Raw genomic sequence first — 288,358 nt, 5'->3', positions numbered from 1 at the left:
CCTCATACAATTGCCCCCAAACTGTATTCCAACTCCAAAAAATGTTCCAGAAGGTGGCTAAAATCTCAATATGATTAAAGGGTATTTATTTAAATGACACAGCTCTCATCTCTAAAGTCTACTCAGTTTCTCCTGAAAGCCTTCATGGTGGTTTAATGAGATGCAAAATTAAGTAACTTAGACAATTGTATTCATTATTGTGACTAAATAGCAAGATGGTTTTTTTTGTAATCATAGCTGAAGAATAAACAACATGAAACGCAAATCCATAGTTCCATCTTGATGTCTACTGTGAAACACGTGCCACCTTAGGAGGAATTATGAAACCAGCCATATGCCGATGTTGACTGAGAAGAACTGGGTTTCAACTTAGCCATGACCATCTACTTGACCTTGGGTGAGTCATTGCTCTTGGATGCTTGCAGTCAGCCTCTCCAACATCTATTCCTCCATTGTTCCACCACCAGAACCACAAAATTTCTTTGGAAAACCACTTTTTCTCCATTCAAATCCATATGGTCTCACCTGACCTGACCCCAGGCTTCCCTAGTGGCTCAGACAGTAAAGAATCCACCTACAATGTGGGAGACCTGGGTTCGATCCCTGGGTTGGGAAGATCCCCTGGAGGAGAGCATGGCAACCCACTCCAGTATTCTTGCCCAGAAAATCCCCATGGACAGAGGAGCCTGGCAGGCTACAGTCCATGTGGTCGCAAAGAGTTGAACATGACTGAGGGGCTAAGCACACACAACCTGACCCCAAACTCCAGGGGCTTAAATCTATCATTATACATCATTTAGCTACAGAAATTAGTTCAAAGTAAGACATGAAATTCAGTCAAAGCAATGAGATTTGAGAAGACAGTTTCAAGGACTTCTGAAAAAAAGAAGATTCCTCTCCTGCTATAGCTCCTATCAATTATATAAGGTCTAGAATTAATGCACCCACATGTGACAACAAGGATAAAGACTAGATTTCCAGAGAGTAGATGAGTATTGAGAAATGCATAATGGGAAAATGGAAAATAAACAGAACCTCAGCTACATTGTTGAGTAGCGAGCAACTAGATCAAGCCACACCTGAAACTGTTAGCCCAAACTTTCCAGTTATATGAGTCAATAAATTCCCTACATTGTTGGAGTTTGGTTTTCTGTCTATAACATAAATTGTCCTAACAATAACACTTAACAACCTCTGTGGGTCTCCATATTCTCATAAATAAAATAAAGGTCATATGATTAATCTCTAGGAATTTGCCAGCTCTCACATCCTGAGTCTCCAAAGGGTTAATATATTTATAAATATGTAAGTGCATTATAATTTACTAGTAAGCACTAAGGAAATGAGTTCCCTGGTGGCTCAGAGGATAAAGCGTCTGCCTGCAATGCGGGAGACCCGGGTTCAATCCCTGGGTTGGGAAGATCCCATGGAGAAGGAAATGGCAACCCACTCCAGTATTCTTGCCTGGAGAATCCCATGAACAGAGGAGCCTGGTGGGCTACAGTCCACGGGGTCACAAAGAGTCGGACACGACTGAGCGTTCCTTTCACTTTCTATCATAGTACTTCTAAGTTTATTAAGCTGTGTGACCTTGCAATAAAAATATGTATTCCTCAGTTGCAACGTCTTGCAAAGGAGACCAGATTACTCAAGCCCATTCTCCTAATGGGGACAAAAAGAAAATCTGGACAAATTTTGCTTCCCTGGTGGCTCAGAGGTTAAAGCGTCTGCCTCCAATGTGGGAGACCTGGGTTCGATCCCTGGGTTGGGAAGATCCCCTGGAGAAGGAAGTGGCAACCCACTCCAGTACTCTTGCCTAGGGAATCTCATGGACGGAGGAGCCTGGTAGGCTACAGTCCACAGGGTCGCAAAGAGTCAGACACGACTGAGCGACTTCACTTTCACTTTGACTAAGGAAATTAAGACTTTATAATTTAACCCAACAAAAGATAGCTGAGACTAAAAATGCATACAAAAATCCTTAATCTTTAACCTATGCCAAGGGTTACCCTGATCTCCACCCTCTCCCACTATACTTCAGCCACTTATTCCTATACTCTGAGAATACCTATTGAAGAAGGGGTGATCTGGAAAGAATGCACCTAGGTGGCCCTGCTTTAGAAGACCTTGGATTCTTATTGGTGATGCCCACGGCTTTGGACCCCTTGTTCAGATTCTAACCTCTTCTACTTGAACTCTTTGACCTGAGCCCTTCCATGTGCCTTCTCTCTCTTCCCAGATCTGACCTCTGAGTCATATTTTTCACTTGCCAGCCTTCCCTCACGTCTGCATTCCCAGCCCTGACCACCTTCAATCAGCCGGAAGTGGTGATGTATTAACCAACAATTCCGGAGCACAGATTCATTTATTTGTAGAAACAGGACCTAGAGGAAGGAGACTGGGATGGTTATTTAATGGAGGAGAGTCACTTAATAAAAGAGATTAAGCCCACCTTGGAAGCCCAAAGGGTTGAGCAAATCATTTGATACACTGCATCAGCAATTATGTGTGAAAGGTTTCACATACGGGATATGTAGCTCATTTACAATAATGCATTTGGACATGCAATTGTAGGCAACATCCTAATTTGAAAAAGCATTATCTGGGTCCTTGTTAGGTATGCCACTGTAGCTAAAGGCACTGGGAACCCCAGGAAGAGGAGATGTGGAAAGAATCCAGGTTGCTTTTCTGGAAATGGAAGTTAAGAGCATGCTGCTAATGAAGTTTGTCCTTTGTTTTGGCTTTTCAAGATTCATGGGGAAAGGTCTTCAGCACAATTTTGATTGATTCCTTTAACATTTTATGACCAGATCACCTTTGTATGCTGAGACAACTAAGACAATGTTCCTGTTCTCCAGGAGCTCAGGAACTGGGGAGAGAAATGGCCACTGGATCAGACAGGTTAAGCACTGGCTCATTTGAACAGAAAACCCATCAGCAAGGGAGTCCAGGTGATACAGTTTATAGGGGTCAGCCTCCTGGGGAAGGAATAAGCAGAGAAGGTCGATAGTGATGTTATTTCGTCACTAAGTCTTGCCTGCTCTTCTGCAACCCCATGGACTATAGCCCGCCAGGCTCCTCTATCCATGGGATTTCCCAGGCAAGATTACTGGAGATACTGGAGTGGGTTGCCATTTCCTTCTCCAGGGCAATCTTCCTAACCTAGGGATCAAACCTGTGTCTCCTGAATTGGCAGGCAGATTCTTTACCAGTGAGCCACCAGGGAAGACAGGAGAATGGATATAGCAGCAGAAATATAGAATAATCAGTTCACTCTACCCCACTTACCATCCAGCTTCCATTTTTGCTTTTCCTTTGAGTGATAAAAATCTCCTCCCAAACACAAGGAAACACAAGTGTCATCAGCCACTGTATTATCATTGGTGATGTCACGTTTACTCCCACCTGGAATCTAAATTTTGTGGTTAGGTACCACCAGTATTCTTCATATAAAGTAGTTGGGAAGGAGGAAGATAAAAAAGGAATAAATTAACATAAATATGACAATTAGAGTCACCACTTCTGTAACTTGTCTTGAAGCCAGAGCTCATAATAAATCATGACTTCCTTCTTCAATTATCCATTCTGTGTTCATCTTACCCTCTACCAGCAGCTCAGCTGGTAAGGAGACCCAATCTTCATCTCAAAGTAACTGAACCCTTACTAATCCTCTCTGAGCTGGGTTGCCAGTTTTCCACTGAACTTTATTACTGAAATAGATTCTATAATGTGACCCCATGAACCCTTTGGGTTCTAAGCAGTTTTTTCAGCCCTAGCACATAGCAGAAACCTGATTTCCCCTTGACAGTCAGGACAGTGATCCACTTCTTTTCCTGTTGATTCAGTGGCATGGGGAGTCCCCAAATGGTCAGAGACAAGCTCAGCTTCCAATTCATCAGAACCAAGGCTGCATTCCGTGGTGGGAATACTCTTCTCTTAGAACCAACACCCCAAACCTGTGAAGTCCAAGATCACAGAGAAAGAAGTTCCATTAAGGAGAGTGTTCATTGTAATTGTTATAAGGACCACTCCTAACCCTTCCCTTTTGGTTCCTAGCCCATGTGCTTTTTTGTTGCCATGGTGACAGCACCAGCTATTGATTGCTGATTTAAAGCCTACACTGCATCCTACAGGTAAGCTCAAGCCTTGCATGGGATCACATCCCAGATGGCTTACTGGCCCCTCGCTACAGACACCTCAGAAGCCTTATATTGAAGATGACAAAGATGCTGTCAGTCTTTTTTCCTGTATAACAATATGGAGCAGAGTTGCCTGCAGGTTTCAGAATTATTATATATGAAAGAAATGCATGCCTATGTTCTTTAAGCCATTCTCTTTGCAGGGGGTGGGGGCGTAGTGGGGGAGGGAGCGTCACTTTGGCTCTAAGATAGCAATCATGGCTGTTAGCACAGCCCCAGCTTATGCTCTTTTAGACTGCATTGCAGGGGTGGGGGTGATTGGGGGGGGGCGGGTACGGGGCAGGGAGTGTAGAAAGAGGAGAGCCTCTGACACTGTAACCCATGCTCACATCACCTGTTTGCTGTACATTCCCCACAGGGCAATGCTATGCCTCAGCAAACCTCCCGTGGGCTTCAGTTTCAGGCATTGCTGTTGCTCAAGTGTTTTCCCTCAATGTCGGAGGAAAGACTGGGACACTCGGATGATGGTACGACTGCTTGAACCTGCTCTGACCCACTCCTGCCCCATCCGGTCCACTGACTCTCCACTCTCAGCCAGCACTCCTGGGGTCCTACTCTTTCTCTGTCTTGAACAGATGAAGGGGTGGGCAGTGATCTGCCCAGAGAGAGAGGCAGTAAGAATTCAACTCAGCTAAAAGGCTTTCTCCTCACCTATCCCAGCCTCCTACCTAGCCCTCCCCAGTTCTGTGTGGTTGTTAATCCTTACAGAGACACCCAACTATGTTCTGTCTCCCTAGGGGAGCCTCACCATCTTTCTGATGGTTTCTCAGATACATCATCCTCCTTCTTCCTTCTGTGGCTTTGTTGGGTAAAAGCCGAGTAACCAGTGCTGGTTCCCTGTCCTGTGCTGAGATGAGGTTTCAGAGGTAGTGGGGAGACAGGTCATGAAGAACCTGTAGCAGAAGGAGGTGAAGATAAATAGGAAGATGTTTGCATAGCATATGATTTCATTTATATGCAATTTCCAAAATAGATCAATTTTGGAAAGAGAAAGAATGCCTGCCGACGAATGGTTTCCAGGGGCTCCAGGGAGGCAGGGATGGGGAGTGACTGCTTCATGGGTGGGAGGGTGGTGAAAATGTTCCAGAACTAGACATCGGTGATAGTTGCACAACACTGTGAGTGTACTAAATGCCACTGAATTGTATACTTTAAAAATGGCTAAAATGGTGCATTTCATGTTATGTGGATTTTATCACAATAAAAATAATAGGCTGTTGGACTTTAATTGGACAGAGAAGACACTCAGGAGTTCCAGGGTGACTCTGATGGAGACCAAAGTAAACAGAGCTGTAAGAGTCCTTGACCTCTGAGTCCTTCTTGGAGCATCTGTTCCCTCAAACATAGGGACCAATCGGGATGAATAAGACTTAGGGAGAGAGCGGGATGAGTAAAGGATGCTGACTCCAGAAAGGGGAGAAGAGCAGACACCTGGGCCAGGCACCTTTCCTGGATTCTCCTAATGTCATGAATTTTCTGTTGTTTTTGTTCCTTTGTTTGTTTCTGATTCCTCAGCATTCTGTCACCTCCTTATCTGGGAAGAATTCAAAGCAAGCAAGCAGGAGGTGGGTGGATGGACTCCTCCTTTGTAAATCTTGGCCAGAGGCAGGGACCTTCCTCCTAGTCCTCAGTCTGAGAAGGCCAGAGACTTTTCCTGTAAGCCCCATACCCCTGCTAACCATGCTGAACCTCAGACATCTCATCCAGCTCAGCTGATGGGCTATTCCTTCTGGAACTTCAAATCACGGAGAGTGATGCAAAGACACAAAAGTAGGAGACTCACAACACCAAGCTCAAGGATGAGAATTCACTGGAGGCAGCACTGGACTGAGCATGGGGCTTTGGCATTGAAGTCCAGGAGCATCTGCATCTAGCAGCATCTCCACCACACTGACCTTGAGGGTGACCTTGACTGTGGTAGCCACGGCCTGCCCTCTTGTTGTGGTTATCTTCCCAGACTTGTTTGCCAGCCTCCCTTCAATTCTCAAGCTACCTGACACCCTTCCAATAAATCCTTGACTGCTGCAGTTAGCCAGGACTTATTTCTGTTACTTGTAACTAAGAACCCTGGAACATGGGTATAGCCTTATTGCCTCCCTCCCAAACAGAAAATATGGTGTGTCCCAATTAAATGCAGATGGCTTCTTGCAAAGCCGAAGTGCTCTCTGCACCTTGATTGTTGTGTGTGTAAGAGTGTGTGTATTTCACTTTAAACATTACAGATGTGAAAACAAAATGCATTTCCAGGCACTGTAACTATGGTGATGGGCAGAAAGAGCATTGCTCTAGCAATTAGAAGACCAGGCCACACCAGTAACGCGTCCTCGGGCAAGTCAACTGCTTCTTTATGCAGGCTGACGTGATTTGTGAGCCCTTCTCCAGTACTTGAGATTCTGTGATTCAGGAAACGCAAAGGAAATCATTTATATTAGCAATGTGCCTGGGAAAACAAAGCATTCTTTCTCACTAAGAGGTTCCGTCTGAGTCAGTGTCATACGGTGAAGACAACCTCAGTTGTCAATCTTGACTTCATCTATTAAATGAGGCACAGTCTTGCAGACAAGCAATAGAAGTTAACAAAAGTCTCATCTCCCTGTAGGGTAGACCATCTGCAGTAATCATACTAGTGAGAGTTCTCACGTGGAGCTCTCATTTAATCCCTATGATAACCCCATGGAGCAAGTGCTGTTTTATAGATGAAGCAGCAGAGGCACAGAGAGGTTAGGTAATTTGCCCAGGGTCCACACAGCTAGTCGGTGACAGAACCAGGATTCAAACTCAAAGGTTCTGGCTCCAGAATCCAACTGCTGTGTGTGTGTGTGTGTGTGTGTGTTAAAATACACAGAACACAAAATTCACCATTCTAGCCATTTCAAGGTGTACAATTCAGTGGCATTTAGTACACTAATAGAATCCGTGCTTTTAATGAGACACTATGTTGCCAAAACTATATATGTCATATGACTAAGCCATAAAAAAAGAATAAAATAATGTCACTTGCAGCAACATGGATGGACCTAGAGATTATCACATTAAGTGAAGTAAGCCAGAGAAAAACAAATATATGATATCACTTATGTATGGAATCTAAAACAATGATACAAATGAACTTATTTATAAAACAGAAATAGACTCACATTCATAGAAAACAAACTTATGGTTACCAAAGTGGCAAGTAGGGAGGTGTAAATTAGAAGCTTGGGATTAACAGGTACACATTAATATAAACAAAATAGGTAAACAACAAGGATTTACTGTGTAGCTCAGGGAACCAAACTCAATATCTAGTAATAACCCACAGTAGAAAAGGAAGGATAGATATATATGTGTACATATAACTAATGACTTTGCTATACATTTGAAACTAACACAACATTGTAAATTAGCTATATTTTAATTTTTAACAACGATATATGTCGTCAAATAAATAAACCCAATTTACCTTCAGTTTTACAGACTGAGAGACTATGAGATGCAGCAGTCAGTTCTTTCATCCACTCCCCTAAATGCGATGGTAGTGGTGTAATTTCCCAGTGACGGTTACAGAGCTGTGGTGTGACTCCTGGTAGCAGGTAGCTTCTACTTCTCATCCACTCTTTGCCTCCATAAAGGCAGCATCTAATCTTGTTTTGATAATTTTATTCATCTTTTGGCTGTGCCGGGTCTTCATTGCTGTGTGGGCTTCTCTCGAGTTGCAGTGAGTGGGGGCCACTCTCTAGTTATGAGAGGACTCCTAACATCAGTGGCCTCTCTCATTGCTGAGCGCAGGCTCTAGGCCATGCAGGCTTCAGTAGTTGCCGCAGTCGTGATTTCCAGAACACTGGCTCAACAGTTGGGGCGCACAGGCTCAGCTGCTTCGCAGCATGTGAGATATTCCCAGGGATCAAACCCATGTCTCCTGCATTAGCAGACAGATTCTTTACCACTGAGCCACCAGGGAAACCGCGGCTGCATCTAATCTTAACAAATCTCAAAAGATGAGTTTCCATCACACTTTAATGTTTCAGTGGAGGATCTAGCAAGAAAACACTTCCTCTGAGGGCTGGTCCCACCTTTTAACAACATCCCTTCTTCAGAAAGTCCTGACCTACATCCTCTTTCACATTCAGAAACTTTCAACTTTAATCCTGACTTTGGGGACAGAGGGGAAGGTGTTGAAAAAAGATGGTCTCCCTCTGCAGTTTTCCTGCATGTTGATAGAATGTCTGAACCACCAAAGTCTGACTATGTGTGGCTTTGGGCAAATGATCAAGGCTTCTCCGTAGTCTACCTGGGAGACTCATTCATCCAGCAACTATTGACGGCGTCTGTTTGTGGCAGCGCTAAGCTGAACCCTGGAAGCAGAGAGGGTTGGAGGGGTCACTGGGAGTGGGGAGGTGGTGGGTGGGCAGCCAGTGGTTCTCAGCCTTGTTGGGCCAAGAGTCACCTAATGCAGCTTCTCAAAATACAGTGTTCACTCTCACTGGATTCTGATATCTGAGTGGAGGCTGAGGTGGTAAGTGAACTTGAGGGACACATGCTTCAAAAACTCTGTTGTCATGAAAGGTACCAACTTCCAGTTATAAGACTAATAAGTACTAGGGATGTCATGTACAACTTGATAAATGTAACTAACACTGCTGCATGTTATAAATGAAAGTTACTGAGTCAGTTGTAAGAGTTCTCACCCCAAGGAAAATTTTTTCTCTGTTTCTTTAATCTTGTATCTCTATAAGAGGATGGATGTTCACCAAACTTATTATGATAATCATTTCATAATATATGCAAGTCAAATCATTATGCTGTACATCTTAAACTTATACAGTGCTACATGTCAGTATTATCTCAATAAAACTGGAAGAAAAAAACAATTCAATTTTTTTAAAAGTCTCTCCCAGACTTATTTCATCTTCCTTATCCTGCCCCCTTGCCATCCACTACTGCCCAACATCTCACCCCAAATACATTTATTCTTTCAGAACCATTGGAATTCGTGATCTCTGAAACTACTTTGAGCTCAGAGTAAGATTCTGTGGTTCATTCATTAATATACTTCTCAAGTCAACATTTACTGAGTGCCTCCTGTGTGCCAAGCACTGGAGATACAGGGTAGATAAGATTTAGGTAGATACCGTCCTTGACCCCAGGAAGCTCTCCATCTGGTTGGTGCAGACAGATAAGCAAACCAACAGCATATATATAACATGAGGATCCTGGAACACAGGGGAGCAAAATTTTATGAATTGAATGCCCCTCAAATTTAATTATCCAGAATAAGTGATTCCTTTGTCTTCTTGTCATAGTTCCTATTTGCTGATGATCAAACACAATCAGGTAAGACACATCTGACGAGTCCTAACCCTAATGCATCTACCTTCCTTCTGGTTTCAGATACAAGGAACATCCTCTCAAGCATCTCGCGCCAGTCACAAACCCTGCATGCTAACACTCCTCTACCCAAAGGCCATTTTAATGAGGAACTCAGTTCAGGCATCACTATAGAGCATTAATATTCATGGTTAGTATTTGTAAAAAGCCTTTATTTCAATCTTTTTTTTTGTTGAGGGGGAAGTCTTAAAGTGGCCAGAAATTCCCAATTCCTGTATATCCTCCCTCGGCCTCTATTTTCAGAGGGTTTTTGTTTTCTTTTGTTTTTTTGGCTTCCATTATTTCATCAGGGTTGGCAAGGAAAGTTAGTTCTGCTCCTGTCCAAATGTTAAATGGATACTCATGTGTCTCTTTGCCACATTGGTATAATTAATTTTATTGCAAATAGGATTCTTCTTTTTTTCCCCTTTGCATGCAAATGTGGTACCCTTTCAGTGTTTGCATAATAGCAGTAATTCTTTCATTTGTACAAAAGGACATGCATTATTTTGGCAGATAGATGGAGCTTTGATGGAGAGATTATTATATTTCCAAAAGCAAAGAGAATAAATCAGAATTTAGCCAGACGCTGACTACACACCCCCTCCCCCCAGCTGCACTTTTCATCCACTAAATGTCTGACACACTACACTTTCCTCCCAGATAATAAACCTTCCAGCCAGCAAGTAGTTCTCCACCCTTTGCCCTGCTCACCTGGATTTTCCTGCACGCTGGCTTCTGTTTGGGTTTGGCCAGTGAGAGGCAGCAGCATGAAAAGGGAGAGTGGAAATAGAGAGAGGCTGGGGTAATTACTCCTCATCTTCCTTCCTTGCTTGCTGGAGCTCAGGCAGTGGCTGTGCTCCCCATAAGACCACAGCCCAGTTCTCACTGGACTTTGTTAAGCCCCTTCCTCCTTCTCACTGCTCCAGCCTAGCCCTGGGAACCTCACTACCCCACCCTGGCTAACCCTGCCCACATCTAAATGATCGTTTACACTCAACCCCTTAGAGTGAGTCATCTCCTTGCTTCCAGGACACTGAGAAAATCACCACATTCTCAAGATGTCGCTTAGCTCACTATCAACACACTCACACATGCATAGCACAGCACAGGGAAGCCCTGAACCACTGAGGTGGTATGGAGGTATCTATATGACTTCACAGAGTTTTTAGGAATCCCATCAAGCAGAAGAGGCATCTTCCCTTGATGTGTCCAGATTCACTGAAGTCATGTAGAAACAGTCAATATCTGTTGTTTTGCCTGCCTGTCACTGGCCCCCTTTTTAGGGTCACAGTCCCCCGATTTTCCTTGAGGAGCCATCTCATCCCTTCTCTCGGTACGTGTGATTGGGTGGGGCTTTTCTCACCCTCAGCTCAGAAGAAATAGAGATCCCAGCTTGGCCACTCAGAACATCACCTACCTCAGGCCCTAGTGTTGGTTCAGGGATGGGCATGGGATCTAAGCCAGGCCAATGAAAACCACTAGGATGAAATTCTGGGAATTTGCCTGGGGCAGCTAGGGAAAAGGATGCTGTTCTGCCTCTGAGGTTGCTAGGGACATAAACCGAAGCTTTGGTGGCCGTCTGCCATGAAGCACAGAGCCTGCCTGGGAAGTGAACAATCACAGAGGAAGCACAGCTAGCAAGTGAAGACAGACAAACTGAGCTCCGAGCACATCATTTGAGCCCTGGATCAAGCTAGCAAAATGTTCTGTTTTTTAATTTACTCAGGCTGAGTTTCTGTCACTTGCAACTGAAAGGATTCTAACAAGTACATTAAAGATAGACCTTCTTTATAAACTAGGAACCATTGTGGACTGGGTAGAGAAGAAAACAGAATTGACTATTTCTGGAGCATCTATTGTGTGCCCTAGAATAGAGCACATATAAGTGTAGTATAATTTATTTAATTCTCAAAATAACTGTTCAGCTAAGTTGAGGAACTTACCAAGTGCTACACAATTAGCATATGGCAGGGTTAAGTTCAAACCAAGGATGGTCTACTTGCAAAGTTGCACATCTACTCTGATGTGATGCCATCATCATCATGATCTTTATCTTCCTCCTCACTCGTATCATCCTCTTTAGGAAGCAAGCTGCCAGGATCTGGACTACAGAACAGGAAGTTGAGTTTCCTGGCCACTAGAAATCACAGACCTTGACACATATGTTGTTATTATTGTTGTTGGTCAGTTGCTAAGTCCTGTCCGACTCATTGTCACCCCATGGATTGCAGCACACCAGGCTTCCCTGTCATTCACTATCTCCTAGAGTGTGCTCAGATTCATGTCCATTGAGTCAGTGATGCCATCCATCCATCTCATCCTCTCCTGCCCTCTTCTCCTTTGGCCTTCAATCTTTCCAAGCATCAGGGTCTTTTCCAATGAGTCAGTTCTTCACATCAGGTAGCTGAAGTATTTGGGGCTTCAGCTTCAGCATCAGTCCTTCCAATGAATATTAATTGTTGATTTCCTTTAGGATTGACTGGTTTGATCTCCTTGCTGTCCAAGGGATTCTCAAGAGCTTTCTCCAGCACCATAATTTGAAAACATCAATTCTTCGGCACACAGCCTTCTTTATGGTCCACCTCTCACATCCATACATGACTACTGGAAAAACCATAGCTTTGACTATATGGACTTTTGTCAGCAAAATTATGTCTTTTCTTTTTAATACACTGTCTAGGTTTGTCATAGCTTTCCTTCTAAGGAGCAAGCATTTTTTCCAGTGATTTTGGAGCCCAAGAAAATAAAATCTGTCACTGTCTCCACTTTATCCCCTTCTATTTGCAAACAGTGATGGGATAAGTTGCCATGATCTTGGTTTTTTTGAATGCTGAGCTTTAAGCCAGCTTTTTCACTCTCCTGACACATATACGTAACGATACAAATAACTTAACATGAAAGAGACAGTAATCAGGACCAATAAAGAGGAGCAGATATCATGTTGAGAAGGATTCAGATCAGATCAGTCACTCAGTCGTGTCCGACTCTTTGCAACCCCATGAATCGCAGCACGCCAGGCCTCCCTGTCCATCACCAACTCCCAGAGTTCACTGAGACTCACGTCCAACGAGTCAGTGCCATCCAGCCATCTCATCCTCTGTTGTCCCCTTCTCCTCTTGCCCTCAATCCCTCCCAGCATCAGAGTCTTTTCTAATGAGTCAACTCTTCGAATGAGGTGGCCAAAGTACTGGAGTTTCAGCTTTAGCATCATTCCTTCCAAAGAAATCCCAGGGCTGATCTCCTTCAGAATGGACTGGTTGGATCTCCTTGCAGTCCAAGAGACTCTCAAGAGTCTTCTCCAACACCACAGTTCAAAAGCATCAATTCTTCGGCACTCAGCCTTCTTCACAGTCCAACTCTCACATCCATACATGACCACAGGAAAAACCATAGCCTTGACTAGACGAACCTTTGTTGGCAAAGTAATGTCTCTGCTTTTGAATATGCTATCTAGGTTGGTCATAACTTTCCTTCCAAGGAGTAAGCGTCTTTTAATTTCATGGCTGCAGTCACCATCTGTAGTGATTTTGGAGCCCAGAAAAATAAAGTCTGACACTGTTTCCACTGTTTCCCCATCTATTTCCCATGAAGTGATGGGACCGGATGCCTTTAAGCCAACTTTTTTACTCTCCACTTTCACTTTCATCAAGAGGCTTTTCCAAGACACTGGAAAACCAACATTTAAAAATGGTGGTAAGGAATCCAAAGATGAGAAAAGAGTCTAAGCAAAGACATCAAGGTTAGGAATGCCAGACCATAAGAAGATTTGTTTTGCACATTTACAAACTCAGGTTGTTCTCCAGTTCACCAAGGTTCTCTCTTTGGATCCTTGATTTTCTCTTATTTTATTTTATTTTTATTTTGGTAAGAACATTTGACATGAGACCTTAACAAATTATATTGTTAATCCTCTTAACGAATTTTCCAGTTACAATCCAGTATTGTTGACTCTAGGTACAATGCCGGAGAAGGTGATGGCACCCCACTCCAGTACTCTTGCCTGGAAAATCCCATGGATGGAGGAGCCTGGTAGGCTGCAGTCCATGGGGTCACGAAAAGTCGGGCACGACTAGGTGACTTCACTTTCACTTTCACTTTCATGCATTGGAGAAGGAAATGGCAACCCACTCCAGTGTTCTTGCCTGGAGAATCCCAGGGACGGGGGAGCCTGGTAGGCTAACGTCTATGGGGTCACACAGAGTCGGACACGACTGAAGTGACTTAGCATAGCATAGCATAGCATAGCATAGGTACAATGCTGTGTAGAAATCTCTAGAACTTTTTCATCTTGCTTAACTGAAACTTGGTGTCCCTTGATTAATAACTCTTCATCCTCCCCTTCCCCAACCCCTGGCAACCACCATTCCTTTCCTTGACTCTATGAATATGACTGTTTTAGATACCTCATACAAGGGGAAGCAGAAAGCATTAGCCCTTTTGTGACTAGATTATTTCATTTGGAATACTGTCTTCAAGGTTCATCCATGTTGTTGTATATTGCAGAAGCCCATCTCTTTTAAGGCTGATGGTGCTCCATTGTGTACATATGCACCACATTTTCCTCATCCATTCATCTGTCAATGGCCATTTAGGTTGTTTCCTGAATGTCCTTGGCTATTGTACAGTTACAGTGAACACAGGAGTGCTAATAGCTCTTCAAGATCCTGATTTTCCTTCTTTTGGATAAATACCCAGAAGTGGGATTACTGGATCATTTCATGGTTTCATTTTTAATCTTTTGAGGAGCCTCCATACTGTTTTCCATAACAGCTGTACCACTTTGCCCTCCCACCAACAGTACATAAGTATTCCAATTTATCCTCACCCTCACCATCACTTGTATTTTGGTTTGTGATAATAGCTATCTTGACATGTGTGAGGTGCTGTCTCATTGTGCTTTAGATTTGCATTTCCCTGATGATTAGTGATGTTAAGCATTTTTTCCATAAAGGAAATAATTGACAGAGTGAAAACGCTACTTGTGGAATGAGAGAAAATATTTGAAAACCATAGATTTGATAAGGGTTTAATCTCCAAAATATATAAGTAACTCCTACAACTAAACAGGAAAAAACTAATAGCCCAATTTTTTAAATGGGCTCAGGACTTTACAGGCATTTCTCCAAAGCAGATATCTAAACGTCAACAAGTATACCAAAAAAAAAAAAAAAAATTCAACATCTCTATTTTTTCCCTGACATTCTTCCTTGTCAATAACAAGACCAGAGGGTCAATAACTTTGATCTCCCACGTACTGTGGTGCTTGTATATTCCTTCTAATTTTAAGCACAAGGAGAGGAGAGTATGCCTACTCTTCAGTGGAGTTCACGCTGGAGACACAAGAAACAGTGAACTGGTAACCATGCTGCCAGTTTTAAAGGTGAACCTATGTAAGCCTCTGAACATGCCCTTAAAATCCCAGTATGTCAAGGCTCCTATCCAGGTCCCAAAGAAAGAGGTGTTTTGTGTTCAAACATTGACATTCACTCCAAGTATTGTATGAATTCAGCCTTAGAGACACAACTCTTTTTCTCCTCTTCAGAAACCATGCTCTTGACCTCTCCTTTCCCCTAAAGTTGTCTCACTCCTCTGCGAACAAGTGACAAGCTTTCACACATGCACCAATGCCTCGTTTTAGCATACTTCCCGCTTACATCCATTAACGAAAGGTGTTGTGCTGATGCTAAACCAGGCAGACAGACCAACCCCACCCCCAGTGAGTGTGTCTGCCAAGAAAAACACATGAAAATATGGTGTGCTATTTTTAAAAGCAAGTTAAATAAGGTGCCTTTAAAGTTGAGTCTCCTGGGATTGTATTGAGTCCCTAGGTTCTTAGTATTGTGAGCCCGAGAGACCAAGCAGGTTAGCTTTAATTGTTTAACTAGGCCACTTAAGCCACTGAGCCTTTGTCTAATAGGACAATATTTATAGGCATTGCATCATAGCATAGTTGAACTGCTCTTCTCAGACTGAGATCATCCTTCAGTTTGTTGGGATCTTTTTTTTTTTTATTCAGGAAGGATGAAATAAAGAAGGTCTCTTCATTAATAGAAACTACTGATAAAAACAGAAGAGTACAAAAGTGTTGAGATGCTTACTTTTTAGATTTTCCCCTGGCAAGGGTTTGACTCATAGCCATGGAAAATTTGAAAGTGATATTTTGGTCATTAGAGGCTAGGACATAAATATTTTATTAAAATTACTAGTCTGGAAAACTCAATTTAGTCAAATTTTCTTTCTAAAATTTGTTACTATGGTTCGATGTAATTTTATTTTTCATGGGGAGATTGATGTGGTTTCTCACTGTTTGGACTATACAGAATCCATTGTAAAAGAGTGAGCTTATTTTGCCGTTATATTTTTCAGGTGAACTTTCCAGTTATGCCCTAACCTCATGATTTGGTTGTTTTATTTCACAAAACTAACTGACACATATGATTTTAACCATAATGATAGCAATGGTTAGCATCTATGGGGCACTGACTACGTGCCAAGTCCTGTGTGGAAATACATCACGTGTGTTATGTCATTTGATCCTCAGGAAACAGTTCTATGAGTTCCTATTATTACCAGCACATTGAGGATGGGGAAAATGAAGCTTAAAATGTTCTATAATCTGCCCAAATCATACATCTAGTAATCACTGGTCAGGCCTGAGGGATTCCCAGAGAGTCCCAAGGTTCTTAGCCACTTCAGTAGGCTGACTTCCATCAGCAAGTAGATCGTGCACTTTCTTCATGTAGTTCTGCAGGAGTCATAGATTTTCTAGTGGTTTAGCTGGGGGAGGTGCCATGTTAATCTGAAGAGCACAGAAATCCCCATCAAAACAACAGATTTTAAGTTGCTTTATTCTCACTAAAGCAATGAAAGTGCTCATAAATTTGTGAAAAATTTTATAATAAATATAAGTAAAATTATTTAATAAAATGTTACTTCAAGCATGTCACTATACAGCTATAATGTAGCTTTCAGAAACTAAAATGGATTTTCAAACAAAACAAAGAAGTTTGCAGTGTAGGCCGGCCTTCCAGCCAAGATGAAGCATCCAAGATGAATGCTTTGATCCACCCCCTTTCCTCCAAATACAAAGCAAGAGAGGTGGGGGAAGATAAACATCTCCATTGACCAAACCTGGCAATGAATTACCAAGTGTTGAGTGGGTTTGAAGGCACAGGTCTGTTTTGTTCCAAGTCTGCAGACAAATGGTGACAGTTCAGATTTTGGCTGCTACCATGTAATGGGAACTAAAAGTGCTTCATGCACAAAAGTGAATCAAAACCAGGCTCACCACTCCAAGCCAGAGGCTGGGATGGGCAAGTTCCCTCTACAGAAAGAAGTCTACTGAGAAAAAGCGATTATCAACTCACTTCTTGAGACTACAGTTTCACAGGGAATTCTTGGCTGAGGAAAGCAGGCTGTAGACATGACTTCCTGGGCAGGAAATGAGCCAGCCACCTGCTGCCTCATGCTGTACTGGGGACATGGAGGAGGGTTAGATGGAAGCAACTGCAAGTCCCCCAAACTGCTAGACAAACGAGAGGAGAGAAATACACACACAAACACACTCACATTCAAACTGTGGCTGCCGAAACAAATGAAAAAGTGGAATACTACAGAAGATAGCCTACAAAACCATCAGAATCGTTCAATGAAGCGTGAAATGCCTAGAGATAAAAGTAATTTAATGAAATTGTCTTACAAAGACTTTAAAATAAGTATGCCTAGAATGTTCAAAACCATAAGCCAAGGCATCATGTCCATTAACAATGAGAACTTCTGAAAAAGAAAAGAGATATATATGCAACAAAACCAGGTATACACATTGGAACTAAAAAAAAAAAAAAAAAAAAAAAAAAATGGTTACCAAAATAAGAACTTGAAAGACTAAATAAACTACAGATTAGATCCAAAGAGCAGTGAACTAAGAATGAGTTGTGAGATGGATACACAGAATATAGTCTTGAATGACAATGAGATTATTTTTAATATCAGATCAGATCAGATCAGATCAGTCGCTCAGTCGTGTCCGACTCTTTGTGACCCCATGAATCGCAGCACGCCAGGCCTCCCTGTCCATCACCAACTCCCGGAGTTCACTGAGACTCACGTATAGTAGCCTGTTAACAGACATGGAAGATACCTGAGAGGCTCCGACCCATACCTGAGAAATAGTCCAAAATAAGAGAATGAAAAGAATGATGGAAGGGTAATATTTAGAGATTAGAGCTGAGAATTTTCATGATTGCAAAAGATATGTGTCCTCTGGTGAAAGGACACTCTGTGGACAGAATATGTGAAAGTGGAGATCATTAGTGATAAGAAGAAACTCCTAAAAGCTACCAGAGAGAAAAAGCAAAAAATACCCAGAAGGAACCATAAGGCTGACAATGACTTCTTTTCAGCAATAATTGTGGCCAAAAGACAATGTAGTAATATCATTAACATGCAAAAGTCAAATAGCTGTCAGTCTAGAATTGAAATTCAGTTAAGTCATTATTTAAGAGTGAGGGCAAAAAAGAGACATTTTCAAGGCACAAAGACTGAATGAGTCCTCCCACATATATTCTCATGTTTACACACTTAGTAAAGTATTTATTTCAATACAAAGAAATGTGAAATTACTAAAGAATAGAAGAAACAGTTAAATAATGTGAGAAAAAATTAATTAAATATATTTTAGGATTAATTAAATATTAATTGTACATATGCTCTGTTTAGAAGCATAGAAATATTTTAAAAAACAGTATGCTTGTTAGAATATTTTAAATTCCTACAGGATATGCTAAAAATTTTAGGAAAACCTCTTAAAGAATAGATTTATAGCCAACAGAGGATAAAATAAAATAAGTATTTGAAAAATAATATGCCAATCTAATAAAAAGCCAAAAGGACTGGGTTGGAGAGTGAGGAAGAACACAAGGAAAATGCTAACAAAAAGAAATCAGAAAATAAGTTGAAGTATGTCAGTAATCACAATAAATGCAATTGTAGTAAATGAATTTATTACAAAACAGAGATTAACATACTGGATTGAATGGACTGAAAGTAAAGAGTTGATAAAAGTTATATCCACATAAAACTAGTAAGGTGATGTTAATGCAAGAAGTTAATAGGAATTAAGAGGGGAATTACATAACTCTAACAAACAATCTACCAGGAAGATATAAAAATCATGCATTTATATGCATCTAAAAACATAGCTTCAAAATATGTAAAACAAAATAGAATTACAAGGAAAAGGACAAACTCATAATTAGACTCCAAAAATGTTAAACACTTATTCACACAGTTAGAATCAGATAAATCAAGCAGGTGAAATATTGGTAAAGTTATAGTAAGTTTGAAGAACAAAATTTTGTCTGTTTGTTTTGGCTATGCTGTGTGGCATGTGGAATCTTAATTCCCAACCAGGGATCAAACCCGTGACCCCTGCAGCAGAAGCACAAAGTCTTAACCACTGAACCACCAGAGAAGTCCCTTGAATAACAAAATCTTAAACTATGATATAATACAGAATCTCCAAATTTTTTAATGTAGTCCCTTTAAGAAATCATTTTATGTAAAAATTTAGTAGACAAATGCACACATATGCACAAAGAGAGACAGAATTTTACAAGCAATTCGCCTTTAATACAAATGATGTATTCTGATACAATTTGTTTCATTCTACTCTTATTTCTTTTTAAAAAATGTGAGTTGCAGTCAACTAAATTGACAGATCATGAACTCCTTATTGCAAACTTCAGACTTAAATTGAAGGAAGTAGGGAAAACCACTAAGCCATTCAGGTATGACCTAAATCAAATCCCTTACGATGATATAGTGGAAGTGGCAAATAGATTCAAGGGATTAGATCTGATAGACAGAGTGCCTGAAGAACTATGGACAGAGGTTTGTAACATTGTATAAGAGGCTGTGATCAAAACCATCCCCAAGAAAAAGAAATGTAAAAAGGCAAAATTGTTATCTAAGGAGGCCTTACAAATAGCTGAGAAAAGAAGAGAAGAGAGAGGCAAAGAGATAAGGAAAGATATACCCATCTGAATGCAGAGTTCCAAAGAATAGCAAGGAGAGATAAGAAAGCCTAAGTGAACAATACAAAGAAATAGTGGAAAACAATAGAATAGGAAAGACTAGAGATCTCTTCAAGAAAATTAGAGATACCAAGGGAACATTTTATGCAAAGATGGGCACAATAAAGGACAGAAATGGTAGGGACCTAACAGAAGCAGAAGATATTAAGAAGAGGTGGCAAGAATACATAGACGAGCTATACTAAAAAGATCTTTATGACCCAGATAACCACAATGGTGTGATCACTCACCTAGAGCCAGACATCCTGGAGTACAAAGTCAAGTGGGCCTTAGGAAGCATCACTATGAACAAAGCTAGTGGAGGTGATGGAATTCCAGTTGAGCTATTTCAAATCCTAAAAGATGATGCTGTGAAAGTCCTGCACTCAATATGCCAGCAAATTTGGAAAACTCAGCAGTGGCCACAGGACTGGAAAAGGTCAGTTTTCATTCCAATCCCAAAGAAAGGCAATGCCAAAGAACGTTCAAACTGCAACACAATTGCATTCATCTCACACACTAGCAAAGTAATCCTCAAAATCCTCCGAGCCAGGCTTCAACAGTTTGTGAACCATGAACTTCCAGATGTCCAAGCTGGATTTGGAAAAGGCAGAAGAACCAGAGATCAAATTGCCAACATCAACTGGAACATTGAAAAAGCAAGAGAGTTAGAAAAAAACATCTACTTCTGCTTCATTGACTACATCAAAGGCTTTAACTGTGTGAATCACAACAACCTGTGGAAAATTCTTAAACAGATGGGAATACCAGACCACCTGACCTGTCTCCTGAGAGAGCTTTATGTGAGTCAAGAAGCAACAGTTAGAACCGGCCATGGAACAACAGACTGGTTCAAAATTAGGAAAGGAATATGTCAAGGTTGTATATTGTCACCCTGCTTATTTAACTTCTCTGCAGAGTGTATCATGTGAAATGCTAGGCTGGATGAAGCACAAGCTGGAATCAAGATTGCTGGGAGAAATAGCAATAACCTCAGATATGCAGATGATATCACCCTTAAGGCAGAAAGTGAAGAGGAACTAAAGAGCCTCTTGATGAAAGTGAAAGGGGAGAATGAAAAATCTGGCTTAAAACTCAACATTGAGAAAACTAAGATCATGGCATCTGGTCCCATCACTTCATGGCAAATAGATGGGGGAACGATGGAAACAGTGACAGACTTCATTTTCTTGGGCTCTGAAATCACTGCAGATGGTGACTGCAGCCATGAAATTAAAAGACGCTTGCTCCTTGGAAGAAAAGCTATGACTAACCTAGACAGCATGTTAAAAAGCAGAGACATTATCTTGCCAACAAAGGTCCGTCTAGTCTAAGCTATGGTTTTCCAGTAGTCATGTATGGATGTGAGAGTTGAACAGTAAAGAAAGCTGAGCACCAAAGATCTGGTGCCTTTGAACTGTGGTTCTGGAAAAGACTCTTGAGAGTCCCTTGGACTGGAAGGAGACCAACCAGTCAATAAAGGAAGTCAACCCTGAATATATATTGGAAGGACTAATGCTGAAGCTGAAGCTCCAATACTTTGGCCACCTGATACAAAGAGCTGACTCATTAGAAAAGACCCTGATGCTGGGAGAAATTGAAGATGGGAGGAGAAGGGGACAACAGAGGACAAGATGGTTGGATGACATCACTGACTCAATGGACATGAGTTTGAGCAAGCTCTGAGAGATGGTGAAGGACAGGGAAGCCTGGTGTGCTGCAGTCCATAGTAGGGTCACAAAGAGTCAGAGATAACTTAGTTGACTGAACAACAAATTGACTTCACAACCTAAAGAATGGATTGTAACCTACAATTTACAAAGGTCTGATCTTATAAATATATACAGCTCTGTACCCAACAAGTAACAGTTATTCATTCTTTTCAACCTGAAGTAAATAGCATATACAATGGTGAACCACAGAAGCATAAAGACTGTCAACAAGCTAGGATGTTTCTATCCCACAGGTCAAAGTCAACATACAAGGAGAAAAGGAATCAGAGGTATATGAATTTTAAAGATTGAATATGACAAACTATAGCTGATTTATTATTTGCTTAGAACATCTAAGAGAATCACAATTGTTTAGCAGTAATAAGAGAGGTCAACAAGATTCTAAACACCAGAATAACAAACACTAGTGATAATTTTCCCAAATACCAGTAATGGTCAATTAGAATATGTAATAGAAAAAAGTTATCATTTATAATAGCTACAAAAACAAAGAATCTAGAAGTAAATCTAGCACATTGCATGGTTTTTATGAAGACTATTGCAAAGCATTTTAAAAGATATAAAGAAAGACCACAGTACATGGAGAGGCATAACATGTTGAAGACTAATGAAGACTTGGCATGGTGAAGGTGGCTATTCTCTCCAAAATACTCTGATAGTGAATTCAGTCAAAACCCAAATAGATAAATATGATCCTGAAATTTGTTTGGAAGAGCAAAGAGAACTTAACAGTTGACATAATTTGGAAAAAGAAGGTAGGAGGACTTACCTACTAGAAAATTTACATTTAACTGAAGGCTCAATAGCTAAGACAATGTGAAATTGGCTTAGGAATAAACAAATCAAAACAGCAGGACAGAGAATGCAGGAACAGGCTACCAGAGGTATGAAAACATGATATTAACATATGACAGAGGCAGCATTATAATCAATGCAGCAAAGATGAGTTGTTTAATGATTTATGCTGTGATATAATCAAAAGGAAAACTTATAATTCAATCCCTAGGGTGCAAAGAGTCAATGTTAAATTTAAAATTAAAACTTCAAGATTTCAAAAGAAAATATAAGCTATCTTTAGGGTTATAAAGAAAGAAAAATAAGATTTCTTAAATAAGAAAAGTACCAACCCCAATGTAAAAGATTGCTATTTTGTCATTAAAATTAACTTGATATATCCAACAAAAGTTTTCATGAACAAGGTTAAAGATAAGATGCAAACTGAGAAGAAATATTTCTGATGCATATAATTGACAAAGGATCAGTGTTCATTCAGATAGCGTGTCTACAGTTTGATAACAGAATGACGAACAATACCAACAAAAAAGTGAAGATGGGACCAAAACAGACAATTCATAGAAGAGCAAACTTGACTGAACCATAATTCAGTGAAAATATATTTATGCACACTGGAAAATCAGGAAGTTAAAATTACATATAACATTTTGCAACATCAGATTGTCAGAATCAAAAATTTTGATAACACCAAGCACTGGTTTGTTTGTAGCTATAAGAACACTGTTTAGAAAGTACAACTTTGTACAACCACTTCGGAAAATAATTTGACCTTATCCTGTAAAGATGAGCTACTCTCCAACCCAGCAATTCCAGTTCTAGGTAGGTACTGCAGAGAAACTCTTACACATATATGTAAACAGACAGGAATGGTCAGGCAGCACTGTAATGAAAGCGAAAAATGGAAACAACGCAAACGCCCATAAATAGAAGAAAGGATAAGCAAACTGTGGCATGTTCCCTCAGTGGACTAGTCTACAAAAGTAAGTAGAGAAACGCAAGTTACATGCATCCAGGTGGATAAATCTTAATACATGATGCTGTATTGCTTACTGCATGATGCTGTATCATGCAAAAGTAAGTTGCATGATGAGGAACTCAGGATGATAATACTGGCAACAATAAAATATGATGAAAACTGTTGCTAGTTTATGAATACATATAAATGTAGAAATAGTATAAAAATATGCATGGAAATGATGAAACTAAAACTATTGATTATCTCTGAGCAAGGAAAAGGAAAAAGGGATAAGAACAGATTGTCAGGGTCTTTAACTCAATCTTTAATGAAATTTTTATTAGATGCCAAAAAGGAAAATATTAGGTTTTGACAGAGCTGGGTTCAAGGTACACAGGTGTTGGCTGTTACTCCCATACTTTTCTGGATTTCATCAGATTCCATCATCACAACTAGCTCTGTCCACTTCCCCTTTTCATTTATTTGTAGATTATGATGTCTGTTTATATCAATTCTGAATTAACTAACTGAAAATTCTAAACAAAATAAAATCTACCTGGTATTATCTGTTCTCAAATATTCTTTGTTTGCAAAAAATGCTGTTGCTATAAAAACCTGTATTGTCACCTCATTTATGTCACTTCAATTTAGATAATTATCACAGGTTCACAAAGGTGAATTTTTAATCTTATAAGAAATCAAAATTTTAAATTGGTTCTCTCCTTTAAAAAAAAAAGTATAGAAGTAATATTACACAGTTATAGAAATTTGGGGAAATAAAATTTTCAGTCACTCAAAATCCTCCTCTCCCCAAAACTCCATTATGGGACTTAGTCAGGATTTAACAACAAACAACAATTAGGACTTAAGTATATCTCTCACTAGACTTTTATCCCTGTGTATATTTGAATGCAGTTGTAACTAGTTTGCATACATAACTTTGTAGCTTCTGTTATCCTCTCAGATCAATATTGCTACATAGTCTTCCTACTCTTCCTAAACTTCCTTTATAATAGGTACATAATAGTTCATCAAATCTTTCTATGATTATTTAACCTTTCTATTTTTGAACATGTAGATTTCCTTCGATTTCATATTTATGTAAATTAAAGGACATGACAAAATTTTAAGTGTATTTTATGTATATATTTTGGATTATTTTAGAATTTGAATTTCTAGGTTACAGAGCATGATCCTTTCCATAAATTGCTTCCCCAAAGTGACCTTGCTGATTCTAGTGCCCTGTGGTAATGTTTGAAGTCCCTGAGTGGCTAGTGGAGCCCTGGACTCAAGCTGGAATTCTGTGGTTAATTGTTTTTTTCCTAAAAGGTTAGCCTTAATCTTTGTGTCTATTGCAAGCAGACAAGCTGACAAGTGCCTCCTTCAACCTATTTATAAAACTTCCTAAAAGGTGATCTGGGACAATATCATCTCAAATGCCATCTATGTAATTAGAAATAACTCTTACTTCATGGTCATACCCTTAAATCTGCACATCTTAAAACCATGTTCAAAATTTGGGCTGCAAGATGGGAAGGTTTTATTTTTTAATCTATATTATTATAAATAAACTTCTTGAAGATTGACTTTTTAAGGATAACACTGTGCTGGGGGGCCCTGTATCTTTCCTTAAGTATAAGAGGAACATATTAGGGTGGGATGATTTGGGAGAATGGCATTGAAACATGTATAACATCATATATGAAATGAAAAAAATGAATAAATAAAAGCAACTGGTGTATACTTCAATTAAAAAAATTTTTTTAACTTTTTCAGATTTAACTATTTAAAAAATAAGAGGAACATATAGAAAAATAATAAAATATGAGAAATTAAATACAAGATCATGAATATTAAATCTGGGGGTGAAAAATAAAATTTTATTTAAAAATCACAACATATTTTGTTTTTTCTGCCAAAGTATGTTAATTGGGCCATATTTTGTAAGTAATTAAGTGGTAGTAACTCTTGCAGGGACATATGTACAAGGATGTTCTTTGTAACACTATAGAGGAAAAAAAAATCTCAAAACAGAGTGAAAGGCTATCATTAGGGACTTGGTGAATAAGTGTTGTCCCATGCATGCTATGGAATACAAGCAGCAGATAAAAAATGGGCTGCTTCTCTGCCTACTTCATTGGAGATATTTCCATAAGGTACTGCTAAGTGGGAAGCAAGATGTAGAGATTATATAATAAAAACAACAGACAAAAACAGCATGTGTGTTTATAATTATAAATAAGCAGATCATTAACATGAGTTATCTGTAGGTAGGAGGGGGTAGGAGGAAATTGGAAGGAAGAAGGAAAAGGACCAAGAAAGGGAAAAAGAGTCCATTCTTACAGACAACTTGGGTGATTAAGCTATGAAAGGACCGTTAAGGAAGCAAAAAGACAAAAAAAAAAAAAAAAAAAAGGAAGCAAGAAGACATGCCACCAGAGTGCGAGAAGTTCAGTCCAAAACCTCACCTGAATGACTGCCCCACCCCCGCCCCCCCCCGCCGTCCATTGCAGCACTTAAATCTCACCACTGTCAGAGACTGGTATCAGATTCCACTTACTATCCTTCCTATTTAGTTGTACATAAGGCAGTACAATAAGGTAGTATTGGAGAAGGAAATGGCAACCCACTCCAGTATTCTTGCCTGGAGAATCCCATGGACAGAGGAACCTGGAGGACTACAGTCTCCAAGGGGTCGCAAAGAGTCACACATGACTGAAGTGACTTAGCAAGCAAGATAGTATAGTAAGGAGAGATAAGAAAGCCTTCCTCGGTGATCAATGCAAAGAAATAGAGGAAAACAATAGAAGGGGAAAGACTAGAGATCTCTTCAAGAAAATTAGAGATACCAAGGAAACATTTCATGCAAAGATGGGTACAATAAAGGACAGAAATGGTAGGGACCTAACAGAAACAGAAGATATTAAGAAGAGGTGGCAAGAATACACAGAAGAACTGTATAGAAAAGAGCTTCATGACACAGATAATCATGATGGTGTGATCACTCACCTAGAGCCAGACACCCTGGAGTGCAAAGTCAAGTGGGCCTTAGGAAGCATCACTACGAACAGAGCTAGAGGAGGTGATGGAATTCCAGTTGAGCTATTTCAAATCCTAAAAGATGATGCTGTGAAAGTGCTGCACTCAATATGCCAGCAAACTTGGAACACTCAGCAGTGGTCACAGGACTGGAAAAGGTCAGTTTTCATTCCAATCCCAAAGAAAGGCAATGCCAAAGAATGCTCAAGCTACTGCACAATTGCACTCATCTCACACACTAGCAAAATAATGCTCAAAATCCTCCAAGCCACGCTTCAACAGTATGTGAACCATGAAATTCCAGATGTCCAAGCTGGATTTAGAAAAGGCAGAGGAACCAGAGACCAAATTGCCAACATCAGTTGGATCATCAAAAAAGCAAGAGAGTTCTAGAAAAACATCTACTTCTGCTTCATTGACTATACCAAAGCCTTTGACTGTGTGAATCACAACAAACTGTGGAAAATTCTTAAAGAGATGAGAATACCAGACCACCTGACCTGCCTCCTGAGAAATCTGTATGCAGGTCAGAAAGCAACAGTTGGAAGTGGACATGAATCAATAGACTGGCTCCAGATCGGAAAAGGAGTACATCAAGGCTGTATATTGTCACCCTGCTTATTTAACTTATATGCAGAGTACATCATGTGAAATGCTGGACTGAATGAAGCACAAGCTGGAATCAAGATTGCCGGGACAAATATCAATAACCTCAGATATGCAGATGACACCATACTTACAGCAGAAAAATGAAGAAGAACTAAAGAGCCTCTAGATGAAGGTGAAAGAAGAGAGTGAAAAAGTTGGCTTAAAACTCAACATTCAGAAAACTAAGATCATGCCATCTGGTCATCATTTTATGGCAAATGGGAAAACAGTGGAAAACAGTGACAGACTTTATTTTCTTGGGCTCCAAAATCACTGCATATGGTGACTGCAGCCATGAAATTAAAAGATGCTTGCTCCTTGGAAGAAAAGTTATGACCAACCTAGACAGCTGTTTAAAAAGCAGAGACATTACTTTGCCAACAAAGGTCCATCTAGTCAAAGCTATGGTTTTTGCAGTAGTCATGTATGGATGTGAAAGTTGGACTATAAAGAAAGCTGAGTGCTGAAGAACTGATGCTTTTGAACTGTGGTGTTGGAGAAGACTCTTGAGAGTCCCTTGGACTGCAAGGAGATCCAACCAGTCCATCCTAAAGGAAACCAGTCCTGAATATATCAGAAGGACTGATGCTAAAGCTGAAGCTCCAATACTTTGGCCACCTGATGCGAAGAACTGACTCATTAGAAAAGACCCTGGTGCTAGGAAAGATTGAAGGCGGGAGGAGAAGGGGATGACAGAGGATGAGATGGTTGGATGGTACCACCTACGCAAAGGACATGAGTTTGAGTAGGCTCCGGGAGTTGGTGATGAACAGGAAGGCCTGGTATGCTTCAGTCCATGGGGTCGAAAAAAGTCGGACACGACTGAGCGACTGAACTGAACTGAAGGTAGTATATAGTGGACTTCCCTGGTGGCTCAGATGGTAAAGAAACTGCCTTCAATGCAGGAGGCCTGGGTCGATCCCTGGGTTGGATCCGTGGGTTGGGAAGATCCCCTTAAGGAGGGCAAGGCAACCCACTCCAGTATTCTTGGCTGGAGAATCCCATGGACAGAGGATCCTGGCACACTACGGTTCATGGAGTTGCAAAAAGTCAGATATGGCTGAGTGACTAACCAGTGAGATAATATAGTAGACAGTGTTCAGTTCTCTTTTAAAATAAAAACACACTTTAGACAATGAAAGTAGACACACTGTATTAGACTTCTGTATAGAAACAGAGCCAATAGGATCTATATCTCTAACTAATACATATATTTTTAGAGAGAGATTTTAAGGAATTGGTTCATGCAGTTGTGGAGGCTGGCTGGTGGTGAGTCCCAAATCTGCAGGGTAGGACAACAGGCTGAGGCCCAAGTTTGTTTCAATTTGAGTTGAAAACTATCTGGAGACAGAATTCCCTCTTGCTTCTGAGAAGTCTTTTTTTCTGTTAGGTTCCAACTGGTTGGATGTAGCCTACCCACTTTATGGAGGGTCATCTGCTTCACTCAGAATCTACTGCTTTAAATGTTCATCTCATCTAAAAAAGCAAACAAACAAAAAACCCTTCATGGCCACAGGCAGCCCGATATTTGCCCAAATATCTGATTACTGTGGCCTAGCCAAGTTAACACATGAAATTAACCAGCACACGGCACAAACAATATCATTGCAAAAATATCAAGCTTGTCTCATGTACCATTTTTAACTGGACTAGATGAGACAACCACATTTTCTCTTAAGTTACATTAGAAAATACAATCAGAACAACCCCAGCATTCAAGGTTCCTGAAACTCTGGCCCTGATTCCAGTTTCCTTCACTAATGGCTGAGTAAATGTCAGTGGGCACATGTATGAGAACTCGATGGTGTGTATATCAGCAAATGTCTTAAGTATGTGGTACAGGTTTACTTAGAGTAGAAGCTCTATGCATGTGCCTTTTTATGGGATTAGTCTGATTTCTCTGACTTACTCTTCTCATTTCTATTTGCAGACTCAGAAATCCCTTGTGCCCTTCAAGGCTCAGCTTAAACATTTTTGCTTCCTAGAGACTGCCCTGTAACCTCTACCTCTCCCATCTCTCTAAATCCTGCTCCCCACCCCAAGTCTGGTGGGGTGCTTTGGGTTCCTGTTGTCCCCATCAAATCCTTCCCTCCCCAGTGTACACCATTCCATTCTAGCGCCTGCCATGCTGTGTTTTAATTTCCTGTTTATGCATCTGTTTTACCCCCAATAGACTGCGAGTTCCTTGATGGCAGGGATGATATTTCACCCGTTACTGTATTCCCAGTGCTTCAGCAGTATTTATTAGAAAGATTAATATTTAAATTCTGAAGGCATTATAAAGTTTTTCAGAAAATCTTGCCCAGCTTCTCCAGTCCCGTCATAGCTGAAGGCGGTTTCACCTTGAACTTTGAAGGATCAGGACCACTTCTTTTAAAGGGTGTCCAGGCAACTTAAAGGTATAGCTACTACTAATGCTATTTACAGACTGTGAATATTTAGAAAGCACCGGAAGGACTGGGCAGTCTTCTGAGGGAAGAGCCTGCTGTGCTATTTTGATTAAAGTGAAGATTGATGTCCCCAAGGCAGCCCTTAATGAGGCCTTCAGCACTCTCATAAAATTTCCATCTAAAATAAACACTTTGGGAGTGTTTGGCCCAGCTCCTAATCCCCCATCCCCTTTGTCTCGGAACTGCCTCTGATCCCCCAGGGCAGGCTGCTGGCAGCCATGTTTGTGCCATGTGACAGGGTAAGACTGAACCAGGAGTGAGCATCTGCGCCTGGGGCAATCCGACTCTCTGACCAGCTCAGAGAAACCAGCAGATTAGTCTCAGCCTGTAGCTGAAAGTGAGAAACATAGTCTTTCCCGTGAATGGAAGAAATAGAGAAAGCTGCTCTCCAGTGATAAATACTAAAACAGAGACGAGGGGTGGAGTGAAAGAAGCCTGGACTTTCCAGAGCCTGGTTTCAGTTGTCCCTTGGGTGGCTGTGTGCCCACTCAGGAGTTCCTTGAAGCCCTCCTCTGTATTTGTAATAAAGTCCTCCTTTCCCAGTTATGCTTACTCAACTGTATTTTTATTTTTTTTACAACCAAAAGAGCGCTACTGAATTTTCCAGTTCCTGAAGAGCAAGAGCAGAAAGACTCCAGGTGCCCTGACTTAACTGGGCAAAGGAGCTGGTTATACAGCGTCCTCACACTTTCTCCCCTGAGCAATGGGCCAAGGAAGGGAGAAGAGGAAGTGAATGGCAGAGCACCCTAGGTCTCCTAGCTTCACTGCAGGGACCTGACGTGTATCCCTGTAACTGCATCATGCTTCCATTTTTTTGCTCCTGTGTAGCAAGAGAGTGTTTGCTGAACCTTCCTCACGTAAGCGATAGAGGCTTAAGTAATAGATGTTTACTATGCATGTTGGATTTCTCAGATTAAAAAAAAAATGGCAAATGATACTCAGTCTGACTTGGAAATTCACCATTCAGGGAAATATAGTTTCCAGTGACACCTTCCTTGAGCTCTTGGAATACCCAGCTACATGTTTTACCTAAATATGAACTAGGACTCTGGGCCTATCTGTGTGACCCCTTGACTTATAATTTGGCCACTTGTGAAATCAAGATTTGACACTTGCCATAAACTCTGAATCACCCACATTCATATCAGGGAGGGGAAAATAACGAATTAGTGGAAGGTACATACTTTCCAGAGCTTTTGTTTCAGACAGAATCACTGACCTCCTCTCTAGCAAATGCTAGTTTCAAGTTTTCCTTCTTCTTCCAGGGAAAGCAGGAAGGGAATAGAAGCCTCTGCTTTAAGAGTGTGGAACCATCTGGGATATGAAGGGCCCACAAGCAAGACTGAAGCAACTTAGCACACACACAAACCCTGGTCAGTTACCTATAGAACTCTTAGAAGAAAGGGACCTAGAACTCCTGAGCCCAGTAATTTCTTGATTTTTGTTTACTTCTAAGAAAATACTTAGCATTTTTAAAGTACTTTTAGTACGTAATTTGTAAGTTCTTTTTCCTAATGAGGGCATCCTAAAGTTTTACAAACACAGGCCCCTGTTCCTCCCTGGGTGCTCGGGCTGCTGTGTGCGATGTTCGTGTATATTGAGGATCCACCATGTGCTGTGTGTGGCTCAGAAAGCCCGTCACATGGCCCCTGTGCTCTTAGCCATGAGGTCAGGGAGGGAGCTGACCCATCCAGGGTGAGAGGACTAGACAGCCCTCTTGCAAATGGAATTCCGCCTCTCAGAGAATGAAGTCTGAAGTTCCCAGCATCTATTGGTAATACAAGGATTTCATGTTTCTTTTTAGTAATATAGAGAGCATAGGTATGTAAGTTTTTCAAATTGGTACTAAAAGTTGAGGGGCTTCCCAGGTGGTACAGTGGTAAAGAATCTGCCTGCCAATGCAGGAGATGCAAGAGACACAAGTTTGATCCCTGGGTCTGGAAGATCCCCTGGAGGAGAAGACGGCAACCCACTGCAGGATTCTTGCCTGGAGAATCCCATGGACAGAGGAGCCTGGTGGGCTACAGTCCATGGGGTTGTAAAGAGTAAGACATGACTGAGAGACTTAGCAGGCACACCACAAATTCTGGATGTGCACTGATGATCCGGACTCACCATAAACAAATTGTAAAGTCCTTCTGCCAACTCTTCCAACTGCTGCCTCCCCACCCATTATCCTGATTTCTAACTGTCCAGACATTGCCAAGGTCAAGCACACTTGACAGTCACATCTCACAGGTCCTTCCATTTCACCTCATCAAAACCAACCTGTCCTTTTTAGTCCTCTTAGGACCAAGATGGCCCACTTCCTTATTTCCAAGGTGACAGTTTTCTAATAGACTAGAGTTCTGTCAAGGTGATACAGCCTGAAAAATGGGTTGAAATCATGAGTTATACTGAAGATACTGAGTTTTACCCAAATGAACAAACTTCAGCCGAATTTTTTAAAAACTTTTTTTAAAAAATACTGTTTATTTCATATAAGTGGCATGTTTAACTGAGAAATATTTAATTTAGTAAGTACAGAGAGGTTCAAAGATTATAAAAATCACCCTGTAAGAAGAAAAACAAAACAAAGCACCAATAATCTCATCACCCCTTGCTAATCCCTACTAACCTGTTCTTCTGGACTGCTTTTCCCCCTAAACATATATAGATGTATAATATATGATTTCTGCAAAAACAGAACCAGAATGTAATCATATTTTGAAACCTACTTTTTTTCACTTAACAATCTCTTGTGAACATTTTCCCTCTCACTAAATACTTGTTTACAGAATCATTGTTAATGCCTGCTCAAAACTCCATTACATCAAGGATCAGCTAAGTTTGAGGATAACCTAGATGAAATGGACAAATTCCTAGAAAGATGCAAACTACCAAAACTTACTCAAGAAGAAACAAAAGATCTGAATAAACCTATAAGTAAAGACATTAGATTAGTAATAATAATTTTTTAAAAAAGACAACTTCCCACAAAGAAAAGCACAGGCCCAACTGATTTTACTGGTTAAATCCACCTAACATTTAAAGAGAAATTAATCCCGATCCTCCTCAAACTATTCCCAAAAACATGTGAACTAGAGGAAATAGTTCCCAACTCATTCTATGAAGCCAGCATTACCCTAATACCACAGCCAGATAGAGACATTAAAAAAAGAGAAAATTATAGACCCAATACCATTTATATGACTATAGATGTAAGTGTTAGTCACTCAGTCATGTCTGACTCTCTGGCTCAGCTGTAAAGAATCTGCATACAATGCAGGAGACACAGAAAACATGGGTTCAGTCCCTGTGTTGGAAAGATCCCCTGGAGGAGGAAATGGAAATCCAATCCAGTACTCTTGCCTGGAAAAGCCCATGGACAGAAGAGCCATCAGGCTACAGTCTATGGGGTCCCAAAGAGTCAGACCCAACTCAACAAGCATGCCCCCATATACATACATACATACGTTCACATGCACAATGGAATACTGCTCAGCCAAAAAAGAATGAAATTTTGCCATTTGCAGCAACATGGATGGACTTGGAGGGCATTGTGCCCCAAGACTACGATCGTCCAGAGTGCCTCAACACCTACCTGCAAAGGCAGATAGGGGCTTGATATTTGACTTCTTTCCTTTCTTTGCCCCAAAGCCCTCTGAATGTACGGCCTCTTGCTTCTCCAAATCTGCCTCTTCCAGTCCTAAAATCACACAAGATTTTCCCCCAAACCATCTGAACTTTTTGGTCCATGTGCCTGGAAAAGCTTCCCACCTCATTAATAAGGAGAGATTATTGTAGATCCCACACCCCATCTCCTAAGCAGATTCATCCTCTATTTGAATCCCACCTTGATAACTTACTATCTAGGGTAATGGCCTTAAGTGAATTATTTAACCTCTCAGAAGTTAAGGATTAAAAATAATACCTGCTTTACAGGTTTGTCCCAAGGATAAGAGATAAGGATAACACTAAGCACAGAGATTTGCACTTTGCTCAATAATTTCATTTTTGCCAAAAAGCAAGAGTAGAAACAAAAACACATCCTTTCTAAAACCCGGGGCTTATCCCGGACTTAGTGTTAATTTGTTATTGGGAGGGTGGAAAAGCCATGCCAAAGCTGAGAACGTGAAATTGGAGGCAGGAAAGAAACACAGCCACCAACTGCCCAGTCTTTCTAACAAAGTGGAGCCCCTCTGCCAGTCCACCCCGGGGACCACCTGCTTCCATCCTTCTCATCACAAGAAGTTCGCCCCTTCACACTGAAGCCTGCTCTGCTTTATTAATATTCATTGATTCATTCAACAAATATGTATGGAATATGTGGCATACGCCAGACCCGGTACCAGGAGTTGAATATGCAGTAATGAGCAAAACAGGTGTCACCCCTGAGCTCTTGGCACTTAGGGCCCAGGAGCAAAAAGAGCTCTCATTTGCAGAAAGTTCTGTATGTAACAGTGTGTTGAATGAGCAGGATCTGTGTCCAAAGCAACAGAATTTTTATTTCCACTATTCCTTTAGATTCTGACCACTCTTACATATTATAAGATTCCTCATCAGTAATGGGCATATATATATATATATATACTTTTCACAAAAATGGAATCTTTCTATGTATGCTCATCTCAAACCTGCTCTTGTACTTACAAATATAGCTTGGACATATTCTGCATCTATACATATTGATCTACTTTATTATTTTCAGTGATGACATGATACTCTATTATACAGATGCTTCATCATTTTTTAAACTTGCTCCCTCTTGATGGGTCATTAGTTGTCACTGACACTGTTTCCATGAAAATCCTCATCAATAATTAAATATGTTGTACAGTGCTTCTGTGGGAGGAGTTTCTGGCAGTGTGATTGCTGGACCACAGAGAACGCCCATCTGGATGGAATCCTGGATGCTGCCAGTTGCCATCTAAGACACTTGGGTTACTTTACACTCCTGCCAACAGTGTACCAGGGGCCCACTGCCCTGCACACTCACCCATATTAGATGAAATCACTTTAATTTTAACCACTCTAATTGGTGGGTTTTTTTCCTAATTCTTGTTGTTGTTAAATTCAGTGGGGATCAGAGAATGCCAGTTCTTCTCCTGAATCCAATCCCTTTAATCCACTCTTCCAACCCAGTACAATTCCTAGCTGAGCATTTGTTCACCCACCTAGAGATATTCCTTGGAGTCTCTTGAAGCTGAGTGTGTAGCCATGTCACTGAGATCTGGCCATACATGTGGCCAGATGGAGTCATAAGAGAAGTGTGTGATTTCCATGTGATGCTCTTAAAGGAAAGGGGCATTCCCCCCCCCTTCCCCTTTTGCTAGACTGTTGGACACAGAAGACTGCACAGCTGATTATGGATGCAATGGCAGGAACTGGGGCAGCCATCCTAGACCATGAGATGGAATCTGAATGTTCAGGATGCAAAAAAATAAGATAGCTGATATCTCACATCCTTGATGCTCCAGAATCACCATCTACTAGCTCTGGATCATCCAGCTGTGTTTTTATATGAGAAAAGAAAAAAGTCTTCCTTCTTTATGCCACTGCATTTTGAGACCTCTTTATCTCAGCCCCAAAACTTGAGAGAGGAATTGGGAAGACTTTTTAAAGTGTGCTTACATTGACATTCCCCCTGCCAGAAATCCTGCCAGCCTCTTCCCAACTGGGTTTAAGATCCTTGAGAGCAAGACCTTATCTCGCTACTTATTTAATGGTTGATTACGAGTGTCCTGCCACTTCTCTAGCCAGTCACAGTGAAAAGAATCTACCTTTACACACTTGCCTTACTCCTGTACCGTGCTTAGTCTTCAGTCCTGTCCAACTTTTTGCCATCCCACAGACTGCAATCCACCAGGCACCTCTGTCCATGGGGATTCTCCAGGCGAGAAGACTGGAGTGGGTAGCTTATCCCTTCTCCAGGGGATCTCCCCACCCAGAAATTGAACCGGTGTCTCCCGCGTTGCAGGCAGATTCTTTACCAGCTGAGCTACCAGGGAAGCCCTGCCTTACTTCCAGAGATGACCTATTGTCCAGATACTATGCAACATGCACCAAGACCAAAGGAAAATTAGAAAACTGTAGCCAAAGTGTGCGGCATAACAATCACTCTGCTTTATGCAGCTTAAAAAGTCTCATAGAATTTGTGTGATTTCTCAGAGTTGAATATTGTTTAAGTTAAAGATTCAATAGACAGTGAGCACCAATACAGCATAACTTTTATTGTCTACATTTGGGGCTTGCATATGTTTCCTAAGTAAAGGGGTGGGGAGATGTCCAAGGGAGATGGACAATGGTAACAATCACATATGTTGATGTCTTAAGTCATTCTTGAGATGATTCTTCTAAACCCTGGTCAACTCTCAGCTGCCAGACAACCAGCTGTGATAGAAGAATCCACGGAATCTGGGGGAAGTACCTTGGAGTCTTCTGGAGCGTATAAAATTCTAAGTCACAGCTCTTGATGGTAAATGACAGGAAAAGTCAGAGCTGGAATAAGGGTTCAGAGTGAGTTTGGGAAAGGTGATTTACTAAAACTTAGAGGGAAATGAGGGCTGAGTGAGTGAGAGCAGTTAAAAAGTTGATGCAAATTGTTGGGAGGTTGGCTTCAGCTCATTCTGAGAGTTTCAGATAATTTACAGGCTGCCCTTGTAATGTGGTGAGTTTGCTGGAAATTTTTAAGGAGGAACTGGGTGATCATTTTCAAGGAGACCATCAAAGAGCTTGCCTCACTTGCTAATGATCAGGACATGTGATTTCCATAGCCACTCGTAATCATAAATTCCACATACCTGTAGAGTCTCTGGGACTGCAAAGAGTCAGACACGACTGAACTACCAATACTTTCATTTTCGCATGCGTTACCTAGGGACCTTTAATTTTTTTATTGAAGTATATTTGATTAACAATATTGTGTTACTTTCTGGTATACAGCAAAATGACTCAGATGTATATGTGTGTGTGTGTGTGTGTGTATTCTTTTTTGGATTCCATTATAGGTCATTATAAGACATTGAGTCAAGTACCCTGTGCTACACAGTAGGACCTTGTTGTTTATCTATTTCATACATAATAGTTTTACCTATTAATTCCAAACTCCTAATTCATCCCTCTCCCGCTCTGCTTTGGTAAACATAAATCTGTTTTCTATGTCTGTGAGTCTATTTCTGCTTTGTAAATTAGTTCATTGTATCAGTTTTTAGGCTCCACATATAAGCAATATCATATGATATTTGTCTTTCTCTGTCCGACTTATTTCACTTAGTGTGATAACCTCTAGGTCCATCTGTGTTGCTGCAAATGACATTATTTCATGACTTTTATGGCTGAATAGTTTTCCACTGGGTATATATACCCCATCTTCTTTATCTGGTCATCTGTTGATGGACATTTAGTTTGCTTATCTTGGCTAGAATAAGCGGTGCTGCAGTGAACACTGGGGTCCATATGTAAGATTCTGGTTTTCTCCACATATATGCTCTAGAGTGGAATTCCTGGATCACACCACAACTCTATTTTTAATTTTTAGGGAAACTCGATACTGTTCTCCACAGTAACTGCACTGATTTACATTCCCGCCAACAGTGTAAGAGGGTTCAGGGACTCCCACTTTTGACTAAGGCCTTCCTTATGAAGATCATACGAAACGCCTTTGTATGTCATTTGTATTCTTTTCTAAAACGTCTCTAAACCTCCAAGGGCCTTCATGAGCTAACACCCATCATCCACAGGTGTCTCACTGTAAAACATAAAGTCTTTTAAAGTTCATTTGTATTTAGATTCATGGATGATTAAAAATATCAGTGATGCTTCTTCCATCTCTCTTCCCTACACAATTTAGAAATGTCTCCCTTAAATTTATCAAGGTAAATACTCCACCAGCATTACAGAATCAACCGTGATCCCCAAAAAGCAGAGCTGTACCCTGTGTTGCTTTGAGGCCAATCATAGCTATAACTGGGCTCAGTAGATCCCATGCACAATCTCATAAATTCGGAAAGAAATCCATAACATGGCTGAGACCACATATGGCAGGTAATCAGTCTTTGTAGAATGAAACACGTCTCTTCAAGAACTAACTGTGGTTAAGGTTTTCATCTGGAGCCTCCCTCACCCCACCTCCATGCTCCAGGACCCTTTTCTCAAACACTTTAACTTAGACTTTGAATGCACTAAAATACCACAAAACGTAATAAGTAAGCATACCTAAGGTGGACCCCTGCTCTCAATGGACAAAATACACTCCCTAGTGGGACAAAATACAAAATATTCCCCTAGGACAAAATACACTGGCAGATGTAAACAAAAATGAACAAATGGCTTCATCAATATGAGGTCTAACTGCCCAAACCCATCAGGTTTTCTCCTCTACCTGGAGGCTGCATGGTTAATCTCTTCCCTACCTTGTTCAGTAAAGCCTGTCACTGAGTCATTAAATTCCTCCCATTCATGTATCACTTGAGGAAAAGAACCAGAGAGTCTAGGTGATTTTCTATAGCTGCACAGCCCTTACGTGGTGGAACAAGGCAGGGAGTTGATCACTGCATCCTTGATCACAGCCTCTCTTTTGTCACCAAATAGGTGCATTTTCTCCGGTGCCTCCACAATTTCTTAGTAAAGGAAGCTAAACCACTCCTGCCAAAGCTTTGGTGAAATGATCTGCAGTAAAGTCTTTAGATGCTGTTTTAGCAGTTTAAATATCACACACTTCAATTCCTATTGATTTGACCTTACATGCCTGCCTAAACTAAAGAATGCATGCTAATAAGAAGAAAATCTGGCAAAGAACTGACCATCGATATGTTAAGTTTACATAACATTGCATCAAAAGGGTAGAAGGAAATGTATAGATGTTAAGGAGAAACTCTCAGAAATCAGATCACCCAGTGGAGAGCTGGTCAATGTTTTAAGGACAGATGGCAGGGTGGGGGTTGGGGAGGGGAGCAAAGAAGGTCTGGCTCATAGCAGTTGCTGGTTTCTGTGGTGGAAATGCTGCCACCAGGGCTGATTTCAAGTTATTGTGACATCACTGAGTGCAGAGACGGGGGAAGTTGTGGATAATGGGCTCCATGAGTAGGTATGAAGCAGCTCCAGCACACACCATAATGAGGTTTCTGCTACCTCATTATTTATTTATTCTTTCTTATATCAAGTGCCAACTATAAGCCAGGGCATGCGTTTGTGCTAGGTCACTCCAGTTGTGTCCGACTCTTTGCGACCCTATGCACTGTAGCCTACCAAGTCCCTCTGTCCATGGGGATTCTCCAGGTGAGAACACTGGAGTGGGTTGTCATGCCCTCCTCCTGGGGATCTTCCAAACCCAGGGATCGAACACGTGTCTCCTGCAGCTCCTGCATTACAGGCAGATTCTTTACCACTGCGTTCCTGGGGAAGCCCCACCATAAGCCAGTCATTGTGCTAGATACTGGGAATAAATAGGAAGGAAAAGGAAACTTGGTCCTCATCCTCTTGGAACTCACAGTCTAGTGGAGAGGTAGACATTCGATCATAAAATTATGAAAAGATGTAAAATTATAACTGTGATGAATGCTAAGGAGGGGCAGTATATGGTGCCTAGAGGTCACACAGCTGGAGTACAGACAGGGTCAGCTTACCCGAGGGAGCGAGCACTGGGTGGAAGCATCACCATGTAGAGTGATAGAGACCTGATCAAGCCAGAGGCTGAAGCATGTGCAAAGGGCCTGTGGTGAGAAGAAAGTTGCCTGTCACATGATAACATCAACACACGATCACCTTTCTTCTTTTCTTTTGCATATGTCCTTACCTGTAAAGATTTCGAAATCAGTCAGAAGCATCTTGGGTTGCTGAAAACGTAATTAGGATTTTCATATGAGGAATGCAGAGATAAATATTTAATGTTCTATTTTTCAATTTCTTAAAATAGGCTCCTGTGTTGAACCCCATATCAGAAATGATAGTTTTGAAAGCCAAAGTTTTGAATTTGATAGAACTAGGTTTCATTGAGAGAGGCACGGAGTATCTCTTTAGACTCCAAAGGAAAAGGATGTCGAATTTAAGCCTTAGCTGCAAAATGGACAGAGGATAGAAGCGATCAAACACACCCTTCCCTGGGCACTGGATGGGGAAATTGGATGAGACATCTTCCAGGAAGAAAACTGACAGCGTCCTGGGCAAAGGGAACAGCAAGGAGAGGAGGAGATAAGAGCATGCCTCTCTCCAACAGTAGGAGGCAATGTGGAAGCCATAGCAATGCTCAGAGACCAGCATCCAGGGAGCCCCAGGGCTGTAGGGGTCTCCCAGCTGAGGGGTCACATAAGCAGCACCATCACCACTCTCTGGAGAGGACCTTTCATTGCCAGCTCCTGCAGATCACCCATGATGAACCAGAAAAGTGACACTCTCCCAGACCCAAAGTAGTGCTCAGTTTCATTGGAGCTGCCCCATGCTCAACAGCCCAGGTCACACACAGACTCCCAAACACGGAGTGGTGTTCCTGCTCCCAGAGAGGCTGGAGCAGGTGTTGAAGGCAGAGCCCATGGCAGCACCGGGGGATGGGACCAGGAAATGACAACAATGTCCCCAGTGCACCCCTTTGAGAAACACAAGGGTGGAGAGTACCTGGAGGAGTGTGCAGGTTAAGGATGGAGGGATAGAGGCTGCACCAGAGGACCTCATAGACTCTGCTCAGGAATGTGTCTTTCAATAAAGTAACAGGCCCCTGCAGGATTATAAACATGAAAGAGCTGTGAGTTGTGGTGTGAAAAAATTAGAGACGGAGCACTTTCTGTGAGGCTGGGTGATAGCCAGGTGGCCTGCCAGCACCTCCTTGCTCTCACACTCCCCCTCAAACGCCCTGCCCAGCATTGCCCACATCCCTGCCGAGTCTCAAGAGTACCCTGAGTCCCCTGATTCTCCTGACCTCAGGCTGATCCCGGAGTCATAATTCTCTTCCCATACTAACACACGTTATTGGGGACAGTATGAGGAAATGGGCTTTGTCTACATGGTGGCAAAAATCAAAATTTTTTTAAATGTATAAAAGCAAAATTTCCATATTTTGGAAGTTTATCGAAATGTAAATGTCCGCTAGTAGGTCATTTCTTAAAGTATGGTACATGGTACACCTGTATATGGAATACAATGCCACAGTTAAACTGAGGTGGTACCATTTGTTGGCATAAAAAGATTCTCAAAAGAGACTGTGAGGTATAAATAGCAGATTACAAGATTATACGTGTAGAATGACTCGTGCATGTGTGTCTAGAACAAAAATGTGGAGATTTATTTCATGATGATGGTGGCTTTCTTTAGAAGGGAAATTAAGGGGAACTTTCTCTTTATGGGGTGAATTTATCAAATATTTGAATCATAATGTGCTATTGCATTTGAAGACATAAAAAACAATTTAAAAAATTAAGGCAAATTGGATGAAAGCTAAGTTCTGACAAATGACTGAGAGACTGCCGAGGAGAGTGACCACACATGGGTTTACCCTTTCCTCTGACCCTGGACAAGTCTTGCCATCTTTCTGGGCCTCAGTCTCCTTATCTATAAAAGACTCAAGGCAAGTAAGAGGCTCCTGGGAAAAGCTCAGACCTGCTTTCAAATCCTGATTCTTCCATTCACTAGAGGAGTAACTTTGGGTAAGTGGCCCTCTTTGAACCTGTTTTCCCTGTATGTGAAATGACCCACCTCACGCCCCTCCAGGTGACCATGAAAACAACCCAGCAGCCCTGCACTACCTTGGAGTTGGGTGGGCATCTATGCAAACCTGGTTCCCTCATCCCCGGCATCTTCAGAGCTTCTCTACCTCTGATTCAGTGATTCCATCCCTCCAAGTGGTCTTGCTTGAAAGCATGACCTCAATCAAACCATCCCCCTGCTGCAAGAAAGCTTTAACTTATCACCATGCAGTCAAGCTACAAAAATTCTTTACGCTATTATGTGTCCAACTTCAGGGATTCAAGTGAAATATTAATTTCACCATTCTTTCCTTAAAACAATCTGCAACCTAAGACAGGATTTGAGAAGGAAAGAACTCATTTCATTAACTTAAAGTGGTGAACACTTACTCTATGAGATTACAGAGTTTATTATAATCCTAGAGTAATGAAGAGAGTGTGATATTGGTACAAGACTAGATAAACCAATGGGGAAGATTAGAGAGCCCAGAAATACACATGCCCACAAACATGTGCGTGTGCACGCATGCACACACACACACACAAGTGATTAATGACAATTAATCGTTGACAATGATAGTGAAGAGAATTAGAAAAGGAATAGCTTTTAAATAAATTAATTGGATATGCATGTGGAAAAAATCATCTTGACCCTTACATCATATTGTACACAAAATAAGAATTATAGGTGGATTGTGTATCTAAATGCAAAAGGCAACAATAGCACTTTTAGAAGATGATACAAGAGATCTGCATAATATCTGAGTGGAGAAAAGCTTAAGAAATAGGACATAAGAAGGGCTAAAAAAAATAAAATATTTATAATTTGGCTACATTTGTTTAGGAACATATCTTCCTTGTTGAGGAGGAAGAAATTTTCCTCTACCCTTTGAGGCTCTTCTGGCTGACCTAAGAATTAAATTTACAAGAGACAGATGAGCAGGAGAAAATCAAACAAAAGTTTAATAACATGTATACACAGGAAAGATCCAGAAAAACTGAGTAACTTGTCAAAATGTCCAAAATCTTCACTTTAAATACTAACTTCAGCTAAAGACAGAAGAGGATATTTGGGGTAGTGGTTTAGGATGTCATGAGGGAAGAAGGCAATTAACAGGAAGATGGAAAATAAATGTTTGGTAAATAAATGTTTGCTGGGCCATGCACAGATGATGGGACACAGTGGACTCTGATCTCTGAAAATTTTCACCAGCACACCTAGCCCATACTCATAGCAGATATCTCCGGTTATAACTCTATTCCAGGGCAGGCCCTCTGTCTAAACTCTTTTAAGCAGTTATGGGGAAGGTGCATGTTTCTCCCTGAGTTTTTTGGGTCTTGATTGTTTTCAGCTCAACATAATCTGCATGCCGAAGAAACATTTTAGGTGGTAAGTTTTGCTCCCCCACATCCTCAATGGACACCGTTAGAAAAGCTAAAAGTACACACAGGATGGGAGAAATTATTTGCAACGGTATCAGTGGCAAAACAGCTTCCATCCAGAACATCTACAAATTAATAAGAAAAAAACTAGAATCAACAAATGGCCCCTCAAAAAATTTGTCAGGTACATCGCAAAAAGGAGAAAGTGAGCAAAAACATGTGAAACAGTGCTGAACATCACTGATAATCAGGAAAGTGCAAATTATTACAACAAGATGTCCCTACCAGCCCTGTGACTCAAAAATTTTACTCTGCCTAGATACATACCCAACAGAAAACATATATGGTTATTATATATCTATATATCTATATATAGAGATATATAATCAGTGTTCCTGGCAGCTTTACCTGTAATGGCCTACAATTAGGAACAACCTAAATTCCATCAGCAATAGAATGGATAAATGCATTTGGGGTATATTCAAACAATAAAATATTACCTAGTAGTGAAAAATGAAAAAAATTACTGCTACACACAAGATAGATAATCTCACCTACACAATGTCAAGTGGAAGAAGCTATGACTCAAAGAAAACTTTCTTTTCTTCTATACAATTAAGTTTTTTACTTAGGCAAAACTAAACAATGCAATTTAGAGTCATGACTTTAAGTGGTAAAGTTAAAAAGAAGCAAAGACACAGTTGCCATAAAAATCAAGATAATTGATACCTTTGGTGGAAGGGAAAAGTAAAAACATGAAACTGTTCATTGCTCAGTCGTGCCTGACTCTTTGAAAACACACCAGGTTTTTGGACTATAGTCCGCCAGGCCCCTCTCTGTCCATGGAATTCTCCAGGTAAGAATACTGGAGTGGGGTGCCATTCCTTTCTCCAGGGGATCTTCCCAACCCAGGGGTTGAACCCAGGTGTCCTGCATTACAGGCAGATTTATTACCATGTGAGAAGCAAGGAAGGAGTAGCAACTGGTGAGGGGAGGGGCTGGGGAGAGCAGGTGGCAAGGGACACTAGAGATGTTTTGTTTTCTCGATAAAGCCAGTAGTTACACAAGTGTTTGCTTTGTGATAAATCTCTGAATTCTATACTCTTTTTTTTTTTTTTTTTGCTTGTGCATTATATTCCATACTGAATAATATTAAGTAACTGAAAAAGAGTATCATCAGACTTTCCACCAGCAAGTCTGAATACAAGAGTGATACCTTCAAAATGCTAAGAGATAATTGTTTTCAATGCAGATTATTACATTATTACAATCAGACAAGTTATTTATCAAATGTATGGGTAGTGTTCTTGCCTGGAGAATCCCAGGGAAGGGGGAGCCTGGTGGGCTACTGTCTATAGGGTCGCACAGAGTCGGACACGACTGAAGCGACTTAGCAGCAGCAGCATGGGTACTATAAAAATATTTTCACACATAAATGAACAAAAATGGCAAGTAGATGGGGAAACAATGGAAACAGTGACAGACTTTATTTTACGGAGCTCCAAAATCACTTCAGATGGTGACTGCAGGCATGAAATTAAAAGATGTTTGTTCCTTGGAAGAAAAGCTATGACAAACTTAGACAGCATATTAAAAAGCAGAGTCCATCTAGTCAAAGCTATGGTTTTTCCAATAGCCATGTATGGATGTGAGAGTTAGACCATTAAGAAAGCTGAGCACTAAAGAACTGATGCTTTTAAACTGTGGTGTTGGAGAAGACTCTTGAGAGTCCCTTGGACTGCAAGGAGATCCAACCAGTCCATTCTAAAGGAAATCAGTCTTGAATATTCATTGGAAGGACTGATGCTGAAGCTGAAGCTCCAATACTTTGGCCACCTGATGTGAAGAACTGACTCATTGGAAAAGACTCTGATGCTGGGAAAGATTTGAGGCAGGAGGAGAAGGGGACGACAAAGGATGAGATGGTTGGATGGCATCACCGACTCAATGGAAATGAGTTTGAGTAAACTCCAGGAGTTGGTGATGGACGGGGAGGCCTGACGTGCTGCAGTTCATGGAGTCACAAAGAGTCGGACACGACTGAGTGACTGAACTGAACTGAACTGATGAACAAAAATAAATTCACCTTCTACAACCCTGTGTAGGAAGTTTCTTGAAGAAATTCTTCAACAAGGTAGGAGTAAAACAAGAAGAAATATTAGTTTCTAGAAATAGTGATATAACCCATAAATACAGAGAAGTTCAAAATGATATCAGGACAACCACTCTAGATTGGAGAAAGGGGACAGAGGTCCCAGGAGGGAATTTTCTAGAGAAATATTTTCCTTGATAGTATGTTTATTATTATAAATAGTTTCAAGAAATAAAGTGAAAGGCAATTTTTAATATTTAAATTCAGGTGAGAAAGTTAAAATTATAATACATCACTTAGCTGTTCTGGGAATAAGGTCTTTGTCATAATAGTATAAAGCCTTGATATGTAAACAGTTTGTTGACCTTCAGTTACTAGAATCAACCTAGAGCTAAAGCATGGGTATTATAATTAAAGAGCTTTCCATCGACATTGTGACTTTGACAATCTAAAGATTGAAGTATATCAACGACAGAACGTGGGGTGTGAAAGACAGAAAGGGACTGGAGGGATGAGTACAGACCCTGATATCCTCATCTGACAAAGAAGAGAATCAAAAGGTACGGCCTCTATTTGTTAGAAAAGGAAATACAGATGTGCCCCTTCATGATCCAGTCCTTGTCTGCCGTCTTAATCTAGTCTTAAACCTTCTTGCAGTGCCTCCTGGTTTCCTTCAGCACCTCAGTTATCTTCACCGTCTCTGCTCGAGTGTGAGTCATGGACAACTGGGACACTCTGTCTTCCTCTTTGTTCACTTAACGGTCTTCATTGTCTAGATCTCACTTCAAGCATCACTTCCTTAGGAAAGCCTTCCTTTGCTCTCCAGACTAGATCAAGTTTTCCTAATCAATATTCCTCTAGTTCACTGTATCTTCAAAAGATGCAAAAAGTTGCAAAAGAAGGTGAAAAAATCATTGCTCTGATCATAGTTACTCATGTTTGTATCAGTCACCCTTGACCCAATAATGCTGCATAACAGCCATCACCAAATGTAAGTGGTGTGCAACAATACATACTTGTTCTCTAAAGTCTGTGGGTCTCTCAGGCAGTTCAGCTGATGTGTGGTGGGACTCACTCATGCATATGTGGTCAGTGCAGATCAAATAGACAAGTGTGCTGATCTTGGCTGGACTCTTTGTCGACTCTGGTGCCTCGGCTAGGACAGCATTTCTCCAACGAGATAGCCGAGAATTATTCTTAGTGTCAGCTTTCCAAGAGAATGAGCAGATAGTCATAAGGCCTCTGGAGATCTGGGCTCAGGACCAGCACACTATCACTTTTCTTTCACTCTATGGAGAAGGAAATGGCAACCCACTCCAGTGTTCTTGCCTGGAGAATCCCAGGGACAGGGGAGCCTGGTGGGCTGCCGTTTGTGGGGTCGCACAGAGTCGGACACAACTGAAGCGACTTAGCAGCAGCAGCAGCAGCAGCAGCAGCATGGCATTTCTAGTTTTAATTTCTTTAGGAAATTCCATACTGTTTTCCACAACAGCTGTACCATTTCACATTCAAAGCTGGGCCCCATTTTTGCAATCAATCTACCACAGGATGATTTATTTGATTAATGTCTGTCTCACCCAGGAGACTAAAAAGCACTATAAAGGCAGGAATTACGTTTTGTTTGTTCACTATTTTATCCTCAATGCTTAGCACAAGTGGTTGGCATGTAATAGTTGCTTAATAACCATTCTAAATCTGGGTCTGATCATTTTAATATCTGAGCTTCTATGTTTCTATTTTGTTGTGGTTTTTTTTTTCTGATGAATGACAGTCATGATATTACCAAGTTTACTCTGATGCCTGGTCTCCTTTGATGTCGAATGTTGCATTCTAAAAATTGTTTATAAGTATAATATAAGGTTTCGGATGATGATAACTTCCAGTAAGAAGGTTTATATTTGCTTTAGCCAGGTGCAGGGGCAAGGGAGGAGGGGTACCTAGAGTCCAGAACCACCTTAATCCACTTGCAGGAGCTGAGATTGTTGGGGCTTTAGAGATGGGCTACCGAGCCCAGGCAAGAGCTGGTTTAGCTCTCAGATACAACAGACTAATTTTAATATCTCTAGTTTTTCTTTCTGTCTTCAGCAAGAGGATTGACCCTCTATTACCAGAGGTGAATACTCCCCCTCAATAAATATTTATTCAATGAGACACTGAATAAATTTAATGGTCTTCATTCTTGGCCTTTTTGCAATATTTAAATATGATGGGAGGAATGAAAACGTTGCAATTTTCAAAGGTGCCTGCAGCTGTTTCTGCATTCCAGTGGTGGCAGCAAAATTCATCTTTGGGAGAAGACTGTTCTTTTGTTTGGGAAAATGCTTTAATGAGCCTCTTGAGTATGCAAAGGTGAGGCCCAGAAATTAACCTGGAAGGAAAGGTCAAGACAAGGAATAGATAACTGCACTGCCAGCAAACGAAAAATATCCCTGGATGCAGAATTTATAATGATGCAAACTAAATATTTCCTTTCTTGGGTGCAGATAAATGGGGATTTGGGGCCCCAGAACTTGGAGAAGGAGGGTTCTGGGTTTAACAGACTCTGCAGTAGGAAAGGGACTTCCCCAATGGCTCAGCAGGTAAAGAATCTGCCTGCAATGCAGGAGACACCGGAGACTCACATTAGGTCCCTGGGTCCAGACCATACCCTGATACCCTGGAGGAAGAAATGGCAACCCACTCCAGTATCCTTGCCTGGAAAATTCCATGGATAGAGGACTGAGCACAAGGCACAAAGGAAGAGCTTTAGACCCCTAGGTGAGGGCACAGCCAGTCCTGTGCTATAATGCCTCTCTGTTACATCCATAGCCTTTCTTCTTTGTTATTTCTGCAGCCTCCTGTCTGCAACCCTGAGGGAACTGACTGGTCCACAACTGAGACAGCCTCGGGTGTAGCAGTACCTCAGTAGAGGAATGTACCCCCACATTCCACAAGCCCAGAACAGCAGTTCAGAGCTGGCAGCTGCAAATGGTGCCTAAGTTACAAGCCTCGGTCATCGACAATTCTGGTCACTACCAACCCCACCGTGCAGTATCCAATTGCTCTCCTAATCCTGGTCATTTTACTCCTTAAATAGCTCTTAAATCTTTCGCTCCTTTCCAGCCCATGGCTCCTGCCCTTCAGGCCTCACCAATCTGACCTACACAATTGCAGTAGCCTTAAGCCAGCCTCCAGGTCTTTCTGCCCTTGTTCATCATCGCAACTACCAAGGTGATTTTTCCAAAGACCAGATCCGGTTGCAAACTCTCCTATGCAGAATGCTTTGCTATAGGGTCAGGTTTCAGTTCCAAAATCAGGCAGACAAAGCTCTCCACCACCCAGGCCCAACATATGTGCCAATCACGTCTATGGGGCTTCCCTCCACCTCTGTGTCACATGGTGACACGGTGTGGTGGCGAAGAGTACAAACTCAGAGGCAGCCTTCCAGGGTTTGAATCCCAGCTCTGCTGCCAATAAACACTGATCATGGGTAAGTGACCCAGTCTCATCTGTACCTAAGGCTGTTGTGGGGATGAAGGGAGCCAATAAACCTAAAATCTAACAACAGTGTGAGGATGGGGCTACATAAGTCATAAGTGTGGGCTAGTGTTACCATCATTACGGTTATTCCCAAACTCTCCAGCTTGTAGTTGCTCTGTTTTTCCCTGCCAGCCACCCCACCCCAATGTCCTTTCTGTTTAATGTTCCTGACAAGTTCCTATCCAGCCATGGATGTGGAGAAAAGGGAATTCTCATGCACATTTTTTGGGGAATGTAAATTGATGCCTTCACTATAGAGAACAGTATGGAAATTCCTTTTAAAAAATTACTCTATGATCCAATTGTCTCGATTCTGGGAATTTATCCAGACCATGACAACACTGATTTGAGAAAAATATATATGTGCCCCTAGCCATAAAAAAGGCAGAGCACCGAAGAATTGATGCTTTCGAATCGTGGTGCTGGAAAAGACTCTTGAGAATCCCTCGGACAGCAAGGAGATCAAACCAGTCAATCTTGAAGGAAATCAGTCCTGAATGTTCACTGGAAGGACTGATGCTGAAGCTGAAGCTCCAATACTTTGGCTACTTGATGCAAAGAGCCGACTCGTTGGAAAAGACCCTGATGCTGGGAAACAGTGAAGGCAAAAACAGAAGGGGGTAGCAGAGGATGAGATGGTTAGATGGCATCACTGACTCAATGGGCAAGAATTTGAGCAATCTCTGGGAGATATTGGTGGACAGAGGAGCCTGGCATGCTGCAGTCCATGGGGTCGCAACTTAGCAACTGAACAGCAGCAACAAGGACACATGAAAACATTGACTTGAAAAAATATGTGTACCCTTAGGTTCACTGAGGCATTGTTTACAATAGCCAAGATACGAACGCAACCTAAGTAACATAAAGAAATCAATGAACAAAGATGATGTAGCATATGTGTACAATGGCGCTCACTTCTCATTTGAAATCACAGTTCTCTGATTACATGTCTGTCTCTCCATCAACTTATAGGCTATAAGTGAATAGCCTTCTCCCATCTTATTCTCTCTGTTTCCCTAATGCCTGGCACATAGTAGATATGCAATAAATATTTCTCAAGTTAATGTCCATCTCCCATCAAAAATTGTAGGATGTTCAACATAGGACCATGTCTCAATTATCTTTATGTGCCTCAGCTCTTAACCCAGCATTGGATATCATCTTCCATCCCTATCAACACTTTTCAGCTGACCCTGTGAGAGCCCCAGATCTCCAGCCAGTCTGTGAATAATTCTGAACTTGGACATTGATTCTTGCCTGGTGAAAGTGAAAGTGAATGTCACTCACTCGTGTCCAACTCTTTGCAACCCCATGGACTATACAGTCCGTGGAATTCTTCAGGCCAGAATATTGGAAGTGGTAGCCTTTCCCTTCTCCACAGGATCTTCCCAACCCAGGGATCGAACCCAGGTCTCCCGCACTGCAGGTGGATTCTTTACCAGCTGAGCCACAAGGGAAGCCCTCTTGCCAGGTCACTGCTTGACCTGTCATCCATTCTTGTATGGAAAAACCTTCTTGTCCTTTGCTGTTAGCTTGCAGCCACAGCCAGAGAACTCAGAGAGTGTTTCAAGGATTGGCAGGAGAGGGAAATGGGCAGCTTTTGTTGTGACCCCAGTTTCCACAGAATACCAATATATATATGATTTATTCATATTGGGTCTGGGTTAGCAAGACTCTAGAGAATTCGGTGGGGGTATGGAAACAGAGCCAAATGGTCATTGTCCACAGTACACTTCATTTCAAAGGAAAATATCCACTTAAATAATAGATAAAACAAAGCAGCAGGCCAACTTTATAAAGTTGAATGTTTATTTCATTATACATTTGAGTTAAAATACATGGTCAAGGATATCTGTTCCCAACACATATTCTCGGTCCTATTGGAAATGAAGAAAGAGATAAGTTCAGTAGATGCTGAGAATAATAATTGCTTTGTCCTGCCAAATGGCCTGACAGTAATGTAAATCAACCCCATCCATGAGCTTGTGGAATGCACACAAGCCCACCCAATCCCAGAAGATGGCTTATTGTTGGTGAGTGGAATCCATCTGTATATTCTAACACGTAAGATTCAGAGGACAGATTGCCTTGGCTTTTTTGCCCCTGTTTCCAGTTTTTACTCTATTTTTTTTAATTGAGGTAACATTGGTTTAAAACATTACATAAATTTCATATGTATATTTCTATTTCTGTATACCCTGCAGTGCGCTGACCACCAAAAAGTTAGTTTCCATCCGTCACCATAGAGTTGATCCCCTTTATCCATTTTACCCTCCACCTCTGCCCCTTCCCCTCTGGTAACCACTACTCTGTTCTCTGTATTTACCTGGATTGGCTTGTTCATTTGTTTGTTTTTTATATTCCATATATGAGTGAAATCATATAGTATTTGTCTCTTTCTGACTTATTTCACTTAGCATAATATCCTCAACGCCCCTTTATGATGTCACAAATGACAAGGTTTCATCTTTTTATCGCTGAGTAGTATTCCATTGTATACATATGCCACATCTTTATTTATTCATTTCTTTATAGGCACTTAGGTTGCTTCCATATGTTGGCTATTGTAAACAATGCCTCAGTGAACCTAGGAGTACATCAATCTTTTCAAATCAGTGTTGTCATAGTCTGGATAAATTCCCCGAAGCAGGACAGCTGGATCATATAGTAGTTCTATTAATTTTTTTAGGAATTTCTATAGTGTTCTCCATAGTGGCGGCACCAATTTACATTCCCACCAACTGTGCATGAGAATTCTCTTTTCTCCACATCCTCTCCAACACTTGTTATTTCTTGCTCTTTTGATGGCAGCCATTCTAACGGGCTTGAGGTGATATTTCATTGTGGTTTTGATTTGCTTTTCCCTAAGAACTAGTGACGTTAAACATCTTTTCATGTGCTTGTTGGCCATCTGTATGTCTTCTTTGGAAAAGTGTATATTCAGCTCCTCTGCCTATGTTGTCATTATAAATGGGATTGTTTTTTTAATTTTCCTTTCTGCTAGCTCATTGTTAGCCTATAGAAAAACAACAGATTTTCACATGTTGGTCTTGTACTTTGCAACTTTACTATTTCATTTATTATTTCTAATAGTTTTCTTGTGGACTTGAGAGTTTTCTGGGCTTGGCTGATGCCTCAGATGGTAAAAATCTGCCTGCAATGCACGAGACCCAGTTTTTGATCCCTGGGTCAGAAAGACCCTCTGGAGAAGGGAATGTATCCCACTCCAGTATTCTTTTTTTTTTTTAATTTATTTATTTACTTAAATTGGAGGCTAATTGCTTTACAATATTGTAGTGGTTTTTGCCATACATTGACATGAATCAGCCACGGGTGTGCATGTGTTCCCCATCTTGAACCCCCCTCACACCTCCCTCCCCATCCCATCCCTCAGGGCTGTCCCAGTGCACCAGCTTTGAGTGCCCTGTTTCATGCATCGACCTTTGACTGGTCATCTATTTCACATATGGTAATATACATGTTTCAATGCTATTCTCTCAAATCATCCCACCCTCGCCTTCTCCCACAGAGTCCAAAAGTCTGTTCTTTATATCTGTGTCTCTTTTTGCTACCTCGCATATAGGGTTGTCTTTACCATCTTTCTAAATTCCATATATATGCATTAATATACTGTATTGGTGTTTTTCTTTCTAAGTAGCTTCACTCTGTATATTCTTGCCTGGAGAATCCATGGACAGAGGAGCCTGGTGGACTACATACAGTCCACAAGGTTGCAGAGATCTGGACACGACTGAGTGACTAACACTTTCACTACTAGAGTTTTCTATAATATAAAATCATGATTTGGCAAAACTAATACAATTATGTAAAGTTTAAAAATAAAATAAAATTTAAAAAATAAAAAAAATTTAAAAAAAAATAAAATCATGCCATCCACAAATAGTGACAGTTTTATTTCTTCTTTACCAGTCTGGATGCCTTTTATTTCTTTTTCTTGCCTAGTTGCTCTGGCTAGGGCTACCTTGGCTTTTCTTAAAACCAAAAGCTCAATATTTCAAATGTCTCTTACCTGAATAAAAACTGGGTTACAGAGAATTCTAGTGTTTTGAAGAGTTGTTTGTTGAACAGTAGCCAACACCAACAGAGAGGAGAACTTGCTGCTCATAAGAGCTTAAAGGACTTAACAATTTTAAGTGGTCACTCCATTCCTGGGTCTTGTCTGCTGTTGTGGACACGCTTGCCTGGGCACCAGCCCCAAGGTAGCACTTAGTAAACTAAATCACAAGACCCCAAAATGTGGTGCAGAATATCAATCTGTTTCCCGAGTGGACTATTCTTCCTAGGCATTGACCATGACTTTCCCAGAGGTTCTGGAATGCAGGCCTTATGGAAAGAAGTTGACTCCAGTAAAGGCGGTTCAGCCCAAATTGAGGAGATAACTTAGGATCCCCTCACACTTTGGCAGCACAGTCTTTGGAGCCTCAGAGTAAGTCTCTTCATATTTCTTTATCTATTAAGCATGGCCACTCCATGATGTCTCCACTCCTTTTATCTTAGAATCTTCCGAAGCTGCACACATGTGAAACAAGGAGATCCAGGAAGAAAACATGGGTGTCTGGGGGACAGGGTGGGAGGGGCACCTTTCTCTCGTAAACCTTTTATTTAACTTCTTGAACTTTGTGCCATATGAATATATAGCATACTCAAAGAAAAAAACATATAGTTATAAAAAGAATACCCACACCCTTGGCCTTGGGAGCAGTTCCCAGAAAGGCACAAGCCCCAGCCAGGCGCTGCATTTCCCAGCATTTCCCAGAGTTCAGGAGAGAGGCACGCTGACTGTCTCAGGATGGCCACTCACCAGGGTCATTCTTGTGACCACGCACCCACCATGCAGAGTCCTGCTGGAGTAGGAAGCTGGCCCTGGGGGTGTCCTTGGGACAATGTTGGAGCACCTCAATCTAGCCTCCCAGCACTTTCCAGCACACCAATATTTTCTTCTTAAAATAAGAAAAGAAAAATGAATAATTTTTATTCAATAGGACTTCCCTGATTACACAGTGGATAAGACTCTGCCTGCCAATGCAGGGAACATGGGTTCAGTCCATAATTCAGGAAGATCCCACATGCCGAGAAACAGCTAAGCTCACGCACCACAGCTACTAAAGCCCGAGTGCCTAGAGCCTGTGCTCCGCAACAAGAGAGGCCGCCACAGAGAAACCCATGCACTGCGGTGAAGCCTCAGTGCAGCCAAAACTGAGTACATGAACAATGAAAATAGTAAATCAATGAAAAGAATTTGTTATTAAAAAAATAAGGGTTGGGGAGGATGGATATGAAGAAATTGGGATCTTTGTTGTACACTTTTGGTAGGAATGTAAAATGGTAGAGCCACTATGGAAAATGGTATGGAGCATCCTCAAAATATTAAAAATAGATCTACCAGATAATCCAGCAATCCCTTTTCTGGGACTGAACTGAAATAAGGATCTTGAAGAGGTATCTACACTCCCACATACATTGCAGCCTTATTCACAACAGCCAATAAATGGAAATAACTCAAATAGGCACCAGCAGAGGAATGGATATGAAAAGTGTGGTACATTCATACAATGGAATATTATTCTGTCTTAAAAAAGAAGGAGATCCTTCTCTTTTCAACAACACTGAAGACATAGAGAAATAAGTCAGTCACAGAAAGACAAATACTGCATGATTCCTTTCATATGAGGCATCTAACATAGTCAGATGTATAGAAGTATACACTATAATGGTGGTACCCAGAGATGGAGGAGGGCATGGGAATTGTTCAAAGTGTATAAAGCTAGTTATACAAGATGGATAAGTCCCAGAGATGTGCTTTAAAACATGTGCCCAGAGTTAACAGTAAAGTATCATACACTCAAAGTAAAAAAGAATGTGTCTGTATCACAATGTACTGAAGAAAGCCTGAGCTGTTATAGAGGGCTATCTGCCCAACCTTTTGGGAGGAATCAACATGAAGAAAATGCATGGTGGGATGGTTAGGAGTTTTGGAGTCAGAGATATCTGGAACTGAATGTTGACCTAATCAATTGCTGAAAATGAAAGTGAAAGTCGCTCAGTCATGTCCAACTCTTTGCAACCCCATGGACTATACACTCCATGGAATTCTCCAGGCCAGAATGCTGGAGTGGGTAAGCCGTTCCCTTCTCCAGGGGATCTTCTCAACTCAGGGTTTGAACCTAGGTCTCCCACATTGCAGGAAGATTCTTTACCAGGTAAACCACCAGGGAAGCCCAAGAATACTGTAGTGGATAGTCTATCCCTTCTCCAGCAGATCTTTCTGACCCAGGAATCAAACCAGGGTCTCCTGCATTGCAGGAGGAGCTACCAGCTAGACACAGGATTTGGGCAAATGACTGGACTTTCTGGAATCTTGGGTTTTAAATTACAAGTTGGGGCTGATAGTGGTCCCTATCCACCAGAATGTTAGCTCCATGAGGGCAGAGACCTGTCTCTCTTGTTACTGCTTTATCTCAGGAGCTGGTCAATGCCTGGCACAACGAAGCTCCCAGAACCTAATTTTGTAATGAATGATGAATATCGCATAGGGTTGTCATCAGGATTAAACAGAAAAATGCATGTCAAGTGCCTAGCAGAGCATTTGACCCTTGTTGACTGTGAAACAAATGTTGCCTTTTATCGGCATTATTGATTGGGATAGTAACTTGTCAAAATTATTTTGTTTTCTTTTTTTCACTTCTTGTTATTGAAATCTAACGTGTGTGCATAAAAGCACAACATTATTTGAATTATTTTGCAGCACCTCCACTCCACTTCTGTTTGTCTAAGGACACCTCTGCTACCTGATCCATCCTGCAACATACTGTTTCCAACCATCTGTGCCGTGCTCACACCTTAGGTTAATTGGTTCAGTTAGACAGTGATCTGTTGGTTTCATTTCTCCGACCTAGAAACTGAAGTAGACAAGCCTTATTTCCTGCAGGTACCTACAACAGCCTATTGGAGCATCCAGGAGTGGGTATATGTCAATGCAGACGCTTCAACGTCAAGAGCACATTTTAGCTCTGAGGCCTTCTGTGGTTTCTGAGTGCTGCCTGCAAATGAAGCCACAAAGTTAATGGTTTTCTCATCTCCTCTCTTAAATGGGGATCCTGCCTTTCCTAATGATGGTGCCAAGAGCAACTAGACCATAAAATACCAGACAGGGATGAGCTAGGATGTGGTCTTTAGAGTTACTTCCTCATTCATTTGGGCCTCCCAGGTGGCTCAGCGGTGAAGAATCTGCCTGCCAAGGAAGGAGACACAGGAGATGCTGTTTGGATCCCTGGGTAGGGAAGATCCCCTGGAGGAGGACATGGGAACCCACTCCAGTATTCTGGCCTGGATAATCCCATGGACAGAGAAGCCTGATGGGCTACAGTCCATGAGGGTCACAAAGAACTGGAGGCAACTGAGCATGCACGCATGCTCATTCATTCATTCATTGCTCACCACTTTGCTCAGTGCAATCACTGAGTTACAAGATGACACTAGAGCCATAAATAGTTATGGTCCCCACCTTGTAGAATTAATGATCAGGTCAGCTAAATAGATACTGGATTAATAATTACAGATATAACAAGTGTTCTGGAAGGGGAAGTCTGGAGTTCTTTATAAGTATACAAAAGGAGGAGCTAGTTTCATGGGGAGAAGGCAATGGCACCCTACTCCAGCAGTCTTGCCTGGAAAATCCCATGGACGGAGGAGGCTGGTGGGCTGCAGTCCATGGGGTCGTGAAGAGTCGGACACGACTGAGCGACTTCACTTTCACTTTTCACTTTCATGCATTGGAGAAGGAAATGGCAACCCACTCCAGTGTTCTTGCCTGGAGAATCCCAGGGATGGAGGAGCCTGGTGGGCTGCCGTCTATGGGGTCGCACAGAGTCGGACATGACTGAAGCGACTTAGCAGCAGCAGCAACAGCTTCGTGGAGCTAGGCAAGGCTTTCCTGAAAGGTGAAAGCTGTCCAAACAGAGAGTAGAGTGTCGGAGGCCAGGTGAGGCTGCTCTTGGGCACCTTTCTTTTTTTTAATGGTTGAATTTTTTTTTTCTTTTCTTTTCTTTCCTTTTTTTTTTTTTTTGGACTTCATTGCATTTGCCTTAGTTGTGGCACTCAGCTTTTCCGTGCCACATGGGGGGTCTTTAGATGTGGCATGCCAACTCTTAGTTTCAGCATGCAGGATCTAGTTCCCTGACCGGGGAATCAAACCTAGGCCCCCTGCATTGGGAGTGTGGAGTCTTAGCCACTGGACCACCAAGGAAGTCTCTCAGGCACCTTTCTAAGAACTACAACTCACTGTCACTGAACCACATTGGCACCGCACCATGAACATGCAAGACTTTTCTGGGTACCTCGAAGTTCCCAGTGCTATGAGCCTGGACAGTTGGAAGTCCCAACCTTAAGGAGAAGCCAGGACAGTCACATCTAAGGTCCACCCGCCTTGCCTGCCTCAGCACTAGAAGGATGTCCCACAGTCCTGTGTGGTCAACACTTGCCTCTCAGTAGACCCTCGTTCTTCCTACTTCACACTGTGTCTTCCAAGCCTTGGCTCCTGAGAGGAAATATTTAGCTTCAGGCATGTTCCAAGAAAATGCCTCCTCTCAGGACTTCCCTGGTGGTCCAGTGGCTAAGACTCGACGTTCCCAATGCAGGAGGCCCAGGTTTGATTCCTGGTCAGGGAACTAGATGCCACATGCTACAGCTAAAAAAGATCCCGCATTCTGCAATGAAGATCGAAGATCCTGAGGGTGGTAACTAAGACCTGGCATAGCCAAATACATAATTAATTTCAAAAATTAATATATTTTTAAAAATACGTCCTCTTTCCAAACTGTGCCTTTCTAGACTAGAGTTGACAAACTTTTTTCTCTAAAGGACCAGATGGTAAATTTTTCAGACTTCCCAGTCCTCATCACTCTGCTCTGCTGCTGTAGCGCCGATCAGCCATAGACAGTTTGTACACAAACGAGCACGGTTGTGCTCCAATAAGACTTGACTGAAAACAACCCGCCAGATTTGGTCCGAAGGCTGTAGTGTGCTGACTGCTACCCTAGACTATTGTCTGTCTAAGGATTTAGAAAGTCTGGTTTGAAATTTACAGCTTGCAAGGACTTCTTTGTCCTAGATAGCGTTCTTCCTCTTCTCCTGGGGCAATGAACTTGGTCTCCTGGCTCAGCTTTAAGGGCAGTGAGAGAGCAAAGAGTAAATTACTAAGAAGGGAAAATATACCAGGAGGTTTTTCAAAGCATTTTCCTGCAACATATTAAAGCCTTTAAAAAAAAGTCTTTATGGCAAATAGAATGAAATCCTATCTGACTTGATTCATTGTTATACAAGCTTGGACAGCTTGGAACTAATCTCCTCACTTCTATTCTTGCCTCTTTTCAACCCGTTCTCCACTCTCTTGCCAGATCGTCTTTGAAAAACACAAATCTGATCATGTCGCTTCCTTGCATAAAGCTCTACAATAGCTCCCCATTGCTCTCAGGATAAAGACTCTGCAGGACAACTGAGCTCCTCCCCAGCTGCAGCCCAGTTCTTCCTTGCCACCAAGCCCAGCGTGCCTGCAGGGCATGAACCATGGCTGCTCTAAGCCAATCACAGCAACCCTACAACAGTGACTCAGGTGGATTTGTGACACAGTTCCACTAAGACCAAAGGAGAGTGTCGGGGATTTTGGGAAAACTTCCAACCTAAGGGAGAGCATGTAAAAGAAAACTATGTTTTCCTCTACTCTCAGAACACTTCTGACATCAAATCTGTGGGGGCTTCCATACCAAGCAATTCTCCACTTACAGTTCACAATGGGCACTGATTGGATGCCCTACAACTTAACTCAATTCTGACCCTAAATGCCAGGGATTAGTGCAGACCTCACAGGTTAAGGGCTCAGTCCCACAAGGCCACACCTCACTTCTGACTCAATTTCAATCTCCCTGTACTTCTAACCCTCCTGATAAGTGCTCAGTCGTATCCAGCTCTTTGCAACCCCATGGACTATAGCTCGGAAGGCTCCTCTGTCCATAGGATTTTTCCAGGCAAGAATACTGGAGTGGGTTGTCATTTCCTTCTCCAGGGGAGCTTTCCAACCCAGGGATAGAACCTGGGTCTCTTGCATCTGCTGCATTGTAGGCAGATTCTCTACCATCTGAACCACCAGGGAAGCCAGCTATAAATCAGGAGTTCCCACAACTCCCTCCATCAGGATCAATAATTTTCTAGACCATCTCACAGAACTTAGAGAAACATTTACTCATGTTTACTGTTTATTATCAAGGATATTGCAAAGGATACAGATGAACAGCCAGATGAAGATGTTCAAAGGGCAGTAAATGTGGAATTGAAGTGGAGCTCCCATGCCCTCCCTGGGTACACCACCCCCCCCAACCACCTCCATGTATTCATCAACCCAGAAGCTCTCCAAACTCAGTAGTTTAGAGATGTTGATGGAGGCTTCATCATGTAGGTATAATCAATGACTAACTCAACCTGCAGTCCCCCAGCCTCCTTAGAACTTGGGCGATAGGGCTGAAAATTCTAAGCTTCACATCATGACTTGATCTTTCTGGTGACTTCTGAAGCTATCAAGGGACCCTCAGTCACAAGTCCTCACCTTAGCGTCCAAAGAGACACTCATCACACTGGAGATTCCAAGGGTATTAGAAGTCCTTATGTCAAGAATCAGGGTCAAAGAGCAAATATTAGAATAAAAGATGTTCCTAGTCTCCCATCACTCAGGAGATTACCAGGGTTTTAGGTGCTCTGTACCAGGAATCAGAGACAGAGATAAATATATCTCTTACTACAGCACAGCAAGCAAGAAGGTTTGTCCATAGCCCCTTTCTTTCTACTTGGTAAACTGTCATATTGGGGATGTGATGCCTGGAGCTTCAGAAACACACTGGATCATATCCTCCCTAGGCTCTACCTTAGAGAGAATGAAGTTGATCTAGAATCCCCTGGGATTCCTGAAGGGCCCAGCGCCTAAGCTTTAACCCAGGGTGAGCTAAGTTCTTAAGAAAGCTGGACCAAATTCAGCTCTTAACTGTGTCGGGAGCAGGAAGATGGATGGCCGAGTCCAAGTCTTCCTGGGTCTTGGCTGCAGGAGCCTCTCTTCCCTGCCTCACTGCACACAGCAAGCACACCCTCCTCCCAGGAGACAAGTTGAATGGATTGTCATCAAAGCTGTCCACTGATGACAGGTCAGGCCCGTGACCCAGCACTGTTCAGAAACTTCAGATTGAATTAAAATGTAGAGCTGCAGAAGAACTTGGTTTTATTTACCCAGATGGATTTTCAAGATTTTGAGTTCCTCTGTATACCTGTCATGCCGCCAAAGCGGCTATAAACCTTTGGGTAATTTGCAGCATATCCTAGACCAGTCTTGGCTCCCAGGGGTCACCCTCCAAGGAGGCACTGCTGGGTTCTTGGAAGGTAGTCAAAGAACTCAACAATCAAGGACTTTTCCAAATATGTGCATAAAGTTGTGAAAGCTGTCCTTTTTCCCCTCCTTGGCCCGGCAGCTGGGGCTCTCCAGTGGGCAGGAGCCAAGGGAAGCTCACTTTTCTTTTCCTTCCTGCTGGGGTAGCACCTCTTTTTCAGACTAACTTTAAAAGGAAGCAACAATGGGAGAAGCTGTAAGGGATCCTGCCATTGGGGAGAAGTTGGAATCATGGCCCTGAATGACATCCTCTCCCTGTGTCTCTTGACAGCCTGCCTCTCAACTCCTTTCTTCACGTTCTCTGGGCCTTCATGTGTCAAGAACCAGGAACAGAAGGCAAAAATTCCAACAGCTGAGATTTCCTCCTAACAGAGGAAAAAGGCTCAAGAGAAAGAGAAACGTAAGAATACAAGACATGGAAATTCCCTAGCAGTCCAGGGTTTGCGACTCTGAGCGCTCACTGCCGAGGGCACCAGTTCCATCCCTGATATGGAAACTAAGCCCTCAAAAGCCTTGCAGCCACTATGTATATACATATGGCATATTTGTACTCATACCCGTAACAAAGAAAGGCAAGACTTCTAAGATAGTTCTCCCAGCTCAGGAAGTTACTGTTGAAAAACTCTGAGTGGTTACTGTGTGTCCAGCCCGGTTCTACCGTGTTCTTCTCATGATAACTTACTTAATCGCCAGAGCAACCCTATGCGGCAAATGCTCTTAGCATCATCATCCCATGTTCCAGATGTGGCAACTGAGGCACTGAGCACTTGAGTTCCCTGCCGGTGATTCCCGAACGAGTGAAAGACAGGGTTCAGATCTGGACCCAGCAGTCCCTGTCCGGAGCTCTCTGTGACTTCTTCAGAGCGGAGATAAAACATCAAAGAAGTGAACTTTTTAAAAAGCAAATCAAACGGTGTCACCCCACTGCTTAAACTCCTTTCCGTGGTTTCCCACTGCCCTAAGGATAAAGACCAGCTCCTCATCCAGCCCACGAAGTCCAGCCCCGTGCTCCGCCCTCCGGGCTGCTGGCCGGGTCTCAGCGCCGCGCTCCCTCCCACCACAGCGCGCCTTGGTGCTGTTTCCTCTGCGTGAATTTCCTGTTTCTCCTTCTCCCGTCCCTCTTTTTTCCTCCTACTCGCCCTCACTCTCTTTCTTCTTTTCCTCCTTTTCCTCCCCTCCTTTTCCCTCAGATCTTATCATCACTGCCTCAGGTGAGCCTGTGCTGACTCCTGAGCATGCTCGCGTCTGCATGTCTCTTTCCTCACCAGTGAATCCTCAGGCCAACCGATTCTTTGATTGACGTTTCTTCTTCTCCACACTGGGGCTTCCCTGGTGGCTCAATGGTAAAGAATCTGCCTGCCAGTGCAGGAGGTGTGGGTTCGATCCTTGAGTAGCCAAGATCCACTGAAGAAGGAAATGGCAACACACTCCAGTATTCTTGCCTGGACAGAGGAGCCTGGGGGGCTGCAGTCCCTGGGGTTGCAAAAGAGCTGGACTCGACTTAGTGACTACACAACTCCTCCACGCTAACACTGTCTAATAGGAATGGTGGGAGGAGCATGGGTTGTTTCAGATTTCCTCAGAGATACATTTTAAAAAGTAAAAAGGAACTGGTAAAGTTAATTTTAATAATATATTTTATTTTCCCAATATGTCCAAAATATTATCGTTTGAACATGTACGCAACACAAAAATGAGTGAGATATTTTACCTCATTTCTATCCTACTCATGCTATTGTGCTAAACTGCATTAGTCGTGTCCAGCTCTGCGTGACCCTATGGATTGCAGCCCGCCAGGCTCCTCTATCTATGGGATTCTCCAGGCAGGAATACTGGAGTAGGTTCCCATGCCCTCCTCCAGAGGATCTTCCTGACCCAGGGATCAAACTTGTGTCTCTTATGTCTCTTGCACTGGCAGGCAGGTTCTTTTCCACCAGTGCCACCTGAGAAAGCCCTAAATCTTAAAAATTCAGCCTGCGTTTCACAGGTGCAAACTAGCCACATTCAAGTGTTCAAGCCGCATGTGGCTTGTGACCGCTGCATTGGACAGTGCAAATCTAGTCCAATCTCCCGCCCTCAGGGAGGGCAAGTGTGGCCATTTCGCAGGTGGTATAACTGAGATCCAAAATGGCTAGTCCCGTGGCTCTCAGCCAGGTGATTTCTCCCCCAGGGGACAGCCAGGGACGGTTTTGATTGTCATGACTTTCCCAGGGTGGGATGTTAGGGTGGAGGCCAGGCATGCTGCCAAATATTCCACAAGGCACAGGGCAGCACCTCACAATAAAGAACAATTCAGCCAAAGACACCAGTAGCGCCCGGGGTGAGGTGAAGGACTCTGTGACGTGTGCATGCATTCTTCACTGGTCAGCCCCTCATTCCCTCCGGAGCCTGTTCCTCCTGCTGTCTACACTCACAGCTGTGCCTGTATGAGATTCACAGCCTCCATCCCTGGTTAGCCAGCCTTTATCCAACAGTCCAGCAGGTCCTTCCCAACAGACTGCCGAACCAGGAGAGGAGGGGTTTTCACACATGCATCATGGGAGGAGGTAGGGAGCCAAGTTGCATTTGCCTTGGGTTTGTGTACACACACACGCACGTGTGCGTGCACACGCACACACACACCAAGACACTGGGGATGGGATCCAGCAGTGATTTCCATTGCAAACCATCTCTGAGCATCTTTTAAAATCTTCAGTTGAGTCTGTGAAAGGAGAACGAGAGCACCAGACCATGAACAGATGCACCGTCCCTCCCTTTCCTGGTCTGCCTGCCGAGTCTGCCTCCTCAGGAGACAGCTGGAATATGCATGAGACAGATGCTTGAGCATCCCCAGGGCTGTTTCAAAAGGATGAGCATGCAGCCTGGGGCAGAGACGACTCCAGGGCCCTGCCCTCCTCACCTCACTCAGCTCTGAGCTGGTAGGCTGGTGCTGCCAACGGACAGCTGATCCTTCCTCTGCCTCCCATCGTTCCAGGAGGAAGTTAAGGAACACAGCTCCACAGCAATAGCAGTGAGCCAAGGGGAGAGGTGTCAGGTTCAAAGGAAGAACCAGCCCTAAAAGAGCCAAAACTACACATTTGGAAAGTGGAAAGCTGGAAATTTGACGGGATCTCCCCAAGCTTTCCCCATGTGAGCTCTGAGCAGCACCCCCACCCCCACCCCATGCCCCTTAGAGGGACACTGGCTGCATGGGCTCGGACCAGGTCCTGAGAGAACGAAGTGAAAGTGCCTAGTACAGGGCCTGCCCTTCACTGGAGATTTAATTTAAAAAAAATAATTCCCCAGGGAATTCCCTGGTGGTCCAGTGGTTAAGACTTCATGCTACCAACCCAAGGAAGCACAGGTTTGATCCCTGCTCAAGGATCAAACTGAGATCCCCACATGCCTTGCTGCTGCTGCTGCTGCTAAGTCTCTTCAGTCGTGTCCGACTCTGTGCAACACCATGGACTGCAGCCTACCAGGCTTCTCCGTCCATGGGATTCTCCAGGCAAGAACACTGGAGTGGGTTGCCATTTCCTTCTCCAATGCATGAAAGTGAAAGAAGTCGCTCAGACGTGTCCGACCCTCAACAATCCCATGGACTGCAGCCCACCAGGCTCCTCTATCCATGGGATTTTCCGGGCAACAGTACTGGAGTGGGGTGCCATTGCCTTCTCCCACATGCCTTGCAGGCATGGCCAAAAAATTTTTTAACTTAAAAATTGAAAAAAAAAAAAAAAGGAATTTCTTAAAAGTATCAGACCCTGGGTTAAGTCAGTCAGGGTATCTAGTAACTCTTCAAGCCCTTATTCATCACACTTAAATCTCACTTTCAACAGTTTTATTGAGGTATAAATTGAAAGTCGCTCAGTTGTGTCTGACTCTTTGTGATCCCACGGACTATACAGTCCATGAAATTCTCCAGGCCAGAATACTCAAGTGGGTAGCTTTTTCTTCCTCCAAGGGATCTTCCCAACCCAGGGATCGAACCCAGGTCTCCCACATTGTAGGCGGATTCTTTATCAGCTGAGCCACCAGGGTAGCCTTATTGAAGTATAATTAACATTAAAACCTGAAGATAGCTAAAGCTTAGAATTAGGTAGGTTTTGACAAATATATACACCTGTGAAACCACCCCCAGACTTGAGATGGCAAATATGTCCTCCTCCCTTAAAGTTTCCTCTTTAAGGAAATGAAATCCTCTCACCTAAGGAGGGCCAAGCAGCTGAACTGGTGACCCCCAAAGTTCCTTCCTTCTTGAGCCTATGGGCCTTTGTCTTGGTAATATGTCTTCCCAGCTTGGAAATCCAACCCTCTCTCCCCTCACCCCCAGGCAACCACTTGCCTGCTTCTCGTCATTATGGATTCATTTGTATTCCCTGGAATTATATAAATGGGACTTTAGAGATCTACTCGGAGAAGGCAATGGCACCCTACTCCAATACTTTTGCCTGGAAAATCCTATGGGCGGAGGAGCCTGGTAGGCTGAAGTCCATGGGGTCGCAAAAAGTCAGACACGACTGAGTGACTTCACTTTCACTTTTTCACTTTCATGCATTGGAGAAGGAAATGGCAACCCACTCCAGTGTTCTTGCCTGGAGAATCCCAGGGACGGGGGAGCCTGGTGGGCTGCCGTCTATGGGGTCGCACAGAGTCGGACACGACTGAAGTGACTTAGCAGCAGAGATCTACTTGTTTTGTTTTTTACCAGGCTTCTTTCACTCAGCCTAACTATTCTGAGATTCATCCACATTGAACAGCATTTGCTGGAGAGTATTCCATAGCATGCATGTACCAAAGTTGTTGATCCATCACTTGATGAGCTGTTGCAACTAGACCTGCTGTGAGCGTTGAGATACAAGTCTTCCCATAGACTTGTCCTTCCCTTTCTCTTGGATAAATACCTGGGTGTAGTTATCTAGCAGTGGCTGGACTCATAAGGTAGGTGCGAATTTTATTCTTTGAGAAATTGACAAACAGTTTTCCAAAGGGATTGTACTATTTTACACTCCCGCCAGCAGTGTTTGAGCGTTCCAGTTGCTCCACAACCTTGCCAACACATAGTGTAGTCAGTCTTTCAAATTCTAGCTATTCTAAGGGGGTATAAAGTAGTATCTCAGGGTGGTCCTAATTTGCACTAAAACCATGCCAACTGATGTTAAACATTTTTCTCATGTGCTTACTTGCCATTTGTTTTTCTTTTTGTTGAAGTATTTGTTCAAATCTTTTGTTCATTGTAAAATATTGAGCTGTTTTCTTATTATGGCCTTTCACAATTTATTTAATCCAGATTCAGATATTTTAACATATATAGGACTTGCAAATATTTTCTCCCAGTCTGTTACATGTCTTTTCATTCTCTTAACAGTGTCTTACAAAGGACAAGAGTTCTTAATTTGTAACTTAAAAAAATACTCACTTTACTGTGAGGTGGTCTCACAAATATTGGGGATATCATTAAGACTGTTTTGCTAGGGACTTCCCTGGCAGTCCAGTAGTTAAGATTACCGGCTTTCAACACAGAGGGCGCAGGTTTGATCCCTGGTAGGGGAACTGAGATTCCACATGCTGTGTGGCACAGCCAAAAAAATATTTTTTAAACATAATAGAGTTTTAAAAAGACTGCTCTGGTAGATGTTAAGAATGGGTTCTCCATCTCAAATCAAACCACCCTCCTGTTGAGCAGCCTATAGCCTTATGGAACCTCCTCAGAGATTTCCAGGACAGACCTCTCTGTGCCTCAATTTCCTTATCTATGAAATGAAGATAATAATAATACTCACTTCATGAAGCTGACATAGGAATTAAATGACTTAATACACCTAGAACTCTTACAACAGAGTCTGGCACCTAGTCTGTGCCAAACAAATGTTATCAAGATCCTTACTTCATGCTAAGGATTTCCACGAAGGCCAAAGACACCACTTGGGGCAAAATACCTGAACAATTCTGGTTGTTTTGGTAAATATTCATCTCTGTGCCAGTCTTGGACTAAATGCATTACTCATTCACCCATCATAACAACTCAGAGAAGGAGATTCAATCTGTTATCCCTATTTTACACAGGAGGACCAAGCCTGGTTAGGGAACAACTAGGCTAAAATTCAAACGTAGATCTGTTGGGCCTCAAACCTGTGCTATCAACCAAAGGATTCCTTGCCTAGGAGTAGAGCAGGCTGTTTCTAAAGTCATGTGGGTCTTCCACCGCTGACCTTGCTTACAGGACAGCAAACCAGCTCCAGGACTGTTTCAGGGCAGGGAGCCTGCCCCTGTGGGTGCCCCTTCCAGACGTGGCTCCTTTCTAGAGCAGAAAGGGCACAGCTTGAAGGGTCACTTGGATACAAGTCAGACATATGCCCATAGGCTCAAGAAGGAAGGAACTTTGGGGGTCCCCAGGTCAGCCACTTGGCCCTGCTCAGATGAGAGGAAGGCCCCAGCCTCCCAGGAGGCTTTCCACTTCTCCAGCTTCAACTGTTAGACACCTTGCCTGCCTCCCTGCAACCTCCTCACACAGGGAAGACCCTCAACCAATGTTTCTGGAACAATGGGGTGTCAATGAATAGGGTTTCTAGTGCAGCATCTGCCCGACCTTTTCAATAAGACACGTGGCCTATAGAAGATACCATACCTGCCCCACATGGTACTCTGGAGTTGGATCCTCGTTGTACCAGTTCCTGCTGTTCCAGCTTGGCACCTGGCTCTATCTCCCAGAGCTTCAGTTTATCCATCTCTAAAGTTGGTGTGGGGCTTCCCAGGTGGCTCAGAAGTAAAGAATCCACCTGCAATGCAGGAAACGTGGGTTCAATCCCTGCGTCAGGAAGATTCCCTGGAGGAAGGCATGGCAACTCACTCCAGTGCTCTTGCCTGAAGAGTCCCATGGACAGAGGAGCCTGGTGGGCTACAGTCCATGGGGTCACAAAGAGTCAGACACGACTGAGTGACTAAACAACAACAAAGTGGGAGGGACCCCTCACAGAGGCGTTGAGAGGACTAAAGGACTCACCACTGCCTGCAGAGTAGGTGTCCAGCCCCTGCTGATGACGACAATTTCCAGAAAGATTCCAACATCCAGATTTGCTGCCAAGTCTTCTTCCAAATCATGAGGGAAGAGGAACTGGGACAATGTATGTTTCAGTAACATGGTGCGTTTTTTAAGCAAATAGGTCAAAAGATGTATCCAAGAACACTGCCCCTTCAAGTGTATCACCTCGGACTAGTGTGTTAATCAACAATGCTTGAAAATTTTAGGCAACACTGTCATTCGTGGGAAGGAAGGCAGGGACCAAGCTGGGGTGCCCCTGAGGTCCAAATACGCTGCACTGAAATACCGTGAGGATGGTGCTGATTTAAGCCACATGTGGACGAGGAGCCAACTCTGGATTTAAACGGTTGCTTCTTTTTTTTTCCAATGTATTTTATTGAAGTATAGTTGATTTACAAAGTTGTGTTAATTTCTGCCGTGTGGCAAAGTGATTCAGTTATACAAATATATATATTGTTTTTCATATTCTTTTTCATTATGGTTTATCGAAGGATATTGAATATGGCTCCCTGTGCTGTACAGTAGAACCTTGTTGAACAGCTGTTTCAGCCTATAGGTTCTAATCTTTTTTTCCCCAATACTATTTTCAAGACTTTTTTTTTTTTTTTGATTCATTCATTCGAAAAGCATTTATGGCCTTTTAGCCAGAACCACCATCTTCCAGTAATTTCACCAAAATGACCAACATGAAGGGAAAGAGGAGGGGCACCCACTAAATGTTCTCCAGGCCTTTTAGAAAACAAGAAGTTTTCCTTTCAGCCATGTACACGTGAACCTACAAAGACGGTGACGTTGTCGACATCCAGGAACAGGACTGTTCCAAAAGGAATGCACTTTCTAAGCGTCACCACAGCAAGACTGGAGGAGCCTAAGACACGGGCCTGCGTGTTGCTGACATTGTCATAAACAAACAGGAGAAGGACGAGATACTTGCCAAGAGAAGGAGTGAATGCAGTGAATGCAGTAAGCACTCTAAGAGCCAGGGTAGAAAGGAGACAAGGAGGAAGGTGCTGGGTTTAGTGGAAGTGCCAGCCTGCGCCAACCAGAGAGGCAGGCTTTGTGAGACCCATGGAGAGGAGCCTGAGCCACTGGAACCCATTTCCTGAGAATTCACGGCATGATGGGGGCTTCGCAGGTGGCGCTAGTGGTACAGAGCCCGCCTGCCTGCCAATGTAGGCGACATAAGACATGCTGGTTGGACCCCTGGGTTGGGAAGATCCCCTGGAGGAGAAAATGGCAACTTGCTCCAAATATTCTTGCCTGGGAAATCCCATGGACAGAGGAGCCTGGCAGGCTACAGTCCATGGGGTTACAAAGAGTCAGACACAACTGAAGCAACTTAGCACACAAGCATGGCATGATGGGGTTAAAAAAAAATAGAAAAGCAAAATAATTCAGTGAAGATACTCTGTACAGTATCATAATGATGGATGGATGTCATACATTTGTCCAAACCCACAGAATACACAAGACCGAGAGTGAACCCTAAGGTAAACTATGGACTTCGGGTGATCAGGATGTGTCAGTGTAGATTCACTCTTGGTTTTACAACAGTAACACTCTGGTGAGTGTTGTTGATCATAGGACAGGCTATGCCCATGTGGGGCCAGGGGAAAGCTCCTTTAATTTTGTGGCAAACCTGATTCAAGAAAATAATGAGGGAATTCCCAGAGTGGTTAGGACCCTGTGCTTTTACCGTTATGGCCCCAGGTATCTGGTTGCTGAACTAAGATCCCACAAGCTGTGAGGCCGTTGATTTGACCAATACGCTCCACCTTTACAGGGGTTACTCCAAGTTCACATGACAACAGCTAAGGGGAGGGATGAACGGTTAAATGCTCTCCACTTACGGGTGCCTAGCCTGAACGTGGGTGATTCAGGGACTCTGGCTCCTCCCATCTGTGAGCTCATCCCGCTGAGCCTTGTCATCACCTGAAACCACTTAGTAAAGGAGGGAAATCGGGGTGGAGAAGGTGTACTGCCCCTTAAGATCCTTGAACTGTGAGTAGCCCACATCGCCACCTCTCACATTTTAGTGATGAAAGCCAGCCATGTGACTAAGCCTAACTGCACATCGCTGGCCAGACAGCTGCTTTCCAGCCAGGACTGTGCAGTCTGACAGGGAAGAGGAAACTGCCAGACGGTCCCCCACCTCTGCCACAGGGAGTGGCTCACCACTGTGCTACCCTCCGTTCCAAGAGGAATCAAGAGGAAAAGAAATGCCTCCCATATGACAGCGCTGTCCCAGGTCAAAGTGATGGCAAACCCTCTGTTATAACCGAAGTCACCCAGCCACATGTTTTAAAGGGGCGTCAGAGAGCAACATACGTATCTGGGCATCAGCCAGGGCGGCAGCCGAGCAGGTAGCCTTTGCAGATCCCAGTGCAACAGACACATTCCTTTGTCCCTGAGCCAGAATGACCTTCCTGCAGCCAAAGCCAGGCTCCCAGTGGAGCCAATGTGAAGGTGTCCTCCTCCCTTGCTGGAGACCACTCTCTCCTACAAAGAGGCTGCCATACAGGCACCTGGGGACACCCAGCCAACATCAGGCTCAACCGACTCAGCCAAGGGAGCTGAAGACTCCCAGCACGCCTTGCCCACTCCCTCTCTAAACAGTGCCCCCAGGAGCACGTGCCTCCAGACAGCAGCGGGTCGGCTTGTCAAGCCTCTCTCCAGAAAGCTGAGACACAAAGCGAATGCCAATGATCCCCCATACCCGCGAGGAGGGGGATGCAATTATAGCAAATTCTGCTTACAGTTCAGATTCAATATTTGGAAGGGATAATCCCGAAATAAGAGATTGCCTGATTTCTCTCCCCAGCCCGTGAATGGTTCATTAGCTCCTATTTGACATTTGATGGTGGAGTCTGATTGGCCTTATTGTGAGAGTTGGACTTTAAGAAGTCCCCAAGACCGAGCAATCAAGTTTCACAATGATCCCCAACTGCAAATTTCAAAACATAAATGGCAGCTGTGCCTTGGACATCAATCCCATGAATGCTGCAGGGAATTTGTATTTCATCCTCACTTAATGAAACTCAGTCCTGCTTGGCAAAGCGGGGGCCCCTGACTCAGCAGTTAGGATTTCCTCAGCGGCTCAACCCTGGTGCTGCAAACAAAGAACCCCCAACTGGAGCATCGGTAAAGATGATGTGCCCCGGGCTTGTGTGGGGCCACCTGAGCACCGAGTCTCTGAGCAATGTGAGATGAAGGCTGAGCCCTGGAGAGGATGGTATCTGCGGAGGTGGGTCCCTTGCACCCAAACCAGAAACAAGGTAGCAGAAGCTAGAGTCCATGGAGGGGGCACAAGGACTGTGGGAGTTCCCAAGAAGGAGAGGAAGGGCATGGTCTGGGCTGGCTTCCTGGAAGAAGAGTGCTAGGCCGGACATGGGAGAGGACTGGGGAAGCATCCCGGGGCTGAGATCTGAGCAAAGGGCTGGAGAGGGCCGACAGCTTCCCCACTTCCTCGTTGGAGGCAGGTGGTGCCTCCTCGGGGTTCCTGCCACCTCCTGAGCCTCCCCACTCCCCACGTCTGCCACACGGTATTGACCTCACCTGTCCTCATTGACCATGATGAGCCCTTTGAGATCAGGGACCATCTTATCCATTTCTGAGCCGTGAAAGTGAAAGTGTTAGTCGTTCAGTCGTGTCTGACTCTTTGCAACCCCGTGAACTGTAGCCTGCCATGCTCCTCTGACCATGGAATTCTCCAGACTAGAATACTGGAGTAGGCAGCCAGCCCCTTCTCCAGGAGGGGATCGTCCCAACCTAGGGTTCAAACCCAAGTCTTCCACATTGTAGGCAGATTCTTTACTGTTTGAGCCAACAGGGAAGCCCCTTATTTCTGAGTCCTGATGTCCAGCAAAGAACTGAAGCTCAATAAATGTCAATTGAATGAAAGACTACATCTAACCTTTATGTATCAGCATATATAACAATATGTTGCTATTATCACCTTGCTGGTGGTGGGGTTACAGGAACCAACATCCAGGTCATTTCTTTGATACATCAGGATTCCACGACTCCCAAGAACTTTTGTGAGGTAGCAATCATGAAGAGGACTTACTCTTTCCTTCAACTGTTGCCCTGAACCCTTAGGAGAGATAGAGGGTAGAGAGGATGAGGAGACAGCTATCGAGGGTCTACGATGTGCCCAGCACTTTGAGGGATGCGTTACATCCACTCACCGCTCATACAGGTCAGTATAGTGTTTGTGACACCAGCTCAGGAACTCTGCCTCATACAAGCTGTGTGTTCTCAAGAAAGTTAATAAGCTTCTCTGTGCCTTTGTGTTCTCTGTAAAAGGAGAGTTTTCTACCACCGAAGGTTGTGTGAGAAAGCCACATGTTTGTACTTGTAAAACCCTTAGATCAGGGCTGGCTCATCATCAGCCCCCAGTGAACACTCACTGGCCTTTCTGTGCCCTCATCACCCCACTTCGGTCACCAAGCTGTGCTGTTTCCATCTCACTATCGAGAGAACTAGCCTTCAGTGAAGTGAAGGATTTGCCCAGGAGTCCACAGCCGTGTGACCTTGGCTCTACCCGACTTCAAAGCCACAGCACCCGGGCTTCTGCTGGAGGGAGCTGGGAGAGGTGAAGCGAGAACAGTCTGATCCGGCTGCCCTGGGCTGGACGCCTTCCCAGGTCCTCCATTAGTCCCCCAGCTTCCACGCAGCTGTGTGAAGGCTGCTCCCCCAGCCCCGGCGTCCACCCTCCACCCAGGAACCCCCACCCCCGGGCCCAGGCCTGCCTCAGGTGGGACCCTGGCCTCCACCTGGCCCCTGTGCACATCCAGGCGACAGAGGCCTCCCTTCCAGCACCTGGCACACACTGGGACACCCCTGCTTCCATAGATACGTAAGCACACATTCGTGCTCACACGCACATGCCTACACACTTACATCTGCACATGTACCCACACCAACATGCAGATGCCTACCCAGACAGCCTACTCGTGATCACGTGCTCTCACACACGCATGCACATGGACATGCACACTCACCCACCACACGTGCACACACACGCTCCCCTATAGACACAAAGAGCACCCATACATACACATGTTCACAGCCGGCAGCCATGCACACACGTGCTCACACACACCTTTGACCCCAAGGGTAGGAAGGCAGAGATGCCGGCAGAGGCCAAGGTCAGAAGCACACCATCCCCTCCCAAGAGGGCAAGACTCAAGTCTTCTGTCTGAGCCAGCTTCTGTCTGCAGCTCAGGCGGCACCAGACCCTGGAGGCGCAGCGTCCCCCGCTTCGCCACGGTTCTCTTGCTGCCTCGGGCTGCCCCCTGGCTGCCCCCAAGCCCTGCTGTCAGTGCTGAGTCCTGCCTGTGGCCTGAACTTTCTCCTCCCTCTCCACCCCACTGCGGCACTCTTGTTCACCTCAGCATCCACTGTCTGGAGACCACAGAACTCAGACACCAGCCAGCAAGCAGGGACTTTTTCCTGACGACCTCACAGGCTTCCCCTTCTGTAGACCGTCACAGTCATGCTTGCAGGACACCCCTCACAGCCGGGCATAGACATGCAGACTGGGGCTTCCCACTGCGCCTCAAATCAGGGTCTGTCTCCTCATCCTTTACCTCTCAAGGGTTGGCTGAGACAATGATGCCCTAAGGAACAAGGGCAGGCGGCTTCCTCTGCCTGCAGTGTTCCTTGACTGTCACCAGGGGGCAGCCCTGATCCACTTATTTGCGTTTTTGAAAAACATACCCAACCCCCAGTCCATCTAGACGATGAAGCAGGGGAGAATACAGACTTAAAGGGCTGTGTGTGTGGAGGTGGGGAAGGTGAGGGGGGTGCGGCAAGATCCGTACAATATGGGTAGACTGGGGAAATAGATCAATAGATTAAAAGGGAAGCCACTGGTTGAATGAGCTTCAGTGTCATTACTAATGTTGGGGTACAAGCTTACTCTGAGTCTTCCACTGACCAGAGCAAAAAAATGAAATCATTCACTAGGTCACCTACTTCTTCAGGGAAAGGCCAACATTTCATTTGGGAAACTGGAAAACCACTACACCTCAGTTTAAACAATTCACCATACCGGATCTTCTGCTAGACCCAATACACTGATTTTTCTTTAAATTTGTCATCTCTCCATTTCACGCTTTAAGGTCAGCATTAAGAACTCTGGCTCTAGAACCAGACCTCCATTCTCACTGTGTCCACTTCCTGTCCTCCTCTCCTCTCTCGATCCCACTCCAATCAGGTTTTCGTCCACTGCTTTCCTGAACCTGATCCTGTCAAGGTCACCAGCCACTTCCATGTTGTCAAATCCCGTGGCAGTTTTGTCTTCATCTTACCAGAGCGAACCCAGCACTTGACCCCACGGAGCAGGCTCTTGTAGCTGAAACGCTTCTTGGTTTGGCTTTGAAGACTGATCTCTTTTTGGGGGGCTCTACCTACTGCTCCTTCTCCATCTGCTTAGCTGGTTCCTCATGCTCTGCTTTACCTCCAAATGCTGCAGGACCCTGTCACAGCTCAGCCCTGGGATCTGGCTTCTTCTCCTTCCAGTTCCTCTCTCAGTCCAGTTCCAAGACCCTAAGAATCAGATCCTCCCTGGTGACCACAGCATGTACATCAGTGGCCCACGTCTCTACTCAGAGGTCAAGTAGGCATTTCATACTTAACATGTTCAAACTGAACTCTCCAGACCCTCATCTGACCTGCTCATCCCTCCTTCCCATTTGGGTAAGTGGCAGCGCCATTTGATGTGGGTCAACATTAGAGTTGTCCTTGACTCCTCTCTTCATTCACCCTTCACATTCAAAAGAACAGAAAATCCTGTGGGCTCTGACTTCAGTGAATGTCTAGAATCCAACCTGTTCTCAGCATCTCCATTCTGACCCCCCATCCAAGCAACTGGCACTGCTCTGTGGACCGTGGCCTAGTCTGGTTTGCTGGTGACTGTATCCGTTGTGCCTAGAATAGTGCTTGGAACATAATGGGCCACCAGCAACTATGTGCTGATTAAATTATTGTATGCCCTAGAATAATTTATGTGCACATATGACACAAAAAGAATTTTGTTTCTTGATAAATAATTTCACAGCTAAGAACACTAGTTTGCAATGTTTTCACATTTTTTGAACAGTCACCAGGCCCCTTGCATATGGCAGAAAGATGCTAACAAGATGAATGAGGCTCAGAGAAGTAGAATGTTTTCCAAGGCCAAACATTTAGTGCTTGGTGGAGTTCATCTTTGAATCCTATTCATTTATTCAATTCAATAGGTATTTATATGCAGAGTACATCATGAGAAACGCTGGACTGGAAGAAACACAAGCTGGAATCAAGATTGCCGGGAGAAATATCAATAACCTCAGATATGCAGATGACACCACCCTCATGGCAGAAAGTGAAGAGGAACTAAAAAGCCTCTTGATGAAAGTGAAAGAGGAGAGTGAAAATGTTGGCTTAAAGCTCAACATTCAGAAAACGAAGATCATGGCATCCAGTCCCATCACTTTTTGGGAAATAGATGGGGAAACAGTGGAAACAGTGTCAGACTTTATTTTTCTGGGCTCCAAAATCACTACAGATGGTGACTGCAGCCATGAAATTAAAAGACACTTACTCCTTGGAAGGAAAGTTATGACCAACCTAGATAGCATATTCAAAAGCAGAGACATTACTTTGCCAACAAAGGTTCGTCTAGTCAAGGCTATGGTTTTTCCTGTGGTCATGTATGGATGTGAGAGTTGGACTGTGAAGAAGGCTGAGTGCCGAAGAATTGATGCTTTTGAAGTGTGGTGTGGGAGAAGACTCTTGAGAGTCCCTTGGACTGCAAGGAGATCCAACCAGTCCATTCTGAAGGAGATCAGCCCTGGGATTTCTTTGGAAGGAATGATGCTAAAGCTGAAACTCCAGTGCTTTGGCCACCTGATGCGAAGAGTTGACTCATTGGAAAAGACTCTGATGCTGGGAAGGATTGGGGGCAAGAGGAGAAGGGGATGACAGAGGATGAGATGGCTGGATGGCATCACTGACTAGATGGACGTGAGTCTCAGTGAACTCTGGGAGTTAGTGATGGACAGGGAGGCCTGGCCTGCTGCGATTCATGGAGTCGCAAATAGTCGGACACGACTGAGCGACTGATCTGATCTGATCTGATCTGAAGCACCAATTATGTGCCAGATATGTGCCAATTATAGACTTCCCTGCTCAGCTGGTAAAGAATCTGCCTGCAATGCAGGAGACCCCGATTCAATTCCTGAGTCTGGAAGATCCTCTGGAGAAGGGATAAGCTACCCACTCCAGTATTCTTGGGCTTCCCTTGTGGTTCAGCTGGTAAAGAATCTGCCTGCAATGTGGGAGACCCAGGTTCGATCCCTGGGCTGGGAAGATCCCCTGGAGAATGAAACGGCCACCCACTCCAGTATTCTGGCCTGGAGAACTCCATGGACTGTATGGGGTCGCAAAGAGTCGGACACGACTGAGCGACTTTCACTTTCACTTTCATGTGCCAGATATTGTTTGCAGAAAACAGACAAATTCCTTTTTAGTGGCAAGAGAAATGTAAGAAATGAAATGCTCATATATGACAGGTGCTACAAAAAAGTAAGGGGACCAGGGTGATGCGGAGGCTTTCTGAGGTAGGATGGTCAGGAGGGATCTCTTTGGGGAAGCGGCATTTAAGCAGATGTGGAGGAAGTGACAGGAGAGCCATATAAGTGCATGGGTGAAGAGCAGACTTCCAAGGTAAGCTACCTTTAACATGTTTGGATGACAGCAAGGAAGCTGATGTGGCTGGAACCAAGAGGGTGAAGGGCGGAATTTTGCAATGAGTTCAGAGACATGAAGGGGGCCAAAGGGACCTTCAGGGCCAGTGGAAGCCTTTGAATTTTACCTTGAGTAAAGTGGAAAATCATTAGTGTGCTCAACAAGCAGGGGAGAGACATGGTCTTAGATTTCAACAGGATCACTGCGGCGGCTGCTGCAAGGAGGCCTGAAGACAGGAAAAAGATCTGTTTGGAAAGCTCTCGGCCAGGTTGTGGTGCCCAGATGTTTGATCAACCATGAGTCTAGATGTTGTTGTGAAGATATTTTTGTCAGATGTGATTAATGTTTACAGTCAGTAGAGTTCAAGTGAATAATGTGTGTGGGCTGCATCCAATCAGCTGAAGGCCTTAGAAAGACTGAGCTTTCCCGAAAAAGAAGAAGGAATCCTGCCTCAAGATTGCAACCTGGAAACCCTGCCTGAATTTCCCACCTACTGGCTTGACCTTCAAAATTCAGACACACGACTGCATCTACATTTCCAGCTGCCAACCGGCCCTACGGATTTCAAACTTGCCACCCTCGGCTGGCAAATCGAGCCAATCTTTTAAAACAAATCTACACAGTTTACCTACAAAACAGAAACAGTTGCAGGAGTAGAAAACAGATTTATGGTTACCAGGGGGTAAGAGGGAGGGAGGGATAAACTGGGAAATTGGAACTGACATATACACACTGTTGTTGCTGTTTAGTTGCTAAGCTGTTTCTGACTCTTTGCAAACCCATGGACTGTAGCCGGCCAGGCCCTTCTGTCTGTGGGATTTCTCAGGCAAGAATACTGGAGTGGGTTGCCATTTCCTTCTCCAGGGGATCTTCCCAACCCAGGGATTGAACCCGCATCTCTTATGTCTCCTGCATTGACAGGCGAGTTCTTTACTGCTGAGTCACCAGGGAAGTCCAACATATACATATTATTATATATAAAATAGATGACTACTAAGAACCTACATGAAAGTCATTCAGTCATGTCTGACTCTTTGCGACCCAATGGACTATACAGTCTATGGAATTCTTCAGGCCAGAATACTGGAGTGGGTTGCCATCCCCTTCTCCAGGGGATCTTCCCAACCCAGGGATTGAATCCAGGTCTCCCACATTGCAGGCAGAGTCTTTACCAGATGAGCCATCAGGGAAGCCCGTATAATACAGGTTGCTGCTGCTGCTAAGTCACTTCAGTCGTGTCCAACTCTGTGCGACCCCAGAGACGGCAGCCCACCAGGCTCCCCCGTCCCTGGGATTCTCCAAGCAAGAACACTGGAGTGGGTTGCCATTTCCTTCTCCAATGCATGAAAGTGAAAAGTGAAAGTGAAGTTGCTCAGTCGTGTCTGACTCTTAGCGACCCCATGGACTGCAGCCTACCAGGCTCCTCCATCCATGGGATTTTCCAGGCAAGAGTACTGGACTGGGGTGCCATTGCCTTCTCCGATAGTACAGGTTAACTCTATTCAATACTCTGTAATAACTTTTATGGGGAAAGAATCTAAAAAAGGGTAGATATATGTATATGTACAACTGACTCATTTTGTTGTACACCTGAAACTAACACAACATTGCAAATCAACCATTCTCCAATAAAAAATTTTTAAGTAAATAAAATTTAGACAGGTAGAGATAGAAGATGGAGAAGGCTATGGCAACCCACTCCACCATTCTTGCTTGGAAAATCCAATGCACAGAGGAGCCTGGCAGGCTACAGTCCATGGTGTTGCAAGAGAGTCAGGCACAACGGAACAACTAAGCAAAGATAGAAGACAGATAAGAAGAGAGAAGAGAATATATATATAAATATTTAACAGAATCAGTTGTTTCTCTGGAGAATCCTAATACAAAGCGCTTGCAATAATCCATGAGACCAATGATCAATGATGATCGTTTGCACCTTGGCATTAGCAATGGAGATGGTGAGACATGTTGGGGTTCAGAAACATTTCAAAGGTAGAATAAACTGGATTGGTTAATGAGTTGAATTTGGCAATTGAAACAAAGACAGGCATCAAGGATGACCCCAAGACTTTTGACCTGAGCAACTTGATGAATGATAGTACCCACACCTGTTCTGGGAGATGCTGAGGAGATAGATAAATGAGTCTGGAGCTGAGGGGAGAGGTCAGGCTAGGGTACTTATGGCATTAAAGTCCTTAAGATTGGAGAAGACCCCAAGGGGGTGATTATAGACAGAGGACAGTAATCCAAGGACTGAGCTCTGGAGCTCCTGGGGATTCTAAGCTCTAGAGGTCAAGAAGAGAAGAAAGAAACAGCCAAGGAAACTGAGAAAATGGGCCAATGAAACTGGTAGAAAAAGTAAAGAGCGTGTGTCCTAGAAGCCAAGTCCAGAAGATGCTTTATTCCAAGAGAGATGGCGTGGTCAGCTATGACAAATGCTGCTGGGAAACAGTCAGTTTGGGGGCATGGAGGACTGTGGCGGTGGGCACTGGGCAGGGGATCCATTGTGGAGAGAGGAGCAGCCCCAAAACACACAGAGGCAAACTGTCACTCACTTTGTCTCCATGTCCGAGGCTTCCACACAAGGACCGGAGTCCAGGCTGGCCTGACAGTCACTTCCCATGTCCCTCAAGAAGGCAGTGCCCTGAGAAATGTCAACACATGCTGGCTGATGGAGGCAGTGGCAGGGGTGTGCGTCTGTGGCATGATGGATTGGTGAAGAGATTAGGAAGAACAGGGTTGAAATATGAATCTGAGTCAGGCTAGGCAGATGGGGAAGTTGCACCTTGTTCCCAGGGAAAGAATGGCATGTCCCTGGCTGGCAGAGCGGGAAGACAGAGAAGGGAAGGAGGCCACGGACACAGGATCCTCTAAACACTACAGGCTTGGCCCTTGTCTCTTGGGGCCAGGCCAGGGAGGCTGAGCTTGCCTGATGGAGAGAGCCGGGACGGGGGATTCGAAGATCGGAAGCGTCTCAGCTGCAGGTTCAAAGGTGGGGCCTATCAGGGAGGCTGCCATGGGGAAGGAGAGGCGGGCGGGGAGACCACGACTCACAATGTGGGCCCCAAGGGCCATGCACGTTCTGGGGAAAGGGGGATTCATGGGCTCCTTTGGGATGGGACTGTCCAGGTTTTCCTCCCAATAGCCACTGGGAGGTGGGCCATTATTTCCTCCATTTACTGATGAAGACTTGGAGAAGCTGCCCAAGGTCACACAGTTCAGAAGTGCTGGGGTCTGGGTTTGAACATGGATCTCCTTATCTCCAAGGCCCATGTTCCTTTTTTCTCCCATAAGCTGAGCAGAGACAAGAATTCCAGAGAGAAAACGTGCTGCACGCACCACATGCTTGAACTCGCTGGGCTTGTAAAATGAACTTCATCTGTAAAAGAAAGACAACAGTGATACATGTCGCAACAGATTGAAGGGGATTCTGCTCATAGAACAGCATGGTGCCTGTGTATTTGAGAAGAGAGTTGTTGTTTCTGACGGTTATTTCGGTTTACAGATAAGAAGTCATGTAAGAGTCTATCAAATTCTTTGTACTCAGAAGAGTAGGCCAAAGTCTGGATTCAAAGCAAGACAATGGGAATACCAAAGTTCACTCAAGCTTTTTCCATTTCATCCCAAGATAAGAAAGAAGGGGATGAGCATGCAGGCCGGTGGGGAGCAGCTCCGAAAGCATGAGATGGGATTAAGATTTTGCAAAAAGGATCAGCCTTAGGAAACACAGTGACATTAGATTTTAGCCACAAATTGGAGAGTGGGCCCAGAATACCCAGATGGGCTATCTGGGCTTCAGTTCAATGTTAAGCATGGAGTACCTACTGCATGCCAGGCTCCGTGCCTGGCAGGGCAGAGCCATGGGATGGGCACTGTTGACAGCTGTCCTGGCTGGCGGTGGTGATGACGGCCTTGCGGACTTTGACCCAACCTTCAGTCACGGAGATGGTAGGTCACACACTGCCTCGGATGGCAGCTGTGAGATCAAGGGACCTTCAGTGGCACAAGTTACCCCCAGACAAGGACGAGCTCAGGAGGAGCCAGCCTCATCACTCCCATAGCAGCCTCATGTGGTGGGTCCTGTCACAATGCCCCTGTGATGGAAGAGGAAACTAAGCTCAGTTAGAGTTGATGCGACTTGACAAGATCACTCGGCTGCAGCAGGATCAGGATTTGAACCCTGGTCAATCTGTTCCCAAAGCAGGTGTTCTTTCCTCCAGGCCAGGTTAGGCTTTTGGCTTCTAAAAGGCATCAACAGGTGAGATGGACGATACCAGGCCCGGGTGTACCCATCACTTGGGAGATGGCCAGCAGAGGCAGGATGAGGGGCTGGGCAGGCACTGATCACAAGCATGGTCCTTCAATAAAACTGGGGAGAGGAGATGGGAGACACAAGATCTAGGGATGGAGAACCCTGAGGTCAGCCTGATATCTGCCCGCCTGTCTGCCTGCACCTTTTGACCTGAGGAAAAACCCTAGGCTCAACTGGGGCAGATGCCTGAGTCCCCACTCTACTATCGACTGGCCCCGTTACCTGAGACCAGGTGCTCTACTTCTGGAGCCTCGCTCTCCCTGGCTATGAAACGGTCTCCCCTCACTCCACCTGCAAAATGTCTTGCACACAAGGCAGGCGCTTAACCCAGCATCTGCTCCTGTGTTCTCTGGGCCTCTCTACCCCCATCGGCCCCAACCCCCTTCCTGGAAGTGGGCCCTGGGCTTGTCAGGGTTCCAGCCAGCTGTCAACCCCGCCCTGGCTGGCCAGTTAATGAGTGACCAGGGTGCTGGAGGCCAGCCTATAAAAAGCTGCCAGATGAGGAAGCAGGTGGGAGCCAGGTGGACGGCGGCGGGACACAGAGAGAGCGAGATGGCCAGCAGGGCGGTGTCAGGGTACCTGCTGTGTGCGGTTGCCCTGGTCTTCCTCATGCTGCTGCAGGGCACACAGTCAGTCTACATCCAGGTTTGTCCTGAAGGTCCCCACGGCGAGAGGCTGGGATGGAGAGGGAATGCTGGGAAACTCACTAAGGACAGTCCAGGACCCAGGGCTCAGCCCAACACCCAATCACACCACAGGGGCCAAAAGAGCAGGTGGGTGGAAGCAGCTGGAACGCCAATGACAGCGATGACAGTAATGATAACAATAAACTATGGTCATTCTGCGTTGCTCTCCTCAAGAGCCCATCCCGGTCAGAGGTCAGATGGGGAATCAGACATAGTGCCTGCCCTTGAAGAGCCCAGAAGGGGAGGGAGACTTCTTTAATGCTCCCACAACTCTGTGTATCCTCCCACGTGTGGGTGGAGAGGAGATGATGGCCACCAGAGAAGTTTGCTCAGAGAGTTAACTTGAGCTAACTCATCCCTAACATTGCAGGATGAGCAGGAGGGATCTAGGCACAGGGACCAGGACTGCTCCAGGAAGAGAAAGGCCCCGGCATACAGAAAGGCCCCAGGAGAAGACAGCAGGGGGTGCAGGTCTCCTCGCAGGGCAGCTGTGAGGCTAAAAGGAGTCCGTCGATGGAGGCAGGGCCTGCCTGAGGTGTGGCAAGCTGCCACTGGGCTCCTGGGTAGCACATTCGACTGGGCATCCTGAGGAAGGAATAAGGAAATTCTGAGGTGGGGTGTGTCAGCTTCCCCCTGCAGCCTTGGCCTTGGAGCCAACCAGCTGGACTAGGCATTGCCATCATTTTTCCATGTTGGTTCGGGGCAATCACACAGTTACGGGGGGGGGGGGGGCGGTGGGGAGGTGGTGCCTGGGTACCAGGCACCTGGGAGGAGTGGAGTTTGACTGTCTCTGTCAGATGAGGTTCAGACTGGGGAAGAGACGGGCAGCCGGTGGAATTTGAATCAAAGTCCACCCCCACCCCCGCCCCGTCTCCAAAGCCCATGCCTTGAACCGCCATGATCACAGCCTTGCTCAGCCTCATCTCCCAGTTCGCCTCTGGCACAGGGGGATGTGAAGTGTCAGGCAGCACCTCCCACCCGTCAGGTGGTCTTCCATGCCTCAACTTTTCAACTCCGCGAGAACAGGGATGCTCCCTGGTCTCCTGGCAGCACCCTGCCCCCTTCCCTGCTCAGGCTGTGATGCCTGAGGTCTCCTTCCTCCTCTAGTACCAAGGCTTCCAGGTCCAGCTGGAATCGGTGAAGCAGCTGAGTGACCTGGTGGGTCAATGGGTGCCCGGCCCCGGCCTGCAAGACCAGAGTCCCCGGCCCTCTGTGTGCCATCACCCGGCCCTGCCGCTGGACCTCCGGCCCATCTGTGCCTCTAAGGATGCAGCTCGCATCTTCCAGGCCTTGAGTGAGTGCCCCCTCCCCCACGGAGCCACCTGACCCTCATGTTCTCGCCTCCCTGCACCCCAGGTCCTCTACCTCATGAGGTTTCTGTTAAGCACCTAGTGGCTGAGAATAGGGAGATTCAAGAAACTCAGCCCCTGCCCTTCCCGGCTAGGGCGCTGAAATCAGCCATTCAAGGAGCCCCTTCAGTCCCTAGCAACCCAGCTGGGATAATCAGCCCTCCTCTAAGACTTAACAGGTGGGGGGAAGGGACACTGGAAATGGATCCATAAAAATGACTGCAATACATGGGGCGACCAGGGAGGCACAGTGGGGACACAGGAGAGAGATGGCTCATGTCTGGGGACATGAAAGGGAATCTGAAAGGCTTCCAAGAGGGGGTGACATCTAAGCTGAAATGTGCGGGATGAAACAGCTGATCAGGAGAATGCAGGAACTGGCTAGCACTAATTTTTTTTTCCTTTCGATTTTATTGGGGTATCATTGATTTAGAATGTTGTGTTGGCTTTGGGTATACAACAAAACGATTCAGTTATACATATACATCTATTCACTGTTGCTTTTCCAGATTCTTTCCTCTGTAACCTTAATTTATAACCTATATCTATATAGGTTAATCTATAACCTATAGATTCTCATATAGGTTATCACAGAATATTGAGTAAAGTACCTTGTGCTGTACAGCAGGTCCTTGTTGGTTATCTGTCTTATATATAGTGGTGCTCAGGGGCAAAGAATCCATCTGCAGTGCAGGAGACACAGGGGACATGGGTTCAATCCCTGAGTGGGAAAGATGCCCTGGAGGAGGGCATGCAACACACTCCAGTATTCTTGCCTGGAGAATCCCATGGACAGAGAGGCCTGTTGGCCTACAGTCCATGGGGTCACAGAGTCGGACACGACTGAAGTGACTGAGCACGCATGTACGTATGCTAGTGTGTATACGCTCATCCCAAGCTCCTGATTTATCCCTCCCACCTCATTCCCCCTTTGGTAACTATATGTTTGTTTTGGGTGTCTGTAAGTCTGTTTCTGTTTTGTGAATAAATTCATTTGTATCATTTTTTAAAATTAGATTCCACATAGAAGTGGTATCCTGTGGTGATAGTCTTTGTCTAATGGCTGTTGTTCCATTGCTTAGTCCCTTAGTCCTGTCCAACACTTTGTGACCCCATGGACTGTAACCCACCAGGGTCCTCTGTCCATGGGGCTTCCCAGGCAAGAATACTGGAATAGGTTACCATTTCCTTCTCCAGGGGATCTTCCCAACCCAGGGATTGAGCATTTATCTCCTGCATTGGCAGGGGGATTCTTTACCTCTAAGCCAGCAGGGAAGCCTGACTTACCTCACTTAGTATGATCATCTCTAGTAGCCAGTATTTACTAAGCACTTACTAAGTACCAGGCCCTGGGTTAATCCCTTTGCCTGCCTGCTATCCTCACTACCCCTTGGCCAGGTTGATACTGTCTGTTGAGCAGGAAGGAAAACTCAGGCAGAGTTTGAATGACTCGCCCAGGCACTGCTAGGAGGACAGGACATGGGACTTGAGCCCAAGCCTCTCACTCTGCTTTTAAACTTTCTTGCTCTCAACCTGTGACATAGATACCAGGCCCCTACCTCAGACCCTCTCAGAGGCAGGCCTTCTCTGGCTGCCTGGTCAGTGACTCTCTGGACCACAAATGTTTCAGTTTCAGCTGACAAGTGTTTTCCTCCACCCAGGGACCATCGCTAACGACGACTGTGAGCTGTGTGTAAATGTTGCCTGTACCGGCTGCAGCTGAGATGGCCTGGGTGCCCTGAGCTCACCCAGGAACCTTGGCCCCACCAGTCCACTGCCTTCAGAGCCTCCACTCCCATCCAGGCTCTGGGGGCCCCCACCACCACAGTCATCCCCTCTCCTCCAGGGCCCGACAGCTTGATCTGGTGCAAAGCAACTGGACCCACAGTTGGAGAAGAGTTTGGTTCCTGGAGCAGCCCTGCTGCTGAATAAAGATTCTCCACCTACACTTGGAGCCAGGCATCCATTTGTTCATCCCCAGGAGGCTTGAGCAGAGCTTCCCTAGGTTAGCTTCCCTAACCCCTGAGTTAGGCATTTTCCTGGTTTCCTTGTCTGTGGAGTTGGTTCATTAAGCTCTGTTTCATATCAGAAGAGTGAGGCTGTGAATGGAAATGAATCGCCTGGGATCACAGAGTTGGGAAGGCACAGAGCACCCAGACCCATCTGACCCCCAAGCTAAGCTCAGGGCCTGGCCCAGCTACAGAGCCAGAGCTTCTGTGCTCCTGATGGAGTTGGGGGACGATGAGGGGAGAAGAGGGGAGAATGGGAGGAGGAAGGGGGCTCTCTCCTGAAGGTGGGAGTGGGGTGGGACAGGTGGAGAGAAGAGCCACTCGGTGCGCCTTCTGGGCTGATTCTGCCCACGCCCCCCCCAACCCCCTCTGCCTTACTGCACCCTTGTCCCCCTTCCTGGGCTCCCCAGGACCATCTGGCCAGCTCCAGGTGGGAGGCCTTCCTTCCCTCTCTTCACCCTGGTGGCCCCAAGGAATATTAATGATCCCAGCATCTCCTGAGCATCTGCTACACCCTAGGCACTGCTCTGAACTCTCTGCGGATATTAACTCACTGAGTTCTCACAACAGTCCAGTGCAGCAGATACTTCATTATTATCACATCCACTTTACGAGTGAGGGACCCAGGTACAGAGAGGGCTAGTGAGCCCGGGATCACAGGCTCAGCATAGTGGCAAAGCAGGCTTCTTCCCAGGAAGTCTGGGCCAGGGTCTCTGCTCTGAACCGCCATGTTACTGCCTCCCTGTGACCCCAGGCCCTGGCCACAGCTGAGTACACCCAAGGGAGGATGCCCTGCAGCCACCGCCTTCCTCCAAGGGCCTTCCGAGCTCTTCTTGAGGCTGGGGATTCCTGGGAGAAGGGCTTCCCAGGGTGGCTTCCTCCTCAACCTCTGTCCCAGGTAACCAGAGAGGAGAAAATCCTTGGGCCGTGCCCTCTGAACACAGATACCAGGGCCACGGCCATGGTGAATCCCTCCAGACTAGCTGCCCTGAGGCCAGTGGCCACTCCAGCTCCTTCCTCTGCTCCCCTCACGGGGGCCTGGGGGCCTTTGCAAGGCCTCCTACATCTCTCTGGGCTCCTCTCCTTCCTCTGTCATCACTGCCTCCCAACTCCTACAACCCCTGCCAGCCCAGAGATTCCTCCCTGCCCTGCACCCTGCAGGCTCTCTATGCCCACCATGCCAGACGTACACCACAGCACTGCTCCGACAGTGCCCCTTACCCTTCTGAGGCTCCCCAGTACCATCTCTCACGTCTAACCTGAGCCCAGCACCATCTGGCCTCGTCTCCCACCTGCCAGGGGAGGAGGCAGTAAAGGCAACTGCCACTGAGTGAGCACCTACTATATGCGAGGCACATGGTGGAGCCATCTGCACAGAAATAATAACAGTGTCAGCAAAGTGCTCACACGGGCCCCCAGGGACCTCTAAAAGCCTTTCCTCTATTACCCATTTTAATCTTCACTCAACCCTACGAAGTAGGGATTCTTGTCATTCGCATTTTACAGATGAGGAAACTGAGGAATGAATAGGTTAACTAACCTGCCGAAAGTCACACAACTGGTAACGGGTGATGCCTGAATTGACAGAGTGTGGCTTCAGAGTGGGAGCATTAAGTGTTTCTGCCCCACCACCATTCTCATCAAGTGCCCCTGCAACCTTGGGAGGTGGGATCTGTTATCATCTCCATTCTCAGATGAGGAAACCAAGTCTCAGAGAAGGGTACAGAGCCTATCAATGACCAGGTCAGGCTCAAACCCAGCCCTGTGCATCTCCTGGGCTCTACGTCATCCAGGCTGAACCATGCCAGTGCCATGGACCTTCCTGATTCTGTGTCTGCATTAAACCCCATCCATTTTCTGAAATGCCTTCTGCCTCTGTCCCTTCACACTGATTTTGAAATTACATCCATCCCAGTGCAAATTCCAAGGGCTAATGCAAACGCCCTGCCTTCTCTCCCCATTCACAGAGCCTTACTGACCTCTGCCCTGAAGATGCCTCACCCTCTGATTCCTGAAGCCCAGGGAATCCTGCCAGAATCACCCCGGGCACTTCTTCCTTCCCTAAGAAGGACCCTGGTTGCGTCCTTTTCCCTCATTCCCTCTACGGTTCTCTGTGGTTTGTATTTTGTTTTGTTGTTTTGACCACTTATTGCATTCTCTCCTGTTTGCATCTGAACTTTTCTTGCATTACACACACACATTTACACCCACTATTTCTGGGTGTGTGCTGTGTGTGTGCATACTAAGTCGTTTCAGTCATGTCCAGCTTTTTGCAACTCCATGGACTGTTACCACCAGGCTCCTCTGTCCATGGGATTCTCCAGGCAAGAATACTGGAGTGGCTTGCCATTTCCTTCTCCAAGGGATCTTCCTGACCGAGGGATGGAACCCGATTCTCTTATGCCTCCTGCACTGGTAGGTTTCTTTACCACTAGCGCCTCCTGGGAAGTCAGTACAATTACAATTCAGGTTTTACAGAGGAGGAGATGAGGCTCAGAGTGGGTAAGCGACTTTCCAAACATCACGCAGGACGTGGAAGACCTGAGCAGGACCACAGGGCTGGAACGGTGTAGCTGTTGCTTGCCCTGCCCTGTGTGTACAGGATCAGCCCCGTGGCGGGCCTCACCTGCCCCGGGGCTCAGAGGGACTTTCCCAGACTCCAAAGACATTAATCCACAGGGAGGCCCAGGGAGCAGCAAGGATGAGGGGGCATGAAGACTCCTCCTGGAGGGGCGAGGAAAGGCTGCCCTCTGAGAGGAGGCACGGGGGTGAGGACTTGGCCCCGAGCAGGAGTGATGTGGTCAGGAATGTGGAAAGTGGAACAAAGGATAGGGTGAGAACTATGGCTTGGGGTGTGGGCCCTGGGGGCGGGGCGGGGAGGGGTGGGTGGGTAGGAGGGGGGTGGGGGTGGGGCGGGGGGTGGGGGTGGGGGTGGGGCGGGGGCTGGGGGGCGGCGGCAGGCAGGAGGCAGCGCTTAAGTGGTCAATGTGGGGCTAGATCGTGAGGCCCCTTGAACACTCTCCAGCCAGGGGCTGACCGCATAGCCCCTCCGTGCCTGTGTTGGTCATTGAAAGCAGCTCAGGTGCTCTCCTGTGATTTAGTGGGCTTGATGACCCCGAGGATGGTGAAAGAAAAGCAGAGTTTCCACCTGCCCATTGATGGATGGTGGACTCAAGTCCCCTCAGCGTCTGTGCAAGGAGGCAGCCCGAGGGGGTGCTGGCTTGGCAGAAAGAGTGGCATGCTTGCACATAGCACACTGAATCCTGAGCTGGTGAGGGCAGGGTAGGCATCCCTAAAGTGTAATGATGAGTAGACTGACGGATAAAAGAAGGAACGAACGCAACACACAGAGGGCTCTGGAATCTGGTTTATTAAGCCGCGGGTGGGCATGGATCTTGGGAAGCATCAGCAGCTCCGGTGGGGCAGGGGCTGGGCACCTCTCAGGCTGCTCTCTCCTCACTCCTGCATTCGGGGTAGGTTGAGCTGTGAGGAGGAGGAGCGCCCTGCGGGGGAGGGACAGGAGGCAGGGAGTACTATCTGTTCTAGCATCCAGCACAGGCCGCGTAGGCACAGATCTCACACGTGCTTGGATCCGCAGCGATGGCCCCTGGACGGGAGAGACGGAGCCCCGTGAGCGCAGCTTCCCTTCCCCAAAGCTCCCTCCCTCACTTGAGCCAGAGTTCGGACACCCGCTACCCAGGAGAAACCGAGGCCTGTCCTTTCTGACCAGCGGGACTTTCAGCAACAAACCAGGACACAAGTACCACTCAAGCCAGCCAAAATTAGAAGAGTCGACTCAGCTCCTACAGCTGAGACCAGAAGAACCCGGAAGCACAACAGAGGGCTTAACAGACCCACCAATCAGAGTAGAGCCCGTCCTCGGAATCCCACCAATCAGAACACACCTCTCCTTCATGAGCTACAAATCCCGGAATCCATGGGCCCCCGGCTCTTCAGAGAGAGGGTTACTCACCCAGCCTGTCCAGGATCTCCTGGGCGTTAGACTCCTTGCAAAGAGGCTTGAGTTCTTCGGGAAAAGTAGGCAAGCTACAAAGGTTGGAAGCGATGTGTCCACTAGGATTTCTAGGGATCCTAGGCTCCTGGAGCTCCTGGAGGTCCTTGAGCTTCTTCACCGACTCCAGAGAAAAGGAGAAGTCTCCATCCTGAGAGAGATATGTTCGGAGTGCTGCAGCCTGCTCCCTGACTGCCTCCTCCAGGAGTGACCCCTCTCCCGGCCCAGAGGCGCTCAAGCAGTGTTTGCGGCATATGGGAGCCAGGTGCTCCGCAGTGGGGCAATATGAGGTAGTCAGAGTTCAGGCTTTACAGCCAGACACTAGGCTTGGATCCTGGTTTTGCTTTGGAATCATGAACAGGTCATTACACTCCGGGAGCCTAGGTTCTGCATGTTATATGAGGAATGGAGAAAACAGACACGAAGTGTCAGGGACACAATAGGTGTCTACTAGTGGGAGCCATGGTGCTGATCTGTGGGGAGAGACCCAGAGCTGGGACCAGATCCAGGCTTCCTGAATCCACGTGGCTGTACCGGGTTGTCTTCACCTCTGCCTGAGAGCAGTGTGGGCTGATCCCGTGGCCCCCAGCTCCAGCCTGGGGCCTGGCTGATGTTTGAGAAGCAGTAAAAGGCCTCCCGGGGCCTGGCTGTGGAGCCAGAGTGGGGCCCCTAATGAGTGCCAGGCTGGCCTTTTAGCTGGCATCCTCACCAGTAGGGACACCCTCCCATCAGGACCTTCAGGGTATCCAGGTGGTTTCTGAGACCCAGGTCAGGGCTTTGGCTGAGAAGTAAGGTCTGGAATGAAACTGAGCTCCTTCGCTTCCCAACCACGTGCCCATGACAAATTACAAACTCTAAGGCTCCATTTTCCCTCCTTTAAGAAATGGGGCTAGCAATCCCTTCTTCCCAAAGTGATCCTGGGGCCCCAGTGGAGCCTGGTCACGGCAAGCACTCTGTAAATTGGCTGGTCACCTGCCTTTCCCTGACTGTTTCTCTTCTCTCTTCCTGATCTTTCTATGAGTTTGAAAACGAAAGGTGTGAGAGGCAGGACTGAGAAGGAGATCCGTGGGGCAGAACCAAGCCTTAGACATACCGCACCCTCAGTCCCCAGGGAGGGGTTGCTTTATCAGAGGACAGGCCCTGCACCCTGGAGGTAGAGAGCAGTCTGGGCAATGGTGGGGACAGAGAACTTACCTTCACGATGACTCCCCCTGTCAGGGTGGCCCAGGCTCCAAGGAGGCACAGGGCGGACAGCAGGTAGGTGTTCATGGCGGCAGCACCCAAGAGAGAAGAGTGACTGGTTCTGGATGCCAGGGGGAAACAGTGGGACTTTTAAAGAGGGCAGGGTTACTGAGTAACTCAGGAGTCTTGATGAGCATCTCAGCTGCTTGCTGGTCAATTCAATCCTAATCAGATAAGGCTCAAGACCGCCCTGGCAGATAAGAGATCAGTCCAGGGAAGCGTCAGAGCCCCAGCCCCTCCCTGGGCTCCCACTTTAACCCACCACTGGACTGGGTTCTGCATTCATTCACCAACCACTCACACTCACTGATGGCTCGGGGCCAGGCCATGTGCCAGGGTGGGGCTGCAGACTGCACCCAGCCCTTAAAGAGGGCGGCCCAGGCAGGGGCAAGTGCAGGGTTATTAGGGGAGTGGGTAGGCAAGGGGAATGGAGGGGCTATTCACCCAGCCCAGGGGCAGGGAAGTTCAGGAAGTTTTCCCAAAGGAGGTTATGCCAGCACTTGGTTTTAGAGAATGGGTGAAAATTTTCTTAGAGAAGGGGCCAAGGGTAGAAGGCCATTTTTTGCTGAGAATGCCACATGTGGGATAGCAGGGAAGTAAAATAGGCCTGGTAGAAGTGGGGAAATGTGAGTAATTCAGCCTGGGGGGAGGAGGAGGTTTCAAGGGGGCTTCGAGTCATGAGAGATGACACAACCAAGGCGGGTACTAGGTTTGCCACTGTGACTTTGAGAGAGGACTCTGCTCTGTCATCCGTAGGCCTGGGTTCAAGCCCCATCTACTGCCCCATTTCGATGTACGTGAATTTGGGCAAATTGTTTCCATCTCTGAACTTCAGAGCTCCCTGTATTCTCTCTGGGAACCAACATGATAATGCATATCTCATAGGAGTGAGAATTAATGAGATTAGAAAGACGCTTACCTCAATGCCTGGCATGCAGAAAGCACACAGTTCAGACCTCTGAGTTATTATTATTTTGGTCAACAGCAGCAGCAGCTTCTGGTTCCCTTTGGCCCCTCTGGGGATCAACCTCCTGGTCTGAGCCACAGTCTGTTCTCATCCTGTGCCGGGTCTGCTGCCCTGTCCATCCAGCAGGTTCGTATCATCCTCAAATGTGTTTTTTCTCCTCCTTCCTGATTCCCTTGACCCCTGCTTCTCTCACCATCTCCCCCATCCCTCCACCGCATCCCTTTCTTTTTTCTGCTCCCCCTCCCACAACTAACTCAGCCTAATCTCCTCCATCCTGGCCTTTCCTGCCAAGCTCAACTCTGACTTCGAATATGTGGTTCCATTTGCCTTGGAAGGTTTTTTCTTCCTCATCACTAGATGAACTCCTACTTAAACGTTAAGGCCCAGATCCAGTAACCCCCACTGCATCCTCAGCTAAATAACCTCTCTTTGTTTTCACAGAACCAGATAACATTCCCTACCTGGGATCTGGTCGAGTTGGGTTACTTGGGTGTGTGTCTTTGCCCCTCTAGACTCTGACCCCCATGAACTCTGTACTCCAGCAGAGTGCATGTTTATTGTATTCTTTTTGAGCAGAGCCTCCTGGACACAGAGGAAGGGCAGCCCCAGGAGCTGCTTTGTTCTAATCTACAAACCAATCTGGCTGGAAGCCAGGGAGGCTCCAAACAAAGAGGTGGGGGTGGGAATCCCTGGGTGGGGAGAGTCAACACTGAAGGGGAAATTGGAGGGAACTTCAAAGGGGTTCAACCCCAGGGAGGAGCAAGAAACACTTGGTTAACCTGCCCTCTCAGGCTAATCCTCAGAACCAGACTAAACTTCCCTCCTTTTCTAGAGTGTGTGTGTGTGTGTACACAGAAGTGTGTGTGTGGACTGAAGTGTGTTAGTGTGTATGAGGGGTGCGTATATGTGCTGAAGTCTACGTATCCAGAACAGCCATGTGGTGGCCTCTGCTAGCTGAGAGCTGGGTGGGAGTGAACACCAGTGGAGGGTTAGGTATGGACAGGGTACAGTAGGGTTAAGGATGGAGTTTGGGTTGAAGGTAAGGCTAGAATCAGGGTAGAATTTATTGTGACTGGGATGGAGGTGAGCACAGGTACAGACCAGGAGGAGTGTAGCTGAGGTTGCTGCTACCGTTGGAACTGGGGCTGCGTGGACTTGAGCTGGGCTAGCGTGGAAGCTGGGTTAAGACCACTCAGGTTTCCAGCTGGGGCTGGAGTTACCCTAGGGCAAGATGAAATAGCAGAGAGTGATAGGAGTTCAGGTTAGGACTCGAATTTGAGTTTGGGTCAGGATCAGGGTGGAGCTGAGCTTGGGCATGGGGTAAGGGTCAGGTAAGGGTTAGAATTGGGGGTGTGGCTAGGATGATGTGGGGACTGTCCCTGACATGGAGGTTGGCTCGAATGAGGTTCAGGTTCTGTGCTTGGTTAAAGTTGGAGTTGAGTCTGCAGTGGAGATGGAGGAGTGGGTCAGGGTCAGGTCTGTGACTGGGGTTGGACCTGGAGCTTGACTGGGATTCAGTTTAGCATCAAGGATGGGGTTGAATAGGCTGCTGTGAGCTGAGGAGCCCTGTCTGGTTCCCTTTGGTTCTTCAGTGCTTTCCCTCCTGAGGCACCATGGGATTGGGGTGAAGGGAGGGGGCTTTGGTTCCTGGAGCCTCTTTCTCCCATACCCCCTTAGCCAGGGCTGACCTGGTACACACCAGGGGTGGGGTGGGTGGGGGTCTAGGTGTGTGGGAGTGACATAGCTCCGCACTGTGGGAAAGAGGAAATGGCTCCCAGGCCTCAGCCCTTTGGGCCTGACCCTACCCAACCCTGCCTCTGACATCTGCCCTGGGAAATGGAAACCAGTACCATCCCTCTCTCTCCCCGCCAATTCCCTGGCCCAGCCTGGGCCCAGGTGTGGATCCAGGCCCCTCCCTCCTCTCCTGCATTGAAGCTGCTGGATCTTGGGGCCCCCTTGGAAGCCTGGGGTTCTGGACCACCCCAGGCCCACACCTGAGTCCTGTGGTCTTGGTTCCCCAGCACCCCAACACCTCTCATCATTCCTTACAGGCAGCAAGTGGGTCAGTCTGGGTTGTTTGGGGACACTCACATCCAAGGCCACCTCTTCTGACAAACTCCTGAATCTCCATAGCCTTCCAGGCCATACCACCTCTATCTGCCTCCCCACATGAAAACCCATCAGTGGCTGCCCAACACCTTCAGAAGGAAGCCCAGACTCCCTGTCCTGGCATTCAAAGCTCATCATGGTCAGCTCCCTGCTCACCTTTCACCCAGGATCGCAAGTCTCCCCAGGAGTGGGCAGGAAAGAAGGAGCCCAACCTTTTTGGCACCAAGGACTGGTTTCATGAAAGACAATTTTTCCATGGACCAGGGTGGGCGGGTGGGGAAAGGCTTAGGGATGATTCAAGTGCTTAAATTTACTGTGTACTTTATTTCTATTATTATTACATCATCTCCACCTCTGATCATCAAGCATTAGATCCCAGAGGTTGGGGATTCCTGATGTTGGTAGAATAGCTCCAATTTTGGAGCCATGCAGCCCTGGGGTAGAGTCCCTGCTCATCAGTGAATAGTGGTGTGCCCTTTCTGAGCCTCAGTGTCTATATCAGAAAAGTGGAAAAAATGACGACTATATTGTAGATTTTGGATTGCCTGGAAAACTCTCCTCACTGGCTTCCAGCCCCAGCAAGACTGTATTAAGACCATATCTGTCCCCTGGGCTCCACCAGCTTTCTATTCTTTCCCCTGATAAAATCTACCAATCTGTCCCACCCACTCTCCTACAAAATCCTGAGAGCAGAGCCTATGTCTTGCTCCGTGGTGGCCCCAGTACCCACACAAGGCTTGGCACTTAGTGGCTACCCCTGATCCCACAGGAGACCCGAACCAGTGAAGTTGCTCAGTCATGTCCGACTCTTTGCGACCCCATGGACTGTAGCCCACCAGGCTCCTCCATCCATGGAATTTTCCAGGCAAGAGTACTGGAGTGGGTTGCCATTTCCTTCTCCAGGGGATCTTCCTGACCCAGGGATTGAACCCAGGTCTCCTGCGTTACAGGCAGATGCTTTACCGTTTGAGCCACCAGGGCAGCCTGGGGACCAGAGAGGCTGTGGTATTTGAACTAATCACAACATTAACAGTAACAGGGAGTGAGGATTGAGCACTCGGTCTGGGTATGTGCTTTATGGGTGTGGAAACCAGACCCCGGCCTGCAGCCCAGCCACCCCTTACCCACTCTGGCAGCTGCTGGGAGTCCCCCTGTTATTGGGGTGCCCTCTGGACCCTGTGAGGTTGCCGACTGCCATCGTTTTTGGCCTAGAGGTTGTTGAACTCTTGGGTTGTGGTGACCTCAGCATGGTTCCAGTGTGCCTGTTAAAGTTGGACGCCCTGAGACCCAGTCTTCCCAGGCCTGGCTCTGCTCCCCTGAGGGCAGGAGGCCTCAGCTGACCCCAGGAAGGAAGGCCTGGAGCAGAGCGCAGGTGGGAGGCTGGAGACTCCCGTATTGATCTGTGTGGCCAGGAGCAGGGTGCGGCCCCCAGTTCACAGGCTCCCCATCCCACTTGTAAACACGTCCTGGACGTTCTTCCGAGAGCCCAGAACTGCCTGAGGAAGACAGCCAGATGTATGTGAACCTCCGACCAGCTCTGGGAATGCCTGAAGAGTCACTGTAGAGCCCCACTGTATAAGTGCGCACACTGAGGCTCAGAGGGCCGGAGAGGTTAAGATGCCACAACTTTCCCGAGGGCGTGGGCAGAAGTTTCGGGCACAGTTGCCCTGATGGTGCTCGGCATGAGGGCACCTAGCCAACAGAGAGGGAGGCACAGACACAGGCATGGGGCAGGTCGGCTCAGCCTAGAGGAATGCGCAGCTTTTCAGACTCATTGCCAAGGTGGGCTTGGCAGCAGCTGTGGTCACAAAGTTGTAAATTCCAGAGCAGAGGCCAGTTCTCACAAGTGCCAAAGAAAAGCTGAAACTTCTGCTTGGTTCGTACCTCCTGCCCTGTCTTCCTGGCCCTCAGACTTCCGTCTTCGCAGAAGGAGGAGAAGGGTGAAGCCACTGAGTCAGACCCTGTTTTACAGCGACACCCATTTCACAGAGAAGGAAAGTGGACAACAGAGTGGGAATGTGAAGCCTATGGGCTCGAGCTGAAGTCCAGGTTGGGGTTCAGGGTGCCCTTCCCTCTCCCAGGTGCTGGGGTGGGCAGGATGTCTCCCGTGATGCTCTGGGGGGGCAGCTGGGGAGTGGACAGAGGGTGTGTCTGGTTGTTTGCTTGGCAGTGTCATCTCACGTCCCCATGGCCTGGTGAGGATGAGGCACCTGGGGAGCTCCATTCACCATCTGCTCCCCACATGGCAGGCCAGCTGCTGCCTCATCCCCCCAGCAACTACCCCCCCAAACCTGGCCCCCTGTGGGCATTGACCACAGAAGCAACCACTGCACCCAAAGGCTGTCAGGGAAGGAAGGGGACCCATCTGGAGCTCCTGCCATGGGCCCCAGAGCCCACAGGCTAGAGGGAGGAGAGGACACGGGCACAGTTCCCCTGGGGCTCCTGGGGGAAAAAGGTGCCCCTGAGACCAGGTCTGGGGACACTTACCAGACCAGGTGGTGTTTGAACTGGGCCTTGATCAATGAGAGGATTTGGACGGACAGAGATGGGGGCTGCACAGCAAAGGCTGGCATCAGAAAGCCCAAAGTAGGAGGACGGGCTGAAGCAGAAAGTGTGACACCCTCTGGCTGTGGGTGAGCAGTCAGAGGAGGCTCTACACATCAAGTGGAGGCGTTTTGCCCTCGACTTGGTGACAGTGGGAAGCCAGGGAGAAGAGGGAAGCTGTGATTTAGAAACACCATCATGGCCCTTGGTGTTGGGAGTGGACCATCTAGGCATGGCTGCTGCACTGGTCTAGGAGAAAAGGGGTGTGTCCCACCCTCATGGTGCCCCGAGAGGGCCAGGGGTGATTGGAAGGATGGTGTTGCAGGGGAATGATGGGTCTTGACCTGTGGAAGAGAAGCAAGAGAAGGGGGCAAGAAGGGGAGGTAGATGGACCCTTGGGATCTGCAACATTCCAGGGCCTGGGCTGGCTGCTTCCATCTGACTGCTCATGGATGGTCTCATCAACACTTTAATCCCATTATACAGATGAGGAAACTGAGGCTCAGAGAGGGCAATGTCTTGCCCAGATGGAATTTTACGTTCTTCTGACTGCAGAGTCTATGTTGTTTCCATGGTCTCAGGTGTGATTCTGGCCTTTGAGGCCTGCAGGGAACGTGCTCAGGCACAGGCCAGCAGCCCACAGTAGACCAGTTTCTGGTCTGACCAGGAAATCTGGGGGTGGGGGGACAAGGAGGAGGGTAGGAACTGCCTGGGGGCAGGAATGAGTAGTATAGATAGATCTGGATGCCTGTCCAAAGGGCCACAGCAGGGAGGAGCAGTGACAGGGGCCAGGCCAGGAATATGATGAGAAAGGAGGAAGAATAGATCTGAGGGTCCTAACCCCAGCTCTATCCCAGGCAAGTTGTCTCCCGGGACGGGGGCCACAGGGGGAGACACGAGTGGCTGATGAGGTTAGGAGCCATCCGGCCCTCCCTTCCAACAGAATGCTTCTCTCCTGTCTGCGGTTCGTGGTCACACACAGGCACACCAAGGCACACAGTCACAATCACACAGGCAACACACATACCCAGGCACAGACACACAAGCACACACATACAAGGTCTTGCACACATGCGCGGAAGGCCACACGAGCACAATCAGCACCCGCAGTTACCCTGACTTACGGGACCTGCACACACACGGCCCCCGCCCCCACCCCAGTCACACAGCTCACACACTCACACTCTCGGAGGACCGTTCCCAGGAAGGCCTCTGCCCGTGGACGTCACTCAGGCATGGGAAGGGTGAGAAGTGTCCTCGGACGTCTTTATTGCCATTGTTGGGACAGGAAGTTGCCTCTCTGACCTTCTGGGGGCTGCGTCCTGAGAGGGGTGGCATTCACCCAGTGACGTCAGCTCAGACTAGGGTGGGGTGCGTTGGGATGGGTGTGGAGACTGGCCCCAAGGAAGGTCAAGGGCAACCAGGGAGTGTTGTGGAAGAGGTCATAGGCCTTGGTGCCAAGAGCAGACCGGAGTAAGGCAGCTCTGGGTTCCCATCCCCTTGCCAACCTCTCACGACGGTGACCTTGGGCAAATGACTTCACCTCTCTGAATGGCAATGTCCAGCAGTAAAAGGGAGATAAATGACATCAACCTCCAAGGCACTGGGAGTGCTAACTCAGATAACGGCTGTCAAGTGCTGGGCACAGGGCCTGGCAAATAGTGGCAATAATCATTATGTTCGTGATGGCCAAAGGGGTTGATGTGTGAGTGCAGGCGGAGGTGGGGGGGAGCTCAGAGGGAGGGGTGGGAGGACAAGGGTGGATGTACAGTGGCAAGGCTTGTGGCTGGCCTGACCATGGCCCTCCCCACACCTGCCCAAATAATGCATCAGCTGAGGTCCCAGAAGAGCAGAGCCTCAGGAAACTCAGCTGGGGTGGATGGCGGGGTGACCTTCCCCACCCTAACCTTGGAGTAGGGGACAGTGGGCACCACTGGGGCTGAGCCAGGGCAGCAGGCTCAAGGGTTGTTGTTGTTCAGTAGCTAAGTTACGTCCAACTCTTTGCAACCCCATGGATTCCAGCACGCCAGGCTTCCTTGTCCTTCACGATCTTGCCCAGAGTTTGCTCAAACTCATGTCCTTTGAGTCAGTGATGCCATCCAACCATCTCATTCTCTGTTGCCCCGTTCTCCTCCTGTCCTCAATCTTTCCAAGCATCAGGCTCTTTTTTAACGAGTCAGCTCTTCACATCAGATGGCTAAAGTATTGGAGCTTCTTCAGCATCAGTCCTTCCAATGAATATTCAGGGTTGATTTCCTTTAGGATTGACTGCTTTGATCTCCTTGCCGTCCAAGGGACTCTCAAGAGTCTTCTCCAGCACACTGCTGGAAAGCATCAATTCTTCGGCACTCAGCCTTCTTATAGTCCAACTCTCAAATCTGTACATGACTACTGGAAAAGCCATAGTTTTGACTAGATGGACCTTTACTGGCAAAGTGATGTCTCTGCTCAGAGGCTGCTCTAGAGTGGGCCCCACTCCAGACTAGAGGGGGCTCCTTGGCTCCCTCCAGCAAGCTTTCATGATGAGAGAACAGATTCTGAGAGCTGGGCCCTGGGGGTCCCTGTCTATCTGGAGCAGCACCCAGCTCTGTGGGGGCCGCAGAGGAGAACAGCACTTGTGGTAAAGGAAGACTTCCAAACAAGTAAAAGCACACAGCTGGTGGCCCTGCGCCCTCTGGCGGCCTCTGCTCCTTACTGCAGCCTCATGGCTTTGTTCTAAGGCTCCAGTTCCTTGCCTGGTACGGACTGACAGAGCAGTGCAGTGGAGTGCAGGCATTGGGGCTGGACGGCCTGGGTTTGAGATAAGGGGCTGGACGGCCCAGGGCAGGTGACTTAATCACTTTGCGGCTCAGATTCTTCCTTTGCAGTAGGTTGATAACAAGAGTGTCTACCACACAGCTGAAGGGGAAATCTGATCACCTGCATCAAGTACTTGGAGTACATAAAGAAACAAGGAATACATGGTGCCTGCCCTACTCTGACTTCTGGGGTCAGCGTTGCTCGGGGACACAGCTTGAGAGCAGGGCCAAAGCAGCCTTGACCTGGGGTTGGACTCTGGCTCTGGTGCAGTCCCTTACCAAATGTGTGGTTGACTAGTTGCTTATCATATGGATGGAGAGATACCAGGAGGTTAAGTCCAAAATCCTCTGGAAAATCATGCTGGAGATAAACACAGTGTCTCAGTAAGCCCAACATGGCCATTTTTCCTAACTCTTGGTTACAGTCTGTCTTGGAAGCAGCTAACTTGCATCCAAGGGCAATGTTTTACAGAACATGTATCTTTACCCAGTAGAATGACACTCGGTGTTGATGCTCAGACAAAAGGGACCCTGAAGTAGACAGCGTTGTATGGGTTAAGTCAGAAGAGGGAGAGGTCTTGGGCAGGATCATGGGATTGGTAGGAAGTCCTCCCGCTCCTGAGACAGACCACAGCTTCACGTCTATTTCCCACCAGTGTTGTTGGTCTTCCATCAGTGTCATCGAGCATGCTTCCATCATCAGGTTGGGACACTAACACTCATCCCATAGGATCGCTGGTGCTTGGCTCTTAACTAGCAATCCGCCACTTCTCTAGCTTCAACCCCACCCATTCTCCATGCTACTCTAGCTTCCCAGCCCGGCTCAGCATAGTGATATAAATGGAAATGCCTTCCCTGTCCATCTAGGACCCTACGAGGACTCAAAATAGCCCATGCCCACTCCAAGGTTTCCCTAAGCCAACGCCCCAGCCTCAGTATGACCTAACTGCTCACCCCCAGAATCTTCCTGCCAGGTGGCACCTTCAGAGTAGCTTCCCTGGGCAGTGTCCCTGTGTTGGCATTTGCTCCCTGTCATGGGAAGTCTGCACCCCCTACAGACAGGAACTGTGGCTTTCTCATCTCTGGGTTTCTCAGGGGAATGCCTGACACTCTGGGCTCCACAGACATTAAGAAGCTCCACTTTCACCTTTTGGAAGGAGCTCTCTGGGAAGGCAGTGCTGGGGGCAAGACTAGGGTCCGGGGGAATTCCCCTGGAGTAATGCGGATGGTGTTAAGAGAATATGAGGTTGGAGTCAAAAGATCTGGATTCAAACCTTAGCTCGACCTCTTGTCAACAAAGGATCTGGGGATGCCTTCACACCTCTGTGTGAGTTGTTCCCACAGGTAAGATGATGATAACAGGGTCTACTTAGCATAGCACCTGGCACATACTGAGTACTTTTTATGTTCCGGGTACTGTTCTAAATGCCTTAATTAATTTAATCCCTCTACAACTCTAGGAGGCAGGCATTATTCTCACTTTATAGGAACTGTAAATGAGGAAAATGAGGCTGAGAGAAAGGAAATAATTTTCCCAAGTTCACAGAGCAAGTGAGATGGTCAGTAAACAGCAGCAATGACTGTTCTGAGACAGCAATATGTGGGACATGATCTCCGAGACTCCAAGGAAGGACAGACTGCAGGCTTTCTGCTTCTGCACTTGCTCCAGTCTTGTTCCCTCAACTGCAGCAAATGACACAGACCAACTGGTGTTGTAAATAGAGTTAGCATAATATATTTATTTTAAGTGCCATTCATGCATATCACTTCTGGCAGCAACAATCCTAATGACACTTGGAATATTTCTTTACAGCACTAAACAGTTACAAAGAATGGGTGCCATTCATCATAGAGGCAAAATATGAAATCGTGCAATAGCAAAACTGTAGAAACATTAAAACACTGACTGGCCAACAGCAGTACAGAGAGCAGACTGTGTGTGCACAGAAAGCCAATGCATTTCATCACATATATACAATATAGATATGTACACATCACCCTCTGAATGAACAATATCAAAATACTCTATTCCATTTGAAATAATCCCCAGATTGATTCCCTCCCACTTCAAAGGACATCTGAGAGACACATATTTACAAAAACACACATGAATACATTTACATTTCAAAAACTGCCACAAATGCCAGTCGGATTATTCTCCTGGACAGAGTGCCCCCATTTGATTATATGCATTTGATTCTTTTCCCCAAGTCTTCAGTCAATTTAAGCCCAAGACAGAACTTGCTTTGCGTTAACAACTACCCACTGAGACAACCACTAGAGGGACGCGGTGCACCTCGCCAGGTAGCTGTGCTGGCCGGACCTGCCAGGAAGCCCGTCCTGGGCTGCCCAGTCCTGTGCATTAACTAGAGTGGGATGGGTCTGGGTGGAGGCTCTGCCTCCGGGGCCATTCATGCTAAGTTTAAATTCTCACAAAAATCTGGATCACTGCACATCAGTAAATGATTGCTGAATGGGAAATTAGCTTCACACAATTTGTAAAATCTTCATCAGTGGTTTCTATTTGAATCACTCAGTATAAGCTACTGCATTCCAATACTCAAATTGTTTAAAGTGCACATTGCTACCCACACAATTTAAAGTTTCAAAACAGCTATTTTGGTATCTAGAGAACAGTGACTTGAGCAGACTAAGAATCACCCTCCCCCCTTTTTTTCCAAGCTTTTTCTCTGCAGGCTGCTATCTCATCTTGCCTCTGATCCATCTAAGAGGGGCCTATTGGCTGCCTTTCCAGAATCCCCCGATTTTTACTGATCCAAGGGGCTGGAACTGAATTTCCTTTCTCATGCCAAGCAGGCTCCAAACAACAGGAACATAGAGCCCTTCCTTTCTCCCCAACCTCACCAGCCCTTACTATGGCTGGCTTCCCAGTAATTCATTCAAGGCAACACTCCATTAAAAAAATACCCACAGACGTTCACAAACACTCTCACATACACACAGAGAAATAAAGATGTTTTGCTTAGTCCAAGTAGAGATTACTCAATCACAGAATCAGTAAGGGTAATTAAAGTGACTTAAGCATGGCTGACAGAGACTAGTAATGCTAAAGAGCAGCCAGTGAGCAGCCAGTACTCCTTGATTTCATGGAACATTTTATTTCACCATTAGAACTGAAAGAAAAAAAAAAGCTGGTTTTGGTCTAAAGAACCAAAAAATCTATTCATTGAAAAAAAATCTCATTTCTCTCAGTTTCATTATAAAACTAAGACAATCAATCCATGCAAAATAACTGTGATATAAAACAACAAAAAAACCAAACTAATAAAAAATCCTAAGATGCAGGCTGCATTCAAAGAAAGGTACCAAACGGCATGCATACACAGGCACACAGGACAACAGAAACAGCAGGCCACGCAACAGTTACTGCACTGGAGAGTGAGGCAAATAAAACCCACGTGTGGCTCTACACTCCTCTCAGCGCTCCCTAAATGCAAAGAGAATGGGGGGAAAGCTGCTTTATAAGCACTGCCCTGCTGTTCTGAAGCCCAAATGAGCTCAGATTCAAATTCCAGAAAATCTTACTGAGCTAATGTCTCAATCAGCAGAAACGCAAAGATAGAGAATATACTCACAAGGCAGGAATAATGACAAAGAGAAAGACACAATCTCTCTCTGATTGTCTTGTCTGTAAACTCTTATCAAGAAAACTAATTCTGTGCTTGCAGACACTGCATTTCTTCTTAATGAACCCTACAGGAGTTGGGCATTCACAGAAGATAGCAATAAATATTAAAATAACACTTTTGAATAATAAATACATTAGTGAATGTGGAGACATTGATTTGTTTAAAAAGCCAAGAATGCCCAGATTCTAATCAATCAAACACATTTAGAACTGGCAGACAGTGTAGACTTAGAAAAACAGATGCTGACAAGGTACAACATGAACTCTAGAATCCCCCAGGCATCAAAAAACATCCGTCAGTCCTTCCTGCTACTCGGGAACAATGTGCCCCTTTAGATTGTTTGGAGAGTATCAAACTCTGGGTTCTCTATGACTTACTAAGAAGAACTTAATACTCACATTTCCAAAAAAGATTTTAAATAAGGGGAACTGGGCTTTGAAAAAAATCTATTTCCTTTCAGTTGCCTACATCAGTTAAAAGCATTCTGCATAAAATAGCCTAACAAGGAATAAAAACTCACAGTAACTTTCTTCTCAAGACATAATAATCCAATTAGAAAAAAACTGAAGCCTTTTAGTAATTTTTGTACACATATTTATACATATGCATCTATAAACTGCTTGCAGCAAAACAGGCTCTGTCTGAAAAATCAGTCTGGCACTTGTGGTCAACATCAAACTGACACAATATGCAAAAGCCGTTCAAATCACACAACAGTTAGGAGCTACATAGGGCAGCTGGCAGGGAGACAAACATGTAGTACTCGTCTGGGTCAGATAAAAGCAGTAAGTCATCCAGCTAAAATCTTGATTGTCTTCAAAAAACATTTTTATAACATTGGTAAAATGATTAGCAACTTTGTTTTCTCCACTGGATTCTCTTAAACCTTTCCCTTCCACTGCACAGAAAGGTGACACTGGGTCTGGAGCCTTGAGAAACAAGCTCTACACAATTGAATCCCAATCAAAGTCATCCTGGATGTCATCTGGAGGCAGAGAGCGCCGCATCTGGAAGGCTTGGGAAGGCATCATGTGCTGCTGGCTCATGGCTCCGTGATGGCCTGGAAGGAACCAACATCAGCAGTGACTCGTGAGAGAAGGAAGGAAGAAGAAACAAACACCTACTGAACACTCCTTCATGCCAGGAACTCAACGCACATGCTCTCACTCATCCACCCACAAGTCTCTACATAAATGATCTCTATAAATGAAAAGTCTCTCTATAAATGATCCTCATTTTATATGTATTCTGCACCCCACCCCTCTCTCTGAAACAGGGAGTTCACTCCCTCCTGAGGTAGCTTCATTCACTGCTGGGAAAGCTAAAAAAGCCCTTTAGTATTAAACTCTGAGCACCAACCCCAACACATCACACCTCAAATTACCTGCAATCGTTGTTCCTGGAGTGCTGAGTGCCTGTGGGATGTGAGGGTAACCAGGGGGCGGCATCACTGAAGGAGGGAGATTTTGCCTGGAGTCTATGTACAGATTTCCTAATCAGATTGAAAAGAACAAAGAAGGAAAACCTATTACCATAAGTAAAACAAATCAAGCATAAAAATCTTAATAGAATTGTTACCTAAAACTAAATTAAGCAGGTTAAGTGAAGATGAAAACAGAAGGGAGAATGTCTCCTTCTGGATGCTAAAACTCTGCCAGAGGTAATGCTGGATTTTCAGACAGGGTGCCAGGATGGGTGGATACACTGGTACTAATTCTGGCACCATCTCTAATTCTCTGGAAGCTTGCAGGCCAATTATGTCTATTGTTGTTACATACCTTATCATAGTTCTTAAGCATTTTCATATCCATTAGTTCATCTGAGTCTCCCTCTAGGCCCACAAAGAAGGCAAGACAGGGATTATCCCATTTTATGGATGAGGCAACTGATTCTCAGAAGGTTGAGCTGACTTGTCCAAAGACACATCAGTGTGACAGAGGCTAGGGCTACAATTCAGCTCTAACTCATAGGTTCTTTCCAGTAACAGCTGTCTCTACTGTCCTCATTTTCTCATCCTGAAAGCAGACCTAAGTGTGCACGACCTGATTAACAAAGTGAGTGAAGGCACAAAATGATAGGAAAGATTTATATAAAGTAAAAGAGCCACCTCAAAAGTGATTAACAATGTATTATTTAGAAGTGTGAAGATGGAAAATATAGATCTTATTTAAATAGCATTTCAGAAGGTTCTTAAATTAATATGCTTTCATTGACAGCAGTCATCAAGAATAACAGCTCTTGTTATTCTTGTAAAATGTCAATTACATTGCATCCTAATGCAAAACAGAAAGGGAGGGGAGGATACATCACACAGGCACCCACAATAACTCCTGGGGAAGAACCATGGTAACATCGGTTTTACATTATGAAACATCTGGAATCCTGGAAAGGCTTTTCCCCTAAGGTACGCTAGTGTTTCACACAGACTACACCTGCACTCTAGGAATACCGTAATCAAACTAGGAAACAGTGATCATTTTCCCAGAGAAAACAGAAGGAGAAGAAAAGTCTTCCTTTTGTATTCAAGGTAGGGCACACTATCTTTAGCCACTCCGAGTTTCCACCTGCCACTGGAAAGTCAGACTGTCCAAGCTTGAGACAGTCTCAGAGATAATCTAACCCAGCCCTACTTCTGTTCATGCAGGTGAGGAAGTGAGATGAGAGAAGATGGGAAAGAACCAGGGAGACAACCCAAGACTTCTGACTTCCAGCTACTGCCTCCCAAGATGACATGCTTTTTTTATAGAAAAGTTTAAAGTCAGAATTGAGGTCTTTGACCAATCTGCCATACGGAAGACTTCAGAAGAAGAGAAAAGTTATACGAAGTTATAGCTCTAGTATATTTTTGCAGGAGAAAAAGTTCTGCCAAGGGCTGACCAGCCTTCACATTTGTGGCTCATGTTCTTTCTTAAGGTTGAATCAGGCTACGGGGCTTCACTCCTCTGAGTAAAGGAGGAGAGAGGTGAGAATTAGAGAAGAATCATGAAAATAAACAAGACGATGGGCATAAGCTGACACCCAAATTAAACAAATGGCCTTAGCTTTTTGAAACTTTCACATTCTTAACACTTTTATTTTCATGTAGAGATTCTCATTACTTCCCATCTCCCCCCACCTCCATGTTCTCATTACACACTGAACAATGAGAGTGTAGCTGGCCTTTCTAAGCAAGAAATTAACTTACAAAGCAGCTTCTAAAGATTTCTGAGATCCTATAATATTTAGAATGTAGTCATAAGAATTTAAAAATCTACACTGTGCTTCACACCTAAAGCTAATATTGCAAATCAACTATATTTCAACAACAAATCTAATCACAAAACGTATTTTTTGAAAGCAGACTTTTGTTGAATGACTATTCATTCATTTAAGAAGTATTTGTGCTAATAAGCATAAACGAAAAATAAAACTCCCAGCCTTTTTGGAACTTGTTTTCAGATTATTGGGAAGGATGAAGATGGGAGGAAGGGAGGAAAATAAATAGTACATTATATACACTATGGAGAAAAATAAGGCAAGGAGGGGGAAAAGGAGTGCTGAACAGTAGGTGTTATTTAAGTAAGATGATCAGGAAAGTCATCACTTGAGTAGGTGCTTTTTTAGGGAAAAACTTGAGTCATGTGTCTATCTGGGGAAGTCACTCAAGACAGAGGAAAGAGCAAGTGTGAAGGCCCTGAGGTAGGTGGTGTGTGTCCAGAGCGTTCAAGTAACAGTAGGGAGGCCAGCAGTGCAGAAGCAGGGGTGTGACAGGAGGGGAAGGGAAAAGGAGACAAGGTCAGAGAGTAATGGGGGAACAGATAAAAATTTAAGATCATGGCATCCAGTCCCGTCGCTTCATGGGAAATAGATGGGGAAACAGTGTCAGACTTTATTTTCTTGGGCTCCAAAATCACTGCAGATGGTGACTGCAGCCATGAAATTAAAAGACGCTTGCTCTTTGGAAGAAAAGCTATGACCAACCTAGACAGCACATTAAAAAGCAGAGACATCACTTTGCCAACAAAGGTCCGTCTAGTCAAAGCTATGGTTTTTCCAGTAGTCATGTATGGATGTGAGAGTTGGACTATAAAGAAAGCTGAGTGCTGAAGAATAGATGCTTTCGAACTGTGGTGTTAGAAAAGACTCTTGAGAGTCCCTTGGGCTGCAAGGAGATCAAACCAATCAATCCTAAAGGAAATCAGTCCTGAATATTCATTGGAAGGACTGAGGGTGAAGTTTCAATATTCTGGCCACCTGATGCAAAGAGCCCACTCAAAGACCCTGAGATTTGAAAAGATTGAGGGCAGGAGGAGAAGGGTGTGACAGAGGATGAGATGGTTGGATGGCATCATTGACTCAATGGACATATGAGTCTGAGCAAACTCTGGGAGACAGTGAAGGACAGAAGAATGGTGTACCACAGTCCATGGGGTTGCAAAGAGTCAGATACGACTGAGCAACAACAAAAACCAGAACACAACAGATCCTGAACAAATGATCCTTTTGATCAAGGATCAAAAAGAAATGACCACAGAAGTCTAGGAACAAAGGGTTTTAAGAAAATAATCCAGGATCTCAGTCTAGAGAGAATCCATAAGAGATGCCTGGCCCCTCTGACAGGACAGTAGTGGATGGGACTCAAGAAGACCTGAGCAGGCAGAGGAAAACAATCAGCAGGCTTGAAGAGAGGATAGGACAATGAAAATTACCGAGACAGATTAACAGGAAGAAAAAAGACTGAAGAAAAGCAAACAGAGCCTAAGGGACCTGTCGGACACTAGCAAGCAGCCCAATTATGCATTCTGGGAGTTCCAGAAGAAGAGAGAGAAAAGGGGGTAGAAAGACTATCTGAACACAGGTGAAAACCTTCCAAATTTGATGGATGACAGGAATATAAACATCCAGGAAGCTCAATGAACTCCAAGTGAGATGAAGTCAGAGGAACCCACATCAAGACACATTATGAGCACATTTTCAAAAGCCAAAGATAGAGAATTTTGAAAGCAGCAAGAAAGAAGTGACTTGTCACATACAAGGGATCCTCAATTAAGACAATAAGCATATTCCTCATCAGAAATTTCAGAGGCCAGAAGGTCAATCTATTCAAAGTGCTAAAAGAGACCAAAAAAAAACAAAAAACAAAAAAAACTGTCAACAAAGAATCCTACAGCTGGTAAGAGTCCTTTCAAGAGTGAGGCAGAAATTAAGACATTCCCAGCAGTTTGTTACTGTTAGACCTGTCCTGGAAGATAATGGTCAAGAGAGTCTTGCAGGAAGAAATCAAGGGACACTAGATAGTAAGTTAAAGCCATAAGAAAAAATAAAGATCTCAATAAAGGAAAATACATGGGCAATTATGGAGATAGCATTATCATAACAATGATTTTTAACTCCACTTTTTGTTCTATATATGATTTAAGATGCTAATATGTTTTCTAAAAGCTGTTAGTATAAAAGTTCATATTACTGTAACTTTGGCTTGCAGCTTCACATGTTTTATACATAATTTAAGAGACTAACACATTTAAAATAATTATCAGTGTATGTTTTGGGCATACAACATAGAATCATGTAATTCTGAGACACTGACAACCAACAGAGGCAGAGGTGAAGATGAAAAGGAACAGAGTTTTCATATGTTACAGAAGTTACACTGATATAAATTCAAATTACTGTGTTGTAATTTTAGAATGTTAAACTCAGTTGCCATGGTAACCACAAAGAAACAGCTACAGAATATACACAAAAAGAAATGAGAAAGGAATTTAAACATTTAACTACAAAAAATCAACTAAACACAAAAGACGACAGTAATGCAGGAAATAAGGGACAAAAAAAAGCCACAAGGAATAGCGAAGAAATAGTAAAACATAAAAGTCACTCCTTATCAATAATTCTTTTAAATATACACAGATCAAACCTCTCAATCAAAAGATGGAGATTGGCAGAATGTATAAGAACACATGATCCAACCATATGCTGACTATAAGAGACTCACTTGAGATCCAAAGACACAAACAGATTGAAAGTGAAAGGATGAAAAGATATTCCATGCAAACAGCAACCAAAGGAGAGCAGAGATTGCTGTACTAGTAACAGACAAAAGACTTTAAACCAAAAAAGGTTATAAGAGATATCTTGTAAAGTCTTACTCCCTCTAAAGGATATTATATATCAACAAAAGGTGCAAAATAGCAAGAAGACAGAACAATTATAAACATTTATAATTGTTTATGTACATTTATGCACCTAATAACAGACTGTAAAAGTCATGGAGCACAACAGAATTGAAAGGAGAAATAAACAGCTCTACAATTATAGTTGGAGACTTAAATACCCATTATTTCAATAATAGAACAACCAGACAGAAGATAAGCAAAAGGAGGATTTAACACAATAAGCCAACTAGATCTAATAGACATATATAGAACATTCTACCCAACAATAACAGCATAAACATTCTTTTCAAGTGCATCAGTTATTTTCCAGAATAAACCATGTTAGGCTACAAATCAAGTCTCAGCAGATTTCTAAAAAATATTTATTTATTTGGCTGAACTAGATGGCACTCCACTCCAGTACTCTTGCCTGGAAAACCCCATGGACGGAGGAGCCTGGTGGGCTGCAGTCCATGGGATCACTAAGAGTCGGACACGACTGAGCGACTTCACTTTCACTTTTCAGTTTCATGCACTGGAGAAGGAAATGGCAACCCACTCCAGTGTTCTTGCCTAGAGAATCCCAGGGACGGCGGAGCCTGGTGGGCTGCCGTCTGTGGGGTCGCACAGAGTCGGACACGACTGAAGCGACTTAGCAGCAGCAGGTCTTAGCTACTGCATGGAAGATCCTCAGTCCTAGTTGTGGCATATGGGTTCCCTGACCAAGGATTGAACTTGGGCCCCTCTGTATACAGTATAAGACTCTGTATACAGAGTCTTAGCCACTAGACCACCAGGTAAGTCCCTCAATAGATTTTAAATGATAGATACCATACAAAGTGTCTTTTCTGACCACAGTGGGACAAATTAATCAAAAACAGAAGTAAAACTGGAAAATTATCAGATTTGTGGAAATTAAATAACACACTTAACCAATGGATTAAAAAGAAGTCACAAGGATACTTAAGAGATAATACAAACAAAAACAACATACCAAAACTTACAGGAAACTGCAAAAGCAGTTTTAAGACAGAAATTTATAGCTATAAAGACTTACATTAAAAAAGAGACCTACAAAAAGAAGACACCAAACCCAAAGCCAGCAGACAGAAGTAGTAGTACAGGTTAGAGCAAAGATAAATGAGACAGAGAACAGTAAAACATTACAGAAAAATCTGTAATACCAGAATGTGGTTCTTCAGATTAAAAAAAAAAAAAAAGCTGACAACGCTTTAACTAAATGGACTAAGAAAGAAAGATCCAAATTATTAACATGAGAGCTGAAAATAGTAACATTACTACTGATTCTACAGAAATAAAAAGAATGAGAACTCTTTTAATAACTGTATACCAACAAACAGGACACCCTAGATGAAACAGACGAATTACTAGAAACACAAAATCAATAAAAAGTGAATAATGAAAAAAGAAGAAACCTGAACAGACCTATAATGAGTAAGAAGATTCAATACATAAAAAAAACAAAACCCTGTACAAATAAAATCCCAGGATCTGATGGCTTCATGGGTGAATTCTACCACATATTTGAAGAACTAAAACTGATAAGTGTAATATAACCACATTAACAGAATGAAGGGCGGAAAGCCCTCACAATCATCTCAACTGATGCAGAAAAAGCATTTGACAAAAGTCAACACCTTTTATGATGAAAGTGTGAAGGTGTTAGTTGCTCAGTTGTGTCTGACTCTTTGAAACCCCACAGGATGTAGTCTGCCAGGCTCCTCTTTGCATGGAATTCTCCAGGCAAGGATACAAGAGTGGGTAGTCATTCCCTTCTCCATGGGATCTTCCCAATCCAGGGATCAAACCCACATCTCCTGCATTGCAGGGAGATTCTTTACTGTCTGAGCCACCAGGGAAGCCCTTTCATGATAAAAACACTCAACAAATCAGGAATAGAAAGAAATCACTTCAACATAATAAAAGCCATGTATGAAAATCCCACAACAAACATATTCAACAGTAGAAGACTGAAAGGTTTTTCGCTACTATTATTAAGACCAAAGCAAAGATGCCCACTTTCACCACTTCTATTCAACATAGTCCTGGACATCCTAGCCAGAGTAATTAGACAAGAAAGAGAGACAAAGGGCATCCAAACAGAAAAGGAAGAAGTAAATTTATCTCTGTTCACAGATAGAATTTCATGTGTAAAAATCCCTCAAGATTACACACAAAAAAACTGTTATAAGAAATGAATTCAGCAAAATAGCAGGATACAAAGTTAACATGAAAAATTCAATCAGATTCCTATATATGAACAATCTGAAAGGGAAATAACAATAAATCCCATTTTTAGTGACATCAAAAAGAATAAGATACTTAAGAATAAATTAACTTACTTACAGAGATTAAAAACTTGTACAATGAAAACTACAGCACACTGATGAAAAAAATTAAAGATGACATAGACACACGTCATGCTCATGGACTCAAGACTTAATATGCTAAAGCAATCTACAGATTCAATGTAATCCATATAAAAAATCTCAATGACCTTTGTAGAAATAGAAAATCCCATCCTAAAATTCATATGGAATCTCAAAGAGACCTTGAACAGTCAGAACTATCCAGAAAAAGAATAAAGCTGGTGGACTCACACTTCTTTTTTTGTTGTTTTTGAGCTTTTTATTTTGTATTGCAATACAACTGATTAACAATGTTGTGATAGTTTCAGATGAACAGTGAGGGGATTCAGCCACACACATACATGTATCCATTCTCCCCTGAACTCCCCTCCCATCCAGGCTGCCACATAACATTAAGCAGAGTTCCATCACACTTATTTCAAAACTTACTACAAAGATACCATAGTTGGACAATGTACTGGCATAAAGACCAATGGAACAGAATAAAAAATCCAGCAGCACACATATATATAGTTGAATGATTTCTGACAAGGTGTTAAGACCATTCAATGGAGCAAAAGACAGTCTTTTCAACAAACGGTAACAGGAAAACTGGATACACACACACAAAAGAATGAAATTGGGCTGTTATATTAACCATATACAAAATTCACTCAAAATGGTTAGACTTATATGTAAGACCTAAAACTTTAAAACTCTTTTAATAGAGCTTCATGACATTGAATTTGACAATGATTTCTTGGATATTATACTGAAGGTATACAGAACAAAAGAAAAAAACCCACTAACAACACAGTAAAAAAGAAAACAAAAGAATGGGAGAAAATATATGTAAATTATAATTCATAAGGAGTTAATATCCACAAATACAGAGAATTCCTAAAACTCAGCAACAAAAAAACAAACCTGATCAAAAAATGGGCAAAGAACATTTCCCAAAGAAGATAAAAATATGGCCAATAAGATGAAAAGATGCTCAACATCATTAATCATACAAATCAAAACTATAATGAGACTCCACCACACACCCACTGAAATAACTACTATTAAAAAAAAGAGAAAATAACAAATGTTGGCAAGGATGTAGATGAACTAGAGCCCTTATTGACTGTTAGTGGGAATGTAAAATGGTACAGTTGCTATGAAAAACAGGATGATGGTTTCTCAGAAAATGAAACTTAAGAATTAGCACAGGATCCAGCAATTCCACTTCTGAGTATATACCCAAAATAACCGAAAGCAGGGCCTAGAAAATACTTGTACTTTCATGTTCACACAACACTATTTACAATAGCTAAAACATGGAAGCAACCCAAGTGTTTATTAACAGATGAACAGATAAATGTGATGTGTATAGATACATAAAACGACCATATGACCTAGCAATCACACTCATAGGCATACGCCCTGAGGAAGCCAAAACTGAAAAAGACACATGTACCCCAGTGTTCACTGCAGCACTATTTACAATAGCTAGAACATGGAAGCAACCTAGATGTCCACTGACAGATGAATGGATAAAGGAGTTGTGGTACATATACACAATGTAACATTGCTGCTGCTGCTGCTAAGTGGCTTCAGTTGACTTATTACTGAGTAATGTAACATTACTCAGCCATAAAAAGGAACACATTTGAGTCAGTTCTAATGAGGTAGATGAACCTGGAACCTATTATACAGAGTGAAGTAAGTCAGAAAGAGAAAGATAAGTATCATATACTAATGCAAATATATGGAATCTAGAAAAATGGTACCGAAGAATTTATTTACAGGGCAACAATGGAGAAACAGACACAGAGAACAGACTTTTGTACATGGGGAGAGGGAAGGAGAGGGTGAGATGTATGGAGAGAGTAACACGGAAACTTACATTATCATATGTAAAATAGATAGCCAATGGGAATTTGCTTATGTCTTAGGAAACTCAAACAGGTGCTCTGTATCAACCTAGAGGAGTGGGATAGGGAGGGAGATGGGAGGGAGGTTCAAGAGGGAGGGGATACATGTATGCCTATGGCTGATTCATGTTGAGGTTCGACAGCAAACAACAAAATTCTGTACAGCAATTCCCTTCAATTAAAAAATAAACTGGGAAAAAAAAGACACAGAAATGAAGATTCACAAAAAGGACTAGGGTTCTAGAGAATATGGAAAGATCAAGTATGTGAAATAAGCTAGGATAACAACTGAATGAAGCAACTTAGGATAGAAAGAGAGGGCTTTTCAGCATCAAGTTTTAAAACAAGACAACAAACAGGAAAGAAGTCAACTTGGAGATAAAAGACATCAAGAAATTAAAATGGAGGGAGAAAGAACCTGGATATTAAACACAGAATATAAATTTGAGGAAAGTGCAGGCACTGCAGTCTCACAGAATAAATGCGATTGGCTGTAAGGGGCAAGAATAAAAGAAGAAAGTGAGATGAAAGATGCAGAGCACAAATTTTGAGTTCAGAGTAAAACTTAAATGAGACTTCCATTATGTATACTCTTTAAATAAATTAACTTTAATGTTAACACTCTTAGAAGATATAAAAGATGTGTTGATTTTCATTGCAAGTCTCTACAAATTTAAATTGATAACACCTTAAAACTATGTTCTTATTACAATTAAAATGTACATATCCTTAAGACATTTTCTTGATTGGTAACTTGAAAGGTTAAAGACCACAAACAATAAAATAATCAAGTAAATCACGACATAAAAACATAGTTTCTTTTATCTTACTTTTTCTAAGATATACCTTAAATTACTTGATTTCATTTCTTAGAAATAAAAAGATATAAATGGATCACTTATATCATTAACAACATATCAAGTTTCCCTAAATAGTTACTGAATATGAATGAGAAAAAGAGAAAATCAAGAAGAAAATTAAAGCCATACCTGTTCCAATGTGCTGGGAAGGTTTTGTTGGATGCATGGCACCATGACAGACATTCTGCTGAACATTACTCTGTGAGTGGATAAGGCCAGTTTGTGTAAAGAACTGATTAAGAGAAGAACAGAGATCAGCAAATTGAACCTGATCTAAAGACCAGTTCTTGAGATCTGCCTGTCTCATACTCTCCATCAAACCTATGAGGAAAACATTAAAAATACTGTTAGCATGGTCCTGCAAACATTGCAAAAAAAACCAGCAATTTTTTTCCAGCCCTCAAAACTTCCACTGGTAATCTTTTGCTTATGACATTTTCTAAATTATTCAAAGACTGATTCTTATTTCCCTCAGATCTCTTGTCTGTGACCATCCACTACATCAACTGGCCAGAAGACTTAATTAAGAATTTTACAAAGTGTTGTTTTTAAGCATACTACCAACTGTAAAAGAAACACTACATAAGGAGACGCTTACTTCAAAGAAACTTACAGTGTACTCAAAAACACACGATCATGTGTATTTGGTTATAAGGAAGAAGGAACCAATACTCACCTTGGAACTGTGAGAGGTCTACATCTGACCAATTAACACTGCTGGCAATTCGACAGCTTTCTTTGAGCATATCAAGTGTTGCATACCAATCACTTGAAACACCTATAAAAATAATACTGACAATATTATAAATCTTGGATAGCCAAAGTTTGAGCTAGCCTTATTCCTGGTACTGGATGATCCCAATCCAGTTTTACAAATGGATTCAAACCCACTATATCTTGTGTTGGGCAGTCTGTTCTGAGACAGGAAGGAAAGGTATTATTTCTTTGCACTTTACAAATAAATGAAATTGAACCTAGAGGTGACATAACTTAACAAGGCCACTGTGATGTATCTAAGAATTGAACCCAGTTGTATTCTGCAAAATTCCTAGAGGCCCCATTCACCTTGCAGAGGTCCGTGGCACCCTTTGGAGTTCTGCAATGAGACTGCCTGGCCTGTGAGCTATGTCAGTTAAACATCTCACCAGAAACCATCAAGACCTATCTTATGAGCAGCAGACTTAAAAAAAAAAAAAAAAATTCAGGGTATGAATCTATCATTCTAAAGGAAACACTTGGCAGGAATATGCAAAGAAAGAAAAAGTAGGAACATTCACCAGATACATAAACACAAAGTACTAGACCTCCCTGGTGGCTCAGGCAGTCAAGAATCTGCCTGGAATCCAAGAGACCAGGATTTGATCCCTGGGTTGGGAACATCCCCTGGAGAAGGGAATGGCTACTCACTCCAGTATTCTTGCCTGGAGAATTCCACAGACAGAGGAACCTGGCAGGCTATGGTCCACAGCATCGCACAGTCGGACATGACTGAGTGACTAAGCACACATGCCAGACTAGGGCATTTTATATCTGTATTTCCAATGTGATCCTCTTAACAGCACTGTATACCAGGGCTGTTTTATTTTTATAGATAAAAAAATAACAAGACTAAAAGAGCTACTGCACCAAAGATCTAAGAGTCATAATGAGGACTGAAATGCAGGTCTTTCAGACACAAATCTATATTCTTTATTCTATACCACACTGAATCACAATAGATTGCAGACAGACTGTGCATTACATTCTTCTTTAAAATGCTCATTTTCCAGAAGGACAAGAGTTAAAAACCAAAACCTGCAAGGGTTGCTGAGTTTGCTTATGTTATACTAATAAACTGTAATCAAGACAATAATCCAGTTTAATCTATGGATTAAACGATTTACAACTATAGGACTACAGCAAGGAAACATAAAAGAAGACAGATGAGTACAGACAGAAAATATATACAAGCCCCAGATAAAAGATTGGAATTCACAGCCAAACACAACAAGTCAGAAGACAAAAACTTACCAGAATTACAGGATACCTGTTGTGGGGGTGGAGGCGCCTGATGTGTCAACGTCTGATGCGTCTGATGCTGGTGGTTCGGATGGTGCTGTATGTGTTGGTGTGGAGAGGGGTGTTGGGGGTGAGGTGACTGGAGCTGGTTGTGTTGCTGTGGGTGTGGTGCTGGGTGCTGGGGACGCTGTGGATGCTGCGGTAAACCATGCGGTCGATGGGAGGGATGTGGAGACGGCTGTGTGTGCATCTGGGGATGTGACAGTGAGACCTGTGCAACCGAACTACTGCCCGTGGTGTTGAGGCCACTGCCGTGACTGTTGGTCAGGCTGCTTTGGTTGCTGTGTGGGTGAGAGCTCACTGTACTGCTGGGAGAGTGCTGATAGGAACAAGAAGTGTGGGACTGCTGGGAAGATTCAGAAGGGATGTTCATCAAACCTGAGAACAGAGAAAGCAAGATCAGTGATGGTCAGATTTCAGTTGTATTTTACGACAAACATTTGCAAAATTATTTACAGAGCAAAAGTATATGCTGTCAGGAAGCAATTCTGGTTCAGCTGAACAAGTGCTGATGTAATATCCACCACACCCTGGGCTCTGGGGTTACCGAGAAGAAACATCATTCTCTGTTCTCAAAAGTTCATGGTCAAGGGGAAGAGACAAACACTTGAGGAGATTTTGTCCAACATTGTAAGTACTAAAGCAAAAGTAATCAGAGGGAATACAGAATCTCTTCCTCTTCCCTGTTCTACCTAGTAAGGGGCATCGAAATACAAAGAAGCCTTCCTTGAAAAGGCAATATCTGGGTTGTCTTGAAAGATGTGCTGTGCTGTCCTTAGTCACTCAGTCATGTCCGACTCTTTACAACGCCATGGACTGCAGCCCTCTAGGCTGCTCTGTCCATGGGGATTCTCCAGGCAAGAATATTGGAGTGGGTTGCCATGCCCTCCTCCATGGGATCTTCCTAACCCAGGGATCCAGGTCTCCAGCACTGCAGGTGGATTCTTTACCGACTGAACCACCAAGGAAGCCCCTTGAAAGATGACTAAATATTAAGGGAAAAGAGGAAGAGGTATTGAGTCACATTCAAAATGGTTCTCTACAGGTCTGAAGACCTTCAGCAAAAGAGGAGAGTAGAAATAAAGCTCATTGATTTCTGATCTCTTTCTCTGACTACTCCAAAAACTTTAAGTCCAATATGGCAGTTTAAGGGTTAAGATTACATATTTCTTAATGCCAGAAAAGAAGAATTAAAATCTCTGCACTACAATTTATACACTTGGTAACTCTGGAGCGTTATTAACCTTGCCAAGTCACAATCAATTATAAATAGGATGACAATGGTACGTGCTTCGTAAGAGTTGTTGCTAGGATTACAAGCCACTAAACTGTGTCTGTCTCAAGAATGTTCCATAAAAGTAATGAAACAGAGCAGTAGAGATGGCTGGTTGTTTGTTTGTTTGTTTTGCTTAGTCGTAAGGATTCTAGCTATCTTGGGCTCAAACATGAGAAACTTACCACTGATATTTCAAAGCCAGTATTTTTGTACTGAGATCAGCAAAGCTGGATCTGCTTAGTAAAGCCTTACATGGGTTTTTTTTATTTTGGTACTTATATAGGAAAAAATTTTAATATAAAATTTGAGAAAACACGTGACTCTTACTTTAACCAGAAAACTAACTTCCTATACAAACTACTGATACTCACCAATATATGTAATATTTACGTATAACATTAACTTTCACAATATTTGTCAGTGATATGTATTAAAATGTAAAGGAAGGGATTTTTGTCTATTTTGTCTACTGCTGTGAACAGGTATACTCTCTGACCTGGAATATAGTTAACCTGCCAAACAAAGCAATGCTTCGATGTTTGAGTTCCCGACAATTTCTGACTAGTGTTCTATGGGCGAATAATGAGACATCTTGATTCTATCATATGACTCTGATTAAACCAGCAGCTGACAGGACATTAATACATAAATGCACCTGGGAAACGCCAACAATAATGCAACAATCTAGTATTTGTTTGAAATATAATACTGCATCTCAACCAGTATCTCTTTTAGCATTAAATCTGATTTAAGTATGTTGTACAAAATAATGACCACTAACTACAATGTTTACTTGTAAGTGTCATACACGAAATTGCAGATTTGGTGCTACCATACTCTAACAGCTATCTCTTTGATAACAGCAGTCAGGACAGAAAAGCAAGGCACATCTACTCTTGTGATGCCACATTTACCACTCAAAACACTTCACGTGCTAGACATCACTAACTAATCATGACAGGCCTTCCCATATGCCATAAATGCAGTGTCAGAATTCTTTAACACAGTGCTCCAGTGATTACCAACAGTAATCAAATGAGGTAGGCACGCATGACAAGATAGATTTCTTATATATACAGACTATAGTAAAGACGCAAAAGACATTCAATCCTTATCATGATGGTAATGTTCTAAGATTAAGGAACTATAACAGTGTTATCTGAAAATAATTCTTTAAAAAATTTCAAGAAAATATTAACAAAAAAGTATTAAAACTCACCTTGTTGACTAAGTGACTGCTCAAAAACTGACTTATAAAGGCTCCGAAATGAGGCACTGAGATCTTCAAAATTATATTCTGAGAAAAGTAATTGTTTGTCTCGTTCTGGAAGGTTGTACTGTGGCTGCTGTTGAGGCGTTAATGACTGGGAAACTGGTTCTGGATGATTTGTCACCTAACAGTGAAAGAAAAAACCTACTAATTTAGTAGCTTTATATCAGAATTGATTTGTTACATACAATATGTAACTAAAAATACTAGAACTGAAAATAGAATCCAAAGGAATTAACTTCCCTGTCTTTGGCTTTCCTATCATCTATTAAATTGTATACACATAAAGGGCACACCATAAATTATTAACTTGTCTCTTAAAGAATCACAGAAATCGAATCCAATCTCCACATTTCACAGTAGGAATTAAGTATTCAAAGGAATTAAAGGAGCTTCCCAAGGTCATAATAAGTGATAAGTCAAGCCTGGAACCCTTCCAGTTTCTGTGAAATTTTCATCTCAATTTCCACAGAAGCAATCTCATCTCAAACGCACTATACTCTGAAACTAACATTTCTCATTTGTTTATTCAATTAACCTTTAAGTACTTAATATACTGTGAGTATTGCTGAGTCAGGTTGTATGACACTGCCCAAAGAAACAAGGAACTTCAGTTCATCTAACTCTTCATTTGTAGGTAAATTTTTCTTTTTTAAATGAAACTTAGGGGAAATGAGAAGTTAAGGATAAAAGACAAAGGAGACGCTGAGAAAAACAGATCAGGGCCTTGAGCTCTGAAAGGGAAAAAGAGTACCATGAACACTAAAGTAAGAATTATCTCTGAAAATAGCACAACTAGAAATAAAATTAAGGAAACATGATCAGCAATATCTCTTAAAGATTATATCAAGCAGTGACAAACTACCATATGTTTTAGTGTTTTGCAAAATTAAGTAAGACATGAGCAGTGACTATAAGTGGGCTTCCCTGGTGGCTCAGATGGTAAAGAATCTGCCTGCAATGCAGGAGACCTGGGTTTGATCCCTGGGTCAGGAAGATCCCCTGGAGAATCGAATGGCAACCCACTCCAGTGTTCTTGCCTGAAGAATCCCATGGACACAGGAGCCTGTGGGCTACATACTGTCCATGAGGTCGCAAAGAGTCAGATACGACTGAGCAACTTTCACTTTCAGTGACCATAAGTTTATAGAGCCTTTCAAAATGATACTCACAAGGAGTCTACAATAACCTGAAAAAATATGAATTTTGTGTAGGGCAATGGCTTCACCAACTGGCACTCTGGTGACATTAAACGTTGTCTCCACACAGGCCATGTAAGCGAGTCTCAATGGCAGAATGACCTAGGCCTTTGAAAATCCTGTCATTACCCCAGAACAGGGGATGATGAGTGGCCTTACAAGGAGCAAATTATTATCTGATATTTTTCATCCATTTTCCTACTTGAAGGAAAGCAGTCCATCTATCTACCTTGCAGGAATCTGCCAAGAGATGGTTTCTCATCTACCTCCTTGTTCCCAGATGGGGGTGGGGGCGAGGGGTACTTTCTAAGCTACAGCTGCAAGTTGTGTAACGATTTAGGTACAGAATGGAATTTACTCCTCCACAACAGGCACCCATCACTTGTGCGGTTTCTCATCTGGTTCCTTTGGTTTAGTGTCATCCTGTGGGACCCAGGGAACTGACACCATAGTGATCTGGCTTATACAGTACGCATAAGTAACAAAACTGTCACAGTGCATTTAGCCTTACTGTGTCCTTCAAGGCTCAATCTATGGATACGTGATAAGCCCAACCACAAGCTCACATTGTATTGTTGCTTTAGGAGCTCTTGATGACTGATTATCTTATTAAATGAAGGAGAAAAAAAAGTAGTCTATTATGTCTAGTTTTTAACAGGGGAGTTTAACCCTCTTACATGTACCGGAATAACAGACCTGTCTGCTCCCACTTCTGTCACCTGTTTCTATAAGGGCTTCTTTTTCTTCTTATATTCTGTAATACTGAATTCTGTGTTCTTTGATTTCATTTCACAATTTTCTACTCTAATTATTTTAAAACAACTTAAAATTACTAAATCTTTGCTGAGTTTGCATCAGTGCTCCCAATCAATAATAGTCCTTTTCTATCATGACTTCATCATTACTGAGTTAATTCACCACCCAATCAGCTAAATATGTAATTTTTTTTCAGGAAGGGTGCAGGAAAACAAGGGTAGGATGCTTTCCAAACTCTGTATTAAAGAATTAATGTTTTTTTTTTAACTTCACAATTGAATGACAATTTGGTGGGCATAGTATTTGTAATTCTCAATCTAGACCCCCAACACTGTGTATAAAAGTGTTCCATTATCTTCTGGCATTTAGTATTATGGAAGAAAAGTATGATTTGTGTTTCTCTGAATGCACCTTATTTCTTTTGCTAGAGTATCTATGATTACTTCTGAAATTTAAAAATTTGTCATGATGTGTCTAGATAATTTTTTCCATTTACTTTTCTTAGAGCTCATTAACCCTTTTATTCTTTCTTTTGAAAACTGCTCTGTACCAACTATTTGGGGACACCTACAATTTGCAGTTCTCCATACCTATTGTATTCTTTTACATAATTGTTATTCTTTTATCTGTTTTTTTCTGCGTTCTTGAAAAATATTTTTCCCCTAGAGCACTGTTAGTGGTTTTCAGTCATCTTTTTTCCTACATTCAATGTGAATTGTACAAGTTTTTGTTTCCCTCTTCTTATTTTTTATTTTTTTTTTTTTTTATTTTTTTTTTTTTTTTTTTCCCTCTTCTTATTTTTTAAATTCGGGTCCCCTCTGTCCCTTTTACCTTTTCCCTGTGTAGGCTTTTATCTATTTATTCATCTTGGAACAGAGAGTGATTTGATGAGATCAAATTTGTACCATGAACAGTGTGGCTGGTGTGTGACTCTCCTGGGCTTCTGTCTACTGGGGAAGATAGTTTCAAGACGACTTGAAAAGAAGTATCAGATAACAAGGGTCAGCATAGGAGCAAGAAGACTCACACAGGTCCCTTTATAGCATACCTTAGTTTTCTAGACCCAATCTAAAAATACAAGACTGGTAAGCAACTGGGTACCAGGTCATCCTAACTTCTGGGGTTTGTAGAATCCTGTTCTCAGATCCACTTCTGGGAAACAAGGTGATATACATATCCTCTAAGCACTTTTAACCAAGGGCTATAAAATACCATCAAACACAGCTTTAGAAAAGTAAAGTGAAAATTCTTTTCCTATTCCAATTGTTTTTCACTTGGACATGGAACAGATTAAGTAGACCAAAATATGTAACATAGTACAACAATATGTTTGCACCTAACTTGCTAAGGTACAATAAAAATCTGTTTTACTTATCTAACCTAATGATCATTAACTGACCAATGAGAAATATACATACTCACTTTTTATTTGCATTATCAATTACATTTTGTTCAGTTTTAAGCACTAAATGAGTACTCAACAAAGGAGTTAACTTCACTAAGACTTACCGGTGTGTAACTATGCACACTTCCAACACTGTTCAAATTAACAGATGCCAAACTCTGATCTGAGAGACTGTTGTTAAGGCTACTGCGTGGGCTATCACTACCATCCTGATCAGTGTTGTACAATGTTACCTACAATGAAAAGAACAGCAACATTTGAATGAGCAATTCCCACTATAAAAATTACATTTTAAACAACTCTACAAAAATACAACTAACTGGGACTATGGAAGGAAGGCAAAATATTACTGGTCTTTCCTTTGGTGTGATCTGTGCTCTATACTCACTAATTCCATGTTCACCACAAAATACTTTCAAACTGAAGGATATATCCCGTCTAGAGGTACATAAATTCAACTTTCTAAATGGTATAATTAGTTCATCAACATTTAATAAGGGGATTATAATAGATTTTTACTGTTAAATATTTCTATAATGTATAAACTTATTTTTACTCAAGCTTTAAGCAAAATTGATCTTTCCTTCTTTCAAAATCTTAGGCATCAAAAAAAAGAATACAAAAACCAGAATTTAGGCATCATGGTGTTTATAATATTGAAAACCAGAAACTTAACTATCTAACGTATTTGCACAATCAATAAATATGTGATCTGATTTTAAAATAATATGCTAACATGTACATTAGACATGAAAGAACTATGTATCAAACTGTTACCGATGGTTAACTGGTAGGCAGCTGGGTATCCCTTAAGACTTTCATCACTGATGGTGTATGTTTTTACAATGCTTAAGTCTGTATATAATATGCATTATCATTTTTAATTAGAAATAAGAACAAAAAGGTATTTTTAAAAGAGGAAATTAGCCCAACTACCCTTTAAAGTTCTATTCATCTGCTACTACTTTCCTTTCTATGCTCCTGCTTTCGTGGGAACAATTACTCCTGCACTGGCAGGCAGTAACTCCAGTGCCACCTAGGAAGCCCTCATTTGATTTTATGGTCTAATTAATTCTTGTTAAATGAAAAATATATACATATACTTATTTGGCTGCGCAGGGTCTTAGCTGCAGTATGTAGGATCTTCGATCTTTAACATGGTATGCGGTACCTAGTTCCCTGATCACAGACCAAATCTGGGCCCCTGGTATTGGGAGTTCAGAGTCTTAGCCACTTCCCCAAACGTTTCTCCAACAGTAGACTGTTAGCAACTTGAGTTCCCCCCAAAATAAGCATAAGCATTACACTTATGCTCTCTACTCAGTATACAAATAATAATACTTGCTGAATTTAATGACTAATTGATCTATCACCACTCTTCTGTCTGAACTAAAAATGGGGTCAAGCCCAATGTTCATCTGTCAAAAGTTGAAAGTGAAGGTCGTTTAGTCATGTCCGACTCTTTGTGACCCCATGGATTGTAGCCTGCCAGGTTCCTCTGTCCCTGGAATTCTTCAGGCAAGAATACTGGAGTGGGTAGCTGTTCCCTTCTCCATGGGATCTTTCCAACCCAGGGACTGAACCCAGGTCTCCCACAATGCAGGCGGATTCTTTACCTTATGAGCCACCAGGGAAGCCCAAGAAAACTTAAGTGGGTAGCCTATCCCTTCTCCAGGGGATCTTCCTGACCCAGAGATTGAACTGGGGTCTCCTGCATTGCAGGCAGATTTCCTACCAGCTGAGCTACCAGGGAAGTGAGGCATATATGCCTCTATATTTCAGGTAAAACCAAACTGTCTCACCTTCACATCAGCTAGGAATAATTATGTGTCTACGAACTAATGAAAGTGTATAAGGGAAAATAAGAGGAAATAAAACAATGGCAAAGATTTTTCTGGTATTTCCAGTATAAATTTCATTTTTTTAAAAATCAACCTTACAGGCTCTTAAACAATAAAATATCAACAAATTACAACCATCCTATCTATAGTCATTCTGTTGGCTGCTCATTCTCTCCTGTCCATGCTGTTACCTATTACTCAAGCCAGAAATACTTCCCATCATCTTAGACAAATCCTCACAACTAAGGAAGATAAGATTTACTAAAATGTAACATAGAGTAAATATATAAATTATAGTTTGTTAATTAAAAAATGGGCATATTCATAGAATCATACTCATGTAATCAACAGCAGTTCTCAAACTCTGATCGTAGAAGCATTTTACAGTCTTAAAAATTAAGCAGTCAAGTTTTTGATATATTTATCAATAACTGGCATATCAGAAATTAACAATTTTAAGTATTTATTAATCTAAAAATAACAATCACAAACTCAACTATATAACATAAAAAAATTTTCTCTCAATAAATAAGTAAAATTAGAAGGGTGTCACTGTTTCACATTTTTGTAAATCTCAAACCCTGGCTTAAAGGGAGAACAGCTAGATTCTCATATCTGCTTCTACGTTCCATTTGTTGCAATATGTTGTTCAGGTGGAAGGATAGAAGAAAACCCGGCATCACACACACACACACACACACATGGAAAAGGGAAGAATATTTTAATAGCTTTTTCAGATAACTCTAGTCTTTTTTGATATGACACAAAAATAAGAATATTTTAATAGCTTTTTCATATAACTGTAGTCTTTTTTGATACGACACAAAAATACGACAAGTGGCGATTTTTAAAAGATTAGTTGCAATGGAGAATCTGAAACCACATGAATAAATTATCATACTCTTCTTCATTATAATCCACTTTCCACTTTGTATTCTGAATGCATCATTTATGATTTTATAACATTATACATTGATCATTTGAAAAATACCATTCATGGAGCTTTGCAGATCTTCCAAATACTGACGTATTTCAAAACACCACACTTGTTAACATCAGCAATAATCTCACTGGAAAAGACTGTGAAGCTATCAGACTCACTGCAGTGGATATAAGTTTTCCAAACTTAATGTGTTTTGCTTAAAAGCTCAAATTTTACTATTGGCAAGAGATACTGTTAATTGTTTTCCTTGAAGTGAGAGGCTTATTCATTTTCAAGAAAATATCTGCCAAGTACTCAAATCTGAGTAATAGTGTCAGTTGGTCTTTCAAGTAAAATCATATCTCCATTAACAGAGCAACTAGTTCAACACGAATGCTCCTCCTTGAAGCCACCACGCCGTGTTTTACGCATACTTCTTACTTCACTGCTGCTGCTGCTGCTAAGTCGCTTCAGTCGTGTCCGACTCTGTGCGACCCCATAGACGGCAGCCCACCAGGCTCCCTGTCCCTGGGATTCTCCAGGCAAGAACACTGGAGTGGGTTGCCATTTCCTTCTCCAATGCATGAAAGTGGAAAGTGAAAATGAAGTCACTCAGTCCTGTCCGACTCTTAGTGACCCCATGGACTGCAGCTTCACTGCACACTCTTAAAAAGATACGTACTCAAAGGTCACACTTTAATAAAATTATTTTTGCTGCATCACCAAGGATATTCTGAGGTAAAACGTTATGTCCCCCCACGATCTGAAGGGTGTGTGGCTGTGAAGAATACAGTGAGTACTAGCACAGTCAGTACTGCCCTGCCTTGCGCTAATGTTTACCTGTATTGCTCCTGCTACATCCATGAAAACACAAAAACAAAGAAAAAGGCAAGTAATATTTTAGTATTATCATGGAATCCCAAAAAGAGTACTGGTTAGTCAGGTGTCCACAGATCACAGAACCACTGACATAGAACATACTGGCACACCAAAGACCTGCTCATCAACTCCCCCAATCATCATTCACCAGCCAGTCATTAGTTATCCACATTATCTCCTGTTACAGGTAACCTTTGTACCGACAGCTACCATTAATGATTAGTTTCATACAATGTATATATCCTTTTCTATCCTTTTGCAGCAAATTTAGCTCAAGGATTACATAAGCTTTGTTTCATACAGCATTAGTATCAGCTCTTAATCTTTATTACTTCCTTCACTCCATTTTTAAAAATTTGGGGTTTTTTTCACACAATTGAGAACTTTATATTAAGGTCTCTGATCCATCTGAAATTGATTTTTATAAACAAAAAATCTCACTTTACTACTGATTCAGTATCATTTGTTGAAAGACATCACTGAACTCTGTTCCATAAGTCTGTCTGTCTGTTCTTATGCTAATATTACACTTTCAATTATTATAGCTTTACTCTTGATATCTGGAAGTATAAATCCTCTAACTTTTACCTTTATCTTCAATATTTTCTTCAATTACTGTTTCCCATCTGGAGTCTCATTTATATTTCGAAATTAGCTGTTCATTTTCTACTAACTTTCTTTTCCTAAAAAAAGCATTGTGGAATTTTGACTGGGATATCAAATCTACTGACTTCTTTACAATCATCTTCTTTACAAAAACTACATATCTACTAATTCATACCCTTTATTCTCTTAGGAATTCTTTATAGTTTTTTTTGTCTTGCATTCAATCCTAGATATCTGAGATATTGTGGGCTTGGTTTCAGACCACTGCAATAAAGAAAGTATCAAAATAAAGTGACTCACACCATTTTTTTGGCTTCCTAGTACATAAAAAAGTCATGTTTACACTGTACTAATTCTATGAAGTGTCTATTATGTCTAAAGGAACAATGTACATACCTTAATTTAAAAGTACTTTATTAGCTAAAACAAAAACAAAAAAACTAACCATCAGCTGACAACACAGTGTTGCCAGAAAACTTTAATTTGTAAAAAGTGCAGTGTCTGGGTAGGGTAATACAGCAAAGCACAATAAAACAAGGTATCTCTATACTTGATGCTTTTGAATGCTAATGTAAGGATTATCTTCCAAATTTTGTTTTCTGTCTATGGCTAGTACAAAGAAATACGAATGACTTCCAAAATCCAACAGTGACCTAATATTGACACTTTTGTAAATTCATTATTTAATTCTAAGAGTTTATCTATAGATTCTTTTGAGTTTTCCGTATGAACAATCATGTCATCTGTGAGTGACAGCTTTACTTCTGACTTCCCGAATTTTAAACTTTTTCTTTTTTCATAACTAATTTCTACTCTCCTTGCCTGAACACTATGACTGTCATATATTTTACTTTTATGTGTTACAAATCCACAATTTGTTTTTGGAATTTTTGCTTTACATAGTTATCTCTTAAAACAGATTGACTCCGGGTCATAACTTCAGTTAATACTCTGTGTTAAGACTCCAGTTATAATGACTGGACCACCAGGGAGGTCTCCCATCTAGCTTATTTTTCAACTCAAACATAATTTTTCCCTAAACATAAATTTTATCCCTAAAGATTTTGATTTGGGCTTTTAAAATGTCTTCCATGTGTCTATATACATATTCAACCTGAACTTCCATATAATATACTTATAATAACAGTTCCCCCTAACTCCTAGCCTCAGGCTTTATTGAGATATAACTGACATATGACATTGTGTAAGTTTAAGGTGTAGTCTGACATATATTACAAAATCACCGCCATCACAACATTAGCTAACAACTCCATCACCTCACAGGGTCATCATTCCTTTTAATGGCAAGAACATTTAAGATCTAATTTCCCAGAAACTTTTCTGTATATAATAGTGCTGTATTACCATGCATGTAATCACAAAGCTATATATTAGATTTCTAAAACTTTATCATCTTATAACAAAAAAAACTCCCTGTGACCATATCCCCATTTCTCCCCAGCCGCTAGGCCCACAGTAACCACCATTCTATTCTGTTTTTCTGAGTCTGGCCTTTCAAGACTCCACATACAAGTAATATCATCATATAGTATTTGTCTTTCTCTACCTGACTTATTTCACTAAGCATAAGCCTTCAAGGTCCATCCATTTTGTCACCAATAGCAGGATTTCTGTCTCATGGCTGAGCATTATTCCATTATAAATTACGTACCACATTTTCTTTATCCATTCATCTGCTGACGGACACTTAGGTTAGTCCATGTCTTGGCTCATGGTAACTGGTTTAACGTTCTCTTCTACTAGTTCTATCATGCGTGACATTTCTGGGTCAGGTCTGAGTGACTGATAATTCTCATTATGGACTGTTTTTTACTGCTTTTTTGACGGCCTTTTTATTGAATGCTGGACTACTGCGAATTTACATTATTAAGTGCTATATTTTTATATTCCTATAAATGTTCTTGGGCTTTATTCTGGGACACAGTTAAATTATCTGACAACAGGAATGAAATATGGTTACATGCTATATCATGGATGAACTCTGAAAATGTATTTCGTGAAAGTTGGACATAAAAGGCCATATAGTCTGCAATTCCACTTATATGAAAGGTCCAGAATACGCAAATACAGTTTTAGAAAATATATTAATGGTTACCAGGGGATGGAGGAGATGGGAAATGAATGATAAGGGGTATGGAATTTTCTTTTGGGAGTAATGAAAATGTTTTGGAACTAGATGATAATTAATGGTTGTACAACTTTATGGATATACCAAAAACCACTGACCGTAAACTTTAAAAGGGTGAATTTATGGGCTTTGAATTGTATTTGGAAAAAAAAAGTTAATGTGAAAAAGGCTATTACTTTAAAACAGTTTGAGCCTTCTGGGTTTTTCTTTTAAAGTGTATAGGACCAGATCAGTATTTTAAACTAGGGCCAATTTTGTTCCACTACGAGGGCAAAAGACTGAATTACAAAGCATCTCACTGTGGTGGGAACAGTAATTACTTCTGGCCCACTGAATGTCAATGACTGCCGACACCAATACTTTCAGGTGGTTCTTTCCTCAGTCTCAATAATTATCTTCAAATACCCAGTTAATTGGGCTTCCCTGGTGGCTCAGACAGTAAGGCGTCTGCCTGCAATGCGGGAGACCGGAGAGACCCAAGTTCAATCCCTGGGTTGGGAAGATCCCCTGGAGAAGGAAATGGCAACCCACTCCAGTACTCTTGCCTGGAAAACGTCCATGGACTGTGGAGCCTGGCAGGCGACAGTCGGGAAGACTCAAGAGGAACCCTCTGTGTAACTCTGAAATTCCTCTCTGTACAGCTCTCTCCTCTGACATGCCGCCCTGTGAATGCCAGCCACCAAGTTCTCCTGGTTCTAGTTCCAGTTTGTGTCCTGGAAACTTTCTCCAGGCAGTAATCTAGTAAGTACAACCACAGGACTCACTTTGTTCACCATTTCTCAGGGGTAACTGTCCTTACGGCCCAATCTCTTGAAAACCATTGTTTGATATACATTGTCTGTTTTTTCAGTTGTCTGAAGTAACAAATTAAGTCTAGACCCTGCTCTTCCACCTTGGCTAGAAACAAATTATCTACTTTATTAATCTTTTATAAAGAACTGGATGTCTGTTTGTTGCCTCAGGCTTCAGTACATCTGCTTTCTATTTCACTGACCTCTATTTTTATGTCCTCCTCCTTAGAATTTATTTTGCTCTTCTTTTTCTAGATGCTTAAACTGTTAACATTCCATCTTTATCGTATTCTACTACATGCAATTGAGGCTAATATTTTGTACTCTACAGGCTTTGATATTTCATGTTTCTGTTTTTCATCAATCCAACTATTTTCTACTTTCTGTAATGACTCTTCCTTGATCCACGGGTTGTGTAACTATATTGCTTATTTTGCAAACTTTGGGTGATTTTCTCATTACGTCCTTGCTATTATCTCTACCTTTAACTCCACTGCATTTGAAAATACTCACTGTATGTTGTTGGTTTCTGAAATTTGCTGAGAATCACTTTAAAGCTCCAGCACAAGTCAGTATAGCATGATCATTTCTGGTAATTATTCTATGCATACGTTAAAAAAAAGTCTATTCTACAACCGTTGGATAAGACGTTCTATATATCAGTTGTGTCAAATTTCCTAATTTTGTAGTTCAATTCTTTTAAATATCTTGAATAGGATCTGTCTGATTTTTGTGTTTTGGTACTGATGTGCTGTTTTATGATTTCTAGAGACATGTTATGGAGAAGGAAATTGCAACCCACTCCAGTACTCTTGCCTGGAAAATCCCATGGATGGAGGAGCTTGGTAAGGCTGCAGTCCATGGGGTCGCTAAAGAGTCGACACAACTGAGCAACTTCACTTTCACTTTTCACTTTCATGCATTGGAGAAGGAAATGGCAACCCACTCCAGTATTCTTGGAGATTCCTGGAGAATCCCAAGGACAGAGGAGCCTGATGGGCTGCCGTCTATAGGGTCGCACAGAACTGGACACAACTGAAGCAACTAAGCAGCAGCAGCAGAGACATGTTAAAACCCACCTCACTGGTCAAAGACCTGTCCGTTTCTTGTTTTAGTCCTGCCAGGTTCTGAGGCTGTTACTAAGCATATGCAAATTCAGTAGTGTTACAGTTAATTACTGAAATGGTCCTTTTCCAAAAATAAATCTTTGTTTTTAGTGACATGTCTTCTTTCTTTTACAATTTATCTTGTATAAGTAGAACATAGTTTAATTTTTGTATTTCCATCCAGTTCTGACAATCTTGAGCATTTTTAAAAAATTGAAGTTATTTAATTTTCAATGTTGTATTAATTTCTGGTGTGCAGCAAAGTGATTCAGTTATACACACGCACATATATGCTTCTTCACATTCTTTTTCATTATACTTTACTATAGGGTATTGAATATAGTTCCCCGAGCTTTACAGTAAGATCTTGTTGTTTATTTATTTTATATATAGTAGTGTATATCTGCTAATCCAAAACTCTTGTTTTATCCCTTCCCCATTCTTTTCACTTTGGTAACCATAACTTTTTCATATTTGTCAGTCTGTTTCAAATACATTCATTTATGTCATATCTTAGATTCCACATGTAAGTGGTATCATAGGATTCTTGTCTAGAACTTTCTGACTTACTTCACTTGGCATGATAACTTCTAGGTCCACCCATGTTGCTGCAAATGGCATTATTTCATTCTTTTTTACAACTGAGTAGTATTTCACTGTATATACATACCACATCTTCTTTATCCATTCCTCTGTCAATGGACATTTAGGTTGCTTCCAGGTTTTGGCTATTGTAAACAGTCAATGAATGAACACTGGAGTGCATGTATCCTTTTGGATCACATTCTTCTCCAGATATATGCCTAGGAGTGGGATTGCAGGGTCACATGGTAGCTCTATTTTCAGTTTTTAAGGAACCTCTACACTGTTCTCCATAGTAGCTGTACAAATTTACATTCCTACCATCAGTGTACAAGGGTTCCCTTCTCTCTACCCTTCTCCAGCAATTACTGTTCGTGAAATTTTGATGATAGCCATTCTGGGTGGTGTGAAGTGATATCTCATTGTAGTTCTGATTCACCTTTCTCTAGTAATTAGCAACGCTGAACATCTTTTCATGTGCCTAATGTCCATCTGTATGCCTTCTTTGGAGAAATGTCTATTTAGGTCTTCTGTCCATTTTTTGAGTGGGTTGTTTTGATGCTGTTGAGTGTCATGAGCTCTTTGTAAATTTTGGAGACTAATCCCTTATCTGTCACATCATTTGCAAATATTTTCTCCCAATCTGTGGGTTGTCTTTACGGTTTATTTATTGTTTGCTGTGCAAAAGTTCCTGAGTGTAAGTAGGTCCCATTTGTTTTTATTTCCATTATACTGGGAGACGGAATGAAAAAGATATTGCTGTGATTTATGTCAGAGAGTGTTCTGCCTATGTTTTCCTCTAATTTTATAGCATCCAGTCTTACAAATAGGTTTTTAATCCACTTTGAGCTTATTTTTCTGTATGGAGTTAAAGGATGATCTAATTTCATTGTTTCACGTGTAGCTGTCCAGTTTTCCCAGCACCATTTGTTTGTTGTATAGTCTTGCCTCCTCTGTCATAGATTAATTGACCACAGGTGCAAAGGTTTATTTCTGGGTTTTCTATCCTATTCCATTGATCTATATTTCTATTTTTGTCCCAGTACAATATTATTTTGATTAATTAACTTTGTAGTATAATCTGAGTCAGGGAGCTTGATTCCTCCAGTTACATTTTTCTTTCTCAAGACAGGGCAAGCGTCCTTTAATTTCATGTCTGCAGTCACCATCTGCAGTGATTTTGGAGTTCCCCAAAATACAATCTGTCACTGCTTCCACTTTCCCCCCATCTATTTGCCATGAAGTGATGGAACCAGATGCCATGATCTTAGTTTCTTTATTGTTGAGTTTAAAGTGGGTTTTTTCACTCTCCTCTCTCACTCTCATGAAGAGGCTCTTCAGTTCCTCTTCCCTTTCTGTCATTGCTCAAGAGATGATCTTTTCTCAATTGTGTATTCTTGCCTCCTTCAGTTCAGTTCAGTTGCTCAGTCGTCTCCAACTCTCTGTGACCCCATGAATTGAAGCATGCCAGGCCTCCCTGTCTATTACCATCTCCCAGAGTTCACTCAGACTCACGTCCATCGAGTCAGTGATGCCATCCAGCCATCTCATCCTCTGTCGTCCCCTTCTCCTCCTGCCCCCAATCCCTCCCAGCATCAGAGTCTTTTCCAATGAGTCAACTCTTCGCATCAGGTGGCCAAAGTACTGGAGTTTCAGCTTTAGCATCATTCCTTCCAAAGAAATCCCAGGGCTGATCTTCAGAATGGACTGGTTGGATCTCCTTGCAGTCCAAGGGACTCTCAAGAGTCTTCTCCAACACCACAGTTCAAAAGCATCAATACTTCGGCACTCAGCTTTCTTCACAGTCCAATTCTCACATCCATACATGACCACTGAAAAAAACCATAGCCTTGACTAGATGGACCTTTGTGATTAATTGACTATGGTGGGTGGATTTATTTCTGGGCTCTGTATTCTGTTCCATTGATCCATATGTACGTTTTTCTGTCAATATCATGCTGTTTTGATTACAACAGCTTTGCAGTATTATCTGAAGTCTGGGAAGGTTATGCTTCTAGCTTTGTTCTTTTTCCTCAGGTTTACTTTGGCAATTCTGTTTCTTTTATGGTTCCACATAAATTTTAGGATTATTCTAGTTCTGTGGAAAACATCATGGGTAATTTTATAGGGATCACATTAAGTGTGTAGACTGCTTTGAATAGTATAGCGATTTTAAAAATATACTGCATATACTGATCCATTCTTGTGACCCTGAGATGAATCCGACTTGACCATAGTATCATCCTCAGCTTAGTAATGTCCAACTCTTTCACAATCAGGGACTGTAGCTCGCCTGACTTCCTTCCATGGGATTATCCTGGCAAGAATACTGGAGTGGGTTGCTATTTCCTTCTCTAGGGGATCTTCCCAATCCAGATAAAAATGCATGTCTCCTGTGGCTCCTGCATTGGCAAGCAGATTCTGAGCCACCTAAGAATTTTTATGTATTCTTCGATTTGGCTTGCTAATATTTTATTGAGAATTTTTGCATCTATATGAATCAAAGATATTGTCCTGTAATTTTTTGTTATTGTCTATGTCTGGTTTTGGTATCACAGTGATAAGAGCTTCATAGAATGACTTTAGAAGAGTTCCCCCTTTTCAATCTTTTGGAAGAGTCTGAGAAGGACTGGTATAAATTCCTGGTATGGTTGGTAGCTTTCTTCAGTGAAGCCATCTGGTCCTAGACTGTTGTCTGCAGTGAGTTTCTTTTTTTTTTTTTTTACAGATTCTATTTCACTTCTGGTGTATTATGTATTTCTTCTTGATTCAGTTTTGGTAGGGTGTACTTTTCTAGAAACTTGTCCATTTCTTAGTATAGTTCAAAGTATTCTCTTATGGTTTTTTGTGTTTTTGCAGTATCAGTTATTACTTCTCTTTCATTTCTTACTTTGTTTGGGTCCTCTCTTCTGCTTGGTGAGCCTGGCCAGAAGTTTATTAATATTGTTTACCCTTTCACAGAACCAGTTCTTGGTTTTATTTATTTTTTCCTACTTTTTTTTTTTAATTTCTATTTACTATTTCTTTCCTTCTGCTGACTTTAGGTTTTGTTTATTCTTTTCCTAATTCTTTTGGGTGGTAGGTTGTTTGACACTTTTCTTATTTTTCTGAGGAACGCCTGTATCACTATGAACTTCCCTCTAAGAACTGCTTTGCTGCATCCCATAGATTTTGTACGGTTGTTTGTCATTTGTCTCAAGGTATTTTAAATTTCTTTGATTTCATTGTGGATGCACTGGTTGTTTAGCCGCCATATAATCTTTTTTTCTTTCTTTTCTCATTTCTCTTCCTACAGTTGATTTCTAGTTTCATGCTATTGTGGTCAGAAAAGATCCTTTGGCTTTTAAATTGAATATTCAGTGCATTTACATTTAACGTATTTCCTAATGCAATTAGATTTGAATACTATTTATTTTCCTGTGTTCCCATTTCTTCTCTGTTCATTTTTTTCTCCTTTCTTGGCTACTTTGGATTAATCAAGGATTTATTATTTTTCCTTACTTGGTAATATTCTTTTACTATTCTTGTAGTAAGCTAGACCAGTGGTTTATAAGGTAAGCAACCTGAACCAATACAAGACCAATATCTCAGAACTTGAAAGAAATGCAGTTTTTCAGATCTCAATCCAGACTAAGAGAATCAGAAATTCTCAGAGTAGGGCCTAGGAATCTGAGTTTTTAACAAGCCTTCCTAGTTATTCTGATATATACTGAAGTATTAAGAATCAGTACCCTCTATTTTGCTACACGTCTTTGAGTTAGTACTTTTACTACTTGCCACACAATGTGAAGACATTAAGTACATGCATTTCCTGTCTTACCCTAGTACTGTCATGCACTTTTTAACTTCTGCCAGTATTTTAGACTCCAAATCATTGTGTTATACAACAGCACTGCTATTGTTTTAATCACTCAATACATATTTATATTTACTGACATACATATTCTTTTGGTTTTCTTCATTTTTCTCTGCACAGGGCAATTTTCCTTCTATGTGAAAAATTAACCTTCTTTAACTTTTTTAATATGGGTGAACTAGTAACATTCCCTCACATTTTGTTTCTGTAAAAGACTATTTTTTAACCCTTTTTCGTAGAAATTCTAATTTGAGAATTCTGGGTTAGCAGGTATTTCCTTTCAGCACTACAAAAAGTTCATTCTGGTGGTGTCTTTTATCATTTCTATTCAGAATTCAGTGTGTTTCTTTAAAGTTGCCTATTATTTTCCTGATTTTAAGGTTTTTTTTTTAATTCTTATTTTTCTGTAGTTTGATTTTTATTTGCCTAATAGTGAGTTCTTTTAATTGGTCTTTCCTGAGCTTCTCAGGACTTCTTGAATCTGTACTGTGTTATCTTTTATCAGTCTTAAAAAATTAAAACACTGCTTCTTCTCTATTCCCTTTTCTCCTCCTCTTGAACCCTAATGGCAAGTTCGGTAGAGCTTTTCCCGATATCCCATTTATCTCCTAAATTTTCTGAATTGTCAATCATGCGTCAATCTGCACATTTTCTACTGACCTATCTTCCAGTTCACTGATTCTCTCCTCTGGTGGGTCTAATCTTCTCTTAAACCCATCCATTGAATTCTTAATTTCAGTTGTTATACTTTTTAGTTCTCTTGATTCTTCCACACAGATTCCAATTAAATTTTCTATAATTTGCCTATTTTATTCAACATATTAGTCACAGTTATTTAAAAATCAGTATCTAGATCACTTGTGGATCCTGTGATATCCTTTGTCTTTCCCCTGTCTTGGCATTTAATTATTTGGTCTTGTTTCCTGGAATATCTGACAATTCTTTCCTGAAAATGAGACCTTACTTATGAAAACTTGAAAAAGCTGAGGATATGTTATCTTCCAGAAAGAATTTAGTTTCCTTTTGGCAAGTAGATTAGCATACCACGCTAATAACAGTTTGAAACTGGTGTTATTTTTGGTTTGCTCTTACTCATAGAATATAATCTTTCTGAATTATCGATCTGAAATACTGGGGTGATTACCATAGCTCCCTTCTGGAAGAACTACAATTTTTGTTCCCCCTTCTCTGTGAGACTGCTGAATCCTGGCTAGTGCCAGCTCTACCTGATTTGTCTGTGTCCGAGTCCAAGCACACACAGGTAGAGGTCAGCAAAAGCCTTAAGTGGATACTGCTTGCTAAAAGTTGAGGTCATTTTTGAGATTCCTCAGGATAATGGTCCTTAAGCCCTGGCTCTTTGGCAACCTCAAACTTCAGCTTTTACCTCCCTAGCTCAATGACTGCTCAAGGTTTGCAGTTTTCTGTTCAGCCTCTATGCCATGCACTGAGAAGTGGGAAACATCCCAAAGGAAAATGTATATAGCTTATCTCAGTGTGCTACCACTTTTACTGAGATTTTCACTTCTGATTTTCACTGTCTTTTTCTCCAATGCCTCTCCCCTCTTTTTAACTGGTAGGCAGGGGGTGGGGGATGGAGTGGTAATTTTATATAGATAGGGAGAAGGGTTAATCTGATACTAGCTATTCTATCATATCTGAAAGTAGAAGTCCAAAAACTCCAGCTCCTTATAGTCATGAAGTCTCAGCATTACTATTTTCTAATTGTTTCCTAACAGCCACAACTTCCATGTTTAGAACTCAGTTATCTCCTACTTGGACTACTGCAAAGAACAGTACTGGATACTTCTGATTCCAGCCCATAGGTTTCACCAGAAATACTCAAGTCTAGCTGGCTACCCTCAGGGATGATTTTTTAAAGTACAGGTTTCTGGGTCCTCTCCATAAAGATAAAGTAATTGATTTGGTAGGCCTGCAATGGAATCTAGGAATTACGACCATCACCAAACAAACATACACACTAACATACTCACCCCTCTCCTAAGTGATTCTGGTGCCATCAGCCTGTATATTGTTATCTGACAAAAATGATTACTCTTTATCTCAGCTGCCAGTTCCCTATCTAAATCAGAAATCTGACTCTGATATAACCTGTCTTCTGTTAATCCATTAACTTTAACAAACAGAAAGATACTACATATAGCAATTGAGTATGTGTATGTGTTTGTGTTTATGTAAGTGCACAAGAGAGTACAAGCATGAGAGATAAAAAAACAGAGCAAGTGAAAACAAGGGAAACAAGAGGAGAGGGTAAAAGGAAGACTGACAGATTATATGAGTACAAGTGTGGGAAATATACATCCTCAAGGTGCCCATCATGGTCCAGTAAGGAGGAAACAAATGCACAGAACTGAGTTACTTTATGAACCTCCCACAGCCTTTATAGGGTTTTGAGATATGAAGTTAAGAAATTACCTTCATTTCAAATATCTCTTGATACAAAGAGATATTTGTATCCCACTAGGTATACTTGGAGAAGTCAATGGCACCCCACTGCAGTACTCTTGCCTGGAAAATCCCATGGACGGAGGAACCTGGTAGGCTGCAGTCAATGAGATCGCTAAGAGTCGGACACGACTGAGCGACTTCACTTTCACTTTTCACTTTCATGCATTGGAGAAGGACATGGCAACCCACTCCAGTGTTCTTGCCTGGAGAATCCCAGGGACGGGGAGCCTGGTGGGCTGCTGTCTGTGGGGTCGCACAGAGTTGGACACGACTGAAGCGACCTAGCAGCAGCAGCAGGTATACTTAATAATGAGCTGGCACAAAGTTTTGACCCTTGTCTAAAAAAGAAAAAACTGCAGTAGACTACCTCATATTATTTCTGGGTATGTACCTAGACTTGAGTATCATGAAAGATGTTGACCAACATTCAAATCAACTCTAGAAGTTTGCCTGAATTATTTACCTTACTGGATTCAGCTGATGCCCTGGGACTTTGTCAATCTTTTTTTAAATCACATATTTAGAGGGGTAACCAATGATTTTGAAACAAACTGATTCAATAAAATGCTGTACTCAAAAAAAGTTTTTGGGACCAGAAATGTCAAGAATTTAGATTTAATATAGAGCTTCCCAATAAGTATTTTTCAATTTTCCAGAGAATTATTTATTTACTTCTAACTTATGTAAAGCTAAAAAGCATTGAGGATTCGGCTTTCAAACTGCCATGTATGGTTTGGTCAAACTGATATCTTCTTGAACCTCAACCATAAAGAAACCTGTTGTTATTATAAAAGTGAATAAAATGTATTACTCAATGACATTTCAAAAATGTTCAAAAAAAAGAATTACTTTGTTAGTCACAGTGTTGATTGCCAGAGTTGGAGAGGCACTTCCCGAAATAATACACTCCATTCCCAAAGAATCTGAATCTATGCTATATGGAGTTGAGGCCTAAAATACAAGAACAAAATAAATAATTATTAGCTCATAAAACCACCAACTTTAACACAATTTGAAGTTATTTCACAAAATTCTCCAACATCCAGTTTTGTACTTTGTTTCTGAAAATAAATTCCTTGCTGAATTATCTTCTACTATATTTTAATAGGCTACTACTAACCTGATATGGCACCCCACTCCAGTACTCTTGCCTGGAAAATCCCATGGACAGAGGAGCCTGGTGGGCTGCAGTCCATGGGGTCACTAAGAGTCGGACACGACTGAGCGACTTCGCTTTCACTTTTCACTTTGATGCGTTGGAGAAGGAAATGGCAACCCACTCCAGTGTTCTTGCCTGGAGAATCCCAGAGACGGGGAGCCTGGTGGGCTGACGTCTATGGGGTTGCACAGATTGGACACAACTGAAGCAACTTAGCAGCAGCAGCAGCAGCAACCTGATATGGAGAAGGAAATGGCAACCCAATCCAGTATTCTTGCCTGGAGAATCCCATGGACGGAAGAGCCTGATGGGCTATCATTCATAGGGTTGCAAAGAGTCAGACACAAATGAAGTGACATAGCACACATCCACTGACCTGATAATCACCATGGGCTATGGAATGAGTTTACAAATATGAGAGATAAACTTCTGTAGCTGATAACGCTAATAGTCCACTAATGCCAATCCCTCCCTCTTCTACCTTTTAGTAATGGATCTCTGTAGTCATTAATCCATCAGTGCCCAGCTAAAGACCACCTTTTCCAGCCTCATTTGCAACTAATTGCACCGATGGGACTAAGGTGTGACAAATGAGATTTGAGCAGGAGTGATGTGTGCAACTTTTGGGTCATGTCTTTGAAAAGAATTTGCTTATTCCCCCATTCTATTTCCCTCTCGCTGCAACCCTGGGACACAGATGTGGTGGTAGTGATCCTGTATAATCAGCAAGCTGAAGTTAATACCCTCAAAAACAAGCTCAAAAAAGACAGAATGATCTCTGTTCGTTTCCAAGGCAAAGCATTCAATATCACAGTAATACAAGTCAATGCCCCAACCACTAAGGCCGAAGAAGCTAAGTTAAATGGTTCTACGAAGACCTACAAGACCCTCTATAACTAACACCAAAAAGAGATGTCCTTTTCATCATAGGGGACTGGAATGCAAAAGCAGGAAGTCAAGAAATACCTGGAGTAACAGGCAAATTTAGCCTTGGAGTACAAACTGAAGCAGAGCAAAGGCTAACAGAGTTTTGCCAAGAGAATGGACGGGTCATAGCAAACACTCTCTTTCAACAACACAAGAGAAGACACTACACATGCATCACCAGATGGTCAATACTGAAATCAGACTCATTATACTCTTTGCAGTCAAAGATGGAGAAGGTCTATACAGTCAGCAAAAACAAGACTGGGACCTGACTGTGGCTCAGATCATGTACTCCTTATTGCCAAATTCAGACTTAAATTGAAGATAGTAGGAAAAACCAAAAAGCATTCAGGTTATGACCTAAATCAAATTCCTTACAATTATATAGTGGAAGTGACAAACAGATTGAAGGGATTAGATCTGACAGACAAGATTGCCTGAAGAACTATGCATGGAAGTTCGTGATATTGTACAGGAGACACGGATCAAGACCATCCCCAAGAAAAAGAAATGCAAAAAGGTAAAATGATTGTCTGAGGAGGCCTTACAAACAGCTGAGAAAAGAAAAAAAGCTAAAGGCAAAGGAGAAAAGGAAAGATATACCCATTTGAATGCAGAGTTCCAAAGAATAGAAAAGAGAGATAAGAAAGCCTTCCTCAGCGATCAATGGAAAGAAATAGAGGAAAACAATACAATGGGAAAGACTAGAGATCTCTTCAAGAAAATTAGAGATACCAAGGGAAAATTTCACGCAAAGATGGGCTCAATAAAGGACAGAAACAGTATGGACCTAACAGAAGCAGAAGATATTAAGAAGAGATGGCAAGAATACACAGAAGAACAGAAAAGATCTTCAGGACCCAGATAACCACAGTGGTGTGATCACTCACCTAGAGCCAGACATCCTGGAATGTGAAGTCAAGTGGGCATTAGAAAGCAAAGCTATGAACAAAGCTAATGGAGGTGATGGAATTCCAGTTGAGCTATTTCAAATCCTAAAAGATGATGCTTTGAAAGTGCTGCACTCAATATGCCAGCACATATGGAAAACTCAGCAGTGGCCACAGGACTGGAAAAGGTCAGTTTTCATTTCAATCCCAAAGGCAATGCCAAAGAATGTTCAAACTACCACACGATTGCACTCATCTCACACGCTACTGAAGTAATGCTCAAAATTCTCCAGCCAGGCTTCAACGTACGTGAACCATGAACTTCCAGATGTTCCGGCTGGATTCAGAAAAGGCAGAGGAACCAGAGATCAAATTGCCAACATCGATGGAGCATCGAAAAAGCAAGTTCCAGAAAAACATCTATTTCTATGTATGCTGAAGGCTTTGACTGTGTGGATCACAACAAACTGTGAAAAATTCTGAAAGAGATGGGAATACCAGACTACCTGACCTACCTCCTATATGCGGGTCAAGAAGTAACAGAACTGTACATGGAACAGACTGGTTCCAAATTGGGAAAGGAGTACATCAAGGCTGCATATTGTCACTCTGCTTATTTAACTTATATGCAGGGTACTGTATGAGAAATGCCAGGCTGGATGAAGAACAAGCTGGAATCAAGATTGCGAGAGAAATATCAATAACCTCAGATATGCAGATGACACCACCCTTATGACAGAAAGTCAACAGGAACTAAAAAGCCTCTAGATGAACGTGAAAGAGAAGAGTGAAAAAGCTGGCTAAAAACTCAACATTCAGAAAACTAAGATCATGGCATCTGGTCCCATCACTTCATGGCAAATAGATGGAGAAACAGTAGAAACAGTGACAGACTTATTTTTTTTGGCTCCAAAATCACTGCAGATGGTGACTGCAGCCATGAAATTAAAAGATGCTTACTCCTTGGAAGAAAAGCTATGACCAACCTAGATAGCATATTAAAAAGTCAAGACATTACTTTGTCAACAAAGGTCCATCTAGTCAAAGCTATGGTTTTTCCAGTAGTCATACATGGATGGGACAGTTGGACTATAAAGGAAGCTGAGTGCCAAAGAACTGATCTTTTGAACTGTGGTGTTGGAGAAGACTCTTGAGAGTCCCTTGGACAGCAAGGAGATCCAACCAGTCCATCCTAAAGGAAATCAGTTCTGAATTTTCACTGGAAGGACTGATGCTAAAGCTGAAGCTCCAATACTTTGGCCACCTGATGCGAAGAGCTGACTCATTTGAAAAGATCCTGATGCTGGGAGAGCTTGAAGGTGGGAGAAGAAGGGGACGACAGAGAATGAGATGTTTAGATGGCATCACCGATTTGATGGACCTGAATTTGAGTAAGCTCCAGGAATTGGTGATGGACAGGGAAGCTTGGTGTACTGCAGTCCATGGGGTCACAAAGAGTCGGACAAGACTGAGCGATTGAACTGAACTGAACTGAGAAAGAAATAAAAAAGAAGTAAATGATAAAGATAAAAATAGAAATAAAAACAGAAAACAGAAAAAAAATCTTTTAAAGACAAAACCCAATTCTTAAAAGACTAACAAAACTGACAAACCTTTAGCTATACCAATGAAGAAAAAAGAGAAAACAAATAATCAATATCAAGAATAAAAAGAGTTATTACTATAGACTCTATATATATTAAAGTAAGAGAATATTATGATCCACTCTATACTAACAAATATAACCACTTAGATACAAGGGACAAAATTCCTTAAGAACATAATTTACCAAAACTGGAATAAAAAGAGAAAATGTGAACAGTCCCATAACAAAGTTAACTATTAAAAGTGAAACTGAAAGGGAAATTTGCTCAGTTGTGTCCAACTTGTTGCCACCCCATGGACTACAACAGTAAATGGAATTCTCCAGGCCAGAATACTGAAGTGGGTAGCCTTTCCCTTCTCCAGGATATCTTCCCAACCCAGGGATCGAACCCAGGTCTCCCGTATTGCAGGAGGATTTTTTACAAGCTGAGCCTCCACACACATAAAAAAATCTTCAGCTTCAGGTCAAGATGATTTCACTGATGAATTTTCTCAAATATTCAAGGAAGATATATCAATCTACCAGTCAAGAAATTTTTCAGAAAATAGAAGGAATATACCCCTATCAGTTTTATGAGGCTAGCATAACCCTAATATCAAAACCTAGCCAATATTACTACAGATGAAAAATGTCACCTGTCAAATCAGTAAACAAAAGATGGTAAGGCCATCAAGCCATCAGCCACTGCAGGCACCCTCAACTGTGCACCCTGAGGGGATTCAGGATGGAGAAAAACAGGATACCGACCCTAGATGCTGCTGCTAAGTCGCTTCAGTCATGTCCAACTCTCAACAACCCCATGGACTGCAGCCTACCAGGCTCCTCCATCCATGGGACTCTCCAGGCAAGAGTACTGGAGTGGGGTGCCATTGCCTTCTCCGACTGACCCTAGATAGTAAGGTGCCTAGATAGTAAGGTGCATAATCTATCAAAGGAATGATTTCAATGAGCCCAGACTCTTGCATCTTCCCATACATAGAAAAGTGCTAAATTCATTAACTTGAGAGGTCTAGTTTTCTTGAACATAATCTTTTAATGTTCTGACTACCTGATTTTTGTTGTATCCACATCCCTCATGAACACAGATGCGAAAATCCTTCAGATATTAGCAAAAGGAATCCAACTATATGTTAATGGGATGATATATCATGACTCAGTAAGGGTTCATCCAAGGAATACAAGTTCAACATTTCAAATGCAATCAATGTAATTCAACACTCAAACAGAATAAAAGAAAAGTCATATAATCACTTCAATAAGAACAAAAAGAGCAGTTAAAAAAATTTACACCCATTCATGATAAAACTCAATAAACTAGGCTTACTAGAGAACTTCCTCAATCTGATAAACAGCATCTGCAAAAGCCCTACAGATCATGTCATATTTAGGGGTGAAAGACTGGATACTTTCCTCCTAAGAATGGAAATAAGGCTGGATGCCCACTTTCTTATTTCAAGTAAAGACTTGAAATGAGAGATTCTCATCACTGCAGTAAGGTTCTAGGAAGAGACAGAGGAGGAGGAAGGAAAGACACAGGAAAACTATTTGCATATAACATAATTATAGAAATCCCAAGGCTTCTTTAAAAAATACTAGAATTAACAAGATTGCAGGATACAAGTTTAATATACAAAAATTAATTACATCTTTATCACTAGCAGCAAAAAACTGAACTTTAAACATAGAGCATCCAAATCCAAAACATTCATGATTAAACTGAACTGGAAACATCCAAGTCCTCTACACTGAAAACTAAACATTCCTGAGAAAAATTAACAATGTAATGAATAGAAAGATATCACCCTTTCATGGCTTGAAATCATATTGTTAAGATGTTAATTCTCCCCAGATCAGGTTGTCTGGGATAAGAGTGGCGGGAAGCACAAGTTACAAAAGGAAATGAGGAAACTTTGGGTGTGACAGAAATGTTCATACTGTCAACTAGAACTAACTTCACATGACAAAAATCCTCAAACTGTAAATTTTAAACATTCAATTAGCTGTACATAAACTATCTCTAACAATACTGTTAAAAAACAAAAAAGTAAATCCTACCGATTGATCAAAATAATCCCTTATGAAACACTTTCTAGTCTACAAAAATGAGTAGCATTTCTCAAGAAATTTTATTTCAATGTATCTCATGGAGGCAACATGTAGTACCTCCCACACAATGTATACTCAGTGTATGTTTGTCCATTGAAATGTTTTCCAGTTCTAAGAGTTCTGAGAGTATGTAGACTGCATTCCTTCCTCTGCTCATATATACCTCTAACTAAAGCCTCCCTCATTCAGACTCAGCCTCAGAGAAGAAAGGCAAGTGGTAAGAGTTCACTTCAAACAACAAAACCACTCTGTGTAACAATTCAGGATCTTAGTTTCCCATCCAGGGATCAAACCTGTGCCCCTTGAAGTGGACGTGCGGGGTTTAAACACTGAACCAACCAGGTTAGTCCCCAAAGTTTTACTACTTTCTATGTAAAAAAGTTATACTTCTGCATCAAATTTCTAAATCTTTCTCCTCTTTCTATAGGCCTTCCCACAGAAGCATTTTCTACTTTGAGTCACTTTAGTTACCACTGCTTGCTCTAACATGTTGCTTTAATTATATAGTAATTTGTTGTCGTTTGTAATAGTATTTATGAGAATTATATATATGTGTGTATGCATATATAGATATAGATTAAATGTAGTGGGTTCTCTCAAAATGAAGAGATCTGGTAAACTAAAACCAGACAAAGACACTACAAAAAAAGAAAATGACAAGCCAGTATCTCTGATGAATATAGATGCAAAAATACTCAACAAAATATTGGCAAGCCAAATTCAACAACATATAAAGACACAAAAAAAGCATGTGACAAAACTAAACATTCACTTATGATACAATCTCTGATCAGAGTTAGTATAGAAAGAATATATCAGCATAAAGGAGGCCATGCATGACAAACTAACAGCCAATACTCAATAGTGAAAAGCTGAAAACCTTTCCTTTAAAATCAGGAATAAGCTAAGAATTCCCACTTTTGCCATTTCTTATTTAACACAGTACTGGAAGCCTTAACCACAGGAATCAGACAGGAAAAAATTGGAAGCTAATAAGTAAAGCTGTCACTATTTGCAGATAACATCATACTATATATAGAAACCCTAAAGTCTGTAGCAAAAAAAAAAAAACCTCTCAGAACTAGGAAATGAATTCAGTAAAGCTGTAAGATACAATATTTAGACATCCGTTGCTTTTCTAGACACCAATAATGAACTATCAGAAGGAAAAAGCAAGAAAATGCCATTTAAAATTGCATCAAAAACAGTAAAAACACCTAGGAATATACTTAAATAAGGAAGTGAAATACATATACTGTGAAAATTATGAAATGCTGATGAAGGAAACTAAAGATATATACAAAGAAAGGGAAAGATATCCCATGTATATGGACTGGAAGAACTAATATTGTTAAAATAACCATACTACCCAAAGCAATCTACAGCCCTAATGCAATTCTTATCAAAATACCCATGACATTTTTCACAAAAGTATAACTAATCCTAAAATTTATACAGAACCACAAAAGATCCTAACTTGCCAAAGCAATCTTGAGGGGGAAAAATAAACAAAACAAAGCTGGGTAATCACACTCCCTGGCTTCAAACTATACTACAAAGCTACAGTCATGAGAATAGCATGGCACTGGCACAAAAACAGATACACAGATCAATGGAATAGAACAGAGCCCAGAAATAAACCTATACACCTATGGCCAATTAATCTATGATAAAGGAGGCAAGGATATATTGTACAATAGAAGAGTCTCTTCAATACATGAAAAACTGGGAAAACTGGACAGCTACATGTAAAAAGAAATTAGAACATTTCTTACATCATTTACAAACTTAAACTCTATTACAAAATAAAACTCTAAATGGATTAAAGACTAAATGTAAGACCAAAAAACATAAATCTCCTAGAAAAGGCTATATGTAGAACATTCATTGACATAAATCATAGCATTATTATTTTGGATCTGTTTCCTAAGGCAAAAACAAAAGCAAAAGTAAACAAACAAGACCTATCAACAAAACAAAAAGAAGACCTACTAAATATGAGAAACATCTGCAAATGATGTGACCTTAATACCCCAAATATATTAACAAGCTCAAACAACTCAACATCAAAAAAAAACAAACAACCCACTTAAAAGAATGTGCAAAAGATCGGAACTGACACTTTTCCAGAAAAGATAAACAGATGAACAACAGGCACATGAAACAATGCTTAACAAGTAATCAATCATCAGAGTAACACAAATCAAAATCACAGTATACCTGTAAATATGGCTATCATCAAAAGTCTACAAACAAATGCTGGCAAGGATGTGGAGGAAAAGGAACCCTAGTATATTGCTGGTGAGATTGTAAATTGCTGCTACTGCTGCTAAGTCACTTCAGTCGTGTCCGACTCTGTGCGACCCCATAGACGGCAGCCCACCAGGCTCCCCAGTCCCTGGGATTCTCCAGGCAAGAACACTGGAGTGGGTTGCCATTTCCTTCTCCAATGCATGAAAGTGAAACGTGAAAGTGAAGTCACTCAGTTGTGTCCGACCCTCAGTGACCCCATGGACTGCAGCCTTCCAGGCGCCTCCGTCGATGGGATTTTCCAGGCAAGAGTCCTGGAGTGGGATGCCACTGCCTTCTCCAATTGTAAATTGGTACAGCACTACAGAAAATAATATGAAAGTTCCTCAAAAAATAAAAAAAGAACTACCATATGATCCAGCAATTCCACTCCAGGGTATATACCTGAAGAAAACGAAAACACTAATTTGAAAAGATACATGCACCCCAACGTTCATAGCAGCATTATTTACAACAGTCAAGATACGAAAGCAATGTACGTGTCCCTCAACAGGTGACTGGATAAAGAAATGAGATATATATACATAAATGTGTGTGTGTGTGTGAAGGAATATTAGTCATAAAAAAGAATGAAATTCTGCCATTTGCAGCAATATGGATGTACTCAGAGGGTATTATGCTTAGTGAAATAAGTCAAAGACAAAGACAAACATTCTATGTCATCACTTAAATGCTGAATCTCAAAAACAAACAAAAATAAATTACAAAAGAGAAACAGACTCTTAGATATAGAGAACAAACTAGTGTTACCAGTGAGATGAATGAAGAAGGCAGGGGCAAGGTAAAGGGTATTGGATTAAGAGAAACTACCATGTATAAAATAAATAAGCAACAAGGATACATTGTATAGCACAGGGCAATATAGCCATTATTTTATAACTTTAAATGGAGTATAATCTATAAAAATATCGAATCACTATGTTATATTCCTGAAATTAATATAATGTTGTATATCAACTTACTTAAAAATACTTTTAAATAGCATTAAAGAAAAAAATTAGTATTCAGATCCAAAAATAAAAAAAGCCCATTATCTCATAATAAGATATGTATAGATGAAAAGAAATCTGAGTGCTATGATCTTCAGCACAGCAAATACTAGAGGCAGTATAGTGCAACTGTAAACAGCACAGACCCTTAAGGCAGACTGAGTTCGTAATTCTGGCCTTGGTACTTACTACTGTCCTTTGTACCCTCGGACAAATTAACATCTGTGTCTATCACTTTCATCATTTGGATTTACTATAAAAATTAATAATTTAATATACATAAAATTCTTAAAAAACATCTACCACATAAACTCAATTATAAACTGGTGGCTTATCAAAACAGAAATTTATTTCTCACAGTTCTGGAGGCTGGAAGTCCAAGATCATGGTACCAGCATGCTGAGGTTCTTGTGAGAGCTCTTTTGCAGGTATCCTCATTGGTATTCTCACATGGCAGAAAAGAGCTAGCCAGCTCTCTGGCCTATTCTTATTACGACACTGATTCCATTTATGAGGGCTTCACAGTCCTGATCCAATTACCTACCAAAGGCCTCACCTCCAAATACCATCACACTGGGATTAGGGTTTCAACATATGAATTTAGGGGAACACACTTAGTCCATGGCAGCTGTTAAGACTTATATCCTTTTCCTTTACAGTTGAGGATTCTGAAGCTCAAAAATTCTAAAAATTTGCCAAAAGTCACAAAAGATGTAAATAGTAAGGTCAGAAGGAAAACACAGGAATCCTAGCCATAGAGCCCATTCATCTTCACCATGCTAAACTTTATTAATAATTCTTTTTAGGTATTCATGTCTACTTTATGATAAATAAAGAAAACATGGTAAGATGATGAAAGAAAACAGAAAAAGGAAAATGAAAGGCATTTATTGATACATATTCAAGGATTAAGAAAAAAGTAATACCACAATGGACAAAAGAGAACAGAGGTTTATTCAAGTAAATGGAAGGAACAGGAAGACAGTCCAGACAATTGTGTTAAGAATACTAGGCTGGAGATAACAATCAGGCTTTACTTTTCCTTTAAGACATGAAGATACTGTTACGTGCATTTTTAAAAATTGCTTCTCTTACTTAAAAGCTCTTCTTTCTTCAAAAATTTGTGACATACATTAATATTTCACATAGAACTCTGATGTTTACACATGGACAAAGAAATAACATTTCAGAAGTTTAATAACTTTCAGGGATGTCAACATATTTACCATCTACATTTTAAAACTCAAGTTTCAACCTGTGGGTTATGTTTAGTTTTTGACAAAAAGTTCTAAATGTTTAACAATCATACTATTTGACCATCTTAGGTACTCCCTTAGATAAAACCCAGTAACTACTTTAATACAAGTATACTTAAATACAAATTGTGTCCTAATAAAAATATTACCTGCTCCCCCAAAATCCTCTAAATAAACAAGTACAGACATATCAGTTTATCAGGGCACAAAATTATGTTTTGTAAAAATATTACCTTTCAGAGTATTTGTGAGCGCTTGTACTCTGTATTAAACAACATCTGTCTCCCTGATTAGACATACTCTGCTCACAGCTGTTCTCTTTCTTTAGGCTCCTCTCCTACTGTAGCAACCAACACATAGCTCAGGCAAAAATATACTATACTAACTGAAAGGCTCTGGTACTGGATATTTTATGGCACTATATTACAAAGGCAAATTGTTGGATCTTTTAAATGCTTTAAACTTAAAAGATAAAAATATAAACAGCAGAAAATAAATATAGAAAATACATGTTCAAATACACATTCAAAAACATATACTTAGTATATAAAATGTAATTCTGTAATCAGAATACTGTATTTTTGTAGACTTCCATTATAAAACTGACAATATGGTCTTCAGAAAAAAAAAAAAAAAAAGTGCTCTTAGAAATAAAGAAGTACTGCTCTAAGAATTATGAAACAAGGTAACAGAATAAAAGCCAGGCTTCACATCCAAACAGAATGCCCAGTTGTCAACCCAACTACCAATTCAAATTTCCAAAAATATTCAAGTTCCAGGAAATTCAGAAGGAGAGAGCAAATGGTAGAGACCACAATTCTTCAGCCTCAAGATAAAATCATCCATGCTAACTAACGCTCTGGGTTAAATGATGTGGACTCTTCTCCCCTTCCTTCAAATTCTGGCAGTAGCTGCTAAACACTGTGTTCTCCACATTTTCACACAATAAAAGTCCGTATTCTCCTCTAACTAAAAATAAACTTTAAAAAACAGAATATAAAATTTTTAAAAGATACCAAAAAAAAAAAAAAAAAAAGTCGCATGTTTTAAAAAACAAAAGCTTGACAGCAATAACTGAAGGTCATTCCCTCTCAAACCATTACCTACAAAGCTCATCATCTCAGCCTTAAAACTCGATTACCAGAAAACTATACCATCAATATAAAGCTTTTTAAATTCTGGTTTGTAAAAAACCAAAAAGGGTTCTGACCTGAGAGTTCACTTTTAATTTTGCAAAGCTTAGTAACTGGAGTACCTGAATTCCCTCTGCTGGCACCATAAATGTGCCTGACTAAATCCCATTGCTGCCATACCTCATGGCTCATCCAATCCCAATTTAAGCCCAGCTTGAGGTCCTTACAGATTTGTGTACAAAATAATTATTACATAGTTGGAATCAGGAAAAGACATTTTGAGGATAATCAGGAAAATTCAATATAATCAGACTGATTATCTGCAGTGAAAGCGAATGGTTTTGTTACATAAAACCAGTCCTTAATGATGCAGAGAGGGAAGAGTAGCAAATGAAGAGTGCTAATAAAGGAAGTTCTTCAGGCTGATGGAAACCTGAATCTTCAGGAAGGAATGAAGAACATTAGAAATGTTTTGAAATATTTTTATGATAGAATGATGGAAAAATAATTAAAATCTGTAAGTCACTCAAAAAAAAAAAAAAAAAAAAAGAAGAGCCCTGGATTTATTTAACCTTCAGTTAGATAACTGTGCCCTAATTACAAAACAAATAAACAAACAAAAACCCTCTTACCTAATTGCTAAACTGCCCACCTCACTCAAGAGCTGTCAGGATCAAATAAGTCTCAAAGTGTTTTGAAAAAACAGAAAATGTCACCCAAGTAAAATATTACCTTAATTACAGTTATACTTACTGTAATATTGGAAATTACAGCATTATACAAAAATGAATTTTTAAGATCTATATTTCCAAAATAATAACCCCATCATACTAAACTAGTGATAAAGAGCTTTTTACCCGTTCTACAGATCGTGCTCTCTTCTTTGGCCGAGTAGGCAGCGCATCTTCCTTCGGATTGGTGTCTATTGCCCAATAGGATCCCTAAAGGTAAAGAAACAAATATTAACAGTATATTACAGCAATTCTGTAACATTAAAAATGGACTTTCACAATCCTGTGCTTCAAAAGAAAACATTCTGCAGATACAACAATGGGAGAGTAGAGTGAGAGGAAACACTAATTTTCAACTGGGAAAAGTAAACATTTACATAAGAAAAGAAGTCCATTTATAACTAATTATTAAAGATTAAAAAAATCACAATCTGAAGAAGCCAAGTCCAAGAAATATGTCACAGCCAAATAAAAACAGGAAAATGACCATCCAAAGACATTTAAAATGTACATATACTAAATCTTATTTGAACATATATGATCATTACAACAGCACATGACATTCAAGGGAAAGAGAATGTTTCTTTTAATTTTTTCCCTTAATTTTACTTTTTAATTTGCTATTTTATGGTCTTTTCCTTCCCAGCTTCCTTGCTTTTCCCTGCAGTAATAACTTGCAATGCCTACACAATTTTTTAAAATATTTATTTATTTATTTGGCTGCATCAGTATCTTTTCATTGCAGTGCACAAGCTCCACCGCAGCACAAGGGCTCTCTAGTTGTGGTGCACAGGCTTAGCTGCCCCATGGCATGTGCGATCTTAGCTCCTGGCAAGGGATCCAACCTACGTCCCATGCACTGGAAGGAGGATTCTCAACCACTGGACCACCAGTGAAGTTGCCAGAATCTGATGTGTAGTTTCTGCAACGTGGGACCTCACGAAAACTAAACAAGTACGTGAAACATTTTATAAAACAACTTTCTTGATCACATTTTATACAGTAAGTGTACCCTGGGAAGCAATGGTCTATAGATATATCTTTTATTGTTCATTCTAATTTTAACCATTCATTCTCTCTTACTTTTTGATACAAGTTCTCAGACCACTCTTTAAAAAATACATGTTGATGACCTACTGTATTCCAGGCCCTCAAATTGTGACCTCCTCGAGAAGTATCTTGAAAAGCAAATATTATATAGTTTCCACATATACGAATGAGGAGATCCAAGCTCAAAAAAATAAAAGCCTGTTCAACCAAGAATTTGAGAGCCAGGACCAGAATCAAGTTTAATCTTGGCCTCTATTATTTAATTAGTCTTCCCAGGTTGCTTTTCCAGGCAATGTTTGACAATGACAATGCAATAACAACGTTCCAATCCCGAAGAAAGGCAACGCCAAAGAATGCTCAAACTACCCCACAACTGCACTCATCTCACATGCTAGTAAAGTAATGCTCAAAATTCTCCAAGCCAGGCTTCAGCAATACGTGAACCGTGAACTTTCTGATGTTCAAGCTCATTTTAGAAAAGGCAGAGGAACCAGAGATCACATTGCCAACATCTGCTGGATCATCGAAAAAGGAAGAGTTCCAGGAAAACATCTATTTCTGCTTTATTGACTATGCCAAAGCCTTTGACTGCGTGGATCACAATGAACTGTGGAAAATTCTTCAAGAAATGGGAATACCAGACCACCTGACCTGCCTCTTGAGAAACCTGTATGCAGGTCAGGAAGCAACAGTTAGAACTGGACATGGAACAACAGACTGGTTCCAAATAGGAAAAGGAGTATGTCAAGGCTGTATATTGTCACCCTGCTTATTTAACTTATATGCAGAGTACATCATGAGAAATGCTGGGCTGGAAGAAGCATAAGCTGGAATCAAGATTGCCGGGAGAAATATCAATAACTTCAGATATGCAGATGACACCACCCTTATGGCAGAAAGTGAAGAAGAACTAAAGAGCCTCTTGATGAAAGTGAAAGTGGAGAGTGAAAAAGTTGGCTTAAAGCTCAACATTCAGAAAACTAAGATCATAGCATCCGGTCCCATCACTTCATGGCAAATAGATGGGTAAACAGTGGAAACAGTGGCTGACTATTTTTCTGGGCTCCAAAATCACTGCAGATGGTGATTACAGCCATGAAATGAAAAGATGCTTGCTTACTCCTTGGAAGGAAAGTTATGACCAACCTAGACAGAATATTAAAAAGCAGAGACATTACTTTGCCAACAAAAGTCCATCTAGTCAAGGCTATGGTTTTTCCAGTGGTCATGTATGGATGTGAGAGTTGGACTGTGAAGAAAGCTGAGTGCTGAAGAATTGATGCTTTTGAACTGTGGTGTTGGAGAAGACTCTTGAGAGTCCCTTGGACTGCAAGGAGATCCAACCAGTCCATCCTAAAGGAGATCGATCAGTCCTGGGTGTTCATTGGAAGGATTGATGTTGAAGCTGAAACTCCAATACGTTGGCCACCTGATGCGAAGAGCTGACTCATTTAAAAAGACCCTGATGCTGGCAAAGATTGAGGGTGGGAGGAGAAGGGTACGAAAGAGGATGAGATGGTTGGATGGCATCACCAACTCAATGGACATAGGTTTGGGTGGACTCCAGGATTTGGTGATGGACAGGGAGGCCCAGCGTGTTGCGGTTCATGGGGTTGCAAAGAGTCAGATACTGAGCCACTAAACTGAAACTGGAATTTGACAATGAGGGGAAGTGCAGCTTTCATCTATCAATTGTGGTGCCCCGCATGAATTATCTGCATATACCTCCTTAAATACACCATGTTCATTCATGCATCTGTGCCTGTCCTACATGCTGATCTCCTTGCCTATAACAGCTACCTTACCACTGACAAACTCATATTCCACCTCCAAATGTTAGCTTGGATGTTATCTAAAGGAATCCTTCTCTGATCCTTTTACAATACTCAAGAATTCATCTCTCTCTCTACAAGATCTCTCTATACTATTTATGGGGCTTCCCAAGTGGCACCAGTAGTAAAGAACTACCTACCAATGCAGGAGACATAAGAGACTCAGGTTCGATCCCTGGGTTGGGAAGATCCCCTGGAGGAGGGCATGACAACCCACTCCAGTATTGCTGCCTGAAGAATCCCATGGACAGAGGAGCTTGGCAGGCTACAGTTCCTAGGGTCACAGAGTCATATACCACTGAAGTGACTTAGAGCACACACACACATGAACATACAGCACACCCTTTTTAGGCTACAAATTCCTTAAAGCATAGAAACTCATTTCTATATCAACAGTGCCAGGTACCACTTCAGACACAGAGTAAGTACTCAATATACATGTGTTAGAATGAGGGTAGAGGGAAGATAATGCACAAATCGTGCCAAGTACGGGGTATAACATCAGGCTTCCCCAGGTCCTAATCTAGGCAGTGTATCTCACTTCACACACAGCCATACTGGGGCATTCTTCCACTTTATCTTTGCTAAGTGGTCACTGCATTTCAGCTAATAAGCCTACCAGACCTGACGTAAACTTGGCAAGAACCATGTAAAATGTAAATGCTACAGAAATTAAGCACTAACAATTGAAACAACAATTTCATAACTATGGTTCAGGCTAGCAGGTCTCAAAATAAGCAAAGCAAGAAAAAGTTCTACACCCAGCTGTTACTAAAGTTGAAAGTGAAGCAGGAAGAAAAATACTAAAATTCAATGGACAACAGTTTAAATCACTGTTCATGGAAATGATGAATTTCAGTCTTTAGTTTGTTTTGCATGAGTGTGTATATTTGTATTAATCTGAGAAACCACTTACTGTCCAAACATTACAGTGATTTGTTATTAAACATTTTAATAAAACTACAAAAACAAATATGTACCTGTCCTTCCACACAAAATATGACTGGCTGTAATTTATCACAAACAGATCAACAAAAGAGAAAACAACTGTTCATAAGCCTAACCCTACCCACTATGTATTTATTAGGTTGGTGCGAACGTAATGGTGGTTTTGCACTGATAAACTTGGCCATTTGATATTGGAATACATTCTTAAACGTGGTTGTGTTATACATCATTTTAATGTGCATTTTTCTATTTTTTTAACCAATGATTTATTACTTGCTGTTTATTTTATTTATTTTAGACTACAGAAATGATGCTAGACAAAAAGCAAATTCAAGTGATTTTATTCAAGTTCAAAATGGGTCATAAAGCAGCAGAGACAACTCGCAACATCAACGATGCAATCAGCCCAGGAATTGCTAACATATACTGCAGTGGTGGTTCAAGAAGCCTTGCAAAGGAGACAAGAGCCTTGAGATGAGGAGCACAGTGGCTGGCCATTGGAGTTGACAACGACCAACTGCAAGCCTAGACAGCATATTAAAAAGCAGAGACATTACTTTGCTAACAAAGGCTGTCTAGTTAAGGCTATGGATTTTCCAGTAGTCATGTATGGATGTGAGTAGATTTTCCAGTAGTCATATATCGATGTGAGAGCTGGACTATAAAGAAAGCTGAGCACCAAAGAATTGATGCTTTTGAACTGTGGTGTTGGAGAAGACTCTTGAGAGTCCCTTGGACTCCAAGGAGATCTAACCAGTCCATCCTAAAGCAGATCAGTCCTGGGTGTTCATTGGAGGGACTGATGTTGAAGCTGAAACTCCAATACTTTGGTCACCTAATGCGAAGAGCTGACTCATCTGAAAAGCCCTGATGCTGGGAAAGATTGAGGGCAGGAGAAGGGGACGACAGAGCATGAGATGGTTGGATGGCATCAGCGACTCAATGGACATGGGTTTGGGTGGACTCCAGGAGTTGGTGATGGACAGGGAGGTCTGGCGTGCTGCGGTTCATGGGGTTGCAAAGAGTTGGACACGACTGAGCAACTGAACTGAACTGCAAGCTATCATCGAAGCTGATCCTCTTACAACTACTCAATGTTGACCATTCTACATTTGAAGCAAATTGGTAAGGTGAAAAGGTTCAGTAAGTGGGTGTCTATGAGCTGACTGCAGATGAAAAAAAACAGTTTTGAAGTGTCATCTTTTCTTATTCTACACAACAACAACGAACCACTTCTCAACTGGATTGTGACATGCAACAAAAAGCGGATTTTATCTGACAACCAGCGATGACCAACCCAAGAAGCAGCTCCAAAGCACTTCCCAAAGCCACACTTGTACCAAAAAACGTCATGGTTGCTGTTTGGTGGTCTGCTGCCTGTCTGACCACTACAGCTTTCTGAATCTTGGCAAAACCATTACATGTGAGAAGCATGCCCAGCAAACTGATGAGATGCACCAGAAACCGCAACACCTGCAGCCAGCACTGGTCAACAGAATGGGCCCAATTCTTCTCCATGATATTGCCCCAAAGCATGCTGCACAACCAATGCTTCAAAAGTTGAACTGGGCTGTGAAGTTTTGTTTTGCTTCCTCTACCATATTCACCCGACCTCTTGCCAACTGACTACCACTTCAAGCACCTCAACAACTTTTTGTAGGGAAAACATTTTCACAACTAGAAGGAAGCAGAAAATGCTTTCCAAGAATTCCATCGAATTCCGAAACATGGATTTTTACACTATAGGAATAAACAAACTTATTTCTCATTGGCAAAATGTACTGATTATAATGGTTCCTATTTTGACTAAAAAAGATGTTTGAGCCCAGTTATAATGATTTAAAAAATCATGGTCTGAAACTTCAATTACTTTTTCAAAACTTAAGACAAAACCCTGAATGCCCATATATCCAGAAAAACAGTCTGAAAAGATACATGCAACCCAAATTTCATAGGAGCACTATTCACAATAGCCAAGACAGGAAAACAACCTAATGCCCACTGACAGATGAATGGATAAAGAGGATGTGGTGTATATGTACAATAGAGTATTACTCAGTCACACAAAAAAAGAATGAAATAATGTCATTTGCAGCTACACAGATGGACCTAGAGATTATCATTCTAAATGAAGTCAGAAAGAGAAAAACAGTGTATGATATCAATTATATATGTGGAATCTAAAATGACACAAATGAACTTATGTACAAAACAGAGACAGACTCACTGACACAGAGAACAGATTCGTGGTTGCCTAAGGGGCGAGGGGGAAAGGAAGAAGTAGACTGGGGATTTGGGACTAGCAGATGCAAGCTATGACATATAGAGAATGGGGGCTTCCCAGGTGGGTTAGCGATAAAGAACAGCCAGCCAATGCAGGAGACGTAAGAGACATGGATTTAAACCCTGGGTCAGGAAGATCTCCTAGAGGAGGGCTTGGCAATCCACTCCAGTAATCTAGCCTGGAGAATCCCACAGACAGAGGAGCCTGGTGGGCTACAGTCCATGGGGTCGCAAACAGTGGAACACGACTGTAGCAACTTTGCACATACAGAGAATGGGTAAACAACAAGCTCTTAGCGGATAACACAGGGAACCATATTCAGTATTCTGTAATAAACCATAATGAAAAAGTTTATGCATAACTGAATCACTTTACTGTGCACCAGCAACTAACACAACCTACAATCTTATAAATCACTCATGCTTAATAAAACCGAAACAAACAAACAAAAAATCCTGAATGCTCACATGCAAAAACAACTGAAATGATTCACAAAAGAAGCTGCAAATCTTCTACCTAGTGGCTCTTGCTAACCTATTATCTGAGTTTCATCTATGAAATCACCAGTTTGAATTAAAGGACTGAAAACTCCCCTTTGCAAATCAAAACTGCAAGACACCATCTGACACACATTAGGATATTGATCATCAAAAAACAATACAATGTGTTGGTGGTGATGGGGAGAAACTGGAACCTTTGTGCACAGCTAGTGGAAATGTAAAGTGGTACACCTACTGTGGAAAATGGTATGGTAACTGCTCAAAAAATTAAACAAAATTACCATATGATCAATCAATTTCACTTCAAGGTTCTATATATATCCAAAAGAATCAAAAGCAGGGACTTGAACAGATATCTGTACCATCATGTTCATAGCAAGCTATTCCCAATAGTTAAAATGTGAAAGCAACACAAGTGTCGATGGATAAACGTAAATAAGGTATATACATACAAAGGAACATTATTCACTCTTTAATAAATTCTGACATATGCATGTTATAAGTAAACCTTGAAGACATGCTAAGTGAAATAAATCAGTCAAAAATAGGAAAATACTGTGTGACTCTACAAACATGAGGTACCTAGAGAAGTCCATATCACAGAAACAGAAATTACTGGTGGTTGCCAGGAGTAGGGGAAGGGAAGATATGGAACTACGTTTAACGTGTACAGAGATCAGTTTGGGAAGATGATTAACTTCTGGAGATGGATGATGGTGATGGCTGTACAACAATATTAGTGGACTTAATGCCACTGAATTATACACTTAAAAAATAACTACAGTGGTAACCTTTGTTATATATTTTACTCTACACACACAAAAATCCCTTTCAGCTACCTTTAAAAAGCAACTACCTTTTTTCTTCCTTATTAAACAATATTTCTCACAAAAAATAAACTGCTTAAATATTGCCAATCAACACACATTCCATCAAATTTCTTCCCAGAACAGGGCCTACTCCTACAGGTTTAAGTAGAGCAAGTAAAATAAGAACTTTTAGTTTCCTGGTTTTATTTTTTATTTTTTTTTACTTTTTTTTTTTTTAATTGTATTTTATTTTTAAACTTTACATAATTGTATTAGTTTTGCCAAATATCAAAATGAATCCGCCACAGGTATACATGTGTTCCCCATCCTGAACCCTCCTCCCTCCTCCCTCCCCATTCCATCCCTCTGGGTCGTCCCAGTGCACCAGCCCCAAGCATCCAGTATCGTGCATCGAACCTGGACTGGCAACTCGTTTCATACATGATATTTTACAAGTTTCAATGCCATTCTCCCAAATCTTCCCACCCTCTCCCTCTCTCACAGAGTCCGTAAGACTGTTCTATACATCAGTGTCTCTTTTGCTGTATCGTACACAGGGTTATTGTTACCATCTTTCTAAATTCCATATATATGCGTTAGTATACTGTATTGGTGTTTTTCTTTCTGGTTGCTTCACTCTGTATAATAGGCTCCAGTTTCATCCACCTCATTAGAACTGATTCAAATGTATTCTTTTTAATGGCTGAGTAATACTCCATTGTGTATATGTACCACTGCTTTCTTATCCATTCATCTGCTGATGGACATCTAGGTTGCTTCCATGTCCTGGCTATTATAAACAGTGCTGCGATGAACACTGGAGTACACGTGTCTCTTTCCCTTCTGGTTTCCTCAGTGTGTATGCCCAGCAGTGGGATTGCTGGATCATAAGGCAGTTCTATTTCCAGTTTTTTAAGGAATCTCCACACTGTTCTCCATAGTGGCTGTACTAGTTTGCATTCCCACCAACAGTGTAAGAGGGTTCCCTTTTCTCCACACCCTCTCCAGCATTTATTACTTGTAGACTTTTGGATTGCAGCCATTCTGACTGGTGTGAAATGGTACCTCATAGTGGTTTTGATTTGCATTTCTCTGATAATGAGTGATGTTGAGCATCTTTTCATGTGTTTGTTAGCCATCTGTATGTCTTCTTTGGAGAAATGTCTATTTAGTTCTTTGGCCCATTTTTTGATTGGGTCATTTATTTTTCTGGAGTTGAGCTGTAGGAGTTGCTTGTATATTCTCGAGATTAGTTGTTGGTCAGTTGCTTCATTTGCTATTATCTTCTCCCATTCTGAAGGCTGTCTTTTCACCTTGCTAATAGTTTCCTTTGATGTGCAGAAGCTTTTAAGGTTAATTAGGTCCCATTTGTTTATTTTTGCTTTTATTTCCAATATTCTAGGAGGTGGGTCATAGAGGATCCTGCTGTGATGTATGTCAGAGAGTGTTTTGCCTATGTTCTCCTCTAGGAGTTTTATAGTTTCTGGTCTTATGTTGAGATCTTTAATCCATTTTGAGTTTATTTTTGTGTATGGTGTTAGAAAGTGTTCTAGTTTCATTCTTTTACAAGTGGTTGACCAGATTTCCCAGCACCACTTGTTAAAGAGATTGTCTTTAATCCATTGTATATTCTTGCCTCCTTTGTCAAAGATAAGGTGTCCATATGTGCGTGGATTTATCTCTGGGCTTTCTATTTTGTTCCATTGATCTATATTTCTGTCTTTGTGCCAGTACCATACTGTCTTGATAACTGTGGCTTTGTAGTAGAGCCTGAAGTCAGGTAGGTTGATTCCTCCAGTTCCATTCTTCTTTCTCAAGATCGCTTTGGCTATTCGAGGTTTTTTGTATTTCCATACAAATTGTGAAATTATTTGTTCTAGCTCTGTGAAGAATGCTGTTGGTAGCTTGATAGGGATTGCATTGAATCTATAGATTGCTTTGGGTAGTATACTCATTTTCACTATATTGATTCTTCCAATCCATGAACATGGTATATTTCTCCATCTGTTAGTGTCCTCTTTGATTTCTTTCACCAGTGTTTTATAGTTTTCTATATATAGGTCTTTAGTTTCTTTAGGTAGATATATTCCTAAGTATTTTATTCTTTCCGTTGCAATGGTGAATGGAATTGTTTCCTTAATTTCCCTTTCTGTTTTCTCATTATTTGTGTATAGGAATGCAAGGGATTTCTGTGTGTTGATTTTATATCCTGAAACTTTACTATAGTCATTGATTAGTTCTAGTAATTTTCTGGTGGAGTCTTTAGGGTTTTCTATGTAGAGGATCATGTCATCTGCAAACAGTGAGAGCTTTACTTCTTCTTTTCCAATTTGGATTCCTTTTATTTCTTTTTCTGCTCTGATTGCTGTGGCCAAAACTTCCAAAACTATGTTGAATAGTAATGGTGAAAGTGGGCACCCTTGTCTTGTTCCTGACTTTAGAGGAAATGCTTTTATTTTTTCACCATTGAGGATAATGTTTGCTGTGGGTTTCTCATATATAGCTTTTATTATGTTGAGGTATGTTCCTCCTGTTCCTGCTTTCTGGAGAGTTTTTATCATAAATGGATGTTGAATTTTGTCAAAGGCTTTCTCTGCATCTATTGAGATAATCATATGGTTTTTATTTTTCAATTTGTTAATGTGGTGTATTACATTGATTGATTTGCGGATATTGAAGAATCCTTGCATCCCTGGGATAAAGCCCACTTGGTCATGGTGTATGATCTTTTTAATGTGTTGTTGGATTCTGATTGCTAGAATTTTGTTAAGGATTTTTGCATATATGTTCATCAGTGATATTGGCCTGTAGTTTTCTTTTTTTGTGGCATCTTTGTCAGGTTTTGGTATTAGGGTGATGGTGGCCTCATAGAATGAGTTTGGAAGTTTACCATCCTCTGCAATTTTCTGGAAGAGTTTGAGCAGGATAGGTGTTAGCTCTTCTCTAAATTTTTGGTAGAATTCAGCTGTGAAACCGTCTGGACCTGGGCTTTTGTTTGCTGGAAGATTTTTGATTACAGTTTCAATTTCCGTGCTTGTGATGGGTCTGTTAAGATTTTCTATTTCTTCCTGATCGAGTTTTGGAAAGTTGTACTTTTCTAAGAATTTGTCCATTTCTTCCACGTTGTCCATTTTATTGGCATATAATTGTTGATAGTACTCTCTTATGATCCTTTGTATTTCTGTGTTGTCTGTTGTGATCTCTCCATTTTCATTTCTAATTTTATTGATTTGATTTTTCTCCCTTTGTTTCTTGATGAGTCTGGCTAATGGTTTGTCAATTTTATTTATCCTTTCAAAGAACCAGCTTTTGGTTTTGTTGATTTTTGCTATGGTCTCTTTTGTTTCTTTTGCATTTATTTCTGCTCTAAGTTTTAAGATTTCTTTCCTTCTACTAACCCTGGGGTTCTTCATTTCTTCCTTTTCTAGTTGCTTTAGGTGTAGAGTTAGGTTATTTATTTGACTTTTTTCTTGTTTCTTGAGGTGTGCCTGTATTGCTATGAACTTTCCCCTTAGGACTGCTTTTACCGTGTCCCACAGGTTTTGGGTTGTTGTGTTTTCATTTTCATTCGTTTCTATGCAAATTTTGATTTCTTTTTTGATTTCTTCTGTGATTTGTTGGTTATTCAGCGGCGTGTTGTTCAGCCTCCATATGTTGGAATTTTTAATGGTTTTTCTCTTGTAATTGAGATCTAATCTTACTGCATTGTGGTCAGAAAAGATGCTTGGAATGATTTCTATTTTTTTGAATTTACCAAGGCTAGCTTTATGGCCCAGGATGTGATCTATCCTGGAGAAGGTTCCATGTGCGCTTGAGAAAAAGGTGAAATTCATTGTTTTGGGATGAAATGTCCTATAAATATCAATTAGGTCTAACTGGTCTATTGTATCGTTTAAAGTTTGTGTTTCCTTGTTAATTTTCTGTTTAGTTGATCTATCCATAGGTGTGAGTGGGGTATTAAAGTCTCCCATTATTATTGTGTTATTGTTAATTTCTCCTTTCATACTTGTTAGCATTTGTCTTACATACTGCGGTGCTCCCGTGTTGGGTGCATATATATTTATAATTGTTATATCTTCTTCTTGGATTGATCCTTTGATCATTATGTAGCGTCCTTCTCTGTCTCTTTTCACAGCCTTTGTTTTAAAGTCTATTTTATCTGATATGAGTATTGCTACTCCTGCTTTCTTTTGGTCCCTATTTGCATGGAAAATCTTTTTCCAGCCCTTCACTTTCAGTCTGTATGTGTCCCCTGTTTTGAGGTGGGTCTCTTATAGACAACATATGTAGGGGTCTTGTTTTTGTATCCATTCAGCCAGTCTTTGTCTTTTGGTTGGGGCATTCAACCCATTTACGTTTAAGGTAATTACTGATAAGTATGATCCCGTTGCCATTTACTTTATTGTTTTGGGTTCGAATTTATACACCGTTTTTGTGTTTCCTGTCTAGAGAATATCCTTTAGTATTTGTTGGAGAGCTGGTTTGGTGGTGCAGACTTCTCTCAGCTTTTGCTTGTCTGAAAAGCTTTTGATTTCTCTTTCATACTTGAATGAGATCCTTGCTGGGTACAATAATCTGGGCTGTAGGTTATTTCCTTTCATCATTTTAACAGGGCTTCAGTGGGATGGACTGGTTTTATTTTTTAAATCAAGTTTATTGAAGTATATTTTTTTAAAAATAAAGTGCACCTATTTTAAGTATACAGTTAAAGAAGTTTTGACAAATGTATATACATGCACACAATACCAAAATCAAAATAAAGAACACTTTCATCACCCTCAAAAGCTCCTCTGTGTGGCTCAACAAGCAATCACTCTTTCTATGTTCCCACATCTCCATCCCATACAGCTACTCATCTGCTTTCTATTATAGTTTTGCATTTTCCAAAATTTCACAAGAACTCAAATTGTCACACTATTTTCTACTACTATTAGCAATATGGAAAAGAAAATGCAAAATGCATGGAAAAGAAATGCAAAAAAGCAAAATGGCTGTCTGGGGAGGCCTTACAAATAGCTGTGAAAAGAAGAGAAGCAAAAAGCAAAGGAGAAAAGGAAAGATACAAGCATCTTAATGCAGAGTTCCAAAGAATAGCCAGAAGAGATAAGAAAGACTTCCTCAGCGATCAATGCAAAGAATTAGAGGAAAACAACAGAATGGGAAAGACTAGAGATCTGTTCAAGAAAATTAGAGATACCAAGGGGACACTTCATGCAAAGATGGGCTCAATAAAGGACAGAAATGGTATGGACCTAACAGAAGCAGAAGATATTAAGAAGAGATGGCAAGAATACACAGAAGAACTATACAAAAAAGATCTTCAGGACCCAGATAATCACAATGGTGATCACTGACCTAGAGCCAGACATCCTGGAATGTGAAGTCAAGTGGGCCTTAGAAAGCATCACTATGAACAAAGCTAATGGAGGTGATGGAATTCCAGTTGAGCTATTTCAAATCCTGAAAGATGATGTTGTGAAAGTGCTGCACTCAATATGCCAGCAAATTTGGAAAACTCAGCAGTGGCCACAGGACTGGAAAAGGTCAGTTTTCATTCCAATCCCAAAGAAAGGCAATGCCAAAGAATGCTCAAACTACCGCACAATTACACTCATCTTACACACTAGTAAAGTAATGCTCAAAATTCTCCAAGCCAGGCTTCAGCAATATATGAACTGTGAACTTCCTGATGTTCAAGCTGGTTTTAGAAAAGGCAGAGGAACCAGAGATCAAATTGCCAACATCCGCTGGATCATGGAGAAAGCAAGAGAGTTCCAGAAAAACATCTATTTCTGCTTCATTGACTATGCCAAAGCCTTTGACTGTGTGGATCACAATAAACTGTGGAAAATTCTTCAAGAAATGGGAATACCAGACCACCTGATCTGCCTCTTGAGAAATCTGTATGCAGGTCAGGAAGCAACAGTTAGAACTGGACATGGAACAACAGACTGGTTCCAAATAGGAAAAGGAGTACATCAAGGCTGTATACTGTCACCCTGCTTATTTAACTTCTATGCAGAGTACATCATGAGAAACGCTGGACTGGAAGAAGCACAAGCTGGAATCAAGATTGCTGGGAGAAATATCAATAACCTCAGATATGCAGATGACACCACCCTTATGGCAGAAAGTGAAGAGGAACTAATAAAAAGCCTCTTGATGAAAGTGAAAGTGGAGAGTGAAAAAGTTGGCTTAAAGCTCAACATTCAGAAAACGAAGATCATGGCATCCGGTCCCATCACTTCATGGGAAATAGATGGGGAAACAGTGGAAACAGTGTCAGACTTTATTTTTCTGGGCTCCAAAATCACTACAGATGGTGACTGCAGCCATGAAATTAAAAGACGCTTACTCCTTGGAAGCAAAGTTATGACCAACCTAGATAGCATATTCAAAAGCAGAGACATTACTTTGCCAACAAAGGTTCGTCTAGTCAAGGCTATGGTTTTTCCAGTGGTCTTGTATGGATGTGCGAGTTGGACTGTGAAGAAGGCTGAGCGCCGAAGAATTGATGCTTTTGAAGTGTGGTGTTGGAGAAGACTCTTGAGAGTCCCTTGGACTGCAAGGAGATCCAACCAGTCCATTCTGAAGGAGATCAGCCCTGGGATTTCTTTGGAAGGAATGATGCTAAAGCTGAAACTCCAGTACTCTGGCCACCTGATGCGAAGAGTTGACTCATTGGAAAAGACTCTGATGCTGGGAAGGATTGGGGGCAGGAGGAGAAGCGGACGACAGAGGATGAGATGGCTGGATGGCATCACTGACTCGGACGTGAGTCTGAGTGAACTCTGGGAGTTGGTGGTGGACAGGGAGGCCTGGCGTGCTGTGATTCATGGAGACGCAAAGAGTCGGACACGAATGAGCGACTGAACTGACTGAACTGATTAGCAATATATGAGTTGAACTGCTCCATGTCTTCGACAACACTTGGTATTTAAGTCTTACCAATTACAACCATCTAGGGGTCACACAGAGTCAGACACGACTGAAGCGACTTAGCAGCAGCAGGGGATGTGCAGTTGTACCTTAGTGATTTTTATGTGCATTTCCATCATGAATAATGTTGACAGGCATCTCTGCATGTGCTTACTGGCATCGAGGGATCATCCTTTGCAAAGCAGTCATTCATAAATTTGACCATATGGTTTATTTAGGTTATATAAGACTTTTGATTATTTTTAAGAATTTTTTATACTTTTTAAATAACAAGTCTTTTGTCTGAGGTAGATATACAGTTAACTTTCTGTGTAAGTGTGAGGTTAAGGATCAATATAAATTTTTCTTCCACCAAGACATAAACAGTTCTTGAAAAAGACTATGTCCTTTCCCCAGTGAATTACACTGGCATCTCTACCAAAATCAACTGGATATATATGTAAGTCTACCTCTGAACTCTATTCTGTTCCACAGATCTACACATCTACCCCTGTGCTAATACCATTTTGTCTTGATTACTATAGCTATATAGAAAGTCTTGAAATCAAGCACTGTAGTCCTACAATCTTTTTCCCCCCCCAAAAAAATTGTTTTGCCAATTCTAGGTCCTTTGTATTTCCATACGACTAAGAGAATCAGTCTGTCAATTTCTAAAAAAGCAGCCTGCTAGGATTTTTATTGGGATTGCATTAACTCTATAAACCAATTTGGGGAAGACGGACATCTACGAGTCCTCTATTCCACAAACATGCTATATCTTTCCATTTACTTTGGTCTTGCTTTATTTCTCTCGGCAGTGTTTTACAATTTTCAATAAATAGGCTGCATATATTTTGTTCAAATGTATCCCTAAAGTATTTCACTATTTTGGATGCTATTGTAAATGGAACTGCTTTTCTTTTAAACTTCATTTTCCAACCATTAATTGATAGCATTAAAAAATTAAAACTAAAAAAAACTGTACTGACTTGTATCTCATGATTTGCGAAACTCACTTATTAGTTCTACCAGCTATTCCATAGACTCTTTAGGATTTTCTACATATGCGATAAAGTCACTTGCAAACGTAAGAAATATTCTTTTTCAACCTGGATGTCGTTTTTTTCTTTGCCTTACTCCATTGGCTTGAACTTTTAACAGAACAATGGTAACAGTGAATATAAGCATTTTTGTTTATTTCTCAATCTCAGAGCAAAAGCATTCAGTGTCTCACTATGAAATATGATATAAAATGTAGGTTTTTTATAGATGTCTTTAAATAAAGGAAATTCCTTTATATACCTAGCTTGCTGAATAAGTATCAAATTTTGTAAAAATTTTCTACACTTGAGATATGATTTTTTTCAGTTTTCTTCTACTCACACGGTGAGTTAAATCAATTGGTTTTTTAATTTCAACCTGCAATGCATTCTTGGGACAAATCCTTCCTGCTCATGATCTATTTTCCCTTTTATATATCAATGAATTTAATTTGCTAATATTGTGTTAAAGATTACTGGGTCTAAGCTCACAAAGATACTGGTCTATAGATCTGTTACTTCTTTGCCATCATGGTGATGCTGACGAAATGAACTGTTTCTTCATTCATGTTTTTTCTGGTAAGAATTTGTGTAAGACTGGCATTGTTGCTTCTTGTTTCATTGCTTTTTGTTTATTTTCTATTTTATTTATTTACCTTTATTATTTCCTTCCTTCTACTTACTTTGGATTCAACTTGTTCTTATTTGTTAACTTCTTAAGAAATATGCTTAAAGTAATGGATTTTGGACCCTTCTGATTTTTCAAATAAAAGTATTTAAATTTTTGTTATTTTCTGCTCTCATCATTCAGTTCAAATATTTTCTAATATTCTTATGATTTCTTTGACCCAGAGATATGTTAGAACTACATTAATTTCTAAATGTTTGGAATTTCCTAAGTATCTTTTTGTTTTTTCTTCCTAATCTAATTCCTCTAGTCAAAAAATACACATCTCAAAGATTTCATCGTTTAGAAGGGATTAATGTCAATTTAACAGTTCACACAACATCGCTAATCATCAGGGAAATGCTGATGGGATACCACCTCATACCCAGAATGGCTATCATCAGAAAGACCACAGATAACAAATGTTGAAAGAATGTGAAAAAAAAAAAGAGGACTGCTGTACACTGCTGGTGGGACTGTAAATTGGTGGAGTCACTGTGGAAAACAGTATGGAGGATCCCCCCAAAAAAACTAAAAATAGAACTACCATGTAATCCAGCAATTCCATTCCTGGGTATATGTGTAAAATAAATAAGCTACAAGGATATATTGTACAGCACAGGGAATATAGTCAATATTTTATAATAACTATAAATATGACCTTAAAAATTGTGAATCACTATTATTTATGTGATACACTTGAAACTTATATAATACACTACCTCAACTACACCATAATTAAAAATTTGTGGATTTGTTGATTTCTTTTTAGTTCTGATAATTTTTGTTTGATTTCTTGAAGCTCTATTTTTGGCTACATACATTTATAATTCTCAGATGTTCCTGATCAATTGATCTTTTCTTCTGGTGTATCCAATATTTTGTTAAAGCCATTCAGTAAATTACTCATTTAGTTATTGTATTTTCAACTCGACAATTTTTCTTTGGTTCTTTTTCTAGTTTCCATCTCTATTCAAATTCCCTCTCTCTTCATTAATTAATTATTAGAGTATGTTTTATTTTAATTCTTTCAATATATTTATAATGGCTGTTTTGAAATCTGTATCTGCTAAATCCACATTTGTTTCACCTGATTCAGGAGCTGAGGCAACTTCAACTCTTATCAAAGTCACACTGACATCAGTCTCTTTCACTTCCTTCACTGACTGCTAGGCAAGCTCCCTATAAAATTTTTCCTAAGTAATACACCATATTCAATTCCAACAAAAGTACTATAAGCATACCTCAGCGATATTGCAGGTTCAGTTGCAGACCACTGCAATTTAAAACAAATATCACAATAAAGCAAATCATGAATTTTTTAGTTTCACAGTACATATAAAAGTTATGTTTACACTATACTGTAGTCTATTAAGTGTGCAACAGCATTATGTCTAAAAAAAAACAATGTACAACCTTAACTTAAAAATATTTTACTGCTAAAAAATACTAACCATCAATACTGAGCCATCAGGTAGTCATAATCTTTTTGCTGGCAGAAGGAGGGTCTTGCCTCTATGCTGATGGCTGCTGACTATTCAACATAGTAGGTGCTAAAAGTTGAGGCAGCTGTGTGGCAATAAGACAACCATGAAGTCTGCCACATCAACTGACTCTTCCTTTCATGAACTATTTCTCTGTAGCATGTAATGCTATTTGATAGGATTTTACCTACAGAATCTCTTTTAAAAATAGAATCAATCTTCTCAAATCCTGTTGCTGCTTTCTCTACCAAGTTTATGTAATATGCTAAATTCCTCTGCTGTTGTTTCAACCATCTTCACCTTCACCAGGAGTAGATTCCATCTCAAGGAGCCATTTTCTTTGCTCATCCCTAAGGACCAATTCCTCAACATTAAAGTTTTGTCAAAAGTTTGCAGTAGTTCAGGCTCCACTTCTGATTCTAGTTTTCTATTTCCACTTCACATCTGCAGTTACTTCTCCACTGAAGTCTAGAACCCCTCCCAGCCATCCATGACGGTTGGAATTAACCTCTTTCAAAATTCTGTTAATGTTGATATTTTGACCTCTTCCAATGTATTTGTGAGTGTTTCTAACACCATACAGAATGCTGGATTCTTTCCAGAGCACTTTCAATTTCCTTTGCCCAGATCCATCAGAGGAATCACTATGGCAGCTAGATCCTTACGAAACACACTTCTTTCTCAACAGTGGGTTTAACATACTGAGTAAATCATGTTGTCAGACGTATTGTGGGGGTCAAAATGATAAATGAGCACTGGCTTCAACTTAAAGTCACCAGCTACATTAGCCCCTAACAAGAGAGTCAGTCTGTCCTTTGAAGCTTTGCAGCCAGGCACTGACTTCTCCTCTTTAGCTACAGAAGTCCTACATGGCATCATCTTCCAGTAGAAGGCTGTTGTGTCAACACTGAAAATCTGTTGTTTAGTGTTGCCATCACAAAGAATTATCTCAGCTAGACTGTCTGGATAACTTGCTGCAGCTTCTACATCAGCATTTGCTGCTTCACCTTGCACTCTCATGTTATGGAGACAGCTTCATTCCTTAAACCTCATGAACCAATCTCTGCTAGCTTCAGACTTTTCTTCTGCAGTCTCCTTATAGCTCTCAGCCTTCATACACTTGAAGAGAGTTAGGGCCTTGCTCTGGATTAGGCTTTAGCTTAGGGGAATGTTGTAGCTAATTTGATCTTATATCCATACACTAAAACTTTTTTCATATCAATATTAACACTATTTTTGCTTTCTTATCATTTATTTGTGTGTTCAGTGGAGGAGGACTTTAATTTCCTTCAGGAACCTTTCCTTTGCACTCACAACTTGGTTAAATGTTTGGCAAAGAGCTTTCAGTCTATTTCAGCTTTTGACATGCCTTTTCACTAAGCTTAATCATTTTTCTTTCAATGTGAAACTTTTTAAAAATTTTATTTATTTTTGGGCTGTGCTGGCTCAGGATTTTCTCTAGCTGCAGCAAGTGGGGGCTACTCTCTAGTTGCTGTACATGGGCTTCTCACTGCAGTGGCTTCTCTTGTAGCTGAGCACAGGCTCTAGGATGCACAGGCTTCAGTGCTTGTAGCACGAGGGCTCAGTAGCTGCAGTTCCCAGGCTCCAGAGCACAGGCTCAAGAGTTGTGGTAAAAAGGTCTTAGCTGCTCCGTGGCATGTGGGATCTTCCTGGACCAGGGACTGAACCCATGTCTCCTGCACTGGCAGGAGGATTCTTTATCACTGAGCCACCAGGGAAGCCTTAAGCTTAATCACTTTTAGTTTTTGATTTAAAGTGACAGACATGCAACTCTTCCTTTCACTTGAACACCTGGGAGCCACTGCAGAGTTATCAGTTGGCCGAATTTCAATATTGGTGTCTCAGGGAATAGGGGTGCTCAAGGAGAAGAAGAGAAATGAAAACTGGAGGGAAGTCCAGTAAGTTTAACAGAATACAAACAACATTTATCAATTAAGTTTGTGGTCTTATGTAAATGTGGTTCCTAGTACCCCAAAACAATCACAATAGTAACATCAAAGATCACCAATCACAAATCACCATCACAAATAAAGTAATAAAAATAAGTTTGAAATACTGCAACAATTACCCAAATGTGACAGAGAGACATGAAGTGAGCATATGCTGTTGGGAAAATGGTGCCAAATAAACCTGCTTGATACAGGGTTGACACAAATGTCAATTTCTTTAAAATGCAATATCTGTAAAGCACAATAAAATGAGGTATATTTATACAAAATTTAGAAGGTCATGTGAGAGAAATATCAATACCCTCAGATATGCAGATGACACCACTCTTATGGCACAAAGTGAAGAAGAACTAAAGAGCCTCTTGACAAAAGTGAAAGAGGAGAGTGAAAAAGTTGGCTTAAAGCTCAACATTTAGAAAACTAAGATCATAGCATCTGGTCCCATCACTTCATGGCAAATAGATGGGGAAACAGTGGCAGACATTTTGGAGGCGGGGGCCTCCAGAATCACTGCAGATCGTGACTGCAGCCATGAAATAAAAAGACGCTTACTCCTTGGAAGAAATGTTATGACCAACCTAGAAAGCATATTAAAAAGTCAAGACATTACTTTGCCAACAAATGTCCGTCTAGTGAACACTATGGTTTTTCCAGTAGTCATGTATGGATATGAGAGTTAGACTATAAAGAAAGCTGAGCGCTGAAGAATTGATGCTTTTAAACTGTGGTGCTGGAGAAGACTCTTAGGAGTCCCCTGAACTGCAAGGAGATTCAACCAGTCCTTCCTAAAGGAAATCAGTCCTGAATATTTATTGGAAGGACTGATGCTAAAGCTAATACTCCAATATTTTGGCCACCTGATGTGAAGAGCTGACTCATTTGCAAAGACCCTGATGCTGGGAAAAACTGAAGGCAGGAGGAGAAGGGGACGACAGAGAATGAGATGGTTGGATGGCATCACTGACTCAATGGACATGAGTTTGAGTAAACTCCGGGAGCTGGTGATGGGCAAGGAAGCCTGGGGTGCTGCAGTCCATGGGGTCGCAAAGAGTCGAACACGACTGAGCAACTGAACTGAACTGAGTGACTCACATATAATAACTATTACATATACGTTACTAGTTCAGGTTAAATCCAACACTGTCTTGTGTCTTAGATTTATAAAGTTAACTACTGTTCTAAGTCTAAAAGAAAACTTCACATTCAAATGAACTTATGACTGGCAATAACCCAGATGTTCTTCAAATGGTGATTGAATTGTGGCAAATCCGTAAGACTGGCTATATGAAACAAAATGGAACTGCTGATACTCCAAACAACAAAGATCAATCTCGAATGCATTATGCTAAGTGAAAGAAGCTAGACTCAAAAGGCCTCCTACTGAATGAGTCCCACTTATTTGAATTTCTGGAAAAAAACAAAATTATAAGAACAGAAAATAGATCAGTGGTTGGTTGCCAGGGCTGGGGGTGGGGGACAAGGCAGTGCTGACTACCAAGGGGCAATTAAAAATTTAATCTGAGGGCAAAAAATTATTTTTTAAAAAAGTAGCTATGGAAAGGAGACCAACACCAACAAAATGTTATATACTGCTCCTAAGAAGAGAATAGAGAATACTGTATGTGCAAATAAAACACAGTTATTAACTAAACTGCTTTGACTAATCGTGTCTTGTCAGCGTTGTATGCCAGCACTTCTTTCTGTTTCTGCAGTGCTATCTCTCTGAATCAGACCCTCACCTCCTATCTATCCCAATCTTTCAAACCCTCTCTAAATGCCCCTCTCAACGCTTACTCTGGGCTTTCTAACCTTGGCTTGTCTAAGGGACTGTCTCACATTCATAATCCACTCTTGTCTTAACATGCACCCTTGGTACCAACGCATTTTCTTCATTCCTGACTTCATGTTAGTACTTACATTAGCTCCCTTAATTCCTCATTCTATCTCACCTGTCTTCTGATGGGTCCCTCAGCTAAACCTGATCAAGTCCTCTTCTCAGTCTTCAACTGGTGTTCTTACCTATCATGAGTTAAAGCTACTACGAAAGTTGCTAATTTCTTCTCTCCTTGAGGTGCTTTAAAAGTGGCAAACTCTAAAGCCTCCCTTGGGAGCCCTGGGTTTTTTTTCACTCCAATAAACATAACGTCCTTATTTTTGTCCAAGAAAACGTTTGCCTATCTTTAAATTCCACTTCGTGTTTGGTTTTTTGGTTTTATTCAAAGACACAGATAAGAGGTCAACTTCTTCCTCCCAAAAATCATGCATCTATTTTAAGGCTAGTATTAAAATTACACTATCTTCCTTCTTCAAGGTACATACCTATAATTCTCGCAACACTGTTTATCACTCAATGCTGTATCTTATGTTCTCTCAAACCTTTCCAGTTTTTCTACAAAGCTTTACAAATGAAATGACCCAAACAGAATTCCAGTAAATAAGAGACAATTTACAAATAAATACAATACAGTACTAACATGGACCAAAAAAAGAATACACTTTGAACAAAAGCAATCTGTCAACTATGTTATGGTCTCCTATACTATGACAGAGGATAGGAGTAGAAAATAATCACTATCTCAGAACTTTTAAAAATTAACCCTCTAGTAGTAAGTTTGCTGTTTCTTTACAAATCAGGAGATCCCCAATCTCCACAAACATTGAACATTTTACAACCTCCCCAATCCAGGTAAAAAAAACAACCAAAAAACAAAGAACTCTTCTTACAATGAATTCATTGCAGTTATCTCTCCCACGCCAGACAGGTGGCCTTCATGGGGTCTTAATTATCATCTAATTTCTCCTAGAGCCCACTCCTGCTATTAATTATACAATTGCTGAAACAACCTTTTATAATCTTTTATCTCCTTTAAAGTCCAAGTATCATTTTCCTGAGTTAGAGAAGAATAAACAAGGTTGAGAAAAGATTAAGCTGGAAAGCAAAAAAAGAGAACTCTATTTTTTTAAAACAAAATTTAGCTGATAGAATTTGTCTTTTCATAATGTGAGCAAAAATACTTATTTCTAAAATAAAGAGGCATGTGTGAACTGCAGAATGAGAAGACTTTTGGCAAAAATTAGATTAAAAAACAGACAAAAATACAAAGCTAATGGTAAGGGAGGAGATAAAAGACAGGAATTAAAAAAAAAAAAAGGAGACAGATTACAGGATGCAGAAACAGGGCTGTCATCAGAGGAAAGGAAACAAATCTGTCCCAAAAAAGGCAGCAGAGTTATGAGTGCAAAATACGATTTCATTTTGTTTTTATTTTTAAAGAGAGCAATAAAGTAGCTGTTTGCATTTAGTTTCAGGGAACTAAGAAAAATGGATTTCAGACCATTAGGGTATATTGGGAGAGTATCAAATATTAAGGGCTTTTATGACAAAAATTACTAGAAAATAAGGATTGAGTCAGTAATAAGTAGTCATATAAAAGCACCTGTAATTCAACAAGAACTTTTCAAGTTTAAGTTGGTCACTACACCTCTCTGGTGATACACTGAACAGAGTTATATACCACAGAATTATGGGAAAGAAGCTGTATGAGCTACTTCTAACTCTACCTCTTTGGACCCATCTGGATCATGGCAGAAGCCTGCAAATCCTAAGGGGTTAAAATACACCCATTACCCAAGACCAAAAACTACTCCCACCCCACCTTGGCTCAATGGTTTTCTCCCACTGTAGTGAGGGTGGTTTTGGAAAAGCTCCTCAAATGCCAGGAAACACTGTAATACAAAAAGAAAAAAAACAATTCATAAGTACCAAAACTTAACTAACATTTTGGCTTCCCTTTCAAGGAAGACTGGTAGAATGGAAAAGGCACCAGTAATAGGAACCAAGAAACCAATTGTAGTCTCCTTGTTGGGCATTTATTCTAAGATGTTTGCTGTACTCCAGGGATTTGGTGGGGTGGGCACCAAACACTGCTAAGGGTTACTGAACTAAGTGAATATGTGCCAGAAGCTGCTGACGGCCATCTCTGCCACAAATCTGGCTAAAAATGAAGCCATGAGAGAAGCTAGTAGAACTAACAGATACAAAGAGACATCCCCAGTGATTCAACTGAAGAATCTGGCTCCCATTTCAGTCCCTCCTGCAGATATATTCTCCCTTAAGTTAGTCTGTAATAGGTTCCCGTGACTTGCAAGTAAGTTTAGCCAATACACCTGGGTTCTAATTCCACACTGAACTTGAGCGAGTCATTCCTCATTTATGGACCTTAGTTCCTCATCTATAAAATGGGCTAAATCTAACGTTTTCCAAACTGTTTTAAGCAACAGAACTTAGTTTAAAAAAAATCTTATTTTGATATTAAAAACTAAAATGATTTTATTCATATAAATCTACTTTATAAGATGAGATTTACATTTACTTCTGACCGAAATCAATTAAGAACTGGTATTTAAATCTCACCTTGAGACTGAAAATAAAAATGACTATTAGTATAAATACACTATCAAATGTATATTTATCATATCAAATGTATATTTTACTACAATGACTAAAATCAATAAGAACAATAATGTATTTGTGTGTGTTAGTTGCTCAATCGTGTCCTACTCTTTGCAACCCCATGGACTGTAGCTCGCCAGGTTCCTCTGTCCATGGGATTCTCCAGGCAAAAAACTGGAGTGGGTTGCCATTTCCTTCTCCAAATGATGTATTTGATAAAAACAAAACTTTAAAAAGACTACTGCTAAAAGTTAAAAGCTTTTATTAACCTGTTGCTGCTAAGTCGCTTCAGTCATGTCCGACTCTGTGCAACCCCATAGACGGCAGCCCACCAGGCTCCCCCGTCCCTGGGACTCTCCAGGCAAGAACACTGGAGTGGGTTGCCATTTCCTTCTCCAATGCATGAAAGTGAAAAGTGAAAGGGAAGTCGCTCAGTCATGTCTGACTCTTAGCGACCCCATGGACTACAGCCTACCAGGCTCCTCCATCCATGGGTTTTTCCAGGCAAGAGTACTGGAGTGGGGTGCCATTGCCTTCTACTTTATTAACCTACCAGGATTCAATTTCTGTACTGTTTTGGCTGCATAATAGTAAGACAATCCTGATTCAAAAAGAACAGTTGCAAAGAATAATGTGGTATTACTTAATCACCTGCCATACCACCATGATATTACTTAATTAAAAGTGGAGAAAAGCTTTTAAGTTCTGCACAAAAGACAAGCTGACAGCACAAGATTTACTTAACAAATCTCTAACTGGTTAAAATTTAGTACATGATATAGTTAAGCTTCATGGGTGTTGGTTTTTTATTTTTTAATGATTTAAATATCATTTAAAAATTAAATCTGATTGCAATTACTAGCTTCATAGAACTCTAATAACACAGATAATCTTGAAACTCTATTAAGACTTTTAGTCAGATTCATATACCCTCATTACTCATCAGAAATTGTAATGAAGCAAATATAAATTACAATTCCTCTTCTTTTATAATAAGCCTGCTTTAAAGCTAAGAAAAATTTTACCAATTCTTATTCACAACCTTAGAGAGTTATGAACACAAATAGTAAATTGTGTCAAATAAGACTATTACAATAATTTATTCAATCTTATTGAGAATCAACTTGATGGGGCAGATCATAGAAGATGCCATAAAACATTATTTAAGAGTGCCTGCTATACAATTGAGATGAATAACTCTCCATGTCCTAACCTCAAGAAGTCAACAGTCTAGCAGAGGATACAATACAGTTAACAACACAGGTTTGAACTGAACGGGTCCACTTATACACACATTTTTCAATATTAAATACAATATTACATAATTGCAGTTGGTTGAATCTGGGAGATGTGGAACTGTGGATTCACAGAAACCATGTATACCAAGGGCTAACTATAAATTATACTTGGCAGAGGGTCAATGCCTCTAACCCATGCATTGTTCAGGGGTCAGCTTTATATTCATTCATTCAACAGGAGTGTCTCCTCAGTGCCACCAGTCACTGTGCAAGCAACTGGGGCTAAAAAAGTGAACTATATACAAACTATCCCCATCCTCTTCACATTTAGACTTTAATCTAAAGGCAGTAAATAAACCAATGAAGATTTTTAAACATAGACCATATGACCATTTTTGAAAGATGGCTGGCTACTATATACTGCAGATAGTAAGCCCTAGGATAGAGAACGGAGAAGGCAATGGCACCCCACTCCAGTACTCTTGCCTAGAAAATCCCATGGACGGAGGAGCCTGGTAGGCTGCAGTCCATGGGGTCGCTGAGAGTCGGACACGACTGAACGAGTTCCCTTTCCCTTTTCACTTTCATGTATTGGAGAAGGAAATGGCAACCCACTCCAGTGTTCTTGCCTGGAGAATCCCAGGGATGGGGGAGCCTGGTGGGCTGCTGTCTATGGGGTCGCACAGAGTCGGACACGACTGAAGTGACTTAGCATAGCATAGCATAGGATAGAGAAATCAGTTAGAAGCTACTATAGTGATGACAAAGTAACAGGAACTCAAAAGATGGAACAACAAACTCGACTGAAGTATGTGAAAACAAAAAAACTTCACAGGGTAATGTTGCAGCTCAATCTTAAAAGACAAGGAGTATGAAGACAAGTAGAGGGAGTTTGTGCAATAGGAGAAACCTATATGAAAGGTATGTATGGAAAACTTCAAGTAGTTCCTCACAATGGATATTGAATAAGGTGAAATCATAGCTAGAAAGGAAGATTAAGGAAAAGATAGTAAAGGATGTAAGAAACACCTCCAGGACACTGGAGAGTGCTTTTAAACAGGGTGATAACATGATCAGGCTTACATTTTAGAAATATTCTTTCAGTGACAGTAGCCTGAAGAAGGTGACAAAGAGTCCAACCAACCAAAAAAGAATGTGTGGTTTCCAAAAGATAGACTATCTCAAAAGTCCTAATCTATCAATTTACCATGACAACGAAAAACGGTCCAAGCCAAGTACTCTGAGCTTCAGAAACCAAACAACTAGTACCAAGTTCAGGCCACAATTCAGTTGATACAGTTTGAAACTCAAAAAAAGGAAATTTCTGCAGATAAAATATTAAAAATGCAACAATGGCAGAAGATAAATGGAATGAAGAAGAAAAAACGAGAACCAAGAAAACAAGGATAAAACAGAGAAAATTTTTACTTCAGGGTAAGAATTACTTCCACTGGTCAATTACATATAGATTCACTCCTTTCCCCCTTGACCCAGATTCACTTCTTATATGCAACAATAAATTGTGGTTCCAACAAGAAATTCAAAAGTCATGTTTAATTTAAAACATAACACTTAAAAAAATAACCAAATAAAAACTAGATTAGAAACAGCAACCTGGAACAGAAGACCAACTCTACAGTAGCTAGCTAGCTTCTTACTGCTTGAAAAGAAATATCTTCCTGTCTGCTGTTTCCTTGAAGCATACAAACTAAAATAGGGTAAGGCGAGGTAAAGTAGAATAGGGAATATAGGGTAATGGAGGACTTGCTATTTCACAAAGGTTTCTTATCAATGAACTAGACAAGGTCCTGAAGCTTTAATCCCAATTCTTTTTCTTTATATAACAGGTATAACTCAGATTCAAACATGCCAACAGATACAATGAGGAATCCAATTATTTCAAGAAAATGAATCCTACCTTTCCAGGGTCATCCTTGGATCGAGGCACTTTAAGGAAACATTTGTTCAGTGACAGATTATGTCGGATGGAATTCTGAAATTAAAAAAGAAAAGCTATAGGGTCATTGGAATCCAAAAACCAAAACCCCCTTTAAAAACAGAATCAGCAACCTAAATATCTCTATATGCTGACATATCATTACAAATGGAATAAGCTTTTTAAATGAGCTTCAAATTAAAATCTTTCTGATTTTCAAATTATGAATGCTGCAAAGGGAAATAGTTATTGGAAAAGATAGTTCCAGTGAATCTTACAAAACTCCAAACAGGGAGTATATGTCCCTTTTTAAATGTTTAGTAAGATCTTTTAATGATGCAAGAAGATGTCTATGATCAATGTTAAACACCAAATAAAAAATTATATGCATATTGTGATTTTAATTGTGGTATATATTTATTAGCTAATTTATTTATTCTTAGAAACAAGGCAGAATGCAAAATGCTAGGAGTTATTCTACACGGAATTATAAGTGAAGATTATTTTCTTCCTTTCACTTTTCTATCATGTTCAAATGATCCACAAGGCACATATATTACCACTTTTTAATGAGTTTAAAAAGTTTATGTGCTCCATTACAAGAGCACATAAAAGCCAACTAGGTTCTCACTACGATATGTAAGAAAGAAAACCACATGGGAAGACGTGGGCTACAGAAGTCAGCAGGAACATGCAGGTTTCTCAATGGCAGCAGAAAAGGAAAACCAACTTGGACAGAAGGAAAACACAGAGACCTGAAGAAGCTGTGAAACAGGTAATCTTTCATGAATAAACAGGACTATGCCTCAATTATTAAAGAAAATACCTACAGGCCATTTCTTCTTAATGAAATGCTCCAAAATTTCCAGGAGACAGTGAAGAACAGGGAAGCCTGGCATACTGCAGTCCATGAGTTTGCAAAGAGTCGGACATGACTGACGGACTGAACAGTAACAGCAACAACAATGGGACAAGTGTCAGAAACTGCCCTGGGGCCAGGACTCTATTCCAATATACCACACTCAGCTGGAGGTTGACTATAGCTTGGAAAGGGGCACAAAACTCCCATCCCACTCAAATGTAACTGGATAAACAAGGATAACTGATCTGGCTGAGGGGGCAAAAAACACTGAAAAAGGACACCCCTCCCCCACAGGTCCAAGGGCCTGAGTAAGACTAAGTCTGGATCAAGACCAAAAAAAAAAGAACACAAAACCACTAGACCCTAGCACAAGCCTAGCAGGAATAAGAAGTAATAATCTACTAATAGAGAAGGGGCAGAAGCATGGAGACCCCCATCTGCAGCAAGGTGGGCAGAGACAACTAAAACCTAAAGAGAAAGCAGGAACACTGAGAAAACTCTACAGTACCCAAGCCTGTCTCCAAGCACAAAGTAACAGGAGTCTACTGTGGAAGAACGTAAAGTCTGTGGCATACTAAAGGTAAAGGTACCAACAACGAAACTCAAATCCAGCTCAACTACTGGTAAGAGTAATTCAACACAGACACAAATGGCCTGTGAAAAAAATGACTGTCCATTTACAGTTATAAATACTATTTACCTCTATCTCAACCATTCTTCTACACATGTAGCTAAAACTGTCAAAAGTTGCAAGAGACATGGAAAAGAAGGGGGGGGGAAAAAACCCACTATCAAAAGATAAAGTAATCAGAAAAACCCCACTGAGAAATGACACAGATGTCAGAAATATCAGACAAGCACTTTTAGAAAACTATAATGTTCAAGCAACAAGCAGAAAAAGTGCACAACTGCATCACAAGATGGGGAATTTCAACAGAGATGCGTAAACTATAAGAAAGGGTCAAATGTAACACGATTATGTTTCAAAAAACCGTGGTCAAAGATAAAAAATTCCCTAGATGATTCATCAGTAGATGGGACAGAACTAGGGAAAGGCTCAGATATCTTGAGGCTAGATCAGTAGAAATTATCCAGACTAACACACATGCATGCGGGCATGTACACATGCACAAATACAAAAAAAGTCATCCAAGAGCTGTGTAACAATACATGTAATTAGGGTCTCAGAAGAAGAAATGAAATGGAATGGGGCAGAGAAAAATTTGAAGAAGTAACAGTCAAGAATCCTCCAAAAATAACGCAGGACACATCACAGATGCAAGAATCTCAGAGAACATCAAGCAGAAGGAATTAAAAATCCACACACCTATATTCATTATAGCCCAAATGCTGAAATTCAAAATGAAGTGAACATCTTGAAGGAAGCAAGAGAAAAAAGAAAAAAAAAGATTATGTACAGAGAAATAAACATCAGAATTACAGCAGATGTCTCAAAACACTGTGTAAGTTAGAAGACAAAAAAGCAACATCTTTAAAATAATAAAAGAAAAAGTCAATTCTATATGCAGTAAAAATATCTCTCAAAAATGAAGGCAAAATAAAGACTCTGCAAGACACAAAAGCTGAAAAAATTCACTTTTTGTACCACCAGTTGGCTGGCAATGTTAGATGGAAGTTCTTCAGGCAGAAGTATGATACCAAATGGAAACTTGAAACTACAAGAAGAAATGAAGAGTTCCAGAAACTGTGAAAATGAAGGCAAATTTTCAAAAATCACTTTTTCTTATTTGTAATGCCTTTAAAAGATGACTGTCTAAAGCAAATATAACAGCTTATTATGAGGTTTATAACATGTAAAAGGAAAACATGATAACAACATAAAGGCTGGCTCAGGGGAATCAGAAATACAGCAGACCCTTGAACAATATGGGTTTGAATTATACCGGTCCACTAAACATACTTTTTTCCAATAAATACATACTATAGTGGGCTTTCCTGGTGGCTCAGCAGTAAAGAATCCGCCTGCAATGCAGGAGACATGGGTTTGATCCCTGGGTCAGAAAGATCCCCTGAAGAAGAAAATGGCAATCCACTTGAGTATTCTTGCCTGAGAAATACATGGACAGAGGAGCCTGGCGAGCCACAATTATGGAGTTGCAAGAGTTAGACATGTCTTGGTGACTAAACCACCACCACAATACGCTACAGTACTATACAATCCAAGGTTGGTTGAATGTGCAGACGTGGAACCACAGATATGGAGAATCAACTGTAAAATTATACATTCGATTGTGGAGGAGTCAGACTGCACTGCCTGGGCTATTCAAGGATCAACTGTATAAGGTTTATAAAGTTCTCACTCCATACAGAAAATAGTATAATGAAGGTAGAGTGTGGTAAGTTAAAGATATGGGTGGTAAATTCTAGAATAATTACTTACCAAAACAAAATTTAGGAAGAGATATAACTAATAAAATAATAGTGAAGATAAAATGAAATCACAAAAAGTACTCAGTCCAAATCCAAAAGAAGACAAAGGAAAGAAAGAACTAATCAGAAAAACTACCCATCTAAAAACTTCAAGATGGAAAAAAAAAATCAGGATGAAATCAAAATGGTCATCTTTTCTAAATGGCTTTGGAAGAACAAATCTCTACTTGGGTCTTCCGCCTCTATAAAAAGCTTAAAAGCCGGAAATCTTCCAGATTCTGCCACTGTTCTTTTTTCATTTCTGCATTTGCTGTGTAGGCAATCTCATCCACAGCCATGGCTTCAATAACCATCTGTTACAGACCTTTTTCCTAAATTAACATAAATTTTCAACAATCTACTAGACATCGCCAGAAACTCCAACCCAACATGTTTAAAACTAAACTCAATCTTTATTTCCAATGTGGTCTTCTTTTAGTTTCCTCTTCTCTGCTTATTCATATAACTGCTCCAATCAGACACCTGTCAAGCCTCCTTAAATCCTCCCTCCTCCTTACCATCTAAAACAAATCTGTCACCAAATTTTCTAAGTCTGCCTTCAATTTACCTTCTTTATTCCATCTCTTCTGTTACCATCTCAGTCTAGGACACCAGTCACACCAAAAACTAGTACAATAGCTTCGTTCCTCTCTTTCAGTTCAGTTCAGTTCAGTCACTCAGTCGTGTCCGACTCTTTGTGACCCCATGAATCACAGCACGCCAGGCCTCCCTGTCCATCACCAACTCCCAGAGTTCACTCAGACTCACATCCATCGAGTCAGTGATGCCACCCAGCCATCTCATCCTCTGTCGTCCCCTTTTCCTCCTGCCCCCAATCCCTCCCAGCATCAGAGTCTTTTCTAATGAGTTAACTCTTCACATGAGGTGGCCAAAGTACTGGAGCTTCAGCTTTAGCATCATTCCCTCCAAAGAAATCCCAGGGCTGATCTCCTTCAGAATGGACTGGTTGGATCTCCTTGCAGTCCTCTCTTTACCCCTCTCCAGTATTCTCCACCCAGCAGACAGTTACCTCCTCACAAGGCAAATCTGATTTTACCACTTCAATTAAAATCTTTCAGTAAATTCTCATTGCACTTAGGATAAAATCTAAAATCCTAAAGCCTCCACAAGCATCTTCATGACCTCTCCCTACCCTGCTATCTATAAGTCTATACTATCTGTACTCTACCCTCATCCTCTCCAATGTTCTCTCTCACCTGTAGGCTTTCCATCTCCTGCAAAAGTTACGGCCTCCAGCCTTTCTTCACTCCCTTCACCTGAGTCTACTCAATCTCCAATTCATTCTTAGTTTAAATGTTAGTTCCTTAAGGAAATCTTTTCTGACTTTCATAGATGATTAGGTCAGGCAAAATGTACATTTCACATTACACAATGATTGTTTAATGCTCTTGCTCCTAAGTAAGGATCTTTTCTACCAATTCAGAAAATGGAATATAATGCTTTTCATATGGTAATCATGAATCTTCTGGAAAAAATACCAAGAGCATATTCAGAAAATAAAAACACCCAGAGAGCTATGAGAGCCATGACATGTATTTACAGTACACAATAGAGAAAAGATATTTACTTCAGACCTCACAACCTGGAGACACACTACATCTAACAACCCTAAGGAAAAAAGCTCAAAGAGTAGAGGTAGACATAATTAGGATGGCCAAGTTAAAGGTGGAGAAAAATGGCCCAGGTTAAATAACTGATGGATTTTTTTTTCCAGTAGTCATGTATGGATGTGAGAGTTAGACCACAGAAACCTGAGCACTTAAGAATTGATGCTGTTTAACTGGAGTGCTGGAGAAGACTCTTTAGAGTCCTTTGGACAGCAAGGAGATCAAACCAGTCAACCCTAAAGAAAATCAAACCGGAATATTCACTGGAAGGACTGATGCTGAAACTGAAGCTCTAATACTTAGGCCACCTGATGTGAAGAGCCGACTCATTGGAAAAGACCCTGATGCTCAGAAAGACTGAAGGGAGAAGGGGATGACAGAAGATGAGATGGTTGGATGGCATCATCCTCCAGGAGTTGGTAACGGACAGAGAAGCCTGGCATGCTGCAGTCCATGGGGCTGCAAAGAGTCGGACACAACTGAGCGACTGAATTGAACTAAAATAACTGTTAAAGGCAAACTGCTTGGCCTTGAAAACCACATCTTCAAAAGCAGCTTCTCAAAAGTACAGCCTACTTACCCTAGAATCAGTTGAGATGAATATTAATGCAAATTACTAGGCTCTAAGATGACTAATTTAAAATCTCTGGACTTGTGACCCAGAAATCTGAATTTTAAAAGCACTCTTACTGATTTTTATTTTCAACTTGAGTTTAATCTGGCATCTCTAATTCCATCAATCACCATGTTCCCACATATATTTCTCTTCTCCCACTGAGAGAGCTGGGACTCCCAAAATATGAATATCTGTAGTCATTTGTTCTATCCTACGACGCACACTGATTACTGAGGAAGGCTTTCTTATCTCTCCTTGCTATTCTTTGGAATTCTGCATTTAGGTGCTTGTATCTTTCCTTTTCTCCTTTGCCTTTATCTTCTCTTCTTTTCTCAACTATTTGTAAGACGTCCTCAGACAACCATTTTGCCTTTTTGCACTTCTTTTTCATGGGGATGGTCTTGATCACTGCCTCCTGTACAATGTCATTAACCTCTGTCCATAGTTCTTAAGGCTCTCTGTCCATCAGATCTAATCCCTTGAATCTGTTTGTCAATTCCACTGTATAATCGTAAGAGATTTAATTTAGGTTGTACGTGAATGGGCTAGTGGTTTTCTCTACTTTCTTCATTTAAGTCTGAATTTTCCAATAAGGAGTTCATGATCTGAGCCACAGTCAGCTCCCAATCTTGTTTCCGTTGACTGTATAGAGCTTCTCCATCTTCAGCTGCAAAGATTATAATCAATCTGATTTCAGTATTGACCATCTGGTGATGTTCATGTGTCGAGTCTTCTCTTGTGTTGTTGGAAGAGGGTGTGTGCTATGACCAGTGCGTTCTCTTGGCAAAACTCTATTAGCCTTTGCCCTGTTTCACTTTGTGCTCCAAGGGCAAACTTGCCTGTTACTCCAGGTGTTTCTTGACTTCCTACTTTTGCATTCCAGTCCCCTATAATGAAAAGGACATCTTTTGGGGGTGTTAGTTCTAGAAGGTCCTGTAGGTCTTCAGAACCATTCAGCTTCAAGTTCTTCAGCATTAGTGGTTGGGCAGAGACTTGGAATACTGTGATACTGAATGGTTTGCCTTGGAAATGAACAGAGATCATTCTGTCATTTTTGAGATTGCACCCAAGTACTGCATTTCAGACTCTTTTGTTGACTATGAGGGCTACTCCATTTCTTCTAAGGGATTCTTGCCCACAGTAGTAGATACAATGGTCACCTGAATTAAATTTGCCCGTTCCTGTCCATTTTAGTTCGCTGATTCCTAAAACATCAATGTTCACATCTTGCCATCTCCTGTTTGATCACTTCCAATTGACTGGTTCCAAGTTGAAAAAGGAGTATGTATACTGCCATCCTGTCACAAAGGAGAAAGGTGTCTATTGTCACCCTACTTATCTGACTTATATGCAGGGTACTGTATGAGAAATGCCAGGCTGGATGAAGCACAAGCTGGAATCAAGATTGCCAGGAGAAATATCAATAACCTCAGTTAGGCAGATGACACCCCCTTAAGGCAGAAAGCAAAGAGGAATTGAAGGGTCTCTTGATGAAAGTGAAAGAGGAGAGTGAAAAAGCTGGCTTAAAAGTCAACATTCAAAAAACTAAGATCATGGCATCCGGTTCCATCATTTTATGGCAAATAGATGGGGAAACAATAGAAACAGTGACAGACTTTATTTTCTTGGGCTCCCAAATCACTGCAGATGGTGACTGCAGCCATAAAATTAAAAGACGCTTGCTCCTTGGAAGAAAAGCTATGACCAACCTAGACAGCATATTAAAAAGCAGAGACATTACTTTGCTGACAAATGGGTCCATCTAGTCAGAGTTATGGTTTTTCCAGTAGTCATGTATGGATATGAGAGTTGGACTGTAAAGAAAGTTGGGCACTGAAGAATTGATGCTTTTGAACTGTGGATTAAAAGGAGAACTGGAGGAGACTCTTTAGAGTCCCTTGGACTGCAAGGAGATCAAACCACTCAATTCTAAAGGACATTGACCCTGAATATTCATTGGAAGGACTGATACTGAAGCAGAAGTTCCAGTGTTTTGGCCACCTGATGCAAAGAGCTGACTCATCAGAAAAGACCCTGATGCTGGAAAACACTGAGGGCAGGAGGAGAAGGAAGTGACAGAGGATGAGATGGTTGGACAGCATCATCAACTCAACAGATGAGTCTGAGCAAACTTCAGGAGACAGGGAAGGAGAGGGAAGCCTGGCGTGCTGCAGTCCATGGGACTGCAGAGTTGAACGACAAGTGAGCAACTGAACAACAACAAAAACCACACAATAATCAAGGTCAAGGATCAAGAAGAGATGACCACAAAAGTCTAGGAACAATGGATTTTAAGAAAATAACCCAACATCTCAGTCTAGAGAGAATCCAGAAGACCGCCTGAACAACAACTGTGTGTATGTGCTGTGTGCTTAGTCACTCAGTCGTGTCTGACTCTTTGCAATCCCATGGACTGTAGCCTGCCAGGCTCGTCTGTCCATGGGGATCTTTAGGCAAGAATACTAGAGTGCATTGCCAAGCTCTCCTCCAGGGGATCTTCCCAACCCAGCGATCGAACCCAGGTCTCCCGAACTGCAAGCAGATTCTTTATGGTCTGAGCCACCAGGGAAACCCAAGAATACTGGAGTGGGTAACCTATCTTTTCACCAGCGTATCTTCCCGACCCAGATATAGAACCATGGTCTGCTGCATTGCAGGCAGATTATTTACTAGCTGAGTTACAACTACTACTACTTATATTCAGTTTTAAGATTTTCTTTTTTAAACCTTTTTTTATTTCCTTACATATAGTTTTTGAATGTGTGAAACACTTAAGATGTTTTAAAACTCAAAACTATATAAAAAGGTACACTCACAATCTCATTCCGTTCTCTCTTCTACCTCAGTTCTATACATACCTATAGATAACTACATTTACTGTATTTCTAGTTTATTACTCCTAAATTTCTTTTTACAATAAGCAAATACATAATATACTCTTATTTATTTTTCCTTCACTCAGAAAAGTAGAATATACCCCACATACCAATACCACTCTTTCATATTTTTCTTTTTACTACCTTAAATTCCAATAACAGGTTACCTTTCTTCAGTAAGGTGGATAGCACAAAAATCTAAATTCCTTTGCTTCTAGTTCAGATTATAAAATCATTCAATTATAGAAACTTATATAGTTTTTTGAACTGTCATGGATTATTCAAAGGATTGTTTTTAATATGTAATCTCCCTTTAATGCCTTGGCACAAAATGAAAGGGAGTTCACCTAAATATTGGGCTTCCCTTGTGGCTCAGCTGCTAAAGAATCCGCCTGCAATGTGGGAGACCTGGGTTTGATCCCTGGGTTGGGAAGATCCCCTGGAGAAGGGAAAGGCTACCCACTCCAGAATTCTGGCCTGGACAATTCCAGGGACTATATAGCCCATGGGGTCGCAGAGTCAGACACGACTAAGCGACTTTCACTTCACCTAAATATTAAAATTCTATTTGAATCTTTTAAGCAAGCACAGCAACATTTTCTCCTTTGGGTAACTTTAACTGTCTCTATGTTTCTGGCAAGATGGATGACAACTGCTTTAGGATCTTTATTCAACTCTCATTTCATGTAACACAAGCTAATTTCACAAATTCTACATGACCTTCCCTAACCCATCTCCTCCATACCTGAAGAAGAAATGGTAAACAGAAAATTGCACAAGCAATGTTAAACAAATCTAAAGACCATGAATGGGAACTTTTAAACATGAAAAGAGAGATAAGACCTTGGCAAAGGAGAAGATAAATCACTTTCCATTTATCTCCATTTCAAATGTTCAAAATATTACATTTCTATGTTTACAAAAATAAAACTTAAAAGTAATTATGGCAAGTTCTAGGCTCCTAAAATTGGATGGAAGAAAACTTTTTAAAAAAGAATAATTATGAAATAGCAATCCCTGGAAATATTAAAGGGCTTCCTAATATAACAAACTGAACCAGATAATCTCCTCGGCATATCTTTTAGTTCTAAAAAGCAGCATCGTTTCTCCACCTATTCCCATTTTTCTCCTTCATTACATTCAAACTATGTATCTTCCAGGTGAAATATCACTATTTCTAAACCAGTTTCAGACCATAACTTGGTCTGGCCAGCAGCCAGAAATACAACAGACGGAATCTGGCACTCACAGGTGGACTCAGATGAAATAAGATCTCTGAACAAAAAACTCTAAGTTCTATAATAGTGTTGTGTGCTAAGTCTCTTAGTCGTGTCCAGCTCTTTGTGACCCCACGGACTGCAGCCCGCAAGGCTCCTCTGTCCATGGGATTCATTCTCTTCCAAGCAAGAATACTGGAGTGGGTTGCCATTTCCTCTTTCAGGGGATCTTCCCAACCCAGAGATCGAACCCACATCTCTTGTATCTCATGCATTGGCAGGCGGGTTCTTTGCCACTGGTGCCACCTGGTAATAGAGTTATTAATAAAACATATAGAAACACAAAAGATGAATTCTACATGGAGAAAAGAGGTTACATATGAGCTTAAAGAATAAACAGAATAAAGCTAACAGAAAAAAGGGAAGAAAGTCTAAGGACAAGTAAGAGAAAAAAGCAAGAAATCAAAATATCTTTATCTAGGAAAACTAATAGGTGGGACTAGATAGAAGAAGAAAGAGTATATGAGAGGGAACTAACAAAAAATAAAACTAGGAAAGAAAGCTGGAACCAGGATGCTGGCTTTCATTCAAACTGCATTTATTAAGGCTTACTCAATGGAAGTACGGAAGAAGGCAATGGCACCCCACTCCAGTACTCTTGCCTGGAAAATCCCATGGACGGAGGAGCCTGGAAGGCTGCAGTCCATGGGGTCACTGAGGGTCGGACACAACTGAGCGACTTTACTTTCACTTTTCACATTCATGCACTGGAGAAGGAAATGGCAACCCATTCCAGTGTTCTTGCCTGGAGAATCCCAGGGACGGGGGAGCCTGGTGGGCTGCCGTCTATGGTGTCACACAGAGTCGGACACGACTGAAGTGACTTAGCAGCAGCAGCAGCCGCAAACAGAAGTACTATGCTGGGGCATGGAATAGAGGAAGAGATTTAAAAAAAAAATCCCTTCCCATAAGGCACTTGGTTATCTGGCACAGTACAGAGCACATCACTGGTACACAGTAATTTAGTAAATGCCTTTAATAAATACATTCAAACAAAAAAGACAAAGATGTTAAGACAGGAAAGATTAAGAGAAACAAGTTTAACTACCAGCTGATGGCACCTCTGTAAACCCCCTTCTTCCACATGCACATAAACAAATACACACACCTCCACAAAGCACACAACCGGATAACTCCTACATAAGAATATGAATGCAACATGCGTAGATACAAAAGAAAGTTGAATTATCCGTTGTATAACGTAAGTTAGGTAACCTGAAGGTTCCTGAAAAAGCTTAGGTGAGGAAGTAGGACTTCTTAAAAAGGTAGCTGATTCTAGGGCTGGGCAGGAAAGGTATAAGATGAGCCTGGAACATCTTGTGGAGTCACAAAGTTAAGAAGTAAACAAAAGAACTGAACCATATATCAACGGTTACAGGAGCCAACTTGTTAAGAGCTCCCAATGGCAAAAGCAGCACCAATTTGAAGAACAAATAACAGCAATACAAAAAATAAATATCTATGAATGCCAACTGTTACAAATAATGATTGAATGAATGAATAAATAAATAAAAGGGGAAGTAGGGATAAGTTTTTTTTTACAGAAGAATCCCAATTAATATGGAAGGAATAAAAGAAAAGAGAAAATCACAGCTAGAAAACAAAAACTGCTGTAATGATCTACCAATGAAAGCTGAAATGAATAAAGTTTTAGGGAAAAAATAGGGTACTTGCATGCCAAAGTATCTCCCCCAAAACACTTCATAATTTACAAAGTCATAAATAGTAACTTCGTAGTGGAGAAACCTGACAGACACCATTTAACCAAAGAACCAAGGTCAACATTATCAGTAATAAGATATACTGACATCAAGATATCCCGATACGACTGATATACAGAAAAGGACACATCACTTCTGTATTATCCCTCCCCAAAATGCACTACCCTCAATCTAATCAAGAAAATATAAGACATATCCAAACCGAGGAACATTCTACAAAATACCAGACAAGTACTTTTCAAAAGTGTCAAGTATTCTTCAAAAGTGTCAAGATCATTATAGGCAAAAAAAGATGAGGAACAGTTACAGATTAAAGAAGCCTAAGGAGACATGACAATGACAACAAAATGCAATGTGGGATCCTAGATTAGATCCTGAAATGAATCCTGGAACATAAAAAGACATTAGTGGAAAAACTGGTGAAATCTGAATAAAGTCTGTAATGTACTTAGAAGCTAACAGTACTGCTACAGTCAAAAGTATTAATTTCTTAGTTTTGTTAATGGTTGGTTATATAAGGCGTTACCATGGAGGAACTGGCTGAAGGATATACAGGAATGCTTTGTACTACTTATGTAACTCTTCTGTAAATCTAGAATTCTTTCAAAATAAAGGTTTTTTTAAAATCTTGGGTCATGAAAACAATACTAGCTGCAATACTATGTTGGTTTTTTTGAACCTTAGACTCTCAACTTACCTGAACTGTGGGTACGGTTTTCCAGTGAATGCTACTTTATCTCTACTCCCACTTCATGCTATGTCAGTCCTCTTACAATAAAGTTCTAACAAATTAATATTCTACCAAAAATAGTTATTCATCAAACTAAAAACATTTCTTTTACATCCTAAAAATGACTAGTAATCAGAATTTCACCTCTAATTACATAAACCTCCACAAAGCTTTACCTTCAGTAGAAGCCAATATTGTTCTTGTTCACAGTATAAAAATAAAAACTTAAATAAAATCCTTACCTTCCAACCACTGCCAGCCTCTCTATAATATGGGAAGTTATCACAAATCCACTGGTAAATCTCACTCAGAGTCATTTTCTTTTTGGGTGAGCTATTGATTGCAAATGTAATGAGGCTGGCATAGCTGTATGGAGGTTTCCCATCTTTGTGCTGTTGGACTTCTTCCTGGTCCAGGGTTGTATTTGGGTCAAGGAGTGCGTTCTTCTTGGAAATTCCGGTTCCATGTGCATTTTGTGCAGCATCAGATTTTTGGATGGCTGCTCTCATGGTGAGCTGTGGTAACCAGTCCATAGATGTTAGGCTGCTCTCCAGTTCAGATGTCATCCTGAAGGTAAATAGACTCCTTAGTCAATATCAAGGAAAGAACCCCTGCTTCTCAAAATATCCAATATTCACAATTCTAGGAGTTCCAAAGTGAGGGAAAGCCTGAGTTAAATCTGGAGGAAAAAGATTGAGTATATTAATGACCAAACCAAATATTTAAGGGATTACATTTCCAATTTTTTTTCTTAATTTCTTCCTCTCCAAAACAACAAATTTGGTTTGAAACTATACGAGACAGAACAATGCAAACATACAAAGTGATTTTTATGTCAGTTTTCTTAAAATGACTATCTGTCACTTTGAACAGATAGGATCACAGTGTGAAAAAAAAAAAAATCTGTCTGCAGTCCAGCTCTTTACTCACCAACACCACAGGCCCTTTTAAAACTTAAGACTACATATCTGGCATTTCTTTTACATAAATTTTAGGGAAATCATACAAAAGAATACCAAAAGTAAAGTGTAGGCAAGAGGTCAGAGAAGTAACTGAGAAATAGGCACAGGAATTTACATGGAGGAAAGGTATAGCTGAGCAGGTGGGAGGTAGGAAGAGTAAAGCAGGGTAGACAAGAATAGCAAGGAGACAAGCTAGCTGGGGGAGTTGACCGAAAAGAGGAATGCAAACTCAAGGACACAGATGAAATACAGAAATGGAGAATAGGCAGCACCATGAGGTTTAAAAAAAAAAAGTCAAAGAACAAGTTTTAAAAAACTAAGATCTATCTGGGAGTATAGGATATAAGAGATAAAGTCACATAAATGAAAAGCAGGAAAAGAAGCATTAAAAACTCAAGGACAGGCTTACAAAAACATCCAGTAATCTGGATTCTGTCATCTCGCTCTCTCCAAGGCCGAAAAATTTCAAACCATTACCACTCAAAGAAAGAAAAAACAACACCTGCCAGGTTAACACATATTCTGGAGAGAGAAGGAAGCTGCCCTAAGAATGAAAGATAAAAGAAAACAAAGCTTGACACTTCACACTAGCATGGCTAACTCTCAACAAGGGGTACAAACTTTCCTATCCTGGGATCAAAGAAGCAGGAAAAGTGAGCCTGACAACAAAGTGGAGAGGCATGAAAGACTTACAACTGATATGAAAATAAAGGAAAAAAGAAAACAAAACAGGAAACTTAAAATATCTCAGTAAAAAGAAAAAAACTGTGGCAAAGAAAATCCCACATATACCCTTCAATCCAAATGGCCACAGGCAAAAAACAATCTACACTTAGTGCTTAGGATCTGAACTTCTGGAAGGCAATGTAGAACTGATAAAGAACACAGATTCTAGAGTCAAGTAGACCAGAATTCAAGTACATAATCTACCAGTTACTATCTGTGAGACTATGAAAATGTTAGTATCTCTAAACCCCATCACATCTGTGAAATGAAACAATAATAATACCTATGGTTAAAATACTACTTTGAGAATTAAAAATTAAATGGGTAACTTACACTAGGAAGAAACACTCAATAAGTGTTAGTTAATAATATTGCTCTAGGAGTATCTAGGGAGGGTACTAATGAACCATAAAGTAAACAAGATCAAGCAATCAAGAGACAGCCATGAGGATTCTATCTGCATTACCAGATATTCTTTTTCTTATATTCTGATTAACAGTTTTACATTTTTCATTCTCCCTTCCCATCTCTACAGTATGCATTCCTCTGAAACCTGAACTTTAAATTCCTCTATACAGCACCTTCAGAGATCTAAAAAAAAACCCTCACCCTCCTGTTCTACAATCTCAGACAGAAACGTCTGTTTCCAGAATGAAATAAGTTATAGAAACTTGTGGAATAAGGAGCCAAGATAATTTAGAGATCACAGAATATCAAAGAGTAGGCAAAGTACCCTAGAGATCAGAGAACAATCGCTTCAATCTAAAGATGAAAAACGAATTCATACAAATAGTTAACAGTAGAACTAAAACCAGAGCTCAGAGCTCCTGATGCCCAGTCTAGCAGTTTTTCTACCATACTTACTTGTAATATTAGAATAATAGTATCTACCTCTCGCTGACATAAAGTACAGTGACTGGCAAACAATAAACAGGCAATAAATGTTAGCTCTTGGTGGTGGTGATAACAGTATTGATAGTTGCTGCTATTATCATTCACATTTTATTCTACAAGCATTGGCTATTATACCAGGCTGTCATCGTATTGGCCTCAATTAAGTCTCTACCAAATAGCTTTATTTTGTTCAAATACCCCACGCAGCTAGTCATACACATTTTCAAAGATAATGTAAAAGTACATTGCAAACTGGAATATAACGGATATTGCGGATGCTTCCTATTGAAAATCATCTTTAACTTCTGTTTCCTTCCACCAGTGCCACTGACTTTATGAGAATCTCAGTAATAAAACATGAACATATAGTAAGCAGGTACTTAATACTGTTATAACATTTAATAAGAATTTGTGATTACACATGTATACAAGATTATTCTAGAGTAAAATTTTATACACACAGCAATTAAGATAAAATTTTTATCCTCTAGGAACCTATACTCCAATTAGGAAAGTCAAATACAAGAAAGAGTTGAAAAAGAGCTATGGGTTCTGTAATAGTTCAGAAAAAAGTAGAAGACAACATGGGCTGCAGCCTTAAGAAACAGAAGAACTTTAGCTAAGACTTGAAGTAAGTTAAGATCTAAATAGGCTGGAAAGAATTTGTGCCTAGTCAAAGACATCATGAGTAAAAAGTATTCCATTGTTGTGCTTATGTCTACTAGTTCTAATTTGAAGTAGACTATAAAAATCTCTCTTAAATTTAAAATCTGAAAAACTGGGTTTCTGTTTTCTTTGCTGTTTGTTCAATTTTACATATTCTTGGTGGGGAGATAAAAAGTGTCTCCATTGTTGCTGCTTAGGCTGGTTGCTGCAGTGGTTCTCTACTGAGAAGACAAAAAAATGACCATTAGATTTGGCCAGATCATCAAGTAACTTTAGAAAGAAACCTCTCAATGGAATGGTGATGACAGAAGTCCACTTGAATAAGAGAACAGATGGTGGCAGATTTAAAAACAGCATGAGAGGCTCTGAGGAATCTGGTTATGGAAATCTGGTTAAGAAATGTCAGGCCCTCATTACCTCACCTCATTCCAAAAGCTTCCTAGCTGGCCTTGTAGACTCTGATTGCTCCCTGCTAAGCACCTCCAGGGTCCATGCATATACTCCAAGAGAAAAGTCAGCAATGTTTTCCTGCCATTGTGCCCCAAAACTTTCAATGGTTCCTCTTCTCCTATTATACTAATTCTAAATGCCTCATTTTCAACTACATTAGCTTTCATTTACCTTTTATTAATTCTTCTCGATAAATTCCTAGAGCAATTATAACCTCAGTTTGGCTCAACCATGCTGTTTTCACATGTACAATTACATCATAAGCTTTCTAGCCTCACTTCCTTTTCCACCTCCCCCTCCAGAAAGTCTTGTCAATCTACTCTTCTCATTCTCCATCTCCTAAATTGAACTAGATCTTACCCCTACAGATTATAAATACTTCTATTACAGAACTTACACAGAATTAAATTATCTTTAACTCTCTCGTGAGGCCATGAGCTCCTTAGAAGAAGGAACTTTCTAATTCTTTTCTGCTCCTGCAATGCCTATGAACACAGTGGGTAAAGGGTGCTTAAATGATCAGAACAGTGACTATCCAATGAAGGTGAGTATGCTCCTCCCCAAACAAACAAGATCAAACATGTTTTCAAGCTAAAAGGAAGAGGTAAAAGAAAAGAGGACTCAACAGTATGAGGAAGGAAAACCACAGGACTGAAGTCCTTTATGAACTGGAAAAAAATGTGACTCAGCACAGATTGACAAGTAGCAGTACACAGAGACAGAAAGTTCTACTAGAAGAGGAGAGAAAAATGGGGAGACGGAAGTAAAGGTAAGAAGATAATGTTACTTGCAGGATAAAGCAAGGCATGAAGAAATTATGTCTGAAGTTCTTAAATCTATAATGGTATCTATTGCTTAAAAGGAGTTGCATGAGGAATTTTCTCTGCATACAATGAAAAGGTAACGAGTATCAAGATCTAACAATTCCACTGTAAGTCATGACACAGGAGGAAGAAAGGGGTTCTGACCTCACTTAATGACATACTGCCAATGATATGCTCACAAATTCGCATTTTAGCTACTTCAGCCTGTTGCTTGGCTTCCTTCTGTAATTTCCCTAATACCTGAGGAGTAACCAAAGCTTACAAAGAAAAAGTTCAAGACTTCAATAGGATTGAAAAGGTGGGAAATGGGTAGAGATATTGTTGGCTTTCCTAAATGGACCTAAGAGGAACACATCAAGGAAAATAAGAGTAATGAGTGTTATGATGTTGTGACCTAGATATGCCTGAATGTTCCCCCTCCATTCCTAGCACTTGCCATTTTATCTTAAGACTTGGTATCATGTGAAAAACTGAGCAACTGGGAACTGAAAAGAAATCCTTGTAATTACCACAGTAGTAATTCTGATCACATGCATCTCAGGGGGTCAAAATACATATATATACTTAAACATTTTAAAACATAATTCCTGTTACTGCATCTCAGCACTCAAGGCAATCAGAAGCAAGGTTGATGGCAGAGACCACTAACTACCACCTAATACCTGTTGTGGCCTTCTTCCTTAAGACTACAACCCAAATTTTATTCTGGATACTATTACACCTTTTGCCCTATCCTGAATGTGGATACAACAGCTAGTGTGCCAACAGTCATCTTTGGCCATAAAGTGATCTGTGGAAATGGAAGTCATATGCTGAAGGCATGGAGCAGAAAGAAGGGATCTGGGTCCCTGATTTTTTGGTGAACCAACTGTGAAGCTGCCATCCTAGTCCTGAACTGCTACCTTTCAGACTTTTTATATGTTTGCTGTTGCTCAGTCGCTAAGTCATGCCTGACTGTTGCGACCCCATGGACTGTAGTCTGCCAGGCTTCTCTGTGCATAGTATTTTCCAGGCAAGAATACTGGAGTGCGTTGCCATTTCCTTTAATGCCAAGTGAGGAATCGAACCCATATCTCCTGCACTGTAGGCGGATTCTTTACCGCTGAGCTACCAGGGAAGTTTTACGTGTTTAAGTACTATAAAAAGAACTCTACCAGCAGGTGAACGCAACTACTAACAAACATGGAATGTGGGACACGGAAGTGAGGCAATACAAGTAATAGGACCTAAAATAAGACCAAAACAATGTTGTAAAGTTAAAAAATAAAACAAAATTTAAAATAAATAAATATTTATAATAGTAAAAATTGAAAATAACCTAGATATTCAGTAGAAATAAATTATGATACATACATAAAATAGGAAAAAAAAAAAAGACACTCTCTTAGAGGAGAGGATGAGGTAAACATTAAGAACTCTAAAACTGCAGGATGGAAAGTTGGTAACACTTATTAAAGTGACAAAGGATTTGGTCAAATTGTCACCTACTGTAACTGGAAAACAGATCATATGCCAACTGAGGCTATACAGCAAGTAGAGAATTACTACAGGAAAAACTGAGAATACTGGCATGTGTTGCCTCCTTCTAGTTAATTAAAACAAAGTCCTAAAAGAAAAATTAACTTCAAATAGAGTTGCAAGCAAAGATGGAGAAAACGAAGATTTGCTTAGGGAGGTACTCTCTGCTCATGGCCTGCAGTTCAAGATAAAAGTCCTACAATTTGAAGTCCTACATGGTTGAAAAAAAAAACACAAACTGCTTCTGAAAGAGCCAACCGAAGTAACTGACTGATGGCTGCAAAACTGCAGCCTTAGCAATAGAGAAGAGTGTTGTCTTGCCACACAAAAGCAATGTTGTGAGGTGCTGACTTTCTACCCAAGACTATTACACTTCAATGGCCTCACCAGCGCCATCATTCCTTCAGGAGGTGAAAGAACTTGGACGGGGGAAAATATAGCCTTTATTTCCACTAACTTGTAACTGAAACTAAGCACTTTCTTTAATTAGGAAAGTAGACAACAAATCACAGTAGCATTAACAGTACCCATGACTCGGCCATCAACAAAAATCACTAATATATTCATATAATGTGATAAATGTTACAGAATCTCAACTTTTTAAATTCACTACTTTAAATTTATGACAGTGTATTAAGATTTGCCATTAGATTTTTTATTTAATGTGCTAATTCATCTTACTGTTATAAAGTTAATATTTTGCTAATATAATTAATTGGTTTCTTTTATAATCCTAAGTATATTATTTTATGAATTTTGAGACCTTATTCTGAGAAGTGTCTACAGGTTTCACCAGACTTTGAAGGGATTCCATGGCACCAGAAGGTTAGAAGTCCCTGGGGTAAGTTCCAAGCACAGAGGGCAGTCTTCACATTAAAAAATTCTGCCTAGGCATGTCCTTTGGCTCAAAGTAGCAAAAAGCCTAGAAAATTAAGCTTTTTAAAATAACTGTATGGGGGCAGGGGGGTGCCTAGACTGCAGAAGTCTCTTAGGTATCCAAAATAATACCCAAGCTAATCAGTAAGAAGTGAGCTATAAAGTTGTGCATTTCCCAGAAAGGGCATCTTCACCCATACCCACCTCAGATGTGGCCACAAGGTGAGCCCCTCCAGAAGGCACAGGGAACAGTGCAGAGCCCAAAAGCAGAATCAAGGAACTTATTATACTGTCATGGCGTGAGGCTCTGCCACTGCTACCCAGGAAGATTTTACAATCAATATGGCCTAGTGACTATTTTGTGCTTCTCATTATTCCATTTTCTAACTAATGGCTTTTATTGCTTTTATTCTATTCCTTCTCCTCTACCATAAACCAAGAAGCCACTCTGGGATCTAATGAAAGTGAAAGCACCCAGAGAGCTTAGAATTTCAGCTGGATATAATAACTGAATAAAATTCTAGGTTGTTTCTCTTGAGAAAGCGGGAAGTAAGTTCTACTTATAGGAAGAAGAGTACATGTAGATATTTGGGTACCCAAGGCATATTGCGGCAGAACCCTAAAAAGTAAAAAAATAATCTACTACAGGTTGACCTTACATTTTGGAAGCATGTGACATTAAAAAAAATTTTTTTTAATGTGTAACTGAAGCAATTTAAGTTATTCCAAGCAAAAGGAGCTACTGTTATTTTTCAAAATTAGTTATCACCAGCAAAGCCAAAGTTTCTATTCTTAGTTCGATTTCAGCAATATAACATGGCCAACATCCTACTTTAGAAAAAATATGGTAATTAAGAACACAAGCTCTGTTTTATGACTGAAAGAACTCAAACCCAGGCTCCGTGACAACCTAGAGGGGTGGGGTGAGGTAGGGGATGGGAGGGACTTGCAAGAGGGAGGGAACATACTATACCTATGGCTGATTCATGTTGATGTATGGCAAGAACCAAAACAATACTGTAAAGCAATTATCCTTCAATTAAAAATAAATTAATTAAAAAAAAAACACACAGGCTCCGGAGCAAACTGCCTGTACTGAAATCCAAGTTCTTTCACTTTTAGTTATATGACCTTAAGGTGAGGATAAAAACAGTACCCACCCCAAAGAACTGTTGTGAGGATTACGTGAGATATACAAACCACTAAGAAGACCTGATGTGTAGACCTGACTTATTTGAAAACACCCTGATGCTGGGAAAACTGAAGGCAGGAGAAGAAGGGGACGACAGAGGATGAGATGGTTGGATGGCATCACTGACTCAATGGACATGAGTTTGGGTAAACTCTGGGAGTTGGTGATGGACAGGGAAGCCTGGAATGCTGCAGTCCATGGGGTTGCAAAGAGTCAGACACGACTGAGTGACTGAACTGACTGACTGAAGAAGAGTTTTGTAAATAACCATTCAATAAATATTACCTATTATCATCAAATTCCTACTCTTCAGAATTTTCTAAATTTTAAATGACTGTCACTCTTACTCAGTGGTTTTAATCTGACATGCCCTAAGTTCAGTTCAGTTCAGTCACTCAGTCGTGTCCGACTCTTTGCGACCCCATGAATCGCAGCATGCCAGGCCTCCCTGTCCATCACCAACTCCCGGAGTTCACTAAGACTCACGCCCATTGAGTCAGTGATGCCATCCAGCCATCTCATCCTCTGTCGTCCCCTTCTCCTCCCGCCCCCAATCCCTCCCAGCATCAGTCTTTTCCAATGAGTCGACTCTTCGCATGAGGTGGCCAAAGTACTGGAGTTTCAGCTTTAGCATCATTCCTTCCAAGGAAATCCCAGGGCTGATCTCCTTTAGGATGGACTGGTTGGATCTCCTTGCAGTCCAAGGGACTCTCAAGAGTATTCTCCAACACCACAGTTCAAAAGCATCAATTCTTCGGCGCTCAGCCTTCTTCACAGTCCAACTCTCACATCCATACATGACCACTGGAAAAACCACAGCCTTGATTAGACCGACCTTTGTTGGCAAAGTAATGTCTCTGCTTTTGAATATGCTATCTAGGTTGGTCATAACTTTCCTTCCAAGGAGTAAGGGTCTTTTAATTTCATGGCTGCAGTCACTATCTGCAGTGATTTTGGAGCCCCAAAAAATAAAGTCTGACACTGTTTCCACTGTTTCCCCATCTATTTCCCATGAAGTGATGGGACCGGATGCTATGATCTTCGTTTTCTGAATGTTCAGCTTTAAGCCAACTTTTTCACTCTCCACTTTCACTTTCATCAAGAGGCTTTTTAGTTCCTCTTCACTTTCTGCCATAAGGGTGGTATCATCTGCATATCTGAGGTTATTGATATTTCTCCCAGCAATCTTGATTCCAGCTTGTGTTTCTTCCAGTCCAGCGTTCCTCATGATGTACTCTGCATAGAAGTTAAATAAGCAGGGTGACAATATACAGCCTTGATGTACTCCTTTTCCTATTTGGAACCAGTCTGTTGTTCCATGTCCAGTTGTAACTGTTGCTTCCTGACCTGCATACAGATTTCTCAAGAGGCAGGTCAGGTGGTCTGGTATTCCCATCTCTTGAAGAATTTTCCAGTTTATTGTGATCCACACAGTCAAAGACTTTGGCATAGTCAATAAAGCAGAAATAGATGTTTTTCTGGAACTCTCTTGCTTTCTACATGATCCAGTGGATGTTGGCAATTTGATCTCTGGTTCCTCTGCCTTTTCTAAAACTAGCTTGAACATCAGGAAGTTCACGGTTCACGTATTGCTGAAGCCTGGCTTGGAGAATTTTGAGCATTACTTTACTAGCATGTGAGATGAGTGCAATCGTGCGGTAGTTTGAGCATTCTTTGGCATTGCCTTTCTTTGGGACAATAATCATTTATCGACCTCAATGGAAATGAGCCCCTCATTCAATTATTTACTCCAAAGAAATGACTCAGAAAGGGTTGTGTTTTTAAATTTTGTTTGTAGACTGCATATGAAAATTGAAAATATGCTCTTCCCACAGAAATAAGATTCTATGATGCTGATTCCTGAAACAGCCCACAAAATCTTATTTATTCTATAAAGGAGTTCTAAAAATCCAAAGTTCTAAAAGTATAAAAGTCCCAGCTGGATATTTTGCAGCAGAGAGACAGAAGTGTAACAAGGGAAAAAAAGAAACAAATTTTTCCATTTTCCTGGTATAGAACCAGTTTGTTCCCGATAAAATTCAATGTACATGGTTTATGTCAGGCATACTTCTAAGAAGCATCTTTATCTTGGCTCTCCCATCTCACACTGACATAAGCCTCCAAACTTCATCCATGAAATTGGTATTATAAGCTCCAAAATTAATAACTTGCTCCTCTCTTCCAGTAAACACTCTCATCTTTTCAAAGCAGTTGATCTCTGCTCTATTTAGGAGGAAAGTGGACAGCATCAAACTAATCACCACTAAGGTATGAATGACTGAGCCTTTAAACTTTCAATGAATAATGATCTTTTTAAAAGACAAGCTACAAAAATCCTCACTGGTTTGAAGTGAGAATACAGGTGGAAGAATCATAATTTAGGATAAGAAATCCAATACACAAATAGTACAAGTTCACAAGTCAAAACTCTTGACCTTCACAACTTTTGTCTTACCCCTATAATTCCAAGAATATTCACAACAAAGCTTATGCAAAAACTTGGATTTAGTGAGGCAACTGCCATTTGCAAACACAACTGTGGTTTCAGAGATATCTATCATAAAATCAGAGATGAAAAAAAACTTCATTATATCATTTTTAAAAGCCCTGGTTTGGAGACCTGTTTTGGAAACCAACAATATTGTTTATCTCCAAGGGAAGAAAGTTCACAAAAAGTATGTAGTAATTCATTGTGTTTGAAATAACAATATTTTAACAGGCTAATCTATATCTCCCTCGCTACAGAAGAAAATTTCTTTAAAGTCGATCTTGGAATATGAGACCTGGTCAGAACTGTGATTCTTTACAGTATTAACACCATTTGGGTTCCTTCTCAAAGTTTAATGTCCAGAACTCCAACAGGATTTGAATTAAGAACCATAATATAGTTACCGCTCTTCTCTAGATTCTCTCCAAATTACTCTATTATTCAAATATATAACCTGAGATTCATAAATTCATACAAGCCATACTCAAAGTCCATCTGAGCTAAAGCTTAGGGATCATACTGTCAAAAGATACCTTTATGCTATATATGTAATTTTCACCTTAAAAATATTTTACTCTACAATTTAAGGAGGAAAAAACAAATATTTCTGGACATTAACCACTGAACTACATTCTGTCATCATTTAAGTACTGTATTTTACATTTATATTTCACTCTACATATTAGAATCTCTATGTGTCTTGAGCAGCTGGAAAGCTAATGAACAAGAAGAATCCCTTTGATATAAGAATACTCAAAGGCATCTTTACATGTTACTTAAAAACCAAGACAGAATCTGCTATCACAACAGTTCTTATACTCAGTTTTCTAAAAATATGTGTATATGCAATAATATGGCTTTCCTCATAGCTCAGTTGGTAAAGAACCCACCTGCAACGCAGGAGATCCAGGTTCTATTCCTGGGTCAGGAAGATCCGATGGAGAGGGGATAGGCTATGCACTCCAGTATTCTCGGGCTTCCCCTGTGGCTCAGCTGGTAAAGAATCTGCCTGCAATGCGGGAGACCTGGGTTTGATCCCTGGGTTGGGAAGATCCCCTGGAGAAGGGGAAGTCTACCCACTTCAGTATTTTGGCCTGGAGAATTCCGTGGGGTTGCAAAGAGTCAGGACATGACTGAGTGACTTTCACGTTTATGCAATAATAAACGTCCTCTGAGTAACATGTATTTACTCATTTAAGTGTTTATCCTGACCTCTTCGCAACCATACTGCTTCAACTCACGATATACAACATTTACTCGATATCTCCATACACACTGCCTCCATGACATTATACCAATAATATGCCATCCATGTTAGCAGAAGGTTAAAATCATGGAATGTGAGCCCATTTAATTTTTAAGTGTTAAGTGTGATACACAGAAAATGCTAAAGAAACAGGTTAAGCTGCTACATATGATGTTTATGGCTCAGTGGTCCTCAAGCATAGCCCAAACCCTTTCAGGGGATCTAAAGGATCAAAACAGTTTTCAGAGTAAGATATTACTTGCCTTTTTCATTGTGATCCTCTCAAAAGTGTACAGTGGAGCTGTTCAGATGCTATGTGATGGGTGCTATCAAAAGAGACTGAATGAAGAGGCATAGAATATAATCCAGCTATCTCTATGAAGCCAGACATTTTAAAAATTTGCAAAAATGTAAAGCAACACTAATCTTCTAAATTTCTGTTTTGGAAAATACAATGATTTTTCATACAATGTTATCTATGTTAACATATAATTAGTTTACTATATATATATGTAAATTAATAAATATTTTAATTTTGTTTTAGTTTTAACTTTTCAGTACAATCAATTTTGATAGATAAAATTCACAAACGCGTGCTCTTTGAACACTAAATAATTTTTGATACCAAAAAGTTTAAGATACTACCCATTAGTTAATATATAAATTAAGACCTTCTCTTCTAAGTGCCCATGAATCATTATCAATTAATATAATACATTAATACTGATTATCATTCTGTGGTATGAAGAAGTATGAAGAGGATTAATTTTCATAGAAATTGCACACAATGTAGGGTGAAACATTTACTAATAAAATCTGTTCAAATTGTTGCAGCTTAGACTCCAGGGGAGAATTATCTTGCTTATTTCACTACTGGCTCATAAGGATCTTATATTCTTTGTTTCTACTTCTTGTTTCTTGCCATCATCACTTTAAAGCCTATCTTTACTGTCTTTAACATAGACTTTATCTTCTTTTCCTTACAGAAACTTCTTCCATAAATGGCCACCATCTTTCCTCAGTGGAACTATTTCCTCCCACGTGCTCAAGGAAGCCATAGTTCTTTATCATCTCTGAAAAATTTAATTGGTAATTCATATATATGAACGTCTGTCTTCACCTCAATGTTTAACCCATCACTAAGCAAATACAGGATTATCGAGCTCTTTCCTCAACTTGTAAAGCATGAAGTACTTAAGACTCAGATTTCAAGACTTACTGAAAAACTACAGTAATCAAGACAAGTGGATCTGGTGAAAGGATAGATACATAAATCAACAGAATAGAATCCAAAAATAGACCCAACATATACAGCCAAGTGATTTTTGATAAATGTCCCAAGACAAGTTGGCAGGGAAAGGAAAGACTTCCAAAAATTGGTGCTGAAACAACTGCCTGGCTACCTGTATGGGAAGAAAAGTTAACAATGACCCCTTACCTCACATCATACACAAAAACTTGATAAACGAATCCCAGAACTAAATGTAAAAACTAGAACTATAAAACTTACAAAAGAAATCATAATAGAAAATCTTTATAACTTTTGGTTAGGCAAACATTTTTTAGATATGACATGAAAAATTACAATTCATAAAACAACTGACAAATTAAACTTTATCAAATCAAAAACTTATATTCTTCAAAACACACTGTTACAACGAAAAGACAAGCCACAGACTGGAAGAAAACATTTGCAAAGCATATATCTTAAGAAGAACTTGTATCCAAGATATATAAAGAACTCTCAAAACTCACTGATAAAGAAAATTCAATTTTTAAAAATGGGCAAAAGATTTGAATAGATACTTCAACTAAGAAAGTAAGTATGTTATGGCACATGAAAAGATACTCAACGTCACTAGTTATTAAGGAACTGCAAATTAAACTACACTGAGGTATCACTGCACACCTGCTAGAATGGCTAAAATCAAAAGACTGGCCATACAAAGCACTAACAAAGACATACAGCAAATGGAACTCTCATACACTGCTGGTGGGAATATAAAATGGTACCACGATTTCTAAAACAGTTTTGACAGTTGCTAAAGTTATACATGCACCCACCAAGTGCTAAGAGTCATTTCACTCCAAGGTACTTATCTAAAATAAATCATATGTCCACACAAAGACATAAAAACAAATGTTCACAGCATTTTTATTTGTAACAGTTAAAGCTGGAAACAATCTAAAAATCCATCATCAGGTAAATGAATATGCAAATTGCTATACATAAATCCAATGGAACAGAATAAACTATTGATACTTGCAGAGACATACATGAATCTTAAAATAACTGTGCTGAATAAAAGATGCCAGACCAGAAAAGAATACATACCGTATGATTCCATTTCTATAAAATTCTAGAAAATAGAAACAAACAGAAAAGCAGATCAACTGCTATCTTGTAGAGAGAGGGATAAGAGGGAAGAATCACAGGGACACCAGGTAACTTTTAAAAATAATGGACATGTTGTGGTAATGATTTTATGGGTATGTATATATGTCAAACATCAAACTGTACCATGTCAATTATATCTCAATAAAACAAAAAAATTTTGCAATTTGGAGTGGGTAAGGATTTATCCTTGGACAGCAAAAGATCAAACTAGACAATCCTAAAGGAAATCAACCCTGAATATTCACTGGAAAGACTGATGCTGAAACTGAAGCTCCAATACTTTGGCCACCTGATGCGAAGAGCTAACGCATTGAAAAGACCCTGAGACTGGGAAAGACTGGAGGCAGGAGGAGAAGGGGACAACAGAAGACAAGATGGCTGGATGGCATCACAGACTCAAGACATGAGTTTGAGCAAGCTCCGGGACATGGTGAAGGACAGGGAAGCCTGGCATGCCGCAGTCCATGGGGTCACAGTCAGACACGACTGAGTGACTGAACAACAACAAGGATTTCTCAGCTAAGACATAAAACAAAACACTATGAAAGAAAAAATGGGTAAACTGGATGCTATCAAAATTTTACTTTTTAACAAAATAATTTGCATCCACAATATATAAAGAACTCTTACAATGCAATTTGAAGACAAGCTATATAGTTTTAAAATATGCAAAAGATTTGAACAAAGGCATACAAGTAGTCATTAAGTACATTAAAAATGTTCAACATTATCAGTCATCAGGAAAATCATAATGAGATACTACTCCATACTCAGTAAAATGTCTAAAATCAATCTGAAAGGCAGTAATAATCTTCCTTCATGAATTTATATCCTTTAGGTTTCTTCTTGGTATCAAAAACAAACATAACTGATTTGTGTTGCAAGGAAATATGAAAGATTATCTCCATTTTATATGGCTTCCAAACCAGCATTCCTCTCATTATATTACATGGGCTTTTCTTCTTGGGTTTTTTTTTTTTTCTTCTTGTTTTCCATTTTCTACAGACCTACCTGTAATATATTAAGAAGCACTATGCTTATCTCAGTCTCCATTTACTCAAACAGTCTCATCTTTCCATAACCTGCATGGATTATGCTTTTTAACACAGCTAATCACTTTAAGCTCTCCCCCACTTTAAGCTATGCGTAAGGTGGGAAGAAAGAATGTTAACATACTACAAAGAAAAGGGTTCCTCTGCTTAAAATCTCTATTTAGCAACATAACCTTCCACAGAGACCTGTCCATAGCACCTATCCCTCAGGTTCTCAAGTAAGCCCTACTATGAGCAGACTAACCTTTTTTCCCTGCTTTTGTTGCTTTTATGAGAATCTTGAATACAAATAAGCACATAGTAAGTATTCAATATACATGTCAAACTCTGGACTTCCGAGCAGTCCAGTGGTTAAGACTCCAGGCTTCCACTGCAGGGGGCATGGGTTCAATTCCTTCAGGGGACTAGGATCCTGAACCCTGAGCAAAAAATATATATGTATGTGTGTCTGTAAATATACACATATACAAAATAAACATACACATATATACGTCAAACCGAACAAAACTGAAGCAGGAGTCCAATTTCAAATACACAATCCTAAGGATATTCTGTTCTGCTATGAAGATGGGAATCAAGTTTTTCATTCACTACCAACGTAACAGTAAGGAAAATTCTAAACCCTAAAAATATCCTCTCTTGAAATCCTAACTCTTATCACCCAACACTGAACACATGCTGCTTTGTATCACAAACTTTTTGTCAAGTTTTGCCTAGCTCACCAAGCCCCTTCTCAGTGTTGGCTCCATTTCCAGGGCGCTATAAGTCAGTACCACAACAACAGATTAAAGGATTTGTACCTGACCCAAATTGTTTGCCTGAATTTTCTTCTTCAGGAAATTCAGTATCAGGACTAAAACAGTTTGGGCTGGTCTCCTGAATGAACAAGCTATGTACTTGTGAAGTATGGGATAGCCATGTGCCAGAAAAGCAAAGAAAAGTTGGTTTGTAAAAAATGAAGAAATACGTTACATTTAGGGAAAAGCAAGAGAGAAGAAAATATACTGCCTAGGTTCCTAAGAACGTAAGTTCTATTATGAGATCCAGCTATCTCTGGATTCCATGAAATACTGCAGTATTCACCCCATAAATTCCTTTACTTTTGGATATATATCCAGTGCTGGCTTCCTTTACTTGTAACTAAGCAAAACTTGACTAAAATATGTTTTACTGAATCAAACCATAAAATTTTTTATTGTTCAGTACTATTATTTTATATTCTGTGCACTGTTGGTAGGCACAGATTTTATATTTAACGCCTCCTTTATTGTGCCAGGATATCCAGTGATGCTTTGTAGTCTCTATTACCTCTGATATTATTTCCCTCCATGTATATGAATTCATGACAATTTAAATTTCTCCACCCACCTTTTAAAAAACTGCTGCCTTTCAAGGTTTTTACAATTTTAGATAATGTGTTTCAAAATTAAATCACTATTTTTCTATCATTTTTCCTTGTTTCCTGCATTGGTATTTCCCCTTTGCACTTGCTCTTTAACAGTGTCTTCAATTAAGTAGAATATTTTATAGCATTCCTCATTTAACAGAAAGCCTCAAATTATGATAAATACTGATTAGCCAAGAGGTAGAATTTAGTGATTAAGAGCATTGACCCTGGAGCAAGACCTGTGAATGAAACCCAGCTCTGTCCCTTATTCACTGTATGTTTTGAGTTGCTTTTTACTCAGTCTTCTCATCTGTGAAATGAAAATAATAATCACACCAACCTCAAAGAGTTGTGAGGGGAAGTTTAATTAATGTATTTTAAAATGCTTAAATGCCTGGTCGAGTATATTAGTAAGAATACCACAAAGCTAGCTATCAAAATCAGTATTTCAGTTCAGTCACTCAGTCGTGTCCGACTCTTTGCGACGCCATGAATCGCAGCACGCCAGGCCTCATTGTCCATCACCAACTCCCGGAGTTTAGACTCACGTCCATCGAGTCGGTGATGCCATCCAGCCATCTCATCCTCTGTCGTCCCCTTTTCCTCCTGCCCCCAACCCCTCCCAGCATCAGAGTCTTTTCCAATGAGTCAACTCTTCGCATGAGGTGGCCAAAGTACTGGAGTTTCAGCTTTAGCATCATTCCTTTCAATGAACACCCAGGACTGATCTCCTTTAAAATGGACTGGTTGGATCTCCTTGCAGTCCAAGGGACTCTCAAGAGTCATCTCCAACACCACACTTCAAAAGCATCAATTCTTCGGCGCTCAGCTTTCCTCAGAGTCCAACTCTCACATCCATACATGACCACTGGAAAAACCATAGCCTTGACTAGACAGACCTTTGTTAGCAAAGTACTGTCTCTGCTTTTGAATATGCTATCTAGGTTGGTCTTAACTTTCCTTCCAAGGAGTAAAGCGTCTTTTAATTTCATGGCTGCAGTCACCATCTGCAGTGATTTTGGAGCCCAAAACAATCAAGTCTGACACTGTTTCCACTGTTTCCCCATCTATTTGCCATGAAGTGATGGGACCGGTTGCCATATCTTAGTTTTCTGAATGTTGAGCTTTAAGCCAACATTTTTCACTCTCGTCTTTCACTTTTATCAAGAAAATTAGAGATACCAAGGGAACATTTCATGCAAAGATGGGCTCAATAAAGGAAAGAAATGGTATGGACCTAACAGAAGCAGAAGATATTAAGAAGAGGTGGCAAGAATACACAGAAGAACTGTACAAAAAAGATCTTCATGACCAAGATAATCACGATGGTGTGATCACTCACCTAGAGCCAGACATCCTGGAATGCAAAGTCAAGTGGGCCTTAGAAAGCATTACTACAAACAAAGCTAGTAGAGGTGATGGAATTCCAGTTGAGCTATTTCAAATCCTGAAAGATGATGCTGTGAAAGTGCTGCACTCAATATGTCAGCAAATTTGGGAAACTCAGCAGTGGCCACAGGACTGGAAAAGGTCAGTTTTCATTCCAATCCCAAAGAAAGGCAATGCCAAAGAATGCTCAAACTACCGCACAATTGCACTCATCTCATCTAGTAAAGTAATGCTCAAAATTCTCCAAGCCAGGCTTCAGCAATACATGAACCATGAACTTCCAGATGTTCAAGCTGGTTTTAGAAAAGGCAGAGGAACCAGAGATCAAATTGCCAACATCCACTGGATCATCAAAAAAGCAACAGAGTTCCAGAAAAACATCTATTTCTGCTTTATTGACTATGCCAAAGCCTTTGACTGTGTGGATCACAATAAGCTGTGGAAAATTCTGAACGAGATGGGAATACCAGAGCACCTGATCTGCCTCTTGAGAAACCTTATGTAGGTCAGGAAGCAACAGAACCAGACATGGAACAACAGACTGGTTCCAAATAGGAAAAGGAGTACATCAAGGCTGTATATTGTCACCCTGCTTATTTAACTTCTATGCAGAGTACATCATGAGAAACACTGGGCTGGAGGAAGCACAAGCTGGAATCAAGATTGCCGGGAGAAATATCAATAACCTCAGATATGCAGATGACACCACCCTTATCAAAGTCAATGTTTAGTCCCATAATAATTTTTATACAGCCTTAAGTCAGTGAATAGTCAATGGTACTCTTCAATACCTGATGCTCAGAAGAGGAAGCCCTAGAAGTCAGCGTAGTCAGCATAAATCAAAGATTAAATTACATTTAGGATACTCTAGACCAGTACTATCCAACAGAACTTTCTACAACAATGGAAATGTTAGTGTGTTAGCCAATATGACAGTCAGTGGCCATGTGGCTATAAAGCACTTAAAATGTGGCTAGTGTGACTGAGGAACTGATATTTAATTAATTAATTTAAAGAGCCACATGACACTACTGGCTACCACATGAGACGCAAGCTTTAGAAGATAAGCCAGAAAGTTCAAAATGGATTTTAGAAAAGTTTCTGTAATGGTCAAAATTAAGATGGTTTCTCATTACTACTCTTCATTTAATTGGAACATGTCAGAACTAAACATGCAAATTAATAGATTTCAATTACAAAAAGTTTGATAAATATAATGGACTATGATAATGCAAGTTATTCCTGCCACTGTGTGAAACTGATATAAAAACATGAAACTGCATTAATTATAAATACGATAAAAATCTAATATTCAATGTCAGCAAGATCCTTAGCCTGAGGTCAGTTGCAAACCTGAACACCACTGGTGAATTACCGTATTAGAGAGTGCCAAACTGAGTGCATTAAGCCAGACAGAAAGGTGAATATATATCATTTATATGTACAATTAAAAAAAACATGTAAAATTTACTTAACAAAACAGAAACAGACTCATAGAAAACAAACCTTATGGTTACCAGAGGGGGAAAGGTATGGGGGAGGGTAAATTAGGAGCTTGAGAATAACAGATACACACTACTCTATATAAAATAGACAACAAGGTCCTACTGTAGCAAAGGGAACTATAATCAACATGTTTTGTAATAAACTATAGTGGGAAAAATATCTGAAAAAGAATATTCCTATATATGTATGCATTAGTGAATCATTTTGCTATATACTAGAAACAGAAACATTGAAAATCAACCATCCTTCTTAAAAAAAATTTTTAAAAATAAGAATTGAGGGAAAAGGGGAAATAGAAGGAGGAAAGATATTCTCTTCTACCCCATGTTCTTGAGCTGACAGCAAAGGATACAAATATGTCCTCTTTTGTTCTAAAAATAATGATCCCTTTTGCTTTCTACTATGAGGGTTTGAATGCGTGCTCAGTCGTGTCCAACTCTTTGCGACTCCATTGACTATAGCCTGCCAGGCTCTTCTGTCCGTGGAATTTTCCAGACAAGAATACTGGAGTGGGTTGCCATTTCCTTCTCCAGGGGATCTTCCTGACCCAGGGCTCGAATCCACGTCTCCTACATTGGTAGGTGGATTCTTTACCACTGTGCCATCTGGGAAGCCCTTTCTACTACTGGAAAACACAAGAGAGGAAAAATGACGCCAGATGCTTTATGTATGTATCCCATGAATCCAAACAGGCCAGTGAGGTAAACATTAACAACTCTATTACAAAAAAACTTAGGAAAAGTGAAGTAACTTACCCAAGATCTTATGAATAATATGTGGCAGAGATCTGAACCTGTACCTACCCAATTCTACAACTATATAGCAGAGCTGCCTTAACAATACCAAGTCTGCAACTAGAAACCAGGCAGCAAGAAGCCTTAAAATAAATCTACCCTTCTCTGGTCGTTCTAAACTGCACAGTTATCAATATCAAATGGAGGGCAATGAGAAAATGGATGGACAGGAAATGCATTTGGGACACTAACACACAAGCTTTTTCTGGTGCTAAAAATCCCTGTCTATTCCCTAACCTCATAAACAAACAGACTGGATCAATAATAAAAGGCATCTTTAAGGGAGAAGCGTAACAAAAAGGAAAAGGTTTAAGTGTGAACCATAAAAACAGAAAAGATAATGAAAGGAAAAATCTCAGGCAGAAGGTCAAAAACTACTGATACTTGAAAGTATTACTGATAACCTAGTGCCCTAGGCTGAACGCACATGTGAACCAAAAAAATCAGTCCTCATAAATGCTGGGCAATTCAGATATGCTTTAACAAGTCCAAAGAAATATCAAATTTTATTTTGCTTTAATCAAACCGAATTATAAAAAATCTAATGCTACAATATGTAAAAGTAGTATGTTACATACATATATGTGTTTACCTGTCTACATAAAACAAATGTTCAAGGAAAACTTTGGCTTTTTCAGTAAGCTTTTGCTATTACTGAGTCTGTACCTAGAAATAAAAAGGAGATTCACCTCAGGATTCAAAGCCTCTTATATAAACTCAATAAGCAAACAGATTCTGCTAAATTTTTAAGATTCTACTGTCTGACAGAAACTATATCCATCATTACCTGAACTCTCACTCTTGCTATTCAAAACTCAGGACTTAAATAATGTATATGACTCAGTGGAGAAGGCAATGGCACCCCACTCCAGTACTCTTGCCTGGAAAATCCCATGGACGGAGGAGCCTGGTTGGCGGCAGTCCATGGGGCCGCTAAGAGTCGGACACGACTGATCGACTTCACTTTCACGCACTGGAGAAGGAAATGGCAACCCACTCCAGTGGTCTTGCCTGGAGAATCCCAGGGACGGGGGAGCCTGGTGGGCTGCCATCTATGGGGTCGCACTGAGTCGGACACGACTGACACGACTTAGCAGCAGCAGTAGCATAACTCAGTATTCACTATCCAGACTCCTACTATTCAAACTTAGGGTATGAATGCAGTAGATTCAGACTGCAAGGAATATCTGTAACTCATATATATCACATGATTTATAAAATTAGCACTTTTTTAGCAACATGCAAATACCTTACTAAAATCACATAAACACTGGCTGCAGAACAGAGCTGAGAAAACATTTTTTAACATTGTATTTCTTAGTAGTTTGCTGAAACAATTTATTAAGTTACTGCCCCTCAGTTTCAAACCCGCATTGCTTCTTCCCCACCTGCCTTAATGATGCTGCAAGTGGAACTCTGCCTGCAAACCACATTTCTGCTTTGCCAGCTGATTTCCTATAAGGGTCTGCCAAGAGGAAACACTAAAAATGGACTGCAAACCTGGAGAAGAAAGAGAGATACTTGTGCTTTCCCATCTCTTCTTTGGGCTTCATAGGAGCACTATCCCAGCAAAGGTTTCTTCACCCCTACAACAGAAAGTCTTCCCCATAGCAGTTTTTCTAACACTTATGAAACTAGTTTAATCATACCCTACTCAAAGACCCCAGCACCAGCCAGCACCCTTTCCCCAGATTTCTGGGTTTCAAACCTATGGGATTTCTATTCTGAACTCAACACAAGCATTAGCATGTAGTACCTTCACCTTGGAGATCTGAATTGTTTCCACAGGACCCTTCCTCTAAGTCTCTAGGTTTCCCCTTTGGTGCCCAAGCTCTTAGGGCTCATGGCTGCTTCTGGAAGTATCTATCTCCATGATAATTTAAGTAGTTTTATTTGTATCTATTCTGTTATCTAGTTAACAACTTCAAATCTACTCAATGACTCTATTAACGTCTCTATTCATGTAACTGGTGTGGTTTCTGCCTCCTGACAGAATCCTGATAAAAAGAAAACAATCTCGTTATACTGTAATAGTGTATGATATTATTATAGTAACTTCTGTGAAACTGCAATTTACCTACACTATAAAGTAAAGAACAAAATGTTAGTTAAGAGCAATCTGACTAAAATTGAGTGTACTTAGCTATCATAACACAACATCTTTTGCAACCATTCTTTTACAGAAAATTTGGGGCACCTTTTTTTAACACACACAGTATCCACCGGAATAAAATTACATGATAAGACATTATCAACAATGGCTATCTCTGTTTTTCCAAATTTTCTACAATAATTGACTTATGATTACTTTTTAATCATGAAAATACAGTAAGCGTAATTTTTAAAATAATTCTAACAAGCTCTAATTCAACAAGGATCAAATATCATCTATAGAAAACAAGATTTAACTTGTTTACCTTAAAGGGCAGAGGAAGAGTTTTAATTCACTTACTAAGCACCTTCTCCTAACAAATTTTTTAGTTGTCACATGATTTCATTCCACCCCCTATCTTTACTTCACATAAGTAATCCACTCCCACTCTCATCTATGCCTACAGCCCTCCCCACCACTGCTTACCCATTTTCTCATTCCCAGCCATATGGTGGTTCTTCTCCAACAACTCACATGCTTTCCTATCTTGAAGTTAGTCACTTTCTAGATATATAGGTAGCATATGAAGGTATATACAAGACATAAAGGTATATATACAAAGAGAGTTATGGCAAATAAGCAGTGTTTGTCACTGGGTTTGAGTTACTTTAAGACTTCTTACTCTACTTCTATTGGGATAGTGTAGTTGGAGGCCATTTCTGGCTTGGGAATGACTATGCAAAAGCAGACAAAAATTGATTGCGGTTTTAAGTAATTCAGTTTCTCTTCCCATCACCAAAAAAATAGTCATTCTTTTCTTCTCCTCCTTATATCAAACCAAAGCTGGCTTTCAGTTAGAAAAATCAATGACAAACAATGGTCTACCCATATATCTGAGAATGTGAATTCTCTGCCTCACAGATGGACTGGACCATACAGATTACAAAAAAATGAAAGATTAGGATAGAAGGATCCTAAGTATCTCAGCTCAAATGTCACAGAGCTTCACAGTTTATTAACTAAATGCTAAATTTATAGCTATATCCATAAAAATTTGATTATAGAGTATTACACACAAGAATTAAACACAGTGAGCAAGTTATAAAATAATTCATGGTATCTTTTCTCTTTCATCATCCCTTCCAATAATATAATTCTATCAAGCAAAAAAAGTTAGGTATCTATTATTCCTAATCCAATGTCATATATAAGCTTCACCTAGACAGAACTATTCAAACAGAGGGATATAAAATCTCAGTAAATGACTTTAATACATGGTTAACATAACCCACAAACGAGTGTCTTTAAGGAAATCTATGATCAGTGGAAAATCAAAGTCTACAAAAATAACCTGATTTGGTCATATCTAAAGTTTTAAATATTCAAAAAAAGGGTAAAAATGATTCTTCCCAACATATTATGCAGAAATCACTCTTAAATGAAATTAGTTCTACAGCAGCTTTGGAGATTAAAGATAACAGTCCTTTTTTTTTTTTTTAAGTTCTTTTCAAAACTATACAGGTGTCTGTTGTGGGGGTATGGGGGCATATGGACTCCAACAAGGTAGAAACGCATCACTCCACCTATTTCCATTATAAGCTGGAAGATGTATTCTTAGGGAAATGCCAAAACAGCATAGGGTAAAGCTTTCCCACTGAGGAAAAAGGATATCAGCCCTAGTCTGATAAAAATTCAAGTATATGAAAACAAAAAAGGCAACTTTATTTTTCTTTTGTGGCATTCTAAAACCACCAGAACTTCTTTCAAGCCTGAAGATTCCATGGCTCCACATTAACGACTCTTAACAATTTTGCACCCCTCCTCTCTCTCCTGCCCTCCAAAGTTAGTTAATTCCAACTCTCTTTATCGCTTGCTCTGTTCCAGCTATAATGACCTCACTGTTCCTCCAACATACAAAGCAAGGCTCCTGCCCCAGCACTTCTTGGGTTCCCTATGCCCGGAATGTTCATCCTCTACTATCCAACCAAGGTTTGTTCCATCACTCTTTCAAGTCTTCGTTCAAATGTCATTTTTTTGGTAAAGCTTTCCCTGGCTACCCTATCTAAAATAACACATTATCTCTGAATTTCCTAATCCCTTTCTCTTATTCTTCATTTAGCTCTTATCACTATCAGTGTCTAACACTTCTTATTTTGTTTAATTATGCCTTCATCAAACTATAAACCCAATGATTACAGGATTTTTAATCCGTTATGTTCACTACTGCAGCCTCAGCATTCAGACAGCTCCTGACACTATATTAGGTGATCAATATGCTGAACAAAGAAATGGCAGCAACCACACATGGTAGCTAGCTGCAACACCACACGCAGCTGGTGGGTGCTGCCATCAATACTTCACATTCCAGTCTGAAAAATTTTAATAAACAGGTTAGATCTACGTTATGTTTTCAGACTGTGCTCTGAGAACTACAGTAATCCCTCAAGGGCAACTATGGGGGTAGAACATGGAAGTCTAAGCCCAGCATTTACCTATTTTATTTATTCACAGGATTTCACTTAAGATTTAATTTGAAGAAAGTATTTAGAAACTTCAAAAAAATACAAAACCACTGGGTTGAATACAACTTAGTTCCTACTTTTTTACATTTTACTTATTTATTGTAAATGAGGATAATTTAGGTATCCTGTTTATATCATCCTTTAGAAAGGAATTTCAATTATTATCTAGTCTTATTAAGCAAAAGTATCTCCCTATCTCACAAAACAGCACTTCCCAAAACAAACTACAGTGTTTTACTGTGAACCTTACAGTGAAACTGATTCTAATATGACTTGACCAGCATAACTTTTAAAATGTTACATGTTCTAATAAAATAAAAAAAAAAAACAGTACTCACCTTAATGAAGTTACAGATGGACAAGCCTGTCCATACAAACCCATCTGGCCACAAAGAGAATCTGAAAAGTAAAGAAGAGTTAGTTATCAGATGCTCCAAAATAAATTAAACTATAAATCAAAATAAACTAAAAATGCTGTTGAGCAATATGATGAACTACATTAAGGAAGACTGACATACCAAAAAGCACAGGAAAAATAGGCACACTATAACTGTAATACCCAAAGAAGCTAAAAACTCACAAAATTTAACAAATTAAGCTTAGTTACAGATAAAGAGTCCAAATGGTTTAGTAGAGGGTAAGGAGATCAGTCCTGGGTGTTCACTGGAAGGACTGATGCTAAAGCTGAAACTCCAATACTTTGGCCACCTCACGCAGAGCTGACTCATTGGAAAAGACCCTGATGCTGGGAGGGATTGGGGGCAGACGGAGAAGGGGACGACAGAGGACGAGATGGCTGGATGGCATCACCGACTCGATGGACATGAGTTTGGGTAAACTCTGGGAGTTCATGATGGACAGGGAGGCCTGGCGTGCTGCAATTCATGGGGTCGAAAAGACTCGGACACGACTGAGCAACTGAACTGAACTGAACTGAGGGATTCCAGAGAGGTGCCTAAAAGCTACCAAAGAGCGCAGCATGCAGGTCCCCATCCTCACAGTCCCATCTCCCACTTCATCTACCCTTCAATCAAAGCAGTGATATCTTTGTTGGTATCACAGAATGGACCTCACTAAGACTTGATTTGAAGAACAGTTCCACTGCTTAATTAAAAAGTTAAGAATAACATTGAACAGAAAAAGCTTTGTTCAAATTCTAGCTATGACACTGAGACCTTGAAGAATTACATATCCTCAGAGAACCTCCCGGAGAAGACAATGGCACCCCACTCCAGTACTCTTGCCTGGAAAATCCCATGGACGGAGGAGCCTGGTAGGCTGCAGTCTATGGGGTCACTAAGAGTCAGACACAACTGAGCGACTTCACTTTCACTTTTCACTTTCATGCACTGGAGAAGGAAATGCCAACCCACTCCAGCGTTCTTGCCTGGAGAATCCCAGGGACGGGGGAGCCTGGTGGGCTGCCGTCTATGGGGTCGCACAGAGTTGGACACGACTGAAGTGACTTAGCAGCAGCAGCAGCAGAGAACCGCCATTTTTTCCATCTGTAGCTTGAGGATAGTATCACCTAGATCTTTATCAAGAGATAAACTGCAGGTTTGTTATTAGAATTAAATCATTGAACAAATGTGAAACTATCTATTAGCACTACTATCCAGCGGAAGGATCATTCAGTGTCTACAAGTAATATGAATGAGAGAAGCTGGAATGGGAGGGTATAATATGCATACAATTGTTTGCAACTAAAGAAAACAGGTTCACTCTAAAAGGATCGGCTCCTTTTCCAGTTCTAGCCAACTGCTGCTGAGCAGGACTGTAAGCCCCGTACTGTTCGGGTTCAGTTGCTCAGTCGTGTCCGACTCTTTGCAACCCCATGAACTGCAGCACGCCAGGCCTCCCTGTCCATCACCAACTCCCGGAGTTCACTCAAACTCACGTCCATCGAGTCGGTGATGCCATACAACTATCTTATCCTCTGTTGTCCCCTTCTCCTCCTGCCCTCAATCTTTCCCAGCATCAGGGTCTTTTCAAATGAGTCAGCTCTTCTCATGAGGTGGCCAAAATATTGGAGTTTCAGCTTCAACATCAGTCCTTTCAATGAACACCCAGGACTGATCTGCTTTAGGATGGACTGGTTGGATCTCCTTGCAGTCCAAGGGACTCTCAAGAGTATTCTCCAACACCACAGTTCAAAACCATCAATTCTTCGGCGGTCAGCTTTCTTTATAGTCCAACTCTCACATCCATATATGACCACTGGAAAAACCATAGCCTTGACTAGACGGACCTTTGTTGGCAAAGTACTGTCTCTACTTTTTAATATGCTGTCTAGGTTGGTCATAACTTTCCTTCCAAAGGAGTAAGCGTCTTTTAATTTCATGGCTGCAGGCACCATCTGCAGTGATTTTGGAGCCCAAAAAATACGGTTAAGAACATCTAATTTTTCAAGAAAAGCAAAATATCCAAAATTTTATTTGAAATCTCCTGATTTTTATTTTCTAAACACTATGTGGGCCAAACAAAACATTGGTGGTTATCCCAAGTTTATAACTTTTATTTTAGAGGCTGACTCCACTCCCTGCATCCATCAATAATTGTCAAGAGACGTTCTACTTCTGCCAGAACAACAACATAGATAGCTTGATCAACATGCCCAGTGAAAATAACAAACACTGGATAATTTTAAACCTTTATATATTAATAACTTGAAAGAAAATAAAGTATGATCAAGACTAAACACTAAGTGAAAGAGGGAAACTAGAGAAGTATGCAGAGTACTGAAACCAGCTTTCACTCATCTTCAGAGCACTGTGCCAAACCCTGAACTTCAGCTTGCAATTCCAAAGCTTGTTAGGGCTCAAGGTACAAGAGGCAAAGTCCAGATGTTATCCAAGAGAATCTCAACAAAAATTTCTTAACCTTGGCACTGAGTGTTGGTGAGGGACTGGGGGCTAAAAGCGGTTCAAGACTGTCTTCTCAGATACAACCAGAAGCTGACCCTCACCTAGATTATGGTTTAAAAAGCTTCATACTCAGAATTTTAGAATGGTCCTAGAATGGTGTTATCTGCCCCCCAACCTTGACAGATGCAAATGCAAATCCTCTCTGGCAATCTGCCTTAGATCTAGGCTTGGAAGAATTCTCAAGGATAAGGTCCCAAGATAAATAAATTCACAATCAAAAATCACAAAACCAGAAGGAAACAAGCCACTCAAGAGTAAAATACAGCTGAAACATCAGGTGGCAGACTCATAAACTCAGACTTCAGATATAGGAATTATGAGACTTTTCCCTACTGTTTTTATTTTATGAATGATTTACCTATTCTTATATTTCAAATGCCTACATGTAGATGAATTTCAAATCCACATCCCTATTAGGGATCAATCTCCTAATCTCTACACATAACTAACATTCTCTCCCAGAAATCCCAAATATACTATGTCCAAAGCTGAATTCATCCTCTTTCTTTAAAGTATTTCCTACCTTTAGGGTCCTTTATCTAAGAATGGCTTTCAGGTTTCTAGCCTAACATCCTTCTTTTTCCTTGTTAGAGGTGAACACTTCAACTCTTGATTTCTATGAGGAATGACTTTTAAACACCCCTGGGCTCTCAGGCCATTCCTCACCAAGTGGGTAGAGCTAACTCCAGGACTCTATATCCAGGATTCTGCAAGGTAGTTATCTGAGTATGACTGCCCTATTGACTCCAACAGTTAATCTAGTCATCAGGTGAGCTGTCTATATTGGGTGGGTAGGGACAAGAGAACGTGGAAAGTTAGCCAGCACATTTGGCTCTTAAACCTAAACCACATTCTACATTATCAGCTTTACAAAGAACAAAGGTAAATTCTTATAAAAGTTACCATATGACCCAGCAATTCTACCCTTAGAGATATCTATTATTATATATATAAATTATATATACACACAAATATATACATACATGAATATATATAAAATGCTCTTGTGAATATATAATATACACTCATATAATATACACTCTCCACCAAGAGAACTTAAAACATATGTTCACACAGAAACCTGCACACAAATGTTCATAGCAGTATTATTTATAAGGTCAAAAAGTGCAAAGCAACCAAATGTCCATCAACCAATGAACACGTACACAAACGTGGCATATCTGCACAGTATCCATATACTATGGAATATTATCCAGCCATAAAAAGGAATGATACACTGTTACATGACACAACATGAATGAACCTTGAACATCTTAGCATTAAGAAAGAAGTCAGATACAAAAGACCACATACTGCATGACTCCATTCATATGAAATGTCCAGAACAGGCAAATCTTAGAGACAGAAAGTAGATTAGCCAGTAGATGGGGGGATGGGAGGAGGGATGAGAATAGAGAGGGACTGCTAACTGGTTTCTTTCAGGGTTGATAAAAATGCTCTGCAGTTAGATAGAGGTGAGAGTTGCACAACCTTGTGAATAAAATCCTTTAGTATAACATCACCAAATTTTACACTTTTAAATGGTGAACTTTATCTTTCTAATCTACTGCAGCCTTGATGCCTTCATTTCAGTTTTCTTCACTCTTTTAACTTAAGATTATTGCTCCTACAATGGTGTCTTGAACACCAGTCAGGTTAGTTGAAAGAACAAATACACCAATATTATTCTCCCTACCCAGGCAAATGTCCAGAAACATGGACTGCTCATAGAAGAAGGCTAAGATTCATAGTGAAATCAGTCTCTTCCAAATCACAAACTCACATTTCTGAAGTCAACTATGTTGAACAATTATATTAATTCATTCAACTTCATCCAAAATTTATACAGTTTAAGTTGTTGCCAACAGCACCAACTAGCATTTTCTGCAAATCCTTTGAAAATCAACAAACAAGAAACTTTGTGTAGCATAACATAACCAGAGTATGGGGAGTAAAAATCAGTCATGCACTGATGCACATGCTCCAATAGACACTACTGTATTACATGCCATCACTAACAGAAGAATACAGAATTTCTTTTAATACAAGCAGTCATCAAGTGTACATTAAACTGAGTTACAAACTATTCACATCTAGGAAGCAGATGTTTAACAAACTAACAGGTGTATAAAATATATTATTTGAGAGGAGGAGGTGAAATGCAAGTATTTTTATTTATAAAGAACTTGTAACATTCATGACCTTGAGCCAAGACCTTGATTGCAAAACAACTGTGATTTTGGGTATATTGTTAAAAGGGAAAAGTCATGCCTCAAGTTACTGTAACAGGAGCTTTAATGAAGCCACCACCGTGACATATAAAAGAATTAAAAGTCTGTTGAAAATAAATTCTAGAGCACTGTAAGTCAAGAGAGCATTCCTTAAAAAAAAATAAACTTCTGAATTCAGCTCTATCTTTCATAAGACTTGAAAATAAAAATTTACTAGCATTCATGAAGGAAAAACCCTGTTGAGTCAGATTCCTTGACTGAACATCGTGAATTGCTATACCATTACTCACAGGTAATCTTTAAAGCAGTCATGGAAATAACCTGTGTCTTAATCATCCTAAACAGGAAAAATCTGCCAGAGGAAGGAGTAAAGGGAAAAGAATCTTGCTAAGTGAGTAGCAATCAGCTGTTCATCACAGCTCCACTCGTTGAACCTAAAGGCAGTGATGCAGCTATAGCTAAAAAGCGAGAACTCAGAGTCACATGCTCTCAGAAAGCAAAATCATGTGAGAATGATCAATTCACCATGGTAATGTTAGAGGGAGAAGAAAGGCCAAAACTTAAACTTGGAGAACTCAGATTTAGAGAAGAGGAACAAGTTTTAAAAAACACCCTTGAGAAAACTGTACTGGAAATAGCAGCAAGTGATTTAATGGGGAAAAAGGCAAGTGTTACACACAGATTAAGATGGACATAAACTGAAAACACAAAACAGGCTTTTAACGGAAGATCATTTAATACTATAGAGGGTGGGCTTTGCAGACTAGTGGGAACAAAAATTAGACTGCAAGGGTGTTAAGAACCAGGAAAGAGTGAAATAAAAAATTAGCTACAAACTACATAAAATGAAAATAAACAAAGTGCAATAAGGTCAAACAGAGCAGAGAGGAACGGATTAAGAAATCAAGAAACATGAAGAACATATTAGAAAGCTCATCCATCACACTATATCCCCATTACCCTGTTTTATTCTTCATAGCTCTTATCATCTGATACGATTTGATAATGACTTTTGTTTTACTGTCTGCTTCTGTCCCACTAGAACACAGATTTAAGTTTCTGTTTCAGTCTCTGTTATATCCCCAAATGCTAGTATGTAGTCTGCAGTCATATTTGCTCAAATGAATTAATAAACCAAGTTCCTCTAGATTGGAAAGAGAATAAACCCAAAAGAAGTACAGCTAAGATCTAACTGAAAATTCACCAAATCTTTTTAATGTAGTCTTTGTACCCATTAATTCTCTCTGCCTCTGAAGCAAATAATTTAAGACAAATTCACAGTTAGAAGAACAAGTTGGATATCCAGAATATATAAAGGACCCTTACAACTCAACAAAAACAACTCAAGTTAAAAACACCCAAAGATTTGGAGACAGAGCAAAGGGGTAGAGCATTTGACTGTAAAAAAAGAAAAAATGGGCAGAGACTTGAATACGTATTTCTTAAAAAAATATATATTAAAATGTCCGATAAGACGAAAAGATGTTCAAAATAATTAGTTATTAGGGAAATGCATATCAGAATCACACTACTACTTCATCTAGGTAATCAGATACTAAGTAATCAGATATTACTTCAGCTAGGATGGCGATAATCAAAAAAAAACAGACAATAACAAAAGTTGCAAAGATTTGAAGAAACTGAAGCTCTCATACACTGGCAGTGGAAATGTAAACAGTGCAGCCACTCGGGAAAACAGCCTGGCAGTTTGTCAAAAAGTTAAACATAGAGTAACCATATGACACAGCCATTCTACAGGGAATATACCCATGAAATGAAAACATACCACCACAGAAAAATCTATACACAAATGTTCATAGCAGCATTAAATAACAGTAAAATAGTGGAAACAACCCAAGTGCCCAATAACTGATGAATGGATAAGATGTTATAATCATACAGCAGAATACTGTTTGCCAATAAAAAGGAATGGTACATGCTATGACATAAATGACCCTTGAAAACATACTAAGTGAAAGAAGCCAGTAACTAGACTATATATTACACGATTCCATTTATATCAGATGTCCAAATCAGACAAATTAGATTATGGGTTAGTAGCGACTTAGCAGCAGCAGCAGCAGCAGCAGAGCTAGGGAGGCAGGTGGCCTTGGTAGGCAGATGGTAAAGAATCCGCCTGCAATGAGGGAGACCTAGGTTCGATCCCTGGGCTGGGTAGATCCCCTGGCGGAAGGCATGGCAAGCCACTCAATATTCTTACCTAGAGAATCCCCATGGACAGAGGAGCCTGGTGGGCTACAGTCCATGGGGTGGATGAGTTGAACACAACTGAGTGACTAAGCACAGGGAGGCAGGTAAAGTGGACTTACTGCTAATAAGTGTGGGGCTTGTTTTAGAGGGAGAGGAAAACATACACAACCCTACGAAAATGTTTAGAAAAAACTGAATTTTACACTTTAAACAGGTATATTGTATGGTAGGTGAATTTTATCTCAATAAAGCTGGGGGGGGGGGTCCTTTGTGTTTTTTCCTAAGTTTCTTAAACTTGCTCACAAGTTTAAGCACACATTCACACACAAAAACCGTCTTGTTCTGTAAGTTCCTGCTTCTTTCCTCACTAGTGCCATAGGAAACTCCCCCCCCAACCCTATTCCACAAAATGGAAAAGGGGAGAGTAAAAGTAATGACTTTATCAGAAAGCAACACTATTAAAGCAATTACTTTGAAATCTATAACCCCTTCAACCATTAGTGGTTCAGGAAAGTTCGTTTTCTGGTGGTCTCCACCATTTCCAAACCACACACTAATTAAACATGTTTAACAAAGACACACTTAGGTATACATCTGTATAAACCCTGAAAAAATGCTATAGGAAACCACTCTAACATTACCTATAAAACAACTACTTAGGCTATACCACCTCTCCTCAAAAAAAAAAAAAAAAAACACTAGGGCAAGGTGTTGTTATTCTCTAACAACAGAAGATGAAAAAAAGCAGGCAAACCAACAATCAGCTTTGGCTTTACAAGACTGTTTTAGAAGTAGGAAGTGTAAATATGAACTGTCTCTTTACCCTCTATAGCGTAGGATTAGTGTCAATAAAACAGGTGGTAAATGTGGGGGAGGGGAGCTTCTTGGCTAAACATCACAGAATTATAACTTCTTCCAAATCCCTAAATTTATGTAAACAGATCACAGGCCTCCCTCTTCAAACCAAATCATAACCCAAGCAAATAACACAGGATTCTATTTCTGGGTCTGTTATTAACTCACTGGATAATCTTGAAACTTTAGTCTCTCTACTTTGCTCAATAACTTATCCACAATTTCCGGTCCCAAAATCAAATCATGTGGTCTAATAAAGAATGTTTCCCCAATTTGTAGATTTACTTTCATGAAAAATCTGACAAAGGTATATGAAACTAAATCATATTATATGTTTAAATCTTTAAAGAATATACAAGAAATATGAAAAAAATTCTAAAGACCTGTTCACTCCAAAAATGTTGAACTCTTTCATTTTAAACTTCTAAAGGTATTCACTAAACAGAGAAAGAATAAGCTCTCAGAGGACTGAACAGTTTTGAGGCTTTAAATTTATGCTCAGTTATATTTAGAAAACCAAGATGCCACCTCTCTGGATCCCATATCTTTATCTCAGGCATTTGATTCATGTGCTTCGCCTGGTCTAATTCAAAGCAAGAGATCCACCATACCCCCGAAACGTAAACTGAATACATCGGAACATCATGACTGTTAGAGGAATGAGACACTGTACTCCACCTGGGAAAGACGGGAAGCTACAGTCTCCACTGCTACAAATTTTTAACAAAAGAAGAATTGTCTGTCTGGTCCCCAAAGCCAGTCAACAAACCACTGCCAACTTTTAAGAATCGTTTCTATCCTATTCCTGGAAATCCTGATTCAAGAGTCTAGGGTGAAACCTAGGAAATCTATTAATTACAAGTATCTGGTGATTCTGGTTACACAGCTTAACTCAGGAACTACTGCTTTAGGACTGGGATAGCAGAAAGGTTTCCTATCACTTGCCAATTATGTTCAATAGGTAGTAGTTGCCTAAAGTGCTACACTGAGAAGGTCATGTCTTAAAAAAACAAGAAATTAGTAGTTCGCCGTGGAAATGGTGATCGGGAAGTGACAACATGCAAACCATGTATCTGCCGTCTGCGACTCAGATCCCTTACTGAATGGGGCTTATTTTAAGGAGGCTTCTGGGTAAGAGATCCAGAATTGGATTATTTACTTTTAACTGGCAGAAGCTCTCTCCGGGAAGGTAACAGGCAGTAAGAGCAGGCCCACCAACGTATGTGCCAGAACTCTTCAAAAGTAATTATAAAGCTTTCCAATAATATACAAAGATTTTTGCTCTCAAAATATCTATAATCTTGCCTGAGAAATGAAAAATTCTACATGACAATATACACTTGGTCTTAAAAAAAAAAAAAAGGTATTTGTGCTTTGAGGAGTTTCACTTTAGGTAAAGGTGAGAATTAGTGGAGCACTGACTGCCAGGCCTGAAACAGTATAGTTTAGTTTGAATCAAGAGACAAAAATCAACTGTGGGTTTCTGATCAGGACATGACTGAAGTAATGTCCACTAGCAGCATTTACCAGGAAAATAAATGGGAGGTTATATAATCAAGGCATGCTCCATGTAAAGACAAATAATCTCTTTCCTATTGTTCCTGTATGTACTGTCTCTGCCACTGGATTGCAGGCCTCCTAGTAGGCCAGAGACATGTCAAATTAACCATTCTACCTGCCATAATCCTGAGCACATATTTTGTACATAATAGTCCAAAACGTTTACTAAATTGCTATAAATGAAGTAAAACTCTTACAGCTATTTCCAAAATAATAGTAACAGAACTTGGTACAGAAACGTGCAAATCCAAAGAAGTGGACAGAATGAAATTATGCCAAAAAGAAAGGGGGGAACTCAGGTTAAGAGAGACAACAAACAATAACAACTAAATGTAATGTGTAGACCTAGTCTGAATCCTGATTCAATTAAAAACTGTAAAAAGACACAATCAAGGGTATTTTTCCTATGAACTGACACTGGACAACACTAATAGGAAATACGGCTAATTCTGTTAGCTACAATAGCAGCACATGGTTATGTAAGAAAATATCTATATTTTTTAGACATGCATACTAAGCTTTGTAGGGGTGAAAAGACAACGTCTACAATTTTCTTTAAAATACTCAAGCAAAAGAGAAAAAAGGAAAAAAGGCAGTTGAGGCATATATGGCAAACAGCTTAATAATTATCAAATCTGTAATAGGTATAGAGGGATTCATTACATTTTATCTAGCTTTGAGTGCACTCAGCAGTACAGCTGGACTTTAATGTTACTCCAGCAGCACTGTACAATCAACTCTTTTCTTTTTTTCCTCACATTTCAGGAAGCTTAAGAATGACTAGTACTTCTGAGAAAACAGCCTAGACTCAATCAGAAAAAAAAAAAAGGGGGGGTGGCATTCATTTGTTAGCTCTACTAATAGGAAATCTCTCTGAATTGACTCAAAGAACTTCTTGTAAATTAATATGAGGACTGAGTATGAGCCAAGACAGTGACTCAGCTGCTGAAGAGAAAATACAATCTTAGGGTTCATTAGAAGAACAGTATTGAGATCAGGGAGGTAGCAGTCCCATTCACTCTTCACTGGTTAGTTCACAACTGGAGTATTGTGTTCTGAGTACCACATTTTAAGAACACTTACGAGCTAGAAAGTTTGCAGGGAGGGATATCAGACTGGCAAGGAGTTTAGAAGCCAAATGTCAAATGTAGAATGACTGAAGAAAATGGGTGTGTTTAGCTTGAAAACAAACAAACACTTTCCAGTCTTCCATGTCAGCTCTAACATAGAGACCCCAGTATAATATTTTCCAGAGGGTTTTAAAAATTGTTAACAGGCATTCCATAATCAAGAAAGTTTGAGTCAAATACTTCTCTAAGGGACTCAGCAAAGTATTCTATATCCTAGAGTGCTTTATGACTCAAGAAATTCTGTATTTCCCAAATGTAACCATTCATTCAACAAATATTTACTGAGCCCCTTTTACCCGCCAACACTTCTCCAGGCACTGAGAATACAATAATGAACGTTTTCAATATCCTTGAGAACAGTTTGTGAAACAGCCAGGCTGAGCCTTCTTGCTACTTCTCTAACTTGCATTGTTTCTCCTCACCTCTAGATTTCTAATTATGTGCTCACAGTAGACTACCCTCTCATTATCTTATTTCAAACATTATTGTTTCCAAGAAGCTTTCCAGGTCATAAGCAAAACCACCCTTTTCAACAAAACACTGACTCTTTCTCTACATCAGTTCTTTGAGAAGAGACTATGCCTCTTAACTACCTTTGTATCTCTCACAATGCCCGGAACCACGTCTTGAATGAGTAGGTGCTGAAAAAATATTTGCTGAATGAATAATCACATTCAAATATTTAAAGAGTTAGCTTGTTAAAGAAGGCAAACTAGGTCTCCAATGTTGCACAGAGAAGGAGAAGAAAAAAGAAATAAAGTTAGAAGCAAATTTTGCCCCAATTAGAGCTAGTAACAAACAAGTTACCTTTCAGCTACAGTGACTACAGGTATTCTAAGAGTAGCTGAATGACTGTATCAAGCATTTTAGTGGGATATCTCACTGGCCTGAATAAAAGATTAACTCAAGATGTATGTCTATATGGATATGTATATTAGACAAAAGGTAACTTTTGATACAACATTAAATTCTTAAAATTAAGCTCAAATATGAAATATCCTTTCATTTATTAGTACAGCTGATCCCCAAATAATGTGAGGTTTAACCTGAGTATAACTTGCAGCTGCCCCTCCACACGTGCAGCGCCTCTGCATCTCTGAACTCAAACCACGGGCCTTGCAGTACTGCAGCAGTCACTACTGAAAAGTACTCACGTGCAAGTGCACCTGTGTAACTCAAACCCTTATTGCTCAAGGATCACCAGTACAGAGAATAAAAGAACAACAACAAAAAAGACACTGTATCCATTCTGGAAGAGTCAACACAAGGTTTCTTAATTATGCTTCCAAAGCAGAACAGATACAAACAGGTAGGTCATCCACCTCTGTAAGCAGAGCTCCTTAGATAAGCAAATTCTTTAGGTCAATGATTTTCAGTATTTTGCAGTAAGAAAAAATAATTATGAAGCCATCAGCTTCTCTTAAAGTCATCTAACCAAACCACTAAAAGGATTAAGTTCTTCAAAGAAATAAGCTAGTCATGCTGCCTTTTTAGTTAAAAACTAGAAAACAGAAAAAAATAGATGTCTCTGTATGCCTAGGATATCTCTCTGATGTCTCTCCCAAACCAAAAGTGGTCATCTTTGCCAGCAGGGACCCTATCAGTTACTTGTGTCCCCAGCTTTTAAACAGTGCCCAGGACATACTAGACGCTGAATAAATAAGCAAACAAATGAGGAAAACTGAGTCCAATGTTGCTGGATGAAAACAAGTACTTTATAAAGTATCACTAACAGTTTTGTTTTTCTTACTAGAAATCTGCCAAGGAAATGAAAGAAAATAAGTAGATTCTTAAATCTAGTTTTTCACTATAAAAGTGCTATTTTTATGTCATTTATTTATATGTAAATCCAAGTTCTTGGTTGCTTCTGGGGGACTAAAATTAATTTATTGATCAGCAAAGCTTAAATGACAAATTTCTAATGCAAAGAAAAACCTAAAACATTTAATACACCCACAACTTGACCTATAAGAGTATAATCAAATAATTTATAAAACTGATTTATTAACATAACTGACCAAAAAGCAAAATACTTTTATAATACCACCAAGTGCTTAAATTATTCTTCAAAAGTGTCATGCTTCACATTTTTCAAATTCTCATTTGAACCATAAAAATTAGGTTGTTTTTAGTTAAAAACTAGAAAACAGAAGATTATAAAAATGATTATCTGCTCATGGTCGAGAACTTAGAAAATATAAACAGGTTCAAAGGGGAAAATAAAGACTACCCAATGTAAAAATGCTTTCTTTCCCAGTCTTTTTTTCTATGGAGTTAAAAATTCTTTATATACTGTCACTCTCCCTACCCACTGCACAAGAGAAAACAGATTCACACTATGGCAGTAACCCAAGTATCCTTGGTAGAATCATGTTCCAGGTACAATTTCTCAGTCTCTAAATTTTACAGATGTATACTTTCATAAAAATAAGACCAAATCTGCTATTTAGTAATCCTTTGATGTTTCCCTTCTGATTCCATCTCCTTCTTACCTTCAGAATTCACAAAAAATGCAAGCTGAAGTAAAAGTACATCCAACTACTGGAAAAGGATCCAAATTTAACAAAGGAAGACACTGCTCCCAACAGTTTTTGTCCCTCAGTCTGACATCATCCTAAGACAAGTTCTACTCCAAGTAGCCCAGGTCCTTTGATGTTCTTAAACTTCGATTTCTACCTCAAAAATCCATGTATGTTCTTCATAAAAATCCTGTCAGCTTTCTACTACAGAGTACAAGACTAGAAACAGAATGCAGGATCCAGGCTACTGTCTCTGCTCTATATAACTGAGTAACACTATGTCAGTCTCAGCCTGTGTCTCATTTTCTCCATTTGTCAAAAGAAGTATTAGTTGCCTTACCTACATCACAGGACTGAGTGAGGCTCCAAAATCTAACAGATCAGAGAAAAATCTTTTCATAAAGTATTATTCAAATTAAGGTGGATATCTTTCCAATACACACAGGCCCTATAATAAACAGAAAACATGACTTGCCCTGATGCACACAGATGCCATTCTGACAGTGATTCCTATCTATGTACATATGAGACAATACCATCAACAGCTCCTTACACAGGGTAGACAGGTAAAGCATGTCACAAATTCACAGCCCCAATCACACTAGCAAAAGCCGATGACATATACTGTTTTCCTGCCATGACAGTCTGCTCCATCTTCATTCAGAAAAGTCAACCTGCTCATGACTGCAACATACTTGACTGCCCTGTCTGTAATTTCCCAAAGTTGTACAGCCAAGCCACAGAAACATTTTAGTTCCCATATACACACCAGCCAAAATCTAGGATCACACTGCACCCCACACCCAATCCTCTCTCTCTATAAGCAAACAGAATTTGAAATTGTTATTACGGAGTTCTAGCAGTCTTCCTCCGCTCATCCATTCTCTCACAAATCTATGTTCCACAGTAAGGCCAGGTCTCAGCCTTAGGAAAAAGCCAATTCCAACTTCTGAAATCTTTAATAAGGTCACATTGGCACCACATTTTACCAATCAATCAGAACATCAATCTTATATCCTTGACACCACTATACACCTCTGGGCGGGACTCTGTTTAGTAGAATTCATTTACAGGTTTCAGCTTTGTACTCCAGGTAAAAACATCAACTAAAACTCAGTTTACTGGCTAAAGTCTCCTTCAGACACACAGTCATCCTAGGATCATCAGTCAACTCTTCAAAAGAATCCATGACATACATATTATTTGAAAATAATGAAAAAATAGCCAATGCTATAGCTTAAATATTTGTGTCCCCCACAAAATTTCTGTGTTGAAATCCTAACCCCTAAACATGATATTAGGAGGTGGGGTCTTTGGGAGGTGGCTAGTCATGAAGGCAGAGCCTCCATAAATAGGATTAGCCTCTCATAAGAGAGGCTCCAGGAGGGATCCCTTACCCTTTCCACACAGCATGAAAGCATCAGTTATGACCCAGGAAGGAGACCCTCACCAGAAGGCACTTGGTCTTAGACTTTTCAGTTTCCAGAAGAGTGAGCAATCAATTTCTGCTGTTTATAAGTTACCTAGTCTGTGGCATTCTGTTACAGCAGCCCAAACAAAGACAGTCAATATACCAGATTTCTACAGACTCTCTCTAAAAACTTCCACCCAAGGACTTTCTCCATCTCCAAAATTATTAGCATTCAATTCAAAAGAGTTTTCTAGGACTATGTTCTAAGCAATAGTATCTCTTACTGCATCCCATAACAGACTTCTTTACCTGAGAAAGTCAGACTAGGACAATGTTAATGTAGGTCTGATTATACCAAAATGAAGTCACTTAGATTACAGTAAAATTCTGAGAGCAACCAGAGCAGTTTCATAATTATCAGAAACTAACCTTGACAGTGCCAGAGTTCTTACTGAATATGGCCCTAATTATCTTATATCAAATTCATATCTACCCTATATTTTCTCTTGTTACAGTACTAGACACCATATATGAGTCTCATTTGCTCTCCATCTCAGTTCTTTTGTCTCAATTCTATAGAAAATAATCACTTTGAAAAACACTGCATTCTCAGGTTATCAGCTGACATGCCAAGTAAAACAGCAGCCAAAGGTACCTAACTAAAAAGATTACTTAAAATAAGTAGAATTCCATTGTTATAAATACATGTGGTTCCAAATAACAAAGCTATTTCCATATCCCAGCAGATGGCCCACAGTAGTAATGCTTTGCTGATCTGGTTATAACAAATTCTATTAAATCCAAAATCCTGTATAGGAGATGCCTTTTCCAATTTCAGTATTAGTCAATCTCTTTAACCAAAATATTAAGCTTTGGTTCTTGTTATTTGTGCACTAAAATCCATTTATGCCAATTAAGATGGTCAAAATTTTTGACAGTTACTATAAAATGCCTCCGTGGTGTTTTCTGAGTTTTGGGGTGGAGGAGGCAAAGAGTACCTCCATTAAGGACTGAAAGGCTAACTGTTCAAAATGAAAAAGATTTATAGCTAAAGGAAGGCTGAGGAGAGTAGTTATAGTAAGCTTCAGCTGTCCTAAGCCAAGGTTTCTGAATAGTGGCAATGTGGAAAGCTAAGTGACTAACAAAGCTGACAGTGAAGAACACTGAAAACACAATTTCTGATTTGAGAGGCTATTAGCAGGGATAAACAGGAAAAAAGGTACCTGGATGCCTAACAACACGTATCTCTGTACACTGAAGTGTTAAAGACCGATATTTAAAAGAAATGTGGCTAAAACGTCAACTTTGCTGTTTATTTCCCCAACCACACTCAAAATCACATCTTCATATTCTGGTCATATCCTTATTTGAAACATTACCCTCTGTTAATTCATAACACAGTAACAGTACACTGCAGTGATTAAGAGTCAATGAGTACTGAAAACAGACTGCAGGGGTTCAAATCCTGGCTGTTTCCATTCCCAGCTACATATCCTTAGCCAATTTACCTAACCTCTGTACCTATATCATCTGTAAAATTTTGGTAATAGTAAGATCTACCTTCCAGAGTTGTTGTGAGGAATATATGAATAATAAATATAGTCAGAACACTTTGGAGCCCATACTAAAGCCTCAGAATATGTTAGCTATTATCACTACCTCTATCATCATCATCATATTAATTCCCAGTAAAGTTCTGAAAGAAAGATAGAAATATGAAATGACTTATCTAAATCACAAACAAATGACAAAATGCAGTAAGAAAAATCTCATTTTAAATCCTGAAGTTTAATATTAAAAGTTACTCATTCCCTGCTGCTGCTGCTAAGTCACTTCAGTCATGTCCGACTCTGTGCGACCCCATAGACGGCAGCCTACCAGGCTTCCCCGTCCCTGGGGTTCTCCAGGCAAGAACACTGGAGTGGGTTGCCATTTCCTTCTCCAATGCATGAAAGTGAAAAGTGAAAGTGAAGTCGCTCAGTCATGTCCGACCCTCAGCGACCCCATGGACTGCAGCCCACCAGGCTCCTCCGTCCATGGGATTTTCCAGGCAAGAGTACTGGAGTGGGGTGCCATTGCCTTCTCCGACTCATTCCCTAAGCAATGGGATTTTCCAATCTCTCTAATTCTCCCGTAATTCACATGAGGCTCCTTTAAGTTAGAAGAGCAGCATAAAGAAGTGGAAATAGCAACAGACATGCACTAAGATGATCTAATGCTCCATCACTGACTTCATCTTGGGCAAGTCACCTAATCTAAACTTCAAATTGCTCACCTTAAAAAACACTTTGCCTACCTCACAGGGCTGTTGCCTGATACACAGATAACACATGAGAAAACATATGTAAGCCAAAAACACACTATATGAATGTTCACGAGCCATGTGATACTTATCTTCATATCCCCGATGCCTAGCCAAATGCATAGCAGAGGTTACAATCTAAAAGAAAGCCGTAAGAAGGATGTATTTGACAGGGTGAGGACTGCAATGATAAAAGAGTAAGAAACTCAAATGTCCATCAACTGAAGAGTAGAGAAACAAAAAGGCAGTAGAGCCAGAAGATGGAATCGTGCTGGTGCTTAGTCGTGCCCAACTCTTTGCAAGCCCATGGACTGCAGCCCCCCAGGCTCCTCTGTCCATGGGATTTACAGGCAAGAATCCTGGATTGGGTTACTTTTCCTCCTCCAGGGGATCTTCCTGACCCAGAGATTGAACCCATATCACCTGCACTGGCAGGTGAATTCTTTACCATTGCACCACCTGGGAAGCCCCATACAACAGAATATTCAACAATAAAAAGGAATGAGATATTGACACAATACAAAAATGGATAACCCTTGAAACACTATGCTAAGTGAAAAAAGTCAGACACAAAAGACCATGAGTCGTATGATTCCATTTATACAGAATGTTCAGAAAAGACACATCTACAGAAATGTTAAGTACACTAGCACTTGCTTAGGACTGGGGAATGAAGGGGAAATGGACAGTGACAGCCAATGGACACAGACTTTCTCTTTTGAGATGATGTCTGTGATGACGGCTGCACAATTTGGTGAATACAATAAAAGCCACTGAACTGTACACTTCAAATGGGTGAACTGTATAGTATGTGAATTATGTCAATAAAACTGTTTTAAAAAAAAAAAATAAGTTTGAGAGAAACTTTAAAGTATAAAATCACTGGCTTTAGAACACACGGTTGCTTCTTTTTTAATGAAAAAAAGTGAGTTTTCTAATATTTGAGCAGCTCTGACATGTGGACAAGAATGAGACTGAAGGAAACATTAGGAGAAAATACTAAGAATTACCACACCAGACCATAACATCTCTACAACGCCTTCTATAGAAAACAAATCTGGAATCTCTTATCCTTCCTTTCAAAATTCACAGGTTACAAATCACCTCCTGGTCCCAGTTCAATAGTCTTTTCATAATGATCATTGTTTCTGAACTTTAAGACTGCATTTGATACTGTCTACCATATTACCCTTCCTATCCTTGGCTTCTGTGGCACTGATGTACTTCCTGGTTCTTCTCAGAAATGCTTTATCTATTAGCCTATAATGTCACCCACAGTTCCAAACCTCAAAGCTCTTTCGCCATCATACTACTAACCTTCCAACACTCATCTACTCATGTTTGTTTGTTTTTTACTACCAAATACAACCCTGCTCAATATACAATCTACATTTCATACCATCTTACAGTGATACCCTACAGGATTACTCTATTCAAATCTTGATTATCTTTGCTAAGGCTGGAAAGCAGTGATATGGCTCAACCAAAATAATTCCTATACATTTTTTCTTTTGAGCAGATCTGTTTTTCTAATTGTTTTGCTTAGACTAATACTAAACTAGCCTACACTTCCAGAGTCAAACCAGAAAGCAGAAAAGACCATCAGGAGTTACAGGAGGCTAATCTTTTATTGAAAAATTGATTGTATACAATCTAAGTGTTGACCATTACCCACCCTGGCTCATTTATCTTTATAGTGACACTTTCCTAATTTCCTCATCATTATCAGCCATTCTCCCAAAATTCTAGCCTTTAATCTTTTAATGTTTAATTTGCCCTCTTCCCTTGGCACACATCCAGATATCACTAAGTTCAAATTAGTTTTTACTCCAATATACATCCTCATATATTCCATACATTCTTTCACAGGACAATATAATTTAAAGACTGAATGCATAAGCTCAAAGGTAGAACTGCCTGGATTCAAATTCTGACTCTGCTGCCTACTCTCTATGGGATTTAGGGCAAATTACTTAACCTTTCTGTAACTCAGTTTCTTCAGTGATAACAACACCTTATTATAAAGATTTTAGGAGTTAAATACATGTATATAGTTTAAAACACTGTACCCGGCATACAGTACTCTATAAATGCTAGTTACTGTTTTATTCCAAACATCACCATTTTATCTCAGACCCTCATCAGCTTATTCCTAAAATTCTTCAAGAGCCTTCTAGTCAGTCTCCCTACTCCAGAATGCTCAACTAATTATGAAAATCTTCCTCAGGAATAATATGCTTCATCTTACTCCCAATCTTTCGAACCCACGGTGGTACCCCATCAAATTAAACTATATATCCTTAATAAGGTCCTCCATCAATACCTACTCTACCAAGCCTAAACTCATTTATTATTATATTTCACCAATAAGATGCTCTATGCCAATCAAGTTGCTCGGTATCTTCTGTACTGATGCACTGTCAGTGTATGTCTTGGTAAATACCCCTTCACTCTCCTGGAATACATCTCTTGCCTTTTGAAAATTTCAATTTCTCCAAATCTCACTTTATACCTTTGATTTTGGCTGCACTGTTATCCCAACCAGGAGCTTGATGTTGTATGGAATTCTGAATGATGCATGTTATATGTTCTTTCCCTAACAAAAGTGAGAGGAGACCACATATTTTATTTCCTGTGTCTCTTCATACATAGCACATAGACTACTTCACACACAGCACAGTACTTTGCAGAAGTACACAAATACTGACTTAATAAATATGCCGCAGAATGTATCAGAACAACTCTCTTTATCTTCCACTGCCCCACCCATACTTAGCACAGTGATGGCAGATAGAATCTGTCTTTAAGTATTTTTATTTTACATACACAGAAGGAGACTATACTAACAATTGTACCAGATTAAAAAAAAAAGAGAGAATCATCGAAATCACCCGACCTCATCCAAAAACATAGCTAATAAAAGCATGAGGAAGCCCTCATATCTTCAGCAACACAAAACCAAAAACACAATTCACCTTAACTTCAAGAAACACAAAAAGCAAACAGAAACCTAAAAAAAAAAAAAAAAAAAATTAAAAATTAAATCAAATCTCTAGATGCTACCCAAACATAAAAATGAAAAGGCGCTCACTGCTCCTCTATAAATATCTGTTTATAGCCTAGGAGAAATAAAAGGCTTCCCTCACTGCTACTGTGGCCTGTTCCCTGTTAAGGGAGCAATCTGTGGTCATAAAAGAGCAAAACACAGGAAGATGGAAACCTTAACCTGGAAGAGATATTAAGGAAAAAAATTACTCAAAACACATGTTTAAAAAACCAGACAGTACAATGATACTCAATAGAAAGAGAGGGAAAGTGAAATAAAAAAGCACCCACGAAATGAGTGACTCACTGAAACTTATCTAATGCTGCCTTGCAAGTAAAGAGCTATGCATGTAACACATCCATGACACGCACGCCTGTTTCACTGGCAAACAAAACAGAAAGAAAAAATAAATGTCAGAAAAAGACAAGGCAGATGCCCCATCAATCTCTAACTCGCTGATCAATCCAACTAAGCTCATTCAGGAATCCAACCAGCAACAGACGTGGATTGCACAATACAGAAAAGAAAAACCTTAGCCAACCATACACAAAAAAGTACAACGGAGAAGTGAAAACTATACACCTCAATGCATCAGCAGCTAGGGCTTATTATTCTGTTTAGGATTAAACTGTAGAGAAAAGAAGACGAGCAGCTCAAGGAAGAGGGGAAAATGTCAATGACTCTAAGTCCCTTACTGGTCTCAATCTCAGAGAGCACAAGTCTTGCTTCTTCCAGCTGACCAACCGTCGGCCTCGGCACAGCAAATTGACCCTAACACCTTCCACGCCACCCGGAGGAAATCACAGAGGAAAAAACCAGCCCGCTTTAACCTCCCTCCTCACCAGCTGCAAACTGGAGGGGGATTGGGGGGGGGGGGTGAGGGGGAGACACCCTACCACGTGGGCAGGATGCAACACACACAGGACAGCAACACGTCCGCATGGAACTGCTGCCTCTGCCCAATGCCGACAGAGGACACGGCGACAGGATGGGTGGGAACACAGGCCCCCCGCACGGGCCTCCCCACCCCGAAGGGCACCCCCCCGACGCGCGAGATGCTGGCCGCCTCGCCGGCCAAAAAGCACCCCGGAGCTTGAAGGGAAGAAGCTGCATCGCGCCGGGGAAGGGGGGCTAGCCCAGGCCAGGGGCAGGTCACGGAGAGAAGACGGAGGCCACTGTCCTCGGACTCGACGCCCCCGGGAATCCCGTCTAGCTCCCTCGGGCCCCGCCTGGGGGAGGGGCGGGAGGCGCGGAGCCGCCGCTTCCCTGCTGAGGGGCAGCAGCAGCTGAGAAGCGCCGCGGGGGAGGGAGGAACCCAGCCCTAGCCGCTCGCCGGGCCTCAGCCTGGGCCCAGGCCCCCTGCCCCGCCCGCCGCCCGCCCCGCGACGCGGCCGCAGCTGAGAGAACGGAGAGGGCGTCTCGCGGAGGGCAGCCCCTGCCTCCGTCCCGGGAGATGCCCCGGCCCCGCCTCCTCGCTCGCCGCCCCGGCCCGACCGCCCCGGCGGCGGGCGCTCACCTCAGGCTGCGCAGGCCGGGACGGCCCGGCCGAGCCCCCGGCCGCTGTGTGCGTCTCCGCCCCCCGGGAAACGTCCCAACGGCGCCTGGTGCGAGCCGCTGAGGCCCGGAGCAGCGCCGAGAGCGGCGGCGGCAGCGGGAGCAGCCAACATCCGGGGCCGCGCACCCGGAACTACTTCCCGACCAGCTCCCCCGCCCCCGCCTCCCGCGACGTCGCTGCGCCACCGGCACGGCGTCGGCGGCGTCACTGCCCCTCTGCGGTCACTGCTGCGAATATGCGCGCGAGATCCTTCCGCTGGGGCAAATAGTACCCTAGGACTCCGAGGGGGCCCCGGCTTCCGTGAAGCGGGTGTCAGGCAGCCGCAGACAGCTCCGAGCGACTTGTTGAGGCGGGGAGTAGCGGGTTCTCTGTCCCTCAGAGTGGCGGCCAGGAAGTGAAGGCAGTTGGGGCGGCCCTTTAGTTGAGGACAAGAGGAACCTCCGCCTTGAACCCTCCCCAGGGACTCCGGGGCCCTGTGTCCCGGGGGAAGGGCGCCTTGCGACTTTCCCCCAAGCTCCCTTCACCTCACCGTAGCAACAGGTACCTTAGCCTCTCCGGGACACCGGTTACCGCGGCTTCTACGGCCCCAGCAAAGGCACCTTGGACCTTCAGGACACCTCTTCTTCCAGAACGCCACATGTCCCGGGTTCTAGACCCATCTCTCTGCCGGGGCCTCTTCTGTGCCTCGCCTTGGTTTCCTTCTCTTGAAAACAAAGGAGATGAAACTCTAAAGGCCCTTCTGATTGTTAAGCAGCTGCTCAGGTTATGGTCCTTGCTATCAACAGGTGGAGCACTTAGAAGAGTAGTTGGGCGACTTGTGAACTTTGGAATTTACTTCTACGTCAGTCTTTACTGAGTTTTTCTCTAAAGTATCTGCCCTGTAATTTCACGTTTAATTACATTCAGACATCGTATTATTTGCTATTGCTTCCTTCGCGTTAGTCACATATAGCACCAAGTATGCTTTTGAACTCGCAGTAGGTGTTCAATATTTGGAAACTCAGATAACTTGTTAGATGAATACTAGGTTGATTGGATGAAATGAAAAGGAGAGGCCTGAGTGAATTGACCTTGGGAACATCTTTTGACGGACGTAGTCTTGTAGTAACCAGATAAAGACTGCAGGTAAAGAGCTGAGTACCCAATAACTTCAGCCAACATTGAACGCCTGCCATTTACCAAGTAGTACTAGGCCCTGAGGATTCAAATTACTCCTATATCCTTTTATACCTAAGACTCCAGCGAGATTCTGAAGATTAAAAGATTCATTCACTCATCCATCCAACAAATATTTGCTGATCAGGTTGTCAGACCCCATTTTAGTGTTTGGGTTGGATCAGTGACTAGAAGCAGGAAGAGGGTGGGAATACCCTTCCATCTTGGAGCTATCATCTTAAGTATAGAGAGAAATATGATCAACACAAGAAAAGAATTTGGTATGACAGAAGGTGTTTAGTGCTATGGAGAAAAAAAAAAAAAATAGACCAGGGTAAGAGGTATGAAAAAATCTGGAGGAAGGAAGAAAAGTGGGATTTTTTTTTTTTTAACATCAAACATTTCTTCATCAATAATTAGTTCATTTACTTCAACTGGACCAAGTTAGGTGCAGGGGGGCTTCAGTGAACAATAAGCCAAGGCTCTGCCACTGGTAGAGACCCCATGCCAGGTGCTTGCACTCATTCAGTGTTTTCACCAAGTCCCTCAGTTAGAACTCCTGTGTTCATCTTTACAGCTGATGAAGTTGAAGCTGAGAACTGGGACTCAAACTGTGTCTTCTGAGTCCAGCTCCCTTTCCAGCTTCACCTCAGTTGAGAACTCATATTTTTCTGTTTCATGCCTTACCTCTTTCATCAAGAAGACTGATACATGAATATAGATGAATGACATTAGATCTGCATTGGGGCAAAAGGGAGGGAGAAAATAAAATATTTAGAGGAAAACATGAGGGACATCAAAAATCTAGACATGTAGAACAAAGAAAAGGGGTAGCAAAGAAGACTTCAGTTCAGTCGCTCAGTCGTGTCCGACTCTTTGCGACCCCATGGACTGCAGCATGCCAGGCCTCCCTGTCCATCACCAACTCCCAGAGTTTACCCAAACTCATGTCCATTGAGTCAGTGATGCCATCCAACCATCTCATCCTCTGTTGTCCCCTTATTCTCCTGCCTTCAATCTTTCCTAGCATCAGGGTCTTTTCCAATGAGTCAGTTCTTCGAATCAGGTGGCCAAAGTACTGGAGTTTCAGTTTCAACATCAGTCCTTCCAGTGAATATTTAGGACTGATTTCCTTTAGGATGGACTGGTTGGATCTCCTTGTGGTCCAAGGGATTCTCAAAAGTCTTCTCCAACACCACAGTTCAAAAGCATCAATCCTTCATTCAGCACTCAGCTTTCTTTATAGTCCTTTTTAGTTTCTTTAAGAAGATTTAGTGGAAGAAAAATGAAGGTAGATTCATAATAGCTTATTCCAATTCCAACTCCAGTTTTACAGGATGAGATTTTAAATAGAACTATCAGGGAGAACCCAATTCATAAGGTGACTTTAATGAGAAAACTGAAAGAGGTTAGAGAGTGAGTCATGCAGTGAATAGTAAAAAGTGTCCCAGGCAGAAAGGACAGCTAGGGTAAAGGCCCTGAAGTGAAAGTATTTGTGGAAATGTTAGAAATAGTGGAGGCCAGGACAACTGGAACCAGGTAAGCAAATGAAAGAGGAATGGGAGATAAGGTCAGAGAGTGGGGTCTTGTTGGCCATTGTAAGGATCTTGGCTAAAGTGGACACACTACAGGGTGTGGAACAGAGGAGTGATATGATCTGATTCGTGCTTTCAGAAGATCACCCTGGCTATGTGCTAAGAGTAGATGGCAAGTGGGCATTGATGGATGCCAGAGGCTCCATTAGTCAGGTGCAGGATAATAGCTTGGACCAAACTATTAGCAGTGAGTGGGTTAAATAAGATACAGTTTCTATATTTTAAGAACTCACAGTGTAGTGGAAAGCAGATAAGTAATTACAATACACTGTGATAAGGGAAATAGTATCCTGAAGAAGAGGCCACCCTTGCCAGTTTTTCTGACAGAGTAGACATTCCCTCTTCTACCAAGTTGCCAAGGGAGTTGAAAGTTCTGTGTTCTTTGTTGGGTCACTGGGTGGATCCTTGATAACATAATAACATGTGTCTTCTTCCCAGCCCTTCAGGACTTGAAGCCCACTATCATCTGAGTGGTGCTATGAGCAGAAAGTTACTAAAGAACAGTCTGAGTCATGCATTTAAGGAGATGGGCAAAAATGGGATTATCCTTATTTGCCAGAGGAAGAAAACAAGACCAATAGTCAAGGTTTTAATCTGAGACTTGGAATCAAGGTCCTCAAACCAGGAATCTCTCTGAGCCACTTGAGTTGAGTCAGCCAGATGATGGAATAAAAGAGTAGAACGACATTTTGGATAGCTGCCATAATGGGGTTGGAGGCTTGGGAATCAGCAGCCTTTGAGAAGGAAAGAATCACAAGCCCCAGAATGTCAAAGGCTGAGGACCACCCTATCCCCTATGCCACCCCCCAAAAGTTGTAAGGACCATAGCATGGAGTGGGGTGGTTCTGGAATAGTAGGGGCAGGGTTAGCAGGGGTGGGCAGGAAAAGCTTAAAGCTCAGATTGGGAATGCAGACTTGGGTTCAACCTCATGTTTTACATCTTATTTCCTATGTGCCTATATCAAGTTACTTAGTTTCTCTTTGTCTCTATTTCCAGGTGTATTAAATAGGAAAAATAACCATAGTTGCATAGCAAAAGAGATCATGCACAAGTTGCCATGAAATAAAGGCCCCTAAAGACAGCTACTACTAGGTACAAGGTCAAGTGTTGGCACAGAAAAGAGTAGTTCATAGTCTTGAGAGATGAGAGTGGCCTGGAAGGGAGAGAGTGGAGCGGGAGAGCCCTCAGAAAGAAAATGGTATCCAACTCAGGGGATGATCCTTAAGAGAAATGAGATAGAGGTTTTATTGTTTTGTGTTGTTTGCAATCTTTTCCCAGCCTCACCTTGATTATCAGTTCAGTTCAGTCGCTCAGTCGTGTCTGACTCTTTGCGACCCCATGGACTGCAGCATGCCAGGCCTCCCTGTCCATCACCAACTCCCGGAGTTCACCCAGACTCACGTCCATCGAGTCAGTGATGCCATCCAGCCATCTCATCCTCTGTCGACCTTGATTATAAATTTCCTGAAAGAAAATCCCAAACTGGCCTGCCATAGCCCTACAAAGCCTTAACTCAGCACCGGCAGGGTGTCAGTAGCAGGATGTTCAACACTTCACATGACCCACAGCCAATTAGACAAATGAGGCTTTACCGGATCCTTTCTCCCTCTTTATTATAAAACAAAAGCAGAAAATAAGGAATGAATTGGTGGTGCTAGTAGTAAAGAACCCACTTGCCAATGCAGGAGATGAAAGAGGCACAGGTTCAATCCCTGGGTCAGGAAGATCCCTGGAGGAGGGCATGGCAACCCACTCCAGTAGTCTTACTGGAGAATCCCATGGACAGAGGAGCCTAGCAGGCTACAGTCCATAGAGTCGCACAGAGTCAGACATGACTGAAGTGACTTAGCACACACACAAGACCTGCAAAGGGGAGAGAGCCCTTCCCATCATTCCCAGTCCTGGAGGAGCTTTCCAGATTCCCTGGGTATCTTTATATAATACTTTATATTTCATGTATTAGATTAAAAAAAAAAAAAGCTATACAGAGGCTACTGGGAGGCTTTTAGCACCACTAACTGCTATTTAATGATAATACTTGGGTGTTTGGTGTTGGTCACTATGCACACTTAAATAGCATTCAATAACCATTTATCAAGCAACTACTCTATAACAGGTATTAGGCTGAACACTACGGAGTCAACAGGGGATAAGTAAATTCTGTACCTTCAGTGGGCTCCTAGGCTTCTGGAAGAACAGACGTGTCAACAGTCAATCCCAGTGCAGTTTGTAGAGATTTGTACTTGTGCCACAGGAACAAAGGAAAAGCAAGACTCAACTCTGTCAGGTTGGTTGGGGAGGGGAAGCACCAAAGAGAGCTTCACTCCCATAGGTAAGATTAAGGCCAAGTCTGAATAAATAGGTAGGAGTTTGCCACAGGGACAGAAGCAGGGCTGAGGGTAAAGAAAGAAAATTTGGAGTAGAGGAGGAAAGCCTGTGCAAAGTCAGGGATTGGGTGGATACAAGAAAAGTAGAGGCCGCAGAAATTACAGTCTTAAAAGTGGTCATTAAGCACTAATGGCTGATGAAAAGAGCTAACTCATGAATCTAGACCATATCGCTCTATGTAAACCATCCATAAATTGAGTTCCTGCCCTCTAGGAGCTTGGTGTTAACCTCAGATTTTATCACTAAGGCAAAATGTGATCCTTCCCAAACACTCTACTACTTAATCATTCTCACAAGAAAGGAGTAACTTAAACTACATCTCACCAATAGAAAGTAGAAGGCTAAATCTTTTTTCTTAGCAATGAATTTACACTAGTGCGCTCATACCACCTACCTCCCCCATACCCTCCTTCCAACCATCTTCCTTGTAACCACCTGGTTTAAACCTTGGCTTCCCTCCATTTTCAGAATCAACCAACCTAATTAAAAGCATAGTGAAAGACACAAGGGCACTGAGACAGCTGAACAAACAAGTACAAATGCAAAGATTAAATAAGGTACGTACATTACATACAAGCAATGGTGAAGATGAAGTTTGGGTGATGCTAGAAAGGGTGAGTCAGAAGATGTTCAAGTGGAGTGGGGGCAGAGGAACCCGCCTCTCTTCCAGTGACTTAGGAGCATCTCTTGGAAGCATAGAAGGAAAGGAACCTGGTGAGCAGGAAAGAGCAGCCAAGATTTGCAGCCCAAAGAATCCTGAAACTCTGGGTACAAACATGATATTTAGGAAACTATTTGATTTCAAGTTGTGAGCTTATTTACCTCTCCATGTCTGATGGGCTAAATAAGAATAATCAAGAAACTCCTATGCTAGAAGAATAGTGGTAAGGAGTGGCTAATATTTATTGTTTCTTGTGTGATTAGGAATGTGGTAGACCCTTTGCAAATATTTTCACTTAATCCTTAAAGCAAAACTATGAGGTGGGTCATCCTCATTTTAAAGAAGGGGGAAAACAAACGCTCAGTGGTTTGAGAGTGATGGAGTGGGAATCTGAACCCAGGACTGTGGCTCTAAGCTCATCTTCAAAGACCCTCTAACCTGTCAGTTTACATTAATATGAGAAATGTAACCCCCTGGGTGCTAGCCACTGCAGGAGGGTGTATTTACATCCAAGTACCACTTCAGGAAACCTTTCAAACCATATCAGAGACACAGCTGAGGTGGGAACCTCTACACGAAAAATCCCAAAGAATTCTCTTCATTTTTCCTATTGAAACAAACACAGTCCAAATATTCTTTGCTGAGAGAGGGGGCAGAAGGCTAAAAATCCGTTTGTTTTGCCATCGAGAAAGGGTAAAGCGCCCAAACATTATTGTTCCCAAACATTTCCTGTGTCTCTGGGAGGGTGGATTGTACTTCCCCTGCTCCCTCAGCAACAGGTTTGGTTATGTGACTTGAATTAGTCAGTAAAATGTGAGTGACTGGATGAGCCACCTCCAGGTGGAAGCTTTGCGTCAACCTGGAAGCTTTGAGTCAGAGCACTTCACTTTGTTTTCTTTTCCTGCTGCCCTGATGACCAGCAACGTTCAGGATAGAGAGTGATCCATCTGCCTTCATCCTAGAGGGAAGATCACATGCAGCAAAGCTGACCTGGGAATGACATGCAACCTAAGTGAGGAAACTGACTTTTGCCGATAGGGCCATTGAAAACTGGAAGTTGCTCCTGGCCTTGTTGTTGTTATTGTTTAGTCAACAAGTCACGTCCAACTCTTTGTGACTCTATGGACTGCAGTGTCCAGGCTTTCCTGTCCTTTGTTATATCCCGGAGTTTGCTCAAACTCGGGTCCTTTGGGTCAGTGATGCTATCCAACCATCTCATCCTCTGTCATCCCATTCTCCTCCTGCCCTTAATCTTTCTTAGTATCAGGGTCTTTTCCAATGAGTCAACTCTTCACATCAGGTGGCCAAAGGATTGGAGCTTCAGCTTAAACATCAGTCCTTTCTAATGAATATTCAGGATTGATTTCCTTTAGGATTTGACTGGTTTGATCTCCTTGCAGTCAAAGGCACTCTCAAGAGTCTTCTCCAGCACCACAGTTCGAAAACATCAATTCTTTGGCACTCAGCTTTCTTTATGGTCCAACTCTCACATCCATACACGACTGAAAAACCATAGCTTTGACTATACAGACCTTTGTCAGCAAAGTGATGTCTCTGCTTTTTAACAGGTTGTCTAGGTTTGTCATAGCTTTTCTTCCAAGGAACAAGCATCTCTTAATTTCATGGCTACAGTCATTTTGGAGTGTCTATATGTATGAACCACCTCCACAGTGATTTTGGAGCCCAAGAAAATAAAATCTGTTGCTGTTTCCACTTTGATTGGATGCCAAGATCTTAGTTTTTTGAATACCGAGTTTAAAGCTAGCCTTTTCATGCTCCTGTTTCACCCTCATCAAGAGGCTCTTTAGTTTCTCTTCAGTTTCTTCCATTAGAGTGGTATCACTGCATATCTGAGGTCATTGATATTTCTTCCAGCAATCTTGATTCTAGCTTGTGACTCATCCAGCCCAGCATTTCGCATGCTGTACTCTGCATATAAGTTAAATAAACAAGGTGACAATATACAGCCTTGTTGTGCTCCTTCCCCAATTTGGAACCAGTCCGTTGTTCCATGTCCACTTCTAACTGCTGCTTCTTGACCCACATACAGATTTCTCAGGAGACAGGTAAAGTGGTCTGGTATTCCCATCTCTTTCAGAATTTTCCACAGTTTGTTGTGATCCACACAGTCAAAGGCTTTAGCATAGTCCATTAAGCAGAAGTAGATGTTTTTCTGGAATTCTCTTGCTTTTTCTATGATCCAACGGATGTTGGCAATTTGATCTCTCATTCCTCTGCCTTTTCTAAATTCAGCCTGCACATCTGGAAGTTGTCAGTACATGTACTGCTGAAGCCTAGCTTAATGGATTTTGAGCAGTACCTTGCTAGCATGTGAAATGAATGCAATTGTATGGTGGTTTGAGTATTCTTTGGCATTGCCTTTCTTTGGGATTGGAGTGAAAACAGACCTTTTCCATCTCTGTGGCCACTGCTGAGTTTTCCAAATCTGCTGGCATATTGAATGCAGCACTTTCACAGCATCATATTTTAGGATTTGAAATAGCTCAGCTAGAATTCCATTACCTCCATTAGCTTTGTTTGCAGTGATGCATCCTAAGGCCCACTTGACTTCACACTCCAAAATGTCTGGCTCTAGGTGAGTGATCACACATTGTAATTATCTGAGTCCTGAAGATCTTTTTTGTATAGCTCTTTTGTGTATTCTTGCCACCTCTTCTTAACATCTTCTGCCTCTGTTAGGTCCATACCATTTCTGTCCATTATTGTGCCCGTCCTTACAAGAAATGTTCCTTTGATATCTCCAATTGTCTTGAAGAGATCTCTAGTCTTTCCCATCCTATTATTTTCCTGTTTTTCTTTGCTTTGTTCACTTAAGAAGGCTTTCTTATCTCTTCTTGCTATTCTCTTAAACCCTGCATTCTGTTGGGTGTATCTGTCCCTTCCTCTCTTGCCTTTCACTTCTCTTCTTTTCTCTGCTATTTGTAAAGCCTCCTCAGATGATCACTTTGCTTTCTTTTATTTCTTTTTCTTTGGTATGGTTTTTGGTCACTGCCTCTTGTACAATGTTACAAACCTCTGTGCATAGTTCTTCAGGTACTCTGTCCACCAATTCTAATCCCTTGAACCTATTTGTCACTTCCACTGTATAATCATAAGGGATTTTATTTAGGTCATACCTGAATGGCCTAGTGGCTTTCCCAACTTTTTTTCTTTTGCTGATCCAAATTTCTGGAGTCATCCCCAGGTAAAAGAGTTTGTTTGGGAATTATGTGAAAATAGAGGAAATGGATGGTTAATGTAATGTTTCTTGATGTTCAGCCACTAAGTAGTGTCTGACTCTTTGCAACACCACCGACTGCAGTACACCAGGCTCATCTATTCTCCAGTATCTCCTGGAGTTTGCTCAGATTCATGCCCATGGTATAATATAGTGAAAGGTTTTAAAATACAGGATTTGAAGCTCAATCCTGATCTGTGGGCTTAGACAAGCCTTTATAAGATAGGTTCCATGGACTGTGTCACATCCCAGAGGAAGTTACAAAGAGGGTTGCAGTATAGTCCCTGTTCTTAAAGCAAGAGCCACCTCATTCATTTTTAAACCTAGCACCCTACTGGGTACCTGGCACCGACTAGGCATTCAATACATTTTTATAATTTCTTAAAACTAATGCTAAGGAATTATCTGGGAAAATAACTAACGTCTCCTAACTCCCCAACAAAGGCTCTTCTATATTGTAGTATATTGCCCACTGGGTTAAGGGATCTCGAGGGGATGGCTGTGGTAATTTTATTAGCCAATTTTTATATAATACTTTCACTCTTGCCATCTCTTGTTTGACCACTTCCAATTTGCCTTGATTCATGGACCTGACATTCCAGGTTCCTATGCAATATTGCTCTTTACAGCATTGGACCTTGCTTCTATCACCAGTCACATCCACAGTTGGGTATTCTTTTTGCTTTGGCTCCATCCCTTCATTCTTTCTGGAGTTATTTCTCCACTGATCTCCAGTATCATATTGGGCACCTACTGACCTGGGGAGTTTCTCTTTCAGTATCCTATCATTTTGCTTTTTCCTACTGTTCATGGGGTTCTCAAGGCAAGAATACTGAAGTGGTTTGCCATTCCCTTCCCCAGTGGACCACATTCTGTCAGATCTCTCCACCATGACCCGCCCATCTTGGGTTGCCCCATGGGCATGGCTTAGTTTCATTGAGTTAGACAAGGCTGTGGTCCTAGTGTGAATAGACTGACTAGTTTTCTGTGAGTATGGTTTCAGTGTGTTTGCCCTCTGATGCCCTCTTGCAACACCTACCGTCTTACTTGGGTTTCTCTTACCTTGGGCGTGGGGTATCTCTTCACGGCTGCTCCAGCAAAGTGCAGCCATTGCTCCTTACCTTGGACGAGGGGTATCTCCTCACTGCCGCCCTTCCTGACCTTCAACGTAGGGTAGCTCTTCTAGGCCCTCCTGCACCCGCGCAGCCACGGCTCCTTGGACGTGGGGTTGGTCCTCCCGGCCACCGCCCCTGGCCTGGGTTGTGGGGTTGCTCCTCCCGGCCGCTGCCCCTGGCCTCGGGCTTGGGGCGTGGGGTAACTCCTCTCATCGCCGCCCCTGACTTCGGATGCGGGGTAACTCCTCTCGTCACCGCCCTGACCTCGGACGCGAAACAGCAGACCAGGAAACTGTGGAAATAGTGTCAGACTTTATTTTTCTGGGCTCCAAAATCACTGTAGATGGTGACTGCAGCCATGAAATTAAAAGACGCTTACTCCTTGGAAGGAAAGTTATGACCAACCTAGATAGCATATTCAAAAGCAGAGACATTACTTTGCCAACAAAGGTTCGTCTAGTCAAGGCTATGGTTTTTCCAGTGGTCATGTATGGATGTGAGAGTTGGACTGTGAAGAAGGCTGAGCGCTGAAGAATTGATGCATTTGAACTGTGGTGTTGGAGAAGACTCTTGAGAGTCCCTTGGACTGCAAGGAGATCCAACCAGTCCATTCTGAAGGAGATCAGTCCTGGGATTTCTTTGGAAGGAATGATGCTAAAGCTGAAACTCCAGTACTTTGGCCACCTCATTCGAAGAGTTGACTCATTGGAAAAGACTCTGATGCTGGGAGGGATTGGGGGCAGGAGGAGAAGGGGACGACAGAGGATGAGATGGCTGGATGGCATCACTGACTCGATGGATGTGAGTCTGAGTGAACTCTGGGAGTTGGTGATGGACAGGGAGGCCTGGCATGCTGCGATTCATGGGGTAGCAAAGAGTTGGACACGACTGAGTGACTGATCTGATCTGATACAATACTTTACAAGTGATATGCACCTCATTTATTTGAAATGCCACATAAATGAAAAATAGCTGGGACATTGAGATCTGCAGGGCTGGAGTAAGATAGACAATTAAGGTGCATAAATCTCCTGAAGGAAATTATGAAGAGTAGAAAACGTTGAAGAAGAGCCCAGTGGACTTGGCAAGGAGAAATATAGCTTGAAGTGCACTGTGAATCAAGTTTCCTAACAGGCCTGATTAAGAGAATGTACAGGTGAAGGTTAAACTCAGGCAAATGAAGGAGCATCTCCAAAGGGTACAGGACAGTAATTGGAAAACCTTCCATGAAACATCTTTGAAGCAAGCATTGAAGAAAGCCCTGCAAGTGATTTAGGACTACCCAGATCAGTGTTTCAATACCAGAAAGAGAAACCGTTACTAACACTCACTTAAACAGTAAAGACACTGCATGCATGACATGCAGCTGATTCCAAATTATAACAGCATTGAGCATAGTTAGTTTATTCAAAGGACATACACAAAGCAGAGAAATGAAGAGTGATCCAGTGAACCTGTTAGGGTTAAACTCAACAGGTAAACCAAACTTAGTAACATGTACAAAAAAATTCTCTCTCTCTTTTATTTTTTTGGTCAGGAATTTACATTGGGGTTTCTTTTGGTAAAAATAACAGAAATCCTTGCAACTGAAATACTTAAGGTGAATTGACATGATGACTGAGATTTGCTTTGAAATACTCCAGAAAAAATATGTGGTAGATCTATGAAAGAAGACAGGCAAAATGCTGATTTCTATAGAAGTTTAGAGGTGGTAATATTTTACCTTACTTAAGTCCCCATAATGATCCTAAAAGGTGGAGATCACTGTCCCTGTTTTACAGGCAAAACAAACAAACAAACAAACAAAAAAACACACCCCCAAACTGAGGTCACATTCCTAGCAAATAGCACTGTAAAGACCTAGGCCTTAGGACTTCCCTGATGGTCCAGTGTTTAAGATTCCATGCTTCCAATGCAGGGGACCTGGGTTTAATCTCTGGTCAGGGAACTAGATCCTGTACGCTACAACTAAGATCTGGTGCAGCCAAGTCAATTAAAAAAAAACCTTGAGCCTCAATTCAATGACTTCCAAATTTTTCCTTTTCCTAATATTCCACACTGATTGTCTAAATATATTTTCTCAGATTCTAAAATTTTAATGGAAAAGGAGAAGAGTTGTTTTTCTATATAATAGAAACATGTATAATTCATGTATCTTCTTCTCCTTATAGGTTTTCATCTCCACTTTTGAGCAACTATTTTACATACGTCTTGACTCAGGAAGTAGTTTTAATTTTGTTTAATCTAAATTCATGCTCTTCCTGTGATTGTTCCCACTGTTCAGCATAGTGGAAGGAATGTGGACTGTTTCTTTTTGTAATGATTCTCAAAGCAAGAGATGACAAAAGACCAGCATGCACAAACACAAAGCCTTGGCTTAAGTACCTAAGTGCAGTTTTTCCTTTTTAGCCACCTAGCAGTTAATTTATGGCCTACACGCCCACTCCCTTCACCCAATCTCTTTTTCTGCCATATTGGGTATAGGCAATCTTAGTCCTTAAAGTGGGATTTCTTGTTCCTTGTTACCTGGAAATATGTCATCCTCCTTGTGCCTATAAATTGCCTCTGGATTTTATTTGTTTCCAAAATGAAATTTTCTACAAATGTTGATCAGATGGCTATCCATGTATTCGGTAAACATTTATTAAATGCTAACTCTAGGTTGGGTAACTGGGCTCAGGGCTTGGAGTACAAGGATAAAAGCAGTAGCTAGGGGGCAGTCCAGCACAATAGTGATTGAGTATGTGCTGTGATAAGTGAGTAATGGTGAAAAGTGAGTGAGTATGGATGGGCTCCTCGTTAGGCATTAAATCGCCCTCACTAGCCCTGTTGTTCACTACTAGCTCAATGGCTTTAGCTAGGTAAAATTGCTCAGCTTCTCTGAGACTCAGTTTCCTCATGTGGAAATGGGAATAATAGAACCAACTGCAGCTGCACATTTAGAGTCCTTAACGCCATGCCTGCTGCTGCTGCTGCTGCTGCTAAGTTGCTTCAGTCGTGTCTGACTCTGTACGACCCCATAGACGGCAGCCCACCAGGGTCCCCCGTCCCTGGGATTCTCCAGGCAAGAATACTGGAGTGGGTTGCCATTTCCTTCTCCAATGCATGAAAGTGAAAAGTGAAAGTGAAGTCGCTCAGTCGTTCCCGACTCTTGGCGACCCCATGGACTGCAACCTATCAGGCTCCTCCATCCATGAGATTTTTCCAGGCAAGAGTACTGGAGTGGGGTGCCATTACCTTCTCCAAACGCTGTGCCTAGCTCATCATAAATGTTACAAATGTGACTCCTCCTATTCCCCTGTATGGTTCATAGAGAAAGGAGTGTGAAGGAAGGAAATGAATCTGACTGGGGATGAATGTTTTAAGGAAGAGTTTGCAGACACAGAAACATTTGAACTCAGCCTCAAAGGATGAGTTCTAGTTTGTTGGGGCAAGGTAGGCAGGAGGATGATTCCAAGTATAAACCCCCATTCCTCAAAGTGGTACATCTGGAAAGGGCCCTTCCATCTCCTGAGCTCCCAGGGGGTTGGGAGGCTGCTTCAGATGAAATCTGCTTGACAACCATATCACCACCATTCAACTCCTTCCTCTGCCCTCTCCTCTTTACTCCTCGACTAGGAGTGATCACAAAAGCACACCTCTCTATCTTCCCCCTAAAAAACATCTTGTCTACACATTCCTTCTTAGGGAATTTTTTTTTTCCTAGGAATGTAACCTACAACAACATAGTGGTACTGATTGTAATTTGAAATAGAAAAATATTGATGTGTCCAATGTAGAAATTGCACTTTGGAGGACTAGCTAAGTGAAATATACATGAATTTATTCATTAAGCCATAGAAATGCATTTGTCCACCTCTATACCAGAGAATATTCTGTATTTTCTTACATTTGAGCATCTTTATTGTGCATGTGCTGTGGGTGCTGTGCTCAGTCACTCAGTCGTGTCCAACTCTCTGCAGTCCCACGGACTGAAGCCCACGAGGCTCTCTGGGCTTTCCCAGCAAGAATACTGGAGTGGGTTGCCATTTCCTCCTCCAGGGAATTTCCTGACCCAGGGACTGAATCCATGTCTTCTGTGTCTCCTGCACTGCAGGCAGATTCTCTACTGCTGAGACACCAGAGAAGCCCTTATTGTGCCTACAATCTTGGATAAATGCACTTAATGTTTTAAATATGATTCCTTAACGTTTTCCAAACATCTTTATTTTCTGTGAAAAACATCAAGCAGATGTGCAAATAGACAAATAGCACAACGAACCCCCATAGTCATCATTCAGCTTCAACAATTATTAAGTAGCAGCTAATCTTTTTCAATTTTGATTCCTACCCTCACACTGACATTGTCCCATCAATGTTATTTTGAAGCAAATTGCCAACATCATACTTCATCAATACACATATATTTTAAACCTGTATTTCCAGAAGATTTGCTGTTCAGTTGCTCAGTTGTGTCCGACTCTTTTGACCCCATGTGACCCCATGGCCTGCAGCACTCCAGGCTTCCCTGTCCTTTACCATCTCCCGGAGGGTGCTCAAACTCATGTCCATTGAGTCGGTGATGCCATCCAACCATCTCATCCTCTGTCGTCCCCTTCTCCTCGTGCCTTCAATCTTTCCCAACGTCAGGGTCTTATTTCAAAAAGATAAGAGCTCTTATTATATCAAAACATATCATTCTCTTATCTAAAATTAATGAGAATTTCTGAAGTCACTGGTATTAAGATATATCTTAGACCCATCCTGTCAGTATTTAAATTTCCAGTTGCCTTATGAATTTTTTAAATGTTTGTTTGAATCAGAGCTCAAATAACACATGGAAATTAATGATACATCACTTAAATCTTGTTAATATATAAGTTCCATCTCTGCCTCTTTTTTCCCAATGTGTTTGTCGAAGAAACTACATTATTTTTCCTATAGTATTTCCTACAATTGAATCTTACTGATTGCTTCCCTATGCTGGTTTTTAACATGGACTCTGCCCAGGTGGCTCAGTGGTAAAGAATCCACCTGCCAAGGCAGGAGACACAGGAGATGCAAGTTCGATCCCTGGGTCAGGAAGATCCCCTAGAGGAGGAAATGGCAACCCACCCTGGTATTCTTCCCTGGAAAATCCCGTGTACAGTCCATGAGGTTGCAGAAAGTCAGACACAGCTGAATATGGACACATGCTGTCCTCTATGTTTCTTGGAAATCAGTAATTAGGCCAAGAGGCTGAATTACATTTATGTGTGATGTTTTGTTTTGTTTTAGAATGGCACCCCACTCCAGTACTCTTGCCTGGAAAATCCCATGGATGGAGGAGCCTGGTGGGCTGCAGTCCATGGGGTCGCTAGGAGTCAGACACGACTGAGCGACTTCCCTTTCATTTTTCACTTTCATGCATTGGAGAAGGAAATGGCAACCCACTCCAGTGTTCTTGCCTGGAGAATCCCAGGGACGGGGGAGCCTGGTGGGCTGCCATCTATCGGGTCGCACAGACTCGGACACGACTGAAGCGACTTAGCAGCAGCAGCAGCATTAATAGTTAATTGGTTGCATGTTCTTCCATCAGGAGGCACATAATATCTGGTTATCTCTTCCCTCATGTTTTCTAATGAAATACTTTAAATTCTTTTCTCCCAAGATGTTACAACCAGCATAACTTGGATTGACAGTTCAGACTGTAGGTGATATATAGTTGGACTACCATAGGACAGCTGATCTTTAAGAATCCTGAAGATTAAACTTATTCCTATTGTTATCCTGTCATCTGTCATTATTATCTTATTACTCATCAAGTATTACTAAGTGCTCATTATAACATGGGCTGGACATGATATTATAATAATTAAGACCATTTACTGGGTCCCTACTGTAAGCCAGCTACTTTATGTAGGTTATCTGTAATCCTCACAACAATCTCACAGTGCAAGTTTTATTATCCTCATTTTATAGAATAAAATAAAATCTCAAGAAGATGAAATGACTTTCCTAAGGCCATGCGCTTTGCAAATGGCAGAAGCAGAGGTGGTATGTAAACCCACATATGTCTGGCTCCCAAAAGTCTGTCTTTTCCACTCACCCCCAGTATTTTGAAAATACAACTGAATTATAGGAATGATCCCTACCTTCAATAGGATTATATCTGTGGAGGAGAAAGAGTTAAATTAATAAACAATTAAGGACTCTCAGATACGGAAGCACCATATAAAGCATGAACAATGAAAATGTGTGCATTTCACAAGCAATGGTTGTTGTAAATGAACAGGAAGGAGGGAGGATCTCAATGTTGACTGGAGTTCCTGGGGGAGGTTTCATCAAACAGTGCAGAAATTATTGCAAACATAAAAGCTTTACCAATGAGCAAAGGGTCCTTTGCACAAGCATCCTCTCCCTTGGGATCCATGTCACACTGACACAAAGATTTTGTCACCATAGCAACTGGCCATTGGACCAATGAAATAATCAGTTGTCATGGCAACATGATCTTCATCTTACTCCCACCAGGCACCTGTTCCAAATCATCACATCCTCCAACCACCTCATACCACCTTAGTGCACCTTTCTTCTTTCTGCTAGTCACCCTGTTATCCCTAACCATCTGTATCTGAGCCCCTAAACTTATGACTACATGTATATATATATGAGACCATTAAAGGCAGGGAAAAGGAAAATGTAGTGCAAAACTTCACTACAGACAGCGGGAATACTTCTGGAATGGAAGAGGTGAATGAGCCAGAGCACTGAAGAAAGAAATCATGTGATGCTTTTCCGCCACCACATTTTCCTAAGTAAAATTCCCGTGGATTTTGAAACATTGCACTACCTCTGTCTATTCCTTCACTGGCTCCTTTTCCTCCTCCTATCTCCTAAAGGCAGAAGTCTCTCAAGTCTCCACTCTTTGTGCACCTTCTCTAAACTGCACTGTCCAATATTGTATCTACTAGCCACATGATGGTTTGGGCCCTTGAAATTCATTATAGAAGTCCCAAACAGAGATATGTGGTGAGTGTAAAATGCTCACCAGATATTAAAGACTTTAAACCAAGAAAAAGAATGTAAAATGTCTCATTAATAATTTTTATAGTAATTATATGTTGAAATGATAATTTGGATATGTGAGTACAATAAAATATATTATTAAAATTTAATTTTATATGATTTTTATATGTTTTTAATGTGGTTACTGAAAATTTTTCATTGCAAATCTGGCTCACATTTGTGGCTTATGTTTTATTTCTATTGGGTACCACTGCCTTAAGCTTTCTCCTGAAAGCCATCACAGCCATGCTGCAGCTGTCAAGTATCTCCTTGATGAAATGATTCTAGAATCTCAGATCCCAACCTCTTTTCTCAGCTCCAAACCCACATTTCCAACAGCCTTCTGGCCCCTTCACAGATAACCACCAGCTCCTCAGCTCAGCAACAACAAAGCCAGAAACTTACTCTCAAAACCTGTTCTTTCTCCTGATCAGCTTTATTAACCTTTTGTATTGCTTTCTCATTGCTGCTGTAACAAATTACCACAAGCTTGGTGGCTTAAAACAAAATGTATGATCTTCTACTTCTGCAGGTCAGAAGTCTGAAATGGGTTGCACTGGGCTAAAATCAAAGTGTCTCAGGGCTGCAGCCTCAGAAGAGAATCCACTTCCTTTCCTTTTCCAGTTTCTAGTGGCTGCCAGCATTCTTTGGCTCATGATGACCGGTCAAGTCTTCCTCATGCTGCATCACAGTGGCACTGGTTCTTCCACTTCCTCTTTCGCTTTAAAGAACCCTTTTGATTATACCAGGCCCATCAGGATAATTCAGGCTAACTTCCCAATTTTAAAATCAGCTGATTAGTTTTTTTTTTTTTTCATCTTCCGTCTTCATTCTCCGTTGTCATGTAAGATAACACGGTGGCAGTTTACAGGGACTAGGAAGTGGACATCTCATCTCAAAGGGCCGGACAGACAGGGGGAATCTGTGTGCGAGGCCAACAAGAAAAGAAATGGTCATCAGAGCAGATCAGAGGGTAGCTCTGCTTTCAAGGCAACTGACAGGGAGCAGTTAAATGGGCCAGTTGGTGTGGATATCAAATGTCCAACTCCTTTCATAGCTCACAGCAGAATCTACCTCCTCTTAGACTCCTTCCCTGATCACTGTTTCCTCCCAGTTACACCTTACTTACTCCCATGATAGCTTTTATGCTTCCTTAGACATCTGTCTTACTCTTTCTATCTCTTCATGATGTATAAAAGCACTTAGTCGTAACCTTTCTGCTAGACTGGAAAATACTTTGTGAAAGGGAACTATCTCCTTCACTTTTGTGTGTAACCATGATGCCTAACATGGTACTTAACATATAGTGATTTCTCAATAACTACTTCTTGAATGTGGTTGGATGGGGACAACTCATGTTGACTTACAGAGCATGAGCTTTGTCATCACTGATTTCCTTAAACAATGAACACTTTGTTAATTGATTTCTACTTAACTCCCCATTCTGGCATTTTTGTTGTTGTTGGGTCTTTGTCACTGCGTGGGCTTTTCTCTAGTTGCAGCGAGTGGTGGCTCCTCTTGTTCCATAGCATGGGCTCCAAGGCATACGGACTTCAGCAGTTGCAGCTCCCAGGCTCTAGAGCACAGGCTCAACAGTTGTGGTGTATGGGTTTCGTTGCTCTACAGCATGTGGAATCACCTTGGATCTGGGATCGAACCCATGTCTCCTGCATTGGAAGGCAGACTCTCCACCACTGGGGAAGCCCCCTATTCTGTCTTAGAAGAACGATCAGTGTTATCCTGCTAGGTAAGGGACTATTGTACACTTTTCTGCTCATCCAGGGTAGATTGTATTTTAGTTCATAACCTATTGATACAAGGTGCATTTGATATTAGAGTTACATAATTTAAATTAAAATTATGTGAAACAATGTAATATGAATATCAAAAGAACTGTTTCTAAAAAGACTAAGTTGATTATCCCAGAAATACTAGGAAGTGCAGAATCCTAAAATCTACTGAACATTTAAACAGAGTAAAGGAGAAAATTTATCATTCCAATAAATTTCAAAAGTACATCAACAAAATTTAACACCCATTCATGATTTTTACAAATCTTTAAAACTGGGATCTGAAGGCCACTGTCCTCAATTACAGAATATATGACTGATTACATGCAAATTCCAAAAGTAATACACAGAATAGAATCCATCAAAAATAATAAGTTTAAACTAATAGTTTAATGTTCGGAAAAATATCATATAAGAAACGAATCACCAGTCCAGGTTTGATGCAGGATACAGGATGCTTGGGGCTGGTACACTGGGATGACCCATAAGGATGGTTTGGGGAGGGAGGTTGGAGGAGGATTCAGGGTGGGGAACACATGTACACCTGTGGTGGATTCGTGTTGATGTATGGCAAAACCAATACAATATTGTAAGGCAATTAGCCTCCAGTTAAAATAAATAAATTAAAAAAAATAAAGTTCAGAAAAAAAAACTAATAAAGAAGTTTAGCAAATTTGCCCTACTCAAGATCAGTATGAAAAAATCAGTAGCCTTTCACATCAGTAAATAATCAGAAATAGTAGGAAGAAAGAAGATCCCATTCACAATATTGACAACAATAACAAGATTCCTAGGAGTTAATCAGTAAGTGTGTAAGATCATCATGAAGAAAAGTATAAAAATTGAATAAAACACACACACACACACCTGAATAAATAGATATACCATGTTTGTGAATTGGAAGACTCAGTAATTAGTTTATAAATTCAATATAATTCTAAATAAAACCCAAGTATGACTATTTGTGGAACTAAACAGACTGATCTTAAAATTTCTATAGAAGAGGGAAAGGACAAGAAAATTTTGAAGATGTAGAACAAAATAGAAAGACTGTCCCACAAGATGTCAGTGTAAAAATATAGGTTTCAAGATGGCCTCATATTGGTGTAGGGATAGACATATTAGTCAGTGGAACAGAAAAGAGACCCCAGAAAGAGATTCATAATATACACAGACTTGATATATTCCAAGGTGGCATTTCAGTTCAGTTCAGTCACTTAGTCTTGTCCAACTCTTTGCAACCCCATGGACTGCAGCAAGCCAGGCTTCCTTGTCCATCACCAGCTCCCAGAGTTTACTCAAACTCACATCCATTGAGTCGGTGATGCCATCCAACCATCAACTCCTCTGTCGTCTCCTTCTCCTCCCACCTTCAACCTTTCCCAGCATCAGGGTCTTTTCAAATAAGTCGGCTGTTCACATCAGGTGGCCAAAGTATTGGAATTTCAGCTTTAGCATCAGTTCTTTCAATGAATATTCAGGACTGATTTCCTTTAGGATGGACTAGTTGGATCTCCTTGCTGTCCAAGGGACTCTCAAGAGTATTCTCCCACACCACTGGCCTAAAGAATCAGTTATTTGGTGTTCAGCTTTCTTTATAGTCAAACTCTCACATCCATACATGACCACTGGAAAAACCGTAGCTTTCTTTATAGTCCAACTCTCACATCCATACATGACCACTGGAAAAACCATAGCTTTGACTAGATAGACTTTTGTTGGCAAAATAATGTCTCTGCTTTCTAATATGCTGTCTAGGTTGGTCATAACTTTCCTTCCAAGGAGCAAGCATCTTTTAATTTCATAGCTGCAGTCACCATCTGCAGTGATTTTGGAGCCCCCCAAAATAAAGTCTGACACTGTTTCCACTGTTTCCCCATCTATTTGCCATGAAGTGATGGGACCAGTTGCCATATCTTAGTTTTCTGAATGTTGAGTTTTAAGCCAACTTTTTCACTCTCCTCTTTCATTTTCATCAAGAGGCTCTTTATTTCTTCTTCGCTTTTTGCCATAAGGGTGGTGTCAGCTGCATATCTGAGGTTATTGATATTTCTCCCAGCAATCTTGATTTCAGCCTGTGCTTCATCCAGTACATTTCTCATGATGTACTCTGAATATAAGTTAAATAAGCAGGGTGACAGTATGCAGCTTTGACGTACTCCTTTCCTGATTTGGAACCAGTCTGTTGTTCCATGTCCAGTTCTAACTGTTGCTTCTTGACCTGCATACAGATTTCTCAGGAGGCAGGTCAGGTGGTCTGGTATTCCCATCTCTTTCAGAATTTTCCGCAGTTTATCATGATCCACACAGTCAAAGGCTTTAGCATAGTCCATTAAGCATAAGTAGATGTTTTTCTGGAACTAGCTTTTTCGATGATCCAACAGATATTGGCAATTTGATCTCTAGTTCCTCTGCCTTTTCTAAATCCAGCTTGAATATCTGAGAGTTCACGGTTCACATACTGGTAAAGCCTGGCCTGGAGAATTTTGAGCATTATTTTGCTAGCGTGTGAGATGAATGCAATTGTGCAGTTGTTTGAGCATTCTTTGGCATTGCCTTTCTTTGGGATTGGAATGAAAACTGACCTTTTCCAGTCCTGTGGCCACTGCTGAGTTTTCCAAATTTGCTGACATATTGAGTGCAGCACTTTCACAGCATCATCTTTCAGGATTTGAAATGGCTCAAATGGAATTCCACCATCTTCACTAGCTTTGTTCGTAGTGATGCTTCCTAAGGATCACTTGACTTCTCATTCCAGGATGTCTGGCTCTAGGTGAGTGTGAGTGATCACACCATTGTGATTATCATGGTCATGAAGATCTTTTTTGTATAGTTCTTCTGTGTATTCTTGCCACCTCTTCTTAATATCTTCTGCTTCTGTTAGGTCCATACCATTTCTGTCCTTTATTGTGCCCATCTTTGCATGAAATGATCCCTTGGTATCTAATTTTCTTGAAGAGCTCTCTCCCCTTTCCCATTCTATTGTTTTCCTCTATTTCTTTGCATTGATTGATCACTGAGGAAGGCTTTCTTATCTCTCCTTGCTATTCTTTGGAACTCTGCATTCACATGACTATATCTTTCCTTTTCTCCTTTGCCTTTCACTTTTCTTTTCACAGCTATTTGTAAGGCCTCCTCAGACAACCAATTTGCCTTTGCATTTCTTTTTCTTGGAGATGGTCTTGATCACTGCCTCCTATACAATGTCATGAACCTCCATCCATCCATCCAGTTCATCAGGCACTCTGTGTATCAGATCTAGTCCCTTAAATCTATTTCTCACTTCCACTGTATAATAACAAGGGGTTTGCTTTAGGTCATACCTGAATGGTCTAGTGGTTTTCCCTACTTTCTTCAATTTAAGTCTGAATTTGGCAATAAGGAGTTCATGATCTGAGCCACAGTCAGCTCCCGGTCTTGTTTTTGCTGACTGTGTAGAGCTTCTCCACCTTTGGCTGCAAAGAATATAATCAATCTGATTTTGGTATTGACCATCTGGTGATGTTCATGTGTAGAGTCTTCTCTTGTGTTGTTGGAAGAGGGTGTTTGCTATGACCAGTGCGTTCTCTTGGCAGAACTCTATTAGCCTTTGCCCTGCTTCATTCCGTATTCCAAGGCCAAATTTGCCTGTTACTCCAGGTATTTCTTGACTTCCTACTTTTGCATTCTAGTCCCCTATAACAAAAAGGATATCTTTTTTGGGTGTTAGTTCTAGAAGGTATTATAGGTCTTCATAGAACCGTTCAACTTCAGCTTCTTCAGCATTACTGGTCTGGGTATAGACTTGAATTACTGTGATATTGAATGGAATGCGTTGGAAATGAACAGAGATCATTATATCATTTGTGAGATTGCACCCAAGTACTGCATTTCGGACTCTCTTGTTGATTATCATGGCTACTCCATTTCTTCTAAGGGATTCCTGCCCACAGTACTAGATATGATGGTCATCTGAGTTAAATTTACCCATTCCAGGCCATTTTAGTTCACTGATTCTTAAAACGTCAATGTTCACTCTTGCCATCTCCTATTTGACAACTTCCAATCTGCCTTGATTCATGGACCTAACATTCCAGGTTCCTATGCAGTATTGCTCTTTACAGCATCAGACTTTACTTTCATCACCAGTCTCATCCACAATTGGGTGTTGTTTTTGCTTTGCTCTATTTCTTCATTCTTTCTGGAGTTACTTCTCCACTGATCTCCAGTCGCATATTGGGCACCTACCGACCTGGGGAGTTCATCTTTCAGTGTCCTATCTTTTTGCCTTTTCATACTGTTCATGGGGTTCTCAAGGCAAGAATACTGAAGTGGTTTGCCATTCCTTTCTCCAGTGGACTATGTTTTGTCAGAACTCTCCACCATGACCCGTCCATCTTGGGTGGCTCTACATGGCATGGCTTGTAGTTTCATTGAGTTAGACAAGGCTGTGGTCCATGTGATCAGATTGGTTAGTTTTCTGTGATGTGGTTTTCAGTCTGTCTGCCCTCTAATGGAGAAGGATAAGAGGCTTTTGGAAGCTTCCTGGTGGGAGAGACTGTCTGAGGGGGAAACTGGATCTTGTTCTGATTGGTGGGGCCATGCTCAGTAAATCTTTAATCCAATTTTCTGTTGATGGGCAGGGCTGTGTTCCCTCCCTATTATTTGACCTGAGGCCAAACTATGGTGGAGGTAATGAAGATAATGGGGATCTCCTTCAAAAGGTCCCATGCAGGCCCTGCTACACTCAGTGTCCCCACCCCTGCAGTGGGCCAAAGCTGACCCACGTCTCTGCCAGAGACTCCTGGATCCTCTCAGGCAAGTCTGGGTCAGTCTCTTGTCGGGTCACTGCTTCTTTCTCCTTGGTCCTGGTGGCATTACAGATTAGCTATTAAATAAGTAGAAAATTGGTTGTTAAGGATCCAAATCATTTACCTGGGCCCACTTCCCCACTGGGAGCCCCAGTCACCACCAGTATTTTTCATCTCCTAATATTTCCAGCTGTCTCAGTGTTACTATAGAGTGAGAGCCTGACTTTAGTGTGGCCTCCACTGCTCCCAAAAGGGTGGAAGACACAATGGCTCTGGTGTTCAGGTCTCATCCTACCGGACTCATGGGGGATATGGCTCTTCCATCACTATCACTTCAAACAAAGCATCCAGTACCACACAAGAGTCCTGGAGACTGGCTTCCCCATTAGGTTGGTATAACAACCCAGAAGTGACTTAACTTCCAGTGGAGTAACTTTCAACCATAAAGAGGAAGGAGAAAAGAGGAGCCAGCAGATAAGCTGTTACCCCTTCCTCCTCTCTCTGACTGACAGTTCTGAGGTGTGGTGCCTCCACAGGACTTGCTGGGACAATGTCCTGGGTGACCAAGGGTGGATTCCCTTGGGAAGCTGTGACCAGGTTGGTAACATATCAAGCTTGTACTTGCTTTCTTTCTCCCACACCTCACTTCTCTTTTCCTTAGTTATTGCTGCCCTAGGATTGCCCCTCTCGGTACTTCAGCATGTAGGTGGTACCTCAGGCTCTGTTTTTCAGAGAACCTAGGGTAAGATGACGGAGAAGGCAGTGGCACCCCACTCCAGTACTCTTGCCTGGAAAATCCCATGGATGGAGGATCCTGGTGGGCTGCAGTCAATGGGGTCGCTAAGAGTCAGACACGACTGAGCGACTTCCCTTTCACTTTTCACTTTCCTGCATTGGAGAAGGAAATGGCAACCCACTCCAGTGTTCTTGCCTGGAGAATCCCAGGGATGGGGAAGCCTGGTGGGCTGCCGTCTATGGGGTCGCACAGAGTTGGACACGACTGAAGTGACTTAGCAGCAGCAGCAGCAGGGTAAGATGACTGTATGTATATAGAGAAGAGAAAGAAAGAGAGAGAAAGGAAAGATGGAAGGTCCCTATCCCCACGCCACACCGAAAACCATATCTAAGTAAAACAAGCCACCTAAATATGTAAAAATAAAGCTTCAAAACATTTTGAAGAGTATGTAAGGAGAAATTTCCTAAACCTCAAAAGCATAAACCATGACAGAATAGACTATTAAATGTGATTACCTCTATTTTTAAAATATTTATGCAACAAAATATGACATGAGCAAAGATAAATTACGAGCTGCAATCTGAGAAAGACACTTGCAATTCATTTAAGTGACAAAGATAGGTATCTAGAATTTAACCAGGTTTCTGCAGATCAGGAATAAACTATAAATAATGGAGGGATGGGCAAAGGTGAGAAGCAAGCAATTATGAGAAGAGGACATCTAGATGGCCAACAAATGTATGGAAAGATCTTTCATCTCATTATAGATAAGCCAGATCAAAATAAAACCACCTGGGATACCATTCCACACTCACCTAAATGGGAAAAAACTTTAAAGACTGATAGCATGAGTGTTGGCTATAGAGCAGTGAACTCACTCACTGCTAGTGAAAGCATAAATTGTTACAACCATATTAGAAAATAATTTGACAATATATGTGAAGATGTGCATGCCCTTTGACACCAAAACATTTATTTTTTAATAAATTTTAAAAGATATTTATTTATTTATTCATGTTATTTGGTTGTGCTAGGTCTTAGTTACAGCATGTGAGATCTTTCATTGCACCATGCAGGATCTTTTGTTTAAGTTGCAGTATATGGAATCTAGTTTCCTGACCAGGGATGGAACCTGAGGCCCCTGCATTGGGAGTGTGGCATCTTAGCCACTAGACACCAGGAAAATCGCCCATATTCCATTTCTTATTATATTTGCTAGGGAAACTTTCACATATATATACAAGGAGATATATGAAGGAATGATCAGCACAGTATTGTTTATTGGGGGAGAAAATGGAAATAACCCAAATAGTCAACCAGAGAGAAAATAAATACGTTTTGGAATATTTGTAAAATAGAATACAATGCAACAGTTCAAATGAGTAAACTAGAGCTACAAATAGCAACAAGGATAAGTCTCAAACACATAATGATGACAGAAAAATACAGTATGATACAATTTACACGTAGAGTCAAAACATGTAAGACAAAGCTATATAAATATTGGTACATGTATGTACTAAGTATAAAAACACATAAAGGAAAGCTAAACAGTGAATTCAGGATGATTGTTACAGATGGGGAGAGTGACGTAGAAATAATATCAATGTGGAGTGTGCAGAAGGTTCCAATTCTATCTGTAATATTGATTCCTTTTTTAAAAACCTGAACCAAGTACAGCAAAATGGTAACAATCATACAGCTGAGTGTGGGAACAGGTGCCCTTTCTATTTTTCTTCTGTGTTTGCATCATTTCATTAAATTGTTTTTAAACTTAGTGGAATGCTTTGAAAAAATTCAATAAAGACTGTGTTAGTAAAAAAAAAACAAAAGCTACCATTGAAATAAGTGTGGGTAAAACAATTGTAAGAAGTTGGGTAAATAATTCTAAGTAATTTAAAGTCCTGTACACAGATTTCTTTCCCAGGTGTGTTTAAGTTCTTGCTCCACTTTAAAGAAAGCCAAACTTAAATCATAAAAATGCATGTTGTGAATGTTGTATGTTCAAGAAAGTTAATGCAGGAATTCAATCCTCCTTCTCAACCTTTCTTTACATTATAACATTGGTGAATGAATGTATAAATATGCTTGAAGTCAAAAATATTTAATGTAAATATAGATCACATTTTGTGATTTCTGACTTTAACTGAATTGTTCCATTTCCAGTCCTGATTCCTGTTGGATAAGATTTCTACTGCAAAGGAAAAAAAAAAGAGAGATTTCTACTGCAGTCATTCCAGATTTATTTGTTGCTGTTGTTCAGTTGCTCAGTCACGTCCGATTCTTTGAGATCCCATGGACTGCAGAATGCCAGGCTTCCCTGTCCTTCACCATGTCCCAGAGCTTGCTCAAACTCATGTCCATTGAATTGGTGATGCCATCCAATCATCTCATCCTCTGTTGTCCACTTCTCCTCTTGTCTTCAATCTTTCCCAAATCTGTTAACACATGTTAAACGCCTGCATGCTGTGTATCGATTAGGTGCAGATGGTTCCCCGAAGGACTGAGTGAACCAAAGAAGTGGGGTGCAAACATCTTGAGCAGAGGATAAAATGGGAACTCAGCAAAACATGGGCAGGAAATGGAGCATGGATTTCTCCTATCATTTGTAGGAGGAGGGGAGGGAAGATAGTTTATGGTAATACTTAGGAAAGAGGTGCTTAAATTTTGTCTGAATCTCAACTTTAACATACTATATTTTCCAAATTAAGAGCACTTTATTCATTGTTGTGTCAGAAAGTAGTCATCTCCAGTTTTCAAAGCATTCTGATAAGTTAACACTTATGTCTTTTCTAAGAATAATGAATTAAGTGGGATCAGAGTTCTCTCTCTAATCTGCTATAATCATTGGTAAATTGTCATATTTCTTTTTAAATGAATTTTTATTGACACAAAAAATTCATGCACCTTCTGCACACTCTACATTGATTTTATTTCTATTTCACTCTCCCCATCTGTAACACTCATCCTGAATTCATTGTTTAGTTTTCCTTTATGTATTTTCATACTTAGTACAAAATAAAGACATTACAAATTAGGCCATGGTTGCCTTCAACCATACCCCAATCCCAGTCCCGCTTCCCACACATAACCAAAGTTAAGACTGATAACCCTTGGAGCTAGAGTGTCCAAGTTTGAATCTGGATTTTGCAACTTATTCATGACTCTGGCCAAGTTATTTAACCTCATTTCACCTTATAGAGTTGTTGTAAGCTTGAATGTGTTAAATGTTACAAATGGCTTAGAGCAATTTCTTTACTAGAAAACATTCAATATCATGTTAATTTAAGCAACCATTCACTATTATTTTCAGTTCAATAGTATCAGATTTTCTCTTATGTTTTAAATAAGATAAACCTGCAGGTAACATTGTTTTATGTGAGTTTACTTTTACTAAACCTGGTAGTTCGGTAGCTCAGTTGGTAAAGAATTTGCCTGCAATGTGGGAGAGCCAGGTTCAATCCTTGGGTTAGGAAGATCCCCTGGAGAAGGGAAAGGCTATCCACTCCAGTATTCTAGCCTGAAGAATTCCATGGACAGAGGAGCCCGGTGGGCTACGGTCCATGAGGTTGGAAAGAGTTGGACAGGACTGGTTGACTTTCACTTTCACTTTCATCATAGCAAACATTGTTCCCTAGCTTTGTTTTGTCAGATCAGATCAGATCAGTCGCTCAGTCGTGTCCGACTCTTTGCAACCCCATGAATCGCAGCACACCAGGCCTCCCTGTCCATCACCAACTCCCGGAGTTCACTGAGACTCATGTCCATTGAGTCAGTGATGTCATACAGCCATCTCATCCTCTGTCGTCCCCTTCTCCTCCTGCCCCCAATCCCTCCCAGCATCAGAGTCTTTTCCAACGAGTCAACTCTTCGCAGCAAAAACAAGACCAGGAGCTGACTGTGGCTCAGACCATGAACTCCTTATTGCCAAATTCAGACTTAAATTGAAGAAAGTAGGGAAAACCACTAGACCATTCAGGTATGACCTAAATCAAATCCCTTATGATTATACAGTGGAAGTGAGAAATAGATTTAAGGGCCTAGATCTGATAGATAGAGTGCCTGATGAACTATGGAATGAGGTTCGTGACATTGTACAGGAGACAGGGATCAAGACCATCCCCATGGAAAAGAAATGCAAAAAAGCAAAACAGCTGTCTGGGGAGGCCTTACAAATAACTGTGAAAAGAAGAGAAGCGAAAAGCAAAGGAGAAAAGGAAAGATATAAACATCTGAATGCAGAGTTCCAAAGAATAGCAAGAAGAGATAAGAAAGCCTTCTTCAGTGATCAATGCAAAGAAATAGAGGAAAACAACAGAATGGGAAAGACTAGGCATCTCTTCAAGAAAATCAGACATACCAAAGGAACATTTCATGCAAAGATGAGCTCGATAAAGGACAGAAATGGTATGGACCTAACAGAAGCAGAAGATATTAAGAAGAGATGGCAAGAATACACAGAAGAACTGTACAAAAAAATCTTCACGACCCAGTTAATCACGATGGTGTGATCACTGACCTAGAGCCAGACATCCTGGAATGTGAAGTCAAGTGGGCCTTAGAAAGCATCACTACAAACAAAGCTAGTGGAGGTGATGGAATTCCAGTTGAACTATTCCAAATCCTGAAAGATGATGCTGTGAAAGTGCTGCACTCAATATGCCAGCAAATTTGGAAAACTCAGCAGTGGCCATGGGACTGGAAAAGGTCAGTTTTCATTCCAATCCCAAAGAAAGGCAATGCCAAAGAATGTTCAAACTACCGCACAATTGCACTCATCTCACACACTAGTAAAGTAATGCTCAAAATTCTCCAAGCCAGGCTTCAGCAATATGTGAACCGTGAACTTCCTGATGTTCAAGCTGGTTTTGGAAAAGGCAGAGGAAGCAGAGATCAAATTGCCAACATCCGCTGGATCATGGAAAAAGCAAGAGAGTTCCAGAAAAACGTCTATTTCTGCTTTATTGACTATGCCAAAGCCTTTGACTGTGTGGATCACAATAAACTGTGGAAAATTCTGAAAGAGATGGGAATACCAGACCACCTGATCTGCCTCTTGAGAAACCTGTATGCAGGTCAGGAAGCAACAGTTAGAACTGGACATGGAACAACAGACTGGTTCCAAATAGGAAAAGGAGTTCGTCAAGGCTGTATATTGTCACCCTGTTTATTTAACTTATATGCAGAGTACATCATGAGAAACGCCGGACTGGAAGAAACACAAGCTGGAATCAAGATTGCCGGGAGAAATATCAATAACCTCAGATATGCTGACGACATCACCCTTATGGCAGAAAGTGAAGAGGAACTCAAAAGCCTCTTGATGAAAGTGAAAGTGGAGAGTGAAAAAGTTGGCTTAAAGCTCAACATTCAGAAAACGAAGATCATGGCATCCGGTCCCACCACTTCATGGGAAATAGATGGGGAAACAGTGGAAACAGTGTCAGACTTTATTTTTCTGGGCTCCAAAATCACTACAGATGGTGACTACAGCCATGAAATTAAAAGACGCTTACTCCTTGGAAGGAAAGTTATGACCAACCTAGATAACCTATTCAAAAGCAGAGACATTACTTTGCCAACAAAGGTTCGTCTAGTCAAGGCTATGGTTTTTCCAGTGGTCATGTATGGATGTGAGAGTTGGACTGTGAAGACAGCTGAGCGCCGAAGAATTGATGCTTTTGAAGTGTGGTGTTGGAGAAGACTCTTGAGAGTCCCTTGGACTGCAAGGACATCCAACCAGTCCATTCTGAAGGAGATCAGCCCTGGGATTTCTTTGGAAGGAATGATGCTAAAGCTGAGACTCCAGTACTTTGGCCACTTCACGCGAAGAGTTGACCCAGTTATAAATCCTGGAGGTCATTCTCTATAGATAGAAATCAACCTTTTCTTTTAAATTTTGCATAGCCAGTCTACTCCTAATAGAGTTCAGATTGTTCCCAGTTTGTCCTGTGAAGGCGATGCTACAGTAAACTCCTTTATACAAAAATTTTGTGCGCTTGGGTGAATGCTTTACTCTGGTAGATGCCTAGAGGTGTGTGTGCATGCTTAGTCACTCAGTCACGTCTGACTCTTTGTGATGCTTTGGACTGCAGCCGACCAGGCTCCTCTGTCCATGGGGATTCTCCAGGCAAGAATACTGGAGCGGGATCTCCTCCAGGGGATCCAGGGGATCTTCCCAACCCAGGGATCAAACCCAGGTCTCCTGCATTGCAGGTGGATTGAGCCATCTGAGCCACCAGGGAAGCCCAGAGGGGGATTTCCTAAATCACAGAATACACACATTTAAAATTTCAGTCTATGCTGCCAGTTTGCCTTCCAAAGAGGCTGCACGAATTTATATTCTTACTTGCAGTCTTTTTGAAAATTACCTGTGACCTCTGTGAAAGTTTTTCATATTCTTCCTAACAGTTTTAATAATCTTTTAAATTCCTCAACAATCTGATGGGTGAAATTTTTATTTATTTACTTTTTGGCCATGCCATGTAGCTTATGGGATTTTAGTTCCCCACCAGCAACTGAACCTGGACCTTTGGCAGTGAGAACGCAGAGTCCTAACCACTGGGCCACCAAGAAAGTCCCAGAATTTTTTATTTTAAATTTAATTTCCCTGATTCCTAGGATAGTTGCTCAAATGTATATTTTAGTATGTATATTAGCCACTTGTGTTTTCCCATTTGTAAATTGTTGGTATCCTATTTTCTTTACCTTTTTAAATTAATGATAGCAGTTTTTTATGCATTATTAATCTTAATTCTCAGATATTTAAAACTATTTTCTCTTGGTCTAAGCTTTAGATATCATAAAGGTATTTATTGTTTTAAAGTTTTTATTACTGATATAGTCAAATGTATCACTTTTATACATTTTTTCTCTTTGAATCTTCTGTAAGATTTTCCTTACTTCCAAGGCCATAAACATTTTTCTACAATTTTTTTCCTAATAAATTCATGACTTAAATAACATTTTTTTTTTATTTATTTTTTGGTGGCACCAAGGCAGTGGCACCCCACTCCAGTACTCTTGCCTGGAAAATCCCATGGATGGAGGAGCCTGGAAGGCTGCAGTCCATGGGGTCGCTGAGGGTCGGACACGACTGAATGACTTCACTTTCACTTTTCACTTTCATGCATTGGAGAAGGAAATGGCAACCCACTCCAGTGTTCTTGCCTGGAGAATCCCAGGGACGGGGGAGCCTGGTGGGCTGCCGTCTATGGGGTCCCACAGAGTCGGACACAACTGAAGCGACTTCGCAGCAGCAGCAGCAGCATGGCATATGGGATCTTAGTTCCCAGACCAGGAATCGAACCTGCACATCCTGTATTGGAAGTGCAGAATCTTAACCACTGGATCACCAGGGAAGTCCCTCTTAGCATTTTTTTATATTTAGGTTTTTAATTTATCAGAAATATATATTTTTAGTGGTATTGGTAAGAATTCAACTTGACTCTTCTATAAAAGGATTTCCAATCATCTCCAACAACATTTTTTGGGTATTAACTTTGTTGAGAGATAATCCACATCTTTATTGAGAGACAATTCACATTAAAAAGTACAATTCAATGTTTTTTTAGTATATTCACAGAGTAGCACAATCAGCACTATAATAAATTTGGAAACATTTTTATCACCCCCAAAGAAACCTCATAACCCTTTTTACCCCAACTCTTCCTGCAGCCTGAGACAACCATTCATCTACTTTCTGTCACTACAGATTGGCCTGTTCTGGACAATTCATATAAGTGGCAGCACACAACATGTGGTCCATGTAATTGGCTCCTTTCACTTAGCGTGATATTTCAGTAATTATGCAGGTTGTAGCATGTATCTGTGTTTATACCTTTTTATTATCAAATAATATGCCACTGTATGGCTATACCACATTTTATTTATGCATGCATCAGCTGACGGACATTTGGGTTGTTTCTATTTTGGGGTGATTATGAATAGTGCTATGATGAACATTGTAGCCCCCAAGCAATCACTGATCTGGTTCCTGTCACTGTAGTTTGGTATTCCCTTTTCTAGAATTTTAGGTAATGAAATTATATAGTACATATGCTTTTGTGTCTGGCTGTTTTCACTGAGCGTATTGTTTTTATGATTCACTCATATTACTGTACCTGTTTTTAGTCACTAGTAGCTCACACACTTTTTTGCTGAATAGCATTCTGTTGTGTAGATACGTTCCCCAAATTTTAAATTCTCATGAAATTTAATTTACCAATTTTTTACAAAGTTTATGCTTTTTGGATCTGATTCACAATGTGCCTTTAAATCTCATTCATTGGGGAATCTTTCCTCTCTGTTCCAATAAATCTTGGGCATACACATGACTCTTAGATAATAGAAGTTCTCATGGTCATGACAGTCTCTGTCATAAACGCTTTACCGTCTGAGCCACCAGGGAAGATCCCCTGTCCAGGCATTAGAATGCCCAATTCTAAATACTGATCAAATTGTCAAGCTTTCCTTAAAGTAAAAACTCCTTTCCTTCCCTAACTTGGACCTTCTGCATGAATATTTATAGCAGGAATGGAAGGAGGTAGGGCCATGGTTACGTTCTCATTTTCTGCCTAGAGTATCTATTTCCTTCTCTTCCAGCTGCCTCTCTTAGGATTGGGAGAGAAACCAAATAAATAGTATTTAAATAGTTAAACAGTTTCAAGCTCTCTGGGATTGGCAAATATTCAAAGCTGACTCTTTCTCTCCTGAAGTAGCTTTGAGGATTCTGCAAAGGCCCCTAGAGGGAACATTTCTGTTGTTCCTACCACAATGCAGGTGACATGATTTCCCTTCCACTGGCTGCTCCCCACCTCAGCATTTGTTTTTTGGTGGTCCACGCTACACTGGGTCTTTCTGTGGGGGTCCCCTGGCTCCTTCAGACAGGTCTCTTGGGCAGGATTTAAAAGGATTTAAACCAGTTCTCCCTCCATGCAGCCCACTTGATTCATAACCCCTTCAACTCTGTGGTAGCATCACATAGCCCGGCCATCTCTGCCTCGTACACGCTCCAGGCATGAGTCAGAGACTGGTCTACTACCTGGAGGAGTTACACCAAGGTATCCAGATGGTCCCCGTGAAATAGCTCTCTCATGACGTGAGAACAGGAATGAACGCCCTACCCCTACTCACTGAGAGAGGGGAGGAGAGAAATAGCATAGCTCTCTCCAGAAAAGTCCTCTTTAAAAGTCCTGCACCAACAGCCTTTAAACCCTGAGGGTGAAGGAGTTGGAAACTATGAAACTGACTTTTTACTCTACTCTGAAATTCTTACCAGATAGTCTACTGACAACAATGTTATTTAGTATCTACTGCCTCAGGGTTTCTGGCTGAAACTTCTAATTTAAAATCTTTTCACATTTGCATTTGTTGGATGTGATGTATTTTTTTAAACTATCTTAAAGGATTAAATTTGCCAATGTTATAAGATTATGGAATCCATATTCATAAATGAAATTGACCTATAATAGTGGGTTTTTTTTTTTTTGTATTAACCTTGTGTCATGTAGCAGGATAGAAATTTACATGCCATGACTCAGGTGTGCAAAGAAATATAATGTTCATTGTTGTTGTTCAGTCGCTAAGTGGTGTCAGACTCTTTGTGACCCCAGTTATTTTTCACAACTAATTCTATCTTAGACTCAAGCCTCTACTCCTGCTAATAGCAGAGAAAACAACGTGTTTATGTCTTTGTAAAAGTCGCTGTCTGACTTTGTAAAAGTCACGGCCTATGCTTTGTAACCCAATGGGCTGTAGCCAACCAGGCTCCCCTGTCCATGGAATTCTTCAGGCACGATTACTGGAGCGGGTAGCCATTACCTTCTCCACGGGATCATCCCAACTGAATTTAAATTAAATTTTTGTCAATGCAGAATTCACACTTCCTGCTGACTGTTTTTCCCCCTCATAAGAGCAAAGGAAGAAACCCACACTGTCCTGAGACTCATTCCTGGATCCCACTTCTGAAGCCTGCCAAGGGAAGGCTGTTTCCACCTTCTCTTTTGGAGCATCAGTCTGGTATCTACCACTGATTCATCCTCCAAGCATTCTGTCCCTCCCTCATGTCAGCCTCAGGCAGGGAAACAATCCAAATTGCTAGTAAGGGAAAATGTTTCAGGTAGTATTTCTAAACGTTTTAACTAGCTTGCTCACATTTAAATTCAAGGCATTTATTGTTCTTATGCTTTTGTTGCTAAATCAAGATCCAATCACATGTAATGGGCCTCCATTACACTGGTACTATATCCTCCCAAGTTCTTTAGACACCTCTTCAGAACTCTATTGTGAAACTTGTCAATACCGATCACTTATAATAACCACAGCCCAGGTGTCTTACTTACATTTCTTTCCTTACAATAACTCATTGGAGAACATAATTCTATTGGTATTTTACAGAAAAATAAATTGAAGCACAATAGGATATAGGCTAAGTTGCTATAACAAAGAAATACCAAAATACTGTGACTTGAACAAAGTGGAGGCTTATTTCTCTCTCATAAAACACAACATAGTTACACCAAAGGTCCAGGATAGCAGGTGGCTCTGCCTCACAGTTATCCAGGAACCCAGTACTTTCGTGCTACTTGATCACTGTCAAGAGTGTTATCCTCAGCTGTGTCGTAAAAGCTGGCTCACCGCTACCCAGGCATGTCCAAGCCTGTGGGAAGGAGGAAGAGGGAAGTTGAAGGACAGGCAGTTCCTTTTCTCAGGAAACTGCAGATAGACACTTCAGTTCACATGGTCCAGAAAGGTCATGGTCACATGGCTACAACTAACTGCAAGAGAGGCTGAAAAATATAGCCTCTACTTAGTAGCCACTAGCCAGGTAAAACCAGTGGTGGGTAGGTATGGTGGTGATTCTATTACTAAAAGAAGAAGGAAATCCTGGGTGTTAGGGGTTGTTTAGGCATCTCTGCCACAGAACCCAATGTGATTCTCTCCTTCCAAATTCTGAGCAGTCTGTCCAGTTAAAAAACTATGTTTTCCATTGCCCTTGCAGAGAGGAGCAGCCAGATAGAGGCAGAAGTCACTGGGCGGGGCTTCCTGAAACATTTTGTCTGCTCCTTATCCTTCCTGCTGCTTGGAAAGCAGATGAGGTGGCTAGAGCATCAGAGGCCACAGCAGACCACGAGTGACCTGGAACATGGAAGCTGCATATTAAAGATGGTGGGGGATGCAGAAAGGAAGAACCTAGAAACTTCATGATCAAAGAGACACCACACCAGTCCCAAACTGCCTACCTCTTCACTTCTCTATTTTGAGGAAGAAATAAGCTGCTTTCATATTTAAATTGCTTTAATTGTGATCTTCTGCAAATAACCTAATGTAATTCCTAATTCAAATTGTTTAGTTAAGCAATATATTTGAAGTCACACAGCTGGTAAGATGTTACTCATATTGACCTAGCTCCAAAGCCCGTATTCTTGCCTCTCCAAAATTATATTAGTCTTTTACAAGACAGAAATGGCTTCTTTTTGTAAAGACTCTTCAGTACAATGAAGAAATAGTAGTAGATGGCTCCATCATATTTAGGAAAGATATTTATCCTTTGCACACAGAGGTCTGTACATAAGAAAGCATTTTGACTAGCAAAACATTTCTATGTATGCAACATAAAATTACAGAAAAGCATTATGTGCTATCAATCTAGACATGATTTGTTATCTCTTATCTCTGAACTTTTCTAGTAATATTACTTGGCTTCTTGTTCATTTCTTTTGCTATCAGCTAGCACGTGCCAACAGACAAACAGGAGGTACCAGCGTTAAGGAAAATGAATGAAAAAGACTTAAATTCTATTCATTACTATAACTTTTTTCCATGGGAAAAACTCCACAATTATTTAAGTCTAATATATTGGGTCTATCTTATAAGACATATAGTTGGAAATTCTCTGATCTATGTAATTGACTGATGTGGCTTATACTTGCAGTATGGAAAAGATGCAGAAGCAATAAATAGGCTTTGAGAGCCTTCATGACCCTGTCATCACGTGTAACATGTATACAGTGTGCACATGTGCGTGTGTGTTTGCTTAGTCATGTCTGATTCTTTGCAACCCCCTGGACTGTAGCCCACCAGGCTCCTCTGTCTATGGGATTTACCAGGCAAGAATACTAGAGTGGGTTGCCATTTCTTCCTCCAGGCGGTCTTCCTGACCCAGGGATCAAACCTGAGTCTCTTGTGTCTTCTACATTGGGAGGAGGATTCTTTATCGCTGCACCTCCTGGGAAACCCCCGAATGAATGTATTTCATCATGTCTAATGACCCTGTGCACTTGGATAAAGGCTTTAGCTTTTATTGTTGAGAGATCATTTGGTCAGAGTAGGAAGTCACTCACATAAACTACTTAACCCATGTGTTCTAAATTTCTACTGGGGAAAATATCACTGGAATTAGTGAGGAAAACTGTGCTACTCTTTTGGGCAAAACACCAACAAGTGACATAAGTTTTTAGGAAAGTTTATTAAATAATATTAACAACATTATTAGCTCTTTGGGGGAAAAGGAGAAATGATTGAAACTGTTGAAAATGTTTAGATTTAGAATATCTTGCATGGTATAAAGGAAACAGCTAAAACTGTGATTCATCAGCAAATGTCACTTTTTGGTTTTAGGATTCTGTGATAGACAGAATAAAGACTCTCCAAAGATGTTCATGTTTTAATCCCCAGAACCTATGAATATGTTACCTTATATGGCAGAAGGAACTTTAAAGACTTTAAAATAGGAATATTATTCTAGATAATATGGGTGGGATCAGTGTTATAGCAAGGGTCCTTAAAAGATAGAAGAAGAAGGCTGAAGAGAGAGAAAGAGGAGAATGGCTAGCGATTAAGCAGAGGTTAGCGAGATGCCGGAGAAGGCAATGGCAACCCACTCCAATATTCTTGCCTGGAAAATCCCGTGGACGGAGGACGGAGGAGCCTGGTAGGCTACGGTCCATGGGGTCGCCAAGAGTCGGGAAAGACTGAGCGACTTCACTTTCATTTTTCACTTTCATGCATTGGAGAAGGAAACGGCAACCCACTCCAGTGTTCTTGCCTGGAAAATCCCAGGACGGGGGAGCCTGGTGGGCTGCCGTCTATGGGGTCGCACAGAGTCGGACACGACTGTAGCGACTTAGCAGCAGCAGCGGCGGCGGCAAGATGCCATTGCGACGTGGGCCATGAGCTAAGGAATGCAGATACCCATGAAAAGTTGAAAAAGGCAAAGAACTGATTCTCCCCTAGAACCTTCAGAATAAACACACCCCTGCCAACATGTAATTTGTTACACCAGCCATGCTGCTGCTGCTGCTGCTGCTGCTAAGTCTCTTCAGTCATGTCTGACTCTTAGCGACCCCATGGACTGCAGTGCCCCAGGCTCCTCCATCCATGGGATTTTCCAGGCAAGAGTACTGGAGTCGGGTGTCATTGCCTTCTCCGACAGCAGCCATAAGAAATAACATGTTACAGCAACACTAGGAAACAAATACAGGCTTCAAACTTTGGCAGGGGATTAAGCAAGGTAAAATAGTTAAATCAGTAAGAAATAGGGTCCTACCCATTCTGCTCCAAATCTCTCTCACCACTTCCTAATGAGTTTGTTGTAATGCAAATGTGCAAATCAAGAATGATCTCTAGCTCTTTGGAAAAATGACTCGTTCTAGGATTGGAAGAGGATACACAAGGTGTGACTGCAGCATCTTGTAGTGCCAGAAAGTAAGGAGGTGCTAAAATGCAAAACAAACAAAATAAAACAGAAAAACACAATAAGACAAAGATGGGGCTATGTCAAAGAGACCATTGGGAACCAACTGAAAAAGATCCTCAGGGCCGGAGTTGGAACAATTCAAACAACAAAATAGTCAAATCAGTATAACCAACATATAAAACAAATATCCATTAGAATCCAATTTGAGTTTCCTCCTTCTAAATTCTAAGCATGCAGCCAGGTGAAAAAGCACACGTAAGGGGACACCTGTACACCTATGGCCGATTCCTGGTGATGTATGGCAGAGGCCATCACAATATTGTAATTATCCTCCAATTAAAATAAATAAAGTTTTTAAAGATACATGTAAGCAAAAGTCACTGGGTGATATAAATAAGTGACTGTAAAAATAAGTAAGTGAGAGAGACAAGACATCTCCTGGGCAAAAATATCCCAAATACTTTATGTAGATATTCTGCCCTCAAGGAGGTGGAGCATAACTTCCCACTCCTTACATGCGAGCTTCACACAGTAACTTCCTTCCACACAGAAAAACATGGAAAGCGGAGGAGAGGGGAAGAGTAATTTTACAGTGGAAAAACCTAGCAAATATTACCTCAGCCAAGTGATCAAGGTCAACATCAGTAGTGATAAGTTGTGTTAATGGTATGTACTCTTGAAATGATGTGACAAAAAATGGTAACTTACTTCTCTGGTCTTCATACCAAAAGGCCATAATCCCTGTCTAATTATGAGAAAAACATCAGACAAAGCAGTTGAGAGACATCCTATAAAATACTTGACCAATTCTCCTCAACATTGTCCAGGTCACCAAAAACAAGGTAAGTTCTGAGCAAGTGGTGCAGCCAAGAGGAACCTAAGGAACTATAACAAGTAAATGTAACGAGGTATCCTGGATGGAATCCTGGAACAGAAAAAGGGCATTTGGTAAAAACTAAATTGGAAGGACTGGTGATGAAGCTGAAGCTCCAATACTTTGACCACCTGATGCAAACAGCTGACTCACTGCAAAAGACCTTGATGCTGGGAAAGACTGAAGGCAAAAGGAGAAGGGGCCGGCAGACAACGAGATGGTTAGCTAGCATCACCAACTCAATGGACATGAATTTTAGCAAACTCAGGGAGATAGTGGAGGACAGGGGAGCGTGGTGTGCTATAGTCCATGGGGTGGTAAAGAGTCAGATATAACTTAGTGACTGAACAGCAACAACAAGCAAATCTGATCGCCTCATACCTGTTAGAATGGCCATCATCAAAAGGGCAAGAGATAATAAATGCTGGCATGGATGTGGAGAAAAAGGAACTCTTGTTCACTATTGGTGGGAAAGTAAATTGCTGCAAAGACTATGATAAACAGCATGGAGGTTCCTCAAAAAGTTAAAAATAAAACTACCAAATGATCTAGCAATTCCACTTCTGGGAATATTTCCAAAGGAAATGAAGACGTTGACTCAAAAAGATATCAGCCCCCAATGTTCACTGCAGCATTATGTACAGTTGCCAAGACACAAAAACAACCCAAGAGTCCATTCAATGGGTGAATATATAAACTGTGATATATATATACAATGGAATACTATTAAGACATAAAAAACAAGGAAATCCTACTATTTGTGACAACATGGATGGATCTTGAAGGCATTATGCTCAGTGAAATAAAGAAGACAAAGAAAGACCAAAACTGTATGATCTCATTTATATGTGGAATCTAAAAGATCAAAATAAACAAAGCACCAAATTCACAGGAAAAAGAAAACAGATTTGTGATTACCAGGGGAGGGATCAAAGAGAGGGAGACTTAGAGGAAAAGTGGTCAAAAGGTACAAACTTCTAGTCATAAGATAAATAAATGTTAGGGATGTAATGTACAGCATGATGACTATAGCTAACACTGCTATATGATATATAGATATGCTGTTAAGAGAATAAAGCCTAAGAGTTCTCATCATAAGGAGAATTTTCTTCTTTGTTTTTATCATATCTATATGAGATGATGGATGTTAGCTAATATGTGGGAATCACTTCACAACACATGTAAATCAAACTATCATGCTGTACAACTTAAACCTAATACAACGATATACGTCAACTATTTCTCAATAAAACTAAAAGGAAAAAAGCAAAACAGGTTTGAATAAGGTATTGTTGTTGTTTAGTCACTCATTCCTGTCTGTCTCTTTTGCAACCCCGTGGACTGTAGCCTGCCAGGCTCTTCTATCCATAGGCTTTCCCAAACAAGAACACTGAAGTGGGTTGCCATTTCCTACTTTAAGGATCTTCCAGACCCAGGGATCAAACCCGTATCTCATGCAAGTCTCCTGCATTTCAGGCGTTTACTTTACTGCTGAGTTTCCAAGGAAGTCCATGTAGACTTTACTTAATAATAATGTATCATTATGGTTTAGTTCAGAGAAGGCAATGGCACCCCACTCCAGTACTTTTGCCTGGAAAATCCCATGGATGGAGGAGCCTGGTAGGCAGCCGTCCATGGGGTCGCTAAGAGTAGGACACGACTGAGTGACTTCACTTTCATTTTTCACTTTCATGCATTGGAGAAGGAAATGGCAACCCACTCCAGTGTTCTTGAGTGGAGAATCCCAGGGACCGGGGAGCCTGATGGGCTGCCATCTATGGGGTCGCACAGAGTCGGACATGACTGAAGCGACTTAGCAGCATTGTTTAGATAAGTATAATAAGTGTACCACACTAACATAAGATATTACTAATAGGGGAAATTGAGTTTGGAGTATATGGGAATTCTATTTACTACCATTGCAAACCATCTAAAATTTTCTATAAATTTAATACTATAAAATGGAAAGCTTATTTTTAAAAAAGAAAAAAAAAGAACAAGAAAAAAAAAAAATGAATTCTAGTTTCTGATGTAGTATCCATGAGGAGAATGGACCAAAGATAAGCAAGTTCTTTTGTGTCAACTGGCATGTGAATCCCATACTCTTGGATGGTCCCACTCTATTCTTTGGTTTTTCCCTAAAATAAACCACCCCCTCAACCCAATAATCTCTGGATAAGAATTCAGAGGCTACCAAGTACTTCTTCATTAAGAGTTCAATGGCACCCCACTCCAGTACTCTTGCCTGGAAAATCCCATGGACGGAGGAGCCTGGTAGGCTGCAGTCCATGGGGTCGCTAAGAGTTGAACACGACTGAGTGACTTCACTTTCACTTTTCACTTTCATGCATTGGAGGAGAAAATGGCAACCCACTCCAGTGTTCTTGCCTGGAGAATCCCAGGGACGGGGGAGCCTGGTGGGCTGCCGTCTATGGGGTCACACAGAGTCGGACACGACTAAAGTGACTTAGCAGTAGCAGTACCCTGTACCAGCCACAGATATCCCAAAGGAGGAAGGGTCCCTGGATGCAGTGCTACAAGAAAGCAGGATGGATACACTATTTCCTTCTTTGTTCACTGAATCCTAAATGAACAGTTTTCTGCTGGGTATTATGAGTGCTTAATTTTTTTTGCTCCACTGGTGGATTAGAATGAGGGGAAATGTGTCATTTTACTGCTGAAACTTTAGGCCTCCCTACATGTCTGGGAAAAAGTTGTTGCCTTTGTTAGCAGGGAAAGGAGGCTGGGTGGAGCACTACTTCCTCTTAATTTCAAATGTCCCTTCCAGGGACTTCCCTAAAACAATAGAAAGGGAAAGACTAGAGATCTCTTCAAGAAAATTAGAGATACCCAGGGAATATTTCACACAAAGATGGACACAATAAAGGACAGAAATGGTATAGACCTAATAGAAGCAGAAGATATTAAGAAGTTGCAAGAATACACAGAAGAACTATCCAAAAAAGATCTTCATGACCCAGATAACCATATGGGTGTGATCACTCACCTAGAGTCAGACATCCTGGAATGCAAAGTCAAATGGGCCTTAGAAAGCATCACTACAAACAAAGGTAGTGAAGATGATGGAATTCCAGTTGAGCCATTTCAAATCCTGAAAGATGATGCTGTGAAAGTGTTGCACTCAATATGCCAGCAAATTTGGAAAACTCAGAAACTCAGCAGTGGCCACAGGACTGGAAAAGGTCAGTTTTCATTCCAATCCCAAAGAAGGGCAATGACAAAAAATGTTCAAACTACCGCACAATTGCACTCATCTCACACGTTAGCAAAGTAATGCTCAAAATTCTCCAAGCCAGGCTTCAACAGTATGTGAACTGTGAACTTCCAGATATTCAATCTGGTTTTAGAAAAGGCAGAGGAATCAGAGATCAAACTGCCAACATCTGTTGGATCATTGAAAAAGAGAGAGAGTTCCATAAAAACATCTACTTCTGCTTTATTGACTATGCCAAAGCCTTTGACTGTGTGGATCACAACAAACTGTGGAAAATTCTGAAAAAGATGGGAATACCAGACCACCTGACCTGCCTCCTGAGAAATCTGTATGCAGGTCAAAAAGCAACAGTTAGAACTAGACATGGAACAACAGACTGGTTCCAAATCAGGAAAGGAGTACGTCAAGGCTGCATACTGTCACCCTGCTTATTTAACTTCTATGCAGAGTACATCATGAGAAATGCTGGGCTGGAAGAAGCACAAGCTGGAATCAAGATTTCCAGGAGAAATATCAATAACTTCAGATACGCAGATGACACCACCCTTATGGCAGAAAGTGAAGAGGAACTAAAAAGCCTCTTGATGAAAGTGAAAGTGGAGAGTGAAAAAGTTGGCTTAAAACTCAACAATCAGAAAACTAAGATCATAGCATCCAGTCCCATCACTTCATGGCAAATAGATGGGGAATCAGTGGAAATAGTGTCAGACTTATTTTGGTGGGGGGGGGCTCCAGAATCACTGCAGATGGTGACTGCAGCCATGACATTAAGACGCTTACTCCTTGGAAGAAAAGTTATGACCAATCTAAACAGCATATTCAAAAGCAGAGACATTACTTTGCCAACAAAGGTCCCTCTATTCAAGGCTATGGTTTTTTCCAGTGGTCATGTATGGATATGAGAGTTGGACTATAAAGACAGCTGAGCGCCCAAGAATTGATACTTTTGAACTGTGGTGTTGGAGAAGACTCTTGAGAGTCCCTTGGACTGCAAGGAGATCCAACCAGTCGATCCTTAAGGAGATCAGTCCTGGGTGTTCATTGGAGGGACTGATGTTGAAGCTGAAACTCCAGTGCTTTGGCCACCTGATGAGAAGAGCTGACTCATTTGAAAAGACCCTGATGCTGGGAAAGATTGAGGGCAGGAAGAGAAAGGGACGACAGAGGGTGAGATGGTTGGATGGCATCACCAACTCGATAGACATGAGTTTGGGTAAACTCTGGGAGTTGGTGATGGACAGGGAGGCCTGGTGTGCTATGGCTCATGGGGTTGCAAAGAGTTGGACATGACTGAGCGACTGAACTGAACTGAACCTACTAACTACAGTGTGCTTGCGTGAATGAATGACACACCCTTCGTGAAGCAAGTGATGAACCCTGCTCTGCGACTTCGTGGTGCCTCATAATGACTGAAGGCAGCCCCAAAAAGGGGAGCCTTGTCGGGGGTTTATACCCACCTGCCAATGCCAAGAGATACCCAACGTCCTTGTGAGGGGAGTGGCTGGAAGTGGGCGAAGCATGTGGACTGAACTTTCCTTTCTTGGTCAGCTTTTCCTGGTCTCTTTGACTGTTTCATAATTGCATGGGGAATTAGAACTACTAACCTAATCTGTTGGATCATAGACTTTCAACGGACTTGTGATCCATGCTGTTACTATGTAGTATTACTTAGACCCCATGTATGAAAGGGCCTAGCCTTGCTAGGAGTACAGTTGGGAGCGATACAGAACTCTGACTTCAGGAACGTCTCTCAGGTTAGAGGTCATTCTCTTGGCTGCCTGCCTCAGGGGCCAGAGACCTGAAAGTGAGTCTTTGCCATGGCTGTGCCTCCAATCTATGTGGGTAGAAGCATTGCTGGTCACCATGAGGTTTTTGAGGACAAAGATTGGGAATTTCAGGATCTGGTCAGACTAGAAATGAAATGGGTTTCTTCTTTTGGTAGTACTAGCTCTTAGCAGACCAAAGAAGGCTAGAGAGCTTGTGTCTCAACTCCCTAGGTGGTCTTTTTGAGGAATCTGTGAACTGGAAGGGTTGGTCCTAGTAACTTGAGGACAGAAATCACTTTTTCCTTGCAGGCCAACCCTCCACAACCCCTTTTGCTCTCACATATACTGGTGTGGTGATACTCAGAAGAGACATCTTGGGTTTTTTTGTTCATCCCTTTGTAACTCAATGGTTCTATTGTGTTCAGGACTGTACTTGGGAATGTGCATCAGCACATGGAACATGGATGCTTCCCCTAGTAGACCTTCCAGAAAGCTACTCTGTTACACTCTGGGTGGCATCAGAGAAAAGGGCAAATCAAACAAAAGTCTTGGCGGTAAGGAACTGAAAATCAATCTGGTATGCCATCAGGTCTACCCCTTATGCATCTCCACCCCACCTCAGCGTAGAACTGGGAGGGACAAGTAAGGTGCTTGCATCAGTAAGGGACAGGCTTAGTCTGACCAGGGAAGGAAAGCTTTGGTGGAGAGTCAATGTACACCCCCATCTAGAACAGGAAGGGATGCTTCCGGTGGGAAAAAAGCCACAGCTGTGGATGCCGCTTTTTTATATCTTACAGATGGGAGCTAACAGTTCCAGAACCACTCCTTTAAAATGTATTTTTAAAAGCTGGGACAGGTTTGATCCCCCAAATTTTAAAAGACACACCTCATCTTCTTCTGTGATACCGAATGGCCACAGTATTCTTTGGAAGATGAGAAATGCTGGCCGGTTGAAAGGTCTCAATTAATACTCTTTTACAATTAGACCAGTTCTGTAGGAAACAAGGGAAATGGGTAGAAGTGACATAAGTGTTGGTCTTTATTTCCCTGTGAGACATGCCAGACTTGTGTCCTAAGGGTGCAGATTTGGGTGTGAAACCGTCAGCTCCCTTCTGTCCTCTTACTTTGCCCCATATCTGGGGCTCCCAAATGAACAGGCTGAGAATCAGGGTACCCCTCCAGGAGGGGTTGCCTCAGTCTTGGTAGAATTTCAAACAGTACCAATCGCGGTCAAGACTATCAAGAGGATTCCAAAAGTACATAGAAGCATTTACAGGACTGACTTTACTTTATGACCTTACTTGGAGAGATATAATGCATGTCTTCGGACAGACACTGACTTCTAACTCTAGAGCTTGAGTTTTGGGGGAAGCTACTACTTTTGGAGATGAATGGCTTGAACTGAGACAAGGGGAAAGAGGGAACACGAACTAGCCCTCCTCCCTACTGGGAGCCAAGCGGTTCCCATAACAGAGCCAGTTTGTCAGATGTATTCTTGAAGGACTCAAGTGAGCATGCATGATGAGACTTTAGACTCTGCTAAGTTGACTGACATAGAACAGAGAGAGAAGAAAAACTCCTGGTAAATTCCTAGATAGACTACAGGAGGCTCTCCACAAGTTTACTGACATTGATTCCAAAAGTTCAGAGGGAGAAATAATCTTAAATGATAGATGTCTCACTCAGTCGGCTCTGGATATCTGCCATAAGTTACAAAAACAGGTGTTTGGACCAAATCAGTCTTTAGAAACATTGTTATAGCTGGCTTAGATGGTATATTATGGTAGAGAATACAAGGAGGAAAACAAGGAGCAAAGAAAGAACCAGACGAAAGACTGAAGCCCCAAGGATGGCTGTTAGAGCCACTCTGAAACAGCCTGAGGAAAAATGCCCAGAGGAACCCAGGTGAAAAGGGATGGACTTGTCATTACTGAGGAAAGGAGGGGCATCTCAAGCGGGATTGCCCTCAGGCATCTAAGCCACCCTCAGCTCCATGTCCAGTCTGCAAAGGACCATACTAGAGAAGACACTGCCCTCCAAGGTGTAGGCCCCAGGGGGTGGATTCTTAAGACAATCAGGACTGACTGAAGGTGCCTGGGGGTCCCTACACAAGCTCCCATCCTAATTACACCTGAGGAACCCTGGGTATTAATAACTGTGGAGGGCTAATCAGGTGATTTTCTTTTGGACACTGGGCAACTTTATTTGTGCTCACTGAAGTCCCTGGGCCACTTTACTCCTGATCCAGTACTGTAATGGGGCTGTCTGGATGAGCCATATGCTATTATTTCAGTCACCCTTTAAGCTGCAACTGAGACTCTATGCTGTTTTCTCATGAGTTTCTGATTGTGCCAGAGTCTCCCTCACTCCTTCTGGGGAACGATGTATTGAACAAGGTCCAGGCCTTTGTTTTCATAAATATGGAACCCACTCTTTTAATTGAACAAAATGCAAATCCTAAAGTGTGGGCTGATGAAAAACTGTGAGTCAAGCACAAAATGCTGTTCCTGTCATTATCAAGCTCAATGAATCTCGTTTATTTCCACATCAAAAGCAGTACCCACTAAAGTCTGAGGTTAAGGAAGGGTTAAAATCCTTTTAACCCATCATTGAAAATTTAAAGGAACAGGGGCTATTAATTTCCTGTAATAGTCCATGCAACATTCCTATTTTGGGTGTAAAAAAAGTCAAATGATAAATGGAGACTTCATCAAGATATACAAATAATAAGTATCTAATCCTTATACTTTATCATCTGAAATTCCTAAATGAGCCAAACATGACTTTAAGACAATTGAGAGGATTCTTGGGCATTACAGGTTACTGTAATTTGGATTCTGGGTTATGGGGAACTTGCCTGGTCTTTATATAAACTTATAACTGAGACTCAGTGGGCCCAAACCAACAAGTTGGTTTTCTCCCCAGAGACTCAAAAGGCTTTTAAGAGCGTTCAAACTGTTCTCTTGCAGACTCCTGCTTTGAGCTTGCCCACAGGATCAGAGCTTTGTTTGTTTGTTACTGAAAAAAGGTTATGACCACATTCCTTAAGGGTAATTGCTACTATTGTTTTGCTAATACCTAAAGCTCTAACTTATATGCAGAGTACATCATGAGAAACTCTGGGCTGGAAGAAGCACAAGCTGGAATCAAGATTGCTGGGAGACTGTGGCGGATTCATGTTGATATATGGCAAAACCAATAGAATATTACAAAGTTAAAAAATAGAATATAAAAAAAAGATTTCTGAGAGAAATATCAATAACCTCAGATATGCAGATGACACCACCCTCATGGCAGAAAGTGAAGAGGAACTAAAAAGCCTCTTGATGAAAATGAAAGAGGACAGTGAAACAGTTGGCTTAAAGCTCAACATTCAGAAAATGAAGATCATGGCATCCGGTCCCATCACTTCATGGGAAATAGATGGGGAAACAGTGGAAACAGTGTCAGACTTTATTTTTGGGGGCTCAAAATCACTGCAGAAGGTGATTTCAGCCATGAAATTAAAAGACACTTACTCCTTGGAAGGAAAGTTATGACCAACCTAGATAGCATATTCAAAAGCAGAGACATTACTCTGCCAACAAAGGCCCGTCTCATCAAGGCTATGGTTTTTCCTGTGGTCATGTATGGATGTGAGCGTTGGACTGTGAAGAAAGCTGAGCACCGAAGAATTGATGCTTTTGAACTGTGGTGTTGGAGAAGACTCTTCAGAGTCCCATGGACTGCAAGGAGATCCAACCAGTCCATTCTAAAGGATATCAGTCCTGGGTGTTCATTGGAAGGACTGATGCTAAAGCTGAAACTCCAGTACTTTGGCCACCTCATGCGAAGAGTTGACTCATTGGAAAAGACTCTGATGCTGGGAGGGATTGGGGGCAGGAGGAGAAGGGGACAACAGAGGATGAGATGGCTGGATGGCATCACCAAATCAATGGACATGAGTTTGGGTGAACTCCGGGAGTTGGTGATGGACAGGGAGGCCTGGCGTGCTGCAATTCATGGGGTTGAAAAGAGTCGGACACGATTGAGCGACTGAATTAAACTGAAAGCTCGTAAGTTTACTAATGGGCAAAATCTTACTGTACTGACTTCTCATGATATAAGTGGGATCTTAAACTCTAAAGCTCAGAGCAACAATGCTCCACCTTTAAAGCTGCTGTAACTCAAGGGGTCTCAAAAGCTCTAGGAATAGAATATCACTTACACTGTTCCTGGAGACCCCAATCCTCAGGAAAGCTGAAAAGTCTAATGACATTATTATGAGGCATCTGTGTAAGCTAACTCAGGAAACACAAAACCATAGGTTTAAAGTTTTACCCATACCTTTAATGAGGGCTCGAACTGCCCCCCTCCCAATATGGGATTATCTCAATGACAGACTGTTTTCATACACAGATACTGTCATAGATGGAGAAGGCAATGGCACCCCACTCCAGTACTCTTGCCTGGAAAATCCCATGGATGGAGGAGCCTGGAAGGCTGCAGTCCATGGGGTCGCTGAGGGTCAGACATGACTGAGCGACTTCACTTTCACTTTTCACTTTCATGCATTGGAGAAGGAAATGGCAACCCACTCCAGTGTTCTTATCTGGAGAATCCCAGGGATGGGGGAGCCTGGTGGGCTGCCATCTATGGGATCACACAGAGTTGGACATGACTAAAGTGACTTAGCAATAGCAACTGTCATAGATCCTGAAGCCTTAGAATTAACTATGTGCCTCAGCTTTCAGCTTTTCAACCTCCTCATCGATTGAAGGCTTCCCATGGTGGGTTTCTCCACTTCAAGGAAAGGGCTTTCTTCAGCTCTGCAACTACCTTCACCAACAAAAATCATATGTGACACCTCTTCTTGATGACATCTAACAATTCTCAGATGGATTGATGTAACTATGGACATAATGTAACTTTTAATTTTGATTATGTTTTAGCTTGGTTTAATGACTATTTTGCCTTACATCTGTAACTGTGTAACTGGATTTTTTTTTGAAAGCTTCTAAGTTACAAATGGTTGTCCAGGCCCCTACAGGTGCCACAACTTCCTCCAACTATTACTTGGGGATTACCTGGATTAACTATTACCTGGATTAACTATTACCCTGGATCAGAGACCCTCAATATGAGAGTTAGGAGAATATGTTGCCTCAACAATTTAGGGACAATGCCCCTCAACAACAGGAAATAGTTATGGAACAAAAACAATGCCCCTTTCCCTTGGCAACATAATTCTCCTAAAAGAAAATGGGGGAATGACAGAGTCAATTTCTAGGCAGGTTGATAAGAAGTCTGGGGTTCCTTAGGAGGAGAGAGGGATTTGGGGTTCTCAAAGAGGAGATAGGTGTCTGGAATTCTCAAGGAGGAGGGAAGGACAAACGTCTTTTTTTTTTTTTCTGTCTCTACATTCCTTAATCTTAGTCACATAAAACGTTTTTTTCTTTAAGCCCAGAGCTGATGCTTGCAAGAAAAAAAACCTCATCTTCTGAACTCTAAGTTCAGTTCAGTTCAGTTAGTCATGTCTGACTCTTTGCAATGCTATGGATTGCAATACGCCAGGCTTCCCTATCCATCACCAACTCCCAGAGCTTACTCAAACTCATGTCCATTGAGTCGGTGATGCCATCCAACCATCTCATCTTCTGTTGTCCCCTTCTCCTCCCACCTTCAGTCTTTCTCAGCATAAGGGTCTTCTCAAATGAGCCAGTTCTTCACATCAGGTAGCCAAAGTCCTGGAGTTTCAGCTTCAGCATCAGTCCTTTGGAGTATTCAGGACTGATTTTCTTTAAGATGGACTGGTTGGATCTCCTTGCAGTCCAAGGGACTCTCAAGAGTCTTCTCCAACACCACACTTCAAAAGCATCAATTCTTCGGCACTCAGACTTCTTCACAGTCCAATTCTCACATCCATACATGACCACTGGAAAAACCATAGCTTTGACTAGATGGATCTTTGTTGGCAAAGTAATGTCTCTACTTTCTAATATACTGCCTAAGTTGGTCATAACTTTCCTTCCAAGGAGCAAGCATCCTTTAATTTCATGGCTGCAGTCACCATCTGCTGTGATTCTGGAGCCCAAAAAAATAGTCTCCCACTGTTTCCCCATCTATTTGCCATGACATGATGGGACCAGATGCCATGATCTTAGTTTTCTGAATGTTGAGTTTTAAGCCAACTTTTTCACTCTCCTCTTTCACTTTCATCCTTTCATCAAGAGGCTCTTTAGTTCTTTGTTTTCTGCCGTAAGTGTGGTGTCATCTGTATATCTGAGGTTATTAAGATTTCTCCCGGCGATCTTGATTCCAGCTTGTGCTTCCTCCAGCCCAGCATTTCTCATGATGTACTCTGCATATAAGTTAAATAAGCAGGGTGATAGTATGCATCCTTGATATACTCCTTTCCCGATTTGGAACCAGTCTGTTGTTCCATGTCCAGTTCTAACTGTTGCTTCTTGACCTGCATACAGATTTCTCAAGAGGTAGGTCAGGTGGTCTGGTATTTCCATCTCTTTCAGAATTTTCCACAGTTTGTTGTGATCCACACAGACAAAGGCTTTGGCATAGTCAATAAAGCAGAAATCGATGTTTTTCTGGAACTCTCTTGCTCAGGGATATGTTTTTCCTTAAACTCTGTACCAATGACTATATAACAACAATGTATCCTGCTTGAGGACATGTTTCTCCTTCTTGAGAACATTCTGAATAATCCTGTCATTTTTCAAATGTATATTATTGGAATGGGTCTGGTAAGACCTTTCTATTGTTAATTTTAATCCCATTATCTTAAAATGTATATTGTGGGAGTGGGTCTCATAAAACCTTGACAACCTTGAGACATTATTTTGATTTATTGTAATAACCAATTGAAAAAGTATATAACTCCCTTTTGTAAGACTAACGAGGGGGGCACTCTCCATCCCTCTTCTGATGTCTATGTCAGAAGCTTTCTCTGTCCGTTTTTTACTTTAATAAAACTCTGCTACACAAAAGCTCTTGAGTGATCAAGCCTGGTCCCTGGTCCTGAAGCTAAATCTTCTTTTTCGGAGATCATGAATCCAACATCATTCATGGTAAACTATCAGTAGTGTAGATTAGGAAAGTCCAGGAGGTCTTGGTAAACTTTGGGCCACATTTTGGTACATCCAGAATGGCCACAACATAATTTATTACATTAGTGTTACCACTCATCTTTGTACACCACCTCTATAGGGACTACAAAGAACTTAACTGAGTGGACATATTTCCCTTGAAATGTGATAACAGACCAAATATATACACATATATATATGAAACAAATCATGGGAAACATTGAGTTGCATCTCAAATCTCACACCTAGAGAGAAAGGAACATTCGTTGAGCCCATGACTCACTTATTTCACGGTGCTATCTGCACTGCCCCCGTGACAGCCATCACACACCTTTCTGGAAAACACGTGTGGGCTTTGTAGCCACACCTCTGGTCTTCCACCAGCGTGGGTTCTTTTCCTCATGGGAGTTGGCTCAGTTCAGCTAATTTGTGCCTGATTCAGGTGTTTGTTGATGTGTTTCTTTAACACTTTGTGACACGTCCACTGAGACTATGGGACTAGCATTTTAGAGTTGGTGTTAAAAGTTATTTAATTTAAAAGGAGAGACATACAGATCTCAAGGAAACCCAAAGGAAGCTAAAAAATTTCACCTCTGGGAGGAGCTTTTCCTAATTGGAGAAAGTAAAAGTATTTAAAATAAATGGACACCAATCTCAAATGATACAGGCAAAGAGACACAGTTTCCTGATGACTTTTAGAAAACATACTTTTAAAAAACAACAAAGTAATTCTGTTAAACCAGCACCCACCTTTATATCTAATGATTCCCCCCAAGAGACATTCTCATTAGAAGCCAGACATTGTAAGAATATTTACTCTAACCATCTAATCAGGCTATTATTTCACAGAGCTGAAGCAATCAAAAGAGAATGTTCAAAAGGTCCCAAAACACAAATTTGCTCACCCAATTGTATGTATGACTATTACTCTTTCTTGTTTTCTGTTATTATTTCAGTTCAGTTCAGTTAAGTTCAGTCGCTTAGTCGTGTCTGACTCTTTGCGACCCCATGAACTGCACCACGCCAGGCCTCCCTGTCCATCACCAACTCCCGGAGTTTACTCAAACTCATGTCCATTGAGTCGGTGATGCCATCCAGCCATCTCATCCTCTGTCATCCCCTTCTCCTCCTCCCCCAGTCCCTCCCAGCATCAGGGTCTTTTCCAATGAGTCAACTCTTCACATGAGGTGGCCAAAGTATTGGAGTTTCAGCTTTAGCATCAGTCCTTCCAATGAACACCCAGGACTGATCTCCTTTAAGATGGACTGTTGGATCTCATTGCAGTCCAGGGACTTTCAAGAGTCTTCCCCAGCACCACAGTTCAAAAGCATCAATTCTTCGGTGCTCAGCTTTCTTCACAGTCCAACGCTCACATCCATACATGACCACTGGAAAAAACCATAGCCTTGATGAGACGGGCCTTTGTTGGCAAAGTAATGTCTCTGCTTTTGAATATGCTATCTAGGTTGGTCATAACTTTCCTTCCAAGGAGTAAACGTCTTTTAATTTCATGGCTGCAGTCACTATCTGCAGTGATTTTGGAGCCCCAAAAAATAAAGTCTGACACTGTTTCCACTGTTTCCCCATCTATTTCCCATGAAGTGGTGGGACCAAATGCCATGATCTTCGTTTTCTGAATGTTGAGCTTTAAGCCAACCTTTTCACTCTCCTCTTTGACTTTCATCAAGAGGCTCTTTAGTTCCTCTTCACTTTCTGCCATAAGGGTGGTGTCATCTGCATATCTGAGGTTCTTGATATTTCTCCAGGCAATCTTGATTCCAGCTTGTGCTTCTTCCAGTCCAGCGTTTTTCATGATGTACTCTGCATATAAGTTAAATAAGAAGGGTGACAATATACAGCCTTCACGTACTCCTTTTCCTATTTGGAACCAGTCTGTTGTTCCATGTCTAGTTCTAACTGTTGCTTCCTGACCTGCATACAGGTTTCTCAAGAGGCAGGTCAGGTGGTCTGGTATTCCCATCTCTTTCAGAACTTTCCACAGTTTATTGTGATCCACACAGTCAAAGGCTTTGGCATAGTCAATGAAGCAGAAATAGATGTTTTTCTGGAACTCTCTTGCTTTTTCCATGATCCAGCAGATGTTGGCAATTTGATCTCTGGTTCCTCTGCCTTTTCCAAAACCAGCTTGAACATCTAGAAGTTCACAGTTCACATATTGCTGAAGCCTGGCTTGGAGAATTTTGAGCATTACTTTACTAGTGTGTGAGATGAGTGAAATTGTGGGGTAGTTTGAGCAGGGCCTAGATCTGATAGATAGAGTGCCTGATGAACTATGGAATGAGGTTCGTGACATTGTACAGGAGACAGGGATCAAGACCATTCCCATAGAAAAGAAATGCAAAAAAGCAAAATGGCTGTCTGGGGAGGCCTTACAAATAGCTGTGAAAAGAAGAGAAGTGAAAAGCAAAGGAGAAAAGGAAAGATATAAACATCTGAATGCAGAGTTCCAAAGAATAGCAAGGAGAGATAAGAAAGCCTTCTTCAGCGATCAATGCAAAGAAATAGAGGAAAACAACAGAATGGGAAAGACTAGAGATCTCTTCAAGAAAATCGGAGATACCAAAGGAACATTTCATGCAAAGATGAGCTCGATAAAGGACAGAATGGTACGGACCTAACAGAAGCAGAAGATATTAAGAAGAGATGGCAAGAATACACAGAAAAACTGTACAAAAAAGATCTTCATGACCCAGATAATCACGATGGTGTGATCATTGACCTAGAGCCAGACATCCTGGAATGTGAAGTCAAGTGGGCCTTAGAAAGCATCACTACGAACAAAGCTAGTGGAGGTGATGGAATTCCAGTTGAGCTATTCCAAATCCTGAAAGATGATGCTGTGAAAGTGCTGCACTCAATATGCCAGCAAA

The 288,358-nt window shown here is 41.2% G+C and overlaps 3 protein-coding genes and 1 long non-coding RNA gene across 8 annotated transcripts; 1 reads left to right on the top strand and 3 right to left on the bottom strand.

Moving 5' to 3' along the window:
* Positions 1-3,673: 3,673 nt before the first annotated feature.
* Positions 3,674-7,971, bottom strand: LOC129655601 (uncharacterized). Its single transcript, XR_008716053.1, has 3 exons — positions 7,642-7,971; positions 4,948-5,092; positions 3,674-3,956 (listed from the first exon to the last, which is right to left on the bottom strand). It is a non-coding gene; the product is annotated as an uncharacterized LOC129655601 (long non-coding RNA).
* A 71,982-nt stretch (positions 7,972-79,953) lies between these two features.
* On the top strand, positions 79,954-83,365 carry GUCA2B (guanylate cyclase activator 2B). Its single transcript, XM_055587001.1, has 3 exons — positions 79,954-80,046; positions 81,195-81,381; positions 83,098-83,365. The coding sequence occupies exons 1-3, from the start codon at positions 79,954-79,956 to the stop codon at positions 83,157-83,159; spliced, it is 342 nt and encodes a 113-aa protein (XP_055442976.1). The 3' UTR covers positions 83,160-83,365.
* A 3,433-nt stretch (positions 83,366-86,798) lies between these two features.
* On the bottom strand, positions 86,799-88,844 carry GUCA2A (guanylate cyclase activator 2A). The gene is made up of 3 exons (XM_055587000.1): positions 88,652-88,844; positions 87,419-87,608; positions 86,799-87,052 (listed from the first exon to the last, which is right to left on the bottom strand). Exons 1-3 carry the CDS (start codon positions 88,724-88,726, stop codon positions 86,988-86,990), a joined length of 330 nt encoding a protein of 109 aa, XP_055442975.1. The 5' UTR covers positions 88,727-88,844; the 3' UTR covers positions 86,799-86,987.
* Positions 88,845-98,827: 9,983 nt separating this feature from the next.
* On the bottom strand, positions 98,828-235,022 carry FOXJ3 (forkhead box J3). 5 transcript variants are annotated; one of them, XM_055586198.1, is made up of 13 exons: positions 234,861-235,022; positions 212,911-212,971; positions 187,833-188,157; positions 175,433-175,507; positions 148,448-148,531; positions 136,064-136,165; positions 120,121-120,249; positions 116,606-116,780; positions 114,063-114,488; positions 112,729-112,830; positions 112,182-112,373; positions 102,152-102,259; positions 98,828-101,827 (listed from the first exon to the last, which is right to left on the bottom strand). In XM_055586198.1, the coding sequence occupies exons 2-13, from the start codon at positions 212,952-212,954 to the stop codon at positions 101,712-101,714; spliced, it is 1,878 nt and encodes a 625-aa protein (XP_055442173.1). In that variant the 5' UTR covers positions 212,955-212,971; positions 234,861-235,022; the 3' UTR covers positions 98,828-101,711. The 5 variants fall into 5 exon arrangements, with proteins under 5 accessions (XP_055442173.1, XP_055442172.1, XP_055442175.1 ...); XM_055586197.1 differs by lacking the exon at positions 234,861-235,022 and adding an exon at positions 234,278-234,416; XM_055586200.1 differs by lacking the exon at positions 234,861-235,022 and adding an exon at positions 234,278-234,352 and having other exon boundaries at positions 187,833-188,269.
* Between the last annotated feature and the right edge of the window lie 53,336 nt (positions 235,023-288,358).

Source organism: Bubalus kerabau, chromosome 6, assembly GCF_029407905.1.
Source record: "Bubalus kerabau isolate K-KA32 ecotype Philippines breed swamp buffalo chromosome 6, PCC_UOA_SB_1v2, whole genome shotgun sequence".
Classification (NCBI taxonomy): Eukaryota; Metazoa; Chordata; class Mammalia; order Artiodactyla; family Bovidae; genus Bubalus; species Bubalus kerabau.
Note: the sequence above shows the minus strand (reverse complement) of the source record. Positions and strands in the feature narration are given on the sequence as shown.

What these genes read in the sequence shown, in the direction of transcription:
- GUCA2B (XM_055587001.1), top strand. Translation starts at nt 79,954, where the DNA reads ATGGCCAGCAGGGCGGTGTCAGGGTACCTGCTGTGTGCGGTTGCCCTG. An exon ending in CACAGTCAGTCTACATCCAG is followed by an intron (nt 80,047 to 81,194) that starts GTTTGTCCTGAA and finishes TTCCTCCTCTAG; the next exon opens with TACCAAGGCTTCCAGGTCCA. An exon ending in TCGCATCTTCCAGGCCTTGA is followed by an intron (nt 81,382 to 83,097) that starts GTGAGTGCCCCC and finishes TCCTCCACCCAG; the next exon opens with GGACCATCGCTAACGACGAC.
- GUCA2A (XM_055587000.1), bottom strand. Translation starts at nt 88,726, where the DNA reads ATGAACACCTACCTGCTGTCCGCCCTGTGCCTCCTTGGAGCCTGGGCC. An exon ending in CAGGGGGAGTCATCGTGAAG is followed by an intron (nt 87,609 to 88,651) that starts GTAAGTTCTCTG and finishes TATCTCTCTCAG; the next exon opens with GATGGAGACTTCTCCTTTTC. An exon ending in GGAGATCCTGGACAGGCTGG is followed by an intron (nt 87,053 to 87,418) that starts GTGAGTAACCCT and finishes TCTCCCGTCCAG; the next exon opens with GGGCCATCGCTGCGGATCCA.
- FOXJ3 (XM_055586198.1), bottom strand. Translation starts at nt 212,954, where the DNA reads ATGGGTTTGTATGGACAGGCTTGTCCATCTGTAACTTCATTAAG. An exon ending in CCATCTGTAACTTCATTAAG is followed by an intron (nt 188,158 to 212,910) that starts GTGAGTACTGTT and finishes ATTTACCTTCAG; the next exon opens with GATGACATCTGAACTGGAGA. An exon ending in TCAACACTGTGACTAACAAA is followed by an intron (nt 120,250 to 136,063) that starts GTAATTCTTTTT and finishes TTTTCATTGTAG; the next exon opens with GTAACATTGTACAACACTGA.